We start from the raw sequence: 288358 nt of genomic DNA on the forward strand, positions 1-288358 counted from the left end.
TGTGGGATAATGTATTTAGAAAGCAGGGCAAAGGCTGCATAGCAGCAATTGTAGCTGGGAGAGGAATGAGAACACATGAGAAAAACAGCCCAAGGCCAGTGCAGAAGGAAGGCAGTAGGAGCTCCTGTGCTGGAGCAGAGATTCCCCTGCAGCCTGTACAGAGCATGGGTGAGGAGGCCTGCTTCTCTGATTTGATTGGTAATAAATTAAGCTAATTTCCCCAAGTCGATGCTATTTTGCCCAAGATGGTCATTGCTGAGTGATCTTTCTCTGTTCTTCTCTCAACCCACGTTATCATTACATTTCTCTCCCCTGGCCAGTTGAGGAGGGGAATGATAGAGTGGGTACCTGGTGTCCAGCCAGGGTCAAAGCACCACAAGTTGATACAGATTTTGGAAAGCCAGGTCTACATCAGGTCTTCAAATATTTTACCTGTTTTCAGGAAAATCAGAAATAGCTAGTCTTCTCGGTTACTTTAAAGAATATGACCAAAATGCTTTAGAAATACTTTTTTTTCTCACAGATTTTTCCTCTCTTAGTTGAACTTTGAAGAAAAGCTAAAAGGAATGGGTCTGGACAATGCCAAACCTGAGACTGCGGTTAATGCCGCTAATAGAAAAATTGTGCAAAATCAGGAGTGCAAGCTGCCTTTAGGCCACAGCTATGGAGACGTAAATATGTACATGCCCTTTTATGGAAGCATTGGTAAAATCAAGTATATGAGCACCAAAAAAAAAAAAAAAAGGTGCTCAACACTGTCCAAGGTGACAGTTTCATTTTTCAGTCATGAACTAAGCAAACATTTTTTGCTGACTGTGTCTGTTGAAACTTCAACAACTTTAGGAAAGCTGTAAGAAAATTACCTTAGAATGTATTTCTTAATTTCCAAAGATGTACTGGCTGGATTTGGTCTTAGTAATCTTCCTAAATTACACAGAGATATTACAATAGCACAGATAACTTTTGACAAGCAGGGAAAACAAGTGTGTCAATTTGTACAATTTTACTGTTAATGTCGAAGGAAACTATTTTTCTTTTGCCTTAATTAGCCCTCCTCTCTGGGGCTCGCTGGGGCCCCCCAGGGCAGTGCTTGTTGCCCCGGCTGTGTGTGGAGGGCCCTGGCACCACCTCTGTGGGTTCCTCCTGGGCCTCTTTCTTACTCCCTGTGGGTGGGAACGGGGGCAGAGAACGGGCTGTCAGGACCCCCCCCCGAAGTGCTGGGCTGGGGGCAGGAGGCAGCGGGGTCGGGGGCCACTGTGGAGCTGTCCTCCTGCCTCCCAGGAGGGTGGGCATCCTCCAGGCCCAGGCGACGTCGGGCCTCCCCACTACAGCGGTTCACGACATTGTCAATGAGCTGCTGGACAAATCTCCTTGTGTGCCTGCCCAGGTAGCCCTGCAGCAACTGGATCAGAGCCCCTGCATCCAGCCCAAAGTACCGCAGGCTGGATGTGACGAGGTTCTGCGCTGCTGCCATTTCTTGGGCATTCCCCAAGAGCTGCTCCAGCTCGTGCTGCAGCCAGGGCAGCAAGGGCTGGAGGACAGTGGTAATACATAAAAGACATTATACATAGGCATGGAAGCTGCCCACTGGAGCCAAGGGCAGTGGCCCTGCCCCTGCTGGTCGGGGTGACACAGAGTGATGGTGGTGTTGGCTGGCTGGGTGTTCTTCAGCTCCTCCTGCCAGCTGGACGATGGCTGGTGGTAGTGCAGGTGGCGGGATGATGTGCTCCTCAAAGTCATCGTCCCCCCTCACTGAGTGCACAATGGAGCTCACCCTCCACTTGCAGAGTGGGCACTCAGGCTTGCTCTCAGCCCATCGCAGGATGCAGGTGTAGCAGAACTGATGGAGGCACGGCATCACATAGCTGGTGTCCTCCAAGCTGTCCAAGCAGATTGGGCAGTGGGTCTCCAGCTCCATGGCCACGGAGGGAGACTGTTGTGTGGCCTGACGAGGAGTGGAAGACATGCCCAGAACCTCAAGAACAAAAGCCTCCCAGCTGCCCAGGTAGAGATTTGCTTGCAATCCTCCGCCGCTGTAGTGTGCCTCCTGGGTGCCCCAGCTGCCTGAACCTGGCAGGCTGGGGTGGGGAAAATCCTCCAGAGTGCGGGCTCGGGGCACTGGGAGCTGACTTGAGACCCCCAGGCACAACACCAGAGCCTTGCACACTCCAGGCTGCAAGACCCGCCCAGCTGGACAGTGGGCACAAGCAGCTGGGTGAGATTTGGCACCTGGACTGAAGCAGTGAGGAACGAGAGATCACAATCAGTGCTGATTGGAAGCAGCGAATGACTTCCCTGTTGTGCTGTGCTTGCATGTGTGGCTTTTGTCTTACCTATTAAACTGTCTTCATCTCTACCCCAAGTTTTCTGACTTTTCTGAGTCTCTCCCCCATCCCTCTGTGGGGGGATGTGAGCAAGCAGCTGCGTGGTGCTCTGTTGCCAGCTGGGGTTCAACCATGACACCCTGGTGTGCAGTAAAAGAACACAGGCTAACGGGTCAAGGTTGTGTCAGGGGTGGTTCAGACTTGACAATAGGAAGCAATTCCTTACTGAGAGTGTGGCTGAACACTGGAACAGGCTCCTAGAGAGGGGGTTGATGCCTCAGGTCTATCACCATATAAGAGGCATTAGGACAGTGTCCTTAATAACATGCTTTAACTTTTGTTCAGCCCTGAAGTGATCGGGCAGTTGGACCAAATGATGCTTGTATGTCTTCTGAGCTACTCTGTTCTGTTCATTGCTAAGACTTCCTGTCATTGTATAAGCTCAAACATAGCGCAGCACCCTGCAACTGCTTGCTCACTCTCCCCACTTCTTCCCTCCCTACCCCCCCCCAGCAGTATTTGAAGGAGAATCAAAGGAATGTATACTCCACAGATTGATACAAGAACAGTGCAATTACTAAAGTATAATACAAAACTACTGCTATTACCATTAATAATAGTACTAAGAAGGGAAATAACAAGAGTAAAGATTATAAAACCCAAAAGGAAAGGGGGAGAGGGAGAGGGAAGAATGAACACAAGTGAAGCACAAGACAATTGCTTACCACCTGCACCTGCTGATTGATACTGAGCCTGACCCGAGCAGTGATCTGGGCCTTCCACATGGGTCCCAGCTTATATACTGGGCATGATGTGGTGTGGTATGGAATACCCCTTTGGCTAGTTCGGGCCAGGTGTCCTGTCTCTGCTTCCTCACAGCTTCTCCTGCCTCTTCTCACTGGCAGAGCATAAGAAACTGAAAAGTCCTTGGTTGCAGTAAACATTACTTAGCGACAACTAAAACATCAGTGTGTTATCAGTGTTGTTCGCAGACTAAAGACAAAACACAGCACTGTACGAGCTACTATGGAGAAAAGTAAGTGTTACTGCTGAACCCAGGACAGTATCCAACCCATATTCACATCATGATTAGGTCCCATATTTTAAAATGTACCACCACTTTTTGTCTCTTGATATATACACACACAGAGACAGCTATCATTCCTTAGTCTATGGACCATCCCTATAAAGTCTGTGGAGTTCATACAGTCAATGATTTTGGGCTTCGTCTGTTGTAACAGTCTTTCAGAGCAGGAAAGAAGGTGTGTAGTGTTGGACTGTTGCCTGATGGCAACAGTGCTGAACTCCTCTGGTCACTGCTGAGCTCATCTTTCCTCATTAAAGTTCATTCTTTGCTGGGGTGATGATCAGAGGGAAGTCAGGGTCAGCTGACAGTGATCTGAGGACAGTTCTGCTGCTGCTGACTTTTCCATGATTTTATTCTCTCCTAATGATCATGACAGCATAGTTTCTTTTCAAAGCCCAGAGTAGTGGAGGTGGGCATTTAGCTGATGGGCTATAGAAGTGTTTTATAGAAGGCAACAGCATATAATTAAGTTCATTGGCTGTTTTCCCCAAAAATTAAATCCCCTTGAGGTACATACCAGACTTACCCATCTTTCTGCACTACCCATGCTGGGGCAGAGTGATCTGAGCACAGTGCAGCAGGGGGTTTGGCTGTGGTGGTGCCCGGAGGACAGTCAGAGAAGGAGCATAATTGCCCCAGAGGAGCCAGCTCAACCTGTGCTGCTTCAGCCCGTGGCAGCTGAGTGGTTCTTCCCCTCAGCTTGGGCAGCACAGGGGACTTAGGCACCACAGGACGCCTGGGTACTACAGGAGGCTCGATGTCCGTAAGTGTCTTGGAGACCACAGGAGGCCTGGGAGTCAAAGCAGGCTTGGCCAGCACAGGCGGCCTGGGCACCACAGGAGGCTTAGTGTCCATAAGTGGCCTGGGCACCACCACAGGGGGCTTGGGCACCACAGGTGACTTGAGCACCACAGGTGACTTGAGCACCACCAAGTGGACAAGAAGCTGGAAGGTGGGGACTTTGGGCTGGAGTTGTTGCTCTTGCAGCTGGAGCTTTATTAGCAAGTAGCCTTCTACCAAAAGCTTCATCCCCAAGTTAGGGAGGAAGGGGCACGATGGCCTTCAGAGAGATATGGAAACAACTGGTTTGGAAAAGAGCTTTAAGATCATCAAGGACAACTGTTCCCTACCACTGCCAAGGCCACCACTAACCCATGTCACTGAGGGCCTCGTCTACTCAGGTTTTTAACCCCTCAGTGGGCAGCGACTCTACTTCTTCACTGGGCAGCCTGTTTTAGTGCCTGACCACACTTTGGGGAGGAAATTGTTCCTAAAACCAGTCTAAACTTCCCCATGTGCAGGTTGAGACCACTTCCTCTTGTCCCATCCCTTGTTCCTTGGGAGCAGAGACCAGCCGCCTCCTGGCTCCATTCTCACTTCAGGTAGCTGTAGAGAACAGTGAGGTCCCCCCTGAGCCTTCTCTTCTTCAGACTAAACATGCCCAGTTCCCTCAGCCATTCCTCATCACACTTCTGCTCCAGGCCTTTCACCAGCTTCATTGTCCTTCTCTGGCCCCCTCCAGGACCTCAATGTCTCTGTTGTAGTGAGGGGCCCATAACTGAACACAGGATTCAAGGTGCAGCTTCACCAGTGCCCAGTACAGGGTGACAATCCCTGCCCTTGCCCTGCTGCCACACTGGTGCTGATGCAAGCCAGGATGTCCTTGGCCTCCTTGGCTGCCTGGGCACACACTGCTCATGTTCAGGTGGTGAGTGGGGGCTCGGGGTGCCCACCTGATGGCCCCCCCAAACCCGTCTCTATGTAGATGAGGTTGAAGGCACCAGTGAAGCAGCCAGGGTTCTTCTTGTGGTTCAGGACCATGCGCAGTGTATCACTCTGGACTGCAGGGCAGAGCCATCGGGTCACCACTGAGCAGGACACCATGGATAGATTGGTGTTGATGTCCAGCAACCAGGGCTGCATGCTGTGCAGGGAAAAGGGCTGGGAGCAGAAGCACATGTAGTTCTTGTGGTAGAAACAGATGGTGAAGCAGGTCCCAGTTGGTCACCAGGAGCTACTGCTGTATGTCAAACTTGGAGCCCAAGATGAGCAGCAGCCACTGAACGTACTTCTGCACAACCCATTCTCCCAGCTGCACTGAGGGCGCTGCACATTCCCCTGCCACCTCCAGCACCTCTTCCACCCACTGAGCAGGTGATCCCTGAGTAGGGGGAAACATGGTGCTGGTGAGACCCCTCTTCACTGGGGAGCCTGTGCCTGAATCCTCTTTTCCCCTTTGCTTCACCACTACCACGGAGCATGGCCCTGGGTTTGGTGATTCACAGGTTGTGGTCACCCTCCATGCAGGTCTGGGGCAGCTGCCCCTGAAGCTGCTGCAGCAGGGCCCTGTACTGCTCTCACTGGAGGATGCTGGGTGCCAGCCTGGCCTGCTTGCTGCAGCGTGGTGACACAGCAGGTCAGCACCAGCACTGCCATGCTGTGTGTTCCCTCCAAACCTTCCTGCCCTGCACACACTGCACCATGTGGTACTCCTGCTGGAAGTAGTTTAGTTGGATCAGTGACGTGGAGAATGAGGCAATTCCAGCTCCATGTTGTCTCGAGGCTGTCTCGATCTCTGCAATATCTCCACTTTTGGAGACCCAGGGATAAGGGTGCTGGACCTGTGAGGGTGGCATGGGCTGAGGGGCATGGCTCCTGGCAACCCATGGGATGCATGGCTTTGGGTGCATCGGAGTCCTGAGCCACAGTTCTGAGCACAGGCTAGGCCCATAGCTGTGGCACTGAGCCTGAGCTCCTCACCATCCCCACCAGGCCCATCTCCACACACTCACCTGATCCCATGTCAAGTCACTCTATCACCCCTGGGATGTCCCCAGCCTTCTTGACAGCCAGTTTGAGCAGTCTGCGAGCTGCTGTCAGTTGGACATCCCCTGCAAAGTATTCAAACTGACCTCATCCTGTCCTGCCTAGAACATGGCTGGGGATATGGGCAGGAGGCAGAGGGGGCACAGCTGCTTACTCATGAGTCTTGGTGCTCATCCTCAGCCCCCAGCTGGCAGCACCACAGGAAGAAGGTGGTGGGATCGGCTCGGTGGAATCAGGGCAGGTTTTGGAGATTGAGGCACTGGTTCACATGCGTGGGACTAGGGTGACAGTCACTGATGGACCCGATGCTGCCACCCCTGTTCATCCCCAGCAGCACATTCCTTGTGTCTCCAGGCTCTTACCTTGGTGGTAAAGGCTCCGATGCTGCCAATAAGTCACAGAATTGTACTGGCTGGTCCAGACCAAGGTAGGCATCTGGTCCCGCACCATGGAGGACTGCAGGAGGAATAGAGAGGACCAGGGTGAGCTGTGGAGTCCTTATCCCACCCTCACCACCCAGCCCAGGCTGTGCTCTGTGGAGTCCAGCCCTGTCCCTCTCCACTAACCATCATGTCGTGGATGGCATCGGTGTCCTCATCATACCAGTGGGCCTCCTTCTCCTCTTCCTCTTCCTCCTCAGGAGGCTCCGTAATCTCCACTGTGGGCTGAGGCCAGCAAGAAATCAAACCTGGCTCTTGATGCAGCCCTGCCTCCCACTGCTCATCACCACAGTCTTCCTCATCCTCCTCATCCTCCTCATCCTCCTCTTCCAGCAGCTTCTGGGTCTCCTGCTTCAGCCCTGAGTGGGTGCCCACCCTGATGATGCTGGAGAACTTCTTCCCCCAGCCCCATGCCCACAGCAGCTTGTGGATGATGGGGTAGAGACCCTGCACCAAGAAGATTTTCTGCTGGGGAGGGATGCAAGTGCTCAGCCATAAATGCAACATATATCCATGGCATATTGGTATGTGTGTGTTTATGATCAGGCTCCCACTTTGATGTCTGCCTCCATGTGCTGCCTGGCCCTCCTAAGCAGCTCCATGTCCTGGAAATGAGTCAATGTTTGACTCAATCAAATGTTTGACTCAATTCTTTCTGGGTGCTGTGTCATCGCAAGAGGTGATTCTCAAGGTCCAGGATAGTGTTCCAGGCAGTGGCGGGGGGCACAGCATATGTTTTTCCAGGCTATTTGGTGGTTGCTTCCACCATGGGCAAGTATATTGTGCTTGCCTTGGAGGGTCAGTGGGAGTGCGATATAGTCAATCTGACAGGCCTCCCCATATTTGTACTTCAGCCATCATCCTCCATACCAGAGAGGCTTCAACTGCTTGGCTTGCTTAATTGCAGAATGTTTCACATTTGTGAATAACCTGGGCAATAGTGTCCATTGTTAAGCTCCCACCTCTTCATCTATGAGCCATCTGTATGTTGCGTCTCTTCCTTGATGGCCTGAGGTGCCATGGGGATATGAGGTGAACACTTTATCCTTATGTTGGCAATCTGAAGTTCATCTAAAGCAATCTTCAGCTCAGGCTCCCATCCACTTGTTGGTTGTTCTGGTGTTCCTCAGTGGCCCTACTCTTGAGTACATGAGCATCAATGTGGCATACCTTCATCATCAGTTTCTGCACCCAGGAGTGACAGTGGCGTGACCTACAGAGGACCAGATGGGTTTAACTTTTGCGTTGCCAGCTTCACCACCCACAGGGCATTTGCCACCACCCATGAGTCAGTACAGAGGTAAAGTACTGGCCACTTTTCACTTTCAGCAATGCCCAAGGCCAGCTGGATGGCTTTCACCTCGGCAAACTGACTCGATTCACCCTCTCCTTCAGCAGTTTCTGCAGTGTGTCACAGGGGACTCCATACAGCTGCCTTCCATCTCTGATGCTTTTCCACACCATGGCAGGACCCATCAGTAAACAACTCATATTGGTTTTCACTTTCTGACAATTTATTTATATGGCTGTGTTGGCTTACGCGCAGCTGTCTTCTCCCTCCTCACCTGCCCGGCTCCCAGTAGGGATGGGAGGAGACTTTGAAAAGACGCATAGATAAGAACAGTCCAGTAACTGAGGTATAACACAAAACCACTACTGCTACCACCAGTAATAATGATAAGGGAAATAACAGACAAAGAGAATAGAACTGCTCGCCACCCACCGACTGATACCCAGCCCTACCTGAGCAGTGATCTAGCCCTCCCGGTCAATGTCCTATTTATACACCTGGGTATGACGGTGCTGTGGTATGGGAATACCCTGGCTAGTTCGGGTTGAGGTACTGCTCCCTCCCTTGCTTTGGCTTCCTCTCCTGGCAGAGCATGAGACTCACAAAGTCCTTGGTTAGGGTAAACATTACTTAGCAACAGCTAAAAACATTGGTGTTCCCAGGCTGAAAGTCAAAACCACAGCACTGCACCAGCTACTAAAAAGGAGAAAAAATGACTGCTACTGCCGAACCCAGGACAGGTGGGGCCTCTTCAGCACACATCTCCTCTTCCTCTGGTGACATTCCGAAATCTTTGCCCTCTGGCCAGCTGATGACTTCTAGAATTCCTGGACGACTGCAATTTCCTATTCGAGCTTCTTGTGTAATTAACACGGCCCATTTACTCCATGTAGCATCAGCTGTATGATGTGTAGAGGAGACCCTGTCTTTGAACATCCAGCCCACCACAGCCAATCAGGGTACCAGGAGGAGCTGTGCTTCAGTGCCAACCACTTCCGAAGCAGCTCAAACCCCTTCATAGGCTGCCAGTATCTCTTTCTCAGTTGGGGTATAGCTTGCCTCAGATCCTTTGTATCCCCGACTCCAAAAGCCAAGGGGTTGACCTCGAGTCTCCCCTGGAGCTTTCTGCCAGAGGCTCCAGGTAGGACCATTCTCCCCAGCTGTGGTGTACAGTACATTTTTTACATTTGGCCAGTCCAGACTGGTCCAAGGGCTACTGCATGAACTATCTCTCATTTAATTTGCTCAAAGGCTTGTTGTTGCTCAGGGCCCCATTTAAAATCATTCTTCTTCCAGGTCACATGATAGAGAGGGCTTACAATCAAACTGTAATTTGGGATGTGCATTCTCCAGAACCCCACAGCACCCAAGAAAGCTTGTGTTTCTTTCTTATTAGTTGGTGGAGACATTGCTGTTATCTTGTTGATCACATCTGTGGGGATCTGGCAATGTCCATCTTGCCATTTTATTCCCAAAAATTGAATCTCCTGTGCAGGTCCCTTATGGTGAGTTTGTTTTTCCAATCCAAACCAGCCCTTCCCAGAGCTAAACTTTCTCCCACCAATTCCCTCCCTTTCAAGTCTCCTCTTCCGTGCAATACCAGATAAAACCATAGGGTGGCCTTATTTGCATGATCCTCCTATATCTTTTTTCCTAACACCCTTCTGTTAATAGCTGAGATGCAGGCTGGCACATGTGGGGAGTTGGATAGACTGGATAGATCATCTCTTAATTGCTTGAACTCCTGGGACAGGAGATTTTCCCACAGCTGAAATTATGAAAGGGGCAAGATTGTCTTCAAGCTCCCAGAGATGATGACTCTGTTTGTGCTGCTGCATCCCTCCAGCTCATTGATGTTAGTGAGTTGGCATATGACAATAGCACACTCTGTGTAAATTTCTGCCACGTGGGTCGTGTGCATTTGCCTTCCTCTGTATCTATGGGATCTCATTCTCTGTAATGAGAACACATTCCCAGCATCTGACTTGTGATAGATCATCTCTGGAACAACTAATTCCCTCAGGTACTGGAGGCCTTTTTCTATCATGGTCCCCTTGCCTGGTTGACATATAACATTGTCCTTGTAGGTACAACTTTCCTTCACAGATGCCAAGACCAGCCTCCAGAGGCTGAGAAGTAGTGTCTCTTTCACAATTGCTTTGTCAGTTCCCCCTTCCCTAGCAAGTGACCCCAGCTGATTGGCTTCCCTACCTTCAGCCTTCCTTGGTTATTGCTGTTGAAGATATTCCAAGGTGATGACGTGCCCATCGGCAAAGAGGGCTGAAATATTTTCACATACTCCACAGCTCAGTCAAGGTCAGGGATCAAGAAGTTACCTCTTCCTTTGATTCTTGTACTAATTCCTCTTGTTCCTCTCACTCAGATGTTGCATCCTCTAGTTCATGCATTGGGTCTTCATCTGCCTTCCCTACATGAGTTGCTTTTCATGCTTTTTGTTTGCTTTTCTGCTTGCTCATAGGGTCAACTAATATTGTCATGGATTGGTCCTTCAGTTCAGCTGCTTTGCTTGCCACTGGGGTTGGAGTGGTTGCTGTGCTTGTTGCTGGGGATGGAGCAGCCGCATTTGTCCTGTCTTGCTATGCCATCATATTGATACATCTTTCTGCTCTTTAGTACAACAGGGCGCTGTAGGCATAGGCCAAAACCCAGCATATTGCGGTGAGTTGTCCCTCTCTGGTATTGACAGGACAGCACCACACCTTCTGTAAGTGTTCTGCTCATTTTTCTGGATTTTGCATTTGTTCAGAAGTGAAGTTCCAAAGCACTGGAGGGGCCAACTGGCCTAGGAGCTTGCCAAGAGACTCCCTACAGACCCCTGCCACTCTTATCAGCGCCAGCCTCGGGAAACAGTATGTTGCTGGCAATCAGACAGTTGTTTAACCTTAGACAAGTCTCAAGCCCAAGCCTGCTTAGCTTTCCAAAATAGACGAAATTGGGCATTCTCAGGGTGGTATGGTCGTGGGTAAAACACATGCACATATGCAGCAGTATGGTGATTCCCAGCAAAGGGAGCAGGCTGATTTGAAAGATATTCAGGATTTTTAAAATTCTCAAATACTGCTGTAAATAGCCTGGTGGGGGCACAGAGGGTGTGACAGAATGTCTCCTTCATAAGTAGACCCTCCAAGGGGGGAAAAAAGAGGTGTAATTGTTAATAATTCCCATTACATGCCTCCCAAAATATAGAGGTGATGACCACACTGAGAATGCAAGCCAGATCAGTTTCATGATCAATGATTCTACTGTACTACAAGTTATTACCATGAAGTACAGCAAAACAAGAACCTTAGCCCAAGCCCCAAGGCTGATAAACACTGACACAGCAAATAGTGGCTTCAAGGAAGGTGTGACATGCTGAAACTCTGAGACCAAGCACAACAACCCTGAGAGGAAATAAATCGACATTGTGATAAGTGACTATTAATTTGAAAAAAATGAATGCTTATCAAAAATAGGTTTTGACACACTCTGGTCAGAGCTGTCATTAATTCAACCTTTTGTGCCCCACTTTGATCCCCACAAAGGACTGTTGTGGGATAACTCAACCACTAACTCAGAACCATGCAGTCACTCACTCACTCCCCCCCTTCTTCTTCCCCTCTCCAGGAGAGATGGGGAGGAGAATCGAAGGAATGTAAATCCCACGGGTTGAGATAAGAACAGCTGAGTGATTAAGGTATAATACAAAGCTACTGCTACTACTACTAATGATGATAAGGGGAATAACAAGGGGCCAGAATATAAAACTAAAAAGTGAAGAGATAAAAAACAGTAATATGCACAAGTGATGCACTGCTTACCACCTGCCGACCTATACCCAGCCCAAGCTGAGCAGCAATCTGGGCATTATGGGTAACTCTCCCAGTTTATATACTGGGCATGGAATACTGTGCTGTGGTATGGAACACCCCTTTGGCTAGTTTGGGTCGGGTGTCCTGTCTCTGCTTCCTCCGGGACTCTTGTGCCCCTCCTCACTGGAAGAGCACAAAAGACTGAAAAGTCTTTGATCAGGTTAAGCACTACTTAGCAACAACTAAAACATTGGTGTGTTATCAGCTCTGTTCTCAGACTAAAGCTGAAACACTGACCTACACCAGCTACTAAGAAGGGTCAAAAAACTGTCACAGCTGAACCCAGGACACCTCCTGTGGGAGGTCTGAGACAGCATTTGACTTCTTCTTGGGGATTTCTTCTATCTTTCTTCCCTAGCCAGGGGAGGCAGAGGTGATCCCCTCTGCTTGGCACCCATCAGGCTTCATCTCGGCCCTCTGTCCTGCTGGGGTCTCAGGAGACATGCCAGTAGACCAGCAGTACTCAAGGAAAGAAACAGAGGTATTTGGGATGGAGTATTTACCCTTTGAGGAGGGCCAGGTGCTTCAGCATGGATCAGAAAAGGATGTTGTGTACCTAAGAGTACACCCTGGTGCCTGCAGGGAAGGGACAAAGGGAATCGGGACAGAATGTTCTCAGCAGTGCATGGCAGAAGGCTGGCAGACAGTGGTAAGAGCTGAGACTAGAGATGTTCCTGCTGGAGATACAGGGTTGGGGTAGTGTGAAATCACTCTGAGGATCATTAAGCAATGTACTGATTTGTCCCAAAAGGCTGTGAAATCCCCTGAAACTTAGGTTTTTATCTGGGGGCCAGCAGCAGACCTTGGTGCCAAACTCAGCAGCTACCTTCTGTCTCTCTCCTCATCTTGTGTGCCCTGAAAAGCTATGGCTGCTCCATCCCTATAAGCATTCAATGCCAGTTTGGATGGGTCTTTTTGGTGGTTTTTTTTTTTTTTTTTGTTTGTTTTTGTTTGTTTTGTTCTTTTTTGTTTGTTTTTGGTTTGATTTTTTTTGGGGGGGGGGAGGTTTGTTGGTTGGCTGGTTTGGGGGTTTGTTGGGTTTTTTTTTAGTTTTATTTAGTTTACCTGTTCATAAGCTGTATGCTCCAAGTATTTTTAAATACAACAAGTATGGCATTTAAATTAATACTGAGTTACTTGTTCACACTGTTTATTGAGTTAGTGATTTCTTATTATTTTGCCAGTGTTACCAGGATGGTCTTTTGTTTTTTCATAAATCCATTTAGTTTTTTAAATGTCTTTAAGAACTTATAAGAAAGGCTAACTCCATAATTTTCAGCATCAAGAAGGACCTGCTTAGTTTTCTACTTTGTGGCAAGTGTGATTAGACATTTATGGCATTTTTTTTTTTTTTTTAATGAAAACAAATGCCCAGTTCTTTGGTTAGCTGGCGGTCTTGAGAGGTCAAACTTGTGATTTGCCTGAAATTTGTATCAGAAAGCCATAAGGCCCATTCTTCTAGTGAAGAAGCAACTTTCTAAGTTTTCCTTTGAAAATTGTTCACCCATGGCCACCACTGTACTTATTAAGTTCATACTTTAATGAAGAAATAATCTTTGAACTCTTTCCCTGCTGCACATCCGCTGCCTTGGTGCACATAGTATCTTCCATTTTCCTCAGAAGGAGAGCTGCTCCTCAGCATTCAGATGTCCTACAGCAGAGAGCTAGTTTTAACAAGTTTAGCTTCCATCTACAGTAATTTGTTTATTTAAAGACCCCTTGTCTTTATCAACATTTGTTGTGGTAAATCACTTCAAAGCACTTGTCTTGGTTTCAGCTGGGATAGTTTTCTTCCTAGTAGCTGGTACAGAGCTGTGATTCGGATTTAGCTGGAGAATAATGTTGATAACACAGTGATGTTTTGGTTGTTGCTGGGTAGTGCTTACTCTAAGCCAAAAAACTTTCAGTTTCCCATGTTCTGCCAATTAGGAGATGCACAATGAGCTGGGAGGGAGCATAGCCAGAGCAGCTGACCTGAGTTAGGGACAGGGACATTCCATGCAATAGATGTCACACTCAGTATATAAATCGGGGGAATTGTCCAGAAGGTGCTGATTGCTATTTTTCTTGGGGTTTATTCATTTCTATTTCCTTTTTTTTTCTTAATTATTAATACTTCTTTTTTCCTTTATTTCAATTAAGCTGTTCTTATCTCAACCCATAGACTTTATTTTTTTTTCTGATTGTCTTCCTCATCCCACCAGAGGAGGAAGGAAAGTGAGAGAATGGCTGTATGGTACTTAGTTGTCAGCTGGGATAAAACCGTGACAGCACTATACATGAATTCACTCAAAATGCTCAAGTTTGTGTTAGTTAAAACATTGTTTTCTAATTTTGTATCAATACGGTTTTCTTTAATTTAATCTCTTAAACCTCTTATCCAACTTTTTGGATATTATGATTTTATTGAAAAGCTTTTGGAATAGGATAAAGAAAATGTAAAGCTTCAAATATTGTCCAAAACCATAGCGATACATCAATAATCCAGATCTTGCACCTGAAAAAGTAAAAAGGTTTTTTAAAAGCATTCAGTGTATGCGGGTGAGAGCTACGTTTTTTTTTCTGCCAGATACTCAAGAAAGAAAGAGACAAAAATTTAATGCTGTGCAGATACTCAATTTATCTTACACAAGATTTATTTCTTCCATTACTTCTTTTTAGTCATGAAAAGCTGAATTATTCCATTTAGTTATGTAATTTAGTGGCATGGTTACATCAGAGGCTAAGATAGTATTTACTCAAGTCTCCATGAGCAAATACAGGTCTATCATTCTTTATTGAAGCAGGTTACAGTCTACTACAGACATTCTCACCTCTCCTTTTCCTCCAAGCCCAGTCACTGTGCTGCTGGCTTCTCGAGCTAGAGAAGCTAATTCTGGTTCTAAGGCTTGAGTGTTCCATTTGTACAGAGTAAGAACCTGCATGAAGAGCCATAGAGGAGCTTTATGTTTGGGATAGAATCAACACAGTGATCCACCCATGTATTTGCAGTGATATTGTGAGCTAATTTCTTCAGGTTGGGTGTACAGAAATTATATTAAGATGAATTTCTAAAGATATTTGGTCCAGAGGAGACTTTCTCTCTTTCCTTTATGCCAAATTTCAATAAGCTATTGAAAAAGAAGCTTGAAAATACAACTATGAGAAAGACAACCCTTATTACGAGAACACTGTTTTACAGACAGGACAGAAGCTTTCTCTATTACAGCCATTTGACTGACAAAAGATTTATTTTACTTAGCAGTAGGTAGCTAATTGCACCTACTGTTTGCGCATGAGACCTCTCACTCCTATTAATAGCTTATAAGTACCAAGTCTTGGATTTCTCACCCAAAATGCTTGTTCTGCCATCTTAGGTTGAACTTAATGCTATAGTGCCTACGCTTTCAAGATGAATAGGTGAAGCTGAGACAGATCAGGAAAAAGCTTTCCAAGGCCAGTATGACAAAAGTCTTGGAGACAAAGCAAGTCTTGGTGATTTTTTTTACTTATTTTGAGACTCTAGACCATTTTCATGCTGTCACCATAGAGCTAAATGTCCATGCTCACATTAAGACTGCAAGACCTTTCTGTCAGGCAGTTTTATGATACATGAAATATCCAGTCAAGGGTAAAATATCTGCATGCATGACACCAGGACTTCACTGGTATGGTACTCTACTAGACTTTACCCCTTCTTTAGACATACACTACTGTATCTGAGAAATCTAACAGCCCTTATGCAGCTTCTTCTAGATCCTTTCAGCAAAGTTTGTATATGAGGGACTGAAGGGAACTGCCAGGAATGCGAAAAGGAGAAGAAATATATAGATCAGCTCAAGTCTGTCTCTCTTTGTCCATAACAAGTAAGGAAAAACTGCCAGTTAATAGTGCCCTTCTCTAACCTACTAATGAGATTAGGAATAAGTAGTAGAGCAAAAAGATGCTACATTGGGAGGTAAGCAGGCAAAAACCCAAATAATAATTTAGAAAGTAATCCAAATCTTGTATTTTTTAACTGGTTACCAAGAACTACGGAACTCACCTGAGCTGAGCTGGAGACGGATAGGTTTGTTGAGAGGAAAGCATCAGGAATTTTGTAGCTGAGATTTCAAATATCACAGGAAATATGTTCTGGGCAGTCACTTTATATGGCTTGTTACAGAGTTTTCACACTGCTATAGAGGAACCTTGTGAGTAAAAATAATCCTTTTTTTTCCCTTATTTCTAGAATGTTCTTATGAAAGGTATGCAAATCAGTTTGTATCTATTTAAAATTACTGTAGTCACCTGTGGTGGCTTGAACTCAGCCAGCAGATAAGCCCCACACAGCCACTCACTCACTTCCCACTTTTCAGTGGGGTGGAGAAGAGAATTGAAAGAGCAAAAGCTGAAAACTCGTGGATCAAGGTAAAATCAGCCTGCTTGCTGTGGGAACAGAGTAAGGGAAAACAAACAAACAAACAAAACAAAAACCCCAACAAAACCCCAGCCTTGACGCTATGCAATCTCTGCAATAGCACAGATTGCGCTGTGCAATCACATCGTGCACTTCTCAGCACTATCCAGGCACTGGTATATTATTGACATTGGTTTAGCTACAAATCCAAACAAGCACCATCAGGGCTTCTATAAAGAAAATTAACTCCATCCCAGACAGAAGTCCTAGCCATGTACCCAATGTTCCTCAGCCTGCTTTTAGTTCTTAATAATACAGTCTCAGACAGAGATCTTTTCTAAAATGAGGTGAAACATACACTTTTCTAATCCAGTTGGTGGCATTACAATGACAGTAGTTTTCAGCCACTGCATACTCATATTCAACTGTCTGTTGCTACAAATCTCTCTAAGGAGTACCTACATATCCTAACAACTAATATTTTCCAGCTAATAGGCTATCAATAAATGCCAAATGTAGAGATTCCAGTAAGTCTGGATTTTAGTCTGATAAACATATTGGGAGATCTTCAGCAGGCAGATTGCCATGCAGAAATGTATTTGCAGAAAACGGGATCCATGTCACAGAGGGGCAATGCTGCCCCTTGATGATTATCCCCATATTAGGTGGGCACTATATATAAATAAGCCAAACTGAATTACTTAGTCAAAAGCCAGACTCCTGTCACTGGTTATATAAAAGTTTCCAGGTGAGCCCAGATCTGTACGTGTTGTAGCCTGAAGCAGAGGTCCAGTGAAGTGAATTCAACTGTGAATATTAGTATCAGCTGAATTTTCAGGTCTATACTTTTAAAGTAAAGATGAGTGAAAAAAAAAATGGCTCAACAAACAGAGTTGACTCACACTGAACAAAATTCTGTGATGCTTTTTCATTTTACTAACCCAAACCCCCAGGTCATATAAATTGTCTTAGGTTTAAATGCCCTAGAAGGCTAGACACTCATTTTCAGTCAAGGAGCTCTGAAATGGTTTTCCTCTTCTGGGTTTGTCTGAGGTTCAACAAAGAAGTGATGATGATTTGTACTCTTCTGATAAAAACCCCTCATTTTAAAACTTGCCATTTTTAGCAGCATGGCAACATGCTAATTTGCCTGACTTCAGTGATGATTATTCTATTTTGTATGAAGACAAACTGTTGGATAAACCCCAAAGACTCCAAAAATGTCTTAAAGATAATTAATCTTGCTAATTGTAGCTTCCTGTGCACTCTAGTTGATTCATTTGGGTTTACCTGTTATCCTGGAAGAATTTTTTGTCCATATATTTGTATTATTGCTGTTGTATTACAATTTTTAATATGTTGAAGTTGATATATCATTTCTCATGCATAATTCCACGATCACCACATAAAATTTTCTTCGTCTTAAAGTCATTATTATTTTCAGATGTACCAGACTGAAACAAAAAAAAATATTAACTGGGGCTGTTTCAGAAAATGAAGCAAAAACCTTTGAAATTCAAAAAGCATATCAATTATTTTATGTGAGAAAAACTTAGACACAACCATGACACAACAATATATTTTTGATTTGTTCTGTTTTCCTTTAGGAAATCATGTTGCATGTGAAATATTAAATGGGTGGGAAATCAGTACAAGAAATCTTGTTAGAAGGACAAGGTAGTTTTGAAAAATTCATAAAATTTGTTATTTCCTTTAAAAATTAATTACCGCTTTCTCTTCATAATTTCACCTAGTTTTGTATGGGAATGTCACTAATTTCCTTTGCTTTTCTCAAGACTAATATTCCTCAAGCTTATGAAAAGAATTCTGAGAGGATGAAACAAAATGTGTGGGTAGAAAGAAAATACTGCATTTTAGAGATGTTAAGAATAAGGGATCTCAAAGATTTAAACATATCTTATAAGATATGCATCTACAGAAAGGTTTGATATTAAACAAAAATATAGTTTATGCCCGTCACGGCAGCCACAAGCCGCAAAAGAAGTAGGAGGAAGTAGATACTGGGAATGAAAACTCAAAGACTGATGCTTTATCAAACAGATGATGAGGCAAACACGAGAAAATGACAGAATTTTAGTCTGTGATCTTGGAAACTGGTCTGGAAGAAGGTGAACAGTGTTGCTTGGTATTAAGTTGCTGATGGCAATCCCCAGAGACAAGATTAGAGAGAGTGAAAAAGGTGACAAAGCCTCTTGAAAATTTCTGAGGTGGACAAACAGGCAGAGGAAGAGAAACTAGAGAAGCCAGAGTTACGAAAGCTGAAGGAAGACAAACTTTTGAAACAAGGAGTGAGCAAACTGACGTTAACTGGAGAGCAGTACACAAGTGCTGTCTGACAAACTGTAGACAGCTCACACTTTTTCACTGCCAAACCAGCAGGTGGCGTCAGAAGGACACGAATCACAACCCGTGTCTATTTTCGAAACCGCAACGAATAAATTGTTTCAACTCTTTGTCTTCACCTGCTTCCCTGGGGAGAGGTGAAATCAGTTTTGTGACTGAATTTTTTACTATGTGACCTTGTCCTGTACCACAGCAAGTAGCACAAATTAAAAAAAAAAATAATAATCCTCTTTGGGCTATGATTGGCATTGTGTGAGCATCCCAAAGCTCAACTTACTCCTGGTGAAGAGAGGGAGTGGTATAGTGGAAAAGCACTTCCTCCCCACTGTTGGGATCAAAACCAAAGTATTCTCCAGAGACTCCAAAAGCTTTGTAAATGGTGTAGGGCACGAGAAGGCTGTCACAGTAACCTAGGACAGTTCACCTGCTCTATCTGAGTATGTAGAGTCCCAGGAATATCTTACCTTGTTGTTTACTTAACTCATGGCATTTCACTTCTGATCCTATTTGAGTATGTAGTGTCCTGAGCAGGTTTTATCCTTTTGTCACAGTAATCCAGGATAGTTTCCCCCCTCATCTGCAGCACTTATGCACAGGCACCAATGATGGAGGCCAGCTACAGATCTCAGAATTTGGACAACAGCACTTACACTACATCACTGAGTTTGCTAATGAGCAAAATAGAACTTGCGTATGCATTACATGTTAATCGGCATGGGTTTTATCATCCATCCCCATGTTGCTTTCCCTTGAGCTTCACTCCTTAGCAGGGCTCACTGCATGGGGCCTCCTCCATTTGTTTAGCAGTGGTATTCTGGGTCTCCAACTGTGGTAACATTAGTCTTTCATTAAAGCCAAAGCTTTAACTTGACAAGAGTTGTGCATCACCCCTGAGGGATCTGCATCTGCTTTTCGCTTGTAACAAATGGCCACCCAGTTTTTTCCCTTTTCTGATAGTTGCCATATGTGGTACAGTCTCAGGAACTGACTACTTTAAATCAGAGAGAAATAATGTGTGCACTCAGACGAATTTTTCTTTTGCAATTGTTCATGTTTTAAAGAAGACATACAATTTGTAACAAAAGTTGTAATTGGAAATTCAGAAACCAAACTGGGATTAGCCAACTATTTTATCTGTATATGTAATGCCAGGGAAGAAGGTCTGTTGAGTAAAATAAACGAGAATAAACCCAGTGACATGTAATGTATTTCAAAATAATAATTTCTGCTCTTTTGGAACTGTGCAAAGAGTCAATTATGCTATTGATGTCTGAATAAATTCTTTTAACCCATGAGTCCCAGAGCTTATTCCCTATTTATTACAATGAATTTATTTTACTCAGAAAAATAAAGTCTACTGTAAAGCAGTTTCCATCCTGAGGTTTACTCTTTGAACTCCTTCTATGTTAAGTTTACAGCATATTTATGCCTAGCTGTTGTCCACAAATCACTTCTTAATTTCTCACCCTGAGAAACATATGTTGGTTGTTCCTATGCGATTCCTATGGATGATTCTTAATGCTATGTATTTCTACTTTTGTTTTTTAATGGAATTTTAATTATTTTTTATTTTGTGGTTAATGCTGCATCATTTTTAGTACAATTGACAGAAGTTTTGTGTGCATATGAAGGATGTAGTTCACAGAGTTGCTACTTGCCAGGCTATTGTTCAGTTGATGTACTTTTTACAAATGATGCATAAAAGAGGACAGCTAACAGAGGAGCAGTTGAGAGGCAGCCAACAGATGTGGCAGTTTGCACAGCATAGTGCACAAAATGGGGGTCAGCATCTTGGCTTAGAAAAGCACACATATTCTCAGCAGTACTATTGCTGAACCAAAGAGCATGGTCCCCAACAGCTGTTGGAGCTTCTGTGTCTGTAGCATCTGAGCAGCCGATAAAGTTGGAGCTCTGGAAGGTGCATGCTGCCTTCCACCAGAGCCTGAAGCCTTTTGCTGAGGCTGGAACCTGGGAGAAAGCTTCCTATGCCCATGCTGAGAAACAGTGCTGCCAAATAAAGAAGCTGCAGGAGGGGGACAGCAGACTGTGAAGCATCAGAGATGATGAGAAAGAGTCTTCTCCAAGACTCTGCAGTTTCAAAAGCTTGAACCTAAACATGTACTGAATGCAGTACAGGTGGAGTCTGTTCTTACTGGTCTGGGAAACAAACAGTCTCATTATGGTGATGGATGGAAGTTAATGGTTCTTGCAGATAGGATGGCTTCTGTGCCATCTGCACATTCATTAATACGGAGTAGATGCAGTGCTTTACAGCTGTCCAGGTCTGACAGGAAGCAGGAAAAAATCTGATTTCATTTTTGTGGGAAAGAATGAAAATTGCTGGAGCCCTGAACTGAAGAAAAGGAAAGCAATGATCATAAGTGACAGAGCAACCAACAGAAGTACAGATCTTCCCTAATAATGTTGTGCATATGTAGGAATCAAAGCTTGAAGATGAAAGAACTTGAATCAGTGTGTACACCAATGCTGATAAAAAAGGTAAAATCAAGGCCATTGAAGACAAAATTCTTGGAAAATTTTCTGTTTCTCAGGGAATCACCCTTGACAACTAAAAACTCACCAAGCCACTGCAGGAATCAAATGCTTGAGACATGCTTTCAGATCCTGATCAGAAATCAGAATAAATTATTGATGTGCTGATATTATCCTGATACAATTGTTATTAAAGCCAGTATTTATCAATAGCTACAGTAGCTTATGATATGCAGTAAGACAGTTCCTTCTCAGAACAAAGATGTTGATTTTCTAAAGCCTGTTAAAATATGAAAATTTTCTGACAGTCAGCTCTACTTCTGTACCTCCTAATTGCAGTTTCACATCTTATTTGCTTATTTCACTGAATTGGGAATGTTTTTAATCCTCATCAGGTTCAACTATTTATTTTTGCTGACGTGATTGATTGTTTATCTTATTGGTCAAATGGGGCTTCTGGTGAAATAGGAGCAAACATGACATTTTTGTGATACTTATGATACACAGTTGGCTATTTGCTATAGAACTCGTATGCTGACCTCCTAATGGCCTGAGGTCTGCACTATAAATTCATTACAACCAAGGAAGTTGGACAGCTTGTGTGTAGCCTCCGCATAAATAAGGAAGACCGAAGGAGTTAGGTACTTTTCCCTTTCTCAGAAAACGAATTGTGTTTGCAGATTGTTTTGTGTAGATTTCTCCATAGGAGCCATTCCTTGGACCGGTATACTGGATAATTTAATTGGCAAATTTGTAAGTGCCCGTGCAGTTCAAAAGAACGAGATCACTATAGCAAACTCAGAAAATAGAGTGACATTTGTTTGCTAAAGTTGCACTTAACCACCATCCAAATATTTTAAGATACCATATACTTTCAATTTCTAGTCAACAAAGTTTTTTGATCAGAAAGTCAGCACAAGTTTTGTGCATTCTTATGGGACAGCTGGAGGGATAAATACACTACTCACTTTTCTTGGGACTATCTTTTGTGGCTCTGAAGCCACAAAATGTGACAAAGTCCACTCAAGTTTATATTGTTATTCTGTAATAACTGTGCACAGTATCCAAGATAAGAAATATCCCTTGTTCTTGAGCTTCCACCTGAGTGAACAGAAGAACTGGACAGCACTTTAAGTGGAGTAAGGTTTCTTTCAACATAAGATAACCTTTACCTACCACCAGAGAGTTATGCCCAGAGGAGCTGTCCTTGCAACCACTGGAGCCTTGAGAGGAGAAAGTTTTCTTCATTGTCCTCAGTATTCAGTTCCTAGTTGCAAAAACACTGCAAAAATGCTATGAAAAAAATGTGCTTCTTTTAGGTTAAATGAGGTGCCATCACTGCAAGAGGCAGAAGCAGTGTAACAGAAAATAAGGACTACTCATGAGAAACACTGGACTGTCACCACTCAAGGATCTATCATGTACTTCATAATTGTAAGTCTGACAAAGGCAGATTCAACCTATCAGCTTTCTTTGAAGTATTTTAAGCAGGTTAGTTTAATATATCTTTTAACCAAATAGCACTTTGCATTGCCCATACCTAAAATGCCTAAAATAGTATCTTATTAAATTGCTCTAAAAATCCCACTTACAAACTAGAATATTTGTAGAAAAAAAAAGAAGTTTAAAGTGTTTCTCAAAAGATGGCATTAGTATGAATCTTTTGAGCTTACCTTGAAATGTAGATCAAACCTTTTTGCTCTATACCTCATGAGAGCATTCATTCTGTTTTTAAACATATCGTGAGAAATTAATACAAATCATTAAAGTTATAAAAATCTTCCCGTTTTACTCCAAATGCATATTCTGTATTGAACCTTACTTTAGGTAACAGATAGAAATTCCTTCATTTCCGAAGCATATATATATAAAAATTACTTTTTAAGGTCAAGATACTTAACTAAACCTTAGGAAATGCTCTTGGACCATGGGTGCATATCTTACTTTCCAAAGCAGGGCTGGAGATATCTAGATCTCTCCCTGCAGTTATTAGCTTATTATTGCTTAAGTTATTAGCAGTCTTCACTGACAGAAATTCTGTAAGTCCCTCATACCATCTATTGCCATAGCTGATAAATATTCATCACCTTTTAAAAGAAGATCATGAGATGAATGAATTTAAACCAAGTATCAAGCAACATTTCTTTGCAGAACTATCCTATAATACCTGGAAGAGCATCAGATCTCTGCTCCTGCTCTCCCCAATTGTTTCTCCAGAGTAGTAACTTATTTGGCATAGAAACAAAAATAAGAATATGCAACCTTGTAGCTGTCTCCATATTAAAACATGTTAATTTTCTTGTCATCTGGTCTCCCTAGAGCTCTCGTTACAAGAGCTTGGCATCAAATACACTGATATTTCTAGAGAAAAAGTAAGGGAGTTGCTATTGAGAAGTGAGGAGCCATGAGATCTTTAGTTTCAACTGTTATCTAACATATGAAATCAAGTAAGAATAATAGTTCCAGACAATCTGGTGAATGACCCCAGGATTCTGCTATAAGCAACATTAAGTTAATGAGTTCATCTAAAACTAGTCTTTTCTTCTTTCAACTATTTAGTAAAACTACTAGGACTTTTGAAAAGAATGGTAATCTGGAGCAGCATTTGGTAGTACTGCTCTAGTCAGATTCTGTGTGATATATACCAATGTTTTTTCTTGAGGTCTTTCTGAGTAACACAAAGTCTTGTCTAGCTTTAGGCTGTACCTTGAAACCCTGCGGCAGAGTGAAGAAGTTAGAGATGCAGAATGGAGTTCTGCCTTCAGGGGCCTGCTGGCTTGGTTTAAGGTACCCCCCAACAAACAGGTACCAGTCAAAGACAATCATCAGATATTAAATATTTGGGGTTCACACTGGTATCTGTAGGTGGGGGAGAAAGACTGTTTTCTAGAGGTTAGACTTAAAAAATATTAATATGTAGGACAACACTATTTTTTCAAAGATACAGTAACCTTTACAGCATGTATGATTTTAAGCCATTTGCCAATTGTTGGCCTGAGTCTAGGATTGTTCAGATTAGCAGTCAATTTATGTATATATTTAAATGCCTTTGTGAAAATGAATGTTGTTTATAATGCTGTTTGGTTTATAGCACTTGTATTTTGCCTAACAAAGTCATACGTTTCCTAAATTTTTCTTAATCTTCTCTTATTTTCACTGAATATTCTGTTAGTCAAGAGCAGCTCTTGTTAAACTGTATGTGCCATAGCTTGAAGACACCATGCAATTTATGTGCTATGACTGAGACAAAGCAGTCCCAATGGAATTCAAAAGGACTGGATTTGTAGACCTATCTTCATTAAATTAAAATGAAATTGGGAGTTAGATTAGAAATATCCTTTCGTGATTATCAATCACAGTTGTTTTAAGGTATATTGTTTTACGCTCACACTGCCTCATTTAATTGAATCTATTTTTAAACGTTTTCAAAGACATTGGCTTAACTCTGTATGTAGCTGGTTTCCTAAAGGCCATTTCTCTGTGTTTCCTCTACCTGGGTGAAAGGCTTTTGCAATGCACTTGGAGAGGACAGTCTGAGATATCTCTTCTGTCTTCCCAGAAGCAAAATGGAAGAGTATGGACAGCACTTCTCTCCTCTTCCCTTCTCCCCACACTTTCCTGTTCCTTCTCCCAGACTCAGTCCATATCAGTGTTTGTGCACTGGTTTGTTGAGGTATGCTGTAGTATTCTCCACACACACAAACTTTCTCCAGTAGTGAGTCAGATTGTCAATCAGACAACACTGTAATGCATGCCTTCCTTAAAACAGTGGGGCAGGTTATCCTTCAAGTAATATTATTTGAAGCATTTACACTCAGCTCACTCTTTCAAGCATGCCTTCATAAGAGGGAAGAAGGATCTGTTTATTGTCACAGAATCACGAGGGCTGGTAGACACTTCTCCAGATTACCTAGTTCAACAACCCTGCTGAGAGCAGGGTCAAAAACTTAATATGGATTTTTGTGCAATAAGAGGCTTCTGATTATTTTTTTTTATCCCTTAATCTATTTTATCATGTTCCTAAGTGAATGTAATAAAATTAATGTGTTCACTTTGAGAAAGCTGAATGTGATTTTATCTTAAAAGCACAAAACATGTATCACAGTATCACAGTATGTTAGAGATTGGAAGGGACCTCAAAAGATCATCTAGTCCAATCCCCCTGCCGGAGCAGGAACACCTAGATAAGGTTACACAGGAACGTGTCCAGGCGGGTTTTGAATGTCTCCAGAGAGGGAGACTCCACAACCTCCCTGGGCAGCCTGTTCCAGTGTTCTGTCACCCTCACTGAGAAGAAGTTTCTTCTCAGGTTTAAGTGGAACCTCTTGTGTTCCAGTTTCTACCCATTGCCCCTTGTCCTATCATTGTTTGCCACTGAGAAGAGCCTGGCTCCATCCTCGTGACACTCCCCCTTTATATATTTATATACACTAATAAGGTCACCCCTCAATCTCCTCTTCTCCAAACTATAGAGACCCAGCTCCCTCAGTCTTTCCTCATAAGGGAGATGCTCCACTCCCTTAATCATCTTAGTTGCCCTGCGCTGGACTCTCTCCAGCAGGTCCCTGTCCTTCTTAAACTGAGGGGCCCAGAACTGGACACAGTATTCCAGATGAGGTCTCACCAGGGCAGAGTAGAGGGGAAGGAGGACCTCTCTCGACCTACTAACCACCCCCCTTCTAATACACCCCAGGATGCCATTGGCCTTCTTGGCCACAAGGGCACAGTGTCGGCTCATGGTCACCCTGTCGTCCACCAGGACCCCCAGGTCCCTCTCCCCTACACTGCTCTCTAACAGGTCATTCCCCAACCTATACTGGAACCTGGGGTTGTTCCTGCCCAGATGCAGGACTCTACACTTTCCCTTGTTATATTTCATCAAGTTATTCCCCGCCCAACTCTCCAGCCTCTCCAGGTCTCACTGGATGGCAGCACAGCCTTCTGACGTGTCGGCCACCCCTCCCAGCTTAGTGTCATCAGCAAACTTGCTGATAGTACACTCAATTCCCTCATCTAAATCATTGATGAATATATTTCTTAATTTGTGTCAGAAGTATGACTTAGATGTGATGGATTATTGCTAGGGAATGGATTGCAGATTCGTGACACAAATAATGGTAGTTTCATATGTAGAATACCTTGAAATTCTTTTTCGTTCAGAAACCTGGGGAACACTAGAATTTGGAATCATTTCATATGGTGCAACACGAGTAAGAAAAAAATGAAAACAGGACAAAAGCTTTCTGAGACTTGAAACTGACCCCATTTCAGAAATTAATCGTGTTAAAGTACTTTATTGCAGAAACGCTACTGTTTCTCTTGAATTCTACCTGCTCTAAAACTCCAGTAATTGTCTGGGAGAGGAATCATGCAACAGGAGTCCTGAAACAGTGAGAATAACGGCTCTCTACCAGCCAGTTCAAGCTCAGTGTAAAGCAGAGCAAGAAGAGTTTGTAGCTTCATAGCTGTTAAGGAGGGACATAGATCTGCACAGTGGTTCTTGCTTGTACTTCCTGCACAGAGTAATTGGGCTTTTTGCAGATCAAAATAGCACCAGTGACATTTCTAGTCTTTTCTTGTGAATGCAGTGGGAATTGTGGTTTCAGCGAAATGCACTTGGAAAGACTGCTCATTTGTAGTTCAACACTGTGTTAAGGAAAGTTCCAGCTTCTATAAGCTTATCTCAATTTCTTGAAATATTTATAAAGATAATATTACTAGAATTAGTAGCTCACAGAGAGCTCTTTCTTCTCTTTGTGAATACACTGAGGCAACTGTTTCCAGAAATGATTAATTTTTAATTAGTACCCTGGATAACTGATTTTTCATTTTTTATTTTTTCTTATTTGTGTCATGATGAAAAACTATGGCATATCTGGTTTTGTCGGATGCTGTACAAGAAGCAGTGGATTTGCTACTAAGGTACAGTTGTTTTCTCTCAGCTTTTCAGCATTCATATACTGCTGCATCAGTATTTCCTCTGGTGGCCTCTGCACTTGCTAAGTTTGTAATAGAGATACTTGGAAAACAATTCATAGAGAATCCCCATGGACAAACATTGTGGATGGCGGTTTTCCACACTGGTATATTTGTGTCTTTGGTTCTTTTCCTTTGTGTTGTAAGACACACCCTATTCATGAATACATGAAATAGGATTAACTGACTGGCAACATTGCTGGTAGTGAAGACCTAGAGACTCTCTAAAGTTCCAAGAAAACACAATATTTCACAAATTTAGTGTTTACATTGTGGTGCCTGTAAATATTACTGTTAAGCAAGTACCTGTATCAAGTCTTAGGAATGGAAGTGTAGGTTCTGAGGAAATTCAGAACAAACTTTTATCCTCCTTTGCTTTTCAAAAACATATTGTGGGTGTGATTCAAAGCACCACAGAGGAAGTTGCAAAGACATAAAAATTTACCAGTGAATCTTTTTTCAAATACATTAGAAGCCAGAAGTGGAAATCTCATCAAGTAAATAATCAAGGAGCAAAATGGCTATGACAGAGGTCATATGACACAGAATGATAAGGGGGCTGGAGCACGTCCCATATGAAGACAGGTGGAGAAATCTGGGGCTGTTCAGCCTGGAGAAAAGAAGGCTCCATGGAGACCTCATATCAGCCGTTCAGTATTTGAAGGGAGCCTACAGGGATGCCAGAGAAGGACTCTTCATCAGGGACTGTAGCAATAGGACAGCAGGTAATGGGTTCAGACTAAACCAGGGGAAGTTTAGATTGGATATAAAGAAGAAGTTCTTTACTGTTAGGGCGGTGAGGCAATGGAATGGGCTACCCAAGGAAGTTGTGAATGCTTCATTCCTGTCACTGTTCAGAGCCAGGTCGGACAGAGCCTTGGGTGACGTGGTTTAGTGTGAGGTGTCCCTGCCCATGGCAGGGGGGTTGGAACCAGATGATCTTAAGGTCATTTCCAATCCAAACCATTCTATGATTATATAATTTTGCTGCTCCACATCCTTTCTTTTCCATATTGAAATTTCACATATTTTAAATTCACTTGTTACAGAATGTTTATCTGACTAAACACTACATCTATTGTAGATAAACTGACTAAACCTATTGTAGATAAATTTACTCCACTCATAAAATATAGTTTACATATTGCTAGAGCCCTATCTGTTAACTTCAAAGTACTGAAGTAAAAAACAAAGCAAATTTAAATGCATATTCAGCGTTTTATCTTTTAATTCAGATAACCAGTGACCTTAAAAAAGGACTTCATGCAAACATCAGGTGAGTATTCACAGAAATGACACCTACAATTTTGGAAGAAAATCTCATTGGCAAAACTTACTTAAAGAAAAATTACTTTTTGTTGGGTTTTTTTGGGGGGTTCTTTTTTTTTTTTTTTTTTTCTGTTATCCAGATATATCTGATGGCACTGGATCACATAGGAAGAGGCAGTTATAAAAAACAGTTGTTCTGCCTGTCTTCAATATTTAGGATATTTCTTTAAGGAGTGTTTCATAATCGTAATAGCTTTTTCTGCAAAGTTTCTATAGTGACTAGTTTAAAGGGGTCAGTACTGTATTTTGTTTTTTCACTGCAAAGCCACTCATCAATTGGATGCAATTCACAGAAAGGTCCATGCAAAACTTGTTGCAACTTAAAGCTGTCTTTTAACACTGATTTCAGCACAAATCCAACTCATAGCCACATACCAGCTACCATGAAGAAAATTATGCTAGCGAAAATCAGCATAACTACACATTGGAAGTTTAAGCTTGCAGACTGTGAGTGGAAACGTGGATATATACCCCCATAATTAGTCTTTTTTCATCTTTCTTGTTGAAAGTGTGTTTAAATAACAATACCATTTGTTCCATCCATGTTCCTTTACTGAATTTGCAGCAAATTACTATTTAATAAAAATTTCCACTAGAAATTTCATACAAATTTCCAGCAGAAGTTTACTTGAAAAAGAACTAATGCAACTCTACTAAGCTTTATCCCAAACCCACAGGAATTTCTCATAGTTAAAAAATTGTATTTCTTCAGTGATGCACTGAAAGCCTGACAAGCTAAAATATGTGTAAAAGTGAAAATAGATTGGTTTCATGTTAAATCCTTTTTTCAAAACATTTCCCAATGCTTATCTCAATATGCACTAAAGCTGGGAGCAAAAATCTGTTCTCTTTCCAATTTTTTTTTAATGTTTTCTTGAGAAAGTTGCAGCTGTCAGATTTAATGAATGCTTGCATGGTTATTTGCGTACACTCCATGTAGAGAAAAAAAAAAATCTAAAAAAGGGTCCACTTCAAAAAAAAGTATTACATATACAAAAAACTTCCACAAGGATGATTAGAAATTGTGAGAAAAAAAAACATTATTAAGAATCGTGGAAAGTTATCTCAGAATCTAATCCATATGACCAGCATCCAGGTAGAGATTTAGCAGTTCAAGAGTTCAGTGGCACATTTAAGCAATTTTGCTAGTGCCGAACTATTATGTTCAGCTTTTTTCAAGACTAAATGTAACTGAAACTTAGAGGATTTTTTTCTGATCATTAGTGTTCTCAGCCAAAGCACTGAGATGAGAGATAAACAGGCCATCACACACACGTCTTTCAGCCGTAGAGGGCAAAGCATGATCTACATTTAGGTTATTATATGGTTTTAGGATTGCATGCAAATAAATGCACAGAACAGCTCACTATATTTTACATTAAATATAGAAGGAGTGGAAGGAGTTTGCATCTCTTACTTGAAACATCTGGTGGTAATTTAATGGTGGTGATACTTTACTGAAACCTTTATTCTCAAGACAGGAAGATGCCATGGGTTGCCCTCACTTACATAACAGGTACAGCACTTGCAGTGTTTGTGGCTGGCTGCTTCTGGCATTTCTCAGAAAAGAAGAGTTCTGCAGGCTGCGTGTTACACAACATGACCCAGAATCTACATGGAGAAGTGGCTGCCAGTTGAAGCTGTAAAGCACGTGTAGAAGCCACAGACTTTTTTGTCTTTTAAACATGGCATGTCATGGAAAAAAAAGGGTAGTGTGAATGTTAGCTACTGACAGGCAGGATTATTTCACTTAAGTATGACATAAAGTTAGGTATCTAGGCTCTGATCTGTGCCTCTAGGATCCATTGTAAGAGAAGGGAGATGGAGGGAAAGGGAGAAAGACTGGTACTCCATAGGCACATCATTCCATCTGTTTTACATGTTTATTCCATCTGGTTTAGATATTCTTCTTGGTTTATTATCAATGACCTTGGCAAGGTGCCCTTGTCAGTCCATTGACTATGGAGGATTCTAGATAGCAGGCTAACAGAGGATACCTTTCTTTCTGAAGGTTCTGAAAATTAGATGGGCTGAATTCCACCTATTCCCTAAAACCAAAGCACCCAGTGAAATGAATCATAGTATCATAGAATAGTTTGAGTTGGAAGGGACCTTCAGAGGTCATCTGGTTCACCTTCCTCTGCAGTTAGCAGGGATATCTTCAACTAGATCAGGTTGCTCAGAACCACATTCAGCCTGGCCTTGAATGTCTCCAGGGGTGGCTGTAGTAAGTGAAGTCTAGGGGCTGTAATCACTATAGATCTGAGTCATGGATAATGAGCAAAGATTGTGTGGCTATGAAATATTCTTAATATCACTCAAAGTTTATGATATTTAAACCTTCTCATCCTCAAGAAGCTTAAGAACTTTCCAACCTAATGACTTCAGTAAATGTAGACATACAGTCCTCATACACAGAACAATTTAACACTTATATGATGCCTATCAACTCAAAGGTTCTCTTCTTGAAGTCTCCCATCCAAAAGCAAGTATATAAAAACATTAAATTTCTTATATTAACAAATAACATTTCTTCAGATTATACTACATCCATCCCTTTTCCAAGAGGAAAAGCAAATTTCTGATTTCAATATTCTAACACAAAATGTAGTGTGTATTCTTTCTTACAGTAAGGAACTTTCATCATTCACAGTTTCCAGTCACAGTCCATGCTGCTGTTCTTTTTGAACTCTATTATTATGTTGTTCACCAAGTGAGTTAGCCATCACCCAGCTGATTATCTTGTCTTGCAGTCCCTGAAAGAGTCACCATATAGCAGAATCTTCTTGTCTTGCCAGAGCAGACAGCAGCATTGTACCCCCTCTCTCTGCAAAAGAAGCAACCCACAATTGCTTAACTTCATCCTTTCATTGCATTTGCAATTAAATGCTTTCTGCTTATATGTATATCTGATATTTTTCCCCATGCCTGACCAGGTATTTTTTCCACGTATTGAGGGAGATAGTGAACAGATTTGCACAATTTTTTTCGGTACCACAGGTTAGTCAAGAAGGCATTCACATCGCGAAGGTCATGCAGTTTTTTACTCTTACGAACACTCCTCCTACATTGTGGTCTAGAACTGGTGGTGTATTACTCCCCTCAGCTATTGCAGTCTTTGTACCTGCCCTCATTGATGCTAAATTAAAGCTGCTTAAGACTGCATTGTTACTGCCCCAGATTCTATTGGGAGTCATAGCTTCCATCTATGATACCAATAGTGAGTGAACCTTATAGTCCAAGGTAACTGCTTTTTCTCTTATTATCATCATGAAAACCAAAGGGACTCAGTGTTGCATTTTAGATGTATTATCATTTCTTTAAATCTATATTTTGATTATCTCATTTATCTTTGATATGAACATTGGCTGGGTTTTTTTCCTACATATAGCTGGCTAAGGCAGACTTACTCTTCCATTACATTTATCCAGCTTTCTAAGTTTGTACATGTGTACCTTTAACAGATTTTCTCAAATCATTTACCAGCTGCAGCTTGTCTGTGACTTTTATCAATAGGAGTTCATAATAGATATAAGGTGCTGATTGCCCAGGAAGAAATTCTTTGTTGATCTTAGCTATTCCATTGAGAACATTTTTACTAATTTCTGGATAGTCTGAATTGGTTTCTTCCCTAAGAGGTATTTGCTATATGTTCAAAAACTGACACTGGAAAGCCTTCACCCCATTCATTCCCCATTTTTTCCATCTGAAAATTGCTGTAGAATTCATAAGACAACCTTTTCCTAATCTTCTGTGTATCTCCTGACATCTTACATGGCCTAAAGCTGTTTTGCCTTTTTATGTTATAAGTGTTCCTGCAAACTCCTCTTTCAGCATGTATCTTTTCAGCATATTTTTGTTCCTAATTTCTCTATCACCTTTCATTATTTAACATACTTTCAAAATTATCCTTCCAGGTGTTATTAATGCACTCATCGTTAATCTACAAAATGTGGCAATACAAATGTTGTGCTTTCTTTTTTCTTCACCATGTTGCCTTGATGAGTGTGGAAAAGGATTTTTTCTCCTTTGTCAGGTACCAAATCCACTGTATATGATATTTTTAGCTACTGCTGTATTTCGTTGACATATTTTTTTAAACTGTCTTGTATAAACTGAGATAAAAGTTTGTATTTTGAAAGAAGGTTTTCAAACTCCTCTTTAACAATGAAGAAAATAGTCAGTCCTTTGACAAGTCAACAGGTATTTGTTAGCATATGAAATGTATAGTTCTAAATTCTCTCTGCAGTGGCATTCTTTCTAGTTTTGAAGTTTTCTGTAGTTCACAGAGTCCCGAACCCTCCATGAGTCACTATGTCAATCTCATTACCACACAAAGTGAAGCATCACTGTTGTAGATAATCCCCCCACTTTTTTTGTAGATTCAAGATTAATTACATTTTTAATTAACCGTAATTGTGATTTATTGAGTTGTGAAAAAATCTTTTCATGATCCTGGCTAGCTGTGATCTATAGATTCTACTTTGCATTGTACCAAACACAGGAAACAAATTTGGCAACTTGTAATAATAAGAGCAGGGTGGGATGTGATATAAAGGAATTTACTGTAAGAGATAAAAATAGCAGCAAAAATTTAGGGCAATGCACATTTATGTGATGAAACAGAACTTTGCATTCAAATAGAAGGATTTCAAAGCCTATTCAAAGAGACTGGATTTCTGTTGAAATATGAAAGTGATTTCTCCAAATCTACTTTGTTGTATTTTATATGTTTTTATGTAATCAGTTTTCTTAATCAAGAGCTCTGTAATTTGTCTGTATTTCCATTACACTGAAATTGCTTTTCTTTTTCGTGAAGCCTATATTTTAAAAGTTAGATACCGGAGTTCTATTTCTATTCAGTCTTACATAGTTTATATTGGTTTCCTTCAATATACACTAAGAAACACAAACCAAAACTAAGGTTATTTTTCTGAACTCTTGCTAAACTGAAGATTAACACTCGTATATTTACTGAAATAGAAACAAATGCTTTCAGGAATCCCTCGTGTGCAAAATCCTTTTAATGTGCAAACTGTATCCCAAACTGGGTTGAAAACTATTTGTTCATTCACCATCAAATAGCAAACACTTGTTTACAGATGATTGATTTTATTTTGACATGGACATTACAATGCCTTTAACAATCTTTAAATATATTAGAGATGATATAAAAATGAATATTTGATTCTCATAATGATAATGAACTGTCTACTCAGTTTAAATCTGAAGATTTACCTTTTTTTTTCCTTCTTTACATTTTGTCCCTGTTTTGAAATGAGACTAGTCAACCACGATAATCTGGAGTTTTGTAATATCAACATCTAAAATAATCTAGGAAAAAAGGATAGCTTTTGTTCCTAGGCATTATCCAAGGTTTTCAAAGGTATGCTACATCCATGAGAATATTAACTCTGTTAATCTGGCTTTTTTTGTTGATTTTCTGACCCTGAAAAATGGAAAAGCTACTAATGCCAGGAAAAGAATGTACAGAAAAGCAAAGCCACAAGGCAACATAGAATTAAATTCTAAGAAACAGGTATAGCAGCATGTGAAGATAACCTCTGCAAAACACCTGCATATTCATTCACTACAAAGAATATAAAGGTTTCTTTGCTTGGTTTGCGTGTACATGCGCGATTAAAACAGTGACAATGCAACATTACTTTTAGGTTTGTATGTCTACTAAGTTTTATTTATCTCTAACTAAGAAACTGGCATTTCTATATAAAATTTGAAACCCTTTCTGAAGTCATTATCTGAAATTAAGAAAAAAGTTCAAGAATGTTGATGACCACATTAAGGACCAGAGTCTGAGCTTGCAAGTGAAAAAAATGAGAACAAGAGTTTGTTTTTCATGTGTATTGATTCTGTTTACATAGGATATTGGGCACTTGTTCAAGTAGATGAGTAAAATTAGGTGTTCATCCACATGGGTAATGAGGAAAGGAAGTATATACACATACACAGCTGCAGCAATGACCATAGTCAAATCAGGTATAGTCTTGTGCATTTATGATGTTGAAAATTCAGTATTTACATGATTTTTACTGTTGACATAGGTATTTTCTAGCACTACTGGTACAGATTTATACTTTCAGAACTGAAAGGAACTGAATGGGCTGTCCAGGGAGGTTGTGTATGCTCCATCACTGGTGATGTTCAACAGCAGGTTGGACAAAGCCTTGGGTGGCTTGGTTTAGTGTGAGGTGTCCCTGCCCATGGCAGGGGGGCTAGAACTAGGTCAACCTCAGACCCTAACTAATATTATACTATTCTATGATTCTATGATTATGATCTGAAAGCACTTCCACTTGTACGAACATGACAAAAAAAAAATTACAGAAGAGATTTGGATATTTTTTTTTTTTTACATTAAAATGTTCAGTAGAAATCTGACAATAGTGTAGCTGAAATTACCTCGGGAACCAAGGTACTGAGAGCTAGGATCAGAGATATCTTAGTATAGTCTTAAAGAGGTATTTTTTGCTGACATACTGAAAGTTGATGACAAATATACAGAATCAAGTAAATACATTTCAAAGAAAGGATGAAAATCTTTCAGTTGACTGAAAATACAAATAGAGGAAATAATTCAGTCTCAGGTACTATGTTTGTGAATGTGAATGATCGTGTATTTTTCATGCCTGTTTTATGTCATATACAGAAATAATGGTTTTCAAGTAGGATCAAGCTCACTCCATGCATCTAAGCAGTATGCTAAAATTCAGTTCCAGTCTTTATAGATATTTATGGAGAAAACTGTTATTTTCTATGGTGAATTATACTGGTGGTGTCCCTCCCTTCCCACATATAAAGCTTTCTGATCCATAAGCAGAGTTGCAAGGAGTCATTCTTGTCTCAAACATGGCATTATTTCGTAATCTTCTATCATGAATCTTCCTTGTAGATTCCTTGAGCATTACTTTATATGCAAATAGCTAAGCTAACGTAATTTTTTTGTTTAATTCTTTCTTCATATCAGAGAGCAGAAGAGGAATATTTCCTCTTTTGCCTTTCTCCCTTTCAATGACAGCAGAAGGTTCATTTGGCTCAGTTGCACTGTGAATTTTATAAAAATAAAACACTAAAAAAGTTTTAAATCCTGAAACAAATACTGGGATTTCTAAACCTTTTATTGTACCTATATATTGCCTGCAGAACTATTGGTATGTGTGACAGAGTGTCAAACATCATATTGTCCTCTGTAATAAAGGGAGTATAGTCCGAAATGACAGCTGGGGAGGAAAATGGGGGCAAATGCCTCCATTTCAGCCTACATGCTGAGACCACCTGCTCTAGAAAACAGTGTGCATCAGGTGTGATACTTCACTGATGGTTTAACAGAGCAGCATTCCAGTATAGAGTGAAACTGATGTCAAAATCAGGAAAAAAGTAAACAGATCTTCAGGTTTTATGGATACTAAAGAGAAGGGGTACGGCTTCAACTCTTACAGGGAAGTTTATATTTGGATATAAAGGGAGGGAAATTCTTTCCTGTTAGGGTGGTGAGGTATGGATAGGTTGCCCAGGTGCGTTCATCCCTGGTAGTGTTCAAGGCCAGGGTGGACGAGGCCTTGGGTGATATGGTTTAGTGCCCATGGCAGGGGGGTTGGAACTTGATGATCTTAAGATCCTTTCCAACCCTAACTATTCTATGATTCTATGATTCTAGTATATTCACATTCTTTTTCATCCTTAGAGATCTTGTCATATTTAACAAAACTGTAAAGATTACATATTCCTACAAGGTACAGGAATTCCCTGAATTCTACCAGTGAATCATCTGATGTAACCAATCTTTGACTTGGCCAACCTCACAGAGAGATGACACCTTTTAAGCATCAGAGCCCCACAAAACACTGACATGGTATATAACTGAGCAGGTACCTGAGGTGGACACCACTACCTAGGGTGGGGCTGTAGTCACTGCACATTACCAACTCCATGCATGCCAAATGTTCTCACGCCTAGAAACGAGAACAGGACTTGTGGATCATGAAGGTGATGGTTTGTTTTGGAGCGGCTGTAAAACTGCCCCAACAGCTGTCACTCATCGTGATAATGCTGTGAACCTACCCCTGCTCCAAGGAAGGTGGCCCATGTTGTCAGTTGTCAAATTCACTGGACCAGTATGGGTTGTTGCTTTCTTTGATATAACAGGCTGTAATATAATACATCCGCTTCTTCCAGCACAAGAAGATAGGGCAACAGCCAGTGTTACAGAAGGATAAAGCAAAAATTAAAAAACGAGCAATGAGAAATAGTTGAGGAGGGAATTCCACTATCTGCTGTGGCTGCTGAACACCACATCTTTTGAGTTGATGAAATTATCCAGGATGTCTGGAATGGAGCAGTTGGAGATCCGTGTCTCCCAGTACTTGGACAGGTGATCTGGTAGGCAGATTCAGCTGATCTGGTAGGCAGATTCAGCAGATCTGGTAGGCAAGGCAGACAACTGATCAAGATATGTAAGTTGATTTTTGTCAGATTTTTAGCTCAGCAGTTGGGCTTTGGATAACTGTATTATTCCTTTTGGTTTGTGGATTATTTTTTTTGTGTAAATTGTTGAAATGGATGAGAACCTAGCTGAGAACTCATTCTCATGAGTGAGAGACGTAACAAAGTATGGTTTTTGTCAAAGCGTATTCGGTGGAGTATATATGCTTATGTTCATTGTGACTACTGGGAAGAGTCAGGAAAACAAAGGTGCGCACCTGTTCTATGACCTTCATACTTGCCCACACCAACATATTCACTCTTCAACTTGGCCAAAGTTCTCCGCGTGGACAGGAGATCATGAGAAACTTCGTGGCCCCATGAGTAAACAATTACAGATCTGGCATAAAGCTGGTTGTTTTTCTAAGGCTATAAAAGCAGGACTCTCTTGCAGCCAAATTTGAAGCCTCACCTGTGGCCATGTAGGAACTTTCCCAGTTTCCTGAGACTCCTGCATTGGCTGTAAGAGGGGCTTCCCAGCTGGAAGTGTGGGCTTGGATGATGATTCAGTGGTAACTGGTGATGTATTTAATCTCTGTTCTCTCTACACAGTAATAATTTGAAGCACTGTGGAATTTTCCTCTGTTTTACTTACATATATATGTTTGATTTACTTTATCATGGTTATTCACAATATATAGAAAGGTATACACCTGCATTGTGTTAGTGTGCTTGTTTGTTGCAATTTACTGTGCTTGCTTAATAAACTGTGCATGGTATACAGCTAGCACGTGGTTGTTTTGTTGAGTACCCTGCTTGTCAGAGGAACAAATTTGGCATAGTTGTCAGGATAAGAAAAAAAATGGCATTTTTTAAGATAAAAAGATCCTAATACAGTGAGCTAGATATCCCCAGCTGGGAATGATTACCTTATCATAATATAGCTGCTGAGCAGTCATGTTTTATGTGAGAACTGAGACTCCTTTTTGAATGGAGCAGAGCCTCCTGATGTAGTTAAATGTTTACAAAAAGTTTCATTAGAAGAAGGGGATGAATTGATTGCTCTGGGGAGACAAGGGTAGATTCTGCTAGCTGCATACTGAAAGCAGCGTCAGCAGAGGGAGCAAACGTGTAAGGAGAAGATAGATTTGGAGAAAAAAGTGTGCGAATTGCAGCGGAAAATAGTTACGTTGCAGTGCCAGAATTGATTATTAACTGATAAACAGCACACTTATCAAGTAGTAGCAGAAAAAGCAGCTGTTCAGATCGCCCAACATAAATATCGAAAGTTAAGGGGTCGAGTAAACAGGAAAAAGGTGGATGCAGTGATCACAGAGGCAGGAATTAATCGGGACTCTAAGAAGTTGGGTGGAAATGGAGATGTGTGGGATTCAACTGACTTGGATAGTAGTTCAGAGGGTGAAGTGTTCATTGAAGTAAAACTGATAATAGGAAGGAAATTGGAACCTGACCCTGTAAGTTATTTGGCTAAGCGGGATGTGGCAGAAGATTTTATTCAGACATTATAGACAGGTTCAAACAATAGTCTGGAGAATCTTGAGTCATCAGGTTTCATGATTTAGGGATTTCAGGAGTCAAAGGTGTCCAGTCAATAGTAAGAAATTTGTAACATTAAGCTCTGACTCATTTGTTCAGGACACTTTCTGAGGCAACAAGGGGGGTGAGTTTATTAGCAGTGGTAGTGGAAGGCTGTAACAGAAAATACCCCATGAAAGGGGAATGGCCTGATGCAGATTGTCCCTGCTGGTATACTTTATGGGACTGCGTTTAGTGTGTTAAGAAGGAAGAAATGCAGACTGCTGTTTTTATCGGAGATGTAGACACGATGCTGCAGACTGCACTATCAGGTCCAATTCAGACTGCACCACATCGTATAAAAGTTTTACGATGACCTAAATGAAAGAGGATACCACATAAGAGAAGTAGTAGAAAAGATCCAGCAGTTAGGAGTTTTGTGGGAATGGGGCCCCAAACAAAACACACAAGGCAATAACAGGAGGAGTGAGGTGAAAGAGAATCACCTTTTTCAGAAAGATGTGTTTGCTGCCTTGTTGAAAAACGGGGGGGGGGGGGGGTGGCAAGATAAGATTGAGTGGATCTCCAACAACGAATTGTGGAGACTGTACAAGCAACATGGGTTGCATAAATCGGTGAGAAGAGTGAACAATTCAAGCTCAGACAAAGGTGATGACATGACAGATGAAGCAATTTAACCTTCTGCTCCCCATTTTGAGCCTCAACAAAATGGTACACTTACCAGTGGAGGGTCCCCGCTGCCCCTCATTCAATGGTTCCGGGGGACAAAAAGGGATGGGATCAGTACACTGATCTTTATCCATGGCCAGATATTAAAATGTTAAAACAATTGAAAGAATTAAAAATGGACTGAAATGAGGATGAAGCTCTAGTACAAGGATGAGTGAGGACAGACCATCAGCCTCACATAGAGCTTAAAATCTATTGGAAAAATAGGTCTTGTCAAACAGTTAAGGCCTTTGTTGATACTGGTGTGGAGGCCTCTTTAATTTATGGTAATCCTAAAAAAGGTAAATGGCAAAAGGTTTTGATTACAGGACTAGGTGGGAAAGAAATGGAATCAATACACACAAAAATTGAGATGAAAATTCACATTCTGCCAAAACGAACTTATTCAGTAAAATACTGTTGCATCTGAACTTATAAATAAAATTTGGAATTGGAGATTTTTCAAAGGATTATCTTATGGTAGTATTAATTGGGAAAATGCAGGATATATATATCAGCTTGGCCAGTTTTAGCTGGAAAAGTTAAAATGTCTCTAGTCCAAATCCCATCTACCACCAAGGCAATAACAGGGAAACAATATCATATACCAGGAGGTCATGGAGAAATTTCACAGGCTATTAAAGATTTCTTAGATATGGGAGTATTAAAACCAAAAACCACTGCCTTTAATAATCCTATATGGCCTGTTAAGAACAGTGATGGAACTCTTATTTGCCTTAGGGTGCTTGTTTGCTTTAGTTTGCTTATTCACTTTAGTGTGCTTGCTTAATAAACTGTGACTAATACACAGCTAGTGTGTGGTCATTTTGTTGAGCACCTTGCCTGTCAGCAGAACAACGTATCACAGGCCACATCTTTCACCCAGCTGTTATTTTTACATTTTTCCCTCAAGCAATAATTCGGTTTTCTGTTCTGAAGTGTAAAAAGAGGAAGGTAATATTCTGTCTCAAAATACTTTTCCTGAAATGCTAATGCATGTTAACATATTAAATGTCTATGTGAAACTTTAAAAATAATCTTTTTAATACTGCCTGTGTCAACTGAGGACGTCACAAGCTGCTATGAACCTGTCATTACCTATGAAAAAACCTGCCATCAATGCGCAGTTGCAAGTGTCTTCCTATAGATGTTTTCTTACTGTGAACTGTATATATCTTCAGCTACTTTAAAGAAAATCCTTGGTTTATATTGATAATATGTTTAAGTCACAGGAAGATATTTTAATACATATGTTTTATATATATATATATGTGTATGTATTTCTAAGACAGGTGTTTGGTTTGCTCATGTGGATGGCATTTTCCAAATTTTAAAGAATATATTGAAACCTTCCTCTGATTGTTGGTCCAGAAACCCTCAGAATGCATGGGAATTCCAATTTAGTGTTTCAGGTTTGTAGTTTTTTCTTAAATGCATTTCTAAACTAATTATGTTAAATCAATTATACTTAGTAGCTTAAAGGGCAAATTTGATTTAAAAATCACAGTTTGTTGAGCAGAAATAATAAGGAGGATTGGTTGTACTACTCATCAAATCTGGTTTTTATGGCATAGGTATGTAACACAGGATCCTTAGATATCGTCTTCTGTCCATTTCCTGTCAATTCATGTTTAAATTCTTTTTTTACATTGTATGCAATATAGTAAAATATATATCACCCATGCTTTTTGTACAAATTATTTTCATGGGCTCGTGGTTTTCCACTTTCTGATTCCACATAGGAACACTTTAAAGGAATACTAAGAAGCCCTTCAGATCCAAGTTTCCAATATTACATTTCTTAAATCTCATTTGTTTTTCCTAGGGGGACCCCAGTAATCCTCTAAAATCTGCTTAAACAAGATATTTCTAGCAGCTGATTAGAAATACTTAGGAAAAGGAAGTTTTACTTTCAATGCAAATTTATGGTGCATAAACACGAAGGGGGAAAGGGTACACTCAGCCATTTTTGTACAAAGTTCTCATCTCGTGGCACACATTCCTGGGTAGTCTATTTATCTTTGCTTCCGCTCATAACAAGAGTTGATGAGATATACATTCTTCCTATATTTGTTATATTTAATTCAAAAGGTCGTAAGATTGATTGTAGACAGCCAAGCACATAAGTAACTAAATTTGGTTGTTTTCTCTGAATGCTTCTGTATCTTCAATAATGACAACCCATGAACCCGGTCAATTGCCGAGGTGAGTAGCTCGAGAGAGGACACCTTGAAACACCGTAGTTGGGGAGATCAGTGTCCAGAGCTCTAGCCCAGAGCGACAAGAGCAGAGCCACCCAGGGAGCCTCAAACCCAGGCAGGTGGCCCAGGGAGCCTCAGCTGCAGTGACACGTGGTGGAGCCTGTGATTGGGTCAAAAACCTGCCCAGGAGTACTGAGTGACAGGAGCGCTGCGAACAGAGCGGGTGCAGTTTGCGTGGTAGCGAGCGATGGCTAGTACGCCTATGTAGCAGGGCCCGGGTCTGGGAGCTCTGCTCTGAAGTGCCGGCGGTGGCCACCGTAGGCACTCAGACATAGTGAGAGGGGAGGCTTCAGTGCAGAGTTGGGGGTGTAGAGTGCCTGCACTGGTCTGGTGCAGGAAGCAGAAATGGGCAGGGATGCACTCAGTGCTCCCTGGTGGAGGCTCACCTGCAGCAGGTGGCTGAGCTGCAGGAAGCTATTAATAGGCTACAAGATGTCAGGGTAGCTGAGAGGAAGCAGGAATGCTTGCTCCCTGCCCAAACTGTGCAGAGTCCTCAAGCTTCCCCTGTAGCTCATGGAGGAAAGAAGGAGGTTGTTAACCCTCAAAGCTGGGAATTGGTGACAAAAAAAAACACAACAACAAAAAAAGGAGGAAAAGGACAATTAAAAGCAAGGGACTTCCTCCTAATCCTGTTGCCCCCACACAGAACCGCTTTGCTGTCCTGCAGGGGGCTCATGAGGAAATGCACTTCTGCCAGAAACATCCGGCTGATTCACTAGTAAAGAAGATTTCTACTGGTGCTGCCAGGAAAAAGCGACGGGTCGTAGTAGTAGGGGATTCTACTTTGAAAGGGACAGAAGCACTTATCTGTCGGCCTGACTCGGTCTCAAGGGAAGTGTGTTGCCTACCAGGGGCACGGATCAGGGATGTGGCAGAGAGGCTGCCTGCTCTGGTAAGCCCCATGGACTATTACCCACTTCTGGTGATACATGTGGGTGCTAGGGATACAGATAGTAGTAGCCTGGGGAACATAAAGAAGGACTACAGAGCCCTGGGAGAGGTGGTTAAGGGCTCTGGAGCTCAGATAGTCTTTTCGTCTATTCTTCAGGATACAGGGGAGGACCTAAAAAAATCTAGGAGGATTAGCCAGATTAATAAATGGTTAAAAGGGTGGTGTCACAGTCAGGGGTTTGGGTGTCTTGAACACGGGACCCAAGTTTGTAGGCCAGGTCTAGCGGGGGCTGGTGGAGCTGGTCTGATAAAGAAGGGGAAGAGCAGTTTTGGTAGGAGGCTTGCCAGACTGGTCAAGGAGGCTTTAAACTAGATGTGTTAAACTAGATGTGTTGGGGGAGGGGGGCATCATTCCATCCCAACACACCCAGTCAGTTGCCAGCACCTATAATAAATGCTCAGAGCAATGCAGAGATATTCCGGCTGCTCCAGCCAATGAGCCAGCTTCATTTGGAGCTTGGCTCAGATGCCTCTATACAAATGCCCGTAGCATGGGGAACAAACAAGAGGAATTAGAGATGTGTGCACGTCTACAGGGGTATGATATAATAGGCATCACAGAAACATGGTGGGATGGCTCCTATGACTGGAGTGTTGGAATGGAAGGTTACAGACTCTTTAGAAAAGACAGGCCTGGCAGGCGCGGAGGGGGAGTTGCCCTTTATGTTAGGGATAGGCTGGAGAGTATGGAACTCTGTCTGGGGACTGGTGAGCAGTTAACAGAGAGTTTGTGGGTCAGGGTTAAAGGGAAAACAGCGATGGAAGACATTACTGTGGGGATCTGTTATAGACCACCTGATCAAGAGGAATCTGTGGATGAAGCACTCTATAGGCAGATAGGAAAAGCCTCATGCTCACAGGCCCTCGTTCTCATGGGTGACTTCAACCACCCTGACATCTGTTGGAATGACGGTACGGCCTGGCACAAGCAATCCAGGAGGTTCCTCGATTGTGTGGAAGACAACTTCCTTCTGCAAGTAATAGAGGAACCAACAAGGAGAGGTGCCATGCTTGACCTCGTGCTCACCAACAGGGAAGGGCTCGTTGGAAATGTGGCACTGCAGGGCAGCCTTGGATGCAGCGACCACGAGATGGTTGAATTTGAGATCCTTAGGACAGTGAGAAGAGCATGCAGCAAGCTCACTGCCCTAGACTTCAAAAGAGCAGAATTTGGCCTCTTCAGGAACCTGCTTAGTAAGGTGTGGATTGGCTGAAGGACGGTGGACACCTTGTGACCAACCCAGACGTTCTTACCCAGGAGATGGATATATAGCTGAACGATGGCCATGAGAAGCAATGCCAGCTGTCTGGTCTTAGCCAAATGCGTAGACTTGTACTCAAGATACCCAGGCTGCAAGGCCTAACCTTAGGTTCTTAACTAGCTACGTGGCAGAGACAAAGAGGCTTGTTAGTTGCTGTAAGGATAGCAGGAATATTTGTCACAGTTATCTTATGTAGTCAATCAGCGTACACAACCCTGATTTATTACTCATATTTGTAGTCATCAGCTATGTAGTGAAATTTTTGCCATCCAGCAATAACAGGAAAAATCCAGTTGGTCTCTACTTCCTGTTTGGTCTGGCCCAGCTCCTAATCTGTTTGAATAAGCTCAGTATTCTCATGATTTTTTTCACCAGTCTGCCAAGGTATTGGCTTGGCAATTTGATCTCTCTTTAACAGATGCACGGGGTATCGTGCAATCTTGCCCTGCCTGTCAAAAGGATAATCTAGGAATAGGACTTGGAGTAAATCCTCGTGGTCTTTTAGCTCTTCAATTTGTGGCAAATGGATGTTACTCATGTTTCTGAATTTGGCCTCCTGAAATATGTTCATGTTTCTATAGATACCTTTTCTTTAGTGATCTGGGCCACTGTTCAAAAAGGCGAATCTGCGCGGCATGTGATCAAACATATACATGCGGCTATTGCTGCTTTAGGGGTTCCCCTCTGTATCAAGACTGATAATGGACCCGCTTATATTTCCCATACATTTCAACATTTTTGTCAACAATGGCGTATTCGGCATATCACTGGAATCCCACACTCCCTCACTGGACAAGCCATAGTCGAACATGCTCATTCTACCTTAAAGGTGCTTTTGCAAAAACAAAAAGGGGGAATCCCTCTCCCGCCAGCAGAACGAGTTGCAAAAGCTATTTACGTTTTAAATTTTCTACGCTTAACCGGAAATAGAACAGAACCACCTATTATAGTGCAGAATAATGCTCTTGCCTCAGGATGTGTAAAGGTAAACGGTGCTAAGGCAGTTTACCGAGATTTGCACTCAGGGGAATGGAAAGGTCCTGTAGAGGTTATAATGACTGGAAGAGGGTATGTTTGTGTTTCCACAGAATCTGGACCACGATGGGTGCCAAGTCAATTTGTGAGACCATAGGTGCCAAGTCGGTTTGTGAAACCATATCATCAGAGTTCAGTGTCCTGATAACAATGTCAAGTGTAAAAGAATGAAAAATGTTATGTTTATATGTTTCAGATACTGAGCGTCATGGAGGCATTATGTAGGGTTGTTGTTCTATTATTGAGCTTACCTCAAACAGAAGGATGGATAATTCTGCAACCTAAGGTATTTGGGTGACTTTGGCAAATGCCACAACACAATTTTCCCTGCCTCGCTACAGTCAGTTCTGTACAACCTGTTTTGACTCTTGTTGTTGCAGTACCTATTTGGATGGAATGGCCAAGTTTGGAATCTGCCTGGAGCTGCAAGCCTTTGTGCTTGCCCCCAACAGATTGGGATGGCATATACGCACATTTTCCAGTGGTGACTCAGGAACCTCAGGAATTGTAATTGTTGGGATCCGTCACAAATGGATGCCTGGTATATTTCAATTAAACTTATAATACGACACGTAATATGGTCAGAATGTTAATGCAAGAGTGCTGTTTATCGCAGTCACAACCGCTCTGGCTGAATTATACCACGAATAATGTATCTTGCTCTTTTAGCTATCTTTTAATGTTACCCCCTCCTGGTGTATTTATTTGTGGAGATTGAGGCATGGGGAGGCCTTCCCTTCTACCAATTGGAGGTCCTTCTTACAGGTACGACTAACCTTACTAACACCTAACACATCAATCATATTAAATGTGGAGTCGCAGTTATATCTTTGGAGCAAAGAGAAGTTTGCACCAGTCTACTTGGGCTGCCATAACACAATGCGATTTTGGGAATCCAGGGCAAATTCTTGCTGCTTCCCTTTTAGCCCCAGGAGCTGGGCATGGAGATGGTTTAGAATTCTTAATAAGTTAGGTGTTGGCGTGCAAAGCAAAACAAATGCTACTACCCTTGCGTGAAGCGAACTTTTGGCCAACGTTGATAGTGTTCATCATGCCACCTTGCAAAATACGGGAGCAATTGATTTTTTTTATTGTTGGCACAGGGACGTGGTTGCACTGAATTTGAAGGGATGAATTTGCATGAATTATCAGGTCATTTGAATCAATTTATAAAAGTATACAACAACTGAAAGAGGGGTTAAAGCAGCTAAAGGAAGAAGATGGATTAGATTGGTTACAAAGCTCTTCAAAGGATGGGGGTATTTCTATGACTTAAGATTCGATTACAAGGTATGACTATAGTATGTTGCGCGAGCTTTTGTTATTGTGGCGAGCTGTATGTTACGGTGTGTCATATCTGTGGTTAAGAAGAATGTACACAAGTCGTTTGCTCTAAACAAGAAGCAGGAATTATGGTATTGGCTGAAAGGCACGGCGGACACCTTGTGACCAACCCAGACGCTGTAGTCACAGATGCGGTTCTGAAGGATAGCAGTGAAAAATCCAATGGACACTAGAGAAGCAATCCCACCTGTCTTGGTTAATGAACGTTGGAGACTTGTACTCAGTTACCCAGGCTGTACTAACCTTAGGTTCTTAAGGACGTGCAGAAGAACAAGAGGCTTGTTAGTTGCTCAAGGATAACAGCATATGGAGCGGATGACGAGCCAAGAAACGCTAAAAGTAGCAAAGTAACAGTTGGCAGAATTTTCCCATTTAAGAGTGTGTAGTTAGGCCTCCAAGCTGAATCAGAATATATACTGGGTTACATCTAGCTGTTCTTGTGTGCTATAAAAACTGTCAATGTGTGTGAATAAATTTGGCAAATCGCTTGATCACACTGATCGTCTCTGTTTTTGATGCTCCTGCGTCAAAAGTAGGCTCCCATGGGATATAGCCCTAGAGGGCAGGGGGGCTCAAGACTCTTGGTTGGTCTTCAAGGATCACCTGCTACAAGCTCAGGAGTGTTGCATCCCAACTAGAAGGAAGTGCAGCAGGAGGGCCAGGAGACCTCCTTGGATGGATAAGGAGCTCCTGAGGAAAATTCAAATGAAAAAAGAGTTTTATAGAAAGTGGAAGCAAGGACAGGCGGCCTGGGAAAAGTACAAGGATGTTGTCCGGGAAGCTAGGGACGAGGTTAGGAAAGCTAAGGCCAAATTAGAATTAAACTTGGCTAGGGATATTAAGGATAACAGGAAGGGATTCTACAGGTACATAGCAAATAAAAAACAGATTAGGGACAACGTAGGCCCCCTCAGGAAGCTCTTGGGTGAACTAGCTACACAGGATTTGGAGAAGGCTGAGGTTCTGAATGACTTCTTTGCCTTGGTCTTCTCTAGCAAAGGCTCTGACTGCACCACCCAAGTCTTGGAAGGCAGATGCAGGGACTGTGAGAATGAAGACCTTGGGCCCAGTGTAGGAGAGGAATTGCTTCAAGACCATCTTAAAAATCTGAATGTGCACAAGTCCATGGGTCCTGATGAAATCCATCCATGGGTCCTGAAGGAGCTGGCGAATGAAGTTGCTAAGCCACTGACCAGCATATTTGAAAAATCATGGCAGTCAGGTGAAGTTCCCGACGATTGGAGAAAGGGAAATATAACCCCCATTTTCAAGAAGGGGAAAATGGATGACCCAGGGAATTACAGACCAGTCAGTCTCACCTCTGTGCCTGGCAAAATCTTGGAGCAGATTCTCCTGGAAGGCATGCTAAGGCACATGAAAAACAAGGTGCTTGGTGACAGCCAGCATGGCTTCACTAAGGGGAAATCCTGCCTGACCAATTTGGTGGCCTTCTATGATGGGGCTACAGAACTGATGGACAGGGGTAGAGCAGTTGATGTCATCTACCTGGACTTGTGTAAAGCGTTCGACACTGTCCCACACGACATTCTTGTCTCTAAATTGGAGAGACATCAATTTGATGAATGGACCACTCGGTGGATAAAGAACTGGCTGGATGGCCGCACACAAAGAGTTGTGGTCAATGGCTCAATGTCCAGCTGGAGACCAGTAACGAGTGGTGTCCCTCAGGGATCGGTGTTGGGACCGGTCTTGTTTAACATCTTTGTCGCTGACATGGACAGTGGGATTGAGTGCGCCCTCAGCAAGTTTGCCGATGACACCAAGCTGTGTGGTTCGGTTGATACGCTGGAGGGAAGGAATGCCATCCAGAGGGACCTTGACACGCTTGTGAGGTGGGCTGATGCCAACCTCATGAAGTTTAACCATGCCAAGTGCAAGGTCCTACACCTGGGTTGGAGCAATCCCAGACACAGCTACAGGCTGGGCAGAGAAGAGATTCAGAGCAGCCCTGCGGAGAAGGACTTGGGGGTGCTGGTCGATGAGAAAATGAACATGAGCCAGCAGTGTGTGCTTGCAGCCCAGAAAGCCAACCGTACCCTGGGCTGCTTCAAAAGAAGTCTGACCAGCAGGTCGAAGCAGGTGATCCTGCCCCTTTATTCTGCTCTTGTGAGACCTCACTTGGAGTATTGTGTACAGTTCTGGTGTCCTCAACATAAAAAGGACATGGATCTGTTGGAACAAGTCCAGAGGAGGGCCACAAGAATGATCAGAGGACTGGAGCACCTCCCATATGAAGATCGGCTGAGAAAGTTGGGACTGTTCAGCCTGGAGAAGAGAAGGCTGCATGGAGACCTCATAGCAGCCTTCCAGTATCTGAAGAGGGCATACAGGGATGCTGGGGATGGACTCTTCATTAGGGACTGTAGTGATAGGACAAGGGGTAATGGGTTAAAACTTAAACAGGGGAAGTTTAGATGGGATATAAGGAGGAAATTCTTTCCTGTTAGGGTAGTGAGGCACTGGAATAGGTTGCCCAGGGAGGTTGTGAATGCTCTGTTCCTGGCAGTGTTCAAGGCCAGGTTGGACGAGGCCTTGGGTGATATGGTTTAGAGCGAGGTGTCCCTGCCCATGGCAGGGGGGTTGGAACTTGATGTTCTAAGGTCCTTTCCAACCCTAACTATTCTATGATTCTATGAGTCTGGAAATAAATGTATGCTAATACTTCCTGTATCATTCTGAATAACCTGGTCTGTGAATCATACTTTCACTATTTATCTGCCAGTTTCTACAAGATTTCTAATTCCTTAAGTTTATATTCTAAGTCTACCAGGTAACAAAACACATATCAGTCCTTTTTTATAGAAGGCACCAGCTTCAGCTTTTAGAAGCAGCTTTTGAACGAATTCACTTTAATTGTGTCACAGCTCTCTGTTCAGGAAAAAAGCTTCTATTTGTGTCCATAGTACGATATTAAGTATAAAAGCTAGATTTCTACAGCAATAAACCAAGGTACTAGCAAAATAGAGGAGATCACTCTCCCTAAAAATAGGGAAGATAAAGAACACAGTATTTAATGATCTTTCTTCCTCTGGGCATGAAACTAGGATTTAAAAACATCTAGTAGTAAGATAATTAAGTAAAAGCATTAATATTTTAACTAATTTCTTTGTATTTACAGTATCATCAGGAATAGACACAAGGAGTTTATTGGCAAAATTAGAAACATGCAGAGAAGAATAATCTTCTTTAAATAGGAAACAGTGAAAAGTGTCTCTAGAATGATCAGCATAAAGTATGAACACTTCAGTTTTGAGCATCTATCTTGAATTTAAATTGTATTCATAGCCTACAGGTCAATGGGATAGACGTTGTGCAGAATTAAAAAAATAAATTGTATATTCGATTTAATACAAAACATACAAGGTTAATAAAAAAGGGTTTTTCTTAAAGAAAAGTGCTCTTTTACTAAATATAAACAACCATTACACAGCATAAATATTTGTGAGTAATAACACAAATAGTTCAAGACCTGGGGTATTGTGTGCAGTTCTGGTGTCCTCAACATAAAAGGGACATGGCTCTGTTGGAACAAGTCCAGAGAAGGGCCACGAGAATGATCAGGGGACTGGAGCACCTCCCATATGAAGACGGGCTGAGAAAGTTGGGGCTGTTCAGCCTGGAGAAGAGAAGGCTGCGTGGAGACCTCATAGCAGCCTTCCAGTATCTGAAGGGGGCCTATAGGGATGCTGGGGATGGACTCTTCATTAGGGACTGTAGTGACAGGACAAGGGGTAATGGGTTAAAACTTAAACAGGGTAAGTTTAGATTGGATATAAGGAGGAAATTCTTTCCTGTGAGGGTGGTGAGGCACTGGAATAGGTTGCCCAGGGCGGTTGTGAATGCTGCATCTCTGGCAGTGTTCAAGACCAGGTTGGACGAGGCCTTGGGTGATATGGTTTAGAGCGAGGTGTCCCTGCCCATGGCAGGGGGGTTGGAACTTGATGATCTTAAGGTCCTTTCTAACCCTAACTATTCTATGATCCTATGATTCTATGAATCATTGGACATTTTGTTGTGTAGTAGAAAAGTCTCAATGACAGAGTGGAACAAGTCCCACTGAATTCAGTGAGACTGGATGCTGACAAGCAGGAGGCTCTTCAATATGTCAGTGTAAACGGAAACAGGCAAAATATTTCACCAGCACAGTTCTGGCTTCTGGGTGAGCATATATACAGTTGTGAGATATATACATTTTAAGTGATGTGGGTGTTAAAATTTTCTTTTAGAAAATAAAATAAGAGCTAAGGGAATGTGTAATGAAAGCTGTTCACCAGAAAGGAATGATAATTCCCCTAATGGAACAAAAGATGTATATTGTTGTTATGATGCCTCATCATGTCAATTTCTTTGAGCAGTAGAAATGATTTTTCTAATCACTTAAGACTTCCAAATCCTTTTAGAAATACTGCTTTCTTTTCATAGGCATGCACTGCAGTTAATATTGTGCAGTCAGTACAGAAGCATGTCAGATACAGTCACTCTTATGCCATGTTTTTCTTATGAACACTCCCCCTGTTTGCCTATAAGAACACTATACCATAATTTTTACCATAATTTTTAAGGTGTTCAGTTTGCTTCTGTGTTGTAATACATTTGAAAGAGTGTGATCTTAACATTTCAATATTTAATGCTTAGAACACAAGGAAAAGCATTGATTTTAGAACACCTTTAGGGAACTTCCCTAGGGTTTATATCTTATTTAGAGGAGAATTTTTGAAGATCCAAGTACTTAAACGATTAATTTAGATCTGTGGAAAACAAAGGCTCTGAAGATCATCCAAACAAAGACAATCCATATTTAGATACTGAGGTGTGAATGTAGGTACCTGCCTGGGAGCTCGCTATTTGAAATCATCCTTCTGATGCCCTTGAGAAGGAAAAGTAAGGACTGACATTTCACTCAAGATGTGTTTGTGTTTTAGTAGCTAGTTGTCCTTGATCTCAAAGCTGTATTTGCAATGCTGCTTGTAAGCAACAAAACCAGCAGGATTTAATTACAGCCATGCAATTGGTAAGAATCATAGAAAAGATGTGCCATTAATATTTCTTAGAATAGAAGAGTACAGGAATAAACTGATCTGTATTGTGAGTTGAAGTGTGTCTTACTTTGAAAATTACACACTCCTTTATCATTCCTCAAGTCAGTAAACAAAAGTAAGTTCACACTTGTGTCGATAAATAATAATAAAAGATAAAATAATAACTCAACAAATAATAATTAATATTAATAAATTATTTATAGTAATTAGACCTTCCTTCAGTAAAATGCTGACGTAAGGTCTAATTCTCCCTTGAGTATAGACAGCACAGTCTGTCATGTCTGTCTTTCTTTATCTGGAAATTGCACTCACCACAAGTACAGGATCAACCAAGAGCACAGCGCCTGTCTGTACACATTTCTCAGTTGCAGTTCTCTGGTAATGCCTATCATAGTACAGAATGCTTTTATCAGTCAGTCTGTATCAGGCAGCTCTGGGTCCATCCATCAAGAGGGGTCCATTCCCTTTATGACTTCACTGCAGGTCACCACGGTACAGACTTTCTGAGTTACCTTCTCCATGTTAAGTACAAACTGCAGCACACAAGCCAGCACCAAATCCTACACTACAGTCTGAGAAGAAATGTATTCTAATTCTGTGTATGTTGTGGGGAGAAGTATTCCCTGCTAAGATAAAAAAAAAAATATATATATAAAAAAATGCAGCCACCACTTGTATTATTTTGCCTTACTTGTGAAACTTTCATAAGCTGAGAAAAGGTTTAGGAAGGGTGGCTGAATGACAAAAAAGTTTTAAACACAGCTTATCGTTTTTAGAGATGTGTATTTTATTAACGGATTTTCCTGTCAGGAAACTTTCACCTTTCCTCTTTAGAAAGAGGATACAGATGCTCAGTGATATTTGTGTTGAGCCTGGTTATGAATGAAATCCAATGTCAGCCAAGGGAGCTTGTCACTGCCTTGATAGGTGCAGTATTTTGTGAGCACAGCAAATGACTTCTACATATTCAGTTGATGCACCCTGTTTTTAAGATGTTCACTGTAAAACAGATTAGTACTCCCATGTCAGGTACCTGCCATAATCCTAGCTCTGAGCTTAAGATAATACCAGGCTCTGAACTAGATCTCCTCCTCATGAAGCACACCAGGTAGTTCTTAAGGAGTTAATATATCTCACTTTCACAAAAGTATCATAACTTATTTGCCTTCTGCCCTTTAGAAGTGGTAAATAGTATGCAAGATGCTGCCTGTGATGAACACTGAACCTGCAACAGCTGGTTACGACAAGGGTGGAGTCCTCCATTTCACTTGTCACATTTTTCTGTTTGGGAATCTTATTAGACAGACCTCAGTTGTGCCACCTGGAAAAACATAGCTAAGAGAAACTACACTGTCTGACAGCAGAACCCTTTGTCACCTTACCAAGAAGATTTTAATTATACATGTTACAAAAGATATGATCATAGAGCTACAAAAAGATAAAGTTATTTTGTGTTGGTTGGTCAATGAGATAAAAGCCAGGCTCTTTTGTTGTGTCTATGGGAAGGAAGCTTATGTCCAAAATTAATAATAAAAGTAATGACAAAAGCTACAAGATAGTATTTTTACATCAAAACCTATCTAAAATGATTAACAAAGTTGTTGCTTTCTAATCATCCACAGTGCCTACTGCTCCTATCTTTTCAGAGCCATGGCAAAGAGCATGGTCAGATTTTTTGTCTCATCCACTTTTAGAAGACCAGTTTGTCTTTCTTTATGTGCAGATGAACTATAGGCCCTGACACGCATCCCCAGGAACTGTGGAAGAGACATTTCTCCTTACAAACAGGTCTACCTCTCTCTCACTACTGAACTCTGCCAAGTTCCCAAAAATTGTCAGTGCTATGCAGATGTTGATTATCTACCCTTAGTTTTCCAAAAGCCCAGATTTTCACTTGGCAGTCTTGGATACTCATGATGTAAATCCAGCTGCTTTCTGCCACTGACATCCTCTCACAAATACAAAAAGTTGAGATTGATAAAAAGCATGCTATTCGTATACTATAGAGGCAACTGTGAGAAACACACAGCTCTGAATAAGGGAGAAGTGACCCACTTCTGATTCTGTTTGAAATCTTGGTTTTAGTGCTTTTTGGAACCCCCCAAAAAAGCTATTGCTGGGTTTGTGGTTATGTCAGAAGAGACAGAGAACGTTCTATAGTATGCTTCTAAACAGTCTGGTTCCTGTGTGAATCCAGCATGTCCTCTGGAGCCTTTAGGAAGCTGAGTACAAGATTTTGTCCTCAGGATAGCCCCTGTAGATGGTATATGGGAATTTCATGATGAACTTGATCTCTCTCAGCTTTCACTACAGAAGCTGCTCAGAGCTATGAAGGAAGAGGCTGGCCCAAATTTGCTGTGTAAATCTTTCTCCAAAGCTAATCCGGAATTAAATTCTCAAATTCACAGGGAGCACCCAGTAAAAAGTCTGTTATTTGTTATTACTATTAAGTTAGTCAAGACTGTTTCTGAACACTTGGTTTCAATCTGCTGTTATTCAGCGAAGACTTCTGGGAACTGAGGAGAATCTGCTGAAACGTAGCCCTTGTGCCACATGTGGTAGTCTGCACCTCCACAGCTCTAGCCTTCCAGGTCATTGTGCTGCACCAGTCTCTGAGATCAGGTCTTCTCCTTCATCTGCCCGATCTGTCTGGGACTACTGTTTTCCTTTCCTCTTTGAATAGCATGTGCTATTAATGGTGCATTCCTGGGCATGTATTCAACAGGTTTCCAGCAGCAGCTTTACAATGACAGCACTTCAAGATAATGAGAGGTACCTAAGTTTCTAGCTGTCCTCCTCACTACCACAAACACTACTTCTCCTCCAAGCATCCCTTGCTGAGAACATGAAATTACAGTAGTTTTTTCTGCTGATGTTACACCTGGTTTTGCTGGAGTATGCCTGGCCACTGCGTCTCAGAGAACATTCCTTTTCAGCATCAGCAGGAATTTGGCAGAGAGATTTGCTAGGGTCATAGTATGCAGTGGACACATCCTCAAGGAATACCCAATGGACTTTGATGAAACATTTCAAATACTGGGTTTGAAGACAGTCAAGTCTTGAACTTCTCCTGTTTGGGATCTTGTCCACCATATAACCAACACAGAAACTTTCCTTTTGTCAGTTCCACTTCCTTCTGCTTATTACTGTGTGCCTGTGCTATGTAAAATTTGGCACCCTTTCTTAATTAGAGTTTGACATTTGGTTGCACATAATTATAAAACTGGAAGCTTTCAGAACTGGCAAAAAAAACCTCTGTGCCTTGTCTCTGAATTAATTTTGAAGTCAAATATTACAATTCGGAGTGCTGAGAAAATGTGGCATTAAAATACTCTGGTCATTTGCAGAACTGTTCACAATAAGCATAAACATGTTTTATATTCTCATTACTTCTCAACATATAGCAAGTGGCCTGTTAATTCATTAAGGCCTCTTAGTTCCAAAGCCATAGAAACAAATTTCAATTTAGGAAGGCATATTCAGATCACAGACATTACTGGTCCTCTCAAAAGTTGGATACTTGGCTAGAAGGGTCTGTCATCAATCCCACTATAGCTACTTTTAAAGTACTTCAGATAGGCTGAATGTAGCCATAAACTTCAATGTTTAACAAGTATGATTTAAGTACACAGAAACCTCACAACTAATATTAACTAAAATACCCAGGTTTTATAGTCTTGAATGAAAAAAAAAAAACCTTATTAAAAAAATCTTTCTGGTTCTTTGATTCTTCTTTTCTGCAAGGATTTTTGACAGGTAAAAAATTTAAAAATAAGACCCAAAAAAAGAACCAAACCCAACACACTATATGTAAATATATTTGCTTTCCACAGAGTCCTGAGTCATACATGCTAGCTGTCTATATCATTCTTCTGGCAGGATGTCTACTTTTAATTGTCCCTAGCTAAGAGGAAAAAGGGAGAGAGCAGCTGCCCTTTGAGATAGTTCTTATGGCCTAAGAGACTGCAGAGATGTAAAGGCCATTTTGTACTACTCCTATTGATTTTAAATGAAAAATCTTGCTTTTTGCACAGATATTAAGAAGAGTTTTTTTCTCATGAAAAACAGGTGTCTGCAAGTTTTGGATGTATTTTTGAAACTTGTTACCAGAGTTGTCAGGAAGTGTATTTTCTTAATAAAATAAATTTGACAGTGCTAATCAATTAAAATTTCTGCCCCAAACCTGTATTAAGTAGATCCTTGATAGCCTCCAGTTCATTCAAAAGAAAGCAAGCAGGCTAGCTTTCTGAGCACATAATTTAAAATTTAGAGTTTTGTATGTTTTGAGTTCTTTTTCCCTTAGTCTGCCTGTCATCAAGAGAAAAAAAGAGTAAGAAACCTTTGATTTGTTTATAATTCCAAACTGGATATCTATTTCTGGGAAAAGGAAGTCTTCTAGCCAAAGGACCACTGCATAGCCCAACCTCTTAAACCAAACGTTAGCTCACTGACTTTCAAATTTTCTTCAAAATTCTGCAAAGAGGAGACTCACAAAAAGAAAGGCATTTCACCCACTTTCAACTTTGTTTATTTATGTGGAGATTTCAGTGTTTGACACTCGCATTGTCTAAAATTCCCATGCTGGTCCTGTTCTTCATTAACATTATTCTGATTTATACCATTTCTTATTCCAGGCACATGGTAATTTAGAATAAGAAAATGGGTTTAGGTTATGATCCTCTGCTTTTTTATTTTAGTCACTACCGAAAACTTAATGTTGAATGAAAGAACTATGTAACTTTACTGTAGTAAATACTTGATATTCACTGTCAGGAGTTACACAGCCGTACTTCTCATGGTGGCAGATAAAATAGCAAACTTTCAAGGGTGATGAAAAGGTTTTAACAAAAATGGAAAACATACATTTTTACGTATATTTAGGTACTTGAGTCAGGATAGTTAAGAGGCTTCAAAAAAATAGGTAACCTGTGAATCTATCAAAATTATGTTTGATGGTAACTACAGTTTTTTATGTCCACTGAATAAATCAGGGCAGTTTCTCATCTTTCTGAGCTTGAATACCTCCATTAGAGAAATCTACCATGCCTTCTGGGAAATAGTGTACTTTTCAGTAAGAGAAAGTGCACAAAGACCTTCGCTGTCATGTTGCCGTGTTACCAGGGACTGGGACTGGTTTACCATCATTCTTTATGTAACTTTTGTTTTAAGTGCCTGGATTTTGTAAAGGATATTGTGGATTAGTTTCTTGTTGCCGTTTACCTTTTGTAATCAATTTTGTTTTTTTTTTTTTAATTCTTTCAGAATCCTGTAATACCTTGACAGATACTTTGTGACACCAACTAGAAATGCAATGAAGAGCTGTGAATCAGTATGTACAGATGATGCATCAGTCTTTCAAAGTGTACTGCAGTTCTCAGAAAAGTCTTACACGCTTTGCACTTTATAATCTACAATGCTCTGTATGTACAGTAACCATTTTTCTGTGCCATTTTATACTATTTTGTGCCAAAATGTTATTACTTTCCAAAAGGCCAAGTGACAGCTGGATGTCAGGAAGATCTGCCTCACTTTTTCATTTGAAAAAGTGAGCAGCAAGCAGTTTCAGCCTAGTATAAGGATTTTTAAACCACATACCACTAGCAGAATTTCTGTTTTATGACATATCTATAAAAGAAATCTTAGCCTTGGCAATCTAACTGTAGATTGGTAGTAATAATAAGGTAGTAATCTACAAATGAAATATTTTATTTGCACTGGTTTCTATAAAGTAGAAGAAGTGATTGAAATTAGTTTTCACTATTGTTTCCAGATAGTTTCCATCCTCCTCCTGATCCTAAGAAAGATGTATGCATCCAGTTAATAATACTCTTATACAATAACTCTGTGTTTCATGTAAGGAAACATGTTTTGCATTAGGATGCTAAGTTATTGTGACTGTGTGCTTCAACATTAGCTTTTATCTTTTTATCCTGTCACTGGAGATTACTTTCAAAAATAGATTCTCAAGCAAAAATATTAGTGGTCCTAGAACAAGTGTTCTACAGTTCATTTAGCATCCTGCTTCACAAGCTGCAGAAGAAATTGGATATTTACACCTTTTATCCATTGATTGTCCTCATAATAAAAACATTTAATTCAAATGAACATTTCAGCTGCTGTCCAAGAGCAAAGCCTGATATCACTAACCCAAACTCTCAGACCTGTTCTGCTCTTCAGTTAGAAGTTTTCATTATTTGCATTCTGTACCTCAGTGAGACAAATTTTGTAAATAGAATCAGTAAAATAGGCAGGAGAAAGAAGCAGCAGAAGAAGAAAGAAGAAGCATAGGAGTTTTCTCCTGCAGGCTCAAAAACAGCTAGAGCCCTAATGCTCCTGTGAAGGAAAATTAAGATCTCTCTGAAATACGAATTGAATTTCCAGTACAGGCTTTTGCTATAAGTCATTGCTACCCCTTTGAGCTGCACCCAGAGCTGAAATAACCTGCGAGAAGTGCAAAAGCCAAGTGAAGGATAAAACAGGTCACTATAGTCAGACTGCCACTAGCTTTTAGATGCCTTTTCAAACATAACTCCAACCAATGTGATAAATCCATTCGTGTGATGTTTATTACACTGAAGTCTCTACTTAAAGGGAGCCATCTCAACCTAATGAAGAGCAGAAGTGGAAAAGCAGCTTACACTAAAGGGGTATTTTTTCATTCTCTAGGACAACTAGCTTCACCATCACTTTTTAGATGGAAATATTTTCCATTGAGTATCACAGTATCACAGTATGTTAGAGATTGGAAGGCAACTCAAAAGATCATCTAGTCCAATCCCCCTGCCGGAGCAGGAACACCTAGATAAGGTTACACAGGAACGTGTCCAGGCGGGTTTTGAATGTCTCCAGAGAAGGAGACTCCACAACCTCCCTGGGCAGCCTGTTCCAGTCTTCTGTCACCCTCACTGAGGAGAAGTTTCTTCTCAAGTTTAAGTGGAACCTCTTGTGTTACAGTTTGTACCCATTGCCCCTTGTCCTATCATTGTTTGCCACTGAGAAGAGCCTGGCTCCATCCTCGTGACACTCCCCCTTTATATATTTATATACACTAATAAGGTCACCCCTCAATCTCCTCTTCTCCAAACTATAGAGACCCAGCTCCTTCAGTATTTCCTCATAAGGGAGATGCTCCACTCCCTTAATCATCTTAGTTGCCCTAAATAAGTAATAGTGACATGATCTGCTTCTTTCTTTCCAACCAGATACGATGGGAAGAATCCCATTACACATATATGAGAAATAAAATTTTGGTACACTAACACTGGGAAAATGGGAAATTGAAAGTCAGCCATAGAAGAGAATAGTTTGTCACTTTCTTTTAGTGAACATCCAGAGAAGTGCTGTGTTAGCCCAAAGATGAAAGATGTCTACATTGGCCCACGTCTTTTTGTAGCTCTTCTGTTATCAGTAGGCAAAATAAAATTATACCAACAGACGTGTCATTCCCACCAATAGTAGTGAGTGGAAAGAAGCTGCTATCTAAAATAGTGCTATTTTGCCCTTATCTTCCAGAGAAGTGGGATAATTGGATTCCTTTTTATTAATATATAGGCATTATATCAGAGTACTTCTGGAAATAAATTGATAATAAAGAGTCACATTAAAATTTAGCAAAATACAATGAACCTTTTACACATGCGTTTTAACAAGCCCTACTGACCAAGCTGGAAAGAGGATTGTACTAGTACGATTTTCAGAAAATACTACTTCAGTGGTGTTGACTAAATATGAAATCTGAGCCCAGTGAAATCAGTGCCAATTTTCCTACAGATTATGCTGATCCAACATTTTTGCCTAATTACTCAGAGTTAGCCAGTATTTGGTTGGTAGCCATATCCCAAGAGATCAGAGATATTTCAAATCAAGTTTCTAGATGACAACACCAGTTAAGCAGCAAGAGAGCTAAAAAGGCACCATTAATGATATATGTGACTGTCATTATGGAATATTAATTTTTTTCCACCCTCACAATCAGTATTTTCTAAATAAAAAAAAAATACACTGTTAACATATTTACTGAGAAAACATTCCAGTCACTGTACTATTAAGAGTTAACATGACAATAGTTTATTTTCATGAATTCAATATACAGCGTCATAAGATTGTGGAGATACGTCTATCAAATCCAAGAAGTAAATGTCACAGCCACGTTAATAAAAAATGAGAAATCACAAATATACTGAAAACAACAAAACACTGTAAAGCTTATAGTTGTCAATGATAATTTAAATTATTAACAATGTCTAAAAGTTCACAAATTCATAGTAGTACATTAATACCAGTGTTAACTTGTAATAACTATATTGTGGATTTAAATTGTCTATCACTTGTCACAGATCATGACCTAATTCCACGTGGCACTAGTCTATGAAATAAGTAACAGAGCTCAATATGTTTACTTTTCAGTAACTACAATCACTAACAGCAGGAATAATTACCTCCTGAAATAATTTTCATCCCCTTCTCTGTATGTTAGCACATATAAGTACACTTTTCTATTTGAGTTATATCATCTAGCAAAATTACTGGCAATGTCAGCTTCTAAGTGGTCATGCTCATCTTAAATCCTTATGCAAAATCCTTTGAAACAGCTTCTATAAAATTTGGAGCAGACATGAGTATTGTAAATGTGCAAATGATGGCGAAAAGCGTGAATGCAACCAGGCATAATCTGTCTATGACAGCAGCTGCAAACTTCCACTCACTGCAGATCTCTTCACCCTCATCTTGTTTCCTAAACCGCATTGCTATGAACTGAACTTCCTCCAGAATCTTCACAATCACTGGAATAGTATCTGTTAAAGCTTTCTTTTGAACAAGGTCAGTATCTTCTGGTAAGGAGCAAGTAATCTTCCCACTCTTGCTACCCAGATCGTTGTTTTGGAGACAGCATGGATTATCCATCGTGTGGTAGCTATAGATCGTGTTGCCATTGCTGGACTGGTGGCCAGGCAGGACATTCATCTCCATGCTGCTTACGCTCAGATGGTGCTTGGGATAGCTATATTTGCAAGAGAGGGGCTTTATACTTTCCCCAGGTTTTTTCATTCGTAAAAACCAAGCACACCAATTCAGCAGGATGACACGGACCTGAAAGAGAGTGATCATAATAGAAATAAAGGCAACTCCCTGCATTTTAGAAATTTTTGAAAAATTTTGAGACTATTATAGTTAGCCTGTATAGTCCTTTAGAAAGACTGACTGATTTCTTTGTTCTCCAGCTATCCGCTTTGAAATTGTTTCTGTGGGAGGGATGTGGCTTCTTTCCAAGGATGACCTTCTCTTAGATATGTCTTAAACATAGAGGTGTTGAATGACCAATTAGCTTATAAAGAAAAAGAGATGTATAATCTTACTTTACAAAAAGATTCTTACTTTACAAAATAATCTTACTTTACAAAATGGTATCTTTAGCAAACAATCCCAGATCTCGGCACGAAATTGGCTGCATGTGTTCCAACCATTTCTCAGTATGGAAAAAGATACACCTAAATATTAGTGTGTTCAATGACCAGGTTCTGCTGAAAAAAACCACACCCTATGCAACTGGCTAACAGTTGGGTTTAGCACATTCTCCACCCCAATCTCTATTGTTTAAATAAACAGCTGTGGTTGCTGTTCCGTGTTGTGTTTTGGTTTTGGTTTGGTTTGGGGTTTGTTTTTTTTTCTTAATTTGAAAGTCATTTTAACACTCTTTTGAAGAGTTCAGCCAGATAATACAGCAAACCCTTTTAAAACACATAATAGTAAACCAATTAACTTGAGCAGTTCAAAATCTGAATGCTGTTATTAACTGCTGTCATTTCCCTGTTCTCTGGTGTACAAGTGCTCTGGTGTATCACAAAAGCTCTCTAACCTGCACATGACAGATTTCTTTTTTTCTTGTCAAGGTCATCAAATAAGCTAACACCAGAGAATAAGTCCAGCATTTTTTCCAGTGAACTGATCTTCAGATGTCTTGTCTGAAATCTGAGCCTGTTATGCTTTCTACTGCTTTCTGAGAAAGGCAGTAAAAACGTGAAATGAGGAACTCAGTAATTTAGTTAGGACAGCTAACTAAATCAGTAAAACCTTGTAATTATAAAGTCCCTCAGTTATTATGTATACAAAATGCACATTTGCAGTGTGCTTGTGAGAGTTCCTTCGGGAAGGTAGGTGGGCTTTTTAATGAGTTTCTTATCCTGGTCACAAGTCAAATAATCTGATGTCCAGGAGCGAACAGACATGATGCAGTCTTGGCCCAGGACTCTCTTTGTGATTCTGCTCCGGTCACTTTGGCCGTGTTTGACTCAGCACCACAATTACCTCTGAAGTTGTTTTAGGTGCAGGATGAGTTGTCTCCTGTATTTACAAAGAACAGATGCAGGGATGGGAAAACTATAGCTAACACTTTGAGTTGCTGCTGTAATGACAAACATAATTTCAGAAAGGAGAAGGCATTAAATACCACAGGTGGGACTAATAATAGCAAAAGCCCAAAACAATGACCAGTGTAAGGTGGTTACACAGTTTCTGAATTCTGGAGTGTGAGCTCTTCTGAACCACAGGTCTGTGCCATTTTCTGTAAGCCTTTCCGCTTCTCTCCCACTAATGGATCTTTTATACTACATCCTGAAAGACTATTTTCCTGTAATTCATATTATTCTGGTTTCATTGTGGTCTTTATAAATATTTTATTAATTCCTCCATGGTCAACAGAGACAAGTAGAAAACTATAATGTAGCAGCATAAAAAAATGATCCTGCATTTAATTGAACTTACTTAATTACAATGTCGTCTGCTTATGGACATAAAATAGAACATCATGGAACAAAACAAAGGTCTTAATTGCAACTATGTATCAACAGTGTCTGTGGCAAAGGGGAGAGAGAAATTAGTTATCCAGTACAGTGAAATTCCAAAATCCTAAGCCAGACAAACTTTGCTATTAGAAAATGTTAATATGTCTGCCTTAGCTCTAGAATTTGCCCAGACTTCAAAAAGCCTATTCCCTTGAAAACAGACACTCAGACATCAATCTGTTCTTATCATACCAGTTAATTGAGAAGAGAGCTGCAGCATAAGGGTTGTTGGAGAACAGTCCAAGCATGATAGTATGGCACTGAAACCCATTCCTGATTTTGTCTGTTCCCAAACTGCTTCTTAGATGGACCTTCTTTAATGCTTTTTTCCATGCTAGCTCAGCTGACATTGTCAGAAGTGCCAAGTAGCCAGCAGCTCTCACTTCTCAACCAAGTAGCCAACAAATGCCCTGACTGCACACCTTGGATTTAATGCCTCTCCTGGAAAATGCTGGATTTAGTAAGTCATCAAAGATTAATAGAAAGGAAAGCAGAACTCTCAGCAGTGGAGTAAGGGAAGAGTGGGCATCTACAGAGAGGCTATATACTAACATGCACACCTCTTCCTTCTGGTTCAAAGGCCAAGCACAGAGCCCTTGAGAGACAAGCAGGGGAAAAAAAGCTGCTCCCCTGTAAATAGTTTAGAAAGTGGGAGTTTAGACAATGCAGTCAGTCAAATTTTATAGATGTGGAATTGCTCCCACACAAGACCAATGCCTTCCCCTACAGCTTCCTCCAGTAGCTAATTCAATTTAACCAGGATGTGAGAACAATCCTGTAACAATATCCAGTGAACCAGGGTTAGAGCTTTGCAATAAACTGATGTCTGGTTTTGGCACATTTTTGTGGGGTCAGCCTCTTCCCTACATGCTTGGTATTCATCCTTTTTCTCTTGAGATCTCACAGCCCTGTCAGCTTGCCTGATCTACAACAGTCACAGCCCATCAGCTGTGCTTCCCAGTAATGGCTTCCACAGTTCTGCTTCCCAGTGGCATTTTGTTTTCAATATATGCCAGTTCAGCTGTTAGGCAATTGAACAAGGCTCCTCAAAAGTGAGAATCTGCTGCATGTTGAGTTTCCAACCAATAGAGCAAGAGACTGGAAGAGAGCAAGAGCTGACCTGCAGGACCTGGGAGCATATTTAACATGAGCTATTGTGTCTAGGATCCTCAAAAAGCAGACAAAACAATAAAATTCTCAATGAGGGCTGTTGTGCTGCCACATACCCTGTCCATGTAGACCTCTGAAGCACATTTACTGAGATTTGTGCCCTCAGGTCTTGCTTACACACAGATTCACCCAGAACTCATGTGTGTGTCTGTTTTGAAAGTAGGATGATTTTAAACAATACAGCACATTAAGAGATTGTTAGTATGGTTAATTGCTACTGGACTTTTTTTTTCTTTTTTTTTTGCATTGATGCTGCAGTTTATTTTTAGAAAGGCTAAATTAGAAAGCTGTTCTGTGCTCAGGCTTACATTGGTAACAATGTGACATTCAACATCATGAGGGATAACCGTCAAGCATGACAGATGTGGTGAGTGAGATACCAGAGGATGTTGTACAACCAGACTTCTGTGAAACCAAGGTAGGTAGTTGACTGTGACCATTTGAATCTGTTTCTGCTTTCATTCCTTTGCTTTTTGTAAACACAAATTATACCTTGCTTATTCTAAAATCTATTCTAAGGAAAAGAGAGAAAAAAATCATTATCTTTTAACTTTAAAATCTAAAGGTAACCCATTCTTCCTAACAGCCAGCTGTCTTTGTACCAGATTTCAATGGGCTAGCCTAGTCTGCTGCTGCAGAGGAAAGAGGGTCCACATGTTAATGCACAGACAGCTGATCAGATGATAGCAGATAAAATTGCTTTTCCACACAGACAAACAGATATGGTTCAGCAAAAGGCATATTTCCAAGCCAGACTAACACTGCAGTGTTGCTTCTCTGTTTCTGCTGGTGTTGAAGTAACTGAGCTCAAAGATGTGAGAAGCACAGCTGAGTTCCATATTCAACACCCTTACCACTCTGTGGTATTGGGGTTTCTGATCTACCAGGAACTCAGACAGCCAGCTCATAACTGAAAGAGTTGCAGACAGAAGTCAATTGGCTTCACCTCCTGTCTTTATTCCAGGAGATTACAGCTCTGTCATGAACTACAGTGAGAAACTCTGTAAAGGCACAAAGTAGGCAATTGGCCCAGCAGATTACTATGTGTTTGTTTAGTACTTTGAAAAGTTACATTCTATAATGCACCTATAATAAATGCTCGGAGCAATGCAGAGATATTCCAGCTGCTCCAGCCAATGAGCCGGCTTCATTTGGAGCTTGCCTCAGATGCCTCTGTACAAATGCCTGTAGCATGGGGAACAAACAAGAGGAATTAGAGATGTGTGCTCATCTACGGGAGCATGATATTATAGGCATCACAGAAACATGGTGGGAAATGGATGTTACTCATGTTCCCAAATTTGGCCGTCTAAAATATTTACATGTTTCCATAGATACCTTTTCCTTGGCAATCTGGGCCATGGTTCAAACAGGTGAGACTGCGCGACATGTAATTAAACATATGCATGCTGCTATTGCTGCTCTAGGGGTACCCCTCTGTATCAAAACCAATAATGGACCTGCTTATGTTTCTCACACCTTTCAGCATTTTTGTCAACAATGGAGCATTCGCCATATCACTGGAATACCACACTCTCCCACTGGACAAGCTATAATTGAACACGCTCATTCTACCTTAAAGGCACTTTTACAAAAACAAAAAGAGGGAATTCCTCTCCCATCAGCAGAACGAGTTGCAAAAGCTATTTAAATTTTTTGCGCCTAACTGGGAATAGAACAGAACCACCTATTATGGTGCATAATAGTGCCCTTGCTTCCGAATGTGTGAAAGTAAACAGTGATAAGGTGGTCTATAGAGGCTTATATTCAGGAGAATGGAAGGGTACGGTGGAAGTCATAATGACTGGCAGAGGGTATGTTTGTGTTTCTACAGAATCTGGGCCACGATGGGTGCCAAGTCGGTTTGTGAAACCATATCGTCAGGGTTCAGTGTCCTGATGACAATGTTAAGTGTAAAAGAATTAAAAAGTTCTGTTTATGTGTCTCAGATGCTGAGCATCATGGAGGCATTATGTGGGGTTGTTGTTCTATTATTGGGCCTACCTCGAGCGGAAGGATGGATAATTCCGCAACCTAAACAGAATGTTTGGGTGACTTTGGCAGATGCCACACAACAGGATATCTTGTGCTTTGCTACAGCGAGTCCTGACAACCTGTTTTCTACTTGTCTTGTTGGAGTACCATTGGATGAATGGCCGAAGCCAATCCTGCCTGCAGCTGCAAGCCTTTGTGCTTGCCCCCAACAGTGTGTGGAAAATTGGGATGGTATATACACACATTTTCCATTGGTGACTCAGGAACCTCAGGAATTAGAATGTTGGGATCTGTTACAATGGATGCCTGTGTATATTTCAATTAAACTTATAATACGACACGACATGGTCAGAATGTTAATGCAAGTAGTGCTGTTTATCGCAATCATACCGCTTGGTGCAATTATACCACGAATAATGTATCTTGCTCTTTTAGTGATCCTTTAATGTTACCTCCTGGTGTATTTATTTGTGGAGATCGAGCATGGGGAGGCCTTCCCTCTAGGTTGAACGGAGGTCCTTGTAGTTTAGGACGACTAACCTTACTAACACCTAACACATCAATCATATTAAATGTAAGTCGCAGTCATACTCGTACAAAGAGAAGTTTGCACCAGTCTACTTCTAGCTGTGATAACAACATGCGATTTCAGAATCCAGGGCAAATTCTTGCTGCTTCCCTTTTAGCCGCAGGAGCTGGCATGGAATATGGCTTAAGTACTCTTAATAAGTTAGGCTGTTGGCTTGCAAAGCAAACAAATGCTACTACCCTTGCGCTAAGCGAACTTTTGGCCAACGTTGATAGTGTTCATCATGCCACCTTGCAAAATACGGCAGCAATTGATTTTTTTATTGTTGGCACAGGGACGTGGTTGCACTGAATTTGAAGGGATGAGTTGCATGAATTATCAGGTCATTCCGAATCAATTTATAAAAGTATACAGCAACTGAAAGAGGGGGTTAAGCAGCTAACGAAAGAAGATAGATTAGATTGGTTAACAAAGCTCTTCAAAGGATGGGGTATTTATGGATGGATTAAAGATTCGATTGTACAAGGTATGACTATAGTATGTGCGTTAGTTTTGTTTATATTGATGGCGAGTTGTATGTTACAGTGTGTCATATCTGTATTTAAGAAGAATGTAACAGCTGTCTGGTTTGCTCAAAAACAAGAAGAGGGAATTATGGATTGGCTGAAGGACGGCGGACACCTTGTGACCAACCCAGACATCTTAGCCCTAGGAGATGGCGGTTCTGAAGGATATAGCTGAACGATGGACATGAGAAGCAATCCCACCTGTCTGGTCTTAGCCGAACGCGTAGACTTGTACTCAAGTTACCCAGGCTGCACGGCCTAACCTTAGGTTATTAAGGGTCAGCTACGTGCAGAAGAACAAAGAGGCTTGTTAGTTGCTCAAGGATAACAGGATGTGGGAGCGGGATGACGAAGCTGCAAGAAAAACACTAAAAGTAGCAAAAGTAACAGTTGGCAGAATTTTCCCATTTGCCTTTAAGAGTGTGTAGTTAGCACTTTTAAGCCAATCAGAATATATACTGGTTACATCAGCTGTTCTTGTGTGCTATAAAAGCTGTCAATGTGTGTGAATAAATTTGGCAAATCGCTTGATCACACTGATCGTCTCCGCGTTTTGTTCAATGCTCCTGCGTCGGCAGTAAGGTCCCATGGGATATAGGCCTTGAGGGCAGGGGGGCCCAAGTCTCTTGGTTGGTCTTCAAGGGTCACCTGCTACAAACTCAGGAGTGTTGCATCCCAAGTAGAAGGAAGTGCAGCAGGAGGGCCAGGAGACCTCCTTGGATGGACAAGGAGCTCCTGAGGAAAATTCAAATGAAAAAAGAGTTTTATAGAAAATGGAAGAAAGGACAGGCGGCCTGGGAAGAGTACAAGGATGTTGTCCGGGAAGCTAGGGATCAGGTCAGGAAAGCTAAGGCCCAGTTAGACTTAAACTTGGCAAGGGATATTAAGGATAACATGAAGGGATTCTACAGGCACATAGCAAATAAAAAACAGATTAGGGAGAATGTAGGCGCCCTCAGGAAGCTCTCGGGTGAACTAGCTACACAGGATTTGGAGAAGGCTGAGGTTCTGAATGACTTCTTTGCCTTGGTCTTCTCTAGCAAAAGCTCTGACTGCACCACCCAAGTCTTGGAAGGCAGATGCAGGGACTGTGAGAATGAAGACCTTGGGCCCACTGTAGGAGAGGAATTGGTTTGAGACCATCTTAAAAGTCTGAACATGCACAAGTCCATGGGTCCTGATGAAATCCATCTGCGGGTCCTGAAAAAGCTGGCGAATGAAGTTGCTAAGCTGCTGGCCATCGTATTTGAAAAATCATGGCAGTCAGGTGAAGTTCCTGATGACTGGAAAAAGGGAAATATAACCCCCATTTTCAAGAAGGGGAAAATGGATGACCCGAGGAATTACAGACCAGTCAGTCTCACCTCTGTGCCTGGCAAAATCTTGGAGCAGATTCTCCTGGAAGGCATGCTAAGGCACATGAAAAACAACAAGGTGCTTGGTGGCAGCCAGCATGGCTTCACTAAGGGGAAATCCTGCCTGACCAATTTGGTGGCCTTTTATGATGGGGCTACAGAACTGATGGACAGAGGTAGAGCAGTTGATGTCATCTACCTGGATTTGTGTAAAGCGTCCGACACTGTCCCACAAGACATCCTTGTCTCTAAATTGGAGAGACATCAATTTGATGAATGGACCACTCGGTGGAAAAAGAACTGGCTGGATGGCCGCACACAGTGGTCAATGTGGTCAATGGCTCAATGTCCGCCTGGAGACCTGTAACCAGTGGTGTCCTTCAGGGATCGCTGTTGGGACTGGTCTTGTTTAAGATCTTCGTCGCTGACATGGACAGTGGGGTTGAGTGCGCCCTCAGCAATTTTGCCGATGACACCAAGCTGTGTGGTTCGGTTGATAGGCTGGAGGGAAGGGATGCCGTCCAGAGGGATTTTAACATGCTTGTGAGGTGGGCTGATGCCAACCTCATGAACTTTAACCATGCCAAGTGCAAGGTCCTACACCTGGGTCAGAGCAATCCCAGACACAGCAACAGGTTGGGCAGAGAAGAGATTCAGAGCAGCCCTCTGGAGAAGGACTTGGGGGTGCTGGTCGATGAGAAGATGAACATGAGCCAGCTTCAGTGTGTGCTTGCAGCCCAGAAAGCCAACTGTATCCTGGGCTGCATCAAAAGGAATCTGACCAGCAGGTTGAAGGAGGTGATCCTGCCCCTTTATTCTGCTCTCGTGAGACCTCACTTGGAGTATTGTGTGCAGTTCTGGTGTCCTCAACATAAAAAGGACATGGATCTGTTGGAACAAGTCCAGAGAAGGGCCACGAGAATGATCAGGGGACTGGAGCACCTCCCATATGAAGACAGGCTGAGAAAGTTGGGGCTGTTCAGTCTGGAGAAGAGAAGGATGCATGGAGACCTCATAGCAGCCTTCCAGTATCTGAAGGGGGCCTATAGGGATGCTGGGGATGGACTCTTCATTAGGGACTGTAGTGGTAGGACAAGGGGTAATGGGTTCAAACTTAAACAGGGTAAGTTTAGATTAGATATAAGGGGGAAATTCTTTCCTGTTAGGGTGGTGAGACACTGGAATAGGTTGCCCAGGGAAGTTGTGAATGCTCCATCCCTGGCAGTGTTCAAGGCCAGGTTGGACGAGGCCTTGGGTAATATGGTTTAGAGCGAGGTGTCCCTGCCCATGGCAGGGGGGTTGGAACTTGACGATCTTAAGGTCCTTTCCAACCCTAACTATTCTATGATTCTATTAGTATGGGTGTCAGATGGATCAGAAATCAAGTTTGCCCACAGGATTAACACTTGCAATGGTGCTGAGCAAGATTACTCTGCCATGACTCAACCACCCCACTGTAAATTTAAATAAAACCTTAATAACAGATTCTGCAAAACCAAATTTAGTATGTTTGCTCTCTCCCTTCAGTAGCAAGCTTAAGTGTCAAACATACTGTCTGTAGCTGACAGTTCAGGTCAGTGGAGAACAACTGTCTCTCAACTATAACTAGTTTATTTTAGCTTTTAGATTATTCTTTTCATTCAGTAGCCTGTTAAATATTGACTGCCAAAGATGCTTACCCATTTGGGCATCTTTCCTGCTTGTGGGTCATGATGGTGAAACTGCAGAACTAGTACTGTTACCACCACAGACAGCCCAACAATGACCATGATGCTAGCAAAATACTGAGCTGCAAGTAAAAGAAGATTTGGTTAGGAAGGGAGAACACAAATAAAAGGCATACAATATTCATTGGTCATGCTTTAAGATCTAAATTTGAGAAGCGCTGCGTAACATCCAAACTTCCTCTTCTCTGGTATTCCTTTCTGGAGCATTTGAGGCCTTTGAGGTTTTCAGTGTACCTGCTCACCTATCTCCTCTCCAGCAAGGGAAGGGCTAGAACCAGTGAAAGGCATAAACTGCTTGGTTTTTTTCCCTAGAGGGGAATGTAAAGCTCCCTGCAAAGGACCATCTCCCTGCCTGTTGCCAGGACAGCAAGAAGCTGAGCTGATGAGAGCAGCTGAGCATCAGCATGCCCAGTGCTGATCCACACCACAATAACATTAGAGATGCTGCACAGCGTCCTCACAGTGTCACTGGAACCCTCAGAAAGCGTCACCAGACCTCACTCCCTCCCTCGCCCCACCACGGCTCACAAGGTTTAAGTCATATTTTTTTAGCATCCTCCTTAGCCCTTCGAGACCACTTCTTTTTGTTCCTATGAAAGCACCCTACACCCTTGCTTACCACTAAATTTAATCCTGCCATACAAGGAAAGAAATCAATATCTTGAAAGCAAGAACTCAGACTTGAAGCTGTATCTCCTAAGTGGCAGTACAGCTTCCTCAAGCCACGACTGAGGCTGATTCACCTGAGTGTAAAGCAGAACTACCCACAGGGCTAATGGCATTTGAAGGTGGCTGTGGCAAAGTATCAGAGAGCATTACTGGTGGCTGATACGATGGGGCAATGTGGGACAGCATGTGACAGTGCCCCAGACTGCAATATCCTCCCTTCCTCTGTCCTTCCTCATGCAGTTTGCAGAAAAAGTCAGAAATTCAGTACAAGCTCCAAGACAAGTTTTGTTCCAGCTCTGTTTCTTGATACAGATTCCTACTGCCTCAACAGCAAAAAAGCTTCATAATAATGAGGTTCTCAGGCTTCCTGAAAACAATGCTGCAATGGCTTCAAGAGGTGGGCATGGCTTTCCATGGCAAAACAAATTATGCAGCTGGATTAGAATAGTCCGGAAGGTGAGGTGAATTGAAGGGTCTCTGTTGCACTTGCTCATGAAAGAACAGTTAGGCAGAAGTATAGCAAAACAGGAACTCAGGTTTCAGGGAAGATGGCTGAGCTTATTCTCATATGCCCCTTGTAACAGAAACACATCAGAATTGCTATTTCTGGTTTAAATACTGCTGTAAAGCATTAAATTACTTCCATATTTTCTACACATTTTGATGCCATCAGTATTCAAAGGCATTAAATGGTCCATTTAAAATGGCATTGGCTAGGATTTTTCACAGATCCTTGGAAAATTAGTCACCTGATTCAACTTAGAAACAACTTAGTATTATCTGACTCAAGGTCCCAGCCAACAATTACCAAAGGAATTCACACTCTCAGTTTTTCACACCATAAACCCAGGAACAGAGAGCATGACCTATGAAGACTTGCTAGTAAATGGGAAAAACAGTTTTCTCAGGAACAGACTGGAACTGTCTGCGGGTGCTGAGGGAACTGGCTGAGGTCATTGCTAGACCGCTCTCCATCATCTTTACCAAGTCTTGGGAAACGGGAGAGGTGCCTGAGGACTGGAGGAAAGCAAATGTCACTCCTGTCTTCAAAAAGGGCAAGAAGGAGGACCCGGGTAACTATAGACCGGTTAGCCTCACCTCCGTTCCTGGGAAAGTGATGGAACACCTTATCCTTGGTGCCATCTTAAGGCATATCAAGGATAAGAGGGTTATGAGGGGCAGTCAACATGGCTTCACCAAGGGGAAGTCGTGCTTGACCAATCTTGTAGCCTTTTATGAGGAAATAACGCGGTGGATGGATGATGGTAGATCGGTGGATGTGGTCTACCTCGACTTCAGCAAAGCGTTTGACACGGTCTCCCACAGCATCCTTGCGGCTAAATTGAGGAAGTGTGGTCTGGATGATCGGGTAGTGAGGTGGACTGTGAACTGGCTGAAGGAGAGAAGCCAGAGAGTTGTAGTCTATGGGGCGGAGTCTAGTTGGAGGCCTGTATCTAGTGGAGTGCCTCAAGGGTCGGTACTGGGACCAGTATTATTTAATATATTCATCAACGATTTAGATGAGAGAATTGAGTGTACTATCAGCAAGTTTGCTGATGACACTAAGCTGGGAGGGGTGGCCGACACGCCAGAAGGCTGTGCTGCCATCCAGAGGGACCTGGACAGGCTGGAGAGTTGGGCGGGGAATAACTTGATGAAATATAACAAGGGAAAGTGTAGAGTCCTGCATCTGGGCAGGAACAACCCCAGGTTCCAGTATAGATTGGGGAACGACCTGTTAGAGAGCAGTGTAGGGGAGAGGGACCTGGGGGTCCTGGTGGACGACAGGGTGACCATGAGCCGACACTGTGCCCTTGTGGCCAAGAAGGCCAATGGCATCCTGGGTTGTATTAGAAGGGGGGTGGTTAGTAGGTCGAGAGAGGTCCTCCTTCCCCTCTACTCTGCCCTGGTGAGACCTCATCTGGAATACTGTGTCCAGTTCTGGGCCCCTCAGTTTAAAAAGGACAGGGACCTGCTGGAGAGAGTCCAGCGCAGGGCAACTAAGATGATTAAGGGAGTGGAGCATCTCCCTTATGAGGAAAGACTGAGGGAGCTGGGTCTCTATAGTTTGGAGAAGAGGAGACTGAGGGGTGACCTTATTAGTGTATATAAATATATAAAGGGGGAGTGTCACGAGGATGGAGCCAGGCTCTTCCCAGTGGCAAACAATGAAAGGACAATGGGTAATGGGTACAAATTGGAGCACAAGAGGTTCCACTTAAACCTGAGAAGAAACTTCTTCTCAGTGAGGGTGACGGAACACTGGAACAGGCTGCCCAGGGAGGTTGTGGAATCTCCTTCTTTGGAGACATTCAAGACCCGCCTGGACACGTTCCTGTGTAACCTTATCTAGGTGTTCCTGCTCCGGCAGGGGGATTGGACTAGATGATCATTTGAGGTCCCTTCCAATCTCTAACATACTGTGATACTGTGATACTGTGATACTGTGAACTGTAAAGGACCTGTGAACTCATAAAGAAAGATGTTTTATGGTTTGCCTGGTGATAGGCAAGGAAGATAGCTGGGTGTCCATCATCTGCATTTGGGGGTGGGAGCGCTTCTGTTCAAGGTACAGTGAAGTTTTCAACTGCAAAGGATGGAATGTGGTACTTCAGATGTATTACCAATATCAGGCAATCAAATGTCACAAGATATCTGTGAAATATGCAGATAGACATATGCAGCCCAGGTAGTTGCAAATGCAGATTCATTTTGGGAGGAAAGGAATTTCACATTCATTTGCATCCCAAAGCCTTGGTGCAGACCAAGCCTACTTTAGGGCTGGATTTCGCCAGCCCTGAAGAACCAGCAGTGAAAGGGGAGGAAGAAAGTAGTAATGGCTGGCACACCTGCCACATCAGCCTTCCACATCTCTAACTGGGGATTTGACAAAGGCTGTGCCTCATTTCCTGTGGCTAGAAAAGGTAGAGCTAATTGCCACTTCACAAAGTAACTGCTAGTTCTTCCACCTATGGGTGTCTTTGACTGAAAGCATGACCCTGTGCTTACAATCCAGCCCCTGCACGGGGGCAGAGTCACAGCCAGGGGTGGCCAAGACCTAACTGGGCCTGGGATCGGTGACAATTCACCTGTAACTGAGTGGGTACATCCATGAGGCAAAATTGTCTTGTCTCTGAAACTGTACCCATACTCAGCATTTTCTGATCTTTCCCTCTGGTGTTTAATCCTCCATCCTCTCTGTGCTGGCAGCAGAAAAACACGGTTCTACTGCATCAGTCACAAGAACTGGTAGGGAAGACATCACCTGCATCACCCCTCATGCATCTCCCCAAAAGCACGTCTTAATCCTCCTCCAGTCTGCTGGCTCAGCATCTCTGTTCCTGGCAGTCTTTAAATCCTCACATCAGCCAAAACAAACCCATCACTTGATGAAAGCTACAAGGGCTGCTGTCTCTTTTCACCTCTACCACCACCTCTGATATGACGGTGACTCCACCTTCTCCAGTAAGCATGTGAGCAGAGGAGCCTATGTGCTGAAACGATCAAGCTACAATGTGCGTTGATAACATGTTCCTCAAAGCCATGGGACTGCAGACTTCATTCACCTTACCCTAGCCCCACAAGTAAGTACTGAGCTTTGGTGTCCCAAGTGGCAGCCATAGACCAGCCACCAGATTTGTTTTTTTTTTTTTTTTTTTTGCCAGTATTTTTGGTCCATCTTAAAAGCCTACAGCAGTTATGCAGTTAAGGCTTTGAAGCTGCTGCTCCCACAAAGTCCTACCCCATGTGTTTGTTTGCAGGGGTAAATGCAAATCTGATTTTACAAAGAAGCCTCATTTAAACTGCAGAAGGGAAATGCTCAGCAACTTTCACTAAGCATCTCTCTGTATCCTACTTAAGAGCTGCTGGTAGATTATCCCTGGTATGGACGGGTCAGCTTGGATGCTTTACAAATTTCTTCACCATGGGCAATGTCAGGAACCCCAGTGTATTTCAAAGAGCATTTGAAATTCCAGACTCCAGTGTATTTGAAAGAGGAGGGACCTTGTTGCTGTATGTCAGCTACTCTGAGGCACAGTTGGGAAGGGACAGACCTCTCCTGGAGGGGAACTGCCTCATTGCTCTCTGCCTTGACTCATACTCTCTGCCCTGGACAGCTGCCACAGGCCAGCAAAAGGAACCAGAAGACCTTTGTCTGGAGCCCCTCAATATCCCTAACTTTACACAGAGACATTCCCCAAGGATACTGAGGTCTGCACCATACACTGCTAGAACCTCTTCATGTGTTTTTGAACCTGCACGCTGCTTTTTGTATGTGAATGGAAAAGCTGTTTGAGATGCTTAGTTGAATCACTGACAACAGCTATTTGTCCTTGCAGGCATCTTCAGACATCGCCTATATCAAGAGGATGGCAATGACTTGCAATTCATAACCTGAGGGGCCTCCAGTACCATTTTTCGACCTTCTGTCTTAAAAGAGCGGAAGAATTCAGGATTGGATGTTGTGTCTTTCTTTTAATTATGGTACTTATAGAGGGCATAGGGAAATTGTTTTTGTTGTTTTCTAACTCCTCTCCTCCCACATGCTTTTGAGGAACAGATGTGGGTGTTTTAAAAGTAAAACTGTTTTCTGGTGTTTTTTTTTTTTTTTTGTTAAATACTGAAAGAGCATCCAGGACTCATGGCTTGGGGAAAAGCGCCTTTGATCATAGGCATGAAAATAACAGCTGCTGCAAATGAGAACTTCTGTTTCACTTAAGAACTTGAGCAGGGTCCTGGCACCAGCAAGATACCAGACATAAACATGAAACAGGGGGAAAGCACTCCACAAAATCAAAAACAGACAGTGAAGTGGCAGCAGCTGAGAAGATACAAGCAGATGATAGAAGATGTAACAGGAGATTAATCTCATTTTCGCTCTCTAGTCAGAACCACTAATGCCTTACGCTCCTAATTTAAGCAATATGTAACTCCTGCAGGTGGCAAACACCACATTGCTTCCTTGTCTTAACAATTTGCAGCTTTGCTTGCTGTATGACTATCTGCAAGAAATCACTCGAAGCATCTGCTGCCAAAATATTTATTCACAGCCTAAAACTTTCATTCTTACTGAAATAATGTAGGCATGATAACGAATGGCAAGGACTGGCAAGCTGCAAGTAAGTGATGATAGTAGATCCCTAAGCAGCAAGTAAGTCTGGTTTTTAAAGAAGCAAAGGAGCTCAACAGAGGAAGAAAGAAATGCAGGTTTGTTACCTGGAGGTGAAGACAATTTAATTTTAGTGTGCACTGTTTTACACATCTTGCTAAGATGTCAAGCATCACATGGATGTTAATCATAGGAAGCAAGTTCCTCATATTCATAAGTCCCATATTCCCCTTTCAAACACTCTTTGCACACACCAGCTTTCAGGTGTTCCATGCTTTCTGCTACAAAATTCCTTTCAGAGCAAATCACAGAGTCTTGATGCAAAACCAATGGTGATGTTTTGGAGAGAGATAGAAGGCAATTATTATTTGCAGCACTTAGGAGTTATTTGGGCATGGAAAAAACCTCAGAATTACTAAGCACTTCTGTGCAAGTGGAGGCTTTGAATTTCCAGGTATAGAAAGTGTTTAGGGTAGAAACAAGTCATCTGACTGGCCTGAGATCTGAATGTTTCATGTAAAGATTTGGCTTTGGGGCAGAGGCAAACCTTAGCTGTGTTGACAAAGTACTTTGAAAGTGACACTTTCTCAGAGCCCTGGCTGGGATGAAGGGAGGGACTGGAGCTTCTGGCAGCTTTGGTCTCAAGCTGAAAGCAGCCTATGTTGGTGCTCCTAGCTGTTTCTGTGCATGCCTGTACTTTCTGTGCCACTGGGGGTTGAAATCACAGACTCCAGTTATCTTTGGACCCATACAGGAGTGCAGAGCTGGGTGGGATTTTCAAAGTAAGCATTTTAGGGTCTTTTTCTGTACTGTGTCACCTTGCTCCCACACTGGTGGGACTACAGCAGAGTAAAAAAGAGGTGAGAGCAAGGTGGATGGAGGTGGGGCTTCTCAGAGAGGAGAGAGGAGTGGAGATGTTAAGTCATGTTCCTTAACATGATTCCTTATCATGAACTTGTTCTTAATGCATGATTTCCTAGCCTTAATTACAAGGTTGCTTTCAAATGTAAAATAGAGTTTAATGAAATGGGTCAGGTATATAGACATTGTAAACAGGAAGGCAGAATACTCTTTAAAAAAATGAATTCAGGCATGTGTCTTGCCTAAGGAAGTGTTGTGATTTAAACCCAGTCAGCCACACAGTTTCTACGCCCTGCCCCCGCTTTCTTTCCACACACCCCAGCCCCTCCACCCCCCCACCCCCACTCCCAGAGGAATGGGGGGGGAGAATCAAAAGAATGTAGCTCCCATGGGTTGACATAAGAACAGTCCAGTAACTAAGGTATAACACAAACCACTACTGCTACCACCAATAATAATAATAATGATAAGAGAAAATGACATGGGAAGAGAATATGATTCCACCCGCCGAAACGAGCCCGACGCAGAAGACAGAGAGTGCCCTTCCGGGTAACTCCCAGTTACCTCCCCGGGCATGACGTGCTGTGGTATGGAATACCTCTTTGGCTAGCTTGGGTCAGGTGTCCTGTCTCTGCTTCCTCCCAGCCTCCCCTCCTCCCTAGCAGACCATGAAACTCCCAAAGTCCTTGGTTAGAGTAAACATTACTTAGCAACAACTAAAAACATCGGTGTTATCAGCTCTGTTCCCAGGCTGAAAGTCAAAACACAACACCAAACCAGCTACTAAGGAGAAAAACTGACTGCTACTGCTAAACCCAGGACAGGAAGGAACTCATTCTTTCTTCAGAGATGGTCATAAAACCATTAACAAAACCAGATCTGATTATCCAGTGCTGTTTACACGGATCATATTGTCTTTAGAGAAATAAAAATAAAAGCCCTTCCAGTTGAGATCAAAATACCTCAAATAGAGTTCTCAAGTGAATTACCCAAGCCTTTAGTTTCAATGGGCAGGACCTCAGTTTGTACAGAAACTCTAATTAAAATAACAGTATTTGTTTCATTTTTATTTAGTCATGGAACCAGAAAATCAACAAAGTGGGACATGGATACGCCCTCTTTATGCGCTAGACTGAGTGCAACAGTGTTATATGGTATGGCCAGGAAGGCTCATCAAATTCCCATAAAATTACATGCATTTGCAGTGTTAAACAAATAAATGCATAATTGCACAGGTTTTTAGAAGCAGAAAGAGCAATTGTTGTCATGTACCTGAGCTGTATTACACGCGGTTTGTGATTTTACCTAGGGATTAGTACGCTCAGACCAGTAGTTTCAGGTGTGTAACACATATGGAGTTCTCTGCATTACTCTATACCCTTTCTTCAGGTAATGAACTCCAGCTTCCTACTCATAGACTCTTGATAAAAGTATTTTTAAGGAGAGAAATCAAAAGTAAGTCAAATCATGAGTGCAGGCAGACACGCTTCTGCAAGGTATGATTAAACTATACTAGGAAGGGTGAGTTTAGAGCACATCTGCTGCTCTACAGTCATGGTCTGAAAGCCTTTTTGGAGCTGCACTCCAGAGATTTTAAGTGCCAGGAGGGACCCCCAGGACCCTTGTAGTGGAACTTGCCTTGTTCATATAGTCAACTTGTGTTGGATTCTGGCCAAACTCTTGTGTTTGTAGCTGTCATGGGACTTTAATGCTTCTGATCAAAATGGCTGAGCTGATTTCTGTTGCTATGGGTTGTTAATGTTTTAAACAGAAATAGGTGTCCTTGCTCTGGTTCCCAGATTTCTCCTTTTTTCAGCATCACATATGAGTTTGCAGAAAGGCAGGATTTAACTTTTGAAAGATTACAGTGCTTTGCACACATGCATGGGCTTCAGAAATATCTCATTTTCCCCAAAAGGGAGGTGCTCCTAGTGCAGACATGCTGATGGGCAAAGAGTAGGTAGATACTGATGTGAATGCAAACCCCAAGGAAGCTGACTGAGAGCAAGAACAAATGTAATGATACAGCCTTTCCATTTTCTTGACACAGAAAAGGGCTGGATCAGTGTGGAAAGGATTTACCCATCACTCTGCAGTGCAGAGGAGCAGCAGAGTTCTGGTGTCCAAAGGTGTTGATTAGCCTGCTGTTGATTTCTAGGCCAAACTTTTTACTCTGTTCTTTACAGAAAGTAATTTGGTTGGTTTTAACCTGTATTAACATAACAGTCAGTAGACTACATCGAAACTGGAGTCCCTTGCGTGGGCAAGTTAGACACATGGAATGAAAGATTCTCTGCTCTGGGCAGCATTACGAACAGACAATGCAGAGGATGTACCAAGGAAGAGGGGAGCCACTTTGCAGAGAGGTAGAAGAAAGCAAGTGTCTTGCCCCACCTGCTTCCTTGTGATTATTTAGGCTGAGAGGTGCTTCATTTATTGTAAATGTAAGTTGAGGTCAAGGGAGAGTGGCCTCAACTGAGAAGAACTGGGATATGATTTCAACATTTCTTTGCAAATCTCAGAAGCTAGTTCTTTTCTTGGTGTCATATTTGACCACCTTTCCTTTCCTATTTGGAGTGGAGCAATCACTTAGAAGCAGGGCTTTAAACTAGGAATACTGTGGAAGGGAGACTACAACCCAAATTTAAATGGAGAAACAGTGGACAAGGATGGAAAAAAGAATGGTGCTGGGCAGGCAGAGGAAGAATGACCTCAGGATGGTGACAACAACATGGATGGGCTTACCTCTGGAGACTGGTAAATATGCAGGAACAACTGTAACTCTGTATGGTCATGAAACAGTAATATTGCTGGGACAACTGAGATGTGAAGGGACATCTCTCATTACCTGAATACTGTGATGCATAGCTACAAGCTTTTTAGGAGTAGACAACAAAGACACTATGGGCTGCCCTCTACATGAAGGAGCCACTTTGATGTGAAGGGCTCCTCTATGGAATGGATGAATTCAGCTTGTAGGTCAGATTCAGTGAAGAGCTCTTCAGTGAGAGTGAAGCTGTGGTGGTAGTGCATTCTCCAAACACAGTGGGTACAGGGATGGGACTTTCTTAAAACAACTCAGGGAAGCCTCCGTATCACAGATCCTGGTTGCCTCCTTGATGTCTGCTGAAAAGGCAACACAGTGTGATACAAACAGTCAAAGATTTCTGAGGGATGTAAGCAATAATTCTCGATAAAAGTATAGGACAGGCCAATCAGATGTGGTGCACAACTGGCTCTGTTCTTCGCTAGCAAAGAAGAACTGTTTGGCAACATGATAATCAATGGCAGCCTCAGTATAGTTACGAGTTCAAGATCATGAAGGAAGTGAAGAATTCAAATGGCAGAATACAGACCTTGGACTTCATGTGAACAGACTTCAATTTTTTTAAGGAACTAGTAGCTAGGATCCCACTGGAGGAAGCCCTGAAAGATAAAGTGGCACAAGAATACTCCAAGGGCTTAAAGTACAGCAGCCTCAAAGTGCAAGAAAAGTCCCTTCTATTACTCAGAGAAATAAGCAAGTACATCAGGGCGCAAGCACAGCTAAACTGGGAGCTCATGGTGAAGCTCCAGTGCAGAAAAAGTGGCATGCAGGAAGGAGGGACAGGCTGCAAAATTAAATGCCTCTGCATTAGTGTTGGTGTTAGGGATGTTATATAGCTCAGGAGCTGAGACTGCCAAGGGAGTCAAGGGGAACAGGAAGAGTTTCTACCACTACACAAAGAGTAAAAAGCTGAACAAGCAAAACATGGGCTTGCTGCTGAGTGGACAGGATGATCTAGTGGCAGTGGACAGAGATACAGTGAAGACAGTGTGTACAGTTTTCACCACCAAGGTCTCCTATGTCTCTGTGATTAGTGACGTGGTTAAAAATATGGGAAAACAACCACCAGTGAATGAGGATGGAGTCAAAGATTGACTGTGAGATCTGAACCTGAAGAAGTACATGGGATCATATAGGTGTCACAAAGAGTCCTAAGGGTGTCCTTGCAAGGCCATGGAAGTGGGGTAAGATCCCTGACAACTGGAGAAAGACAGATGTTGTATCCATCTTCAAGGAAGTCCAAAATGACAATTCGGAGAACTACAGCTCTGTCTTTCTGACTCTGGTCACGGCATAAATCAGGAAGCAAATCCTTGGGGAACATCTCTGGACACTTGAGGGAGAAGGTGGTGCCTGGGAGCAGTCAGCCTCTATTTGTCAAGGTTAAATCATGCCTGACCAAAATGACTGTCTTCTACAGTAAAATGGCAATATTTGCAGATAAGAAGAGAAGAGTAGATCTCATTAATATCAAATTCAGAAAGGCTTTTGACACAGTCTTCCACTTCTGAGGTGCTTTATACCCTGAACTATCTTGTGATCCTATGAAACAAGAGATTCCATTGCAAAGGGATTGTTGAGTTTCAGAGCATGGAGCCTGAGCACACCACAGTGTGTGAGGGTTCAGTTTTCTTCTGGGCTGTAACAGGGAAGCATCAGATGACAGTAGCCACAAGACTTTTTTAGACATCCCTCATCTGAATACCTGAAGTCAATCTCCAGGGTGTTATGAAGCATCCATGTGCAAGGATTATTCTTTTGCAGCATTTCACAATACAAAATTTGTCTAATGAACAGATGAAAGAAACAGACTGTGTTTGACCTACATGACAACTTTGAGAGGTGCATTTCTAATACATTTTATACGCTCTAATTATTTGGGCATAAGGAAAAACTTTCAACAATACAAGCAGTCAACAAAGCATACTTCTGAGTAGGTTATCACCATCCTTGACTGAGATCCAGAAAGAGGGAAAAGATGTGAGAGATCCTAATAGCTGAGCCAATATTCACCTGGAGAAGGGGGACTTGATGCAACGGAGGTCCCCTACACTACTGCCCCTCATCTTTTCCTTATAGGTGTTCACATGGCTATGCTGTGATAAGCAGAAATTAGTCTCTTATTACAGAACCAAAGTCTGCAATGTGACATAACTATTCATAGATTTTCTTGGTACAAATATTACCTTCTGTGGAAGGGGATTGTACCAGTATAAACTGGTCTGGTTAAGGCTAGTGGACTGGGCACAGGGCAAGTGCATTTCTTTGCACATTCCAAATTACTTTTGTTACATATTACACAAATCAAACTTGTGTGAAGTCTAGGCCAAGATGGTTTAGGTCTCCTACCTACGCACAAAGTTTCTCTTAAAATCGTATGCCTCTTTGGAATCCTCAGTGCATGTCAGAGAGAAGTTTTGTTAGTTTTTTGGAAGCTCCTGAATGACTCAGAGGCTATAGTTCTGCTGACTGTCAGTAAGAGGCTTTCAGAAACTCTTGCCTGTAGTCACTGTTGCCCATACTGTTGCATAGCCAACCTCCTCCCCAAGAGTTAGGTCTGGGATTTTAATTCATGAGGTTACCAGAGTTAAATGCCCTTTTGTCTTTTATGTAACTTGTGAGGGGCCTTAATTACACAATGGTGAAGTGCACCTTGCATCAGCAGCTAGATACATTGTTGAATATTTTGTTCATTTCTACTGTCCAGAATGTGTACTTTAGTCATGATTTGTACACAAAGATAGACCTTAGGCTCAGGAAATGATACTTAAATAGGTTCTGAGTTTTCCTATGGTATTCATACTTCTTTATTTTGTAACAGGTTTATTCTCTCTACTCTGTTATGAGGTTAGGGAAAAATGTTTTCTTCAGTTCACAGTTGAGAAACTGAGGCTCCATGAGACTAAGGTAAAGGGATGTTCCTATGAAAACAGAGGATGCTATAATGCCTGTCTGGCCCATGTTCCCAAGATGATAATCTATCCAATAGTTTTCAGTACATGTTAAAAATTCTCCAGTGATATATTTCAATTTTCACTGTAGTATCCTGAGTTGCTTTTCCTGTAAAGAGAAGAGGAGGAGAGGGGGGCAGGCAGGGAAGTGATACATAACAGCAGGGAAGGCAGTTCATCCTGAAGAAGACAGGTAAATTTTCTCCAGCCAGCAGCACTGGGACCAACAAAAGCTCTCTGTGAAAACAGCTTCATCCAAAGTGCTGTTGAAGGGACTTCATGGACAGACTCAGTGAATCCAGAGCTAGGTCTGAGTACTATGCTAGGGCTGAGTACTATTCCAGTACCCCACTCGTGCCTGTGCACTGGAGGTGTTGGCTTTGTGCTTTAGCTACCCAAACATCCACACTGCATGTTGATTGTGTGTCCCCTCAATCCTTGTAATACCATCTCATCTGATTATTTCCAGAGCCCTTCTGTATCCTTCATGTAGCCTCTTTTCATACACGCAAACAGTGAAGCCCAGGCAGAGATTTACTCCTGATACTGATGAAATACAAAACTATAGTAACAAAAAGAGTCAGTCCTCAAGTACACTTTGAACAACCCTTGAGAAGCATCATACATTGTGCACAGAACAGAGAAAATCAACTTACCTATTAGTGGGACTGAGTCAGAAGTTGCAGGCATGATCTCAGCCACAAGCAGCATGAATACAGTCAGGGAAAGCAGGACAGTGATACCTTCCGGGAGTGAACATAGAGGGAAAGGATGAGAAATGTGAACTCTGCAGCTGCTACTCTGATGTCTTTGCTGTTAAATATAACCTTGTCCTGATCTGCAGCTAAGCCAAACCCATGACTTCACATCTGTCAGTGAAGAACTTCCACAAAGCGAGAGCATTTCTGCATGCAACTTTATCTGCTGTCTTTTCACTTTTCTTAATTACACCCAAACCTTTGCTCCTCTTTAAGTAAAGGAGAAATCTTTCCTGCCAAGTGAAACAAAGCTTGCAGAACTGGTAAACTATATTGCCTTTCCAAAGCACAGTGCAAACAAAGCCCAGATGGTTATTAAAGGCTAGGAGAGATTTGCACAGACATGACTCCAGGTTTTAGATATTGTTTATTATATAACACTCTCCAAAGAGCTGTAGCCTATTTTAAAAGAAGCTCTTTGTTCTATCTAGAAAGACGGTTGCTAAACGTAACTGTCATGGTAGTGAGAATTCACAAGGTCAATGCAAGAACATTATCTCCTATTTTTTTTGTCAGCATTGTACTACAGCTCAAATAACACTTTTTCCTTTTCTCCATCTTAAGTTTCAGAGACAGCAGTTGTATCCTCCATAGCCTGTGTTTTACTTCTTGTAAGACAGGCTGCTCAGATCCCTCACTGTTCTACTAACACTGAGGGCACTTCGTATGATTTAAAGGTCTCTGTCCTGAAAAGTGCACAATTGACTCTTAAGGTGTCACCTGGGCCAGTCTTGTGTATTTACACATCTCCCCATCTTCTCTTGGAAGCACCCCTCCTGTCGATCAACACACACAACAGTAAATCTCATTTAGCCCTTCCTTGGCTGTCACTGCTTTGCGCTCATGGAGGCTCATGAATTGGTGGTGAAAACCCAATGTTCAGCTGCTGCTGCTCACACCCCTTCACTCTCTGTGTCTTAGTATGTCTTGTCTCAGAAAGAGTTAACCAGCTGTGAAATGCACTGAAACATGCTAAAGACAGAACAACAGCAATTGAAAGAGTACTATCACTGTTGCCTGTGCCAGGGACAAATTCTGCCTCATTCCACGGTAAAATCCAAAACATTTTACAAGTGTTTAGCACAGGTTGTATGATCACCATAACAGAAGGCTGTTCCCCTGGTTTCTGCAACCATACAAGTGCTTCTATTGCTCCTCCAGGGAAATCTTTATTCATCAAGCACCATGAGGTATTTGTTTCCCATTTCATAGGAAGCACTTATGAAAGAAATTAATCCTTTAGCACTTACCTAAAGAAATCTTCTCCCCTGAATCAGCTGGCAAAAGGAAAACAAGCAGTGCCAAGCCAGATATGAGAACGCAAGGAATGAGTAGGTTCAAGCCATAGTAGAGCGTTCGTCGACGCATGGTGATGGTATACGTCACGTCTGGGTATGGTTCTTTACAGCATTCATAGTATATCTCATTCCTCTTGCCTGGAACACCTACAGGGAAAGAGATCAGAGTAGGAAGAGAAGAGTGACTACCAGGTATCTCCTTAAAATGGGCCAAGAACTGATGGTTTATGAGCCAATGTGCAGCACCTCCAACACACACTGTGCATAGAATAGTGCTTTTAAGTGTCCTGTAGCAACTGATAAGAGAGAAAAGACACCCCCAAATCAGTTGCCAGGCAGAAGTAATTTTTCTAACACTTCCAGCCAATGATGCGCACATGGATTAATAGATTAAAGAGGACAACAGGCAATGTGCCTCATTCACCATAAAGGAGCACTGTAAAGTCAAGAGTGTTTTAAAGTGGATGGACTTTAGTGGAACTTCCCTACAGAGTCCTTTGTCTTCTCATGAAACTGAATACCAGTGATGTTTCTTACTGTATTATTTCTCAGATGCCCTGAAAGGTAAAACTACTGCATGCAGTTAGTCAGTTATATCCTTATCTGCATCTCCAGACAGAAGATGGTGTGCATCTTCTGCAAGCTTTTCTCAGGGTGGCCTAAGCTCTTTCCATTGAAACTGCTTCTGACTTGCAGCTACATAAATGAGCTCAAAATAACTCACTAGGAGCTCACACTGAATATGAGCTCACAAGTTCTATGCCCAGAACTTGAATAACTAGTTCTGGGCATAGATTTATCTTCAAAAAAGACAGGTATTCTCTAAAGCACAGAAGGGAATAGAAACATACAGAACTGCAGTTATTTGCAGTTATTATGAACTGGTAGACACTTTGATTTTTTGGGGGTGACAGAGATAGATCTCTCTAAATGCTTATTCCAGTTTTGCTGAAATAGTGGGATTAACACCAATCAATCTTTGGCTGACATGTTAGAATAGATGTGACAGTAGTGTTCCATGCACCTACATGAGACATCCGAGTTTAGACATACAGTTCAGGTGCATCAGGACCAGTAGATTTCATTATGTACCCAGCCGCATGCAATTGCTTCAGAGCACAGCCTTTTCAGACACAGTTTGATAAATGCAGCTGAGAAGATGTCTCTGATTTGTGATTTTTTTTCTCTTTTTTAAGTATCTGTATTTCATGTCCCAGTGGGATTGATCATTTCTATATATTTGGGGGTTGCCTTTGAAAATTACTAAAAATTTTTAGGCCAGATGATTTACCCACTAAATCCCATTCTCCATTTGAGATGTAGTTGGAAATATCTGCCTCGAGCATCTGCAGGTCAATCAACCAGCCACTGTGAGTCCAGGAGCCAAACTTCAGATCACACTTCTGCACATCAAAGGGGAACCAGCGGACGTCAATGTAACATGTGCTCTTCAAAATGCCTGTAAATAGAAATCAGGCAGAAGCAAGCATGTGCAGGGTGCAATTAATTTCTACCCTTATCTCTCTGATTGATTGTGAGCAACTTTGCTCTCCAAAAGTCTGTCTGATTAGTCACAATGTAATCAAACAAATAGCGCACGCAGAAGATGCTACCATGGGTGGAATAACCTCCTTTCCTAGGGTATCCAAGAAGATCCCTCTCTCTTTCACCGCATCCTTGAGGTAGGTTGCCCAGGACACTCTTGCCACTGGTGGCTGTACCCAGCAGATCACAGGCAGTGCTGCAGGGCCTGACAGAAGCCTGTGGATGGACTACATGGATGTCCACTACACACTCTGCCTGCAAGTTCTATGACAAGTTCTTTGAAAGGAGCTCTGTATTAGACCCTGCATTAGACCCACAGTCCCTTGAAAATACATGTTATGCTAAACCTCACTCAGTGCTGGCATTGTCTTCTGTATGTTAACCTTGAATTTTACTCTGGATGTGCCTAGTCCACTGTCATTATTTCATGTGACATTTTAAGCAGCTTAAGAGATGAATACTTGTTTATTGTTGCAATCCATTTTTTCTTGTTTTTTTTTTTTTCAATTCAGCTGAGAGAACTAGAAAAAACCCTAACTGATGCTTCAACCTTTATTTGTGGGGCCACAGCTGTGGCTGTGGGACTTCCTCAGTCGTCCAGGAGCATGGAGAGCTTGAAGAGTGGGGAGATGATCTGTGCAGTCTGCACCACTGGCATCTGGTGGCAAAGTACAGAGGTCATGCCTGCAAACCCTCACCCCTGTAGGCCTTCACCTTACCTCACCAGCTCACTGCATGCTGGCCAGTTCAGAGGCACTGTGTGAAGGAAAGGCAGTTCTGCTTTGCTGGAAAATTATCCCCAGTACTGCACCTAGCCTTCATATATGCAGTTATTGTGTCTGTATGCTTACTAAAACACCGACTAATGCAAATCCCAGCTCCAAGTCATCTAACTGATCAGAGTTTGGTGTTTTACAGTAAGTTCTTGAGCTGTGCCTTCTGAAGATAAAATCCCCAAAACAGAGATTCCTGAATACTGACTTTGCCTTCTGCTGCAAAGGCACAGGACACTGTGGCATAACCATGTGTGCAAGACTATGTTCCTGATCTGGGATGGCTGGGTTTCCTTTGATTTGTCTCTTCGCTATCTGGGAGGTCTGACTCCCACCATCATGGCCATTTTTGGATGGCCTACATGGAGGCTCTGATCACAGCTTCTGAATCTTGGCTGTGATCTTTTCCTTAACAACAGACAGTTGTTCCTTTCTTGTCCTTTTTCTTCCTCCAACTTTTTTCTCTAATTGAGAACCACAATGAGTACAGCCTGCTCTTAGAGTCATGGGAAATAAAACTTTCATGAAGCTTTGGAAACACCATTTTTTCCACTCTTCCATGTTTTCCAGTGTCTTGATTAATCTAGCTGCTTCTGTGAGCCCTTGTTGCCAGTTAGCAGGCTGATTATAAACTTTTCCCTTCCAAAATTTTGCAGATTTTTGGCAGCAGTTAAATCACTGTAACAAAGGACTTCCGGTATTTTATACAACAGATTTCCTTTATTAGTTTTTCTGTTTACTCTTTCTTTTGGTTCTTAAGTAACCAATTCTTCACCATGGAGTTTGTAGCTCACCAAGAGATGAGCAGGATACTAGATCAGCCTACATAGGCAACCTCTGCATCGCCTCCCTACCTAGAGGGATGGAGAATTCTCTTCTCTGGTACGTGTCAATTTCATTCCTGTGGTCACATGCCTTTCCACTCTCAAGAAAGAGCTAAGTGAATTACACATGAAACATGATGTGAGTGTTCACATTGCCTTGCTTTAGACAACACTTCAGCTGGGCCTCTTAATGTTCTAAGCAAACTGCTTAGAAGAGTAATCTATTGATTTGTGAAGTGGAAATGCACCACTAATAATGGATGTAAATTATATCACTGACTATGTCCCATAATTATATAGCTTGCAAAATTTCCACAGACTGCTTCTAAACACCTTGGTTTCATTCATGAAGAAAAACTTCTTGTATTTATTTGACTTAAAGCAAACAAATGTTTTCTGTGTCCTTCCTACCTGGGGGTATATATTGGCAGGATCCAGAGTAATTCACCAGAACATTTGTGTGGAATGTCGCATCAAATCTTTCATCTGCACTATAACAGAGTATAAACAAAACAAACAAAAATCAAGCTGATGTTTGAGTTAAGATGTAGTAACTGTCAACATAAAAACAACATTTTGGCTGAATTTTATGCACAGACTATGAATTAAGGTCTTAACATCTGGGTGACATGTCCACCCTTGATCAGTATCTCAGCTTCTCATAGATGCTGTTGGCCTGCTCTCAGGCATGATGGTCCATGCTGCAATGTCCTCAAAGGAGTGAGAAGCAAAGATGTTTGATGTCTCGGAGAAAACACAGAAGAGAAAGGAGGAAAGGTGTCACAGTAGCTGTATCCTAAGACTAGACAGCCAGGATGATATGACTTTTCTGGGGCTTCTGTCAGAATCAGGCAGCTACAGTGCAAATCAAGTTATCTGTTATCCAGATACCTTTTGCAAGAGTAATAGTGGCCTAAGACAACAATTCTGCAGTCTTTCAGGATGCAGGGAGGTGATGGGTATGCTTCAAGCAGTGGAGGATGGCACTGAGGCTTGTAGGAAGAGATTAATTGAGACTCTAAGAGGAGAAACTAGGTGAAAGGGACCAAGAAAAGATAATTTCTTTACAGTTCCAGCAATTATGAATAAAACAGGGGAGTAATGAGCCAGGCAAAGACAAGAACTCTTCAAGGGAGCAAGCCTGGAGACTTGCTCCAGAGGGTCTCTTGAGAAGAGTTTAACTAACGTGGGCTCCCCTACAGGCTGATGGTGTAGAGCCTTGCCTGTCACGGCTGTTGCATGACACAGCCTGCACCTTACACACCCTCACAACTAGCTATGGTAAATTCAGACCCTCTGTTCCTCCCATGACCTCCTTTTTATTCCTTTAATACTGAGTCCTCGGTTCTCAGTATTGTCCCCAACACAAAGCAAAGGGGATAAAATCAAAGACTAAGCACAGAATGAGTAATAACTATGAAAAGACATGAAAAGCGCAAGAAAGTTATTTATAAATGAAGGGAAATCCGGAAAACACAAAGGACCACATAGATTCTTTCCTTGCTGAGGGAGGAAAGGAAACAAGAGTGCACAAACAGCTGCAGTCTCCTTCACTCTCTGTACCTAACACTTCACAAGCTGTGGCTCACAATTAATTCTCATACAGTTGGCAGGAATTCAGGGCAGAATAGGGGAGCAATAGGCTAAAGAAATGCAGATAAGACAGATTCCAGTTGGCAGGGCTGATAAAATTTACTCTTGAGAACTGAAGGGACTGACCGAAATATCCTCTGAAGCATTAACAATTAGCTGTGAGAGCTCGTGGAGAATATGGAAGGGCTCAGTGAATCAAGAAAGATCAAAGAGAACTCTGATTTATTTTTTTAAAGGTGAAGTTATAGACATATTAACCTAACTTCAAAGATAATGAGGTGAAAACAGCTGGCACAGATTTGCCAAGGGTCAACTGCATCAAATCAATCCACTTTTCTAACTGACTGAGCAAGAGGAAGCAGGTGATCTATCTGAACTTCAGAGAGCTTTTGCTACACCATGTCCTTCTAACGTAATATGGACCGAGCTATATGCCTCCTTTTTGGAGACTGAAAAGGAATAAAGAGACTGTGAAGAGTAAAGCTGAAGAAGAACACTTAAGCAATCCAGGTCACTCTAAGCCTTCTTTGGACGTCTTCTCATGAGCCTTAGAATGTAAAATGGATCTTGGTGAACTAGGGAAACCAGCAGAATGAATTTCAGTCTGGATGGTTAGAAAGCTTTACCCTTGAAACTGTCAGAGAAGGGCAGATCAGTGAAAATCTAGCAAGACAGCAAGGCTAGCAAGGCCACAATTCTGGATTTCCGAAGGGGCAACTTCGGCCTCTTCAATCAATTGCTAAGGGAAGCCTAATGGGAAAGGGTACTAGGTGGTAAAGGGGCTCAAGATAGCTGGTCAGCATTCAAGGACCACTTCCAAGCTCAGGATCAGAGTGTCCCAGTGGGTAGGAAACCAAGTAAGAGAGCCAGAAGACCAGCATGGTTAAACAAGGAACTGCTGGGCAAACTCACGTGGAAAAAGAGAATCTATGGATTATGGAAGGAGGGGCTGGCCACTTGGGAGGAATATAGGACAGTTGTTAGAAGATGTAGGGAGGCAATTAGGACAGCTATGGCCTCCTTGAACTTAATCTTGCAAGTTGGGTTAAGGACAATAGAAAGGGCTTCTTCAAATACATAATGGATAAAACTAACACAAGAGGCAATATAGGCCCACTGCTGAACGAGGTGGGTGCCCTGAAGACAGAGGATATAAAGAAGGCAGAGGTGCTGAATGCCTTCTTTGCCTGTGTCTTTACGCCTGCAGACTCTCCCCGGGGGCCCCAGATTCCTATTGCCCCAGAAGGAGTCAGGATAAAGGAGAAGTTTGCTTTGGTAGATGAGGATTGGGTTAGGGATCAGTTATGCAATCTGGACACCTACAAATCGAGGGGTCTGGATGGAACACCCACAGGTGCTGAGGGAGCTGGCGGAGGTCATTGCTCGGCCACTTTCCATCATCTTTGGTAAGTCGTGGGAAACAGGAGAGGTGTCTGAGGATTGGAGGATGGCAAATGTCACTCCAGTCTATAAGAAGTCTATAAGAAGAGCAAGAAGGAGGGCCCCTCAGTTCAAGAAGGACAGGGACCTGCTGGAGAGAGTCCAGCGCAGGGCAACTACGATGATTAAGGGAGTGGAGCATCTCCCTTATGAGGAAAGACTGAGGGAGCTGGGTCTCTATAGTTTGGAGAAGATTGAGGGGTGACCTTATTAATGTATATAAATATATAAAGGGGGAGTGTCACAAGGATGGAGCCAGGCTCTTCTCAGTGGCAAACAATGATAGGACAAGGGGCAATGGGTACAAACTGGAACACAAGAGGTTCCACTTAAACTTGAGAAGAAACTTCTTCTCAGGGAGGGTGACAGAAGACTGGAACAGGCTGCCCAGGGAGGTTGTGGAGTCTCCTTCTCTGGAGACATTCAAAACCCGCCTGGACACGTTCCTGTGTAACCTCATCTAGGTGTTCCTGCTCCGGCAGGGGGATTGGACTAGATGACCTTTTGAGGTCCCTTCCAATCTCTAGCATACTGTGATACTGTGACCTGGGTAATTATAGACCGGTCAGCCTAACTTCCATCCCTGGACAGGTGATGGAACAACTTATTCTTGACACCATCTCTAGACATATCAAGGATGAGGGGGTCATTAAGAGCAGCCAACATGGTTTTACCAAGGGGAAGTCATGTTTGTCCAACCTTATAGCCTTCTTTGAGGAAGTAACTAGGTGGATGGATGATGGTAGAGCGGTAGATGTGGTTTTTCTTGATTTCAGTAAGGCATTTGATACTGTCTCCCACAGCATCCTCATAGATAAGCTAAGGAAGTGTGGGCTTGATGATCAGGTAGTGAGGTGGATCAAGAACTGGTTGAAAGGAAGAAGGCAGAGAGTTGTAGTCAATGGGGCAGAATCTAGCTGGAGGTCTGTGACTAGTGGAGTACCTCAGGAGTCAGTGCTGGGACCAGTGCTGTTTAATATTTTCATCAACGACCTGGATGAGGGAACTGAGTGTACCCTCAGCAAGTTTGCTGATGATACTAAACTGGGAGGAGTGGCTGACACACCAGAAGGCTGTGCTGCCATTCAGTGAGACCTGGACAGGCTGGAGAGCTGGGAGGGGAGAAACTTGATAAAATTCAACAAGGGCAAGTTAGAGTCTTGCATCTGGGGAAGAACAACCCCATGTACCAGTACAGGTTGGGGACTGACCTGCTGGAAAGTAGTGAAGGGGAAAGGGACCTGGGGGTCCTGGTGGATAGGATGATGACCATGAGCCAGCAATGTGCCTTTGTGGCCAAGAAGGCCAATGGCATCCTAGGGTGCCTTAGAAAGCTTAGTAGGTCAAGAGAGGTTCTCCTCCCCCTCTATTCTGCCTTGGCGAGGCCGCATCTGGAATATTGTGTCCAGTTCTGGGACCCTCAGTTCAAGAAGGACAGGGAATTGCTTGAAAGAGTCCAGCGCAGGGCAACTAAGATGATTTAGGGGGTGGAACATCTCCCTTATGAGGAGAGGCTGAGGGAGCTGGGTCTCCTTAGCTTGGAGAAGAGGAGACTGAGGGGTGACCTCATCAATGTTTACAAATATGTAAAGGGTGAGTGTCAGGATGATGGAACTAGGTTTTTTTCAGTGATGTCCGGTTATAGGACAAGGGGCAATGGGTGTAAACTGGAGTATAGGAGTTACATGTGAACATCAGGAAAAACTTCTTTACTGTGAGAGTGACAGAGCACTGGAACAGGTTGCCAAGGGGGGTCATGGAGTCTCCTACGTTGGAGATACTCAGGGCCTGCCTGGACAAGTTCCTGTGTGATGTACTCTAGGTTACCCTGCTCTTGCAGGGGGGTTGGACCAGATGATCCTTTGAGGTCCCTTCCAACCCTTGGGATTCTGTGATTCTGAGGTACAATGTCTGGAGTTTGTGATAGATCAAATAGTAAGTCCAAAACTAAGCTGTTAGTCAAAGCAAAACCAAAATGCCCTCTTCCTGGAAAGCATTAAAGAAACATCTGTCTAGAGAGCTTCCACTCTAGTCAACACTGCAGAATTGCTGGCTAAAGACCTGGATTCAGCTGTGAAGGAGGAAAAACAGATTACAGAGTGTTCAGAGGAGAACAGGAATGATGGCAAGTTTTATAAAACATGAGTGATGAGGAAAGAGGGAAGAAAATCAATCTGTTTAGCTCAGGCAGGCACACTATGGCAGATACCTGACAATAATTTTCCATGAGAGCCATGGTAATTATAAGAAGAATATGGATTATTTTCTGTGTTCACTGGAAAAAAGGTAAAGAAGACATCTGCAGAGTTACATCAGGGAAGACTTCTATTGGCTATTAGAAAATTCTGTTAGTGGATACTTGTTTGCTTTTATTGCTACTGTTTCCAGAGTAAGAGCCAAATTCCCAGATTGCAAAAGCCTCAAAATATCAGTGAAGCATGGCCAATATTCAGCATCAAATGGTCTAGTTCTATGCTCTCACCAGCTGCTGCACATCTTGCTTACCTGTTATATAGAAGAATGTCTGGTACCCAAATCTGGTCGGCTGGAAATCGCAAGTTCTGCACCCCGGGGTATTCATGCTGATCCCAAGATAAGTAAACATCAACCCAGTACTGTTGGCAAATACATACATCAGGTTATATGAGCTGGTAAAAGTCTTCAAAGCTGTGTGGAATATTATGGGAACAGAATGGATTTTCTAGTAGTAATAGCAGTATTATGATAATAGTTTTATTCTAGACTTTAATTATTATGAAATATTAACATATACTGAGAAATCCACAGTGTGATGACTGAATGCTGTGAGCTTTATTTTAATTTAGTGTCTAACCTCTCCACCTTGTGGCCTGAAGCCAGACATCCCAAACCTTTTCTGATGGGCCAGCAAAAACACTGGCAGTAGGCATCACCATGAGGCATGGTGATTCTGGGCTGAGGTGGTTTGAATGACTTTGGTATCTTCAGTCATACAGGTACTACAGTCTGAAAGTCCCTATTCAGTGGAAATAATTTAATTCATTGCAAAGGTTGGGTGACTCTTAATAACCACCTTGCTAGGACAGGTAGGCAAGTGAACTTTATATCCTAAGGGGTTGTTTCTAATGCCCTATCCTACAACTCAACATAGTTAATTCAAGAAAGGTGCTGGTACAGCTTTTGTGCTGAACTTTGTGACTTTCAGCAAAGCTCTTTGGGAGGGCTGCAAGGGAAAGAGTTATCAGTGCTACAACTGAAGAACACCTCTGTAAGGGACAAGACATCCACGGGCTCTTGTCTATAGTCCTATAGGCTGGCCTGGGTTAGTTTTTGCAATAGGAAATCACTCACTTCTACTGCAAATCCCAGTAGGTAGCTGAGGAAGAAACAGTCTGTTCAGTTGCACCCATTAACATGAGATAGTGTTTGGCTGCTGAAGTCAAAGCAGAATTAGTTCAATCATTCAAGTCTCCCACAGGTTATTCCCTCCAGAACTGCATCCCTACTGAGCACAAGCCATTAAGGAGACTGGCTTACACACCATGAGAAAAGATCATACCTCCTACCATACAGGGCCAGCAGCAGACCTGACAGAAAACTCTCTCACCCAAAGCCCCTCAGTGAAGACCAGTTTTGCTTATGCTGCATGACTGGTGCAGGTCATGATGCAACTGCAGCAGGTTTCAGAAGAGGAAGGGGAACATTTATGGATGAGGTTTGTAAAACAGGAAGAAAAGCAGTTTTCCCACTGACGTGCCTCAGCACTGCTGGCAGGGGCTGCTTGCCACACTTGGCCACCCCACTGCCCAGCCCAAGCAATCTCCATGTAGTCCAATGTGACTGCATCACTGCTGTGTTTGGTGACAAGTGCAGGGGATATTTGTGCCCTGCCCTCCTCAGGGGCAGCCCTGACTCCCTGTTTCAGACAGAGATGAGGATTTTTTCCGGAAGCCATGAGTGCAGGATGCCTGGCTCTTGCTGGCATTTGGCTCTTTCACAAGAAGTCCCTGTCACCAGCCTTGGAAAAGTCCTTGAGCCCCTTGAAGAAACTCTTCTTCAGCTATGGTGGGACTGGATCTTGGGGCTCTTTGTTACTAAACCCTGCTAATCTGCTGGCCTAACAATGCAGCTGGTTTCATGCTGCAAAGGTCAACACGTCTGCCCAAAGGATTTATGATGTCTCAGTGCTAAAAGGAGCACTAGAGGAATTTCAAGATGCCTGTTTGTTTCACATTATAAACAAGTTAAAAATACAGCAGTCTTGCTTTTTGGCTAAGATACCACATTCAGTAGTTTGCTATTAGAAAAGAGGTTTTTCCTTATTGACATAGGTTACTCACCATCTGCAGCCAAGCATTTGTAATCAACACCTGATTCTTCTCATCCTTTGAATGAAAGGGGGAAGGAAAGGGAAGAAAACAGAAAAAAAAAAAAAGATGAAACTCAAAGTACAGCTTGATTACAGGTCAAGAGTTTCCGTTTTCTTTAGAAAACTCAGACTCTCAGGGTAAATAGCCACAAACTTTATGGATCTGACTGAGCTCAGTGCAAAAACCACTGAATTGTATGGCACAGAAAATAACAGCTCTTTTCTACCTCTAACCCTACAGACCTCCTGCATTTACTGTACCTGATCAACAATAAAAGTGAAAATACTAGATAATTGCTCTTATTTTGCTGGGGACAATCAGACTGCTTACCAAAAGCACAGGCTTTTCCTTCTAGCTAGTTGGTCAAAACAAGACCATTTCCAGTACCACACAGCATGCAGTAGTTGGAGAGATTTTATGGTTTATTTGCTGCACTGCAAAACAACTGTGAAATGGTGCTGGAACTGCTGCTCTTTTGGAGTGATCACATTATGTAGCTTAGCTGAGGCTGAAAGGGAAGCACGAGCCTTGGGCAAAAGGATACAAATGCTGCTTTAGAAGAGCTCACATGGTGCCTGCACAAAGCAGGAGTCTATAGGTTCACATACCTGCATGGAGAGGCCACAGGGATGCAGCTCTAACTTACAAAAGAGAGAAGCTGTCGCTCAGCTGGTCTCCAAGTGTGGGGAGCCACAGGGTGCTCAGCTTGCTGCAGCTGGCCTGCAGGTGCAGCACCCTGCAGTGCTACTTCCAACTGCAGGGATGGAGAAGCAAGGCTGCAGGGTTACTTCAGGGTTACATTCCAGATCCACATCCCTGCCCCACACAGCTTCCATTATCAGCACATGCCCCAGGCTTCCCAAGAGCTGAGGCTGGGGTACTCAGTGAGGCTGGGGCTCACGGTATGCCCAGCTGTTTCCACACCACAGGGAGGTGTTTCTTCCCCCTCAGAGCATAGAATCATAGAATCACAGAATCAACTAATTTAGAAAAGATAATCAAGTCCAACCATTACTCTAGAACTGCACCACCTGTGTTTAACCCTTACCTCTCCAGAGGCACTGCAGTTTTGACTGAGGTGCATCCTCAAGCTTGGTTTTGATGCTGCAGCTGGGGGCAGGCCTGACCAAGTCAGCCACTCTCTGATAAAACCACATTCTTGGCCAAGAGGCACAGCAGAAAGCAACAGTTTCCCTCTTTGCTCCAGCTCAGCTGTCTTGGGCACATACTGGAAGGCACAGCTATGGCCCGGCCCTGGTGACTCACTTGTCCACAACAAAGTTAAATTACCTTCAACCTATTTTCTCACAAATTCCCACCCTGTGGTGCACTGACTAGATTTACCTTCCTATAGATAAGTTGAAATAAACTATGATTTGGGCCCCTGAAACACTACTCTTATTTAACTACAGGCAAAATTTTTGGGTTTTTTTCTCTTTCTTCCACAGCAATTGAGAAACACATAACTCATGCAGAGACTGGAGATCAGCTACATTACAAGGAAGATAAGAATATCTCCAAAGGACAGAGATATGTTTTAACATCAGACAAAGCTGCTGTGAAACTGCAGCAAACCCAGGGAGCTGCAGCCCATTGTTGCTGGACTGCAGTGATCAGACCTCAGGGTGCAACACAGAAGCGTGGGAATGTGGAAGCACCAACAGGATAGACTCATGGCAAGTACGCTGTAGGAACAGCCAACAGGAAGCTTCACCAAGATGCAAGATGATCTGTTGACCTAGCAAATTTCTAAGAACAGTCTCCACTGCCTACCCGTGGGCCCAGGCTGAGGCTCTCTCCTAACCAAGCTAATTTCCTGGGGTCATGATGCAAATCCCCAGCTGCTCCAGATGGCTGAGCTACCTAGTCACATGTCTCTCTGTGTGTTCATGCCATGTGAAGTGTGTAAGGTTGTCTTCAGTGTTTGGGGTTGGAACGCTGCTATTGCAGACTGCTCTGGCAGGCATTTAAACTCTACAGAGTATCCTGGGCATGCATGCCCTCTCTGGTCATGTCCTCAATGTAGAAGATGAATTACAGAGTGCTTGCCACTGTTCTTCATGCCAAACATCTACCTCACTACCACCTTCCCTGCTGTACTTGAGTCCATGCCACTTCTACTCTTCACTGGCACTCAACATCCACAAAGCTTCCTCTCCAAAACTGCAAGGTAAACCACAGTCCTGAAATAGGCTTGGCTTTTTGGTTCACTCTGAACCTAAATTATACTATACTTTTTGCAGTACTTATTGGCTAACAAGGTAGCAATGCCAAAACTGCCTTATTCACTTTAGAAAAACACCAGTCTGCTCACCTTAAGCAACATTCATGCTCTTTCTTCCCCTCCTCTCCTTATTCTCTACAGAGCTCTCTACAGAAAAGCTATCCTGTAGCTCTTCTTCTACAGAGCTACCCTCATGGTACATACGTAAAGAAACTACCTCAGAAGTGCCATGGAAGATGTGAGCTGCACCATCTCACTGAGCTGCACCACTTGGCATGTGCTTTCTTGTATGAGGCCTCTAGGTTTTAGTTCTTGTGTGTCCTACACTGGGGACTGAAGACTCTCGGGCTAATGCATGAAGCAGAACTGCCTGTGGAAGCTTCCTAATTACTGATTCCCCAGCTCAGAGGGTACTCGACCACTGGTACTGTTGAGCCCTTAGCAGTAACCTTGTCTGTGTCATGATGTCCTCTATTTTCTCACTTGGGTTGTTGGAGTTGCAGAAACCTCACAACCTGGAAAGGCAGACATAATTGATCTCGAGAATTCCTGGCTCTTTTGGCACTATGGACAGTTACTCTCATGCAACCAGGATCATGTGCCCAGGAAAAACAAACTTCAGGAATGAAACAGGACTCTGCCGTACTCCTCCACGTAAAACTGTCTATCACACTACTTCCTCTTCTGCTTCTCTTGAGTTCCCTTGAAATCTTTCTAAACTGCTTCTGCTGCTGGAAGATGCCAAACAAAAATCAGCTGTGATTTTATGTCATTATACTGCTCATACATTTCACTTCTCTGCTGCTCTCCAGATTTTGGCAGCATATATGTGCCTTTCTTCGGGCATATAACAATCTGCCTCCAGAGGCCCTGTCCATCTAAAACTCCCTTAGTCTCCTTGGTGGTAATTGCTGAAGCAATCATGAAGCCTACAGAAAAATAAGAAAAAAGAAATAACACACAGGACTAAGCTTGCTAAGACACATTTTTTTAGACGCTAAAGGATTCAAAGGGATAAACACCAACTTGGAAAGGTATAAAACCCTAAAGTGAAAAAAAAAAAACCCCGAAACCAACAAACCAGACCTGGTAATTGATGGGGTTACCAGAGCTATCTGTGTCAAGTGACATGGGAAATGAAAGCAACCCAGCAACAATAGAGGCTGTGTCCCAGTGACTGATACAGGCCAGTCTCTTTCCCTCTGACTGATGCTTTCCTGATCACCGATGACTTCTCAGGTGTCTTCTAGGGATGGTAAGCATGATGCTTCTCTGAGTCAGTTATTAAATCCTAGACATATTTTGTATTGCTAGCCAACCGGTAATTGCTTTATACTTGCAAGTTGTGCATGTACTCTTACAGTCTTTCTGCATACTGCTAAAGAAGCCTGAAAACCATGACCAAAGGTGGACTGCAAGAGCTAGGCAATTTGTTTCCTGTGCAAAATAAACATCTACATTGCACCCTATAGGGAAGAAGAGGAGGGGACCTTCCTCTTTTTGTTGGCTACCTAACAGCCACAGGGGGATGCATTAAAGTGCAGTGTAGATGTGAGAGGTCTATGGGTTTCCTGCATGTGCAGATGCCTCCTGTCAGGACCCTTTCAGGTGTGGCTCTGGGCTTACAAGTAAACTCCCTTTTACCTGGCATAGTAATTTTATACTTGATGGACTGCAAAAGAAGACATCTAGGGCTAACTTCTGTATTTCACAAAACTTTGTTGCCTTTACCTACTCCCCTGTCACACCTCTGTGAGCTCTTTGCTCAAAGTCAGATGCTACTGACCTTGGTAATAAGTTTTAACTCCAAGCAATTCATCAGCCATCTATTTCAGGTAGCATTAAATTTATTATTCAGGGTATCTTTTTCACAGTGCTACTGTGCTGCTACTGTCCTGCATTTCAAATTTGTTTTGCAGTCAAAGGAAAGCCTGTCTATCAGAGTTCTCACAGGCTTAAATACAGCCCTGCGTGGTCTTCTTGTCTTGCCTTTTGATAACAGCAGTCAGCAAGAACACAAAATCTAACCAGGGCATTGGGCTGCTTATCTGTCAGCTTGGGGGTTGGGAGGGAAGAAACGTCTCTTCAGGATGTTTTCATGGCCGAAGAGAGTCTATTCTCATCCTTGCTTTCAGGCTGCTGAGCTTTCCAAGTGTTTTTGGCTTTATGGACAGCAAAACACAGACAGTGTTACTTCCATATTCAGCACTCATAAAAAAATGCAGCCTGATAGGTGCTTCTTAGTGGTACAGCAAGTTTTACAAACAAGGATGTGCATTTGACAGAAGTGCCTGGTTTGCAAGAGCAGCAAAGCTCACTTCACACTGGGCTGGCCTTTGTCCAGGTGTATTTGTCTGTTACAAAGATACTTACAGTAAACCATGAGATTGTGTGTGTGTACTCTCTCCCAAGAGGTCACCGGCCAGTACCACTTTAAGTAAAAGCTAATTCTAAACAAAAGCTTGGGAAGTGCTGGGGGTGGTTCCCTTACTGTGTGTCATTGGTTAGTGCAGAGGGATTTAAGGTTAGTTCTAAGGATGCCTTTCTTCCCAGCAGAAAACATGAATGATTCATCACACTGCTTTTCATGTGAGAAGTTTCTGTCTCATTTGGCAGTGTTAGCCTTAGGGATGACCTCCCCTCCATGTCTGGCAAGCTCTCAGCTTCTGGCTTTTCCCCCTCAGCAAAGGAACAAAACAGCCCTGCTGAGATCCCACGTGAGACTGGAGATGACTGGTCCCCAGAGGTGCTTCTCTAGCACTCCCCTGAGAGTTCAGCTCAGTGGGCTGCAGATGTTCAGCTCAGACATGTGAGTTTGCTTCTGGTGTTCAAAAATGCTGGGAAAAGTTAATGCTGTTATCACTAGCTAGTGCAACAGTTGTACACTAAATCCTTCCTGTCTCTATCTGGGTCACTTTCTCCCCTTTCTATCTTCTGCTTGACCCCTGTTAATTCTCTGTGCTGGATGTCTGCTTATTCCTACAGCCACTTTTGACCCATGAATGTGTTAGTTCTGTTTTCTTTCCCTGCTCTCATCCAAAGCTTAGAAGGTATGTAGGTCTGCCTGCCTTTTGCAATGTTGCCTGTCAGTAGGTTCTCCCTCGTCAGGCTAACGTCTAAATGAAATGTATTATTCCCAGCCACATAATTACCGGGGTCATAGCACATGGACAAAGTCCCAGAGCCCTTTCCAGTTCAGTAGTCAGATCATAATGCAATGTGTCATCTCTGTAGCAAGGCACTTGTTAACAGGTGAGTAGCAGGCATCATTAATCCTTGTCTTCTCAGAGCTACAGAACTGGGAGGGTTGAATCAGCCACTGATTTATTGAAAGATACTGGCCAGAAAAGTCACATATTGAAAGGTTGCTCTCAGAAATCACCAAAGGCCATACCTGGCTACTTTGGTTCATAGAATCATAGAATAGTTAGGGTTGGAAAGGACCTTAAGATCATCAAGTTCCAACCCCCCTGCCATGGGCAGGGACACCTCGCTCTAAACCATATCACCCAAGGCCTCGTCCAACCTGGCCTTGAACACTGCCAGGAACAGAGCATTCACAACCTCCCTGGGCAACCTATTCCAGTGCCTCACCACCCTCACAGGAAAGAATTTCCTCCTTATATCCAATCTAAACTTACCCTGTTTAAGTTTTAACCCATTACCCCTTGTCCTACCACTACAGTCCCTAATGAAGAGTCCCTCCCCAGCATCCCTATAGGCCCCCTTCAGATACTGGAAGGCTGCTATGAGGTCTCCACGCATCCTTCTCTTCTCCAGTCTGCACAGTCCCAACTTTCTCAGCCTATCTTCATATGGGAGGTGCTCCAGTGCCCTGATCATTCTCGTGGCCCTTCTCTGGACTTGTTCCAACAGATCCATGTCCTTTTTATGTTGAGGACACCAGAACTGCACACAGTACTCCAAGTGAGGTCTCACGAGAGCAGAATAAAGGGGCAGGATCACCTCCTTCAACCTGCTGGTCAGACTCCTTTTGATGCAGCCCAGGATACGGTTGGCTTTCTGGGCTGCAAGCGCTCATGTTCATTTTCTCATCGACCAACACCCCCAAGTCCTTCTCCAGAGGGCTGCTCTGAATCTCTTCTCTGCCCAGCCTGTAGCTGTGTCTGGGATTGCTCTGAGCCAGGTGTAGGACCTTGCACTTGGCATGGTTAAACTTCATGAGGTTGGCATCAGCCCACCTCACAAGCATGTTAAAATCCCTCTGGATGGCATTCCTTCCCTCCAGCGTATCAACCGAACCACACAGCTTGGTGTCATCGGCAAACTTGCTGAAGGCACACTCAATCCCACTGTCCATGTCAGTGACGAAGATGTTAAACAAGACCGGTCCCAATACCGATCCCTGAGGGACACCATTCGTTACTGGTCTCCAGCTGGACATTGAGCCATTGATCACAACTCTTTGTGTGTGGCCCTCCAGCCAGTTCTTTATCCACCGAGTGGTCCATCCATCAAATTGATGTCTCTCCTATTTAGAGACAAGGATTTATTTTGCTTTTTTAACATTGTTTTTGTTTTTTAATACATGAATGGATGTCCTTGGAAAGATTTTTAGCAGAGGCATTGTCTCTGCACAGGATTTTGAAGAAGAATATCAAAAGGGATGGTTGAGGCTTTCAAATATTTGTGCACTCAATTTGCAACTGCAGCAGGCAGTCCTTTCTATTGCTTGAAACGGCCATCTCGACAATCTTCAGCAGATTAACTAAAATTCATCTTAAATGTAGTGTATGGTTGAAGTCCCACACCACCAGATAGCTTAATGAAAACCCAGGTTGCTTTGGCAACATTCAGTAAGCATCGCTGGACAGCCTTTATATCTAAGGGGTCTCGTTAAAAAGTTAGAATAAATGTTGCCATAGTAACATCAACTTTGAAGAGATACCTGAAGATTAAGTATGTCATCTCAATACCTGTAACAAAGAGGAGAAATACAAGGGGAGAGATAAAAAAATACACTGGAATAACAAAGGATGAACAAACATCCACTGACACCTGCTAAGCATTTCTTTGCCCATCAGGACTGAGATGCAGCAAGGCCAGCATTGTCAAGTTAAGAAAGATATGGTTAAGAGCTCATAGTGGAACAACCACACCATTCTCCTTTTGTCACCTTTCTGCTCTGGCTTTTTCTCTTATGAATGGTTGGAGGTGATGTCTCATGTTTTCCACCTGATGTTGAGCCACATTCCCACCTGTTGGCACTGGCTTCTTTTTCACTGTGGGAAAGCAACACAATCTGCCTTTGGTCTTTGCACTGGGTAGCAGCATGACTCTGCCTGGTCCCACTGTTTCAAACAGCCCACCATGTTCTTCCCAAAAGAGCATTCTGAGTGGAGTAGCACGGCTCCCTGCCTGCTGTTTACAGCAGCCCTGTGCACACTTGCTTTCATAGCAGGAGCTTTACATACTGGAGGGTCTGACCACTGTCCATTCACACTGTTCCCCTTGCAAATGCCTGGAGCCAGCCACTTTAAGAAAATCTGCAAAAGGCATAGCATTCAAACAGGGGCTGTGTGAGAACAGCCTGCAAATACAGGAATGTGAGCTCTGTTCCGAAGGAAACATAATGCATGGTCAACAAAGGCTTTGAAGTATGTTCCTTGTGAAGGCCTTTGCTCCCTATCTGTCTGAAAACATAATTTGCTTTGTTATGAACGTTAAATGAGAAGGCCTGGATGTAAAACCTGCAGAAGAAAGTACTGAATCTGCACATTCTCCAAAGGCAAGAGCAGGAAGAAGGCACATGGGAAGATATGGGAGTTTGCTGCTGCCAGCCAGGCCATCTGGGGAGGCAGCTCTCCCACTCACTAACAAGAGTGACTGAGGGTCTGCCAAGCCTACAGATTTTTGCCTTATCTGCCTTTTTGCCTACATTTTCTAATTTACACTGCCACTATGGTGAAAAAAGGAAGACTTGTTCCTATGCTGCATATGTCACATGACCTTCAACCAGGGCTGTGAGTACCTGTCTTAGGAAACTAGGGGTTTTCTTCCCAAGGTGCAGCTTCTCAGCCATCCCTTAAGATCAGTACTGCTGTGAAGTGTATCATGTTACAGACTCTAGCACTGGTTTTGAGACTGCTGGACCTCAAGTCCTTCAACAATGGCCTGAAAATTCCAGGAACAAACTTTTCACACAGATTCTGGGGAGAATGAAGACACCAGCCTTGTCTTACTGTTTCACGTATGCTTTTCATGGAAACCTAGAAGCTAGGTCAGAGGCCCCTGCATGGCTTTCCAGCACAGCATTGCTCTCTGCTTGAATGAACTGAGATACATACTTGGTTCCTGGGGGAAAGGATGTTATGTCACCATCCAAAAGCAGTCAGTCCTCCATTAAAATCCCAGGTCATCCACACATAGCATGTAGGTGGTTTATGTATTCTCCAGGGTGGATCCTGAAATAGCCTTCTATGTGTTTTGTGTGCAGTCAGCAGGTGTTTCAATAAACAAAACTATACATGAATTGTTATTCCAAGCTATTCATTATTCATTGACTTTTTCAGCATTTGAAGTCACAGGGAAAGCAGTTGAAGGAGAGTTGAGAAAAGTCCCAAATAGGCCAACCCTGAGAACTTATTAAAGAAACACACTCAAACTGCAAGGCTGCCTTTGTTTTTTCTTCCTGTATTTGCACACTGCTGTGACCCCATAGGAAAGTAAAGGGATGCAGGCCTGTTCAAAAACTCAAATGAGCGCTTAAAGCCTGTGATCAGGGATGGAAAGGTTTTTACTGAGGAGCTGAACTCACTGGCTCTCAGGACTTACACTCAGAGAACAGTGTTCAATCATAGAATCATAGCATGGTTTGGGTTAGAAATGACCTTAAGATCATCTAATTCCAACCCCCCTGCCATGGACAGGGATGCTTCACACTAGACCATACCTACCCAAGGCTCTGAACAGCCTTGAACACTGCCAGGGATGGAGTATCCACTTCTTTGAGCAACCTGTTCCAGTGCTTCATCACCCTCACAGTAAAGAACTGTAAAGCTAAGTGTTAAGATAGTAACCTTCCAAACACTGAAAAAATAAAAAGTACTAGGTCCAGCACCATCCCAACAGCTTTGGTTTAACTGCTTTATTGCAATTGGTGGAGTTAGAAACTCTGTGCCCCTGCCATATGCTAGCTTCCACAGTCCCCTGGCAACAGCAAGGCATGGCCCAATGATTTTGGGGACCCTGCTGCCTTTCCCAGGTGGAGTTGTGGAAAATGTTTTCCATTTCAAGCAGCTGAACTTTTATTGAAAGGATGACTTTACCTGCCACTGCTATTAAATTCCTGAGTTTTCCTAAGTTCATCAGGAAAATCTCACCTTTAAATTTTGCTCTTGTGCACCTTGGGGAACTGATGTAAAAGCACTAAAGATTCTTAAAAATCCTTGATGGATCAAATTAGTTACCCAAGATTATGGAATATACATGATCTAAATTCACACATCTTCAAAGAGCATAGTACAGACTTTCCACCACGCAGGCAGTAAATTGATTAGTTATTGTGAAATACCCAAGCTGGATGACCACCACTGCAACACCTCAGAAGCAAACCAGCCATTCTTTTGTTAAAGCCAGAGCCATCAAGTACAGCTTGAAGAACCATGCCGAGAGAAAACTATTTTGCTGCTCCCTAAGTGAGGTCTCTCTCTGCTCTTTGACCTAAGTCAGGCAGAAGCCAATGAAAAAAAGCTGCAGTTTTAATTCAAGTAATTAAGACTTCATCATAATGCTTCATGCTGATGTGCCCATAAAGTAGTATTATACAGGAAGCCATAATACCCATAATTAACTTCATTGTGCTATCAATGTGTTTAATTGGTTTGGTGAGACTGATATTTTCATAATGCCTGGCACTTAGAGGGCAGGCGTAATAATAATTAATGGCTCCATTAGCCCTGGTTTTCCCTTCTTCAAGCTCCTCCCATGCTAATGAAGAGGCCAATTTATTTAATTTTTCCTCCCAGAGTTCAAAGTTCATCACGCTATGTGAGTTTTATGACCAGGAGAGAGAGCTTAGGATTTAAATTTAACAAATCTGTTGGTCTAGCAACCTCTCTGTAATTTTTCTGCCTGGGATTTTAATGACTCCTATTCATGATCATTAATTACTGATTTTCAGCTTTTATAGAATCATAGAATAGTTAGGGTTGGAAAAGACCTTAAGATCATCTGGTTCCAACCCCCCTGACATGGGCTGGGACACCTCACACTAAACCATATCACCACAAGGCTCTGTCCAACCTGGCCTTGAACACCTTCATGGATGGAGCATTCAAAACTTCCCTGGGCAACCCATTCCAGTGCCTCGTCACCCTCACAGTAAAGAACTTCTTCCTTATATCCAATCTAAACTTGCCCTGTTTAAGTTTTAACCTGTTACCCTTTGTCCTATCACTACAGTTGCTAATGAAGAGTCCCTCCACAGCATCCTTATAGGCCCCCTTCAGATACTGGAAAGTTGCTATGAGGTCTCCATTCAGCCTTCTCTTCTCCAGGCTGAACAGCCCCAACTTTCTCAGGATATCCAGTTTGTTTTCCTTCTCAGTTACACTGTTTTGCATCAGTCTTACTGCTCTGGTCTCACTGAATTTGCTCTTGCCAGATAAGACTCACATTTCTGGTGGAGAAAAAACTTTCTGGAAAGATACGTGGCTTGGTAGAGTAGTTCTATACAAGGAGAAAGTAAACAGCTTATAAAGGCTATACAAGAAGCCCATTGCTGAACACAAAGGCATTTCTAGAAGAGGAAAAAGAAAGGTACTTTAATTGGAAAGAGTTGAAAGAGTCAGATTCTCTCTCTAGCACTTATCAATGGTTTGTAATTAAAGAAGTCTCAGAATACCGCTTTATAACCCTCTCCTTTCTCTTTCTCATATTCTGTCTTTTTGAATTTTGCATAGTCAAGCTTACATTGTTGAAGTTATCTTACCATAAAAGATTCGTACAGGATGTACTGTTAGGATTACAGTTTAAGCTAGTGAACACCGATACTATATTGGAAATAATATGTGAACAGGCGCTTATGTGTACTGGAATATTTATATTGCCTTGAATCACCTGTCTATTGATCTGGGTTTGTTACTTAACATCCAGCACAGAGATTTGAACATATAATGGTGCCGAATTGAAAGGTGGGAGGGAATGACCTACCTGCTATAAAGTCAGTTTAGGAAAGGAGAGGTGAATTCAAGCTAGAAGTTTAACCCTTGAACTTTCTGGTTGTTCAGTTTACCTGCAGAACCAGCCCTAGAAAGCCTTTGTCCTAGCAGATGGTATGGCTAGGAGGCTAATGGCTTGCTCTTGGGGCAGTACCTGGGGCCAGCACAGGTGGCTACCATGCTTCTCTGCCCCTCTGGCAGGACCAGTGCCAGCACTGGCCTGCTCACAGCCATGTGGCACCTCTTGCATCAAACCACACCTCACAAAGGGGGAAACAGTGCCTGTGCCACATTAACACTCAACAGAATGAGCAAGCACATTTTCAGATGAGAAAGCAGAGTGGTTTCAGAAGTTGGTGGAGTTTAGCAAGGCTCTTCTCTATTTTGCAGCTCATGAAGCAAAACCACTTAGATGCAAGGAAAGCAACTGCTTAAAGGAATTCAGATTGGACAGAGACTATATGAAGAAACTGACACTATGAAGGCTGTGTCAGACAGTAAGTACCATGTGGCTGGGTGTTGCTTTCCTTCTGCCTTCTCACCTTCAACTTCTGGCACAGAGTCTACTGACAGGCAGCTTCTAGCTTGGGCAGTTGTCACTCAAATGGAGCACATGTTCCTCCTCTTGTTTATTCCCCTTGCTATGTGCATTTGCATAGAAACATTTAAGTTGTGCCCCAGTGAAGCTGGCTTACTGGCTGTAGTGGCAGGAATTCCTTTGTGATGCTCTTCAGGTGTTCTCCTGCTGACCTGTAATCCCCCTCCAGGCCCTAGGCATCTCTTGCTGGCATTGGCATCTATCTGGTAGGAATGGGGTGGATTGATGTTCCTCTCCCCTGGCAACTTTAAAGCCCTCTTCACCAGCTTGGCAACCTTACGACTGAAGATGCTCTTCGCCTTCTCTAACAAGTGAACCCCATCAGTACACCATACTTCTCAAAGCAACTCCTATGGTCCAAGTAGCCAAACCCCCCCCCCGGCTGCGGCACCAGGCCCATAACCTTTCATTGGTCTGCCAGATCTGACCAGTCCTTTCAAACCCCTTTGTTTTGACTAGAAGACTGATGAAAAACTATATGCACTCCACAGTTTATGAGTCCTTATTTCCTCCCCAGGGAGCACAGTGCCTGAAGCCCACTCAGCTTGAGGCCTTGCCTAGTACCCTGCTCTATTATGGTAATGGAGCATGCTGGACACACCAGTGCCCCAAAAGAGGAGCTTTGCACTTTGTTAGTGCGTACACCACTGCCAAGACTGTTCTGCTGTCTGTCCCCTTCTTCAAGTAAGAAGCAGCCCTGCACAAGTAGCTTTCTATTGTGCCAAGCAGAGCAGCTGAGGAGGCATAGTCTACTCACCCCCAGCCTCCCATCTGAGTGGACAGAATGACGGCCTCTTGGTCTGCTTCACGGTGTGTCAGCTAATAGAGGTGACCTCTCCTTTGTACTTTGTCTGCTACTCTTTACATCACTGTGTTTATAACAACCCTCCTTTTAAGCAGACATTTCCTTCAGCAGCTGGAGCATCCAGATGCTTCAGTCTGTCCAGCCAGACATGCAGACTGAGGGGCTGTGTCCATGCTCACGGCCTGCTTCCTGGGACCCACAGGAAGGTAGGGTAGAGACCCACAACATGAGTGTTTTGTGGATTTTCAGGCTGGTTGATTTAGTCATTTGTTGATGCCACAGTGACCTTTCTGCTACAGGGACTCATCTGCAAAGGATTTTCTGTCCCTCCCCAGAGAAGACAGGTACCTTTTCACGTCACAGAATCACAGAATCCCAAGGGTTGGAAGGGACCTCAAGAGATCATCTAGTCCAACCCCCTTGCAAGAGCAGGGTAACCTAGAGTACATCACACAGGAACTTGTCCAGGCGGGCCTTGAATATCTCCAATGTGGGAGACTCCACAACCTCCCATGGCAACCTGTTCCAACGTCATGCAGGGTAAACCCTTCAGGTGACTCTGGGTGTTTTTTAAAACAACATAAGTGCAGTCTGCAAAACCATGAGCCTGAGACAAGTCATAATGCTCTGAGCTGATTAAATTCTATCATCAGCAGTGTGTTCAGAGATTGAGGGAAGCAAAGCATTGTTTCTGCTATGAATGACCATTTAGATTACCTCTTTCCTACAGTGAGCAATCAAAAGAGAAGTCTGTAATTAAATGTGTTGCAATGGACATTGTTATAATGCAGATAAAGTGCTTAAAGAAGTGCTGATTTCCTGAATGGAAGGGTTACACACGTGAACGTGAAAAACAACTGAAAAAAGATTTTATGTAACTGCTCCTGACTGACTGAATTTGAAAGTGTACAGGAACAGCCCTAAAGCTAAAATCTCCCCTTTACCACCCCTAACCTTCAAATTACTGCAAGAAAATACCACCAGAAAAAGGACTGGAGCAAGATCTTTGGAGCTAAGATGTTTCTGCTAAAACCTGGAACTGGCTGCTGAAATTTACTTGAAATTAGCTGGAGGATTTTTCTGCTCTTTTCTGGGAGTTCCTGCTGTGAATGAATGACTTTGGTTCAGAGTAGTATCTCCTCTCTCTTCCAGATCAATGCAGTTTCTAAAATTTCAAAACAGAAAGCTGTTTGCCCTGCCTGAGTGGCTGCTGCCTGCCTCCAGCAGCACCACAACTGCCTCAACCTGCCGTTTCTATGGCACAATGCTAGGGGCTAGACTTCCAGGGTCCTACTTACCCATCCAGGGAGAGCACCTGGTGCACCACACATTTCCTGAAAGATTGAGAGAGCTTTAAACTGTTTAAATATGTAAGGCTTCTGTCAAATTGGTTTGCAAATGCACAAAAATTTGCACATCTCTCTCTTTCTTGCGCCTTCCATGACAGTAACGGTGCATTGGAAAGCAGCCCATAATACTGACTATGGAAAGGGTAAGAGGAAAGAAGCACTAATGTGTTCAGTTGTTTGCTGTATTGACAGCATGGAGGTGGTAAAAATTGTTCTTCTGGCTTAGTTTTTCCATGTAAATGACAGCAATTCTCTCTATGCATCATAGTTTATCATACAGAATCCTCTTCATAATGACAAAAGGGATTTGGATTATTATGTTAAAATTTTCCATGGGTCAGATTGCCAATTCTGAGAGCATGTTGCTGTCAAGACAATTAGGTGGCTGTGCCTCCAAGTTTTGCTTTTCTATATTTCTAACCTCATCTCAGGGAAGGCTCCTTCAACTACAGCACATGGTAAAGATGTGAGAAGAGGCCAATGCCATTACAGTGTCTAATGAAAAAGTGTAATGCAGCGATGCTAGCTTTGAACAGTTATCGCATTCCACATCACTCTGAGGAGGATTCATCATTAATAATTTGTAGTAACACATGGCTTCTAATTTATTAAATTCTTCTTTCTGTTTTAAAAGAAAAAGGAAAAAACTACATAATTAATCTTCTTGCAGCTCATGTTGTATCAGAGATGGCTGTGCTTTTAGGAGGATATTTACTCCTCCAAAGTGTCAAAGCATGTACTCCAGCATTTAGGGAGGCTGCTCACCCAAAGACAGTCTGCACCCAAATCTGATAGCCTGATTAAGAGGAAAACTGCAGTCCCTACACAAGAGATCAGATTTGTTATGCTGTATGGGTGCCTTAGAGAACAGAACAGCAAGTAACTTACCACGTCAAATATCTGCAGCAAAGAAAGCTGGAGCTCGACTACAAGGGGTTGGGAGTCATTCACCACAGGTCTTTCAAGACGATTGTAGTTTTTCAGCAGTTCTCTGTACAGGCGTCTCTGGCTTTCACCCTGCTGAGAGACTAGGGGAAAAGAAAGAAGGCATCTATCATTTAGGCTGGTCACACTGTCCCTACTGCTTGTCTGTTTCGTTGAAAAACCCGTCTTTATAAATCTTTAATTTGAAAGAAGTTCCCCCCAAAATCCCCAAAATTCTGCACATGGATTTGACAGACACAGCTTTTCTGAATATGTGACTGAGGACCTCTTATAAAAAATTATTAAAACTCAGAAACTACTGACCAGCCTCTGGGGCTCTATGTAAACGTCCCTCTTCTTTGATGCCCCTCCTGCTGATGGTCAGTGATGTGGCTCCAAAACCACCAGCCCGCTTCCTAGAAGGCAGTCAGAGCTCTTTTATTGGCTTGTCCTTATTTCCTATAGCTGGTATTACTTGGACATACTGTGTATTTACGTAGTTTGAGTAATATGTATTCTTATTTCTTGGAGCTGATGTATCACACCCTTTGATGTGCTCCGGAAAGAGTGACAAGCCTTCATGCCCTCTTCAGGTTTCTGTGGCAGGCTGCCCAGTCTTTGGGTTACTTCCCTTGCCTTTATTTCCTTCTGATGGCAGCACACTTTGTTAACACATAGTAAGAAGGTGGTATGAAGGTTAAAGTATTTGACAGCTATGTATTATGATACTGAATTTCTGGTGTTACATGCTTAACTCAGTTTTCATTGGGAACAGCCTCAACAAGAATATGTCATGCAAACACATGAGCATGAGAAAGACTAGCAGAATTTCAGTCTATCTTTAAATTGCAAGATGCCCCTGTCCCCCAGCTTTGGGGTGGGTATGGAGAGCACCCATCTAACCTTCATGGCCAGCTTTTCTTGCCACAGCAACCACGGATGGGGCAGGACAGAAGTGAGAGCTTGGGTCCCTCCACAGAAAGGTGAGCACTTTGCTGGAAGACACTACCAAGGAACTTGGGTCCCCCTAAACAGTGTAGGTGCTGGTGCTGTGGCCAGCAGCAGCCTGAGCCCTACCAAAGAGCTGCATCTAACAGAGTGAAGGCTCATGGACTGCAGGTTCCCTGAGGCCAAACCAGTCCTGTCAGCATGAATGCGTATTCCCTGAACTGTAGAAATCCAGTCCCTGGCAGGGAATCTGCACTCTAAATTATTATTACTTTGGACTGAAAAATTTTTTATCCACTGCAGCTCCTGGTCTCTGTGTGTGACTATTTTTAACTCTTAAGCAGAGCTCTGCCCACTGAGACCAGGACTTCTCTCGCAGTGGTTATGATGAATATCTTTTTGACGATGCAACAGTTTGCCTTCCCCACACTCTTCCTTCAGTCTTCCTCTGACTCTCTTCTCAGCAAGCCTTGCAAGCCTGGAACACAGTGTTTTCCAACCCTGCATCCATGCCTTTTAAAGCTAATGATAAATTCAGTTTATAAGCAGTTTGTAAGTCTGTTTAATTTGTGTTCTCCTCGATTTTCCTGATATTAAAGGGAGCTTTGTAGCTTTCCAGTATGGCAGTGCCTGGTGAACAAGGAGAAAAAGTACTTTTGTTTATTTTGGTGAGTTACACCATCACATCATTCATTGGCCCTTTCTGCTGTTGTGTAATACATTACATGATCATGGGGATCCAGAGGAGCAGATGGTGTAAGCACTGCTTCAATAGCCCTTGCTGACATGTCAGTATTGTATGCTCTGTTTTCACCATTGGCAAAGACAAACTCTGGCCACAGTATCTCTCCCTCACCAACTTAAGTAAGCTTCCCTGCTGATTTAAGTGCTCTGTGTTGGCATTAGTACTTGTTTTCTAGTGTCTCAGTACATCCAGCTCCCTTGTAAGGCCTTCCTGTGGAAATGACACCAGTGAAAATCACAACACCTTGTTCTGTGGAAAGAGGTTCTGAGCTTTGGTCAAATTTGCTGTCCTTTCACCCACCTGCCAATCTCATCACCCTCCCAATGCCACCCCCATGTTGCTGTGCTTTAGGGAAGAAATTACCATCTGCACTATTGCTCTCAATACTTACATAGTATTTGCCTTTAACCTTCCTTTTAAACTGGCTGCTTCAGCTTTTACAAGGGAAAAGTGCTCTTCACAGTCTCTGGAAGTCAGCTGGGCTGCTGGAGTGCCCTGGTATCATCACTGTTGTGGTGCATTAAAGCAGTCCCGCCAACAGAGTTCTGACTTGGAAAGATCTGACCATAACCCTTCGCTGTGTTCTTCAGAAAGCTGTCTTAGTACTGTGTGCTCCAACTGTGCTGAAGCCAGGCTCCTTTCCCTGTTAAACTTCATGAGTTGAAATAGCCCAGGTATGCAATTTTGTACCTGGTTTTCTACATTTTCTTCAGCTCTTGCCTCTGCAATGGGATCCTATCACTTTGTGACCTCTTATATCCAAAATTGTTAACACAGCCTTAGCTGACCTGTTCTTAGCCCGCTGACTTGACATTGGTGACCACATGTTCATGTGCTGCATCATTTTTCTTTAAAAATTACATAGATTCCAAAGCAGTAGAGCCTTCAGGTGTTCTGGCAAATAGCCATGGCAGCTGGTGGTACCACATAGACCTGGGTAGTGTAATCACACTGCCATTTCTCTGTTATAGCTATGCTGGAGAAGGAACTGAGGTGGGTCACAAGTTAGACTTGTGTTTTCATCAACTTTTTCTTTAAATTGCAGTCTTCAAATACTTAATGTTTCATACTCCAGAGAGTTTTCCATTTTTTTCCCCCTCTAATCCTTTTGATAATGCATTGTGACATTACATCTTTGTGTGTTAAATGGAGTGCTTGCTGGTGAGGGGGAAGCCTGGATCTCTCAGGAGTAGTGATAGAACAAGCTTTACCCCTCAGTCACAGAAATCTAACTAAAAGCTATGGCACTGTTTCATCTTTTAAACTAGGCTAGAAGCTGGACATCAATATTTAAGGTTGCCAGGTCAGTCTCACAAAAGGAATGCCAGACTTACTTGCCTATGTATGTTACAGGAAGTAACTGGGAAAGTACAAGTAGCTGGCAGGATGACTTCTGGATTAAGGATCTTTAAACTATAGATATCCCACATCCCACTGCCTCAGACAGTGTCCCTGTTGTTTCTGAATTATCTTTGAATACCCCAAACCTATGAGTAGGAAAAATAAATTGAAAAAAAGAGAAAAATAAATAGCATAAATATAGAAATAAAGAGGAGAAGGAAATGGAGAAGGATAAGAAGGGAAAAGGGAAAAGGAAAGGAAAAAAGGACGCTGACTAAAGCTATCAAGGCCCTTCCTCATTCCTTGTGTACTGGATATGGTTTCAGTGGTTGCACTAGTTTGTTCCTTTACAATTTTACTTCACCTGTTGAGGAGACATAGGGCTCTAGGCATATTGCTGGGGGTTGAGAACGAACCTCTTCCACGTTCTCTGTCCAGGTGGGATCCTCTGGGCATGGATTGCCTATTCCATGCTTGAGTGTCATCCTATCATCCTCACCAGTATTAGTGGTGCCACCGTAATACCCCTTATTTCTTCTGTGGGTTTGGGTTCCGACCTGGGGAAGTGTTTGCTGGGGCTGGAGGCTATTCAGCATTGTCTGGTAGGACTGAATGGCTGTCAGAATTGCAGGTAGCTCTGGCCAGACTAATTGTATGCCACCCCAACGAAGGCCAGGTGCTCCTTCCTTTCCTAGGAGTTGTGCTGTCATGTCTGGTCTTGGCTGGTTGCTGCTTGTGCTCTGCTTTGCATACAGAGTTCCCTGAGCTACAGGGCAAGAGTCCAGTTCTTGCCAGCTCCCCAGGTTTGCTCCAAAAGTTGTCAGCATCCTAGATTGAATGTGTGGGCCACATTCTGGCTTGCTGTGCACAGTAAAGAATAATATTGAAATATTAACAAGAGAGTAGGTAGAAAGACATGGATTTCCGTGCCGTTTTCAGCCACAATACCTGTATTTGTATATCATTCTGCGACAGGTTGCCCAGAGAGGTGGTGAATGCCCCATCACTTGCAGTGTTCAAGGCTAGGCTGGACAGAGCCTTGGGCAACATGGTCTAGTGTGAGGCATCCCTGCCCATGGCAGGGGGGGCTAGAACTAGGTGATATTATGGTACTTTCCAACCCTAACCATCCTATGATCACGTGATTCTATGATTCCACCACTGGTTCATAAAGTTCCATAGTTTTATTTTCATAATCTTTGAATATTTTCTTTGGCCAGCTGCTAGCTGAATGTTCTCTAGCTGTTGCTTTATTCATACAAGGTTATGGAAGTTATTGGGACCAAGGGATCCAATAAGGAATGATTTCAGACCATTCTTCCCATATTATTGTATATTCACACTTACACATGATAACACATTTCTGAATTTCAAAATATGCCCTTTTCTTAAATTTCCCTTCTCAAAATCAGTTCCTAGAACTGTTTGCATATTACAAACTTTTCGCAGATTAAGTTAAAATAAACAGTAATCAACACTAATCAACATATTCCTGGTCCATCACATTATTGCTTTTAAATATGTATTTTCCCTGATACTTCATGGAAGGTCCTAAACTGCAGCAATATTATGGTTGTGGTATTTATTCACACCTTCTGCAGGTATTTCAGAACATGTAGGTAATTTTTTTTTTCTCTCTGTATTGTTACTTTATCACATTATCATGAGTTGATTTATTTGCTTGTCTTATTTTTCCTAAACAAATTAAGTGGAGTTTGGGCCTTTTTCAAAAAGCAGTGTCACTATACTGAAAAGTATTGTTATATTTTGCTGTGTACAGTCTTGTTATAACTGGAACATTCGTAGAGCAAAAAGCCATTACGACAACCTATAGTTATTACAGCTAAAACGCTGAACCTTTTACCATTTTTCTAATAACCTAACCTAACAGCTCTTCTGTCATAGCTCCTGATTATTTATCTTCTTTTTAGTTTATCACTGTACTTTTACAGAGATTTTTAGTAATTTCTTTGGGAATGCAAATAGAATCATCATAGGAAGACACACACACACTATATGTAATTATGAATTATGGGGGAAGTAACAGAAGTAGTATCAGAAAAAAAAAAAGCAGACTGCTTCACAGGCAACTTCATCAGCATAAAGAATTGGAACAGCACCTTCAAAAATGTGGCATGTTCCAGTGCTTTGGTAGCTATAAAAAAGAACCCACCTTATTTTGTATATTTTGCAGATTTCTCACAATGTAAAGCATGTCACTGCCGTATGTCACTTAATCTGCAGAGACACAGATGTGTCCCATCTGCTTTTGTTCTTATGTGCTGCTTTGCTGCTTTTATCTGTGGCTGCAAAAGCATTATTTCTTTCAATGTCCTTTGATTTAAAATGCATGCCATCACACCTTCTGGGAAGAGTACCCACATAAGAAATAGTGGAATCGCATCAGCTACCTCAGCCCTGTGTGCATCTGTGGCTGTGTGCTTGCGTGTTGTGTATATGAATACATCCCTCATTTGAAACCTCTTTTTAATCTACTTTCCTTCTGGGTAATCTTTGACTCTAATCTTTGGCTCTCACTATGCAGATTGTTTCTGCAACTTACACACAAAACTCAAGCAGCCAGAGGAATGTGTGAAATGCCATACTTTCCTAGGCAAAAAGGACCTAATCTTCCTGATATTGGCCATTTCTGTTCTTTCATAGAAGATAAAGAGCTCCCAGCAGAGACTGGTATTAAAGGGTATGCTAGGAAAGGTTTCATCTCAAAGACTTTAGGCATATGACAATATGCTAAAAAGAGAATATAGGCCATTACATAATGAAAGGCTGGGATTATATTTTTGGTCCTGCTGGCATGGTGCAGATGTTTTAAAGGCTGTGGTATGTGTGTAAGGTGGAGAAAAACATGTTAAGATATTAACAGTGGGATACCTCTCATATGAGTGATAGTTATCTGAACTCTGTTATTTCTCCAAGTCAGAAACATAACTGGCCAGAGGCAAAAAGGGAAAAAAAAATACACTTGTATTTTTAGTATAATGATAGTTTACGTTAGCTCCATGCAATATAACTGAATTACTACAATACCAGATGTGGAGTGAGCACAGGAGAAGGGAGTTGGAACGGTGAAAAGGATTCCCCTCTGCTAGACATGTTAAGAAAAGCTGTGTCTGCCTGAAGATGACTCTTGTCAGTCATTCTGGGATTTGTGAGGACAAGCAGTAATGGAAGCCAATGGAAAGAAACAAAATCGCATGACAAAAGTGAGAAACCAGTGATGTGGTCATCAGTGTATTGGAGGAGGCTTTTGGACTCTCCAGCCCCACTGGCTTGCAGAGTATCTTGTCACATCTCTTCACATGTTTCAGCACCTAAACCAGTAAATCAAGGGAAAGCCCTTGGGAAAGCACTATGGACTTCACTCATCAAGTGTTGTCAATGAGGTAACCATGGCAATCTGCACAGCATTCACAGATGGCTCTGAAAAGGGTCACAGTGAATTTGCACCTTCCCATCAAAAGCCCATTCAGCACCATGCCAAGCACGTGTGGGGAGCTCAGATTTGGGAAAGCCATATGTGAACAGACAGGTGTAACAATGATTTTGGTGAAAACAGATAAGCAAGTCTCATTAGGGCTGAGAAGACAGGAAGAGGTTTTTCTTCCTAAACTCAGTGCAGATAATAACAGTGATAAAGTCTGCAATGAAATTTTCAGTTTACTGTGTAACACAGTTCTTCAGGCTCCACTTCCCATACTGAAAATATCGAATATATAATATAATTACAAGGAAGCCCACATCAGGGTCAGAAGGACCCTGAAGGAAGAGGAAGACATGTTAACCTCCCAGGAAGAGAAAGATAAGTAATTCTGTCCCCAGTACATGAAGAGAGCAAAGATTAAAAACCCCACAAAATTAGTTCTCCTAAGCATTATTCCTTAGTCACAGACATGCTTTTAGTAGGCATGGAAAGTTTGTTCCTTTTTTCATAGTTCAGAGGTAAGGGAAGCCTCAAAACCGTTGCCTCGGTGTGCTGTTACTAAAGCAGTGGGGATATTGCTTAACTTCTCTGGACAATGCAGAGCACAGGTTGAAGTGGAACTGTTACAGAGAGTATTATTGTGCAAATGAACCATCCAGTATGCTCAAAGATACTGTAGTGATTCTTTCTCCTTCTCCTTCTGCAGTGCTGGTCAGTGGCAATGGTTATGATCCCAGAAATGGCTAACTTCCTGAACAATTAACTTCTGCCTTGCCAGCCTACCAGCTGTGATTGCATAGCAATACTAAGCAGCAAAGGTATCAACGATGAAATAGGCTAGGCTAGTGATGGCTCCTCCATGTCTTCTTCCCATATTGCTCAAGCCTCATCTGTTGCCTGCGAGCAAAGTAAGAGCTCCACTGGCTGCAAGGCTCAGGCAAGGCACAAACGACTAAGCATGCTCTGATTCATGAAGTATACAGCTATTTGGTTGTTAGGTTTTTTTCCCCAGACTTTGAATGTCACAAGGTCTCAGTAACAACTGAGCATTGGTTAGCCTTAATCTGCCTGGTTTTAGAATGCTAAAAGCATTCTGAATGCTAATCTTTTTCTCAGGTACAGCACTTGAACCCCGGGTTTGTTGGAGTCAGTGGGGATACGAAATACGTGGCTCTCCTTGCTGCACCCTGCCAGCCAAACCTGCACTGGCTGGATCACTGACCCTGACTAAGAGCAGAGATGAACTACATGATGTATTTCTAGATAATGATTATCTGGGGAGCCTGATTTTGTCTTAACTTTACTCTGTTGATTTAAAGCTTTGGAAACTTCAATCTAATGCTCCTGGATTATGTCAATGCAAACAAAATAAAATTAAAACAAAACTAGCGTCCAGGTGGACTGCAACTGTCATCTTGTGATACAGTAACAATGCCTGCAGATGCAGGGTGCTTGGTCTCTCAGAGACCAAAGGTAGCCTGAAAAGCAGGAAGTGACCCTGTGCTGTCTGGCCTGCCGTCTGGTGTTCCCCAGCATCCAGACTTCCTGAGTCTGATAGAGCATTTTGACCCAAAAAGGGGAAATTATTTTCCCACTTGGGAAAGGGTCTTCTATGGAGAAGAGTGCCTCCTCTCCTTACCCACAGACCTGTTCCCATTTGGTTTATCCTTTCTCTATCACCCTGCCCTCTCCTTGTCATTGTCAGGCAACACGTAAGAAGATCTGACAATGGTAGGGGTGCTGAAATGCTTGGGCTGCGATACCAATCCAGCAAATTTGAGTTACAAAGTGAATGGAAACTGGGGACCATAAGTATCTTTGGAGACTACATTAGAAGGCTTAGACTGAATGAAACACTGCCGTAGATAGCACACTGCAGCACACCTGTTTGTCTGCATTAGAAAGGCAAAGTTTTTGCCTGGTATCTTTTGAAGCTGTCCAGTTGCTTTTTACAAATTGTGCCTGAAGCCTGAACAAGAACAGCTCCAATTCAAAGTTACTGCCTACTTGCAACTTGAAACATTGACAACCGTAAACCATAAACTATATATTTCAATTTTTTATTTCATCTCCCTATTGTTACAGCTGCCTAAAGTAGATTTCAGTTTGCTAATGACTTTTCTAAAATGACACAATATTCAAGGAAATGTGCTCCATCATTTGTTATGACCTGCTCTGCCACTTTGCAGACTCAAGACGAGGAAATTCTTCAAAAAGGGCACAAGATGGCTAAGAATTTCAGAATGTATTTTCTGCATCATTATATGACCTCCTACTTTTGGGCTGGTTTTTATTTTTTCCCAGACCTACTGACTGAGAGGTGGTGAAAACACTAAGCAACAGCATCCTGTACAGCCAGCCTATATTCATGCAGTGCCATCAGTGAGACACAATGCATGACACACAGTTAGCTCCATGCCAAATAAAGCCTCCCCAGGACAGCACAAGACATACACTATCCATGTGGAGTGAGTCAAGTGGAGGCCACTGACAATCAGCTGCTGGAGCTCAGCATGTCCGATGAGAAATGGAGACAGGCCTTTGATCAGCTTGGGGTGAGAAAGCAAGGGGGTATTCTTCTGGCTGCCTTCAGCTGCCATGAGGAAGGGCTCTATGATGAAGGAGCCAGACTCTTCTGGAATGTGCACTAATCAGATTAGTGTATCTGCACTACAGCATTAATCAGATACAAGCTGCATCATGAGGCACTGCCAGGGTATTGGGAGAATCTTTTGTTTCTCTGAAGAGAGGGGAGACCACTGCCCCTGCAGGTCTTCCCAGCTTGACTTCTTAGGAAGCAGCCGAACAAAGTTGTCCCTGCTCTGAGAACAGGGGCTGGGTTGGGCAACTTCTAAAGGTCCCTTCCAGCCAAGCTATGCTACCAGTAGATGAATCTGTATAGACAAGATTCTCTTTCAGCTCAGCTGCCACAGACATACCTTTTCCAATTTACAACTTCTAATATTCACACTTGGCATGGTGGAGATGTAAGTGATCAGAGATTTTTCCATGTAGTCACAGCTGAACCTCAAGGAACACAGTGTAGTCTTGTCAGCCCAATTTGCAAACTGACTTTAGGCTGTTTGAGCCCTCAATGTGAAATGATAATCTTCTTAAGCCTGCCCATTCTCTTTAAATCCTTTTCCTGTCCAAATCTATGTTGCATTAAGCACAGAAATGAGGATTGTGGATTTCTCTGCAACATTCTGGGATTCAGTAAGTACTGAAGACATCCATTTCTGGAAGGTGGCAAGGACTGCAGACATCTGCTTCAGTGCTCTAGTAACCACAGCTTCTCTAACTGAGCAAAGCTAATTGATAGCAAGGCAGGACAGGCCACCTGCACCTCACTGTTGACATGCATAAGTACTTATGCTGACTACAAGTTCTCTTATTTGCAATTTACTGACTTAATTGCAAGCCCCAGGTGGGAAGACTGTTATTTCCAAACACATAATCTGGTTCTGGTCTTAGCCTTGTTACCAGCTGCTTTGCTCAATGCAGAAAGGACTTGATAAGCAAACCTCTTTCTACAAGCTGTAATTGTTCAGAAGTGTGTCCCAAAACAGCAATAAACTCTATATGTTTTTCATTCCCATGGATCCTACTGATTGCCAATGCTAGCCCTACCTGTTTCAGGCAGATGTGCTCTCTTCCTTAATTAGATTATGCAGGATCTCTAGACAGTATGCACCCTTGAATGACCAAGTTGGAAGTGATGAGGAGTTTGATCTACTTTATTCTACCCTAGAGCTAGAGAGACTTTATATCTCACTCTTTGCTTGTCACACACAAATGAAATGCTGCACTAACCATTTGTTTAGGATGTAGAGAGAAACTGAATGGTATTTAAGTACACATATTCCCTTGAAAATCGTGTTCAGATGGCAGTATTTCCTGGTTTGTGACTGATGTAACCCATTCTGAAAAGAGTTATTTCATCAGTGTGTGAAAGGGATGCTGCTGCTCACTGTTCTCACTATACAACACATAAAATACTTCACTGCTTGAAAAAATTCAGAATTGCTGACAAAATAATCCAATATGATACTACCACCACTAACTCATGTGCTCCTCCACATGTCTTAGGAGAATAAACCAGAGAGACAAAAAAAGTCTGAAGCTGTCTTTACAACATGAATCCTGTGCCTGGAATGGGAACTTCTGCTCTGAGACCATGAGAAGGCTCCCTGGACTGGAGCAAGGCAGGGGGTTCCAACATAACATCATACACTGGAGCATTCCAACATTCCAACTTACCATTCCAATGTTCCAATATACCAACTGGCATAATCCCAAGGACCAGATGGATAATACTTTTACGTGCACTGTACCTGCTTCTGGATCCCTCCCTGCTTGCAGCATGCTGTACCGATAGGTGCATATAACAATAGGTGCTGGTGATGTCAGGGCCAAAGTAGTTTTTCTGGACCTTCTCACTTTTTTTTTAGTGAGATTTGCGGATAGTTAACACAAGAAGATTTAGCTGGATTAGTATCAGCAAATGTGCATGGAAATATCTCCAACTATCCTGAAGCCTGGCACCTTCTCACAAGCTTGGGCCAGCTCCACAATTGCAGCTGTGCCTATGATAATACAGATCAGCCTTAGAGCTGTGCCAGTGCATGCACATGGAATATTAGTGACTGAACATGAAGTCTCGTACATTGAACTGAAAAGTCAGTCTCAGAAGGCTAGCATGTACAGCAAGTTACCTTAGGAAACAGTAGTTCACAGTAAATAATACTAAAGAGATTCGCCTAGGACTCTACCTGCCTGTCTCAAATGTGTTGACACAGGTATTGGCACTAACGTTCTCGATCACAGAGCAAAGCGACACCTCAAAACAGGCATGTGCTATGACAATTACATTAAATTCCATCTGACTCCCTGTATATGTGATGCCTTAGCGTGCTCTCAGCATCCAGATTGATGAGACTCTCGTGTCTCTGCTCCCAGTTATTATAGTAATGGCAGAGATCTGGCAGTAATCTTCCAGCTCTGCAAGATGCTTGTGCGGCATCTTTTTAGCCAATCTAGAAGAAAATACCTATTTGCACAAGCAAAGGTCTTCCCCATATCTTTTCTATTTTAAACTTGATTCAGCTGCATTGTTATCTTTGAAAATCAGTGGGGTGATACAACTTAAAGCATTAACATAGAGAACGTGAGGAACTAAGGCGAATGCAGCCTTTAGACCCCAAATTAAGCGTATTAAAGATTTTAAGTGACCTAACTTAAACATCTGGTTCTACTCTCGTAATACTTATGAGATCTAACGGTGGAGCTCCTTCACCAACCACCTAAATTACCACTGGCATTACATTGTACTCTATTAAGGCACAGGACTTCTCACAGCTGTTCCGCAGTGTCCCTTTGGAGTAAACCAGTTTGATTAACGTAGCTCACTGAAATTTCATCAGTCCTACCCAAGTGAGGCCTTAAGTTTAGATTCCATATAAAGGTGTTTAAGAACCAACCTTGATTCTTCCTGCTACACATAACTCTAAACTCATGTCACCTCGGAATAACTAGCTCACATTAGAGGAATTGCAGCTTGGCAGCAGAATCTGGCCTTTTGAGACTGTCTTGCCAGTGTTACTGCTGCTGCAGAAACACCACCTGCTTGCATGGAAATGAACAAAGAACTTATCTTTGTGAGGATTTGCTCCTAGAGATCACCAGTTGTGTTCTGATACAGTCACTAGAGCTCACCTAAATCAGCAAAGCTGTGAGAAACATGAAATGAGTGTAGCACAGGAATTAAACTCTGGCTTTTGAGTGAGCCAAATAAAAACTGCTTTGTGCCAGCTGGGTACACCAAGCGAGGCTGAGTAACTTCATCATTTACATCTTTTAGCTGGTTAGCTCACTTGCAGCATCCCCTGCCATAAGATTTGTCTGATACTGCTGAACACTTAAATTCCGACCTGACTGCAGAGCAGGAGCTCTGTCCTCAATCTGCTTTTGCCTTTGTTGGGCTTTTCAAAGCCACATGGCCAGAGTCTGACCCTGATGTCAGGCTACACAGAGCAAAGAACCTAAGTCTGACTCTACTGTGTGTGACATGTGTGGCACTTTAGTGGCGTTGCTTGAAAGAAAACAAGCCCAGTTATCAGACATAAAAGCCCAGTACTTAGAATGCATGGGTTGATCTGAGACCAGCAAAGTGAACTTTCAACTTCCCTGGATGTTCAAACCCAGGAAATGCCTGTGCACTGAGCTCCGCGGAGAGGATTAGGTGCCCAGGTGGTCAATGGGACATGCTTCTCATGAGAATTCCTTTGCAGGGTCATCTGCTCCATGGATCCCAGACTGCACTATGCTGAGAAAAAGGAGCAGGAGTGGGTCTAATCGCTCCCTTCCAATCTCTCCCTCGAGCAGGTTTTCAAGTCACTCCACCCGAGGTTGTTATGTAGCTGCTGGGACTCACAGGGTTCTTAAATTCTCTGGATGCTCCTTCAAGGATTGCACCTGGCCTAGAAGGGATGTCTGGCTCTGAGAGATTTCATCTGGAATCCAGGGAGGCTAAAAGCCAGTTTCCTGGTATTTCCTAAGATCCATGTCCCAGGAAAGCATCACTAGCTCCAGGATCATCAGGCAGGAGGGCTGCAATGACCTAACATTAACTAAATGTGTTAGCAGGGCTCCTAGCAGTAGTGCAAGCAGAGTCCAGTGAAAGCAGAAAGCTGTGGAAAAGACTGAAAGTAATGATCATGGTTTGGTTTAGTTTGTTTTTTACCTAGTCCTTGACACAATTCTCTGTCAAACAGCCCTGAAGAAATTTTCAATGAGAAATTGTTTCAGTTAAGAAATTATCAATTCTGTTGAAACAACTCAGCACTATGTGAGAGTGATGTTAGTTACGATGGACTTTCTGTACTTCTGTGTGGGTTCTCTGAGAAATCCTGGGAGTTTACTGTTAAAAGCTTACTGGTACCTGCTACCAATAACAAGCTAAGATCATCTTGACTTCTTCCTCTTCTGCCCCAACTGAACAATTCGTAAGGATCTTATATTTTAATTTTTTCCTTCTCTTTAAAAAGAAAAAAACCCCAAAAATATCCACAAAGAAGAGGTCAAATACAGAGCACCTTAATCAGAGGTTCATTTTATTCTGCTTCAGCAGTTGCCTATAAAATTGCATACATGTAAACTGCTGATAAAAGCACCTAATGAAAAAAAATTCTCCGAACTATTTGTAAAAGCACTTTATATCTTCATAAGAAACTTCAGAGAAACTAAGCTTTCCCCCGATGATTTAACAATAGCCAGTATTTAAAAGGCACTATTTACATGATAGACAAATGCTCAAATGGGACTGCATACAAAGTGAATTATACCACTATATATATAACTAGCTGCTACCCCCTCCCTGTTAGTTCAGCTCCTAAGTAGCACAGAGATGCCTTTCAAAGATAGAAAGGTCCTTAATTTAGCAAGGTAGGGAAATAATTTTGTGGAATACCATTGCTACATTAGGCAGCTGAAATAAAGAGCTGTAATAAGGAAATACACAGATGTTTTGCAGATTCAGATAAACTAATAAGGAATTATCTGGATGCATGAATAGTCCAATGCAACATAACATACAGGTAACTTTACCATGCCCCTGTGCTTCTGATATATGTGGACTGCTATCTCTGCTTTAAAAAGACAATCCTTTTTTCTCTGTGCATAAATTGTGAGTATTATGACATGGTCCCTCACACCTGGAATATCCAGTTTGAGAAATTATAGTTGCTGAAGACATGTATGTTTCAGTTGTGGGGAGGAATAAAAGCATATTTTGTGCAGAATCCTGAACATCTTTCAGGACTGTGGCTATTTCACCTTCCTTTCTCATTTTAAAGTTCTTTATTATTAGCTTTGCAATCCTCCATGTTTCAGAATAATCACACAGTTCCTACATTTGTTTCTAACATGGTGAAACTTCAGAAGACAGCTTGGTCACAGGTGACACAGAAGTCCATTATTATTTTTACTAGATGTTTCCAACTTATACCTATCACTGCCTGGAAAGATTCTTATTAAACACGCTAAAAGCTGGAGGAGAAAAACAAACCAGAAATAGTAAATTTATGAATTTAGGCACAAATTTATTTATTTATGTACAAATCTTTCCAAATGATACACAGAAAGTAAACAGTTAAAAATTTTCTTCATGCTCAGACTTACAGGGTTCTTAGAGCCATCCTGTACAGCCTGGAGATAGTTTCTCATTCCCCCCTCCCCAAACTGACAGGTTCAGTTTTAAAGGAGAGCAAGAACATATTCCTTTTGAAACACAATCATTTTAATTCATTCTTCAAAGTGAAAATTAGTTACTTTTCATTTAAAAAAATGCCCACACCTTATCCTTTCTTAAAAGAAGGCACCCAGCACTGGTAATAAAACTCAGTGGAACCAGCACTGGACTTTAACAAGGTTAAAATCAGAAGCAGATACAAGTCCTCCTGAAAGTAGTGGGATGTGACTTGTGTTTAACAATAATAAGTTTAAAAAAAAAGGCAAAAAAAAAGAAGAAAAAATATTAAACAAACAAAATAAAAATTATAAAACAAACTAAATTTGGACAATCACAGATGAGCTTACCTTTAAAGAAAGACAGGAACAAGGATGCCCAGAGACATAGTCCAGAATAAACAAATCCCAAGCACTTTTCTGTTAGCATTGTCAAAACAGGCTGGCTGTCCTTCCTGAGCAGAGGATGAAGAGAGGATGAAATCTTGGGAGACAGCCTGCAATGACTGATGTATTTGGCAATTACAGTAATAAGGCATCAAACCAGCTTCACACCAGGAGAGAGAAGTGCATTTGCTTGTGTGCTCCTACAGTCCCTAGGAGCCAAATCAGCTCAGTGCTTGGTCATTAAATCCAAACACAAAAGAGCTGGTTACTTTACTTGGGACTCACATTCCCAGGCACTCTGAGTCTTTTCTTGGTCAGAAGCAAAAGCTAGTGATTCACACACACAGCTGTGTGTGTACTGCAAGAAGGGGGAGCGTGCTGCCTGGGAGATGCTTCCCACATCCCCTCAGATTGTACCTAACTCGAGAGAGCACGTCTGCAGCGCTTCCAGTGCTTGCACTCGAGTGCCTCTAGAGCTGCTTCCCAACAAAATGAATGTGTCCCTCTCTGTTCTCTCTCAGCTGCTTGTGCAACTTAAACACCTGTGGCATAGTCCCTCTGCCATGCTCCTACTTCTACCAGCAGAGATAGCTGGGGAGATCCAATAATGCAGAAACTGGAAAAGGTAAAGTAGATACTTTGATGTCCTTTTTGGTGCAACCCTTCTGCAAACAGCAACCTTTCCGAGGTTAGCTGTTAGGCGATTGTTGCAAGTCCCTTCAAACAGAACTATTCTATTCTGATCTGGTTTGTTCTGCTCTATCCTGTTTGATTCTATTCTGTTCTGATCTGTTCACTGCTATGACTACCCATGGGAGGTCAAAGGCAGCGTTTGACTTGTTCTCAGGGATTTCTCCCCTCATTTTCTCCTAACCAGGGGAGGCAGAGGTGGTCCCCTCTGCTCAGCACCCATCAGGCTTCATCTTGGCCCTCTGTCCTGCCTGTGGTCCCAGACAGGAGACACACAGAAAGACCAGGGGAAAAGCAATGGCAGTTGCAAGGCTGGAAGAGCAGAAAGCAAGCCTATGTGTGAGAGCAACAGCACAGTCATCCTGCCAGGCTCGCACAGGGCCTCTTTGCTCTCTGGCCTGGGTTGCTCAGGGCCTCTTTGTCTCTCTCTGACTGCCTTGCCAGACCCCACAGCAGCCAGAGCAGGACAAACAGACGCTGCCTGAGTAGAGGGCTAGGCCCCAAGGAGGAGGCCAGCAGGGCCAGAGGGCTCACCTCCATGGCAAAGGCAGCCTGCAGGAGCACTGGGTCAGACCGCATGGAAGCCTGTGCATGGCACAGGAGCCCTGTGCAGCCATCATGCCCAAGTAGGGGCATAGAAGCTCTGCATGAGCAGTGAGCCAGGACCCATGGCATTCCAAGTGGCGCTCCAGGGGCCCACAAGCACCTGAATGAGGGCTCAACCGCAAGGCCACACGGCCCTTGGGGGCCCTCAGGCAACTGATCACCATGCAGCCATTCGCTCACTCCCCCCATGGTGGGATGGCGGAGAAAATCAGAAGAGCAAATGTGAGAAAACTTGGGGTTGTGATGAAGACAGTTTCATAGGAAAGGCAAAAGCCACACACACAAGCACAGCAAAAGAGGGAAGCCGTTTGATACATCTCATCAGCATGTGCCAGGAGACCTCTGCCATGGCCAGCGCAACCTGACCATGCCTGAGGAAGACGTGGCTGAGGCCTCAGTGGCAGGCATGCAACACCAGAGCCCAGCACAAGGCAAGCTATGGGGGGATTTAAGGTGCAGCAGCATTGTAGTAATGCCAGATGCGCGTGCTGGGGCCAGAGTGCTGCTGGCGGAGCAACACACAGTGGGAGAAACCATCAGGATGTGCCCGCCTGATGGATGGTGACATCACTGCACGATGGGTTCAGAGGTTCTCGAGGGATGGAATGCAACATCTCCAAGCAATGGACTCTCGTCCCTCACTTCTTCCATCCAGGTGCCCAATCTCACCCAGCGGCTCATGCCACTGTCCAGCTGAGCGAGTCCATGTGGTCTGGAATGTTGTGCAAGGCTGTTGGTGCTGTGCCTGGGGAGTTCTCGAGTGCAGCTCCCACTGTCCAACCCCACAGCTGTTGGAGATTTTTCCCCACCCAGCCCTGCCAGGTTCAGGCAGCTGGGGCACCCAGGAGGCACACTTGCAGCAGCAGAGGTGAGCTGCAGGGGGAAACCTCTCCCTGGGTAGCTGGGAGGGCTTCCTTCTTGAGGGACCTGGGCATATCTTCCACCCCTCCTCAGGCCAGATAACAGTTGTGCTCTCTTCCTTTTCTAGCGCAACACCCACTGATGCAGAGGCCACAAGAGGGAGCAGCTTTGTCACCCCCTGCTCTCTCCAGCCCATCACAGCCCATGGAAAGCATGGCCATGGAGCTGGAGACCTACTGCCCAACGTGCTTGGACAGCTGAGCGGCCACCAGCTATGTGATACCATGCCTCCATCAGTTCTGCTACACCTGCATCCTGCAGTGGGCTGAGAGCAAGCCCGAGTGCCTCCTTTGCAAAAGGAGGGTGAGCTCCATCATGCACCTGGTGTGGGGGGACAATGACGTCCAGCTGGCAGGAGCTGAAGAACACCCAGGCAGCCAACAGCTCCAGCACCCTGCAGCATCCTGATCAGTAGGGGAAGAGCAACCGCCCTTGGCTCCAGTGGGCAGCTTCCATACCTACGTCTGGGCACCCCTCTTCCATGTCTACCCCGCTGTCCTCCAGCCCCTGCTGCCCTGGCTGCAGCACGAGCTGGGGCAGCTCTTGGGGAACGTCGAAGGAGTGGCAGCTGCGAGAGCCTCGTCACATCCAGCCTGCGGTACTTTGGGCTGGATGCAGGGGCTCTGATCCAGCTGCTGCAGGGCTCCCTGGGCAGGCACACAAGGAGCTTTGTCCAGCAGCTCATTGACAATGTCGTGAACTGCTACAGTGGGGAGGCCTGAAGTTACCAGGGCCTGGAGGACGCCCACGCTGCTGGGAGGTGGGAGGACACCCCCACAGTGGCCCCTGTCCCCACTGCCTCCTGATGGGGGTCCAACAGCCCCTTCTCTGCCCCCGTTCCCACCCACAGGGAGTAAGAAGAGGTCCAGGAGGAACCCGCAGAGGTGGTGCCAGGGCCCTCCACACACAGCCGGGGCAACAAGTGCTGCCCTGGGAGGCCCCAGAGAGCCCCAGAGAGGAGGGCCAGCAGATCCCAAGACCTTTCCAAGTCCCCCATGAAGACACCCCATCATGAGTGATGCTGGGAAGGTGCCTCAGTGGACAGCTTAATGGGGGACGGGCCACACACCAGCTGCAGTACACACCAGCCCCTCGTGGTCCCAGCCCTCAATATATTTGGCATCTAATATTTAATAAAAAAATTCAAGCATCAAAGCTGTAGGAAAAGTCTCTGTGTTACTATCAATGCATTGTGCATTGCTATCCCAACCTGTGCTGCTTTATCCCTCTTCTTCTGGTGCTACAGCTGTTTCCTCACCTCTCCCCCAGACCCTATGGATGCTGGAGTCAGCCTCATGGGAGATGGGGTGCAGCAAGGCAGGAGCCCCCAGAAGTTTAACCAGGTAAAGTGCAAAGTCCCTCACATAGGATGAAAAACCCTAGGCACCAGCACACGCTACGGGCTGGCTGGCTGGAAAGCAGCTTGACAGAGAAAGGTCGAGGTGTCCTGGTGGACATGAGGCTGAACATGAGCTAACAATGTTCCCTGGCCACAGAGAAAGCTAACAGCATTATTAGAACCTTTACATGAAAAAAAGCAACAACCTCAACATTACATATTCACACAAATGGCGGAAAGGATCACAGTGCATTTTTTCCCACATCAGTATCTAGAGGGAAGGGATTCCTCTGCAATGCAACATGCTAAGTAATCCCAACATTGCTAATGCAGGTGGAAGAAAAAGGAGTTTTACTACTCCAAGAAAGACACCTTGATCCATTCATCCAGCCAAGACTCCTGAAGCATATTTGACTACAGGAACCTTGACTGCAGCTTTGGACAAGGCCAAATCTCTTTCTTCCCCACTTCATCAATGACCGTTAAGTTGCCGAATGCTGTGGATGCTATAAATTCGCAGCACATTGCCTCACATGGATGCTAGGGTATGTTTCCTGTTGGTGGCACGCATCTATAGCTTATTTGAGTACTTAAATTACTTTGACAAGGCAATGAGTTGTCAAAAAGCTATTCTTTCAGCTTCTCCCAGCTAGCCGATTTCACCTATTTTGATGATCTGGGCTTTCTCATCTGTTTCATTTCAGTAACTCCACTTTCCTGCACAGAAGGCCAAGAGTTTAACAAGCAGCCTAGGATGATACACATTTCAGTGACAACTGTTGTGAAATGTGAAGTTTTATTTGTTCATGAAGATGTCAGAACTGGTCCCTGAGTCTTTACAGCTTGAAATTTTAGAAACAGGCCCATACTTGGCCACAATCCCAAATCTTAAAGGTGTTCCTTTATTAAGAGTAGCAGTATCTAGTGACAGGTAAGGTGTCCTCCAAGACAAGACAAAGTGGGCACAAACATGGTTACAGACCAGGGCCCATGTGTTCCCTGGGGTAACCACAGCCTCTAACAGTGCACCATGAAATAACTCCAGTTGAATTGCTGACCCTCCCCAAAGCTGCTGCCTATTTCTGATTTCTCCGCTGCCACAGAGGAACAGTGCTCAACTCACACGATTTAAAGCCAGACACAATCAAAGCGGTTTACTGGTTTCTCAAGTATATGCAATTAACTGTCAATCAGCTTGTACTTCTAGTCTCCTAAGAGGTCTTGGGCCGTAACTGGGGAGGGCAATTAGGCAGGCCCTACCTTAATTCAGATCCCAGACCTCTCCTATAGCAGATCAGCGCTCAAAGCAGAGTAGAAAAGGAAAATGATGCTGCAATTGCTCCCTGTAGCAGGAACAGAACAGTTTCATCAACCATTCTTACCCAGAGTTAGGTACCCCCAAGCCAAAGTAAGAAAGAAAAACATAGCCCCTGGAGTATTATTTCTCTTCCACATTTTGGGCTACAATATGTGACTTCACTCTGCCTCTCACACTTTTGCCTCTGCTCCTGAAGATAAGTCTTCAAATATTGCCTGCTCATGGTGGATGGGAAAGGTCTTCAGTGTGTTAGAGAAACTGCAAATATATGCTCCATACCTGTAGGTGGCAGAAACAAGCATGTCTTACTATCAAATATACACCCTGGAGCCTAGAAAATCATACTGAAAAATCATCCTTTCTCACTCTGGTCCTGGGAGGCAGTGGTGGACAGGTACCTATGGATGCTTTTTGTACCGTGCACTTGGGGAGAAGGAACCAGTCCTAGTGTCATGGAGTTGGCAGGCCAGAGGGCACTGAAGGTGACGAACAAATTTTCTCCTTTGAAAATCATGAGAAGGCATCGGTGCTATCAGTGACAGCATGTAACTTACTGCATTCCCAAGCTGGAGCACGGCTTCTTCTCAGGCTCACTGCTCACACAGGCTTGGCCATCAGCACAGGGGCCTGAATGTGCAGTTCTCTGTTCACAGGCTGCTGACAAGAAAGGAAACAGCAAGAGCAAGCTAACACATGCAAGTCTGTGTTGCTCCTCCTCTCTCCTGTTCATCTGAACTGTGCTGCTACTGCAAAAGGCTTACCAAGAGATGATAAAACCAGGCTCTTCTGGCTAAGATCCTACAGGAAGGATGCATACCCTTCAGCTCTGGCCAGATTCATTGCTCAGCTTCCCTGTCCTATAGAAGCAGATTAAGTGAATACAGAAACCAAGAGCTTCCACCAAAGAACTGTGAGGCAAACATTTTCTTTTGCCACCATTTCCCTCTGTGAAAAACTGGGATAAACTATGGCAGACTGGAACTTGTGGAAAAGGTGCAAAACAAAGCTCTGTCTGCAAGTTTGCATGGTACTCTGCATGACTTGTTACTCCTCTTCTTGGGGTTATTTCTGCTGCTGGCCACAGCACTGCATCTCAACAGACTCAGCACTGGCCATCCTCCTCTACAGACCTGTGCCTACAGCTGGGCCAGCTCTGCTTTTTTCACCATGCATGCTGCTGAGCCTCTGAAGCCAGCCCTTCCAGCATTAGCTTGACTTCCTACCTGAACCACAGCACCTGAGCCTGGGAGTTGACACAAAGAAAATACAGTCAGCCATAGTCACACTTCACAGCTGAAGAAGGAGAAAGGATAAAGAAAGCACTTGTACTGAAAGCAGTGCAAAGTGCAGCTGTGGGTTTTGTCAGCCACTGCAGGCTCCAGGGAAGAGCAGACACAAGACCCTCTGCTTTGATTCCCTGGAAGTTATACGGGCTATCTTAAATCTTCAGGTGAGCTTTTGATTTTCATAAAGCTGTTTTCCCCCAGGAGTGGTTTGAGTGTCTTAAGAGTAGTTTAGGGAAGTTTTGTCAAAGGCGCCAAGTGCTGGCTCTTGAGTGGATGTGCTCTTCAGTGCACTGGTGACCAGTAATGTCAGCAGGGTTTCCCCATGCATGTCAAGCTGCACAGTCTACTAATTGTGTTCAGCTACTGTCCAAGGCAGGCTTCCCTCCACACACAGGCTGAATGGCCTCACTGACAAGGCTGGAGACGCTGGAGGTAGGCAGGAAGGCAATGCAGCATGTGAACATCTGGCTGGTGGAGCAGGGAAGTGGCAAGGTGATCCCAGTGCTGCTGAGTGCTGAGACAACCAAGCTGGAGAAATGCGTGATGGGGGACGAGGTGCTGCTGTGAAGGGAAGCAGATGATGGCAGGAGGGTCTGCATGAACTGGGGATCTCATGGCTCCCCATTCCTGCAACCAGCAGAGGCTCCAATGAGTGGCCGAGGTGGCAGTGGAGCTGCTGCTTGAGCTCTGCACACGCCAGTAGCACATGGAGCTGCGCTGCACGGTAAATGGAAGGAGCAAGACAATCCATCAGTGCCAGGCAGATGTGCAATGAGGCTCTGGCACTTCAGCTTCTGCTTAGTGCTTTCCCCATACAGGCTGAAGCTGTGGTGGGATCACACCAGAGCTGAGCTGTGAGGCTGAAGTCCCCTCCTCAACCCACGTGCAATGGCCAAGGCAGTGACTGGAGTTCACCCCTGCCTCCAACTCTTTCCCAGAGCCATGACAAGGCCCAGCAGTACCAAAGCAGGCACAAGGAGCTCTGGATGCTGGGGAAGCTCCTGCCACTGCTACAGCTGCAGGTAAGAACACCCCAGGGGTCATTCTCCCTGTTCCCCAGTTCCTGCAGAGCTGACTCGGAGAGGGGAGCCAAGTGTAAGGGCAACACCCACAACAATGCATTAGGGGAAGAGAAGCTGTTGGGGCAAGAAAGAGAAGGGCTGTGGCAAAGGGCCAAGGGCAGGGGAAGATAAACACTGACATGGAAGCCTTACATGAAGCCTGTAGTGACCACACAGACTTGTCGCCTTCTCTTTCCTAGACACTCTACCGTGGAATAGCCCATCTGCTACAGGAAGTGGGGAAACTGTGTGGGGTGGCAAGGAAGGGAGTCCTTTCCCTAGTTTGAGGTTGAAATAGCTGGTAAGAGCTGGGACACAGCACTAGCACATAAGCTCCAGAGACTCCAGGCCTGGGATCTCGTCTGATCTGTGCTATTCCCCACCTCTACACCACTGCCCCAGCTCAGTGTCCCTCTCCCTCTAGTCCTCTGTCCTTTTTTCCTGTGCTCCATTCCTTTTCTTCTTTCTCACTATCCTTCTGCCAGGCCTCCAGACTGTCCTTATTCTTGTGTCCAGCTCCTTACATGTATTTTTCTGTTCACACCAGTCTTTCTCTATCCCCATCTCTCTCCCACTCTACCCGCCTCCATTCGTTGTCCCTATTTCATTCTCTTTCGCACTTTCAGTCTCACCATCCCCTCTCCTGATCCCTCCCCTCCACCACTGGTCCCAGCGTCCTCACATCACCCGTGTCTTCACTGCCCCGCTGCTGCTGTCCGAGCTGCCATGCTCCCAGTGGGGCCGTGCCCCTGCCCATGGGCCGTGATTCCTCCGTCCCCCTCCTCCCCGACCTGCTTCCAGGGACCGTGGTCTACTGCAGCCACCTCATGCACCCTCAAGGCTACCTCGCCCCGAGTGAGCACGCGAGGTTTGCCCACACGACTTTCTTTTCTCCCCTCAGCCGGCGGTACGGAGGGCAGCACGATCCACGCAGCCCCACCGTACCTTCAGCTTCCACCAGAAGACTTACGCGTGGACACTGCTCCACCTTGCAGTCACCCCGCTACTGCAGGCAGAGCCACACACGTGCGCACTGCTCCCCCTTGCGTCCACTGAGAAACAGCGGGCAGAACCGTAAATAGATGCACTTCTCCCCCTTGCATCGGCCGCGGTACTGCGAGCAAAGCCGTACACGTAAGCACACCCCCCTGCGTCCACCGCGGCACTGAGGGCAGTGCCATAAACGTGCACACTGCTCCCCCTTGTGTCCACCGAGATACTGGGGGCAGAGCTGTAGGTAGGCGCACTACCCCCCCTTGCAGCCACAGCGGTACTGCGGAGAGAGAGGTACATATGCGCACTGTTCTGCACTACCCCACCTTGCAGCCACAGCGGTACTGCGGAGAGAGAGGTACATATGCGCACTGTTCCCCCCTGCAGCCGCCGCGGTACTGTTGGAAGAACCGTACACGTGCGCACTGCTGCCCCTTGCAGCATCGTGGTCCTGCAGGAAGAGCCGTAGAGGTGTGCTCTGCATCCACTTGCAGCCACCGCCTTACTGCGGGAAAAGCCATACAGATGCGCACTTCCTCTGGCAGCCAGCACGGGTACCGTAAGCAGAGCATTACACTTGCGCACTGCTCCCACTTGCGGCCAACGCGGTACTGCGGACAGAGACGTACATGTGCGCACTGCTCCCCGTTGCAGCCAAATCTGTAACTGAAGGCAGAGCAAGGTGGGTGTTCACTGTTCCCCCTTTACAGTCACCGCGGTACTGCGGGCAGACCCGCACAGATTAGCACTCCTCCCCCTTGCACTCAGCGCCGTACTGTAGGCAGAGCATTACACGTGCGCACCATTCCCCCTTGCAGGACCCGCGACAGCGCGGGGAGAGCCGTACACATGTGCACTACTCCCCCTTGCGTCCACCGCGATACTGCGGGCAGAGCCCTTCAAGTGCGCTGTGCCGCCCCTCGCATCCACCGTGCTGATGCAGCCAGAAGCGTACACGTCTTCTCTGCTCCCCTTTGCAGCTACCATAGTACTGCAGGCAGAGCCGGGCGGGTGTTCACTGATCCCCATTGCAGCCATTGCGGCAAAGCGGGCAGTGCCGTACACATGGCCACTTCTCCCCTCTGCAGCCACAGCAGTACTGCGGACAGAGCATTGCTCCTCCTTGCGGCCACCGCGGTACTGCGGGAAGAGTCCGACGGTCGTTTACTCCTCCTTTTCAGCCACCGCGGTACTGCTGGTAAAGCCGGGCGCGTGCGTACCGCTCCCCCTTGCAGCCACCGCGGTAGTGCGGGAAAAGCCATACACATGCGCACTTCTCCATCTTGCGCCCACCGTGGGACTGCGTGCGCAGCCGTATCTGGGCGCCCTGCTCCCCCTTGCAGCCATCGTGGCAAAGAGGGCAGTGCAGTACACGTGCGCAGTACTCCCCCTTGCAGCCTCCGCGGTACTGCGAGCAGACCCAGGTGCATGCGCACTCCTTCCCCTTACGTCCACCACGCTGCTGCGGGCAAATGTACACATGAGCACTGCTCCCCACTGCATCCACCGTGGTACTACGAGCAGAGCCGTATCCGTGCGCTGTGCCCCTCTTGCAGCCACCGCAGTACTGAGAGCCGTACACATGCGCACTGCTCCCGCTTGCATCTACCGCGGTACTGCGGGCAGAGCATTGCACGTGCGCACTTCCCCCCCCTGCAGCCGCTTTGGTACTGAGGGCAAGAGCCGTACACGTGCACACTGCTCCCCCTTGCATCCATCGCGATACTGCGTGCAGAGCCGTACACCTGCGCACGGCTCCCACTTGCAGCCACAGCGGTACTGCGGCCAAAAGCGTACACGTCCGCTCTATTCCCCCTTGCAGCTACCGCGGTACTGCAGGCAGAGCCGGGCGGGTGCTCCCTGCCCCCACCCCACCCCCCCTTGCAGCCATCACTGCAAAGCGGGTACTGCGGTACACGTTCGCACTGCTCCCCCTTGCAGGCACCTCTGTACCGCGGCCAGAGCCATACACATGCGCACTGCTCCCCCTTTCGGCCAACGCCGTTCTGAGCGAAGGGCCGCACACGTGCACTTGGCACCTACTTTCAGCCGCCGCGGCATTGCCGGCAGAGCCGGGCGTGTAGGCACTGCTCCCCCTTGCAGCCGCCGGGGTACTGCGGTAGGAACCCTACACATGAGCACTGCTCACCATTGCATCATCGCGTCACTGAGGGCAGAGCCGTAGACAGGCGCGCTGCTCCCCATTGCAGTCACTGTGGTACTGCCGGCAGAACCGTACACATGCGCACTGCTCCCCATTGCGTCCTACGCGTTACTGTGGGCAGAGTGGTAAATAGGCGCACTGCTTCCCTTTGCGGTCACACGAGCTGTGTGACATGTGCCTCCCTCCGGCGCAGTTGGCAGCGGAGGAGCGACACGGCCACCCCAGAGCTTCTGCTTCCGGCATGGAGTCAGCCGTCACAGCGCTTACTGTCATAGAATCATAGAAGCCCCTGCGTTGGAAAACACCTTTAAGGTCATCAAGTCCAACCATTAACCCCCGCACTGCCAAGGCCACCACAAAACCGTGTCACTGAGGACCACATCTATACATTTTTTGAACACTTCCACAGAGAGTGATTCCACCACTTTCAACTTAAAACGACTCCCACTGCTGCTTCAGGGTATGGGTGGTCCCTGAACATGCCCCAGCTGGCCCGATCATTCCCAAAACACCCAAACCAGCCCCAGGCCCCAGACACACAAAGCTCTGTTCGTAGCCCCCAAAGGCTCTGATTCAAAGTCATGAATTCGTGCCTAAATCCAAAGACTCTAAAGGTCAAAGGAGGCTATCCCGCTGTTGTTGAGACCTCACTTGGAGTACTGCATGGAGTTCTGGCATCCTTAACTTATGAAGGACATGGAGTTGCTGGAGCAAGTACAGAGGAGGGTATGAGGATGATTAAGTGGGCTGGAGTACCTCCCATATAAAGATAGGCTGAGAAAGTTGGGGCTGTTCAGCCTGGAGAAGGCTGCATGGAGACCTCATAGCACCCTTACAGTATCTGAAGGGGGCCTACAAAGGTAGCAGAGAGGGACTCTCCACTAGAGACTGCAACGATAAGAAAAAGGCTAATGGGTTTAAATTTAAACATTGAAGATTTAGGTTGGGTATAAGGAATAAATTGTTCACTGTGCGGGTAGTGAGGCACTGGAACAGGTTGCCCAAAGAAGTGGTAAATGCTCCATCTCTGTCAGTGTTCAAGGCCAGGTTGGACAAGGCCATGGGCAACATGGTCTAGTGTGAGGTGTCCCTGCCCATGGCAGGGGGTTGGAACTAGATGATCTTAAGATTCCTTTCCAACCCTAACTGTTCCCTGGTTCTATGTTTCTAAGTTTCCCCAGGGCCCTGAAACATCCTAACCCTGCTTGAGCCCCCAGCCTTACTCAATTCTTTGCTCCCCTGAATGATCTGTATCCTGCCTGAGTGCACCCAAACACCCCCATCCCTCTGCTAGCATCCCAGAATGCCCTAAACCAGCTCCAGGTGCTTCCCTTTACCCCGACATCCTACTTAAGTATCCCCAGTATTCTCCATTCCTGTCATAGTACACTCCCAAGACCTGTTTCAGGGCTGCCAAATACCTTCAAAAGCATCTCAGAGAATGTCATGTGTCATACCTGCAGATCCTACACTAGTACCTCTGTGGTGCCACAAACCTGCCTCACAGGCCCTAAAAATTCAAGACCCTGTTTCTAAGCCCCTGAAAGTCCTCCCCCCATGAAGACTGTACGAACCTTTCTTCTAGGCCACTAAACATTCACAAACAGGCCCTTCCCAGGAGCTACCAAACAACCTCAAACTTGTCTTAGGGCCTCTGCAGTCCCCAAATTCTGCTTTCAGGTCCCCAGATACTTCCCCCAAATGCTCTGAAACCTTGCTCTTCAGCCAGCAAAACATCTCATATTCAAGTGCCCCCAGAGACGCACCTGAAATGACCCATGTGGCCCCAAACAACCTAAGCCCTGCTCCCAAGCTTATCTGACCTCTCCCAGGCCACATCAAAGGGTCCAGACACTGTCCCAAAGCTCCCACCAAACCCCCAATATTCTCAAACCTGCCATAGGTCTTGCTGGCTCCAAGAGATTTTGTACCCTGCCCAGTTCTTCTCAAAGAGTACAAAATTTGCCCCAAGCTGCCAAGCAAACCTTGTCCTACTTTAAGACTCTCAGAAACCTCCCAAAAACTCTACCACAGGAGCCCAAACGTTTGCTGAAAATCTAAAAATGCTGAAAGCCCTACACCCTCCCAGTGACCCTAAAGACTCCAAATCTGCCTCATGCCCAAAACCCCCATAAATCCAAAATACTTTCAGTTGACTTCCCCCCACACACACCCCACCCCGACTTGTGACCAGGACTGCTGAAGTCCCTCAAACCCAGACCAATAGTCTCCAAAGATCTCCAAACCTACATTAGGGACCCAGATATCCCAAAGCCTACTTCAGGTTTTCCAGAGGTGTTTTTCAGCCCCCAAATCATGTTTCAGGTTTCCCCAGAGCCTGCCAAAGTGGCACCAGGACCCTAAAACCAAGCTCAGTGCTGGGGAAAAACCAAACCAAACCAAACCAAACCAAACCAAACCAAACCAAACCAAACAACAAAATAGAAAAAGAACCAAATGAACAACAGAACATCAACAAAACCGCAACATAAAACCAAATGAAAACCCCAAAACCAAACAACAAAAAATCCCAACAAACTGAAACCCTCCAAACCAGTTTCACAGGCTCGTAAGATCTCTCCAGACACCCCTGGATACTTTCCCAGCATCCATAGTCCTCCTAAACTTTGTGCAAGTTCCCTGCAATCTGCTTCAGGTCACCGTAAGACTTCCCCTGAACTACCTAACTCACTCTGTGCTTCAGGTACCTCATTTGCTCCACACACTGTCCAAATACTCTCAGTATCCCACAGTCCTGACAAAGGGCTCCAGTCCACAACCAGAACCTGCTTCAGGACCCTCAAAGACCTGAAACCGTTTCTAAGATTTATCCAATGGACCATGGACACCCCAAAACCCCTACTGCATACCCACATAATCCTCAAGAACCGCCTCCCAGGCTACACCACCTACCCTTCCTCTAAGCTTCCCTACTCAAAAGACTCAGACTCTGTCCCAGAGCCACAAAACCCCCACAAACCTGACCCAGGGCCCCCAAGCACTAGCAAACCCTTCCCAGGAGACACCAAACAACACCAAACCTACGCAAAACCCAGAACAGCCAACCCAGCTTCACAGCTCATAGCCAGTTTCTCTAAACCTGTCGAAAACATGCCCCAAGCCCTGCAAAGATCCCAAACAATTCCCAAGTGTCTCCAGAGATGCCCAACCCTGCCATCGATTGCCAAAACCTATCCCGGGGTCCTCCTATCACCCAAAACTCTGCTTCAGGGTCCTCAGACATCTTCTGAACCCACCTGTACCCTGCCCACTGCACTTTCTTGCCTTCCTGGGCTGCTGGCACAAACCCTGGCATCCCATACCTATGTCTCCCTGCAGACTTGCCCTAGGAAGGGCTACCAGCAATGGATTTCACCACAGAAATGCCTTGCTGCCTCACAGAGGTCATGCCTGTCAGGGTGAGGTTTGGTCTACCATGGGGCTTTTATCCTGAGGAATCTTTAGGGGATCCTCCAGCACCAAGAAACACTGGTGATGTGGGGTTTGGGACACACCTTTGTGGAAGACAGCATGCAATGAGCTAAGGGTTCGGAAGGGAGGGAGAAGCTCCTTCTGGGAAGGCAAGGGTAATGCATCATCAGTCTTGCTAGGTTTTGCAACCTGGCAAAGTATTTGAGGGTTGGTCATTCCTCCCAAATCTCAAAAGATACGGCCTTCTTTTCAGCTTGTGTTAGCTAGTTCTAAGTAATTGGAGGCTTTGGCTTTTGCAGATGAGATCTGAGTTTTCTTTTAGTAGTGTGCGACAGATTGTAATTGCTATGAGCAGCCTGGCAAACTTTGTGTGTACACGAAGGCAGGTTGCAAACAGTGATTAGAACTTGTGGTTGTTTTGCAGAGCCAAGGAAACTTTCCACCAGAAGGGCTTAGTTCAGTTCCTGTGGTGGCAGGAAAAGGAGCAGTAAGGTTGAAGTTCAGTCTTTCATTTACGAGCATTTCAAAGAGCAGCAGAGTCTGAAGGAGTCGATTTGTGCCACATGTAACTGCTTAAGCTTGAGGTCCCTCCGTCCTGATGACAAATTCAGCATTTTAATGTTGCCTTTCTGCTAGAAGAGTGTGTGCAGCAGCTGCCTTCCCTGGACTTCAGGGAAGGTTGTCTGAGCACTGCCTTGAACACTGAGGTGCACTGCTCTTCCATACAATGGATTCAGAGTGGCCGTAAAGCTTTACAATTACAATCACCTTTAGGACTTTTCTGTACATTTAGTACATAATCCCACCTCACTACAGGGAAGACCACTGGGCCATAGCAGGGATGCCTCTTCCTGCAGTTGATTGTGCTGACTGGGGAGCAGCTGTATCAAAACTTCTCTTCCTTTCCTCCTCCTCTACTCCCCTCACCTCCCCACACTAGTACAGCATAGGCCATAGTTTTGGCCATGTGTTGGTTTTAGTTTCTTTGGGGTTTTGGTGGGTTTATTTTTTAATTTCTTTTATTTGGGATTTTTTTTTTTGTTTAATTTCTATAAAAATGAAGGCATTCACCAGTGGGCACAGCTTCACAGAGATTGCAGTTCAGGTAGCTGTACTCACCTCCAGCCACTGGAGGTGGCTGTCCTCCTGCTGTCTAAGTACAGCAAAGTCCTTGATTGATAAAAAGCCTGTGCAGCTACCAGAGGCTCTTCAAATTACTGTGGAGTGATGGAGCGACAGACTTAGGCAACAGTGCTTAAGTTTGCTATAACGGTTTGGTTTTAGATGTGTGACTTTCTAAATTTTATTTAAGTCTTCCTTCTCCAGGCAAGGTATCATAGCACTCATTTGGGGGGAAGCTGGGGAATGAGCTCCCCAAGCGATGTAGCATCCCACATCCCTGCCACATCCAGAGTATCCATGGGATTGTTCAGGGGATGCACAGCCTGTGTTCTTGATGGAAACAGAAGGTACCAAGTTGAAATAGGTAGGAAGTGCTGCCTGCCCTCACTACAGGCAAGCAAGGTCGATGAGGATGAAGAGTGCTGGGCAGGGAAGCGATGGGGAGGAATAGCAGTGAGTATGAAAGAGCAACCCATCTAAATGGAGGGGCCACAGCAGTTGCTGGCACCATGACAGCACACGTGAGCCCAGAAAAGCCTGGGGACCATCAGCAGAGGAGCACCTTTTGACTGCCTCCCCATCTTTGTGGGTTCATTGGTGGGACTGGTCAGGGAGCCAGAGTCCCAAAAGATCTTCAGGACACTGGCCTGTAAGCTCCTGCACACCTGCAAGGCCACCACCTCAGGGAGGAAAGACTGTCTGGGAAGCAGAGCCCCTTTGCCCCCTGCCTTGCTGTGGGTGGACAGGCCACTCCTTCCTGGGTGACACTGGGAAGTGGATGCCTGCCTCTCCAGTTGGGTCCAGACGTCTTAAGCAGCCCCAGCCTGATTGCATTTGGCTTGTCAGTGCTGATACCAAGTACTGCCCATGGGCATCCCTTCTTTCGCTCCTCCATGTCACCCCCTTGTATACCACATGCTCCCAGAAACAGCAGCCCCAGAGCACGACTTTGCTTTTCCCCTCACAGCTTGCTTGGGATGGGAGAGAAGGCTAAGGTGAGGCTGCACGATGGGCATAGCAACACCTCTCATGGCTTCTTTTTCTCTGTGTTTCCTTAGTGCCAGAGGAAACCCAGTGAAGTCTTCAGTTTCCCCAGCTTTCTGAGAATGTGTCCTGCAGGGATCCCTACAGGGAGGGGGCATCAAGACCTGCAACAGGAAGACTTGGAGTCAATAAAGTAGCCCAAACCAGGACCAACGCCTGAGTAAGTGCATATTCATCTATCAGTTTGGGAACTGAAGATCCATTCGTTAACAATGCAGTTCTTGATAAATATTACAAGATATTCATTATCCTCTCTTCATTTCCCACCCTGTGGGTCTGTGGCTCTGCACTAAGATGTGAGTGCCATGGAGCTGATGCCATCTCTTTAGGATGGCTGGGTACAGTTCTGAGTGACTTCTAGAGACAAGAGGGGCAGGTGATGAGGCCCAAAAGCTCTTTGAGGAGAGAAGTCAGGACTTAAATAAGCTTGTCTTATCTCCTCTGATTTTCCTCCTTTGCTGCCTCTTTCCCAAAATGGGGAGGAGGACTTCTCTGTCCCTTACACTAATCTTGATTTTGGTTCTGCTACTGTGTAGTCAGGATTTTTCTTATTTGCAGTTCCTTGTGCTTATCTTCTGACAGCATTCAGCTATTTGAAAACCCTCCTTCTGCACCCATTTTTGCTCCATTGCTGATTACATGGTTCATAGACACAAAATGTGGCTGGCTATGCCATCATGGTTTTACAAAGTTCTTGGATACTGTTTGCATTACAGCAGTTGAGTATGCTTATATATCTATTAGAGAAAAGCTAATATTAATTATATCTTGATTAGCACACTTATAACCAATGCATAACCCAAACATTTGCTTTGGTTATACATATATATGTGCCATACATATATGCCTTGTGTTACAAATCCCTGTGTGATGAGATGCCGCAGAGGGTGTGCTATGTGAGGACTTTTGCAGGGTGTGGCTGAACACAAAAGCGCCCAAACCCCGACCTATCTAAGGATGCCCTAGAAAGTTTCATACTAATGGTGGGGCTGGTGCAATCAGACACTCTCTCTAGGACATGTGGCACATCAGCTGCTGTAACTGCTCGTCATCATTTGCAAGTTGCAAACGGATCTAGAAGTCTGGGTCTCAAGGTGCCAGGGTTACTAGAGGAGGCTTGAGGTATAGACTCTCAGTGAATCAACCACACACTTTTTTTCTGCAACTGAGTCCTATGCAGGAAAGTGCGAACACAGATGTGACAGGCCATCTTCAGTATAGCGTCCTTCTCACAGCAGGGCCATTCCCAGCAACAGGTCAGACCACCATGCCTTTGCCAGTGTCAAAGCAATTGTTCCTTGGCTGTGATTTAAACAGCCTCACTACAGGAAGAATAAGAAGAAAAGGAAAATAAAAGATCTTTAAAGAGGGGTACAATGGGTATTAGTGGTAGTGGTAGTAGGGATAGTAATAATAGTCGTAGTAGTAACAGCAGCAGCAGTAAGGTTAAAGTGGAGATTTGGTGGTTGGAAGTAGTTCTGCCTAGATTTCTCCTTACAAGGAAGCATGTCAAAGAGACATGGGATTCTTTTAGCTCAAAAGAGCAGCTTTTAAGCAGGGTGCATGGAAAGGTTGGATTTTGGGGGAAGGGAGAAGAAACTAAGAGATAAGGAAGAATGGGAGGATGAAGCAGAGCTTCAGGGTTTTACTACAGGCATGTTGTATTATTCCCTCTTCCTCTGGGGGATGCAATGTGTCTTTTATTAAAGGAACATGGTGTAGCAAACTAAATAATGACAGTACTGTCCCTATGTTAGTAAAGCCCTTAGTTCCTGAAGCAGGATCACAGACCGTGTGCATGGGGGAAATGTATCTATGCAGAAAGTACAATAATAGGTGTTTTAGCTCGTATTTTTAGTATCATCCTTTTGGGCTCCTTTTCCACAAAACCTCCCAAAAAAGCTAGTTTTGTTCCATTTTGTAGCCCATATGGTTCTGGGATATATTTTTTTCCATCCTAGACCACCATCTGACTTAAGCCAAAACAGGCACATACATGAACACATTGCAGCTGCAAGTAGGACCACTTGTTTTAAACATGTGATAAAAATCCCCTGGGGAGTTTTAAAGCTTTTGGTGTTTATTTTATTTAAGACTGTAGTATATCAAGCAGACCGTGATACGCTTGGACATGCTAGCTAAAGCTTTATGCAGCTCTGAAGACCTCCAGCCCACAGAGCTCCAGAAAGTTAAACTGTAGTTTGCTTTCACTTGTGAAAAACACGACAGAGAAGTGTAGATGAATGTAAGTAGACAACAGGTCTTGAGGCTGTGAAGAGTGGAAGAAAATATTTCAGAAAGGCATGAGGCACAAGAAAGTCTTCTGCAGCACCAAAATATAACTGCTTTTCGCTTTCAACCTGTGTCTGTCTTGCTTACTGAGTCTGCTCAGGGCTAGAGGTGTTTGAACACAGTGGTCCCAAAAAAAGGGCAATAAAAGCTGGCAGAATGGCTACTCTGGCCTTTGCTGTAATTTGAGGGTTTTTAATTATGTATTGCTTCTACTGACAGCTCCAATCACTGCAATATTTTTCTTTCAGTTTATACACAGGTTTGGGGGCTTTTCTACAGTATTTTATTTATTTCAAAGAAACAAAAAGTTATCTTCAGTCTTAAATTTTCCCCAGATTTTTTCTTTTAACACTTTGATGACAGGTTTAAGTTAGTTAAAAAGACAGCGCCGTTGGTAGCTTTGTTTGCTTTAACGGGGGGTGAAGTTGGTGTTTAAAGTGTAGACAACCTCCACCCCAACTCCAGCTAGGGTGACTCAGTCCCGTAGAGGCAGGCCTGCCTGTGCTGGTGTGCAGACACCCGTGGAGGCAATGTGGACTTCGTTGGTATGTCTGCTATCCCCTGTGAGAGGTGCAGCATGGGAGTACTGGACACTGACAGCTCGTCCCATAGCAGTGCAAAGGCTCTCACCTGAACCTCTCCACAGGTTTCTAATGAGGTGGCTGTACTCACAGGAGCACCCCTGAGGCTGCTTTTCTCCAGTACAGCCCTTGCCCCTTTTGCCCTCCCAGCATGCACAGCCAAGTCTGGCCAATACAGGACAGTGGGCAGGAACTGCTTGGTTTTCAGACTGCAGCATACCTCATCCCCAGGCTCATGTGAACGTGCCCTTCTGCAAGTCCCCTGCAGTCCCTAGGGGAGGCTGCAGAGAGAGAACAGAGTCAGCTGTTTTGAGGGGCTGCAGGAAGCCTGTCAGGGTATCTCATTGAGGAGTGTTGCCCTATAGGCAAGTGGCGATAGTGTCCTGCAGAAAACCTTTGGACTGAGCCTCAAGGTGTTTTGCTGTGTTGGTCTTGGTTGCTGAGCAACCTTTCTTGCAATAAAAGTTGTCCAGGCTCGAGCTTTGTGCAGGATGCAAAAGTGTGTATCCTTGCCTGTGTAAGAGGGCTTCTCTAGGATCCACAGCTGTGATGGGAGCAGTTGGATGACTTGTCACTGTCCTTTGGATTTACAAAATGAGGCGTCCACTATGAGACCAGATCACAGCCAAGACTATTCACCTTTGCAGGAGGCTTTCTGCAGTACCAGTTTTACAGTGACCCCTACAGACCTATTGTAGAGGCCTCTGCTGGGGTTACTGGTATCACAGAAGCCTTGTTTGGGCAACCAGAGCCCACCTTGGGCAGGGAGAGAAAATGGGTCCGCTCCCAGCATCCTCAGCCCATGCCTTAACATCAAAATCCCTCTGTCATGCCAAGATTTCACCTTCGCACTTTCCACAGGCTTTCCAGGGAACACCACATGTAAATGTGAGCTGTGAGAGAATAGTTACACAGTCTTGAGGGAAAGAGCACACAGCAGTAAACCGACTTGATATATGGTGGTCATTACAGAATAGCACCTAAGTTTGAGCCTCTTTAAAGACAAAATGTGAAGCTAGCTGCGCCAGCAGGAATAGCTGATAGTGCAAGGTAGGTGCTTGTGAGAGCTGCCTGTCATTGCTATCAGCAGTGCTGTAATGCCTCTATGGCATGCCAGCATTATAACAGACCGTACACTGGATGAGCAGCTTGCTCTGCTACTCATTAGGAATTCAAAATTAGCCTCACGCACCTGTACATCTGATGTATTAGAGAGAGAAATCTCATTTCAAATCTCTTTTATATGCTTGGATACAGGTAAGAGTGTCTTTCTGGTGCAAGGCAGACTCTCTGACCAGGACAATGACAAATTTTGGAGACATTTTGGAGGAGTACTTCCTCGCTACTTTAACCTGGCTTTCAAATAAAGCTAACTCTAGTTTAACCTACAGCTAATTTCACACAGTCATTTTGAGGTTCTGAGGCACCACATCATTTTGTGTACAACTTAATGCACATCTGGCAAATACAGAGACCTCTGGTTTGTGCTACATAGCAGATCTGATGCACCCTTACATCTAAAAAATACTTTTATTAGTTTAACATGTTGATAAAATATTAATATTTTCTTAAACCTTTATTTAAACCCCTTTATTAAAAACAAGTATTTGTAAATATATGAAACTATAAAGTACAAAGTGTTTCTTGCTTCCCAGTACAGTAGGACTCAGGAGTGGCAGGTAAATTTGTTGTTAATTTGTTCAGTGTATTAGGCCCAGGGCTGAAGAACTGACCAGCTAGTTTCAGAAAAGACAGCTAACCTCATTCTTCCAACAGGTCCAAACTGATCTTTTTTCACCAGACTTCCTTCCTGCTCCTTTTGACAGTGCTTACTGGTGAGAGCAAGACTGAGCTGTAGGGACTAGCAGGCTCCCTGAAAGGATGCAGCTAGGTGTTTTACAAAGGGAGAGCTTTCCAGTTGCTAATGGGGAAGATAATTCAGGCACTGAAAGAACGATCTGTACAGTGTTCCTCATGGAAAGTACATTCTCTGCTTTGGGATTATCTTCTGTCTGGACTGGGCAAAGCCAGCGGTCCAATTTGCATCAAGTTTCCTTAATCAGCAAGTATTCAGATCCCCTTGCAAAATGCATGGTATGAAGCATCACCAAGTCCCACCTATTTATTATTTTTTTTTACCTCTGTTAATACTACAGAGTGAAAAGTTGTCTGTCAGGTTATACATCTACACCTGAACACCTACGCAGGACAATGAACTGCTGTAGAAGTACTGCAGAAGTTCTTACTTGGTCTCCTCCCAAAAGCCCCTATCATCTGCAGAAACATGACAGGTCACCTTTGCTAGTTCTGCCAGCTTCCACCTCATTAGGCACTGCTCTGTCATTCCCCTAAAAGTGAGCTGTCCTCTTCAGTGTTCCCCTATAGGAGAGCATGACTTGCTCGGGAAAGGTGACCTACTGAATCTTAGACGAGCAAGTTCATCTTCTTATGGAAAATTTAAACCATTGGAATTGCAGGAGAGGTGAAGAAGGAACAGAAAACGAAGTAGAACAAGCTTATCCTGAATGTCTCAGCATCTGTCAGGACACCAGAAAGGTGAGAAATGCTGCCATATTTAACTTCTGCTGCTTGCTTTCACAGGCAGCACTGTAGGCAAGGCTGTTCTTTTCCTGTTTGTAGGAGTGGACAAAGTGGCTCATTGGAACAGGCTTGTATTGCAGATCACATACCTACACTTACCTGCTGCAGTGGAAGGTTGTTCTAGCTCCTACTGCCCGTTAGCTAAGAGGCATAATTAGCTCCAAACTCAAGAGCAGAAGAGTTGCTGTGCTGTGCAAGAACGACAGTTCTTAAACAGTTTTCCACCAGGTCTGTGACAGGTATGGCTTCCACCCCTCTGAAAGCTTCCTCCCACCCCCACAATCCAAGTACATGAAAATTAACAAGATGGCTGAAATATAATGTTCCTCTCCTCTGCAACATATTTTTACCTTCCCTCAAGTCAGCTAACCATGTTTCCTGCATAGTTGTCCAGTTCCACTTTGACCTTTCTGGCAGAACAGCCTTTCTTACAGCCCAGACTCACAAATAAGTACAACATTGGGAGAAGCATAGCAAAGGTGCTCCAGTGACTCTGCCCTAGCCCTGGCCTGTTATGCAACAGGACCCCGATACCCCAGTGTGCCAGCTGAGCATTTGTAGTCATGGTCCCTGCCCACAGACATGAGTTCTTCCCTTACTAGGCCCTTGGCATCCCCTTTTTGTCCTGGCTAAGCTTCAGGAACATCTGCTGTTGCTGTATCTTCTGCCTTAGCCAAATCACCACTGTTTGTCTCAGCACGGAGCCGCTTGTAGTCAGTGTGGAAGAAGATGACGTAGAAACAAGCCATAGCACTGCAGAGGCCAGCCAGCACCAGAACTGGAGCTGCAAGGAAGACACACACTTAGTGATTTCCCAACTCCCCATGGGTGCAGAAGTGTCAAGGTCAGCTCCCAGCACCTGCACAGCCTGAGTGACCACCTCCTGAGACTACCCCTGAAGACAGCATGCAGCTCACAGCAGAGCAGTGCCAGTCTACTAACAGCCAAACCTCGTCCATGCAACACTGGCACAGGATTTTGGTGAAATGCGGGAGGTTTCCAGGATTCTTGTTCTGCATAACCCCACAGATTGGAGGTCTTACACTAGTGCACCAAATGTGTTTGTGAGGGGTTATGTGAATATATTTGTTTGTTGGGGAATGGTGAACAAAATTATGAGAAAGACTGAATCAAAACACTTGAACTTTGTAAGTCAATGGGTCCACACAGGTAGTACTTCTTGTATCATCTGAGGGTTCACTAAGGATAAACCTCAATCAAAGAAAAAATTGTGTTGAAAGAATCTTTTCTGAATTTAAAAACAAACAAACAAAAAAAGTACATCTAAAAAGGCTATGCAAAAAGACCTGGAAGTAGTTACATTCTTATTCCAGCAGTGTCCCAGATAAACACCTCCATGCCTTTCTCCACAGATGTCCCTGTGAATATCAGACCACAGATGAGCAGGATGGGTTCCTATCATGACATCCAGCTCTGATCTGACAAGATGGAGAGTTGCATGCTTTCAGACAAAAAACAAATTGCTTTTAGGGGGCAGTTATTGTGAATCTTGTTCCCTGACAGCTAGTGGAGCTTGTTCTATGGAGCTTCTGTTCAGCCTTCAGACATGTGAGCCAACCTTTGTCTTATGGTGTGTCCCTGGAACTCAAGAGTCAGTATTACGTAAATATGAACCAGCCAAGAGATCAAGACCAGGGTTTTTTAGCCCGCAGTGAAAACACAGTTGTGCTCCTGTTCATTGCAGTTGCTGTTTGGAATATGGAATAAGTCAAAACAAAGCTGCACTGGCATGTTACAAAGAGGCAGCCGTGTATGCAGAAGCAAGGGAAGAAGCTTTCAATCAAAGCCTTTGTAGTCTCGGCCACTCACTCTGCAAAGCAGCATAGGCTGTGCTACATGGACAGTGTCTTACCCCCTGGAACAGCTGCTTTCTAGCTTGGTGGTCAGATCACTGCAGGCTGGCCGTAAGAGAAATTTTAACCCAGAGTCAGCAGCATCATCCATGGCACCTTAGATGTCTTCCCATTCCAATTTTGCAAGCCTGATTTAGCAGGAGCAGCAAGGAGTGCACCATCAGACTGGGAAAGGGGGCTAAGAGGCTACCACAGGCATCAGTCTTGCAGGCTCACTCACACTGAGACCTGCAGGAAAGTGGGGGCACACGGGGTGCAACCAAGCGTCCAGCATAGTTTCCTAAGGATATACATACTTGTCCAGTCCAGGGCTCCATCCTGGTCAAGGGCACAGGTGGAGGATGGATCCTCAGAAACACGGACAGTGAGAGCTTGTAGCAGAATCATTAAAATCACACCTTCAATTTGGCTGTGGGGAGAAGACAGTGTGGTTATGACACCTGCGTGATTCATCAGTGCTGCAGACAAGCCCAGCTTCCCCAGTGAGAAGAACATGAAGCCCCGTTCTGGAGCAAAGAAAGCTACTACCAGCTTCCTCTGGGCCAGGTGCTTGGTTAACTGGCCCTTGCTCACACGGTATCCAGGTCAGCCCTTCAGCACACTCCAGATGGTGGCAGCGTGGTAGGAGCACTATACGTTCCCTCCAGAGGCACGCAGATGAACTACAGCTGTCACGGAGCTGAGGCTTAATCACTGGACAGATACTTAAAAATACCTCTCACTGCAGGACTGAGGATGGGAGGAAGTCAGGCAACGACTTCAGCTTCTTCCTAATTCATAGCTGGCTGGCTATGAACGAGGCAACGAAGTCTACAGCAAGTGGGAGACAACAGCCTTCAATGCCCCTCTTTGACTGATGTTCTTGCCTCTGCAGCTCCACCTGACATACATATATGGCACCAGGCCATGCGTATCTGCTTAGGGCTCCAACAAGTCATTCCTGCTGTAGTCCAGTGCCAACCCTAGGCATGTAAATTGACCACAGGAAGGACGGTCACCACCCCATCTGTTGTGGCCAGCTGCCCTCTGAGTAATGAGCCCCATCTCCCTCAGCAGAGCAATGGGACCTGTCAAGTCCCTGTACTGCCATGGGAATGAGTGCCCCTTTCAGGCACATAGACCCCATCTGCTTCAAAGGTTAAGTGATGCTGGGCATGGTTAAATCCTGATTTGTTCCAAGCAAGGGAGACCTTCATATTCCTTCTTGCTTTTCTTGCACCAATTTCACACGCTCCTCCTTCCTTTAAAATCTTAGCTCTTCAGCTCTTATGGCTCAGGCAGCTAGCTTCCCCCTTATCATGGCATGTGCATGGACACCAGAAGGAAGTGCAACCAGTGGCTACCACTGATGTCCTCACTCTTATTTGTTTGTCCCCCCACCTCTGTGTGTGAGTACATATGTGTTCAAACCCAAGCCTACTTACCTTGCAACAAAAATCAGGCCTGTAGATGTACCCTCTCCCACGGGGTAGGAACACTCCACAGCCAGCTCCATGGCAATAGGATAGATGGCAAAACCAAAGAAACCAAAGAGTGAACTGGTGATGGCCAGCACGACAGCCTGGTTTCTGAACCGAGAAGTCTGCAGGCAGAAGAGAAACAACAAAATCTCAGTGTCAGCACAGCTGCACAGAAAGTCTCTGAAACCATAACCTGCAGGAAGTCCTAAGGACTCTGTTCTCACTAGTACCTTCCCTATATGTTCCTGAAATCTTTTACCTCCAAACCCTCTGAAGTCAACAAATGGCTACATGATGGAGATTTACCTGTTGAATTTAAGCAAGAAGAGACAGGATCACCAGAATTACCTGAAAAGCAGTAGTGTGGTCATGTATCTGTGACTTGACTTCCTGGTCAGTAACCTATCAGAAGCATACTAGCACCAACTGAAACACACAACTTCCTCCTAGGTCCAGCTGACATTTAAGAATTGGTGTTTGCATTGGGTTACATGTGACAATTCACTGGGTTGCTGCAGCACATTGATAAGGAAAACTATTCCACAGTTGCAGCAGCTCAGTGACAAGGGAAATTATTCCTTATCACGGCAGCCTCATGTTTGTAACACTGGGGTTTTACCACAAAGAGCCCCCACAAAGCAAACAAAAAAAATCAGCCCCAAAACATTCATAAACCCTCAAGATCAGTTTAGTGCCTAGAACAGCCTTGTCCCTAACTCTTGAGGAAAGAGCATGGCCTTGTCCAACCAATGCTAGAAAGAAAAAGCCATATATCCTGCAGCCACAGTGCCGATACCTCATTCCTTAATCATGTAAGAATGTCATACAGAGGAACATGACGTCTCTGAACTGGCATAGCTGCATCAGGCCTGTTGCAGCTGAACTGGTACAGTCAAGGAAAACTGTGTCTGGAATCTGAGTTCAAAGCATCAAGGCATCAAGCAGATTTGAAGAGGTGTTTTTTTGGTTTACTACTCTGAACATCCCATCTGTATGGGACGAATGTGGTGGAGAGAAGGGAAGAATGGAAAGGTCTGCTTGTTGATCCTGATACGGTCTAGTCTTTTGCCTGTGCCGTGCTTTACCTGAGCCCAGGCATGCTGACTTGTATTCAGAGTATTCCCCTAACAAATGCCAAAGTACTAAGCAGGGAAATGAACGGTTTGCTTTAGGCATCTTGTCCTACACTGAGAAAGGCACTGCATTTGTCTAACTCTTCAAAGTAGAGTTAACATCACTGGGATCTTGACCCAGGGGGACATGTGATCATGCTGTATTGAAACTCTGAATTTTTCAACACACAGAGAAATGCACAGCACAAGTCTATTGAAAAAGCAGAGTCCTGCACCAGTCTGGATCCTCTGCACTGCTAGGAGTCCTCTGCCTCATGCTCAGGTTCCTGCTGGGTGATGGCTCCCATTGGCAATGACTATGCTCAACTGCAGTACTTGCACTCCAGCTCCATGGGATAAAATCTCCAGGTTCTGCATTCCTCTCCTGGCTGGATTCAAGTGCCTCCTTTTTCTGCCTCCCTCTTGTATTCCTTGAGGAACTACTGCAGAAACAGACACATAACTAGGTCCTTTCTGCTGATCTTACACTCTTGGCAGCCACCATTGTTGAAAACAAGTGTTGGGAAAACTATGTCAGTCTTTTTCACTTTTTGTAAGATGAGTATTTAGTAATTCCATCTTTCTGGGGAAGAGTGGTCTTAGGGACAGTAAACAAACATGGTGATCCAATGTGAACAAGTAAAATTATGGCAATTTATTTATACCTTGGATATATCTCAGGCTCCACAGTGACTGTGAAATCCTCAGTAAAGGGTTTTTCTTTAAAACATTTGTAGCCAAGCAGGATCATCTCAAAGCATAACAGGTGGCTTATTGAATACTGTGACATCAGATAACCTTGGTTTGAGTTGATGATTTATCCAATGGCAACAGAACTGAGTCCACAGCTATGGTGCAAAGCAAGGAAGAACTCACCACTGCAAATACGATGCTGGCAAGTGCACTCAAACAGAAACAAATCTTGGTGGACTCTATGAACTTTCTTGTCCGGTCGACATACAGGCCTAACAGGAAAGCACCCAACAAACCACACAGTGTGAACAGTGCACCATTCAGGCCAGCAAATTCCTAGAGGGCAGAAGAACAAGTAACTGAGCAACCAGAGCAGTCAGGAAAGAGGTTTTAGTGTCACTGACCCTTCTGCCTGCTGCTACTAAGGTAGGAGAAGCTTCCTGGCCTGTTGCAATACATGAGGCCTCCTTAGGGTTGCAAATAACAGGGCTGAGGTGCTGCTACAAGTGTGAGAGGACAGCCAGGGCACAGCACTCCCAAGGTCTCTATGGACGACAGGTCCCTGCAAACCTAGCAAGGGAAGCTGGCTGCATAGCAGTAGTTCCCTGGCACTAAATGCTCCAGCCCATGCATGCGACTATACTCTATGGGTAATCAGGTGATTTGTCCACACTTGGTAACAGATCCAACTGCTTTGGGATCTGCTCCTGTTTATAATCATGCCCCTGACCCTTTTCTTACCAGGGACCACAAGGCAGACAGCCCCAAAATGTATTAGATGAGACATAGCATCACCTGGCTGTAGCAAGGAGGTCTAATTAGAGAGCCAGTGAGCAGTAGTATGGGGTACATGCTCTGTTGCCTGCAATGACGTTGTCCTCCTCCTTCAGCTCCATAAAAATTCAAATGCAGAAACCAATTCTGAAAGCAGGGAAGCTTTAACAAATTTGGGTAAACATTTTTTGGAGCCTCAGGGGCAGACGGGAAGGAAAGGGTATCTGGAACAGCTTCTGTGGGCTAAATGGCCAGGACAAGCAAGTCACACATAGACTAAGGCACTGTGATGCACACAAAGCAAGGGTACAAAGTTTAAAAAAATTTCACTTAAAAGCCAATGGAGTGTGCAAATGTGACCTGGCTAGAGAGTACTGGGCCAGGAATAAGACCTGGAAGCTGGGAGGGAGTGGACAGAGACCAGAGGTGTGGATGTGCAGATACAAAAGCTGGAGGGGTGTTTTAAGAAAACCTCCATGGGAATACAATGATCAGGACTGAAGTGCTGCCTGCCTCAGGGGAAATGCAGGAACTGGGGCAGACCCTTGCTATTGCAGGGAGCAAGCAGGAGGAATCAGCTGTGCACAAACTCTGCTCAACCGTAAAAGCAGCACCTGGCCAGAGTCATGGGAAGGGTGGGGAAATAATTGTCACAGTACCTGTGACTTCATCTGCTGCCCTGGCTTCATGAAAGACTGCAAAGAGGAAAAGGTACTTGCATCATCCTGCCTTCAGTTTCACTCTAGTGCCTGCCAGGGCCCCATCCTATTCTGGGGAAGTGTTTGATAAGTAAAGGGTTTTCATTTGCAAATGGGAGCCTGACCATGGGCAGTAACGGAAATGCAGATCAGCCTCTATACTGAGAGACTGTGCTCTGGATTAACATACTATCTATGTTAGATAATATGAGCAAATATTATCAGTGCACCGTATTCAGCTGTCTTCATTTTGCTCAGAGTTCCTTGTCAGGGAAAGTCTTTTTTATGATATGTGGGCACGGGCAGGAAAGAAGGGAGACTCACATTTGAATACCCCTTCTCACAAAGGATCTGTTCTAGCAGAGCTGAAAAGCAGGTGAACATCCCAATTCCTCCTCCAAAGCACACTGCCAGGATGATGTATGGCTTGTTTCTCAGGAGCTAGAGAAAGAAGTTAACATATAATTTAAATAAGTGGAGGGGGAAAAAAGGCCTGACTGTAACAGTAGAGTTGAGGGTCAGTGGCTCTGACCCCTCGTTTGGAAATGTTGACAGGGCAACCCCACAATCATTGAGCATTTTGGCTCTCTCCTGTCACTTCAGCCAGAGAACAAGTTCAAATACAGGCAGGAATGGTCTCTTCAGTGCCCACATTCTTCCTTCATTTTGCCATGTGCTCTCTCAGCTGCTCAGAAGGCTCAGGTTAAGTAGTCCTCTTGGACGAGCCCAGCTGTGCCTGTCTGGGCTAGCCAAATGGCAGCCAGGCCACAGCTGTATGGTCAGAGAGCGTCTCTTACAGCTTTGCTGTGAGCAGCTTCTGCTCCCTGAGGAAGGAAGGAAGGAAGGAAGGAATCCTGGTCTCCTTCAGGGAGCTTTCCATGGCAGGTCTGGTGGAGTGCAGTTCAGTGTCTGCTTTGTCAGCAGATTCCCCAGCATATCCCTGTCTAGCAGGGCTGAATCCATCACTCCAGCATGGGTCTCTCTCTGTGCTACAGCACTTACCATTTTGAGCCCTGCGAGGAATGGCTGGGAAGTAGAGGTAGTGGCACTGGCTGAAGGAGGTGTTGGAGGCACCTTCTCATGAATCCCCACAGTTGCCAGAGCACAAGCTGTTACTGCCGGGACGGCATAAACACCCAGCTAAACAACACAAAGTAAAGACATGTTAACAATCTTTCCATCACCACTGCTTCCAAATAAATCTATTAGCCCAGCTGGCTGATTAAAGTAGTCTTCATTTACCATCAATGGGATGCGCTTTCCTTCAGGCACTAGTGCAGGTGACAGCACATTTGCTACTAGAATACCCAAGGGATTGGCTGGAAGGAAATAAGAGAGAGACACTTTTTCATACAAGTAGTCAGAATCGTTTGTCCACCCCTACTGCCAGTAAGCACCAGAGCTGCAGTGTGCAGCAAAGCAATGAATAAGGACAGAAAGAGGCATATAAAGGGAGAAACCAGGAAGGCAACACTTGGAGAAGTGCTCCCTCACCCCCATGAAGCCCATTGTCTCAATCTGTTTCCCTACAGATTGGTTCTCATCTATAAATTACAGTGTCCTAACCCTCACAAAGCTGCCTCAGTAAATGCTAAGCTGAAGGAACAAAATGAAGATGGACAAGCCTGTGACATCTGTGCTGATGTTATATAGCAGCAGAAACAATTAGAACTTTCCATTGTTTACTGCTCCTATGCCATCAGGTATATATACACATGGATAAGATCCTCCTGATCTGAGCCTTCTCAAGGGTGAGCAGTCCCAGCTCTCTCAGCCCTGGCTGACATGACAGATGCTCTGTTGCCTTAATTGTCTTAGCGGCTCTTAATTGGACTTACACTAATATATCCATGTTCTTCTTGTACTGAGGAGCCTATAACGGGACACAGCTCTTCAGATGTGGACAGAGGACCTCCCTTAAGATGTTGGCAATGCTATTCGTGATGGTCACGAGGATGCCACTGGTCTTATTTGACAAAAGACATGAAAAGCAGGAAAACGCTGTGACAGCTCTCTAAATTGACACCTTTCAAGCCAATATATTTCCCCAGTAAAGCTCAAGCTGCCATACAAGATTATCTCTGCTACCAACTACAAAAATTACGTAGCACAAGAAAATCCAGTACGGTTGCCTGTACTGGAGTAGGGGGTTGCATTGTTACAGGGCTAGAGCTGAGCAGTGTGTGAAGCAGTACTGCTGGGACTCAGCCTGGGAATGTCTAAAATTCCAGGAGACATTATTTTAACTTTTAGGGTGACGTTCTGCAAACAGTCAAATGAGTGAAAATTGATTTTTTACTAGTCTGTAGGAATGGGATTGAGAAAACCAAAGCTAACCTGGAATCGAGTCTGGTGAGAGATGTGAAGGGCAGTAAGAATGGCTTCTACATTAGCAGCAAAAGGAAGATTAAGGAAAATGTGAGCCTGCTCAAATGGGGCACGAGACCTGGTGACAAAGGACATGGAAAAGGCCAAGGTAGTCAATATCTTCTTCACCTCAGTCTTTACTGGTAAGACTGGCCTTCAACCCTGAGACTAAAAGTTAAAGTCTGGAGCAAGGAAGATCTACCCTTAGTGGAGGAGGACTATGTTAGGGAACATTAACTAGACCAGACATTCAGAGTCCATGGGATGATGGGATGCACCCACGAATGCTGAGGGAGCAGACTGTTTTCACTGCAAGGCCATTCTTGGTTATCTTTAAAAGGTAGGTCATGGCAATTTCAAGAGGCTTCCGAGGACCGGAAGAGAGTGACTGCCACTCCTGTCATTAAGAATAGCAATAAGGAGAATCCAGGGAACTCCAGGCCTATCAATCTCCTTTTGACCCCTGGGAAAGTTCATGGAACAACTAATCCCGGACACCGTTTCCAGGTACATGAAGGACAACAAAGTGAGCAGTAGTAGTCAGCAAAGGAGAAATGCTTAGCTTTCTACAGTAAGATGACTGGCTGGGTGGATGAATGGAGAGCAGTGGATGTTTTTTATCTCAGCTTTACTAAGGCTGTTGATACTGTCTCCCATAACATCCTCATAGACAAGCTAGCAAAGTATTGGCTAGGTAAGTGGACAGTGAGATGAACTGAAAGCCAACTCAACAGCTAAGCCCAGAGGATTACTGTCACTGGCATGAAGTCAAGCTGGAGGTCAGTCACTAGTGGTGCACCCCAGGGGTTGATACGGTTGGTACTCAGGCCAATACAGTTTAACCTTGAAGAAAAACCTGGACGACAGGGCAGAGTGCACTCACAGCCAGTGTGACGCTGTGAGGAGCGGCTGACAGAACAGATGGATACACTGCCATTCAGAGGTTCCTCAAGAGGCTCAACCTTGTGAAGTTCAACAAGAGAAAACATAAAGTCCTGCACCTGGGGAGGAATAACCACCTCCACCAGTACACACTGGGGATGACCAAATGTAAAGCAGCTCTGCAGAGAAGGATACGATATGGGGTAAAAGATCCTGGCGGCCATCAAGCTGACCATGAACCAGCAACACCACGTCATGATAATGAAGGCCATCAACATCCTGGACTGCATTAGGCGGAGTATTATAAGCAGGAGGTGATCCTTCCCCTCTACTTGGCAGTAGTGAGGTCACATCCGGGGTACTGTGTCCAGTTCTGGGCTCCCCAGTGTGAGGGAGACATGCACTTACTGGTCCAAAGGGCCAAAAAGATGATTAAGGGACTTGAGCCTCTGTCATGTGAGACTGAGAGCTGGGACTGATCAGCCCGGAAAAGCTGCTGGAAATCTGTTTTGCAGAGAAGGTCATGGGTAGACTGCAAGTGTAGCATGAGCCAGCATGGCACCTTTGCAGAAAGGTGTCCAAGAGCATCCTGGTCTACATTAGGCAGAGCACTGCCAGCACGTGAAAGATGGTGATTCTTCCCCTCTACTCAGCCCTGGTGAGAAGCATCTGGAGTGCCAAGTCCTGTCTGGGCTCCTCAGTACAAGAAAGATACGTAGTTAATGGAGCAAGCCCAGTCACAGGCTAAAGACATGATTAAGGGACAGAGCATCTCTCACACATAAAGAGGCTGGGACAGCTGGGACTGTTCAGCCTGTAGTAAAGAACTTTGATCAGAGATTGTACAGAAGAGGGAACCAGACTTTTCTCACTGGTGCCCAGTGGCAGGGTAAGAGGGCGATGGGCACAAACTGTAACACCAGAGAATCTATCTGAATATAAACTTTTTTCCTGTAGCAGTGTTTGAACACTGAAACAAGCTGCTCAGGTAAGTTGCAACATCTCCACCCTTGGACACAGCCAAAACCTGGGCAACCTGTTCTAGTCAACTCTACTTGAGAAGGGGGTTGGACAAGACCAAGAGGTGCCTTCTAACCTCATCTGTTCTGTAATTCTGCTAAGGCATCATTAACAGTGCCACAGAACACAACCACCATAGAATTTCTGTTCTGTGTTTGGGAAAGTACTAGCTTATGATCCTGGTGAAATCTTGCCTGCTTCTAAGTAGGCAGACACAATTAAACAACAGTTTCCAAGGAGATGGATTAAAGCTTCTCTGTTGGGGTAAAATGTGTCTGGGCATCGTAACAGACCGCCTGAAAATTACTGTCATATGTTTCCATGAACTATCAGCATGCTGAAGCAGTTCCCGAAGGTGTGGAATAGGGGTGGAAATGTGAGCATTGGGCTAAATTTTAAGAGACTAAGTGAGACTATTTGAGTAATTACAGGGTTTCAGCTGCCTTCTCTTCCCGAGAAGAGAAATTATATAAGCCAAAAGTAAGAAATTAAAAGGTCACTGGAGTTAATGAACTGTACATTATGGTCCAGGGGTCCTGATGGATTTGCTTGCAGTACTCTGCAATGGGAGTGTGTGTTTTGTGGACAGTGATGTTGACACACTAGAACTCTGCAGGGTGCAGAAAACGACAAATGACATGCTGACAGACAACAGTAAATGAAGAATCCTATGCATGAAGCAGAGGCCACTTCAGTGGACTCAGACACGTCTTTCCTGTCTGACACAGGATAATTTCTCATGGTCTTCAGAGGCCAGCTCTTAGCCCTGCATTGCTTCTCTGTAGGTAGGTCTCCGTAAGTGATGGGGAGAACCAAGACAGGATAAATACTCAAAAGAACAGCTGAGTCATAGCGATTTCAGCGGCTCCACCGGGTCTTGTTTTGTCACAAAAGCACAGGCAAGACTACCCAGAGGCACTGGGCATACTGACAGGAGGCTGTAGGACTGGTTTCTATGTGCAGCAGTGATACTGACAATACTGGAATGCTGAGTGCTTCTCTGGCACTAACACAGGAAATGGGTATTGATAAATCGGAGCAAGATAAGAGAAAAAGCTCAAGTGACCAACATGCAGACACATGGGAAGAGGCAAAGGGAAATAACGTCATAAGGTGACTGGGTTGAAGTCATTCAGTCTTTATAGGCAAAGGAGAGAAGAGGTTACTGTCCATAACTACCTGACAAACAGGTGCAACAAGACTGAGTAGCTGGGGGATAGGAGCATCAAGACAAGAAGTAACATGTAGGCATTTGCCAGTGAGGTAATTAACCATAGAGTAAATTACTGGGGCTGTGGCAGATGCTCCTTCTAGGCAATATTTAAACTTTCTTGAAATGAAATCCTGATTTTGTACAGCACAGTAATGGGTGTAGCCAGACATTATTAGCGGAAGCCCTTTACACAGCAATATGCAAGTGTTGCAGCAGGTAATGATCACTGTACATACAGTCCTCATGCTGAAATCTCAACATGCCACAGATGGAACAGCTTCACATCTTGGGTTTCCACTGTTCCTTGCTCTTCAGTTTTATTCTGTCCTACAGTTAGATCCATCTGATCCTGTAAGGACTGAGGACACTTTTTAAATTTTTTTTCACTTTTACACAAAGTGAAAGAAATGCCTTTTGGCTGCTCTGTCACTTAAAAAGAGTAAGTTGCTTGCAGGGTGGGGTCCTTCAGGGCAGTGAAGGATGAACTGCCCAGTGGTCAGTCCCTGGTAGTACTTGTATTACACCTCACAGACAACAGCGCTCCTTCTCAAGCAGGCAAGGTGAAGGTCTGTCTGAGTCCTGGGAAACAAGGTGGGCCAACAGGTCCATTCTATTCTAGGGAAGGCACTGCAAGAAGAATTTATTTGTTCTGACACTATAAATCCACTCTTACTAAACAACAGTGCCTGTGCTCTGGGTTTCCAGCAGCATTGGAAAAGCTGTATAAGGGTGCCCCTTTACTGCCCTATTCTCCATGACTATGCCTTCCCAACTCCAGGGCAGTAGGGAGAAAAGGTGGCTGTTGGCTGTTCTGAGGGAAGGGTAGATGGGGCTGCCCCACACATTTAGGTACTGTAAGATTCCTAGCTGGAGCCAGTGAGCCAGCCCAGTTTCTGGGGCACCTCTCAAGTCTTTGGAGAAAGGAGGAAGAGATTTCTTCTCGCTGCTGGGAAGAATGTCACATGGAGGGATGAAACAGGTCTGTCAATTGCAGTATCATGTCTCTAGTAGGGCCCAAAAGAGCAAGAGAGGAATGGCATCAGAGCAAGTGTAGCTGGTGCCTCCCCTTCAGTTTCTCAGCTTCCAGACAATTTGCAAGGCAGATGTGGTTTCTGCATGGATAGTCCTGCTGCATTTAGCATGTCCAACATGTTTGTGTGGCCAGCTGAGTATATTTTATCTGTGTGTGCATACACTGAGACTTGCTATTGAATGAACTGGTGGACAGAATTGCTGCAGCAGCCTCTCCCTCTACCTGGTTACAGAATTTGGCAATTGTGACCACTGGCATCAAATGCAATTTGTACACCTTCCTAACAAGTTGCTAAATTAAGGCCACTACAGACATTAAATTAGTAACGCTAAGGACTATCCCCAGCCTCTATGATATTTACTCAAGTACGATCACCTTGTCATTGCAGAGAGGAAGGAGGTTGGGAGCCTGGGTAGCTTACTTTGAGTGCTGCACCTGGATATGGCTAAGGCTCACTTCCTGCTCCCCAGCTTGGAAAAGCTGTCTTGCAGTGCCTTGAAGGTGCTGGTTTATTGCACATGGCTACGAGAGTCTTGGACAGAGCGGTATATGCAGGGACAAACGGGTGTAGTACAGAGGGTTTCCTTTGCCTGCTGCCTCTGAAAGGCAAACAAATGCAGCAATATTACTTTGCAGCTATCACTTACACATTGATGCAATCGTATTTGCTGTCGCTCTCTGGTGGTCTGGAAACCATAGTGCTGCCAGCTTTGTTGGTGAAAAGATTATAAGGGGCTGTGCCAGTGCACAGAGGCACTGCCCAGTAAATAGGTACCAGTAACTCTGGGAACCCAAGTTCAGGAACTTCAGGACACTGAACACCCGGATGATGCCACCCATCATGTTCAGCCACGCGCTCAGGATCACCTGCAGCAAGCAGAAACAGACATTATTTGTGTGCTGAAGCCTGAAGTGCAGAACTTAATACAACTGAGTAGCTTGAGCCAGGTCTCAGATGCACTACAGGAGACACCGGGTGTAAGTAACCACTGCATGCAAAGTTGCCTGCAGACCACCCCTTTGGGCTACTACAAGATGCTCCTGGTCCAACAGTGAGTTACCTGAAACGTTAGGGAGCGTGGTGGCTGTCCTGGCCAAACACGAGAACTACACCACAATATATTATGCAAGACAGAGGATATTGTAACAGAATTGATGAGATATTCAAAGTTCACTAATTAAGTTCTGTTTGCAAGTTTGCACCATCACCCATATTTTGATGTGACAATCCAAAGATCACGGCAATGAGTCATTCAGCCTACAGATGCTGCAAATGCTCATCCACGCCACTAGCATACTAGTGTTTCAGTGCCACGTTCTCCAACACTCTTGCTTCTGGGAATACTGTGTAGAGATCCCAAGATGGCTTAGCATAGACCTCTGAGCTTACAGGGGTCCCTTGCTTGCATCCTGCCCCGCTGCTCCTTAAACTGGCCCTGAAAACAAAATAGCTGTGCTATCACTTCTCTGCAGCAAAGCCTACCCTTTTACAACAAGCTCTTCGTAGGAGCAGCCCACAGCATCTGTCCCTGTCAGCTAAGACAACAAAAACTGAAGCAAGAAAAGGCAAGTAGGGATGCAACATTATTCTGATTTTTCCCACTGCTCCCCACCTTAGAGGTGATGCAACAGCTATAAGGGAAGCAGGACAGAGCTTTCAACATTCTCATTCTCCACACTATTTGGCAAGACTCCCATACTGCTATCTCTAGGTGAAAACACCCTCAGGAAAACAAAACAGTTCAACTCACAGCACATCTGAGTCCCAAGCTGTCAAGAACCCATGTTGCCACCAGACCAAATGGGATCGAGATGAGGAGGTACACTACTGAGAGCCAGTTCACCATCTCCAGGGAAATGTGGAAGTAGACCGCTGTCTTATCAGCCACAGGAGCAAATGTCAGCCACAGCTGCAGAGTAGAAAGCAAAAACTGGTAAACACAAACACCTCCACCAGAACAGAAGTGTAGCATTCCCTCAGACTCAGTTGTGAAGGATTTCGCCATCTTAGTTTCTTCTTGAAATTACAATAAAGCTGGTAGTAAAAATTCAAACCCACAATGTCTGCAGTTACTCATGCTAGGACTATTTTACTACTGGAATCGTTATTTTGGCCCAGAGCATAAAATCCATTTGACTACCTCATCCCCAGTCACCTAGTCCTGCTGCTGGTAGCTGGCAGGAGCAGAGGTCAGTACCTTTTTCTGTCCCCTGGCTGTGTATGTTGGTCCCTGATGCACTTACCTGATGCAAGCAATTCTAACAAGCAATCCTTCCATGCTACCATAAACCAACCAGAGGTTGCCATCTCCTCTCTGCAGCTAAGAGCCTCTTAAACTGAGGCTGATATTTACAGTTACTGGTAATCCCTGGATGAGACCTTGTAAGGACAATTTTGTTATGTGTTGGCTAAGACATTACTCGATGCTGTTTTATACCCACTCAACAGCTAGGTAAGGGTCTAGGAATCTGCATTATTGAGTGCTTCAGAACATGTAAACACAACAGGTAACTATTCAGTAACTATTCATTTTTACCTTTCAGTGCCAGATCTGAAAATATTTCCCTAAAGCTCGTTTTAGGCGCATAAGATTGCTGTCTGCTTCTGATTTCTTCTGGGAAAAATAGGGCCTGCTTTGATCCTCAAATCAGGTCCTGAGATCTTGCCCACAAGGAAGAAATAAGGGTACTACCCTAATTTTAAGGATGCTTCTGTGGGTTCTTTGTGAAAATGTGCCCTCTCTGGTGGCCTAACCTGAGAACAGGCTTTAATAATGTGAATGTAAGCTACTCCACTGTTAGAAGATGACCTCACAGCTGTTGTATACTTAAGATGATCAAGTTTGCAGAAACGTGAACAAAAACTTCAGCTACAGCTTCTTACAAAAGAACTCCAGCCACTGTCTCTTTCCAGGTACCCCTCTCTGCTATCACAAGCTTCCACTTCAAAGCCCGCATCCTGCAAAGAGCATCACCTGCGGCATTAATGTATAATTGAAAAGGGCTTGGGTAACCTCAGAGGAAGGTGTGCCCCTACGCTCTGCAACTTCTTATTTCCAGTGTTCCTGTTTACTTCTTACACACTGGATACCATAAAACCTACCACAATGAATGGAAGCAGAAGTGAAGATGAGCTTTTCTTCTTTTTTAGTGTCAAAGTGTGAGAAGAGCCACATGCAAATCACTGTTTAGCTAAGATTTCTCCTTGCAGGGATGCAATAAATAAATGGCAGTAACAGAAATCTGAATGTATCATCAGTGCCCTAGCAAGGACTCCAAGCATTAGCCCTTTGCTCCTCACTGAAAGGAGTTGACATGCCAAATCTCCTGCTTCAACACAAAGCTCACATCACCACAGTGGGCTCAGACTGATCCCACAGTCACGTGGCATCAGTCAAAGGTCTGGCAGGGGATGGATCTGGTGTTTACTCAGCTTCTACAATCAGGTGGATGAAGATGCTGGGTGCTGAGAGAAACTGTACTCGTTAGACAAGGAGGCTGTTCCAGGTCACTGGGAGACTTGCAGCAAAGATCTAGTAAAATGAGCTTTTTTAAATTCCTTGAAATAGTGTATTATACTGGAATGATGTTATTGTCTTGTCTCAGGAAGAAATTTCACCCACCTTTGTTTTCCAGAACTGATCTGCATCATACTGGGGCAGGAATCTGAATGTTTCATGCTATTGTAACTGTTTAAATGTTACAAGCATCGCTAAGGCATGAGCATTAGTTTGATTATGGGATGCTACACTGCTGCTAAACAAAACCCATCTGTGTATTTCCAGCAACAGCAATTCTCAGTTCCTCACTGTCTTCCAGATTGAGCTGGTGATGAAATACCTTACATGGAACAGTGTAATTAAAGAGATGGTACATTTTGTAAGCCAGCTTGAGGTATATTTTCACTTTTCCCATTCCTTCACACAAGACACTCACCCATGCATGACATCATTAGAAGAGTGATGCCACTCTCCTAAATGCCAGAGCACAGCATTTTGCCTTCAGTGGCTGTATACACCTGAGCAAGCTGGGACCAAGCACTCTGGCAGGTTTCCATTAGACCTAGCAAAACCATTCCTTGCTGAAAACCAAGCATTTTGGCTGCCCTGTATTTCTATCCTAAGCAAGAGTGCCAGTTCTAGCATGTGTGAGAGCACAGAAGGTGGGAAACTGCAGCATGCCCAAGCCTGAGTTTGTTCTTCAGAATAGGAAGTGGGTTTCTTTATGAAAAAGTATGGTTTTCCCCATTCAGGCAAGGGCTGTTCAGCCTGTCTTGATTTAACAGAGAAATTCAGAACTGGGCAATGGAGCTTGAGGTGCAGCTGTGGTCAAAGTCGCCGCCAGATGACCCAGCAAGAAAGAGATGGCACTGTCGGATTTTGTCAACACAGTGAAATTGCCATGCTAAGCAAGTGAGTATGCCACCTTCTGCTTTGGATTTTCCCAGCTATAATGACTTTATCCACAGTAGTTAGTGAGCTCTTCTGCTGGGAGCTTGCGCCCTCTTCTCCTGCATGCTTTTTCTGAAACTCTGCCAAGGCTGGTAGTTACTCAGGGACTGCTGTGATACACGTTCCCTCAGGCAGAACAGGGTGAGGATGATGCAGCTCTTTTCCTAGCAAGGTCTAAGACCTGTAACAGCTTAAGAAGCACAGCAGAAACTGAGAGGTTCCTTTCTCCTCCATTCCCCAAGGGCCATTACCTTCACTCAGCTTTGCCACACCAAAACCACTATCAAAGTTCCATACTGTAGATGACAGATGCAAAAGATGAGAGAATGTGTGGGCTGGTTGCTCCTGGGACAGATAAAAGAGCAACCTCTGTCCTTGCAGGGGTGTCTAACACACTTCTCTCATCCCTGCACAAGCCTTTGTGGTCTGGCCAAACTGCACTCAGCTCCATTGCCTGTGTAGCCACACAGACCTAGAACTTCAGTGTGAGGCATTGAGGGGAGTCTGTGTTACACACTGTATTGCTACATCCATGTCCACGTGCACTCCTCAGAAGGCAGCTCAATGGATGTCACAACAGCAGAACTGAAAGTCCAGCCCCTTGTCAATGTCTCTTCCTGACTTCCAATGGTGACAGGCAATTTCCATTCACCCATTATGGCTGATGTCCCTTTTGAACCTTGTCACTGCTACAATTAACAAAAAACTTTTAGCAAATTTTGTCAAAATTCCCAGCTTGGCACCCCACAGATAAGGAGTGCCTTGCATCTGAGGCTACAAATGCACCCAGGTCGGTCCCACACTGGTACTGGCTCCACTTTCAGCTCTCCCTCCTTTTGGTTTAACTTTCTTCTAGATAACCTTTTGTTTTTTCTTCTCCTGCACCTTCCAGAAACTGCCTGCTCCCTCCCCCACTAACTGTAGGCCTGTTTGGGCAATCCTCTAACCAAGAGCAGGTTACAGCTGTTCCCATCCTACCCCCATTTCTAAGCCAGTTTGTTGCTCTTTCTGATACCCTTATAAACCCCTGATTCTCGAACATGGATTTGGCTGTCTTCCTCCCAGTACCAGCCCAGCCCCTTCAGTTTTCCCCCTCCTCTCAGTCCTTTCTACCTCCATCTTCTCCAGGTTCCATCCCTCTACCCCGTTGCATTTACTGTTTTCAATCCCGCACAGACTCTCCAGGACCTATTTCACCTATAGGACTCAACTTCTCTCCATTCATTCCAAGGGAGCCCAACATTTGCCCTCTCTCTCACCTCTGCAGGAGGTAACCAGTGGGCTGTGAACCACCGATTCTCTGTCTGCAATGGCTGAAGGCAGGACTCCATACAGAATTTACACTTCGGTAAGCAGCAGCTGTGAGCTGCTGTTTGTGAGCAGCATAAATAAATACAGCCTCAGAATTTTTGGAGCTCAAAGAGCAGTAGTGATATATATTGACGCATCACATATATAACTAGGCACAGTCCTGCCAGAAGCAGTACCAAAAATGTTGTTTTTCATGAAATGCAACTTATTAACCAATGTCTGCCCTCCTTTTCAGCAAATCAAGATTCTGAAAGTGAAAAGCAAATCGACTTGTAGAATGGAAAGTGCATGCAATCAGGCAGGTTGCAAATTAAGCCACTTTGCCATGTCAGTAGTGGTATTAGCTAGCTAAGGCTGGAATATGTAGTGTTCTTTACTATCTGGCATATTGTATAGCTGTGCACAGTGTAGAAATGCCTTTGTAATACCTTTTCTGTAAAGCTTGAAAAGGAGGAGTCAGTGGGACAAATTACATGAAACAGGATGTTCTGCTTTGTAAGAGGCAGAGCTCGCCTATCCCCAGGCTGGCTCTGCCTGCAGCCTCTCTCCCATTCACCTAGCACTGCTTTGAAGGTGATGTAGGATGTCTTTCTGACACAAAAAGGCTGCCTCCTCCTTCCCTGGGCTAGGGTTAGGGTAAGGCTATGAAGACCTTATACCGGAGTCCTCATCTTCAAGGTCAAAAGGACCCTACAGTCTTGAAGCAAACAGCCCCTGGCCTCATGTGAAGGCACTCATGCTGACACAGCAGCCTAGAAAGTAAGGGCAGAGGCAAGACGTTCATATAGGTCCAATTCCTGCTTAATCTCTACAGCTCTCAGGAGTAGTACAGGACACAAGAGCCAGGCAGCAGGAGCTGTGAGCACATGCCTATCTACAGTGGAACTGCTGGAGCACACAGGCTAGGAGTGTGCAGGCCCTGCCCTGGAGCATGCCAGTCCCCACTTGATACCTCTCCTTCCTCTCCCAAGTACACTAAGAGGTGGTAGAAGTCCTTTAAACTGGTGAGTCAGAAACACCTGGCCAAATGTAAGCCAGCTCCAAACCTATGCTCCCTTCCTCTTCCCCAGCTTGCTCACACTGATAAGCACAGAACAGGGCACGAAACACTCTCTTTCGTTCTCTGTGCATTTCCCTGTTCCCAGCCCTAAGGCAAGAAAAAGCTCCTCCTGTGAAACACAAAGTTCTCACTTGTTCAGCTTCATAGGAAGGAAGCAGTGAGGGAAGATGTCTTTGTCTCAGCAGTTGACTGCTACAGCAACTGTCAGCACACTATGAATACTCTAGAACATTAAAACTGCATATTAAAAAAACCCACACACTTAAAACCACAGCATCAGTTTGACAAAACAAATCTTGGACTTGTGTTGCCCTTCACCAGGAGTGCTGCAAAAGACAGCCTGGGATCAATCATCTAAGCTTAGCTGTGGTCAGAGCAACCCTTCTGCCCAGGACTGGAGGCAGCAAGTGAATTATACTGATGCCTACTTATGGCCTTCTTAAGACAACACAAGGGCTTCGTACGCTATATTGTTAGTTAGGAGTAGGTGTATTTAGGAAATGAGAACCAATCCCTGGCAAGATAGTACCCACTTTGTACAGCAGAGAGAGCCAGTGGCTTTTAAACTCAGGTCAGTAATTAAAGTACGAACTAGTATGGTTGGTGTAAAAGCCTCCTTTATGCTTTATTTGCCCCATAGCGCTCTGGTTAAAGACAGGTTTTCACACAATGTGGAGCAGAAGGAAGTAGGGAAGAGTGCCCCTTTCATCACCATATGGTCTGGCCTGGCTTTGTTCAATCTAAAAACTTAAACAGGGGAGACTTAGGATAGATGTACGAAACAAATTCTCTACTATGAGGGTGGTGAGACACTGGCACAGGTTGTCCGGACAAGCGCAGCTGCCCCATCCCTGCAAGCGTTCAAGACCAGGCTGGATAGGGCTTTGAGCAACTGGGTCTAGTGGAATGTATTCCTGCCCATAGCAGGGGGGTTGAAATTAGGTGATCTTAAGGTCCTTTCCAACCCAAACCATTATGATTTTAAAACAGACTGAACTAAGAAACACTGCTTTCTCAGCCTGCTGTTGCTGCTTGATGGAAGTGTGCGTTCCTGCAGTTAAGCTGTTTCTATCTTGTCTTCCTGACAGTCTCTCTCTCTCTCTGGATTGTCTCCAGTCTGCCACTTTCAGTGACACAGAAGGCCACTGAACTGCGCATGTCCACAGGTAAGAGCAGGGAATACAAAGCATCATCCTGGAAGCCTGGACCAGCCCATGAGCTGGTCTATTCTTTCCAAGTCAGACAATTCAAAGTTGTGACCCCTCATCACATGCTGTTGCAGATAGCCTGACACAGGTATACACAGAACAAAATGCTGCATGCAACATCTGCACAGGAATCAAGGACACCTCTTAACTTGCAAAGCGATTTTCACACCATAGGACTGGTAAATTAAACTTTCCATCTGGAACTTTTAAACAGCACCCAACCACTTTGACTTCACTGGCTTTTAACTGCTCCCTCCATTTTAATGTGGTTTTTATAAGGAACATTTAGAAGAACCTTTAGCATCAGGAAATGTTTGGCTACAACTTTGTACATCAACCTACTTGCAATTCCAGACCTTTGCAATGGCTTAGAAACTGTATTTCCACCCTGGGATATTTATTAAGCACCCTATTTTGAAGTGGTGAAATTCTGTCGTTAAGTTCATACTGGGGGAAGATAATATTGCAGATAACCGAGAAGTTGGAAAGAGATTAAGGGGACAGACAACCGTACAATCTTTCATGGCTATAAAGTTTACAGCAGCATGAGTTGGAACACATTTATACTCACAGATGCATTGAAAGGGTATCTTTTTTTAGAGTAACCCTCCAATTTCACTGTTAATACTTCAGCAAAGTTTGACAAGACATCCTGTAAAGATTTTGTATAGCTTCCATCATCCGTGCTGCCACAGCCCACTTCTAGCAGGATGGGGGTTTTTTTCTTTCTAATGTTCTTGTGCTGTGCCAATTTATCTGCAAGCAAACAGCACGGCTTCACATTGCTCTTCTGCATGACATGTTTTACACTCTTAAAGGATACACCGATTTTCCCTTGAGGAGGTCACATTAAGTTTTTTTTGTTTTCCATATACAGCCAAATTCTCACTATGTTTCCCCATTTATCTACTCCAGCACTCTTGCATCATGGAATACTTGTTCTTCCTTCTGAGCATTTAATATCTGCAGGTTGCAGTGCCTAATCTTGTCTGCCACACAGCCTGCATTTGCAGCATCGTAATCCTCAAGCACGTGAATAATTCTGCATCAGTCTGATAACTATCAGACAATGTCCTCAATGACTTCTGAGCAAAGATTTGGGCTTCCACCTCATATACCAGGACTTGGTACATGTTTATCTAAAAAATTACTGAATTTGGTTTTAATCTGTTCAACGGGGGGGAGGGGGGGGGGGGTGTATCTGTCATCCCCTTTTTTCAGGTTTTCTTAATAAAGTGCCTGTAGGCAGTAAGAAATTCACAGACCAGTATGTTTAACGCAGACTCGCTCCTAAACTGTTCTGTATGTGCAACAGAAACCTACTTGCTCCTTTTCCTGACCAGATAAATCTGCTGTCATAGGTCAGCAATAAGTCACAGCTAACTCCTGCTGCTCTACCCACAGAATTTCAACACTGTTCTCACATTCCTAGGTTTGAAATATGTGGCCCTCACAGGCGCTGAGTACTTTCTATTCCTCCCAACGGCCTGTGGACCGGACTCGGCAGCGAGCTCAGCTTCATCCCAAACTTGCGCTGCGCTGCGGTACTTCCTGCTGTGCTCTTCCAGCTCACACACACCTTCCCGCCCCATCCTGCCCTTCCCACACCTCCCCTCCACACGCCGGATCCCACCGGTCGGAAGAGAGGTGTTCAGGCCTAAGTCGTAACCAGAGACGCAAAGTTCAGACGGAAAAGCCGCTTTCTCGTTCCCTAAAGCACGGCCGGGCTGAGGCGTCTGTGCGCTGCTCGAGTGCAACCGAGCCTCGGTGCCGCAAGGATGAGGGGGTGGATCTAGGACAGGGCACCGGGGTAGAGTGCTGACGATTGCTCGTCTGCTTCTAGGAAGAGATGGGAAGTGGTTTTGGCTCCGGAGACCCCTGTCACCCCATCCTCCCCGGGTGGCAGCAGCCAGAGCTGCGGTACACAGGACCGGCTCCGCTTCCTCCTGCGCTCACGACCGCCCGGGTACCCCGGGGCTACCGTCGGCCGACACCTTCCTGCCCCCCGCCTCCCCAACCCGCGCGCCCCTCCGGAGAAGCGTCCTCGCCGCCCTGCCGCGCCGCGGCCCGCTCCCCTCAGCTAAGGGGACTCGGCGGCGCAGCGGGTCCCGGACAGGCCGGGCGGCCCCGCGCCGCACTTACCATGGCGTTGGAGCAGTTCAGTAGGCACACAGCGGCCAGCAGAAACCACCGCCTACGGTATGCCTTGAACTGAGACAGCCGGCCCAGGCCCTGCTCTCCCAGCAGGCTCGCTGCCTCGCCACTCTCCATCGCAGCACGACTCGACTCGGGCCGGCACAGACGGCACAGCACGGCTCGGCTCGGCTCGGCTCGGGACAGCCCCACCCGGCGCGCCGCCGCCCCGCCCCGCCCCGCCCCTCCCGCCGCTTTTGCCGGCCTCTCCGGGGCGGCCCCGGCAGCGCCACCGTCTGCCGCCCAGCACGGCGGGGCACGGCACGGTCGGGACCGCAGCGTGCGGGAGGCGGTGCCGGTGCCGGTGCGTCCTCGGGAGCCGCGGTAAACCGAGAGCCGTTCCCGCGGGAGCCGGGTTTGCCCTGTCGCATTTGGCAGGGGCGAAGAGCCCAGTGCTCTGAAACGGGACTGCTAAAGGGCTCGGGATAGTGGGCTACTGCAGCCCACGGGGGAGAAAGCTTTTCCCCTGTGCCGTGAAAGCAGCAGCAGCAACAACATCGCTAATGCCCGCTGGTGGCTCCGCGTTACGGTGAGAGTCACTATCTGCTCTCGCCTCCGGCCACAGCAGCAGCTCCCGTGGCTGTGGACACCGGTGGCGGTACGAGGGAGAACCGTTGCGGTAACAGACTTGTCCGAGGGGTGATTGCTTTGTGCAGTAGGAAAAAGACAAAGGGAGGATAAAAGGAGGATGCCTTAGAGGTCCAGACCCCCAGAGGTCTATCAGCCACGGAATGTGCAGTTTGGTTGTGGTTTTACAGGACTGGTTATGCTGCAGACAGAAATACATTCTTTGTTCAATGCAGACACCCGCACTAGCTGTTACCTCCTTCTGAAAACCTCACCAAGGGTGCAAAGCAAAGGCTTTTCCACTCCTGAACAAGGCCTGTGACTTCAGGGTGGACGAGCATCCATAATGCCTCCATGTCTTTCTCACAAGACTGAGGTTTGATCCCCCTCCCAGATCACCACACACCCCCTGCTCATCCTCAAGAGTGCCGAGTTGACAGGAGAATGGATTCTGGAAATGGCTCCGAGACACTCTTGCTGACCATTTTATCACCTCTTGCCCAGCTTTTTGAAACCTTTGTGCTGTTCCTCACCACCACCTGGTAGGAGCACAACCACCTTTCAAGTCTGAGGCGGGGGTTTCGTTACTGTGGGAAGAACTTTATTTCAAGCTCTTTAGAGTGAGTACTTGGAAGAGTGGATGTTATCGTGCATGCAGGTATTTTCTCATGAACAATTTTAGCTGAAATTTTCCATTCCAGAGCAAGGGAAGCTGGGGTGGGGAGAAGCCATTTCAACCCCAAGTTCAGCCTATTGTTGCAGGGTGTAGAGAAGCAGGCACTGTGTGTGCTAGTGAGCAAGCTTTACTGATTCATAGATTGTGCCTTCCAGTCTGCTGCAGCTGGATTTTGGGGTTGACATTTAGTAACAGCAGGTGGGACTGTTAAGATAATATTAATGATTGACCAGTTCCTTTGTCTGCAAACGCCTGGCTAGATTTGCCCAGCTTGTGAGCTGCTGACAAAGGAGCACTGCTGTTATGCTGTAGGCTGATGCCCTGCTCTGAAAAGGTGGGGTCTGATCTGGCTTATGGCCATGAGTTTACTACCCTCCTGACCCATCAGTGCTGAGACATGGAGAGAAACTTGCACATCAACATGCTAGAAAGATGCTCAGGTGTATGGGACAGCAGAAAGCCACAGTGGTCATTTCTCACCAGAACCGTAATTCCCTTCTGTCCCTGGTCTCTTATATTGGCAGAAAAGCAGTGTATGAAAATGGAATTCTGTGAGGCTCTGCTCATGTCCACTTTGTCCATTCCTTTTTCAGCTCAAAAATAAGTGTTATCATGAAAGATACTTAAATAATGCTGACAGAAACCAAAATGCTACTGTGGAATACTCCTTTTGCTCTCTGCTGTCCCTGTTGTTAGTAAAATACTAACACCTTTGTGGCAAACATCAGGAAGTATCAATGTGTCAAACAAGCCCCCAGAAAGAAAGAAAATAAACAGCAGGAGATAAGTGCTTGTCTATTTAGACCAGAATAATCAGTGGACTCTTAAGTCACATCTGTGAGGAAGATAATTATTTTTCCCTACCTCATGTTTCCCTTATATATATTGCCTTGTTTACATACCCTAACAGGACTAGTCTGGGGCTGCAGGGAGCTAAGAGCGCTCAGAGAAGCTCTGTGCAATTTTATTCCGTTACTCCATGCCGTCTCTCCCATGAACAAGGATGCCACTTGTCACTGGTAGCACACCAATGGGAGCAGGAGGATTAGAGCTGAAGGAGAGCAGTTCCGTCTGCCGTGCAGCTCCTCATTCATTTCTGGTACTCTGCTTCCACCTGATGCATCTCTATCAGTCCATTTATCCGCAGTGTCACCCTCTCTTCCACCCCAGCACATGCTAGACCCTTTCTTCCTCCTGGCTTTTGCTTTCAGGAACTGGGAGCCTAAGCGAGATGTCAGGTGCTTCTCAGGCAGTTTCTTGGTTTGTACTGAGGTACCTAAGGTCTCTAATGTGTGAGCATGTGTGGTGTACACTGAACAGACCCAGCTGCACAACTTGTGCACTGAACACCCCCTCCATGCCAGGGAGTGCAACGCTAAGACAGTAGGCATGTGAAGAAAGGTTTTCAGCAATGGATTAGCTGAAGTGCCTGTACCTGGGTTGTAAAATGGGTGTGGAACAACTTAACGTTGAGAAAGGATTCTGCATCCGAAGTATCTTTCCACTATTGAGCACTGATGGCAGGAATTACAGGATCATTCAGGTTGAAAGGGACCACAGGAGGTCTCTAATCCAACCTTCTGTTCAAAGCAGTGTCATCAATGAGGTGAGACCAGTTTCCTTTGGGGTCCATCTGATCTTGAAACCTCCAACAATGGAGACTGCACAGCCTTTCTGGGTAACTGGTTCTACTGCTGGACTGCTCCTGGGATAGATGCCACAGTACAGCCTTCACACAGAGTACAGTTCACTAACTGCAACCCTCTGACTCAGTCCAATCAGTACTATACGCGTCCTGTTGGCTGACCAGTCCACACCATAATGTCCTAACTTAGAGACCAGAACACTGTGGGAAACAATGTTCAAAATTTTGTTGCTAAACTCATGGTAAATGTCATCCACTGCTCTTCATCCATCCATCCATCCATCCATCCATCCATCCATCCATCCATCCATCCATCCATCCATCCACAAATCCCAGTCTTTTATCAACAAACAGGCAATCAGGCAAGTTCACCAGGTACCATTTCTCCTCAGTGAATCCATGCTGATTATTCCCAGTTGCCTGTTTGTTTTTCGTGTGCCCAGACATATCGTCCAAGTCAGAACTTGGTTCATGTTTTTTCCAGGGTTTGAAGTGAGACTGGACAACCTGCAGTTGACTGGACTGTCCTTTGAGTGCTTTTTCAATATAGCTGCAACATTTCTCCAGTTGGCAGAGGTGCCCATGGCCTCTCAAAGATCAAAAGTGACTTTACTTTGGCAACATCTCTCAGCAACCTTAAACACAGCCCTTCTGGATCCATGGACTTGTATGAGTCAAGGTTTCTACATCAATCCCTAAGTCATCCTCTAATGGTCATCCTTCGCTTTCATGAATCCCAGGCTTTGAGGCCTGAGAGACCTTACTGGTGAAGATTAAGGGAAAGAAGGCATTTTGTTTCTCAGGTTTGTCTGTGCCCTCTCTCACTAATCACCCAGCCTATTCATTAATAATCTGCCATTTTCCTTGTTCAGCCTTTTATCACTAGTTCAGCAATTGAAGCTCTTCTTGTTACCCTTGACATGCAAGCTTAAACTCCAGCTGATGTATAGCTTTTCCTGACACCATCCCTCAATGCCCACGCAGTGTTTCTAAATTCCTCCTTTGTATCCTACCCCTGCTTCCACCTCCTTTATGCTCTTCTTCTACATTGGAGTTCTTGTAGAGACCAACTCTCTACCCACCCCAGCTGGCCTGCTGATGAGTCTCTTTTTTCTCTAAATACTGAGATGGCTTATTCTTGCACTTGGTTGAAGCCCCAGAGATAACATCACTGTTGGAGACAGTGATACAGTAAAAGGCTGCTTTTCGCCTTCTGTGCACTGAAAGAGTCAAGGAACAAGTTGTCCTGAGCTGCAGAACTCTGATGCGTTGTGGGGTACACCTTTGCTAGAGTGGACTAGCATTGAGCAGGTTGCAACCTTTCATCACATCTGATGCATTAGTAATACCCCCGCTGCTGCGTGGATTATCTGCTTGCTGCTGACACCAAAACATAGAAGGTTTTCTATGTGGGGATGTGAATAGGTTCTTCTCTCTCTTAAGCCACAGATTTTAGTGAAATTGTAGGAACTTTGTTGGTTTTGAGAAGGCTGTCCCTCTGCCAAGTCCATTAAAACTTGCTAACATAAAGGAGGGGAAGGGGCAGGAAATAGGCAGACATTCTACTTTTGTGCATTCCTTACAGTGTAATGATCCCAGGTTAAAATAGTACCTGAAAGTATAATTAAAGACTATGCAGGCTCGTTAGGTACAGAGTGTGTGTATGGGAGTGGAGATGGAATTAGGTTTGTTCAAACAATTCTTATGCTAGCATTTCCTTGTATTATCATGTTTAAATTTTAATTCCACAAAAGATCAGTGACAAGTGTTGTTACCTAAATGAATTCACCATCCACTGCTGTTGTGTCTCGTGACCTGGTGTTAGAAGCGTGAGGAGACTTCTCCAGGGAACCCTGGATTTTGATTAATTTGGACCATTTAATGCCAATTAAAGTGTGTATTTATATGATTTGTGGCAGAGAGGGCTCTGAAGACTCATTCTGCATACCTGGAAGCCAGCATCCTGTTTGTTTGCACAGTGCACACAGGGGGTGTGAATTGGAAAAAGAAAACAGTAAGATCTTTACTTCCAAGACTGTCGCGAAAGTCTAAGTACCTTCATGGAGCAGAAGATAATATATTAAAAAAAAAAAAAAAGAAAAGAAAAGAGGGAGAGCAATTGCTAAATGCACAGAGACAGCAAGCAATGCAGGGCAAAGGTTTGCTCTGTGCACTCCTAGACTGAAAGAGACTATTGTATATGCAGGTTCTTTATTACTAGCAGGTATGGAGAAGGAAAGGAATGCAGAAGTCACTGCACTCACAACTTGGCACACTGATGAAGCAGACACTTTTCTCCAGGCATAAAGATTAGTTGCTCACTTGGCCAAACTGAGCAAAACAGGCCAGTCACATCAGAAGAATGTCTTAGGAGACAGCAAAATACATGCCCAACACTCTGGGTGGCAAAGCAGTTGTCTGGGGGCTGAATCTTTTAACAGCAGGGGAAGTCTTGGGAATAGTTCCTTGTTTCCACTTCTCTCAGTTGTGAGTGTGGAAAGCCAACACATCCCCTGAGAGAACTGCAAGCAGCTGACAGAAGTGCAAGGAGCTAACAGTCATCTCTGCCACTCTATAGACACCAGTAAAAGACTAGTCCATCATGCAGCGTGATCTCTGAGAATTTTTCTACAGAATACACTTTTAAAGACTTGCCTGCACTTTGGCTTGCTTCTGCTTATGGGGATGTTCATTTTCCCAAGGCAAATTACGGATTTGTCTTCGCAGCTGTAATTATTCCTGAAAAGGGGTGGATGCAACCCAACAATAGGACTTCTCAGGCTAAAAGAAATCATGTGCCTTAGAAAGTTCTGATTGTGGACTCTGCGAATGTGAAGTAAAACACACTCCTCATTGTTGTATCTGCTGCCAATCTTTTCTGAAGCTTAAGATAACCCAGTGAAACATTTCCTGATATTTTCTGATTTTGGCATTTAGATTCCCTTAGCCATTTTTTTTCCCCATTTATGTCTGTAGCAAACTTACCCACTCACGTAAGACAAGTGGAATTATTAATATGTCTACATAAAAATCAATTGTTTGTGCACTGTCAATTCCATTAGTGCCTTGTAGGGTGACTCTTTCAAGGAGAGAAATAGATTATCCCTCCCACACCCCCCCCCCAATGGAAAGCATAATTAATTTCATGGCTTTGCAAACATAAGCAGCTGAAGCTATTTTAGAATCATTATATCTGACTATATTTCATGCTCCATTTAAGATAAGTGAGTGCAAAATCCAAACAAAGTAGGTGTCCAATTTACATCTCAAAGCAAAAGAAAATTTTAGCAATTAGCTCTCTTGGTGCAGCATCGTCTTTGTTTCTACTTTGCAAACATCTCTCTTGCATGCCAAGCGTGGCTTGCTCAGTCGCAGCCTGCCCTCTGTGTCTATGGGGGCCTGTCAGAGCTACCCAGCCAGTGCCCGGCACACAGCACACACAACCTTTTCTATTGTAAGTGTATAGAGATTTTTTTACCTTTTAAACATCAGTAGTAGGGGCTTTAGCCTTACTCTATTTTCACAATTCTTGCGCATTACTACTTTGCATGCTGGTGCATGTATAATGTACAGCCACATCTAATTAATACAACAGTTAGTCAGCTTTGCTTGGTCCCTGGGACAATGGTGGTTTCCTGTTCCAAAGTCATCATAGGTGTCCTCTCAACACACAAGCAGCTGCTGCTGTGTCACAGGCACACTGTTAATGAAACAAAGACAGTCTTTTTCTCAAAAACATTCCCACATTTATTCTTTGTTCTCTGCACAAAGAAACTTTTTATATAGAAGCTAAAGAATGGAATAAAGATCCACATATTGTGAAAGGAATTGAATGCCTCAGGGTGCCAGAAAGCAACTGCTGTAATTCCAGGTGCACAGCAGCCAAGATGAAGACGAGATGCTCTGTGCTGGAAGTGAGCTACCTAGGTAGAGCACACAAGGTACACACAAGGTATAATTATTACATATCACAACACATCGTTGTTCATATTCCTAGAAAGCTGTGATGCATGGGGACAGTGGCTCCCTGTTCTGCCCTTCTCTTTCTCTCTCTCCCCTTACTCTTTAATTTCCCTTCTTTCGGCAAGACAGAAAAAAGTTGGATGATTTATCCATTCTTGCAATTTTAGTTATCTTAGCTCAATTTCTGGTGTTCGGAAGACTTCTTCTGTGATAAGTGCAATTTCTCTTTGGTGCAATTTACTATGTAATTGGATGCCTACTCTGTTTCATACTCTTTCAGCTGGATATTTACCTGGTATGGAATTCCCTTCCCAAGAATTATTTAAAACACCAAAGAGAATGCCACCATTTGAGATTAATAATAACTACAGAGAAGTTCTCAAACCCCTTTTTTGGGTTTTGTGGGAGTTTTGGTTTAGTTTGGGTTTCTTTTTTTCCCCTTGCCTTTCAGTACTCACATTCATGAATGTATTCCTGCTGCTCTATACCACTTCACAGACGTAGAGAGCAGGTACAATACACAGGCTGGGTGAGGAGTCTATAGTCCAACAGAGGATTTTAGGTAAATTTCTTACGAAGGACTATAAGCACATTTTCCTCCTATTTTGTTTCTACCTCTGCATGCTGGAAATCTGTAGCATGGGTCTTCTTAATCCCTCTGCGGGAGAAAACACAGGACACAATACTTTCACATGCCTACACCCTGAAAACATGGAGGCATACATGCTTATTTTACTCCTGGCCTTCTGCAGTTAGTTTGTGTAACTGCAAACGAGCAATTAATTTTCTTTTATTACATAGTGGCTGCAGAAAGTGCCATTTGAAAATTTAAGAGAAGTCCATAAATAATTATCCTTTTTAAGGATATTTAATAGTAGTCTCAGTCTTTCCTTTGTTTCTGAAATAGCTGTTGACCCGAAACAACCAGTAAACATAAAAGGAACTAAGTGGGCTTTAAACCAGCCCAGGAGGATTAGGAATGGTTCATTAACTATATTTGTCGTGCATATACTCAACACTACTGAAAATGACAGCTAGCAAGTGTTTGGGAAAAAAAGCATAGTTTTCTTAGTGCTGTACTAGAACACCCTACCCTTTTGCAAGGAAGAAAACAGTGATCTACATAAGTAGCTCTAGAGTCGCCATTTAGTGTACTAGAGTGCACCACTGGGACTAGTGTTGTGCAGACAGGTGGCCAAATAGGACAGTGGGGACACAAATCTACTGCTGAAGGCAGTAGATTTCAGAATGAAATTGCACTCAGTTTATATCATTTCCCTGCAGAGTTACAAAAAAAAAAAAAAAAATCTTTACAGAGGGAAGATAAGAAGGTTTTGGGGCTAAAAGCTGCATTTCATTTTGCAAACTTTGCACACTCATATATTACAATTTCTTACTCTGGATTTAGTATTTCCTTAGTATAGCATAAGATTATTCAGAGGAAAGAATCATTCAAGGTTCTTCTCTTGTTCTCCACCTCACACCCTCCCCCCCCCTTTATTTCCCAGTGGGTTTTTTAATAGCACAATAACTTGCTTTTGCAAGTTTTTTTTAATAGCACAACTTGCTTTTGCTGCATGCGGTAATGCTGTACTCCTTGCCATCTTACTCTCGTATGCATGGGAAGATCTTCATAACAGCAATGGCAATGGATCTAGAATGGCAGATGGCAGTGGCTGTGCATGAGGTCATGCTGGAGCACCTCAAAGTGTGTGGCCATGGATAAGCTCATGACAGAGCAGGTACACCCTGGAGGGTCTGCAGCCGTGGGTAAGGCCATGTTAATACAGATTGACTTCTGAAAGAACCATGACCATGGGAACGGCCACACTGGAACAGGTATCTCTCTGAAGGCATTGTGGCCCATGGATAAGGCCATACTGGTACATCTGCACGTCAAAGTGAACATGGCTGTGGCTAAGTATGTAAATGTGGGAGTGAGCAGCAGGAGTACTCCTGAAGAGATTGTGGCTCATAGATAAGGCTCCATGTTCTGAAAGTTCACTGCAATGTTAAAACAGATGGTCTGGTCCAAAGGGACCAGGGGTGGATATCATAGTGGAAATACATTTAAATTCTTATAACCCATGATCTGAGTTGCATGTTACAGGAATTACTATAGCAGGGACTACTTGAACCAATGGAGGACAAACCTTAGGAGACACACTGCAAGTGCAGCAGGGACCTGATCTGAGCTGGCTGTAGTGTCTCCACATTGCATACTCACTAAAGTTTCACTTGGTGCTGTAGACCTAAACTTCCATCAGAAATTAACCACCCAGAGGCTGATTTGTTTTCTGTTCTGTGCTGTCACACATACTAATATAGCTGAAAATGCAGTTACACCATTTAAGGGTTCTTAACTGCACAAGTTTTTCAAATAAGAATTGTTACAGATAATTTTGAATACTTCCAGGGAGTAATTAGCATCTGTATAAGTGACTAGATTTTACACCCTGTGGCTTCAGACAAGGAAGCTAGAATAATCATTTGTCTTAGTCTGGTAGATGGCATGGACTGCAAAACTTCTAAATGATAAACCTAAACACATTTTTTTATTCCAGCAGAAATCTCATTCAGATTCAAATGTCATTATGGCCTTTACAGTTGCTCAGAACATACATTATAGCGTTACAGAGAGACAGAATGAGGAGCTGTTCATACAAAGACCATGCGATAAACTTCATAGCACAGAAGCAAGTAAAGATAATCCACGTGGAACTGATTGCTTGTAAAACAAATGTAAACCGATAGCAAACCCAATGCAAGTCAGCCATTCAGGTTGGTGTTGCAGTATTTTATGCTGATTCATTACAAATGCAAAGAAAATCACACATGAAAATAATTTATTAAAATTTTGCTATATTAATGCTCAAAAACCCACCTGTCCATTTCCACATGGACTACACCCTCAATTGCATTTTCAGATGGGCTCCTGTGCTGAGTGAAAGGTTTCCTGTAAGATCCTGTATTTTTAATGTAAATGGGGAAGTGTGCATACTGATGCATTCTGATTTCATTAAGGTGAGGTTGCTTACTTTTCATCTACACACAGAAAATTAATAACACCATTGTGGAAAAAGTGCCCCTTATCTTTCTCATGTCAGAAGTACTGTGAATCACAACAGTAGCTTCTGTTGCTCCCTGAGACACCAGTGGAAGAGGTGACTTCCTGCTGACTGTAAATGAAGCTGCTCTCTTCTGCTTTGACTCCAAGTGCAGTCAATATGAGCTCCACAGTAAAACTGTTCAGTCTGCCTGGTTACTGAGCAGTCAATAGGGCACAAGGAATTTTGTTAGTCAAGGTAAGCTTTGAATTTGGTGCTGAAATATAGAAAGAGGCCCAACTGGAGAAGGCTGCATCTTAAAACTCACTTTCTCCTCCATGGCTTTATTTCCTGCCCCTCAGCCAGGGCAGAGGCGGTGTCTGCAATGTGTTGTCAACTATTATTTTGTACAAGACACTTAGGGACTCCTTGGATTTGCACTTCACCACAGTATACCCATAAGCTTTCCTTGCAGACAGCTACTGTAGGCTCATCTCTTCTGACACTGATACAATATATTTAGACCCCAGGGCTGGGGTAAGACCCTAGCTTCCAATACCTGTTTTTTAATACATATAGGCCAGGTTTTCTTCTCTGAGCCCTGCTTTGGCTACAGCGATCTGCATGTTAGTGTAAAAGCAAAGACTTCCCTCAATATTGGAATAAATATTTAATATACCTTGAGAAGGCAAAAACCCTATCTCTGAACCTTAGCTGTACAACCTTTTTCCCATATTTTCTTTTTCCTAAAGAGAGGTGTCTTACAGAAGACTTGTTGATATCATGCCTAGAGTTAGCATCTGGGATAGAAGGTCCACAGTGTTTTTAAACAGCTCCACAGCTGTAAGAGCAATGACCTAGAGCTGTACAGAGCGAGGAGAAAGCAGGTACTGTTGTAACAACTTTGGAGTTGAAGTGAGTGTTGACAGACTAGGTCATGATGCTCTCAATGGTGATGGAAAGAGAAGCAGTGATCGAGAGAATTATTCTCTTTACAACTACCTGAAAGGAGGTTGTGGTGAGATGGGGGTTGGTCTCCTCTCCCAAGTAACAAGTGATAAGAGGTAACAGCCTCAAGCTGTGCCAGGAGAGATTTAGACTGGGTAATAGGAAAAATTTCTTCAAAGAGAGGGTGCTCAGGCATTGGAAGAGCCTGACCAGGGAAGTGGTGGAATTCCTGTCCCTGGAAGTGTTCAAAAAACGTGTAGATGAGGCCCTTCATGACATAGCTTAGAGGTAGACTTCACAGTCAAGGGGTAAAAGTTGGACTTGATGATCTCAAAGGTCTTTTCCAACCTAGCTGATTTTGTGATTCTGTAATTCTTAAAACCAATTCATGTATTCAAACTTAGGCATTTATTTTTTTTATTTGGCCTCAGACTATTTTATAACAGCTTGAAATGTAGACCTATTATGCTAATTCTATGATAGAAAGTCCAATTAACTTTCCTACCTTTACTTAGGTTCAACATCTAGGTTCACTTAGATAAACAGACTTCACAGTGGAACAATCAATGAAGCTCGCAGGGAGGTTATAAAGCATGGATTTCAGTCCTATATTAATAGTTTATGTTATTTTGTAATGGTTTTAATGGTTCTAATTTGGCAGACTAGCACCATTACAAGTAACAGCATATTAACTAATTAGGGAAATAAAACACTAGGTAGAATAATATTACCGAACAGCAAGTGTGTTAGGTAATGTTAGGAACTGTAGAGATAGGACAAAAGGTAATGGGCTTAAACTTAAATTGGGGAAGTTCAGGTTAGATATTAGGAAGAAGTTCTTTACTGTGAGGGTGGTAAGGCACTGGAACAAGTAGCCTAGAGAAGCTGGGGCTGCTCCATCCCTGGCAGTGTTCAAGGCCAGGTTTGATGGAGCTCGGAGCAACCTTGTCTAGTGGAAGGTGTCCCTGCCTGTGGCAGGGGGGTTGGAACTAGATAATCCTTTCCAGCCCAAACCACTTTATGCTTCTATGTTCAATGTTTAAACTAGAATAGCTATTTTGAACTTAATGGTGAACAAACCATGAATGAAAATACCTTTTATGACAAAGCTCATTGATAGAGGGAGGTAGATAAAACCTAACAGTATGGACTGCCCTTTGCTGAGAACAAGCATGTGGCACAAACAATGAGAACCACTTAAACCAAAGCTTCTCATGCTCTATGATATTGGCTATGCTTTGGCTTTCTTCTGGATGCTTCCTCCTGCAATGGATTGTTTTGGATCCTAGGGTCAAATGCAGTAATGTCTTGTCCTGGAAATATGGTTGAACAGCTGCAAAGTAAGAGCCAGTCCCATACTGTCAGTCAATTCCCCTTTGACCTGTAGCTATAAGGCAGATCAGAAATACCACAGTTTAGCTAATCTCACTACTAACACAAAGAAATATATACCACACACACTGCAGGGCAACTCCTAGACTAAAACTAGCTTGCATGAAATTGAAGGAATTTTTCCATATTGCCAGTGTGGAAAGAAACACTTAGCATGTTTGTCATATGTTGCTGATGTTAAAGGTCTGGAAAAAAAGACAAACTAGTGGAATCTGCCCAATTATCAAGATTTAAACACCTGACACAGGTGTGTTGGTTTTAATTAAGCCTTAGAGGGTTCTGATCGGCAGCTGCCTCCCTCTTTGCTGGAGTATTTTCCATCTATCCGAGCAAACATTGGGAACTAAGGTCTCTAGCCTGCTGCAGGGTTACTGCTTCAGAAATGGGGAGAAAAGCTTCCCAAATCTGCTGCTGTATCCCTTCTGCAGAGTAGGATGAAAGGTTTGGCTTGTGTTTAAAAACAGCAGCAAAAACACATTTCAAAATAATGAATCCTTTTTTTATAGCAAAGTACCTATCTTCATCAAATCCTCCTACAATAGGCATCTAACAACATAATTTATAGGCCTAGCAGCTCAGTGAGCAAGAACTGTAAGTGGAAAAATGCCTATTATGAAACTCTGCTCTGTCATGGGCAAACTGGGAGACAATAGCACAGCTGGTATGACAACATGGTTCATAAAACTCTTTTTCAGATAATACCGCAATAGCAAAACATTAACAGATTTTCAGCCTAGTGGTCAGCCTTACATTTGCCCTATGTAAACATCATGAATCAAGAAAGACCAGTCCCTACTCTGCCTTGTTTTTCCCAGTGCTACCCATATGGTAAATCACTCATTTAAGAGAAATAAAATGTGAACTTTATCACTGCTTCGTGGTCTCCAGTCTTTTAGGATTCCCTCATTTGATTTCCACGTTCTTTCCAGAAGACTGGAATTTTACTCCTGCATTTTCAAGAGGTCTTTTTAGTGAAAATTGGACATTCACATACAGTCATCAGAGCCATGAAAAGTAGGTCTCATTGCAGAGAGACCTGGACTGCAACAGAGTATGGAAACCCCAGCATCCATTCACATCAGTCTCTGCATTTTCCAGTGTTTTCCCTTAGGGGTCTTTTTACCTAGACTAGTGCTTAGCATAAAACTTGTCAATGTATTACTGCCCTACCCACATCTCTAAATAACTCTCTGTTCAGGAATTTTGGCTCTTGCTTCTATTTAAACCGAGTTAGCAGCTGCATTATATTTGTTCAGTTTTGACCAGCAAGAATGACTTGTTAGGCTGATACTTCTTTAAGCATTCTTTTGAACAGGGTTTGTGTAGGGGGCAGAATGGCAAGATCTTCTTGCTGCAAGAAGATTAAAAAATACTGTAAGTTACATCAGCCATGTTCATGTCATTTCTACATATAATCTGTAAAATTGCTTTTTTAAAATTACGTCAGAGCTGGAATGTATTTGTTCATATTAATAATGTCCTAAAGGGTATGGAAAATGAACTGAGACTCATGTCATCTCCTTCACCAAACTGGATATTCTGTCTCTAATGTGTAGCCTGTTTTTCCTTCTGGCAGTTAGCTGTGGGTGGGTATGGGAGGATGTTTGGAACGTGGAAATGTTATTACAAAGACAAATCAGGGCTCTCAAAGTCTGTGGTGTTAGGAGAGTTTATCATGTTTATCACAGTGGCTGCACTTGTGCCTCCTTGTCGATGGTCCTGACGAGGCAGTGCAACTGTAGGCCTTGTATCATGCTGCCTGTGAGCTTGGGGACTTTCCCTGCCTTGACAACATGTCCTGTGTACTGACCACAGCTGTTTTGTTGAGGCTGCCTGGAGGCTTGATCTGTACAAAGTGTTTCTTCCATATGCAACGACATCAACCAATGAGTTCCTAAAAACTGCTTATTGAGCACCAAGCATAGGTTTTTCTTCTTCCATAACCATGGAAGAAGGGACAAAGCTACCCCCATTGCCACCACAGGCCTCCAGAGAAGTAGCCTGTGTCACCTGAAAGACAATTCTACCCCATCTCAGGTGGGAGCCTGTGTTTTATGGGCTTCTAAGTTTTGGGATGTCCTTGATCCCCAGGCCAGTGAATGCACAGGGCTTCAGCTTTGGTGGTACAGTTCTGCTCTGCAGGTACAGTTCTGCTCAGGTGAGCACCTCACCATTGTCACACCCTCTTCAGGTTTCTTCTCAGTGCAAGTTCTTACCAAGTGACTTCAGCCCAGCAGGAAATACTTCATCTTGCTTAATCTTCAGCCTGCCATTGTGGCTAGTAAGTACATAGCTGGGTTCTGCTGTAGAGCAGGGGCAGGAGTAAGGAGGTGAGAACTCCTGACCTGGGGTTTGACAGGGGCCCTGCTCTTCGCGGGGAGGAGGGCTATCTCAGGGACATGATTGCTGACAGCATCTCCTTATTGCTGTGGTGGGGATCACAGGAATGACAGAGCCACAGAAGGACTGATGTGGACAGCAACCTGTGGAGGTCATCTAGTCCAACCCTGCTGCTCCCGCAAGGCCCGAGCCAGATGAGATGTAAGAGTGAGCTGGAACTGCTGTGAAGTGTTTCTATTACAGAGGGTCTGCAAACTCCCTGCAATTAAAGGCAGCTAATGTCTCCCAGACCAGTGTTAAATAAACATTCTGCATCAGTAATTATATGTGGTTTCTCACTTCTCCCTTGTATGGGAACTGACCCTGTAGGTTCGTGAATAATAAGTTCTTGCTACTGAAAGGAAAGGACTGGTCTAGTTTTCCCTTTCTCTAGGGTTTGCAAGTTACTCCTATTCAAAATGATTACAGTAGGGCTGAGTTTGAACCATGGGATTTGTTCTGCTAAACCAGTTTAGTTTTTCAAATTTAGATCTTCCTTAAGCTACCTAAAATGCAACTGTAACTGATCATCTTCAAAGTCATGCTCCAAATCCAATAGTTTGTTTAAATAATCTAATTCCCAGACTTTTTTATATTTAAAATTTAATTTGTGTTTTTGAGAGAGAAGTTTCAGAGACAGCTGTAGATAAATTCTTTAGTCCTGAAAATTTATTTGAATGAAAACAAATAGTTTTTAAATCACTGCATGGAGATAAGTGTCTAAGTAGTTTCTGAAAGGTACTTGTAAAAATTTAAACTAAAAGACTTTCAGCTATGTTTAAGAATTAGAATGGTGTCCCAAGGTGGCAGTGTTAGACAGCCTTTCAGTTGTTTTCTGTTGGACAAGAAGAGCCTGTGCTGTGGGCAGACAGGCAGTAGAAAAGCATCCATTTTATTATGCAAGACTCTGGATCACTGTTTCACACATCAACATCTGCCACTAATGAAAAACCAAAATTAATAAATGCCATTATTTAGGAGGCCTCATGGTACAAAACAGATGACAAGCTTTTTATTTCTCTTATGAGGCCAAAGAAAATCAGACTGAACTTTAGGTAGAAGACAATAGGAAGGAACACATGTACTCCAGCATCATTGGGGGGCAGTTTTAAATGGTGTTCCCATGCAGTGCTGGCACAGCATTAAGGAACACCTTGCTCTGTGTCATACACACTTTGCTGTCTCCTCCTGGAAAAATCAGTATCTTGTGTGCACCAGCTTCTAATCCAGGAATTCTCCTCTCAAACCCAGGGAGAACCAAGGCCATTGCTTTGGACAGCCCCAATAGATTAAGCAGCCTAAACGTGCTTCTGTGCCACTTCATCCTGATCCTTGGTATCTTACCCCTTGCATCAGCACCATTGAACATGACTGCATCTGGCGACCTGTGTCCAGTTTGGGCTTCTCAGAGCAGGGCAGCCATTGACTCCATGGAAAAACTTCAGGAGATGCCAGAGGGATGAGGAGAGTGCTGGAGCACAGCACAAATGGAAAGAGGCAGAGAGAAAGGCCTTTGCTCAGTATGGAGATAAGAAGGAAAAGGAACACTCTTTTGGATGTCTTCAACTTTATTTTTGGGGTGGGGAAACAGAAGGAAAACAGCTGTACTCTTCTCAGTGGTGTAGAAGGACAGCACCAAAGATACTCATCAGAGACAAAAGGACTCTCTTCTTCCCCAGGAAGATGCTTGACCCACAAAGAGAGCAAAGGGATCTCTACTCCCACTGATCTTCCTAGCTCTACTGGGCAAGGCTTGCAGCAATTCAGCTGGCACTCCTTTAAGGTCCATGGGTGGTGATGGGCAAGTAGTAGGTCACAGACCTCTACAAGTCTCTTGCGAATGAAATGAGCCTTGTAATTCTACCACACAGCTTCCTGAATGTTGCTTCAGCTCTGCTCATTTTCCTGAAATACCCCTCTGCAATATGTTAGCTTTCTAGAGCTAACAGGGGTAGTACTCTGTGTACTGGCTGAATTACCTCTTTGGAGGACAAGTAAAGGCAAGAGAGGATAATCTGTTGTTTCTTTGCACTGAAGCTCTAATACTGGTGACAACCATCCTGGCTTCAGATTAGCAAATGTATTTCTACTGCCTGTTCTTTGTCAAACTAATTGAATCCTCAGATTCTGAAATCCTGATTTCAGAAGTTAATAGTGCTTTAAAAAAAGAGACTTTTAATGTGTCACGTTACAGCCAGACAAATAAGGTGGGATTCATCTACATATACAGCTTTAAGAAAGCCTTACAGGAGGAAAAGGAGTCTGGGGCCTCTATAAGTAAACCTACGTTATGCCTTGTCTACTGGAGAGGGGTAAGAAAAATTGATGGCTGAAACTGTAATTGCAGCACCAGGTACAAGCAGGTCAAAAGGGCTAATGGCCTGCTCCAGACTCTTTCTTTACATATAAATGGAAATTTCATTTAAATGCCTTAAGCATGGATTAAGTACAAGCAACAAGAAGATGTTTATGAAGGTGTTACTTGAGGAAAAACAGCTTAACAAGGAATGGGACAGAGCTGGAAGCTAACATGGGCATATGCTTTCAGTTTGTGAAAAAAGGGGAATACGATCAGCTTGGCTTGCTGAGAACGTGAAGGTTCTTCCGAGGAAATCATCACAGAACTAAGGGATAACATGTTTCTCTTTACATACAGCTCTTCTAAGAAATACTGTGGGGTTCATACCTAGATAGGGACTTCAGAATTATTTTCTAATTCTTGGGTCTGAGCCTTCTGTCCCACGATTTGCCTTGGCTTCCTTAGTAACAAAACCTCGATGTGCGTGCTGAAATAAAGTAGCTGTGATGTTTTTCAAACAAGAAGCTGAAAATGCAGCCTTTGTATTCCCCTGGTATCCAGCTTCACAAATGTACCCATTGTTTCTGCTTGTTTTCTGCCTGCTGCACTAGAAATGCTGAAAAAACAGCATTGGAGTCGGAGAGCTGTACTTGGAAATCCAAGAGCCCTCACACCTCAGCTCCAGATTACTACATGGCTGGGGCAGTCTTTCTGTCTGCATTTTCAGCTATCTGTTTGAAACATCCTCTTGCTCTTTTTAAAGTATACTCAGCTTCCCTAAAGATCTGGCTGCTTCAGGAGCCAATAACATCTTTTACCATTATAGTCTAAATACGATGCTGCACTGGTCACCATAGAAATACTCTGTCACTGTGAGTCTTTCATGCATTCTTCATCATGCAAAAATGTGTCTCTTTTTTTTTTTTTTTTTAAATCTGAACTGCAGTAAGCTAGCACACAAATGTCTTGGCACGATCACACTATTAATCACTGTCATTGTTTTGTAGGATTATGGCATCTCTGTTTATTCTGTGTTCCCAGTTTGCTCCTTGATACTAAGGCTAACCCGGGAGGAGAAAGCTGGGACAGCACCTTCCCTGCCCTCAGGCTTTTGCCCACTCAGGGCTGCAAAAGTCTGTGGAAGTCTTAAGCCACTGAAATAATTCTGCAGCCTGCAGATCCTCCCCCATGTGCTTGGAAATGCTGCACAGATGGAGCTGTGTGCTGTCAGGGGATTTCATACTGGGGGATAGTGACTATGTACAAGAACCCTGTGAGTGTTTAAACCCACTCACTGGGTCTCACAGGGTGAGTGGGAGGAACAGAACATGGGGAAGAGCTGTGACATCCCTGCTCTGTGCTGAGTCCTGTCCCAGGGAGGGAAGCACAGCTTTATAGGATTTCTTCTAACCACAGACAGAGGAGTACCTCTGGAAACACACAGTGAAAATGGATTTCTTATCACATGTAGGAAAGCTGTAAGTGAGGCTGAAAAATAGAATTTTAAAGTGTTTTTTTTTGTTTGTTTTTTTTTTTTTTTTTAATTTACAGTCATAGAATCAGAGAATCATAGAATGGTTAGCATTGGAAAGGATGCAGTCACAGCCCAGAAAGCCAACTCTATGCTAGGCTGCATCAAAAGGAGTCTAACCAGCAGGTCAAAGGAGGTGATCCTGTCCCTCTCCTCTGTTCTCGTGAGACCCCCTTGGAGTTCTGTGTACAGTTCTGGTGTATTCAATAGAAGAAGGACATGGAGCTGTTAGCACAAGTCCAGAGGAGCACCACGAGCACGATAAGAGGGCTGGAGCCTTATGTATGAAGATAGGCTGAGAAAGTTGGGGCTGTTCAGCCTGGAGAAGAGAAGGTTGCGTGGAGACCTCATAGCAGCCTTCCAGTATCTGAAGGGGGCCTACATGGATGCTGGAGAGAGACTCTTCATTAGGGACTGTAGTGATAGGACAAGGGGTAATGGGTTTAAACTGAAACAGGGGAAATTTGGGTGAGATAAAAGGAAGAAGCTCTTTACTGTGAGAATAGTGAGGCACTGGAACAGGTTGCCCAAAGAAGTGGTAAATGCTCCATTCCTGTCAGTGTTCAAGGTCAAGTTGGACAGGCCCTTGGGCAACATGGTCTAGGGTGGGGCGTCCCTGCCCATGTCAGGGCGGTTGGAACAATCAAGTAAATAAGTCAAATTGTGTATGTTTTCTGTCTGCAGAGAGTGTATGTTACAATTCAGGGACTCAAAAAGATCAGATTAGGTCAAATGGAAGTAACTTCTGTCTTTCCCTACTTCTCCCTCCAGAGCTGTTTCTTCAAAGCTTCTATTTTAGGGGTACAGTAACTCCTGCATTGTGCACCACTTGAAGGCTACACATGCTACCAAATCAGGATGCGCCGACAATCTTTTTAAGAAAATTTCCCCTCCTCATGGAAGAGTCATGCACTGATCTGTATTCAGGAGAGTTTCAAGGCTTCCAGTGTCTGTCTTGGTGTTATATATAGTAAGAAGGAATTACTTTTGAAGCCATTTACTCAAGCGTAGGTCTCTTAGCTCCTCTATTTTTTTTATTGCTAGGCTTTCTAAACTATAGTTGAGCATTACATGTATCTCAGACAATATCGTAATTGAGCTGGCATTATTGGCCAAACAGGCTGTATTAATGGAGTGCCGGATGGCTGCACAGTATGCAAGTGTTATAATGACACTGAAGTCAGGAAAGAGAAAAGCACCTGTATGAAAAATGTATACTGTGGCATGCAACAAATCTTTGAACTCAGTGTTACATGAGCCAAGCTGAATCTTCAAATTAATGGGTATAGATAAAACATTAGAGATTTATCTTCAGTAATTGATTCAATTCTAACTGGCAGCACTCAACAGAATTGTCTTTGCCAGAGATTTGGGCTGCACAGTAGGACCTTCCCCATGCTCCACCAAACTGAAAGGTCCTCCTGTAGGAATCTGCTGGGGGGTCCATCTCTAAGTGAGGAGGCTAGAACAGGTGTATTTCTGTGCTTGGATGGTCCAAACACTGTCCTCAATCTGTGCAATAGCCTATTGAGCAGAGTGCCCACTTTGGTAGACTGGAGGTAAATGATGACTTTTGAGTCTCTCTTTAACTGTAATGAAAATTTGATTAAAATGTCTTAAGCATACATTAAGTACAGAAGTTGGTATTCACAAACCTGTTCAGGTTGACACTGGTGGCTGAACCCAATTTCAGAGTACCATATAATTGGTGTTAGCCCTGTTAATTTGCTCACCTTCTCCAAAGTCCTTTGCTATCAGCCTGCTTTTCTCCCAGGTTAACAGTGAGAACCAGCTCTCCAAAAAAAAGGTCAAAATTGTGATAGCAAGCTAGCAACTGAAGTGCAGAGAAGGCAGAAAAGTCTTAGGAAAAAAAAAATCTAGTACTAGGAACTGCTTGCAGTTTTACTCAAGTAACCTAAGCAATCTTCTTTATTCTCATAGAAACATGGCACTTTTTTATTCAAGACAAAAACTTTAGGTAACCTAAAATGAGCTTGAAGAATGGAAGTAGTTTGCTAACATAATTTTTCTTCTCATTAAAAAAAAAAAAAACAAAACACCAAAAAAACCCAAAATATTTCAAAAGGGACTAAAGGTATCAATTTAAGAAACCAAAACCAGATGCCTGACTTTCAGAGTGAGTGAGCAAGCAATACTTCCTGTGCTGCACCTCTTTGAAACACCCCAAATTATTAGTTACTCATTAATAACATCATCTTCAGCGTTTACAGAAGGGATAAATATGCTCCTGCCCATGACTGGGGACCTCAGCAGACTAAGATTCATTAGTCAGCACTGCTTCTTCCTCAAGGAAAATGACAGCACTTCTAAATTTTATCTGTAGATTTCAAAAAGTGTGGGTGATTTGTCTGACTCATTAACCCTGGAGGAAGATTGTTAATCAGTGGATGACTGTTACATCATGGAATCATAGAATAGTTAGTGTTTGAAAGGACCTTAAGATCATCTTGTTCCAACGCCCCTGCCATGGGCAGGGACACCTTACACTAAAACATGTCACCCAAGGCTCTATCCAGCCTGGCCTTGCCATTCCAGTGCCTAACCACCCTTACAGTAAAGAACTTCCTCCTTATATCCAATCTAAACTTACAGTATTTAAGAGGAAGTTAAGTGCCACAAGCCATGATTCAGATTTGCTCCTTTATGGGAAAGCCTGACTGAAATAAATTGCATATTTTACATTAAGCTATAGTCTTCTCATTTTTATCCTTACTTTCCTAAGAAGGACCGCTTACTTAAAATGTCCCTGTCTTCTCTGCTGTCCCAAAATCTTCGCTTTCCTTTGACAATCTCCAAAAAATTAAGCAATAAAGTAGTGACCTCAGTCTTTAGTTGTCACCAGGTTTGTAATAGCAGGTGAGGTCAAGAGGCACCACATTGCTGTCACTCTCTTAAGGGAAAGAGCTGCAATCCTTACTAAACCTGAGTGACAGAAGGGGTACAGAAGCCGGGACTTCACCTTCCCTGTTACGTCAAGTGAGTGCATGACAGCGGGAGGCAGGTTCTCCTCCTGTGCATCTTTGTGGCCACTAAAGAAGTTTTAGATACGCAATTGCAGATTTCCACAGGATTTAATTGCATTTTTTCCACTTAGACAACTGACTTATTTGTGGTTTTCATTTTGAGGTAAATAGTTCTTCTACATCCCAGTGTGCAGTTACACAACAGGAAGGACACTGCAGGCATGAAGGGGACTAAGAGGAGGCAGTTAGACTTTATCCAAGTCTTAGGATTCTTTAGTATAAACTACTGTTAAAAAATTATCTTAGTCATAAGCTCAAAGTACTGCAGGGCTTTGTACACCAAGCTGGACAAAGGCTAGCTGAGTGCTCCAGTCTGAGTGCTCCAGTCTGGCAATTCCTTAACTAAAGCTGTTCAAAAGAAATCTAGAAAAGCTTATCCCAGAAGTCCCTGGGATTTATAGTGGCTGGCTGTTAGAAGAAGGCCTACATACTGAAATGTCCTTTCAAAACTGGGTGTAATTTAACAGCCTCAGCTGTACCTTAGTGCAGTGTACCTTGTCTGGAAAGTAAAAGAGAAAGCAATGCACTAGCGTCAATTTGCAAACACAACCCAAATCCAAGAAGTCAGGTGGCTTTAGGTCATGGCACATATCTTTTGCTACCCTCTTATAACCTCCTGGGCTTAGTCACACACCAAACAGAAAGGGGTCCACCCATTTCATTTCGCCTACCAATGCTTTCAAGATGCATGCAAGAAAGCAGTGTGTTTCCAAAATGGATACCTGAAAATGGTAAATGCAGAATCAGCTTTTATGTATAGGCTCTACATGTTCTGCAAAACTAAAGAAAAAAAACAAATCCAAACCTCATATGCTGTCTCCTCCACTTTCTGTCTTCCTCCCCTTCTTTCCCACCTACAGACTTTCACAACAGTTTATATTAAACTCCTTCCCATCTTCTCTGCAATATTATTTTCTCCCTCAGTATTAATTTGTGCTAAATTTTTCCCTGCTTAGCTTCCTAGTAGATCTCAGGGTGCATGTCTCCCAGCCTCCCTTTTCTCCTCTTGCACAGCCCATTGCTTTGCTCATGGCTATTCTTCCTCACTCCTTGCAGCCATGGGCCCATTGATTTGCCACTTCTCCATGTCTCTGCCTCCTTGCAGTCCTTACTGTTTGCTCCTTCCCATCTTTCTCATTAGATTTCTGTGGTTTTGCCCAATTCTTTCCTTTTGTCTTGTTCCCCAAGTTCCTCAGTAGCTTCTTCAAGTCTTGCTCCTCAGTAGCTGAGGCTCTCATGCACTCCTGACCTTGCTCCAGCTTTCCCCCTTCTTTCTAGGTAGCCAATGCTCCTTATCTCTCCATGGAGAAACCCAGACACAACCTGCATAGTTTTTCACTTATACTGGGCTTTTGTGACAAGGTTTCAATAGTGGAGGGGCTGTAGGAAGGCCTCTGTGAGTAAATGCCTGGGCTGCTCTGTGCCAGACCCACCACAGGGCACAGCTGAGCCCCTCAGCCAAGATGGTGGCACCTTGGGGAGGAAGTACTTCAGAAAGAGCAAAAATGCCACAAAGGCAAAGAAAGAAAGGGGAGAAAAAAAGTGTAAGAAACAGTTCTGCAGTCACCAAGGTCAGTGAAGGAGGCAGAGATGGTGCTCCAGGTGCTGGAGTGGAGATTCCCTTGCAGCCCATAGAGAAGACCATGGTGAAACATGTTGTCCCCCAGTAACCCATGGAGGACTATGGTGGAGCAGATATCCACCCTGCAGCCCATGGAGGGCCTCACACTGCAGCAGGTGAAGGTGCCCTGAAGGAAGGCGCTGCAGCCTGTGGAGAGCCCATGCCACAGCAGGCTCCTGGCAGGAGCTGTGGCCCATGGAGGGGACCCCACTCATGAGCAGATTTTCTGTCAGAAGCTGCAACCAGTGGGAGACACACAGTAGAACAGGCTGTTCCTAAAAGACTGTAGAAAGTGGAGAGGATCCATGTTGGAGCAGTTTGTGGAAGACTTGATCCCATGGGAGGCATCCCATGCTGGTGCAGGGAAACTGTGTGGAGGAACAAGCAGTAGAGAGGAGCTGTTATGAGTGAACCACAACCCCCATTCCACATTCCCCTGTGTGTCTGGAGTGAGAAGAAGTAGAAGAGTTGGGAGTGAAGGAGTGAAGTTGAGCCTGAAAAGAAGGGGTAGTATGAAGACAAAATGTTCTACTCATTTTTGTTTCTCACCATCCTACTCTATTTCTGATTTGCAATAAACACATATGATTTTCATGAAGTTGAGTGTCTTTTTTGATAGTAACTGGCAAGCAAATTGACCCATGAGCTTCTCCATCTTATTTTCTCACTCTGTCCTGTTGGTAAGGGGCATTTTCCCTTGCCCAGTTCCTTTAACTGGACTGTCAGCCCTGTGCACTCCCATTTTTTCCTTCACCACAGATGTTCTCCACACTTTCCTCAGTACACTTCTCTCCTTTGCCCAGGACTTCCTGGTACTTCACTGCTTGTCTGTGATTTGCCTGCTAGCTGTGGGACTCCGTCACTGTCCCATTCTGACATGGCACTGCAACCCTAACCATGTGGGTTCTCACTGCTAGTTCTCTGACCTAGCACATCCAAGAATCAGCTGCCTTCTGAAATCTGGTTTGAACTTCACCTTGGTGTCCACACTCCATTCTTGGACGCAACAAGTTCCCCTGCATTATCCCCACTCACTATAATCCCATGGTGGCATCTATTGATTAGCTCCTTCCTGCTACCCTGGGCAGTGGCTGCCTAGTTTTGCCCTAAGATGCTAAGAGTCAAGCACAGAGGAAGAGGCATCACAGCAGCTTCTCCTGGCTACTAAAGGAGGTGACATCTAGAGGCAACACTGATGCTGACTGCTCTATCTAGAAAAAGCAATTATGGGCAAGCTGACACCACTCTGTGGAGACAACCTCATTTTTGTTATGACTGGGCTGGATTACCTTACGGAAATGGAATATAGTGTTATCCAGCATCTGCCTTTCCCATGCCGCGTAAGTATTCAGAGCTCTTTAGTATCACTGAGGCAAAAGACCTAGCTTTACCTCTGCCTCTTGGGAGGCAACTGAGGCTGTTTTGGAGAAAGGAAGGAAGGTTGATGCAGTGGAGGAGAACTGGGAAATTTTGTCTTGTCTGGAAAAGACATCACTTGATATCTTGCCTAGTCCATAGGCTAAAGAAGTTGCAATACTCTGTATTTTACTTGGCAGTTGCCAAGCCCTTGATATGTAACAATATTGTATCGTATCTCTTGGCCATATGACTATTTTCCACCTTATTAAGCAGACTGAGTATTTGTTTTTAGGCGTCAGTTTCCATGTAAGGTTCCAGAACTCTGGTTTTCAGATCTGTCACTGGAGACATGGGCTTGTCAGCGGAGCTTGCCAATGGCTCAGAACTCATTTTAGGACATGTTTTCTATTCCCTCTTGACTTTCTGCTTCATTTAGTAGCTGGTTCTTTTGGACATCAACCTTCCTCCATGGCTTCTAGCTAGGTCTGTCCCTTCGTGGTCTTTCTGATTTATTCTCCCAGAGAAGTCAACATGAGCTGTCAATGGAAACCTTGATGCTTGTCTCCATAGTTAGTAATGAATTGTCCTGAAGTGTTGTGGTTTGCTTGTCCAGGTTGCCTATAGTGTGCAGTGGGTGGTCCTGGCAAAATTTCTTCAGTAGCTTGAAGGTTTGGAGGAGACACACATTAGCAGGTACACCTCTTGCTTATCAGCCCTAAGTCTTTGTACGATCTGGGGAACTGGTTTTTCTGTTCTCCTAAATTATCTAAAATTTCACCCAGAGTTGAGGCCTTGAAATCATTTTGTCTGGTTGTCCAAAGGGTAAAAACCCTTAGTAAACTGAGAGAAGCCCACCTACAGCCTCCAAAGATAATCCTTTTCTCCTTAAACCCTCTTCTGTTTGCAGAACTATGAAGAGTGATCCGGAGCCTTGGAGTACATATCTGCTTAGAAAAGCAGATCTGTTCTTTCAACTTTAAATATATTCACTGAAACAGAGCTGTCTTTAGAAGGCTTGAAAACTTCAGCTTATATTCTGGCTAAGAATATTTCAAAAGCATTTACAAAACCAGATAACTTACATAACATCTGACCTGTGACTTAACATGTCCACTGACAATTGTGCTCCCATTTAAAGATCAGCAAGTGCTGGCTCTGCACAACTGCTCTTGAAGCTGAAGTATCCTTGGAGGAACTGCTGGATATACTGCATGTTGGTGCAGCGGCAAGCACAACTTAACCAAAGCTCTTGCTGTAACCGAAGTACTAACAAACCATAAATTTTCCTTGGTTTCAAGTTATTGTACATGTCCTGATGAAAACAGAGAGGTGTGCAAACCTCCTCCAAAGCAAAATTTAAGCATGGGAAAACAGGGAAGAGCCAAGAAGAAAGCAGTAATGTTAAAAATAAGCTTCTTCAGAAAGAGTAAATGTTGCATTGGTTTTGGGGTGTCTGTTATTTAGCAAGTTGCTTGGCCTGGTTTATTATAACATTGTCTGTTTGAATTCAGGAAGCGGTCTGTAGGAAACCTGCCCATGACCTGGTGTGGGACCTTAATTTTTCCAGTGGTACAGACAGAAAATGTACAACTACTTAATAATTTAAATATAAAGCTGACAGTGACTTTTGTTGCCTTGAGTATTACATCTCCCTGCAGTGCTGACATGTGCAGACAACATAGATGGTTCTGCCTAGGGCAAGATTCTGCAAAGGGTGGCAAATATGGAGACATCTGGCTGCAGGTGTATGCAGATGGTGGACACTCCTGCCTTCCAGCTGTCTACCCTGCTTCGACACAGGAGTGATTTTCCCCTTGCAAGGGATGGCTAACTGACATGCCTGTTTGCTTCTGGTCTTCAGTTACTAATTGCACGAATGTAAACTAGGAAGCTGTTTGGAAAGCGGGCAATGTATACTGTTCCCAGTAGGATGTGAGTTTGTACCAATGTTTAGTACAACTACAGCCCTTCATTAGAACAATAACATTTTTTTAAAACTTTTGTATGGTTTTGCATAACCCTGAGCCAGCTTTGTCTCCCAGATACAGACAAAACTGTTGTGGTTTGTTTTTGTGGGTTTTTTTTTTTTTTGTTAGATATTTAAATGTCTGAAGTAATACTGTTAAATAAAGAGTTGAGCAGATATAAACAGGAGGGGAAATGGTACCAGCTCGAAAATCAGACAACTGCAACTAAACTGTAGTTAATAGTTTCAAAACCAACTTTCATTCTCTTCTAATCTTTCACATTTTATTTTTAGTTTTCTTGGTGGATTAGACAGTAGATGGGAATGTCAACATATAATATTCCCTTGTAGCAGTCAGCTGTTTCCTGTTTTCCCCTTATTCTTCACAGATACAAAAAAAAAACAAAACAAGACTTAGGACGCACTGTCCAATCATCCTTCCTCTTAGAAGGGGAATTGTTTTGAAGCAGTGATTGGAATGCTGACTCCCGCTTATTTGCCCATCAACACTGCAAATTCCAAGAATGATCTTATTCTGTGGCCCATAATTTTTTAATCTTGCTGAGTTCTCAAATTTGAAGTACTTTCAAAATGTCAGCTAGGACAAGAATGGCATGCTAGAGGGATGCTAATTTAACTGGTAGGGTTCAAGGCAGAAGCAGTGTATTTGTCCATTTAATTGTTAGATGTAAGAATCCAGAATCCCTCTGTTTCCCTCGTTCTGTAGTTCAGAGGTTCCCAAATTATGCTGTATGTCCCAGTAATGATATGCAAACCATTTCACAATTTCTGTCCCAACAGACTTCAGCCTTCTCCCTCAGTGGTGGCTTACTAGTACCTCAGAAAACTTGTAAACCTTTGATCAGACCAGCATAGGCTGTCTAGAAAGGCTGAATGAAAGACTAGTGACTCTTCATCTTTCTCATCTACTGAGAGGTGGAGGCACAGAAGTAGTAGAGCCAGACACGGAGATTTCTATTTGGGTGTGCCTCAGTTGCTGATCCACTGTTTCTTTCCTTGGGAGAGTTTGTCTTTTCCTTGATAAGTACACGGCAGAAGGACTTGACTTGGCAATCAGAGAACCTTAAATGCAAGCTCCCAAGCATAATACCCATGTCATCTCTGGGAGAAAAAAAAAAAAAAACAAACAACCAAACCCAAACAAAAAAAACCCAACAAACCAAACGAAACCAAAACTAAAAAAACTCCCAACCAAACACCCCCCCCCAAAAAAAACCAAACCAACAAACAAACCACCACCACAAAACAACAACCAAAACAACCAAAACACACAAACAATATGGCTAGGTTCTGTGGTAATAAAGTAGTACAGTCCAAACGCTTATAGTGTTAATATCTACAAGAGAGTTGCCTTGACTTGAGATGTCTAAGACTGCTTTTGGACAAGAGTACTGGCTTTAAGTCATTAATGTTTCCCATCCCAAAGAAACAGCTGCTCTGGGGACTTATACTCACCATTAAAAATTTCTCTTTGTCTTCAGGCTACATCTCTTCCTCCTTCCTCAGTAAACTAGTAAGTAAAGTATTGCAAGTAAAATCCATAAAAGCAGGGCACTTTTGTTAGCCTGTGAGACAGAATAATGAAAACCAACCAGAAAGAAATTGACTTAAAATAAACTGAAGTGCCATTGTGTAAAATGCTATAGGGGAATCTTGTAGATAAATTGAAAAGCTTAGGGGAGAAAGTCCAAGGACGCTCAGGAAAAGCCAAAAAATAATCTATCAAACGCCACAGGAATCCTCAGCCATACTGGAGATCACAGCATGGGCTATATGGGAATGATGTGCCTCTTCAATCACAAGACATAAGGTCTTGTTTAGGTCTACAATAACAGTATTTTCTTCTTATTGTAGAAAATATTGATACTTAGGGCTCAAGTTCCTGTATTAGTAAAAGTATTATTATTCTATTATTCTGTTAGTAAGCAGCAAAAATGGTTTGTGCTGATTAAGCCAATTTAACAAAATAAGCTGTTTTGATTTTAAAGTTGTGTTTAAAATACACTATTAAGAAACCTGAAAAGCAAATTTGTTTTTAGAAATGGAGAACCACATAGCAGATCAAAAATACACTGAGAAGATATAACTGGAATCTGTATTACAATCAGGGGAATTCAGAAAGAGAAATAAAAAATGTAGAAGGGGCACTGTACATAGTAATCCCTCTACAGTGTAGCGATTCACCCTAGAGCATGGGAAATTCCAATGCAACCTGATCACAGTAAATGTGAAGCTAAAAATAGATGCTTGCAAAAGCAAATTAGAATGCAAGAATCAAATATAGCTGTGGTATATGCATGAAGGGAAGGAAAACTGACTGGGAGCTGTCAGAGATGATCTCTGTGGGCTAACAGGTTTGAATTGCTCACTGAAATTACTTTAATCCCACAAGTGAAGGCTATTGTCACCCTACAAAATATAGTTCTGTATGACTGCTAAACTGTTCCTGTCTTGGAAATATACATAGAAGCAACTGCTGATCATACTAAGTTCACTTAAGGTAATGTTCTGATGAAGGCCCTTTTGAAAGAGGACAGTTTCCTGGAGGATGCACTGGAAGTCAGATTCCCAGAAATAAAAAATAGGCCACTCACCCCAAGGTAAAATCAACTGGATTTACAGATATATCTGTTGTCAGCCTGTCAGATGCTTGTTCAGCCTCCTAGGACAGAGATCACACACCTTCCCTGCACCTTCACAGCTGGATACTGGAAAAATATCCCTCCCCCAATATCTCAAAAATTTCAGCTATTTTTGATGTGTCTCTCTTAAATGCATTAGTCTAAACCCATGCTCCACTAGTCTTTCCTCTTACATCTTGTTTTCTACATGCGTTTATCCTCATATGCCTTCTCTCATTTCTTTCTCCAGGATGATACTTGACCATTAGTGGTTCATCATGAACAGGTAGCATTCTATCCTGACAAATTTCATTGTGGTATCATTGTTGTTTTCACCTCAGTTTTATATCAAGGCTTCAACTCAGATGAAAAGAAAGGAATCCTCTAGTAAAGGATTACTGCAGTCAAATACCCGGGAGCCTATCTGCTTAACAACCCCTTACCACCACAATTTAGGAGCAGCACATGCTGATAATTTCAAGAGGATTTTTTTTGAGCCTTTTCTAAACTTCCTTCTGTAGCCTGCTCCTCTTCTCACTATTTCTAATTTTCCATTTCTGCTTTTGATTTTGTGAAGGTTGTCTGGGAGTGTATCTGAAACTGAATTACTGGAATTTAAATGGCGTTCCTAGTAGTTTCTACATGTGTAGGCAATCAGGAATCTCACCAGTGTTCTGTATTTTTGTAGTCTGGTATGTTAGAAGCCAAATGATAACTGATGGTCATAAAGAACTGCACCAGTCAGTTCTACCTCCTCAATGTTAATAAAGTAACTACAGCTGACAGTCAGAGGAACACCACATTGACTTGCACAATGCAGTAGGCTGCTGACAGCTTTCGTCTTTCTGGAGCAAGCTCCAAGTTCTGAGAATGGAACATCCCAAATGCAGAACTCCCGGGACCTCAGTGTGGGTTTTTGTTTTGTTTCTCCCTGCTGCCCCCTCCCCTCAGTGTAAATCTTTTCATGTAACAGTAAGGCCATGGCTGAGCCTTTTTGTGTTTAAAAAAAAAATCCCTGAAGGGATATAAGCTATGCTTATGTAAGTAGTTAGTGGTAACAAACAGCTACTTATTTCCTGAGTCATTCTCTATTTCTACGTCTCTATTTAATGCTCATCTGTGAAGCACTAAGAGGTCTTCTGGTGAGAAACAATATATATCCAGAAGTTTCTAATTGCTAGTTAACAGTTCCTGACATGCTCTACCAATAGACTTAATCTTTCACTTACCAGTGGGAATATTTGTAAGCCTAGAGTTACATTAATTGGCTAGTATTTGCTAAAGTAGTGTGCTTCATTGTTTCCAAATAATTGATGAATCTGTTTGTCTTGTACACTTGAGTGGATCTGGCTAGAGGGCTTAATGAACCTGAATTTCTTTAAGTTTGAAACTAGAGAGAAAATCAGGGAGGTTTTGAGGTTTGGTTTGTTTTTTTGTTTTTTTTTTTTTTTGTTTGGTTTGGTTTGGTTTGGTTTGGTGTTTGTGTGTTTGTTTGTTTGTTTGTTTTCCCCACACAGGAAATGGGGGAATTTGAAAGCCAAATAACAGTGAGGATTGAAGAGCTCAGGTGGGTTGGAATGACTGAGGGTATAGTTAAATACCTGACTCTTTGGTTTAGATCTCTCTTAGTTTTATTAAATACTTCAATCATAAAAAAATGCTGCAGCTCAAAATAGCAATAAAACTGACAGGGCAAAACAACATGCCTTGTCAATTCTATAGCAGAGAGAACAGGGAGCTAGTATCAACTTCCTAAAACCTCATATACTTTTTTTCCCCCATATTCAAGAATATTGAAAGACATTGAAGTACCTTACTGCTTTACAGATGAAGGAGGTTGCCTAACAGTTATGAGGTTAAAAACTGTTATGGATTACACTTAAAGTAAATTTATAACAAAACACCAATTAATACTTCAGAATGTGTTTGAATTTTGTGGGCCAGTGAACCCCCAAGTTGCCTCTGATTTACAGATCCCCAGCACAAAGTTTGCATGACAGACTATACTTTCCTGTTCGTCATAATGTTTCTGGGAGAGTGTGGGTCCCAAGTCAGATTTCTGTCAACAAACTGCGTCTCTGGGTTTGTACACATAAGAGCAAAGCATCTGTAAAAGCAGATCCTGTTAAAGGTGCTTTTCTGAGGGAAGGCAAGGTGCCTGTCTGGAAAGAAATGACTGGTGCTGGTCACCTGAAGAGAAATAAAATATTGGAACAGGTAATTGGGATAGTTGTGGCAAAGAACATGATGCAAAATGAGGGGAATAGCAGTTATTTAGTCAAGAGAGGACTGACTGGAGGTAGTATCAGATATTTCACAAGTATTTGAGAAAACAAAGGGTATGAACTGCTTTGTCTACTAAAATCCTAGCAGGAACAGCAAGGTTAGAAACTGGGAAATACTTTCTAATAGTAAGACCAACTAAGCAAGGTTAGGTTGTCAAACCTATCTGAAAGCTTCAGTGGATGGAACACTACATCTTCACGACTCACTTGTCAGAAACTTACACAGTAGGTATCACTGATCATATTCCTCGGAGATCAAAAGACCCTTCATAGTCTTAACCTCATCCTCCTAGGAAATGGCTGGGGAAAGCGTGAGGAAGTGAGCTTCTAAGGGTAGTACTGCTGGAAAAGCACATGAAGGAGATTTAATGCTAGTGACCAGAAAGGCCACTTAGCAAACAATTCTTCACACTGAACACAGGTTGTGCACTGGCTACATGAAACGTACCTGTCATCTACTTCAGCATGTTTCACTGCTGAAGCAACAGATGCTCGTTAGTCAGTTTCTCTGGTTGATTGGCCTGTCACTTATGTAGCTATGTGTAGAGGGAACACTAAATCATATTTCCTCCTGTAAATGACCTCTAGGTCTTGGCTTTTAAATGAGAGGGATAATATACTACATCTCTGAAGCCAAAATTTACTTGTGGTAAAAGTGACATTCAGATTAGTCCTCAGTGGATCCTGAACAAGAATGAAGTTATAATTCATTCATTAGGTTATTCATACAGAACTTACAATGTAAGCACGGCAGTTTGATACTGTGATAAACAGAGGAAGCAAGAAAGCCTGCTCTGCCTGACTGTCCTTTGAGCAGGGAGGCTCTCCTGGACGATTTCCAAAGGTCCCTTTGAGCCTCATCCATTCTGCAACACTATCATAGAATGCTGTGCACCACCTCCTTCTTGTTTAGACTTCTATGGGCATTAGCAGGAGGATGGAGGCTTACAGGGCTGGAAACACCACTGACTCAGAAATGTCAGTGGTGTCTTCCCAAGATTTTAAAAAACATTCCATTCCAAAATACTATGACTGACTTAATGCCGTAACAGCACTTCTATATAATTCTATTGCTATTAAAACACTTGAAGCACAGTCACATTGTCTACGCATTTCTCTAAAACTACATGATTTTCAAGTTCGTAAAATAAATCTGGATATTCTTGTATGAACAGTAACTTCTGTTTTGCATACTGCAGGAACAGGAATCTTAATATAAAAATGCATGCTAACTCTGCAAAAGTTGGTAATGAAGCATATTTTATACTCTTGATGCAAAGATTCAGAGCAGCTAATGCAATATAATGCAGGCCTTTGAGGGGAATATAATATATAGTATCATAGAATAGCTAGGTTTGGAAAGGACCTTAAGATAATCCAGTTCCAACCCCCCTGCCATGGGCAGGGACACCTCACACTAAACCATGCCAACCAAGGCTCTCTGCAACCTGGCCTTGAACACCGACAGCAATGTAGCATCCACAACTTCCCTGGGCAACCCCTTCCAGTGCCTCATCACCCTTACAGTAAAGAACTTCTTCCTTATATCCAATATAAACTTCCCCTGTTTAAGTTTGAACCCATTACCCCTTGTCCTATCACTACAGACCCTAGTGAAGCCCATCCCCAGCATCCTTCTAGGCCCCCTTCAGATACTGGAAGGCTGCTATGAGGTCTCCACGCAGCCTTCTCTTCTCCAGTCTGAACGGCCCCAACTTTCTTTAGCCTGTCTTCATATGGGATGTGCTCCAGTCCCCTGGCCCTCCTTTGGACTTGTTCCAAAAGATCCATGTCCTTTTTATGTTGAGGACACCAGAACTGCACACAATACTCCAAGTGAGTTCTCAGTCTCATGAGAGCAGAGTAGAGGGGCAGGATCACCTCCTTCGACCTGCTGGTCACACTCCTTTTGATGCAGCCCAGAATACGGTTGGCTTTCTGGGCTGCGAGTACACACAGAAGCTGGCTCATGTTCATTTTCTCATCGACCAACACCCCCAAGTCCTCCTCCACAGGGCTGCTCTGAATCTCTTCTCTGCCCAACATGTAGCTCTGCCTGGGACTGTTCCAACCCAGGTGTAGGACCTTGCACTTGTCGTGGTTAAACATCATAAGGTTGGTGTAGGCCCAGCTCACAAGCATGTCAAGGTCCGTCTGGATGGCGTTTCTTCCCTCTAGCCTATCAACTGAACCACATAGCTTGGTGTCATTGGCAAACTTGCAGAGGGCTCACTCTGTCCATATCACTGACAAAGATGTTAAACAAGACAGGTCCCAACACTGTTCCCTGAGGGACACCACTCATTCCTGGTCTCCAGGCGGACAGTGAGCCATTGACCGCAACTCTTTGTGTGTGGCCATCCAGCCAGTTCTTTAACCACTGAGTGGTCCACCTATCAAATTGATGTCTCTATAATTTAGAGACAAGAATGTCCTGTGGGACAGTGTTGAATGCTTTGCACAAGCCCAGGTAGATGACATCAACTGCTCTACCTCTGTCCATCAGCCCCGTAGCCCCATCATAGAAGGCCACCAAATTGGTCAGGCAGGATTTCCTCTTAGTGAAGCCATGTTGGCTGTCACCAAGCACCTTGTTGTTTCCATGTGCCTTAGCATGCCTTCCAGGAGAATCTGCTCCAAGATTTTGCCAGGCACGGAGGTGAGACTGACTGGTCTGTAATTCCCTGTGTCATCCATTTTCCCCTTCTTGAAAATGAGGGTTATATTTCCCTTTTTCCAGTCATCAGGAACTTCACCTGACTGCCATGATTTTTCAAATATGATGGCCAGTGGCTCAGCAGCTTCATTCACCAGCTCCTTAAGGACCTGCGGATGGATTTCATCGGGTCCCATGGACTTGTATATGTTCAGGTTCTTATGACAGTCTCAAACCAGATCCTCTCCTAGAGTGGGCCTAGGGTCTTCATTCTCACAGTCCCTGCATCTGCCTTCCAAGACTTGGGTGGTATGGTCAGAAAATTTGCCAGTGAAGACTGCGGCAAAGAAGTCATTCAGAACCTCAGCCTTCTCCAAATACAGGGTAGCCAGTTCTCCTGATAGCTTCCTGAGGTGGCCCTCATAGTCCCTAGTCTCTCTTTTATTTGCTACGTACCTATAGAATCCCTTCCTGTTATCTTTACCATCCCTAGCCGAGTTTAATTCTAACTGGGCCTTAGCTTTTCTAACTTGGTCCCTAGCTTCCCAGATAACATCCCTGCATTCTTTCCAGGCTGCCTGTCCTTGCTTCCACCTTTTATAAGCCTTTTTCCCTCTAAGTTTCCTCAGCAGCTCCTTATCCATCGAAGGAGGTCTCCTGGCCCTCCTGCTACACTTTCTTGTAGCTGGGATGCAACACTCCTGAATTTGTAGTAGGTGATCATTGAATATTATCCAACAGCCTTGGGCCCCCCTGCCCTCTAGGGCTATATCCGACGGAAACTTGCTAAGTTGGTTCCTGAAAAGGCCAAAGTCTGCTCTTTTGAAGTCCAGAACAGTGAGCTTGTTGCATGCTCTTCTCACTGTTTTGAGGATCTCAAATTCTCAACCATCTCATGACCGCTGCAACCAATGCTGCCCTGCAGCATCGCATTTCCAACCAGCCATTCCCTTTTGGTGAGCATGAGGTCAAGCATGGCACCTCCCCTTGTCGGCTCCTCTATTACTGGCAGAAAGAAGTTGTCTTCCACACAATCGAGGAACCTCCTGGATTGCTTGTGCCAGGCCGTACCGTTGCTCCAACAGACATCAGGGTGTTTGAAGTCTCCAATGAGAACAAGAGCCTCAAGCATGGGGCAGTTCCTATCTGTCTATGGAGTGCTTCATCCACAGAGTCCTCTTGATCAGGCAGTCTGTAACAGATCCCCACAATAATGTCCCCCATAGCTGTTCTCACTTTAACCCTGACCCACAGTCTCTGTTGACTGCTCACCAGTCCCCAGACAGAGTTCCATACTCTCCAGCCTATCCCTAACATAAATAGTGACTTCCCCTCCCCACCTGCCGTGCCTGTCTTTTCTAAAGAGCCTGTAACCTTCCATTCCAACAGTCCAGTCATAGGAGCCATCCCACCATGTTTCTGTTATGCCTATTATATCATACTAGATATAGTGTGATAGTATATATAGTAGACGTGCACACAACTCTAATTCCTCTTGTTTGTTCCCCATGCTACAGGTGTTTGTATAGAGGCATCTGAGCTGAGCTCCAAATGAAGCCAGCTCATTGGCTGGAGTGGCTGGAATACCTCTACATTGCTCCAAACATTTATTATAGGTGCTGACAACTGACTGGGTGTGTTGGGATGGAGTGATGCCCCCCCTTCCCCAACACAACTGGTTTAAAGCATCTTTGACCAGTCTGGCAAGCCTCCTACCAAAACCACTCTAGCTCCACCAGCCCCCAGTAGACCTGGCCTACTAACTTGGGTCCCGTGTTCAAGACACCCAAACCCCTGACTATGGCACCACTGTTCTAACCATTTATCAGCCTGGCCAATCCTCCTAGCCTTTTTGGGGTACTCTCTCTCCTCTATCCTGGAGAGCTGATGAAAAGACTATCTGAGCTCCAGAGCCCCTAATTACTTCTCCCAGGGCTCTGTAGTCCTTCTTTATGTTCCCCAGGCTACTGCTATCTATATCACCAGCCCCTCCATGGATCACTAGAAGTGGATAATAGTCAGTGGGGCTTGCTAAAGTAGGCAGCCTCTCTGCAACACCCCTGATCCATGCCCCTGGTAGGCAACACACCTCCCTTGAGACTGGGTCAGGCCTGCAGACGGGTGCCTCTGCTCCTTTCAAAGTAGAGTCCCCTACTACTACAACCCGCCCCTTTTTCCTGGCAGCACTAGTAGTGATCCTCTTTAGCAGTGCACTAGCTGGTTGTTTCTGGTGTGAGAGCGTTTCCTCATCAGCCCCCTGGAAGCCAGCAAAACGGTTCTGGGTGGGGACGATGGATTTAGGAGGAAGCCCCATGCTTTTAATTGTCCTCTTCCACCATTTCTTTTTTTATTTTTTTTTTTTTCTGTTGCTGTTTCCCAGCTTCCTGGGTTAACGACCTCCTTGTTTCCTGCATGAACTACAGGGGACGCTTGAGGCCCCTGCACAGCTTGGGCCTGGAGCAAGCAGTCCTTCTTCCTCTCAGCTTCCCTGACATCTTGCAGCCTATTTACAGCGTTCCGCAGCTCAGCCACCTCCTGCAGGAGGACCTCCACCAGGGAGCACCCAGTGCAGCCCTGCCCATTGTGTACCTTTCCCCCACAAGACTAGCGCAGGCACTCTTTGCACCCCGAGCTCTGTGCTGCAGCCTTCCCTCTCATCGGCTCTGTCTGGGGTGCTTACGCTGGCCACCTCCAGGCAGCCAGAGTTGAGCTCCCAAACCGGGCCCTGATCATCTGGCAACTGCTCGCCTGCCAGTGCCCCTGATTCCTCGCCCTCCCTGGGGCAGGTTTTTACCCACTCAGGGCTGGTGCCGCTCCTCCTGGCTCCGCCCCCTGTGAGTCCCTGCTCGCGTCAGCTGAGCTGCCGGCTCCTAGGCAGGTGCTGTCGAGGACTTGAGGCTCCCTCGGTGGCTCTCGCCGTTCTGAGTTGAGGCTCCTGGACTCTGAGCTTCCCCCTGCTCCGGTGTTGAAGGCGTCCTTTCTCGAGCTACTCACCTCAGCGATTTATATATATATATATTATATATAATATAAATATATAATAATATACATATTAACAATACTATAACATATATAATCTATAATGCATAAGTTATATAATATGTATTGCATTTGAGGGGAAAACTTGCACACCTTTATGCAAGTATCTACAAAAGAAACCTGATAGTGTGAAAGGTGTAAAAAGTTACATTTCAAAATATAGGATTTAATTTATAAATCTGTATGTATATGTACATGTATAGTGTGTGGTTCTGATGTAATAGTTTTGGGATGTTAATGCCCAAATCTTGTAGATCCTTCCGTAAGAACAGCTTACCCAAATAATTAGTGCACAGTACATTCATCTAGAAGACAAAAGCTGGTGAATGTTTGGAGCCCACCTGTGAGATCTTTGGTTACTACTACAGTGTTTTGCTTGCTGCCTGTTATTTGAACCTAAGTTAAGCAATCTAAGTGAATCCAGTGCTAACTGAAGATTTATAACTGGGAAAGGGGTGATGAGAAATTATCTGAATTTTCAGATCCAACTAACAAGTAATTATCTGTAGTCAGAGTGCCAGTAATTGGTGAGGATCTGTCAGGATCTAGTAACAGCCAAGCTGAAAGATGAAGCATGGAAAAAGCAACCAACAGTTAACTAACAAAGTTTAGTCTCCTAGAACAGTCTATCAAACATCATTTAAAAGAACAGTTTCAGAAATTTGCTGTGTGACCAGAATGATTCAGCCATTTTAGGTACTCTTTCTTCTGTTTATCTTAATTTTCCTGGACAATTTTGATTTCCCTGCTTTACAGTTTATCTCAGAATTACAAAAACATTTATATGGCAAGGGACATCCAGAGGTCTCTAGTACCACCTCTTTGTTAAAGCAGGGTTTTGCCCAGCCCTGTCTTGAAAACCTCCACAGACGCACAAAGTACAGCCTCTTGGGGAAACCTCTTCCAAAGTTTAACTATCCTCAAGAGTGATTTTTTTTTTTTCTTTCTGTCCCATCAGATTCTTCCCCAATGCACTTTATGACCACTGGCTTTCATTCTCCTGGCAATTGCCTCACTAAAGGTTTTTGCTCTTGCATTTTGTAGGTGGCCACCCTTGTAAGTATTGAAGGCTGCTATTAGGTCCCCATGAAGCCATCTCTTCTTCAGGCTGAACTATTCCAGTTCCCTCAGATTTTCCTTGTAGGAGATGTTCTCCAGACCTATTACCATCCTGGTGGCCTCTGCTGGACTTGATCAAGTTTATTAGTATCTTTCTCCTATTGGTGCACCCAAAACTGGACACACTATGCCAGATTTGTTCTAACAAGTGCCAAGAGGAACAGCCATGTTCCTCAATGTACGGACCTGTTAATACACAACAACATGCTGTTAATTCTCACCAATGACAGGGAAACTGGTGGTTTATGTTTAGTCTATTATCCCCAAGAACTCACAAAGTGTTTTCAACAGACCTATTTTACAGCTACTTGGTCACATGCCAGCCTGTACTGCTGCAGGAAGTTAAGTTTGTTCCAGGTGCAGGACTTTGTCGAATATTATTCCCACAACCTGTCTAGGTCACTTCTAATGACACATCTGTCCTTAGGCATATAGACTGCACTTTCTTTGCTGTTGTCCACAAACTTATTTCTGTATGTCCAGGTCCCAAGTTATTAAACAGATCCAAGGGAAAACTGTTGAAGAATTTCATTCTGTCACCAGCCTATGACCCATTAGCCAGTATTCTTTCAGACCAACACTCCAGCCAGTATTTCACCCATCCAGTAGTCATCCAGTAGTCATCCAGGCCATAATGTCCTAATGTGGTGCAATAATACTGTGGGATATTGTATCAAAAACCTTGCTACAGTCTAATTATACAACACCCACCACATTCCTGGCGTCCACAAACCCAGTAATTTTATCCATTCTTCAAGAAAATTAGGTTGTCTTCTATGTCTGTCTTCAGTAAGACATGTTCTTCTTCACACATTCAGAAATAGCGTGGGTGGACTTGCTCCATGAGTCTCTCATTGACCAAAGGAAGGCTGTAATTTGCTGTTTTTAAAGATGAGTGAAATGTAATTCTCCAGTGCTGGGGCACTCCCCCAGTCACCATGATCTTGCAGAGGTAACAGGGATTTGTCTTGCAGTGGTACCAACAGGCTCTCAGCACCCTTGGATGCAACCAATCTAGTCCATGACCTATGGGGTCAATGCAGCTCTACTGTTCTGAGCAGCTACTGGAAATATTAGTCCTTATCTTTGCTGTTTGTAAACATTGTATCATGGTCAGCCTTAAACTAGAATAATTTTGTCATACATTTGCCTACTTTGCGCTTTACAACTGCTCATGAAAACAGCCATTTTGCTGTATTTCTAGCCATTTTCCTGTTTGTACCATTACTATCAATGTGTTCATCCTGACCAATACCTTTTCACTGTTATGAGTCCTAAAGAAGACAATGAACTTCTTTCACCTGAGATGTTTGATGTTTTTTTTTTCCTGTCAAGAGGTCTCAGATTCTTGCCTGTGATTTTTTTTTCCAACTAGCAAATACATGCTTCCAGGAGATAGAGCTTCAATTTACCTGTGTTCACATTATGCTTTTACTTGTATGAAAACTATGATGACTACGGCAGGTAAAGCTCGTGGGGAAAAGAAAAATTCTTTAAATGTTATTCCTAGTTCCCTGAGTCATGTGCTGAACTTCTGTAATTTGATCACAGATCACAGACTGACTGCAATGCTAACAAAAAAGTTTCACTTATTTCCTAATAAGAAGTGCTGCAGTTTAGACAAGGCACTTGTCTCTACTCGGCTATGATCTTAGATAGTGTAGTCACTGGCTAAGCATGTATTTCAGAAATATCACAGGCTACCACATTCTTCAATGACTTTGCAGAAAGCATTAGAACTGATATTGGGGTAACAAGGTTTTAAAAAGAGCAAACCACTGCCTTGGCTGGCTAAAGGTCACCGCAGTCCTGCAGTCCAGAAAGACAATTGCTATCTTGGACTGCATCCAAAGAAGCATGGCCAGCAAGTCAAGGGAGGTGATCCTGCCCCTTTGCTCCTGTGAGACTCCACTTGAGAGTACTGTGTTCAGCTCTGGAGTCCTCAGTACAGGAAAGACATGGGCCTGTTGGGAGAGGGTCCAGAAAGAGCCACAAAAATCATCAGGAGGGATGGAGCATTTCTCATGAGGAAAGGCTCGTATGAGAGAGTTGGGGTTGTTCAGCCCCAGGTTCAACTGAATTTTTAAGTACTTGTCCTTACTATTCAGCCACTTGGTGTGAAGTAGAACTTGGTGCGGGCTTCCCAAGCTTTATGCACGCTCCTTAACCTAAGGCCTCACAGCTTTCCGCTTTCAGGAAGCCAAAATCTTCATTTCATCAGCTGGAGTTTCTGACCTACCCGCAGTTTGTTAGCAAGTTGTCAAGGATGGTCATCAGTTAAAAAAGCACCTGTGTGCTTTTGAGGAAAACCTGCTGAAAACTCAGTAACTCAGTCCCCTCCACCAGCCTGGCTCTGCGCACAGGTCTAATGGATTTGCACTGCCGGGATCCCCGCTCTGCCGCCGGGACTGCCCGCGGCGGTCATCTCACACCCGACCAGCGGGGGACACCCACGCGCGACACGCTCGAGGGCGGACCAACGCTGCAGCTCTAGAGAGGAAGGGGGCGGCCGAAGCCGTGCCAGGGTGAGCGTCCCGCGCGCATGCGCCATTGAGCGCGGCGCCCCCGCTCGGCTACGTTCGGGCCGCGCTCGGCTATTTCCGCCTCTTTGTTTTAAACTCCGGGCCGAGCCTTTTAATTTCATCCCCCCCCCCCCTCACCGCCCCCCCTTTTTCCCCGCTGTAATTTCCCAGCGGGGCAGGGCCGCAGGGGCTGGTGTTCCTCCTTGCCCCCCGCCACCGCGCTCGCGTCCTCTGCCTTCTCTCTGTGGCGGCGCCTGGGGAAGGACGGGTCGGGGAGCGGAGGGTCGGTGGCGGCGGCGGGGAGGAAAACCCCCGCCAGCCCCGAGAGGCGACCGCGCCCCTCCCCTGTAAGGTTAGTGCTGGGCCGCGGCGTGGCGTGGCGTGGCGGGGAAGGGGGGGCGTGGGGGTTCTCCGGTGGCTGGGCCGGGGTACTGGCCTTCCCCACCCCGCTGTGGCGCTGCGGGCCGTGCGAGGCCAGGCGAGGGTCTTGGGGGCCGGTCGGCCTTATCCCGCTTTTCTCTGAGATGTTTGCGGTGGGGGATTGCGAGGGCGCTCCCGGCACGGGGGTGCGGAAGGGTGCGGGGCGGGGAGCTGCGGAGGAGCGGGCCTTCTGTCCTCCGTGTCTGGGGTTTGGCGGGGGAGGGCGGGCACACGGTGGTTGAACTTTCCGTGCTGCAGCGAGCACGCTATATTCTGGGGGAGGGACGAGGTGTTAGTAAAAGAGGTTGAGTTTTGTATGGGCTTCTCTGCCTCAAACACCCCTCCCGGCTGAGGGAGTCTTACGGGCGCCAGGTTAAGCGTCTGTCGCTATTTTTCTCTTTTTATGGACAGCTCCCCTTGTAGCCTCCCTCCCCTGCTCCAGCGGGAGGTGTCGCTTGTCTTCCGGGGGAAAGGAAGCCTCGGCACCCCCAGTCCGCCCTTCTCTAACCCGAGATGAGGTGTCTGTTGTGTGGAGTGGCACACGCTGGGGCAGCTCAGTTGCGGACAAAGTGGTGCTGCCCGTGGGGACCTGGGGTGTATGGAGCTGTCCCGCATTGTCCCTCAGTACTTCTTCCTATTTAGGGTTGCGTTTGCAAGGCTCCAGACCTCCACGGCTTGCTTTGGGAAAAAGGGTCGCTTTGGGGAGGTGGGGTGGTGGTTGATAGTGGTTGAGATACCATTTCCACCAAGCTAGTTAGTGGAGGGGACATGTACCAGGTGTGTATGACCTCAGCTGTGCCAGAATGTGGCTTCAGTGCTGTGTATCTGAGCGACATACGGGATTTTAAGGTCTTGTGGGAAATAAGAAATTAAGTGGTATACATTGGTAAAATATGGAATGCCTATGGTGTGAGTTGTTTTAATGTTTAAGGGTATACACTCATGCGTGCACACACACACACATACAATGTATGATATTACAAAATTCTGATGTTTCCTCAACCACTGAGTTTTGGTGAGTTGTGGTGTTGTCAGATCTGGTCTCTGAAGTTGGTCACTTTTAGTCTGAGTGTTGGGTGTTGCTTTGCAGTACCCTGTGTGGAAAGCTTATCGTGTTCTGAAGTTGATAGGGCTCACAGGAGATTTTATTCTTATGGTTTATGAAATACTCGGATGTTCTTCTGTTGCTTCACATTTCACATGTCTTGGGTTTTTTTTTTTTTTTTTTGTGGTTTATTTGGCTTTAGTTGTTAAAAAGCTGTCAGTCTCTGTATGCTTTGTGTCAAATCAATTTAGTAATTTCCTGTCTCTGGAAAACCAGTTCAAGGAAATCTTTTTTATTATCTTAGTATAGACTGGAATTTTCTTCTGGAAATAGTTTGTTTGGTATCTTTCAAAATAATCCTACATAATTATCTTCCAGAGTTTCAAAGAAGAATTAAGATTGTGGATGAAAAGGTTTGAGTTGCCCAAGCAAACTAGCAAATAAACAAAAACCAAAAAACCCAAAACACAGCAAAAAAAGCCTGAGATGAACATTATATTTAAGGAGCATCCCTTGTACGTATTTTCTGTTGTAAATTAGTTTCTCTTATACAGTGTGAACAATTAGGCATATGCTAAATCAGTTGTTAAAAGTCGTTTTAGAGCTAGGTAGTGTGCTTTTTAAAAAATTATTATTGGTTGTTGTTGGGTGGGATACTTATGAATTTTATGTTCATTCTTTTAGTGGCAGGGCCAGTGAGAATCTGAACTGTGATACTTAATCATGTGTCTCATAAAGGTGCTCTGCAGTTCATAAAATTCTTTGATTGGTGACCATATGACTACCAATAGAAGCCTTCTACTCTTCCAGTAGCTTTACTACTCCAGTGTAAGTTGTACTTGTAGATACTTTGCAGTCTCTTTCAGACAGTATGAACCTGTGCAGAACTGAAGTTACTTGGTGAGATCATATACAATGATTAAGATAAGGGTCAGGCAGTTTTCTGGAGAGATGCACAGTGGTACTGCAACAGGAAGCCTGGAAATAAATAAAAAAGGCATTTCATAAACCACTTCTTGAGGAAAATCTGTTTGATTTCTAGCCAGCTTGATCATAACTCTGCTGTCACCATAGAAAATCAAGACAAAACTTGTGAATGTTGTATTAAAGGTGACTTACTGTTTGTCACTACGCTAGCCTAGTACTAATGCCTAGAATGGCAGAAATTAATTATGATGCTATGAAAGAGTTGTGCTACTAAGAGACTGTAAAATACAGCTTCTAGTTGCTACAGCTTCCCAACCTCCTCTTAATTCTTTGGATTACCTTCACAATTTAGAGAAGGTGATCTCTAAGCTTTATATTTGACATATAGGTAAGCTTTCTTGCCAAGAAAGTTCTTAGCATTTCTAAAGCAAAACTTATGTATTTACTTTAATAGCTTCAATTTTCCTTTTCCCATATGACTGATTAATCTAGATGGCCTTTTTAGCTTTTGTCAGGTAATGATCTCCCAGGACTACAATAATTCCATCTTGAATTTCTGAACTGTCTGGGAAACTCTGTAAGAAGTAGAAGCAGCATTTCCGTTGAAGCTCTAAGCTAGGTACCACCTATGAAATGTGTGAGGACATGGTATTTTGAAACTCCGACAATATTTCACTTCTCAGCTACTGTCTTAGATGATATATTACCAAAAAAGTGTCTTGTATGCTATAAAATAAACATTTCTCCAATTTTTTTTTTTTTAATCTGTTGTTCAATTAGTATACATGTGGAAGTAAAGTTACTAAATGGAAGTCTGTATTGATAAAGGTGTTTGAAGGTGCAATGGATTTAAGACTGTTGGCAGTCCTGAGAGATTAGTGGTTTAAAGTCTAATCTTTTCTTTCATTGATAATAAAGATATTTAATGGTAGTTGAAACTACTGGTTTGCTATGTTAGGTGTGCTGTCATGTTTAAAGGAAATGTAGAGAACACCTGCTGAGGGCCCTTTGATGAGAGTAAGTTAAAAGCCAGGCAGAAGCTGTCTGTATCTTTTTAGCTTATCCAGAACTCTGGCTTGAAGTAAAAAGACTTCTGTATCCCTTGCACCCCCCTTCTTAAAACGCAAGCTTGCTGTATTACACTATAAGTTTACCTGATATGTGGAAGTCATAGATGCAGTAAAAGGAAGAAAGAAAGGGGTTATTCTACATTAAAAGTAATCTTTGCTATTGTGATACGTAACTTTTTCATTGCTAAATGAAGACACACTGTACGCACTCTGTTTTAAAAAGTCAAGGTAAAACTTGCTGCTCTTACCTGAATTAGATTTTTCTCAGGTGAATTTTATTGAATACGTGCATTTATATTTAAAGCAATAAACTATGAAAATTAAATACTCAGTGTGGTGAGAACTAGGGAGTTTGAAGGCCTTATTTGCTATTGAAAGTTTGACTGGAGTCTGCTATTGCAGAGACCTGGAGTCTTGCAATGGTATTGCAGAGCCAGCACTGTAAAAAAGAATAAAACAGCAGTGAGTTGCTCAATGATACTGTTTTCCCTTTTTTCTGACCTTTTTTTTTTTTTTTTTTGTTACCTTAATCAGAATAAGTACATTATAAACTTCATACTACACGTAGGAACTTCAGGGTCTTTTTATTCCTTTGTCAAACACAGCATGTATTATTCAACAGTAGTGGGTAGTACAAATCATTCAGAAGTAGAGGGAATGACAAAGTATGGTGAGTTAAAGTGGCTGCTCTCAGTTGTGACTGCCTCTAAAGAGCCACAGTTGAGAGGGCACAGTTGTTGAGAGGGCACAGTTGTTGAGAGGGCACAGTTGTTGAGAGGGCACAGTTGTTGAGAGGGCACAGTTGTTGAGAGGGCACAGTTGTTGAGAGGGCACAGTTGTTGAGAGGGCACAGTTGTTGAGAGGGCACAGTTGTTGAGAGGGCACAGTTGTTGAGAGGGCACAGTTGTTGAGAGGGCACAGTTGTTGAGAGGGCACAGTTGTTGAGAGGGCACAGTTGTTGAGAGGGCACAGTTGTTGAGAGGGCACAGTTGTTGAGAGGGCACAGTTGTTGAGAGGGCACAGTTGTTGAGAGGGCACAGTTGTTGAGAGGGCACAGTTGTTGAGAGGGCACAGTTGTTGAGAGGGCACAGTTGTTGAGAGGGCACAGTTGTTGAGAGGGCACAGTTGTTGAGAGGGCACAGTTGTTGAGAGGGCACAGTTGTTGAGAGGGCACAGTTGTTGAGAGGGCACAGTTGTTGAGAGGGCACAGTTGTTGAGAGGGCACAGTTGTTGAGAGGGCACAGTTGTTGAGAGGGCACAGTTGTTGAGAGGGCACAGTTGTTGAGAGGGCACAGTTGTTGAGAGGGCACAGTTGTTGAGAGGGCACAGTTGTTGAGAGGGCACAGTTGTTGAGAAAGTTGACAGAGTCAGTGGGGGAAATTGTTGAAAATGTGGTGGGGAGAATGGGAGGTAATCAAGGGGTGTGTGTGTTGGCATTACTACAATGCTGGTTGAGATTGCAAAAAAATATGCAAGTATGAAGAAAACAAGGCTTTTTTGTAGTTTTGCTGCTAGTGGAAGAACTTCCTTAAGCTAGCTCTACCATTATCTTCAACCTCTCTGCGAAGTGGCGAGAAGGAGACTTATTATTATCCTTACATACATATATTTAGGTTGATATTAACAGTCCTTGTGACTAACAGAAACTTAGATCTCTGCATTAAAAAAGCTCATGTTTTGACTGCAGTAAGGATCGCTCTTGGTTGAAACTGAGGCTCTCCTTGTTGCAGAAAAATGTGATATCTTTGTGAACAGTACAAACACATTTTGATTTAGGAAGGGAAGCACTCTGTGTGTCTTGTGTGTGGACAAAAATGTGCTGTGCTGTATTTGCTCAATTAAGGTAGGGAAGCTATTTTTTCAGGTTGCCAGAATGAATATCATGTTATTTGGTGACTTGCAAATGGCCATCCTGTCAAGTTTTTTAGTTTTAGTTAAGAACTTAATTGCCATTCTCTGCGTAACCAGTCAGTGTATGATGCTATCTTTAGTTTATTGTTATATAATCATTGTGATGTTGCTGGATGTAACTGTATGAATTATGTGTGATGTTATGATGGAACAAGTCATCTCTGCTGTCTTCTCTTGCAGTGTGCATGTGAACATTTTATTAATGTTTGCAACCATAAGCGTTGCCATTGATTTGTTTGGTGTTTCTCTGCCCCCCCCCCCCCGTCCCCCGGTAATGTGGTGTGCTGTACAGCTTTTTCTAGTTTGTTAACTGAGAGAACAAGTTGAAAGGTACAATACATTTGGCTAAGTTATATATTCTTTATTTATGAATAACTGACATTTCTTGTATCTGAACTATTAGTTTGGGTGCACAGATTGGCATAATGAAGCCATTGGTCAGTTGATTACTTACTTGAAGGACATGGCCAAATTTGTTTTAACTTACTAAACAAGATGCTTATTATAACAAAACTTACTGTACTGAGCAGTGGCAATCAGTAGAATTTACTTGAGGAATAGATTTATAATTTATTTTTTTTTTTAGCATAGTGGCACACATAATTCATTCATAGTGACTTTTCCAAAAAATTATTTGGACCTAGAGACATTTTGAATTTAAAGTTTTGTCTTGGGACTAACGTCTGGGATCTTATGTTAACTCCTGTGTTTCAGATAATTGTGTTACGTACTGTTTAGTTGTGATAATAACTGGGGATTTTTTTTTAATTTATATCTTTTTTTCCTAAAATATAAAGTATGTTCTAGACACAGGGACTTCGATGTTGATTTGAGGATTCAAATTAGGCAAGAGGTAAGGGAATTTGTAATGTGCTTACTGAAGTACATAATTATGCTTACTGCTGAAAATGCCCCTGTTTCTAAAACAAATTATTTATATTTAAAACTTAAATTTTTGTTAAACTGGTATATGCTAGAGATACTTTGAATATTATTTCCTCACTTTAAGAGTGTGCTAACACACTGTAATCAAATTAGTCTGCTTAATGCTTGAAATGCTTTTCTTTCCATTGTTTAATTATTCCTTTCTGTCAGGGCATGGACCCTGAACCAGTATATAGTGTTTGCCTAGTCAAATCTGACTGCACTTATAAAAGCCTCCCAGTTGAACTGCTGCAGTGATTCCCTCAGTCTTTCTTGCTTTAGCGTTATACTAATTGGTTGTTTACTGTTTTTCAAGCTTTACTGAATCTTTTTTAGGAACAGTTGCTTGAATTTATTTGTTGAATGAAATAAGTAACTAAACTGCCTTTTCCTGTAGCAGTTTCCTATGACTGATTGCAAAATTTGCCTCGCAGCTTAAATTAATTCAAGCTTTAGGATCACACATTTTATACTGGGTTGCCATAAGACTATGATTAATTCACAGGTGTTTAGTTAAAATCTTGATAAAAGAAAGTTGTTTGATTTATGCTTATACTGCTTTCATGCAAAATGCAAAGAGATGCCTGATTTTTGTATTTTTTTTTTCCAGGAAAACCCATTTATGCATCTTTCTTCCCAACCCTCTTTTCATAAGGTGTTTGGACTTGCTAAATAGGCATTATCTTGCCTTGAATCTGTACTTGTAAACTCTGAAGTGTGTTGCTACAAAGGGTGTCTATTTCTGCAATGACATATAAAGTTTAGTATATATGAAATACTGTGTCAATAACTTATTTTACCAAAAGTTTCAAAGTGTGACTGAACAGGAGCAATTCAATTGAAAGGGTTTTTTTAATAACATTTGTCCTTGTTAATAATAACATTATGCTTGGTGACACCAGAGCAAGTACTTTATTTGCATACTAATGATCTTGTAGTTCTATTTCTTGACTGGCTAGAATGAGATAAAAATACCTCTGACAAGATTAGGCCATTCTGTAACATTTTCAGAAAAGATATTCATAAAATGCTTCATTCTGGACCAGACAGAAAGACTTCAGGGTAGCTAGTGGAACTAATTTTCTTCAATTCACCTTCTTGCGTGTAAGATTCTTTCAAGATTTGACAGAAGTTACCAGGAGCAGTCTGTGCATATTGATCCATATGATGTTAAGTGAAAGTTGGCATTTGAAGGTTTCATTTTATTAATATGTAGGTGTAAAAATCTCTGTATTAATTGCAGTCATTTTTAATGCAACTTTCTAGGTATAATCTTAGATGCTAACACCAGAAATTGTTTATCAAGAATATGCTTGCTCTGCACTGTAATAATGTCCACTGGGCTTAAACCATAACAAATGATTACTCAGATTATTATCATCTGGGTACAGTGTAGCTCATGGGTTGTCTGGTTATGGTGTTATGACTAAAAGAGGCTTGAATTTGAATAAAGAGTTAGATGCAGACAGGAGAATGCCTTGGCTTGTTTAATTTTAATTTTTTTTTTTTCCCCACTAAAGGTATTTTACCCTGTCCTGTTTTATTTTTTTACTGACATTAACAGTGCAATGTGTAGAACTAACTCTGATATATAAGCTATCCTGTGGTAAGTTATGAAGACAGGCTGAGAAAGTTGAGGCTGTTCAGCCTGAAGAAGAGAAGGCTGCATGGAGACCTCATAGCAGCCTTCCAGTATCTGAAGGGGGCCTACAAGGATGGTGGAGATGGACTCTTCATCAGAGAAATGGGTTTAAACTGAGTCGGGGAATATTCAGGTTAGATAAAAGGAAGAAGCTCTTTACTGTGAGAGTAAAGTAGTGAGGCACTGGAACAGGTTGCCCAAAGAAGTAGTAAATGTGCCATCTCTGGCAGTGTTCAAAGCCAGGCTGGACAGGGCGTTAGGTGACACGGTCTAGTGTGAGATGTCCCTGCCCATGGCAGGGGGGTTGGAACTAGGTGATCTTAAGGTCCTTTCCAGTCCAAACCATTCTGTGATTCTATAATTTTTGCTATTCCTCTTTGGGAATGGAAAATACGTTCTGTCCTCATATTTCATTTTCTCTTCCACTGCTTCACTAAATAGAATCATAGAATAGTTAGGGTTGGAAAGGACCTTAAGATCATCTAGTTCCAATGCCCCTGCCATGGGCCGGGACACCTCCCATTAAACCATGTCACTCAAGGCTCTGTGCAACCGAGCCTTGAACACTGCCAGTGATGGAGCATTCACAACTTCCCTGGGCAGCCCATTCCAGTGCCTCACCACCTTACAGTAAAGAACTTTATATCCAACCTAAATGGGTTAGATGACTTGCTAGTGGAACTTTGGGTAGACTTCTAAAGCCACCTCTCTGTCATGTCATTTATTTTCCAATCACAAACATGTGTTGACATTGTACTGAGTTTCTGGAGGTGATTGGAAGGTTTCATGGAGATTTGTTTTATCTTTAGATATGAAAATACAGAGTACAAGGGTAAGTAAAAAGACCAGGTTTCTCTTTCATAGCCTTTTAGACCTGATGTTACTGTAAGATATATTCACTAGAAGAGTGAAGACAAGAGAAAAATGAGCTGTTTTTTCTTCTCCTTGAGTTTCTGTAGCTACCTACTGCTTCCCATGATAAGTAACCTTTTCTATGAGTTAGTCATACATTTCCACATTCTGCAGACATTGACAATTTTAGCATGCAGATGGGGGTGGGGAGGAGAATTTCAGCTCTCTTCCTAGCTTTAATCCAAAACCAAAGGAATAAACCTTTTCCCCTGGAAAATACTTTTTCAAATGCTCATAATGTATGAAAAGATCTACACATGGTACATATTGAGACAAAAGGATTTCTTTGTTCTTGTCACACAAACTTCTAATGATATGTGTTTCTTATATTTTACTAGTTTGTGTTCTAAAGAATGGAGGGAGAAAGTATCCCTGAAGATGCCATCTATTTAGACAACTGGTATATTTTCATTAATGTTTTTAAATTATTTTGATTGTCCCTTATGGCACAGTTCAGTCTCCAAAAGCAATTCTGGGTGAACTGCAAAGAGGAACCAAATGGAAGCCTATATAGATACTGCTTGCAGGTTGCAGTAGTTAACATCTTGCACTGACAGACTGTTTCTTCCTTTTTTACTGTACATGTCACATGTCCATCTAGTCTTTGAAATTTGTTATAGGAAGCAATAAGGGTCTATTAAAGTAATTTTGCTTTTAAAAATTCTTGGGAGGAGACTTAAGGTATACCTGGAATACAATTATTATGATACATAGTAAAGGTAGTGTTTATTTATTTACTTATTGCGCAGACTGTCTGATCGTGTATAGACTGAACCTTTTCAGAGGGTATTTTCTTCCTACAGTTATTGAATGCTTTGAATCAATGTGCAGCTGAAGAGTTCTGTTGGTAGCTGCCACCTCTTCAAATGCTGTTTATCAATTCTGTGATAATTCTGTAAGTTCAGTGATGTTTTTTATGATGGATACCTTCTCATATAGAAGGAATTAAAGATTGATATGAAAAGCTTTAGCTCGTAGTTGTCTTGCCAAAGCTTTCTTTGTAATTTCCTGATTTCTGATCTGGTGTGGATTAGAAAGGGTCTGCAGTAGGTCACAGAATCACTATGTGCTTGTGAAACCCTCTTGTGAATGCCAGACTCCTCACAGCATAAAAGCCATGAGGTGGTTACTTGTCTGCTTTCATACTAGTTTTCCACAAAGCTGTCTATTAAAAAATACATTTTTATTATCTGTTACTTTGTTTCATCTAGCTATTGGTGCTGTCTTTGTTGAAGTTGGAAAGAGCTAGCTGTTCAACTACTGATTTTAGCTGTTCAACTACTGGGTTTCTGTGTCAACTTCTTTTCGCAGACAGTCTTCCCTTACTTACAAAAGCTGACATCTGTGCCTTGTTTTAAGGGATTCTGAAGAGTTTTGTGCAAAGATCTAATCACAGAGTGTGTCTTGAGGTCGTTTATGGACTAGAGCTAAACTATCCCAGAGGCTGTAGAGTACCTTTATTGTGACTGAATAAGTAAAAGCGACTTTAGCTTCTGTACTGTGCTGAGGTGTGTGTTCTATACTTCTGACTCTAGAGCCAGAATGACTATATGCGGGGCTGGAAGGGAAAGCCAGCTGGAATACGTGGCTTGTTAGTGCTTTAGCAAGTACTAAGTTGTTGTACGAGTTGTACGAAGAGGAACTGGTAATCACTTATTTGGAGATCTGGTTAAGATTTTGGTATTTGGGATTTTAGATGATGTTTTCATGGTTACTCCTTATTAAATTAAAAATCTTACTGAGCAAACAGAGGGAAATATAGACTATCATTTGGGGGGATCTAACTAATATATGCTCTAATAACAGCACTTGAGGATTATGACTGACAGGCAAGTTTGTTGACCTAGCTTTCATTCCACCTGCCTTTTTCCTGAAGAGTTTCTTCCTGGTCTTCTACACTGAGACTGTATTGGAGTGAAGCTGCTGTCATCAGTGGTTTGTGCAGATATTCAATGCTGCTAAAATAAGCACCTGATGTGTAAAGGATATGTTGTTTCAATGTGGCCTTCTCCAACAAGGGGGGTGGTCAGTTGCAGTCTGTAATTCCAAAACCAGCAGAAGTAAGGATGTCAAAGACCTTACACAAGTGAAACTTGTAATAAACAAGTGAGATTATTTTGTTGCCTTAATAACTGAGACCTTTTGGCTCCTCCCTACGGCTGAGGAGATTTTTCTCCATTTTAAATAGAATGGCAATAGTCAAGTTACAGGTCACAGCAGTGATTGGGTCACAGTGAAGAATTAAGTTTTATAAGGGCTGAATCCTCTCATGCTGTTGATTTCCAATGGCTTTTTCTGTCAGGAGTCCTCCTTGTTCTTTAAACCAATGTCATGTTGCAGTGTTAGGATTGATGGACAAGATGGTGATACTGTAATGGTATTTTTGGTTAGAGTTTGTAGAACTACCTGTTAATAATGACTTTGATGGGCAGTTTACATTGAATAATATTCCATATGTTATGTGAGGTTTTCTTGAACTGTGACATATTGTTAGATTATGCAGTGAAAAAATGTCTTTAACAGTTACATTTTGGAAATGTTTTCTTGCTGTGACATCAGAAAACCCCCCCAAAAAGCTGGACAAAAAAACCCCAAACCAACAACTAAAGAAAGCCAAACAACTAAGCAAAGAAAGGGCTTAATAATTGCATATGCCTTTTCTGTGAAGTGTCAAGTTTTCATATCATTAGACATTTAACTTCTTCCCTTTCTTCCTACATGTGTGCAGAACACTAGGTCTAATGATGAGGAGGAAATGAAAGTAAATGGCATGTGAGTTTAAAAGACATAATTCCACAAGTGTAAGCTTTCATTCACTCTTACTTTGTTGAGAATGCTGTGAACCGTTTTGAACTGGGAAGTTGGAGCATTTTTTAATTTTTGCAGTGGGGCTGGGTTGGAAACAGACAGTTGTTTCAGTTCTTCACTCTCTTTTCCTCCCCCTTCCCTTCCCTCCAAGATACAAAACTGTTAAAATGACTGGGTTAGACTATCAGTAGATTTAGGCTGCTCTTTTTCTGTTTTAGTATGGTAAGGTTGGTATGGTCAGTATGTCAAGATAAGCCAAGAGCTCAAAAACCCAGAATTACTGAGTGGGAGAAATGTTTTTTGATCTTACTGCATGAATGCAGACTTTCCTCTCTCCCTTCTTCCCCCTCCCCCTGTCTTTATAGTCTACTTCATTATAAATAGGAAAGAATTAAAATGACCTCACACAGTAAATTAGATTATATATTTGTGTTTATTTTTCTCTTTTCTAGGAGAGTAACTCTTTTTCTTCTTGCTTTGTTCAGACTACTGTTTTTCATTATCTGTTAATACCTGTTGAACATTGCCATTTTTTTCCTAATACTTCTCAGCTGTTCATTGTTCTACTACAGGCATACATGCTTTGGTCACTCTAATGGCAGTCTTCATTGTAAGTGCTGTTTATAATGAAACCAGTTTCTCAGTCCTTCAGTTTGAGTGTGGGAGAAAACAAGAGAAAAGCAGAGTTTTGTGCACTTGTTTGTCCAGGTTGCTGGTTTTCCAGTGCTCATTCACTGCTTGTGATTCTGCAGAGGGAAAGGGTCCTGAGGGTTTTTTGCACAGTTGTGGAATAGAGAGGGATTCACAGTGTCTTCACAGTTCAGCTGCTCTGTTGCAGGTTGATGAAATGCCTTTTGGGCCTTCAGCGTTCTGTCTGGCTGTCTACTGGCTCTGAAGGGAAGTTTCACATACAATGGATGATACTTGAATTAAAGACTTAACATGAGAAATATGTATGCTGCATGAGGCCTATAGGGCTAACACTAAAGAAGGGTCTGCTAGCATAGGAGCTGATGCTGCGTGACGACTGCACCCTCTCTAATAAGTGGTAATTTTCTCCTGGTATGTTAGTGTGGCTATTACTGGTGGAAGGGGAGGGAGAGAGGAAGACAGCAAACAAGTGTAGTTTGGCTTAAAGTTAGGTGGACATATAATTTGGGCTAGGAGCTCCATGGTAGGGTTTGAAAAGTTCTATGCTACTGTTGTGATCAAAATAGTTTTTCATAGCATCTTTACTGTGTAAGGCATTGAAACTAAAATTGAGGCACTAAACTTGAAATTGATATGTGAAGTGCTGTGGATTTCTCCCTAAAAGACATCTGAAAAGATAGAATTTGGTATTTCAGATACTAGTCTCTACTGTCATAAGCATACTGAACTAAAGATTAATTTTGTTTTAAAAATACTTAAGTTCCTAATATTTCATTTATGCTAAAGATTCTACTCAGCAAAGAAGAGGAAATGAGAATTCATGTCTCACTGTAAAGTTGAAACTTGGTTTTGGTCTGGTCAGCCTAGGACTAACATGTTTTACTAGTTTACTTGACACAGTCCAGGATACCTTTAATGAACAAAATTACAAGTCCTCGTAACAGAAAAGTCAGATGTTACTGTGTTGTCTCCAGATATTAGGACTATTGTGTTCCTGTTTATGAAAAGTAATCAAGCCTTTTGCACATAAAATGGTGTTGAATTTGTCTAGGTTATCTTGACTTGTACAGTCAGTTTTATCAGAAAGAAGTAAAAGTATACTGATGTGGTGTTTTATCACCTGATGAGGTTTTCTGTACTTTGGAGCTTTTGAGCAAATGTGTAGTTGTATCTCAGCTTAGTTTGGGACTGGATTGTCTCTTTGAATGGGTTGAGTGTGTGCTTAGAGTAGTGTGTTTGTTCAAGGAAAGGAGCAGATGTGTATAGCAGAATGAGAATTGCAAATTACAGACACAGCAGGCCAAAACTAGACTGGCATAAACTGTTATCTGAGTCCTTGATTAAAGTAGTGGAGCTGAAGATGCAGGTGTACTAGACTTAGCAACTTGTTTTGGCACCCTCAGCTTCTTCACATTATGCTGAGCAGTGGTGGAAATAAAAAAAAATAATGGGGACATGTCAAGAAAACTAGCCCTGCTTTGCAGTGCTATTTGGTATTGCTTACACTTCATCATAAATGGTGCCAGTGCAGGTAATCTGAGTATGTATCTCTCTGTTCTTCTGTTGTAATTGAGGTCTTGAAGCAATGATGAGTTGTTGCAACAGGTGTTTCCCATAAAATTGCCCTGGTTTCAGCTGTAACAGTTATTTTTTCCTCCTTCCTAGTATCTGGTGCAGTGTTGTGTTTTGGCTTTAGTGTGAAAACAATGCTGATAACATGCTGATGTTTTAATTGTTCAGAAGTAATGCTTCCTCTGATCAAGGACTTTCCAGTCTCTCATGCTCTGGCAGTGAGGAGGGGCATAAGAATCCAGGAGGAAGCAGAGACAGAACACCTTACCCAGAGTAGGCAAAAGGGTATTCCACACCATAGCACATCGTGCCCAGTATATAAACTGGGGGTAGTTACCCAGAAGAGACTGATGGCTGCTAGGGTCTGGGTGGGTCAGTGCGTGGTGAGCAGCTGTATTGTACATCAGTTGTATTTTTTTGTTGTTGTTTTGTTGTTTTTTTTTTTTTTTTGTCTTTTAGTTTTATATTCTCTCCCATTGATATTTTCTTATCATTATTATTACCATTTTTAGGAGTAGTTTTGTATTGTACTTTAGTTAACTGGGCTTTTCTTATCTGAACCCATGGGATTTACATTCTTTTGATTTTTCTCCCTATACTGCCCAGAGAGGGAGGAAGGGGAGAGGGTGAGTGAATGGCTGCATGGTTCTGAGTTACCAGCTGGGTTTAAACCACGACAAAAACTATGAAAATGGTCACTGTGAAAACAGATTCTATTTCATTGGCAGTAGCATCTAGTTAAAAAAAGTTGTTTTATGCCTTGCATAGGAAGGACAAAGTTCTCTACTGTTCATGCTCATTGTACTTAATACCCTCTAAACATGTACTTGCAGAATACTATCTACTGTAAAAATAGCAGTGATATCTAGAATTGATGCAATGCTTAAAAAATGTACAATTTTCATTTTTAAAATCAGTTGGATTTATAATAGTGAAAACTTAAAGCTAACTATTTCTCTTAAGTTCACAATGGCTAGCAGTGCAAAGTCCTTTATATTGAACGAAGTGCAACATTCGTAATGAGAGGATACTGCTTGGGTACATGAAAAAAACGCCACACTAGTGAAATAAAGCAGAAATTTTTGGGGTGACGAATCCAGCCTTTTGTGGGTATATTGACAAAGAATTACAAGCTATTGGAGTAAACTTCCGAGGTTACGAGTATTTTTCCTGCTGGCAGGGATTGACAAGTGCAGCTTTATTGCAACTGTTAATGGGTTGACATATTATTGAAATGCTTCATATGTCTCCTTTTTAATAAAAAGGAAGCTTTTAATAGCACATTCTACCATATTATTAACAAGGAGAAATTTTGATGTCTTTGGAAGTTACACATACAAGCCTCTGGCTCTTTGCTCTGTTTTAATACCTGCAAGTCCCAGCTCAGATGGTCCTGCTTTTTTTATTGCATTCTTGGGTTCCTTCCTCAGTGTTTCACCTTAGCAATCGTACTAGTTTTGAGAGAGGGGAAAAAAAAGAAGGAAAATATTTTCAAAACTGAAGCATCAAAACTTCAGGATAGGAATTGAGGCAGTCTGATACTGACTGGTACAGAGGAGTGAACAGTTTTTGGTAGGAATCACTGTTGATTAAAGTCTTGCTATATACTTCAATACTAAATAAATTATGCTAACTCTCAGGTTTGTTTTCACATTTGCAGTCAAGTGAAAGGCTAGGACTGTGTCTGAAGAAAGCTGTAGCAGCAAGATTTCCAAGGAGACTAAGCAACTGTGTTTTATCTTGCTTCAATTTATGTCTGAAATAGCTGAATGTTAGAATAATAAAGTGTGAGCAGAGTCCACCTTAAAGTCCTCCTGGGATTTCCAGAACAAAAGAAGAAAGATTTTTCCAAGGCTTATGAATTGTATGGTTAATGGGTAGATCAAAGTTACTGTGTGTGCACTTGAATCCAAGAAGAGTACAGAGTACCTACTAACAATACATTTGCAAGGCATGGAGCAATACTGGGAGCATTTGCTCATCTTCTGTCTTGGCAGTAGAGGCAATTATTGGACAGTTCAGTGAAGTTAAAAGCTTTTATCACAGAGATTTTTTTTTAACCAAAGACGTCCGATCATTTTAAAGTTTTAAGTTTTGCTTGGATTAATTAAGCATCAAGTGCTGTTAGTTGGGTTTAAACTACATGGGGATGTTAAAAAGAAGAGTGATTGCTGGTAAAATCCGCATTGAGCTGAATTGTAACACCTTCCTACTTCTTACCTGCTGGTAGCTTTTGGCTTCTCAATACAGATTTCAATTTTGACAGCTGCTGCTTTACTGGGCTGCCAGTATATCTGGACCAAGAAATGGAGTGAGGTGACTGAAAATCTTTATTTTTAGAGGCTGTTTACTAAATATCAAAAGGAATTGTCCCTGGTTCCCGTAAGAGGATTCTTTATCCTCCCTTTTTCAAAAATAGGCAATATTTGCATGAGTATGGAGAAATTCTATATATAGAGATACGTAAGTGCTTCAGATAAAAGATATAAATGGATGAAAGATATAAAAATCCTAGTACTCAGGTTATCATACAGCTGCTCACTAGGGAAACGCCTTTTCATTATCTTTTTGTAAGTGGCTGGTTTCAGGGGTTGTGGAATCACATAGAGCATTTTATGTAACCAGATATTTTCATTGCAAGATCAGGGTTATTCAACAATGGAAGTTTTTTAGGAGTTAATGGGATGGGTCCATAAGGCTTCTTACTTCTCCGTGGTAAACATTTAAAGCCTTTGTTATCTTGGTTGGAATCAGAGCAGTTGGTGCAGATGTACACCATCAGTTCAAATGACAACTGGAAGTCACTTGGTATTTTGAGTTGCTCATCTGTTCTGCAGAGGACTTAGTAATGAGATTACAATCTGTTTCAGCTGTGTTTAAGTCCTAAATCACTTTTTCTGAAGTGAATGGATATTAAACATCCAAAGAAGTGATGCTCTACAGAGGACATAGTTATGAGGATTACAATCTCTTCCAGCTGTGTTTAAGACCTAAATCACTTTTTCTGAAGTGTATCATAGTAAACATTAAAAGAGTCGTGAGTGCAGATAGTAGAATCTCAGTAAAGGTTTGTTTTTAAAGGACATTGCTCTTCATGAGATTCAAGGCTGAGTTTGACTATCTTTTAATTACACGAAGTTAAGAATCTCTTAATTTCTGTTTTTATCTGTGTGTACTGAATTGGAACAAAGTGCCTTTCTAATAGCTTGTAGTTTTGTCCCTAAATTCTTAACATGTTGGAACATGTTTGTCCAGTGTATGACAAATGTGTCTATAACATTTTGTAAAGTCTTAATCTGGGATAGTACTCAGGTTAAGAATAGTCTTGTTTTCAAAAGCCTTCTGCTGCTGGCAGTGATTTTGATTTCTGATAATGAGCCAGATTTTATTTAGAGAAGGTTGTATTTGGTTAAAGAAGGTTGGTACTTATTAATGAAATGAAGGTTACTCTTGAGATAATGCTGTGTTTTTATAGTCTTTTAAAGATTTTCAGAAGGCTGACACTTTTAATGCCTCTTCCCAGTTTTACGCGTGTTTTATATGTGTTGATCAGAAATTATCTTTCACCCTCAGCACTGAAAAAAGGAAATAGCAGGATGTAAAGAGAAATTTAAATGTAGTTAAATCAGTGATTCTTCGTCAGAAAGAAGATGGAAAATGGAAGATTAATACTGTGTTTTTTACACTTCTAGCTAATTACATGAATGCATGACTTTTTTAATTAATATTTCTTTGTGTAGGTTGATGGCTTTAGCCAGTGGTCAGCTCCTTAGCTCTTTTTATATTTTACTTTCCCCCACTCTTTCGTAACATAGTAGCAGTCTTTTGGATTAGTTCAGATGACTTCTGAGTATTGATTTTAAGGTAACACATCATAATACAATGAAATCTGTATTGAAATCTGTAAGCTTAAGTATATCACTATAACCACATTTAGGGTAGCTTTTTAAGTTAACACCCTGATTGAAAGAAAGCAGAGTCTCTATTAAAAAATTCTCATACTATGTATTCTTTTATGTTCCTGATCATGTTTTATTTCTGATAAGAGATGCCTGCCATCTGTTGCCACTTGAAAAGCTTCCTTTGCTGAATTATGAGAATGTGATCTCTTCCATAATTACACTTGCTAGTGTGTCTTGGGTGGATGTAATACATATTTATTCCTTGACTGATTCTGCAAGAAGAGTTGAGGCAGTGGAAAGAGTGGAGGAGGAAGGATATGGGGAATAACACACTGGGGCTGACAGTTACGATGGTAGGTGGAAAGCAGTGAAGTAAGTAGGCCAGGGTGCATTTAGTGTGTCTATACATTTTCCTTACTTTAAAGATCTGCCATTCTCTTTTTACTGTTATTCATCCTTTTCCTTAACAGATTCTTCTGAAATGTCAGCTCTGATTCAGTGTGGATGCTTTAGGCATGTTCATGTAAGGCAATTTTCAATGATCATTGCTTGAAGTCAGGAGAATCTTGGTCTTGCATTTCTTTGTGCTGTGTTTGCTTTCACCTTCAGAGCTGAAGGCAGCTAATGCCAAAGTCTGTCTTCAGTTTGATAAAAAGCAAGGAGCTTAATTTCTGTGCTCTTTTGAATTCCCAGTTGTACATTTTAAATGCCCTTTCATTTTCATTCCTCACATGTATTCCTGCAACAGAACTCCATAGTGGGCTTCTACAAGAAAGATTTGTATAGGTTACAGTTAGTCTTTACAAGAATGGATTAATAATGGATACACTGCAAATCAGAGTTGAAGGTATGACATGGTATGTGTTTATTGATCTGCAGTTGACAGACTAAGAAGGAAAACCATGTATTTATTCTCCTCTACCTGAATTTGCTGTGACCTAATGCAATGGATGGGAACCCAGCTGAGACTTGATTCTCTCTCATGACTGAGAGACATAGCAAAATATGTTTTTTGTCAGAGTGATTCAGTAGGGTATATATGTTTATGTTCATCATTACTGTTTATCAGAAGGAGGAAGGAAAACATAGGTGTGCAGCTGTTCTGTGACCTTCATACTTGCCCGCGCAAGGGCACCAGGCCAACGCTCTCCGCACGAACAACAGAGAGATCATGAGAAACTGCATGGCCCCATGAGTAAACAATTAAAGATCTGGCATAAAGCAGATTGTTTTTTTTTTTTGTTTGTTTTGTTTGTTTTTTTTAAGGGTATAAAAGCAGGACCCTCTTGTGGTTGAATCTGAAGCCTCACCTCTGGGTGGACACACAGCGTAGGGGCTCTCCCAGTTGCCTGATACTGTGGGCATTGGCTGTAGCAGGGCTTCCCAGCTTGAAGTGCGGGCCTGGATAATGATCCACTGGTGATGTATTTCTTCTTAATCTCAGTTCTGTCTATGAAGTAATGATTTGATGCATTTCTAATTTTCCTCTGTATTTTACATGTGTATATATATGATTTGCTTTATTGTACTTATTTACTATATATAGAGATATATATTCCTTATTCATGTTAGCGTGTGTGTTTGCTTTAGTGTGCTTCTTCACTTTAGTGTCCTTGTTTAATAAACTGTGCATATTATACAGCTAGCGTGTGGTCATTTTGTGGCGTACCCTGCCTGTTAGCAGAACACCTTGCTGTATCAGGGGCTTCATCTTGGAGAAGCAGTAAAGCCTGAAAAATAGTTTGGATCATTTAGTTTGCTTATATCTCCACTATATCCTGCTATTTCTAGGTAAGCAAACAAGGTTCCTGATTACCTATGTTAACTGAAGTGTAAGGCTGTTGTAGATCTTTGGGTTTTTCTAAAGTCTCCCTAAACTTAACTCTTAGATAGTTTAAGCATATGTTTTCTTTCCATTGTTCATTTTTAACTTTCAGCTTTCTCCTTGTTTTAAAAGTAGCACTCCTGCTGCCTTCTTGGACCAGGATAGGATAGGTGAATATAAGAAACTCAGAAGGTTTATTCATTCATGCTTCATGTTCTCTTAATTGTGATAACCTTTCCTGGTACTTGGTCCAGTTTCATGCCTTAGTGAATACATTTTTCCTTTATGTATTCAACTAGAATTGGACATTATTTCAGAAGGTATTTCACCAGCAGCTTACAAAATTGTACTGGCAGCAGGCTGTGGCTATTGAAATTGACCCATGACAGATTTTGGGTTAATATATATCTAGTTACGGCTGCAGTAAATGCTGCTAATGTTTGAAACTGGTGCTTTCACATGTTTGGATGGAAGGCACTGCAAATGGAGTATTTTATATTAGTAAATCATGGTGACTGTGAATTCAGTTTTATTATCAATCTAGTAAAACTCAACATTTACTGAAAATGAAATAGATTCAATGCAGGGATGATATCCACCTGCTTTGCAGTGTTCTGTTATGCTAACGGGTAGACAAAGATGTAGGTGAGTTTTTAAACTAAAGTAAAATACTGGATATTACAACTCTTTAATCTTTTTTTAGTGACAAGCTGGTATTTATTGTATGTGGTTAATTTTATCGCAGGAATAACAATTAATTATTTACTAGATTTCCAAAGTGTCATAAGCACCTGTTCCAGGTGAAAAGAACTACCATAATTTGGGTGTTTGTGTATCTCTTTGGCTGCAGACACTTTGGGAGATGTGTTGTGTGAGCATTTTTAGCTAAAATTTAGCAAGTAGGTAGTAGTTGTTGGACTGCTCAGGAGTCTATTAGAGTTGATTTTAATACAGGCTCCAAATCTAAGCAATATATAAGAGAAAAAATTAAATAAAACCTTACATTAAAATGTCTTAATATCCAGGTCTGGCACCTGGTATTAAACATGTGTCTAGTAACTGATCAATTTAAGATTAGATACCAAACTGAGATTGAATGCCTCTGGTTTGTTTGTTTTTTAAATATATTTAACGTTTTGATAGTACTTACATTTTGTGAAATTTCTGAGAAAGTTAATTCCTGTAAAAGCTGGGAAGAGGTGGTGTTTGATGTTCTTCATTCCTCTTTTCACAGTGAAATGATGAAAAATGATACCCAAATCTGTGTACAGGGACATAGGTCCCAGTTTTGAGTCACTCAGTTGTCTTCAACTGCATTGCAATTTCTCCTTCCTCATATGTCTTTTATTAATAATATTCAGGTCAAATTTTGAGCTGTCATCTTTGCTGTATTGACAGCTTAAAGCAGGGTGTAATTGATTTTATATAGACATAAACAGGTGTTTATGTAAAACTATGATATTGATCAGTCTCTCATTTTGCCATAAAAGGTAAGTATGTGGGGGTGAATAAGGAGTAAATGCATAGATTTAATACTACTGTGTCCTGATTATTACTTCTACTTTACCTCAAATATTTGTGCAATTTTTACTTGTAATTTATTAACAAGGATGTCTTTTAGTTTTCATTGAAATGAATTAGACCCATGTAAAAGTGAATATGTTTTGCTTTGGGGTGGACATTTCTTAATCCACCCTAGTGCAACTGTTAGTAATGGTGTGACTACACCCCAAGGAGTTTCTACATAACCTGTTACTCAAGTCTCCTCAAAAAAAGACCGAAGTACTCATAAGCATAGTAGATCAAATAAATGGGTAGTACATGGCCATTTTTAGAGGATGTTTTTGTGGAAGTTGTGTGATACTAGAATTTCTTCTTGGTTTTTATTACCTCATGGCTGTTGTTACCATTAATCATGATCTGAATTCTCTAAAATAACATGACAGACTTTTATGTCAGGTAAATTGGCTAAATATCACACTATTCACATGTTGTTTGACTTGTCTAGTCAGGTATTACTTTTTGACTTTCGAACATGAATAATAAAAACTTGAGTAATGTGTAATGACTAGTGAATAGTGGGAATTGATGACTTGAAAATCTGACTAGTGTAAAACCCATCCCTGGAGCAGTCACTTGGGGAGTAATATTTAAGATAGAGTTTTACTTACTATGTACAGGCATTTTCTCTACAGAAGTATTCAAGGAGTGTTTGTTTTAGTTGCCAGGTGGTTGCAGGGAGAGAGAGAGAAAAAAAATCACACTCATTTGTCTCGTTATGGAACCCACATGAGAGATTTAAAACCAAAGAAAAACCTCCACAAAAAAAAACCCAAACAACCCTTCTACCTTGTAGTTACCATCACGTAGTTTAAAACTGGGATCAATGGTTTTGTATGGGTTTTTATTATTATTATGTTCTCTAATATTTTTGTAGGGATAGCAATACTCTTGTATTAATTAAAAATATTTAGATGCCTTTCTTGAAGGGGTTTTACTTGCAGTCCATGAAATAAGGTGGGGTTTTTTTGTTGTTCTTTTTTGCTAGTTCTTCAAAACCATGCTTAAAACAAACAGACTAAGACTTGGGGAGTATTTCAGAGAGAAAAACGTGATAGCAACTAATCATTACTACACAAGTTTAACTACAGCGATTAAGAAAGTGCATCACCAGTTGCCCTTATACTTTACTGTCATCCTGATCTGCTGTCACTGGAGAGCCCTGGTTGCTGGAAGGATTTGGTGAACATGTCCCAGCAACTGGGATGTCCTATGCAGTGCGTCCACCAGTAGGTGAGGCCTCCAAAGTTGCTGAAAGAGGGTCCAGATTTTATATAGTTAAATAAACATTGGCAAAACTTCAGGTGCAGAAACATCTGGTGTCATCCTCCCTGTTGGATTCTCCCCAAAGCCTGGCCAGGTCTTAAGGAGGAGCCCAAGGGAGTATCTCCATCTATTTTAGCTTTGGCCACATATTTCTCAATAAGGGAGTATCTCCATCTATTTTAACTTTAATCATGTATTTCTCAACAAGCAAGTATCTCTATTTTCTGATCAGGACCAGATGTCTGATTTTTTGGCCTTGCAATATGTCTCTAAATAAAGAAGGGTCATTCTGCTGGTTACTATTACACAATAAGCATTACAACAAAGCTTTTATAGATAAAAAATGTTCATACTAAAATAGATGGGCAATACATTGCATATATGATTAATGCTATGCATATTAGATATATACATTGTTGGGTTGTGGGGTTCATCTTGAGTTCAACTTTGGTTCAAGGCCTATTGTTCAGGCCTCAGTGCTTCAACCCCTCATCCTAAAACTGCCAAAGCGTCAGAACATGTAAAAACAAACTAGTTGTTGATGCTAACTTGCTCTAGGAGGGCCTTGTAATATCCTAGTTTTCATCTTGATTGACTACCTTGATGTCCTCCTATGACAACATGACCCACTTAGTGGATGAGGGACCTGGACTTTAATAAAGCTTTTGATGCCTGTTGCCACAGCATTCTTTTGGAGAAACTGACTGCTCATGGCTTGGCAGGGTGGACTGTGCACTGGGTAAAAAAAAAAAAAAAAGGCTGGATGGCTGAGCCCTGAGAGTGGTGATGAATGGAGTTAAATCCAGCTGGTGACACCAGTCATTAAGTGGTGTTCCCCAGGGCTCAGTACTGGGTCCAGTTCTACTTAATATCTTTATCAGTGATCTGAATGAGGGAATTGAATGCACCCTCAGCTTGCAGATTACACCAAGTTGGGCAGGAATGTTGATCTGCTTGAGAGTGGGAAGATTCTACAGAGGGGTCTGAACAGGGTGGATCAGTAGGGTGAGACCAATTGGTTGTTGAAGTTAAACAAGGCTCAGCGCTGGGTCCTGCAGTTTGGTCACAACCACCCCATGCAACGCTACAGGCTTGGGGAAGAGTAGCTGAAAAGCTGCTCTGGCAAATAGAACCTGAGGATGCTGATTGATTGCTGCTGAAGGTGAGCCAGCTTGCTCCTGCAGCCAAGAAGGCCAACAGCATCCTGGCCTGTATCAGCAGTAGTGTAATCAGCAGGACCAAGGCAGTGATAATACCTCTGTACTCTGCACTGGTGAGGCTGCACCTCGAATCCTGTGTTCAGTTCTGTGCCCCTCACTACAAGAAAGACATTGAGCTGCTGGAGTCATTCCAGAGAAGAGCAACGAAGCTAATGAAGGGTCTGAAGATTAAGCCTTTTGAGGAATGGCTGCGGGAATGCCCTTGGGGTTTAGTTTGGAGAACAGAAGGCTGAGGGGAACCTTACAACTCTACAGCTACTTGAAAGGAGTTGTAGAAAGGTGAGTGTTGGTCCCTTCTCCTGTCAAGCAATAAGAGGAAATGACCTCAAGATGTGCCAGGGGAGGTTTAAACCGAATATTAGAACAACAGTTCTTCACGAGAAGGGTCGTCAAACACTGGAACAGGCTGCCTAGGGAAGTGGTTGAGTCATCGTCTGTGGAGGTGCTTAGTGACATGGTTTAGTGGTGGACTTGGCAGTGTTAGGTTTGCAGCTGGACTCTGTGATCTGGTATGTCCTGTCCAACCTAAGTGGTTCAGTGATTCTGTGATCTTAAGTGAAATTTTGAAATAGTGATCATGAAAGGAACTCAGGTTGGGTTGTAGTTGGCTAGAAACTAAAATAGTGGAAAATGTTGATTATATGAATTGAGCTGTTAATCCGCACTTAGTTGTGGAAGGCAAGCATTTCCCTGAAAGAAACACTGGTAGTGGTAGCCAATCTGAACAGTTACATGTACTCTGTGCTTTGTAATTGGAATTGTTAGGGGTTTAAACTAATCCTCCTACCAGTAAAGGCAGCTGTTGTTTTAGATTTGATTGTAAATTGAGGCTCTTTATTCTAGGTGCAATTTTTAAGATAACTTGAACTTTGAGAGGCTGTATTCTTTCTACATGTTTTCAGCTTCCAATACCCAGAGTAAAAGATACATGGCTGAGCTGAAGTCCTTGGATATTCACACTACGCTCAGGTAGATTTGGTAGACTATTCTGGATTTGGATGAGGAAGGAAATAGACTTTGGTCCAGCTTCAACTGGATTGAAAAAAAAAAACCCCAAACATAGATGATATACAGGCCTGATGACTATTGTGTTGGTTTTTTTTTTGTGTTGTTTTTTTTGGTGTTAATTTTTTTTTCCTCCAGTTGGGGTAAACTGTAAATATTAAGGGATTTTCACAAGAACGTTCATTTAGCAAATTTTCTGGTGGATTTCCTTAAGGGGTTGTCTGCACTATCTTAGACCTGAGCTCATGAAAGTGAAGTTGCACTGCTTTGTCATGCATAGGTGTTTCTCTTATTTTCTGAACTGCAACTGAAGTATGTATCTGTAAGCAGTTTACTCTGGTTTGGCATTAATATGTCCTGCAGTCATTGCTGTGAGAAACTGAAGGGAGAGAACTATTTCTGAGCATGCAGTGGAATGCCCTACTTTGATAGGACTGGTACAGAGAAAATAATGCTTGCTTGTTGGCCAGCTGAGGAATACCTTCTTGGAAGAATTGTTCTTGATATGGATCCATCTTGTGTTCTGTGTCCTCTGTTCTAAGTATTTCCCTTTTGTAGGGCAGAGAAGGGATCAGGGTGAGGGTGTTGGTACTTGTGTACTTACTGTCTCTGTCTTGGTTGACCTGTTGTCACTAGTTGTGTGTATGCATGTTGTCTTCACCTACTGGGCGTATGTGATCAGCTTCACTACTCGTTGTATCTGTGGGCTTGGAGCTGCTGTAGCATTGCTTCTTCTCGGCTGCCAAGTGCAGCCTGATTTTCCTTCAGTGCTCTGGCATTCACCACGATGTTCACCGGTGGAGAGATTGATCATCACTGTTGAAACTTTGCAGAGGAAAAGAAAAGGTACCACAAGTAGGCTGGAAGACAAGTGGCTTTGCCTGCAAGTGTGCTGTAATAGAATATGGCACTCAGTTCTGCAAGTAATACTAAATGATTTAAAATCCTTCTTTGGGACCAGTTGCATATCAGTTTAGTCTTTTAGCCGTGTTAACAGTGAGGCAGATTCTCAGGAAAAGTGAAAAAAAAGTAGTGTAGTAGTATTGCAGGTCACCTCTATTTTTCCTGAGATGATAAAAAAACAATTCCTTAATTTCAAATAGAAGTGGAGAAACCTGACCTGTCAGTTACTTTGTATGTGATGTGATCTCTGCAGATTGCTGAGTGCACCAGTGAAATGGGCAGAGAACTGAAATGCAGTATTCCAGTCCATAGAAGGTAAAGTTAAAATAACAAACCCCACTGAATAAATGTAGCAGGAAGCATGCTACTGTCTCTTCTGAGGGTAGTGTTGGTTTCATAGTAGTGTCAAAATACTGTATGCTGATTCAAATTAACTTTATGTTTGTACTCAGTAGATCTTAGCTTTAAGAAAATGGAGACAACAAATGTGTAAAGGTTGTTTTTAATTTCTTTTTCTGTCTGGGGGTGTGTCCTTCTTTTTGTTAACTGTTTTATTGAAGTTAGGGCACTGGTGCCATCTGGTGGTATTAAATACGCTTCCAGAAATGGGTAAACATACGGGGAGTTTGAAGAGTTCACTGAAATGTAAGAAGTTGCTGGTATGATATTAGAGTACACAGATATATTTGCTGCCTTAACATACAACTATGTAGTTGAAGTAGGTCATAAAAGGCTGTACATCGGCTGTTAATCATAACTTTGCTTGCTACAGTAAATTTATATCTTCAACTGTATTTCTGCTCCCTAAAGAGATTTGCTTCTTGTAGTTTCTTTAATAGCGCTTTCCAAACACAATACAAAGAGTTTTGAAGTTCATATTTTAATATTAATAGAAGTTAATATATTAAAACTCAATTCGGAAGAAAAGTTTTCTTCTGTTACTGTGTTTTCCAAAACCCAGCACAATCTTCTCACTGCTGGTATGTTTGAAGTTACTATTCTCCTTTTTTAAGTGACGCCTATATTAAGTTTGAAAGCAAAAGTTCACAGTATAAACCTGACAGCAGTTGAAATAAATAACTTTAATGCCTGAAGCTAAAGCAACCAAATACCCTTGTCTTTATGCTTACATCTTTTAAAAAGGTGTCCTGCATCTTAAGTTGTTTACCCGAGGTGATATCTTCATCATTCTGTAGACTACTGTATAGGCTGTATTTCATAGAATCGTAGAATCATAAAATAGTTAGGGTTGGAAAGGATCTTAAGATCATCTAGTTCATCCCCCCTGCCATGGGCAGGGACACCTCACACTAAACCGTGACACTCAAGGTTCTCTCCAGCCTGGCCTTGAACACCACCAGGGATGGAGCATTCACAACTTCCCTGGGCAACCCCTTCCATTGCCTCATCAGCCTTACAGTAAAGAGCTTCTTCCTATTATCCAGTATAAACTTCCCCTGTTTAAGTTTGAACCCATTGCCCCTTGTCCTACCACTACAGTCCCTGATGAAGAGACCCTCTCCAGCACCCCTATAGGCCACCTTCAGGTACTGGAAGCCTGCTATGAGGTCTCCATGCAGCCTTCTCTTCTCCAGGCTGGATAGCCCCAACTTTCTCAACCTATCTCATACGAGAGGTTTCCCTTGTTAGCAGTGTAAGTAGGACTATGACTAGTTCTCCAGTTCTTTCGAAACAAATTTCTGACTTCTAAATATCTTGCCCTGTGATAGAAAGATTTGAGAAGTGCAAGGTACTTTATATAAAGCTGGTGAGGGTTTTCATAGAATTACAGAATAGTTAGGGTTGGAAAGGACCTTAAGATCATCAAGTTCCAACCCCCCTGCCATGGGCATGGACGCCTCACTCTAAACCCTCTCACCCAAGGCCTCGTCCAACCTGGCCTTGAACACTACCAGGGATGGAGCATTCACAACCTCCCTGGGCGACCTATTTCAGTGCCTCACCACCGTAATAGGAAAGAATTTCCTCCTTGTATCCAATCTAAACTTCCCCTGTTTAAGTTTGAACCCATTACCCCATGTCCTATCACTACAGTCCCTCATGAAGAGTCCATTCACAGCATCCTTATAGCCCCCCTTCAGATACTGGAATGCTGCTATGAGGTCTCCACGCAGCCTTCTCTTCTCCAGGCTGAACAGCCCCAACTTTCTCAGCCTATCTTCATATGGGAGGTGTTCCAATCCCCTGATCATTCTCGTGGCCCTCCTCTGGACTTGTTCCAACAGTTCCATGTCCATTTTATGTTGAGGACACCAGAACTGCACACAGTACTCCAAGTGAGGTCTGACGAGAGCAGAGTAGAGGGGCAGGATCACCTCCTTTGACCTGCTGGTCACACTCCTTTTGATGCAGCCCAGGATACGGTTGGCTTTCTGGGCTGCAAGAGCACGCTGCAGGCTCATGTTCATTTTCTCATCAACCAATTTCAATTTGTTTCATTTATTCATAATTCTTTTGATCTGTTGCAGGTCAATGTGACATTATTCTAATAAGTTACTGCTAAATAAATTTCCTTATGGGATAGAGAACTGTCTCTTCACCCATTTAACAACTTACAGTGCTCTATTGCACTTGATTACAATAACAGGCTATTTTTATGTTTTAATCCAGCCAGTTGAAAAGGCAGACATTCCAACCTTGTTATTTTGTCATTACATTCTGTGCCTGTATACCTCTGTAATCTCTTATCTCATGACCGTGCAATACTACCTTCAGTTGCATTGTGCTGAAAGCCTGAATTAGACTTTCTTTTTAACCAGGCACTGGCTTTCTAGTTATGTAGTTATATTCACAATCTCAGGAGCCTTTTTTGGATCCTGTCTTGATGGAATGAGGTGTTTGCAGGCCTGTTCAGCTACTGTAGATTGTGGAATTAGATGGAAACAGCTGTTAAAATTGAAAACACTTCACAGAATTTAAGGTTAATATTTAAATTAATATTTAAATAGTTAATTTATCAATGGTTATTGGATATCTCTGAGTATAATTAAACTGGCTGCCATAGCAAGAGCTCTTTTTTCCTACAGTTTAATTCAGCTCTGTAGACCTGTCGGTGTGTCTACTGGATTTTATCTACCTGCAGCTACTAACAAAAGTGTGTGGGGCTTGTGTCTACCCGTCATAAGCATCAGATTTGAAAATTTTACTTCTCACACTAAGTTTTGTGTCTGAGCCAAGTTCCATTGTTGTCGTGTTTTGTTCTTACAGCTGTGACCTTCACTTTAATGACACAAGTCTTTGCAAAGAGAGCTATAAGTGCTGTTTCTATTATTGTAATTCAGCTTTCAATGCTGTATGACCTTTGTACCTTTCAGTAATTATTCAGCAAGATTACTAACATTGGTCACATAGAGCTTTTTTTCTTCAGGTGGTCTCCAGTGTGAGCACCATATATTTGCTCTTTAATGAAGTTGCATGCTGAAGGCATTTCTGATTTCAGCATTGCTGCACTTGTCCACTCCAGTTTTATCAAAGTTCGTTAATGTGGCAGTCAAAAGGAAGTTGAGTTTAGATCCCTAAATCTTGACTGTGCTGTGAGATGCCCAGTGCAGTGATGGGCATATAGCTGCCCTAGAAGTGATATACACAGTTTATATAGCAGTTAACATAATGCAAATTAATTTATTGGTTATTCTCACCCCAAATCCAATCACCTTAGAGGTACACACTGGACTTCTTCCTTCTCCTGCGTTGCCCACCAACTGTACCCAGGTCATTAAGCAAAACTAACCCCAGTTGGGTTTTGCTTTGTCGGGGACAGGAATAGCCCAAACTTTTCTCCCTAGGATATATTTTTATGTATTCTACGGGAACTTTAACCCCTTCCACAGTATGGAATAGTTTTGATTGGGGTGGGCCAGCTCTGTTGGCATATCCTCTGGTGTTGGATGTTTTTAGAGCCTTTTACTAAATGTGTATCCAAATGTGTGAAAGTCGCACCACCCATTGCTCTCAGTGTAGTTTTTAACATATTTGTACTTCAGCCATCATCTTCCATACCAGAGAGGCTTTAACAGTTTGGCTTGCTTAACTGCAGCATGTTTCACATTCATGAATAACCTGGGCAATAATGTCCATGGTCAAGTCCACCCCTTGACAACAAGCCCGTCGGTATGTTGTATCTCTGCCTTCATGGCGTGAAGTGCCATGGGCCCACCAGGCTAAAAATAATTCATACTTATGTTGAGTTTGCCAGTGACAATGGGGTCCTTTTGCCACTGCTTCCCAGTCAGGCTGATTTCAGCCTCTAGTACAGTCAGCTGTTGGGATCCCTCTATCACTCCAGAAATACAAATGGGTTCTGCCCATTGATGCTTGGTGGCACATTATGGTTTAACCCTAGCTGACAACTAGGAGCTTCTCACGCACTTCCTGTCCCTCTCTCTAGTTCAGTTGCATTGCCCATGCCCAGGGTCAGAGTACCTGCAGTGCCAGTTGCTTGGGGAGTAGCTTGTCATAGAGAGTGAACTGATGACAGTTTGAGTAGCCATTGTGCTTTTCACTCAAGTTTCAGTAATCACAGTGCTTGTTGCAGGGACTGAAGTAGCAGCAGTGCTTGGTCCAGACAGTTTGAATGGCTGCAGTGCTTGTCAGAGGATGGAGTAGCTGCAGTTAGTTGCTTAACCGTAAACAAGATCTGAATGATGTTGGGCAATAGACTGGTTCCTAGCAGTAGGACCAGGCTGGTTTTAAGGTTATTCAAAGTATATTCAAAATTTTTTAAATTCACAAATGCTATGGTAATTAACGTGGAGGAGAAGGAGGGAGGATGTTGGAAGGAAGGAGGGAAGAGAGGAAGGAAGATGTAGAAAGATGTCTCCCCCATAAGTTGGCTTTTCAAGGAGAAAAGGGAAAAGTGTAGTTATTAATAGTTTCCACTAGATGACTCCTGAAGTACAGAGGTCACGGCAATGCTGAGTTCACATACGAGATTATTCATGACCAATGGTGATATCATATAAACCAGGTCTACAAAGAACAACAAAACTATAATCTTAGCCCAAGCCCCAAAGATAATGAACATCTCCACAGAGAATACATACAGCAAGTAAGGTATTACATAAAGTACCTGTCAGAAATGTGCAGGAACTCTGAAAGTAAATAAGCTGCATTGTGACTTTAACCTTAAACTAATACAGTGAATGCTTATAACAAATTTGGCTTAACATTTGATCAGATCTGTTATTATCTCAACTTTTTGTGCCCCATTTTGGGCATTAAACAGGACTGTCATGGTTCACCCCCAGCAATCAATGAAGCACCACGTAGCTGCTTGCTTATTCCCCACCCTTGAGAACTGGAAGGGTAAGAGTGAGGAAACTTATGGGTTGAGATAAAGGTAGCTTAATAAGTAAAGCAAAAGCCATGTGCACAAGCAAAGCAAACAGGGAATTTGCTAGTTCCCATCAACAGGCAGCTGTTCAGCCGTGTCCAGGAAATCAGGGCTACATAACACATAAGGGTTACGTGGGAAGACAAACACCATCACTCTGAAGGTTCCCCTCGTACACTTTTTCCCAGCTTCATATGCTGAGCATGAGGCCTTGTGGTATGGAATATCCCTTTGGTGAGCTGATGTCAGTTTTCCTTGCTATGTCACCTCCCAACTCTTTCTACATCCCCAGCCTTTTTGCTGGTGAAGTGGTTTGAGAGCAGAGAAGGTCTTGACTCTGTGGAAGCACTGCTTAGCAGCAACTAACAACATCCTTGTACTAAATCCAAAATGGAGCATTGTACCAGCTACTAAGAACAAACTTAACTTAGTCAAAACCAGGGGACATTATTATGCTGTATCTCAGCAAAAGAAAAATATATATGCGTATCCTTTTAAAATAGAGCAAGGTTGTAATGGTTTGTAACTTCCTTCAGGCATTCACTTCAGTTCTGGATTTGTTCCTGGTAAGAATCCTGTTTTGCTTTACAAAGCTAGGTGGTGCAAACAAGAAATACAGTTTGATAATCAGTCAAATAATCAATAGCTGTCGTAGCAGTTATAGAGTCCTTTAAAGAAAATCCATTTGGGAATATTAGTTCTCAGTTCTGACTTGTTAGTGTGCAGGAGGAACAGTAGAGTCATTCCCTTCTCAGGTCTCCAACAAATGTCTAGATGTAAAAATGAACTGAATTTCTATATATATATATATATTTTTTTTAGCTTTTATAACACATCACTATCTTCCTGTAACCAGAATAATAACAATATGGTGGGGATTTAGGAATGGCCTGGTTGTTGCCTTTTTTTCTCTCAAGTTGGGTGCGTTTTCTTTTTACAGCTGAACCAAACTGTTATCTTGCCCCCTTACAATAGCAGTGAGGGAAGATGCAAGACAATTCCTTTTGAAAGACTGTTATTCAGAAGTTTATATTGCAGTCTGCTCTTGGAATGGTGATAAGCCTCTGACTCAGTTTCTTCAGAAACAGTGTCATTGATTGCTTCATTCTCCACCCTGTTTCTGAAAAAAGATCTTTTTTTTCTGTGGCAAATGCCTTATGGAGTTTGGTCTCTTGTCTATATGAGGGGCTTTTCATCCTCGATATGGACTTTTTTTGTGGATTCCAGTAAAAGAGTATCTCATGCAATTTTGCATTGCTTTCAGTTAATAGTAATTTCTTGTCTGAATGCAAAGAAGTTCACAGTGTAATTTAATGCTAAGAGATTTTCATTTGCATTGGACTGAAATTCTTGCCAAGTGCTGTCATTAAGATCTTGATTCATTGTATTTGTAATTCCCTTAGCAATAGCACAGTAAAATCAATTACAGGCTATGCCTTTGATTTTTCTGGAGCAGGAAGACAGAAGTAGTAGTACATCTTACTTGTCTCTATAACGTGATTTCCAGTGTGAATAAAGTAAGAGAAACTGCTGCCTTCTGTCAATCTAATCTATTAATATGAGATTATCCTCTGGCTAAAGGTGATGAAAAGGGTAGTTTATTGTGGTGCTTTTTTTTTTTTTTTTTTTTTTTTTAAGTATAGTCTGTTCTTCTTGTTGTGTTTTGTTGTTGACGGGGTTTTTTTAAATGTAATTTTATTTTGGAAAATATCTAGAGACTGGAAATACGTATGATTTCCTTGAAAGTGTTTTTAAAAACTTGCATCACAATGAGCAGATCACTTGCAAGCATAGGTTGAAAACTGAGAATACTACTCGTCTGGCTATGTATCTTCAATCCAAAATTTCTTTTTACAGACTGATCACTAGTCCGTAAGTTGTGTTTCAAGGTTTCTGCTTACTTATTTGGTCATTTCCTCTGTCATTTGTGAAGATAATGATTTTCTTTTCATTTGGCATCATATGGTGATAGAACCTCTTGGATTTTTGAGTAATTTGTGTTGTTTCTTATGTGTCCTTTCATAGTAGACTGTAGTATTCTGGTTTTTTTGTTTGTTTGTTTGTTTGTTTTTTTAAATTTAATGGATCTGATTCTGGCAATCTTTTCCCCCTTTCTTATTCTTACTCCCACTATTGTCTTTAATTATTATAGGTACTTAGATACTTTTAGGTAAATTTACTGTGCTAAGGTTTTCTTTGCGGCAGCTGGATTTTGAGGAAGTTTGGATGTTAATTTTCAGACTGTTTTCCTGTTTATTTTAGGTCTCTGGATGGCAGACTCTGAAAAGAAATGCTGTTTTAAGAGGTATGCCACATGTAAGCCAAAATATTCTGCACTAATTTATATATAAATGGTACGGTCATACTTCTGAGGATTCCCTCTGCTGATGCTTTCTGTTAACTTCTGTGAATAATAGTTTTCAGTGATAAATTCTATCTGAAAGGTGAAAACTTGTACAGAGGTACTTGGGCTTGTCTTATTGGTAACAGTTTTAGTAGTGAGATCTGTAATACGCTGCTTACCTTTTTGCTTGTTCACCTGACCAGAGCACTTCCTTAGTGGGTGTAGTGGCATCTACTTCATCACAGCATGAACAAAACGGCTATCTGCTGTCCGTATCTCCTGTAGACCTCTCCTGACTGTGTTATTTTTGCTCATTTACCTGTTTTTCACTTGGGAATTTAGTCCAGATGCCTTTGTAATTGTCTTCACTCACTTCCTCCTGGTGTGATATAAGACTTAACATATACAGTGAGAGGCTGACACCATGCCAACAGTGTGAAATAAAAGAGTTCGAACCAAGATAAAGAAGTACTAATCTTTGTGCAAGTTATAATTTTTGCATATTAGCTAGATGGTTGGAACGTTTTGTGTGTTTGGGATTTCCTGTTCCAGCACTTGAAGAGACTGCCTCTTCTTTTTCTATTGTTGGTTATGTTGTTTCTGAATATATCATTGTTTTGCAGCTGTTAGGAAAGCAGTCTCTTCAAAATTGAATTGGATAGTTCTATTATATCTCCCATCCAATTCAGAAATCCTAAGTGGCAGATTTTAGGAAAGTAGGCTTTGTTTGTCTTTCAAAGAGAAAGATTGATCTAACCCAGTCTTTCAGGGCTCTTGTTTTTTGTTTTGTTTGGCTTTTTTTTAAAGATGACCTCTTCATTCTCTTTTAGGCACTTTAAGAAGCTTTCCTATTTGTCTAACACAGTTCAGTGTTGATTTGTTGTGTTCTGACCCCAAAATAATACCCAGTGTGAAGTACTAACAGCTTGTGTTATAAGTGGCTCTGCAGTTATTGTCTGAGATTCTGGTGCTGCTGGTTCTTAAGCTGTGCTCACCAAAGTCCTAAAGAAAATGAGGCTAAGAAAAAGGGAAGATATTATTGCTGTTTGCGAGACACCTGTGGACAGAAATCAAGAAGATAGTGCTGCACTGTTCTTGGAGGTACACAGTTGTAGGATGAGAGGGATTGCACACAAGTTGCAACGCAGGGCATTCCTGTGAGACAGTAGGAACACTTTTTGCCGATAAGGGTTGTCAGGCCCTGGAACCAGGTTACTTGGGTTGTGGAATATGCATTCTTTAAGGTTTTCAGAATGCAGCAGGAATAGGTTTACAGCAACTCAAATTATGTGGGCCTACTTTGAGTGCAAGGTTGGATTAGAGCTGTTTGGAGATTACTTCCAATTTACATTATGCTAAGAATCTATGTAACCTGCTAGACCTGCTGAGGGGGCACTTTGCATTTTTACATTTCCTGTAAAAACAGGTAAGGCTCAAACTGGTGTTGTGGGGGGGGGGGGGGTTGTTTGGTTGTTTTTTTGTTGTTGGTTTGGGTTGGGTTTTGTTTTTAAAGAAGCATCTGTAGTTAAGAAGTGTTTTGTGATTACAGAACTAAGGAATTAGAGTAACTTCATCCTATTCCACCAATATGGTTTTGGGGAGAAGGATTGTGCTTTGGCACCAGTTTCACTTACTGGCTAGGTTAAGAGTGAGAAACTTCAATTGTTTGTCAAATGTCATGGTTTAGTCAGGGGATTGAGAGTCTCAGGAAGTTGCCTGCAGTTGTTACAATTTGTTTTAGGTTGTTTGCTGTAGTAGGGACTATTCAAGCAGGCAAATGTGCAGAAGAACTAATGATCTTCTGTGTCCTACATATTTGCCTTAATTGGCTTTGGCGTTCTAGAAACTGAATTAAGGTATGGTATTTCTGTGATCTGTTAACTGCTGTAGAGGCTTAGTGGGAGCCTAAGGTTTGCAGTGTTCAACTGTGAAAAAGGACCAGTTAGAGTTGTAAAATGATGTTGTAAATATTCAGGTTATGGTCTGTCCTCTGAAGTTGCCTTCCTTTATATAGGATAACTTCATTGCATGGTTCATTCATTATTCTTACAATATTATGTATGCCCCATCTGAATTGTTCTTTTATTTGTTGCAGGGTTTTTTTGTGTGTGTATGGGATGTTTTGTTTGTTGTTGTTTTTTGGTTTTGTTTTTTGTTTGGTGGTTTGGTGTGGTTCTTTGGCTCTTCTGCCTTACTAGTGCTTGGATTCAGTCTGTGGTGATCTGAATACCTTTCTCTGAACTTGCCTAGGCAAGTAACTACAGTTGTATTGATACTGCCTTTTAAAGCATTCTTGTAGCTTAATTTCTCTTTTTCCTCTCATGAATTACATTTTTCATTGTGCTTTCTATGTAACTGGTGATTTTAAGAAATCCCCTGAACTCTTCTTAGAGTGATACTCAGTAGCTCTTCCCCTGTTCTATTAACACCTACTTGCTTCATGCAGTAGCTTCCTTAAGTGGAGACCTCATGCATCCAAGGGTTTAATGTGTGACTGGCTTTCACTTGGTTAGAAATAGACCTGTAAAATACAGTTTAGAAAATTAATTCAGTTTCCTAGCATAGATTCTGACCTACCTTGGGTGCTGCAAAACCAAGTAGTGCTTTTATTCTTCTGTAATGGCTAGTTACTGGCTTAATTAAGAAACCTCAGATACCATAAAATAAATTTGGGTTTGTGTCATTTACTTCTTAGGAGTGAGAACTGTAAGTCTTTGTAGTCACTTCTGTATAGGACAATATAGATTTTAGTGGGTGGGTGTTGGATGCGGTTTGCATGGAATATAAAGTACTTTGCCAATGTTGGTGTAGTTCAGATTAGTGTGGAATTTTGCCTTTTAGTAATTCTTTTTGCTTAATACTACTTTATCAAACATGGGAGTATAGGGAGGCAGAGACATTTAAAGAGCAGACAACCCTGTTACGATATTACTATGTGAAATTTGGGGAACATGTTGGTTGCTGTTCATGTTTTGTACTGAAGTGCAATTTAAATTACGTGAAAACTAGTGTTTGTCAACCAGGGATAGTGAAGTCACTTTAATGGAAAACAGTGTAATTTGTTGACTTCTGCAGCACAGGAAGCAAATGTAGTATGTTGTAAGCTAGTTTGGCCTGCTCTGTTCATTAACTCAGATGCTGTCCAATTGTGGTAAGGGCACAATTTTCTTTTCAGTGTATTTTTAAAAATAAAATATAGCTGTCTTTAAAAGGCAGCTGTTTGTTAAGGCATGGGTATTGTGTGGTGTTTTCTCTAAAAGCAACTGGTTGCTAAAAAAAGTTAGATCGGGTGCTTAATGTTTAATTTTGGATTTAACTGCCTTTTAACGGTAGTTACGTCATCTTTTTCTCTGATCTAATTCAGATTTTTTAGTACATCAAACTGCAGCTCTGCCAATGAGACTATTGTAGCTTATAATGTGTTCTTTAATTAACTTGAATTTAAACAAAATGGTATTTCGAAAGGTTTACTTCTCAGCTGTCTTACTGAGACACAGCTTCAAAATTATGCTTTAAATATACTGGCACAGGGTAAACACTTACGTAAAAAGCATGGTTAAACCTACTATGCCAAATCGTACCTAGTAATTTTTACCTTTCAGTTATCAAAATGCTTTCAGTTCTCAAACAGCTTTGGGGTTTTTCTGTCTCCAAATTTTTGTGAATGTTTCCTCAACACTAGGCTGAATGTGATGACCCTTAGATTGCTAAAATAGTAGAGTTTCACCTTAAATCCAAGTCCTGTGGTTGGTAAAAGGAACTCATTAGCAACATTCTATAAAGACTTTTCTGTGGTGTTTAAAAGTTTAACATGCAAAATAGTGTGGTTTTTACATTGTTTCACTTCTGAGAAGGTCTTTTAAAGTTAGTGCTATCATTGTGCATGCACATGCATATACAATATATGGGAGCATAAAGCTGTATAAACATCAGCAGGGTTAATTCTGGTTGATCATTTATTCCCAAATGACTTTGACCTGGTCACTGCAGATTTGTTACTTCATCGTATGTCTTTTCTGCAGACACCAAAGATGCTAACAAGAAAGATTAAGCTTTGGGACATTAATGCCCATATAACCTGTCGTCTGTGCAATGGGTACCTGATTGATGCTACTACAGTAACAGAATGCTTACATACCTGTAAGTAGAATTATAATTAAGTTATCTTTTTTTTAACTTGATGTGCAAGTTGTTTTAATGATTTTTAGTTCAAATTAAAAAAGTCTGCTGTGCATCAGCCAAAATAATGTGTGCTTTACTAGACACTGCTTTTTTAACAAAGCAGATGAAGAGAACATTAAGGCTGTACCGCACAAACTTGAAGCCATATACAAATTTACTGAAGACAGTCCCACTGCCTATGTTGTTGATGAAGATATTAAAATAGTACTAGTAACAGTACGGACCCCTGAGAGGGTCACTGTTCTCTATCTGGACATTGAGCACTGCTGTCTGGATGTGACTGTCCAGCCAATGGCTTATCAACTGAATATCTATCAATCCATTTCTGTCCAATTTTGAGAGGAAGGATGTTATTGGAGACCATGTCAAAGGCCTTACAGAAGTCCAGAGAGATGACATCTTTGACTCTTCCCTTGTCCACTGATGTAATCACTCCAGCTTAGAAGGCTACTAAGCTGATCAGGCAAGACTTGCCCTTGGTGAAACCATTGGCTGTCTTGAATCACCTCCCTGTCCTCCGTGTACTTTAGTGTAGTTTCTGGGAGGCTCTGTTCTATGATCTTCCTATAATGAGTGACTGCTTTAGCAACTTCTGCAAAGAAATTTTAAAAATACTAGTGGTCTATGCCAATGCATTTTTTTTCTGGTGTAAATTTAACTGTTGTGTGCCCTGTAAAAGTGAGACTTAAAATGGCACCTGGGTATCCACTTATTAAAAGTTTTCTTTTCTTGTAAAAAGTATCCAATTTTGGAATATCTCTTTGTGTTGGGTTTATTGCCACTGTATGCTTCTCTGTGTGGCCATGCCTAAAGCAAATAGGCTTAGTATCTTAATGGCATACAGGCCCTTATGATAGCGTCTATGGAAGCTGAATAGTGTAATCAATATAATGGTAACCTGCTAAGAGTTTGGTAAGCTACTACAACCTTTTGTTATAGTCAATTCCAGAGTGGGATTGTGTTTTGTATGCGTTATTAGGAAGACTCTGGCTAGGTACAGTTGCCTCATTTCTGCGCATCATTTCCCTGCATCAAGAACATTAATGAAAGACACTGGAAACTACTCTGCATGATTTGGCATCATGCTTGCATGATGTAAAAAATTAACTTTGTGTACGTTACAGTAAGGTGTGTTTCTCTGACTGTATATAAACTTAATTTTTTCTGTTATGCATATTTTTTTTAATTATGAATGACCTTATTATTAGTCTGTAGAAGCTGCCTAGTGAAATATTTGGAGGAAAACAACACCTGTCCGACCTGTAGAATTGTTATACATCAGAGTCACCCGTTACAGTATATTGGGTATGTATGAAAGCAGAAGTGCAACTATCTTCACTTTAGACTGTTTCAACCTCTTTAATACAGCACAGCTTTTTCCTAATTTTTTTTTTGCTTATCAGCATATTAAACGTTTAAAAGGATGTTTGAAGGTGATTGAGGAAATACAGAATCAAGCTTTGCTATGAATTTGCAAGTCCTTGAGATCCGTTAGCTCTTGTCAGAGTTAAAAGCAAGCAAAGTATGCACTTTACTAAATCCAATTAGAACTCGCACAAATTAAACAGTAATCTCTCATTTTGTATTTGTGTCATAAAAGTTACATAAACAAAACACTTGTACAAATCATACTTTTACAAAGTGTTCAAAATAGTCTCTGTTGAGCACTGCTTTTCAGTATCCAACAGGAGAGAAAAAATTGTTGGCTTTATTGTTCAGCTGATCTTTCAAAGGTCTGTTTAGTACATAGGAAAAGGTAAGAGCATGGCAGCAGCAAAAATATTAGATCAGTGGCTTAGATAGAATGGAACAGTCTTGTCCTTTGTTCTATTTTGATTCTTAGACAGACTGCTCTCACTTTCTGACCTAACATGAATGTGGTATTGTTTGTTAATCTGTTCCCTTTTTAATTTCTTTTTAACTAAGGTTTTGGGTTTTTTTTGTTTGGTGGTGTTGTGGTGGGGTTTTTTTTTGGTGGTTGTTATTGTTGTTTGTTTTTTCCCTTTTGCTTTCAGAAAAGACATTCCTTTTCCTTTAGTGCTTTCCTTTGAAATTTACTAAACTGTAGTAACTTCTGATGAAAGTCCATTGTGACAGTATGATTGCAATAGTTCTTGCTGCTATTAAGTAGTGTTCTGTCTTTTTGTACAGAGTTTGTTTTCATATGTGGCTGTTTCAGTGTGCCCTTCTTAGTTCCATAACAACTTCTGAAGCAATGTTTATAGAAAATGAGTTTGATTTCTGTTCGCTTTTACAGAAAACTGTTGATGTTCCATACACGCTTACACAGCTCAAGCTGATCCTGAATCGGGAGCCTGAAACTAGCTATGCCGTTTTTGCATTTGAAGAATAACAGTGTACACTGATAATATGTTCTATGATACAGTGGCAATACCCTGTTAGTGTACGCTTTGAAGGGACAAGCAGATGCTGATAGAACTAATAAAGTACACTTAAGATAGCATGTTTGTCCTAACTATTCTGTGATTCTGTGTAAAAGCCATTTTCTGTGCCAGAAAGGGCCAGGAAACAGCACCAAATAGAGAACTAGAAAGGAATTTGCTACTTGATTTTTGTCCTTGAATACACTTCAAAGGAAGTATTTTATCTGAACTAGTTATAAAATGCTGCCAAGCCTATTCTGTGTATACACACACACATTAATAAAGAATTGACAGGTGATTTGTGTCTTAAAACGTAGCTTTGCACTCCTGTTCATCTCCCTGTCTCTGGAAAATAGGTAAATGAAATGCGTCTTCTATTTCATGGTTTTGAATGCTGTTAAATTCTCACCTCTGACCTAATAGTGATAGCTGATTGTCCTGGTTTTGGCTGGTATAGAGGTAATTTTCTTCCTAGTAGTTAGTGCAGTGCTGCGTTTTGGCTTCAGTCTGAAAAGTGACCTATTTTAGACTAAAACAGAATTTTGTCTAGGTGAGCTGGGAATTAAAACCAGGCCTGCTGCTCTAGTTTCAGTAGGATTATTACCTTTCTTTTATTTGAGCCACACGGCAGGCTTCTGAGCTATGTAATGTTGCTCACAATTAAAATGTTGGTTTTTAGGCCAAAGTAAGATTTTTATTGTTGTGGTCTTTTTCTGTGAACTGTTTTCTTCTTGTTTTGGAGAAGGTTTGTAAATATAACTAACTAATCTGGAAATGTAAGAGATGAGTCTTGTAGGGTAAGAAACAGACTGTTATGGATTCTTTTGTGAAAAAATGAGTTTACTGCAAATTTGTCAAAGGATTTTGAGGGTGTTAGTGTCATACTTACTTTATATAGGCAAGTATGTCATTTTCATCATCCTCCGTATGTCCAAGACTATTCTTCCTCAAACTTCCATTGGGTTTCTCTCTTAGCCTGTACTTTTTCATAATTTGTTTCATGTTACTGTTCTCTCTTGTTTGACATAAATACTGACTTGAGAATATTAAGTCTTGTAGGTGAATTTAGAGATTTTACATCAATTTAGTACTGGAATTTTTTTTTTAAAGAAATGTTTTGAATCAGGATGATTGGCTTAAACTTTTGATTTTGGTTTTTTTTTTCCTGCTAGTCATGACAGAACAATGCAAGATATTGTTTACAAACTTGTGCCAGGCCTCCAAGAAGGTGAGTTGTGGTCTGACCTTCTTTAGAGATCATTTTGCACATACTTCTTTAACACTTAAGTTTAAGGTGATGAAAATGATGGGGGAACACTGATGCAAAATCTGTGTCTTATTTGTGTAATTTCTGGTGATTATTTTCATACCTGTGCTAGCAGCAGTTTGGGGGTGGTGGGATGAAAGACAGGGTATTTCTTCTAAAAGTAGCATTAGATAAAGCAGAATAATAACAGTTTAGCTTTTGAATGTTGGCACACTGTAGCTGTCGTTTGTTTTTGTTAAACTGTGTACTTAAACCTGTTGTGCCAATTTTCTAGGATTCTCAGAGGTAGAATGTAATGCAGAGCAGCTTTTAGTTTCAGTTTCTGCTACCATGTGAATCCTTTTTTAGCAGGTAATTTTCAGTTTATGTTTTCAAAATCGTTTTTGAGGCTGGATCTATTCAATTAAATAAGTCCTTTTAGTATCTGCTCAGTATTTTTTGTCTTAATGTATGTTACCACTTCAATTTAAATGCAGTATTTTAAGTCACTTGAGCTGCAAACCAAAAACATAAAGATCAGTAAGACTGAATACAACATTGAAAAAGTTTTCTCACATACTGAAAATTTTAACTGTAAGTAAAAACTGAGAAAGTTTTGACTGTGGGAGGGCTTCATAATAAGGTATAGTATTTTAAATACTCTCATTCTAGTAAGAGTGCTATAATAGTAGCTATACAGATGATTTTGTAGTATTCTAACTCCAAAAGATAAGATGAGGTGTGTGTAAGAAATAGCAGAGGTAGAAGAACAGTAAATCCTGACAACACCACTACTTGTTGGGAAACCTGTTTCACTTAAGAGGAAGGGATTTGGAATAACTTCGTAAATATTGCATTAGAATTTTATTACAGAGATTAATATTTACAATTTTAAACAGCGGAAATGAAAAAGCAAAGGGAGTTTTATCACAAACTGGGCATGGAAGTTCCAGGGGACATCAAAGGAGAGACATGTTCTACAAAACAGCACCTAGATGCCCATCGAAATGGTAAATGGTCCTTAATTTATTCTGTCTTGCACGGGTGACAGCTAGTAAATTGATGAATAGAGCTGTTGGAGGTAATGTGCCTAGCTGGTTTATTACAATTACAGTTGGTGTATAACACAAAAGGGTATAATGAGTGTAGGATTGTTGCTTTGTCCCATATTTGTGTACAGAATCTTTCTTTTCACCTGGTTGTAGCATATGAGTGGAGTAAGGAGATTTCCATAATAGTGCCTACATGGGGACTCTGTGAAACTACCCAGCTTCTGGGCTGCTAATGGTTGAACTGAAGGTTGTGTATTGTATGTATGTATTTCTCTCTTTCACACTTGGCAGCTAGTGTTACCTAAGTAGACAAGCACTGTTTGGAAGAGCAAAGCTTATTTTATATTGAAGTCCTGAACTGTGCTGTTTTAATCATATCAGCATTACAAGCTGCTGCTGAGTGTTATCGCATATATCTGGTTTCTTATATAAGGTGAAACAAAACCAGATGAAAATTCAAACAAAGAAACTTCAGAGGAAAAACAGGAAGAAGATAATGACTACCACCGAAGTGATGAACAGGTGAGCTCATAAGGGCATGTTTTAGTTTTATCTTGTAGTTTAGCTTTAGTGCTTTGGTAGGCAAACAGGGAAGAAAAATAACTGTTTCAGGCTACTTTTTCTGTCACCTGATGCAAACAAGATAAAGTGTTGCCCAATGCTTTTGTACAAGCATGAGTTCCATCTCTGTGTTTTGTCAGGAATGGAGAATATGTTAAAAGACATTTGCATTAGCATTTGATAGTTCTGACTGCTTGTTCACAAGTTTCCAAAGTATTTATTTACTTTCAAAATAAATTCAGGTTATTTGGCCCACCTTGTGAAGGAGTATATCCCAGTGTGTTTGTGATGCATTCAGCTGAATGTGTATTAATAATTATGAATGAAGCCTTTTGCACTTTCACTATCTTACAGTTTATTTTGTTTTAAATCTCTGATATAAGGACAGTGTTATACCTGTACCATAAAAATAGTATGAAAGCTGGTAAGTTCACCACTGGGTTGTAAATACAAAGCAGGGTTCAAAGTTAAATCTCCTTTTCGAATAAACAAGCATTCCATTTTAATTTTTCCTGTTAATGTGTGCCCAAGGCAAATTAAACTTGGATGTTTTATTTTAAATTGCAACGTAAGAGAACTTTGAAAACGATTGTCCCTAGTACTAAATCCTCTCAGTGGATAAAGTAAATCATCACAAAAGAGTTTAATCTGAGTAGTGAATAGCTGAATGAGAAAAGAGTTGAGAACTGAAGCATAGAAATGAGAGAGAGACACCTTTTGGAGGGATAACGTTTAGAATTTTGAAAATTTCTCACATCGTTTGTGTCCATTCTTATTAAACTTTAAGTCCCCTTTTAAACATCTGTTAAAATTCTGTTTTAAACTGAATTTAGCAATTGCATTAAAAGTAAGAAGTCACATTAGAAGCAGTCATTAAAAATAGGCAGCGATATTCTTACTGCTTGTCTTACTCTAGCTCTTGATATAGGGTCCTCTTGAGCTATTGGCAGCCAGTGAATTTGTACGGAGCAGTCTTGTTCCGACATCAGAAATTCTTTCTTGAACTTTTTTGTCTAGATCTGTTTTGGTTGCAGTTTGGTTTTATTACTAAACTGACCAGATGTTAGGAGATGTTGTGTTTTGTTTTTTTTAATGGGCATTTCAGTTTAAGAAATAGTAGTACCGTACTTTTTCACTTTGTTGTCTTAATGAAAACTGCATATGGAATACATAGAGGGGACTGCAGAAAATTGTTTCAGCCAACCGTGTTTGCTTTTTCGTGAAGGTAAGCATCTGCTTGGAATGCAATAGCAGCAAATTGCGTGGACTGAAACGAAAATGGATTCGTTGCTCAGCACAAGCAACTGTCTTGCATCTAAAGAAGTTCATTGCCAAAAAATTAAACCTTTCTTCTTTCAATGAGGTAATATTTTCATTTTTTAAAGTTATTTTGCAGATATAAAAGCTTTGTGAAAAGTGTGGGGTTGTTCTTTTAGTCTGATTCTATTTTCAGAAAACAGAAGTATACACTATTTCTTTAATTATATGTTATATATCTGTTTTCCTTTCTTGAAGCTATACAGGACTTGCCCCTTAGTTTGCTGTGCACCTTTTCATGTCTATAGATGAATAGTTGAGCTAAAAGTCTTGGCTGTGTGTTTCCATGTGTGTTGAAATGGACTCTAGCAAGGTGCTTTGTTTGACACCGTGTGGTTGGGTGTACCCTAGCCCTTCAGAGATTCCACACACAGTGCAGCGGACAGGCAGTAGCAAACACTTGCACTGCTGGAGCTCAGATTAAGAGAAAGCACCACAGGTATTTGTTCATGCTTTCAGTGAAGCTCAGCCTGAAGTTTCTGCTTACCATGACTAGAGTGTTATCAGGTATCTACTTTTCCCTTCCTCTGCAGGGAATACTTGGAATCATGGGAAGAATTTATGGTGAAAGATACTGAAAGAAAGGCAATTCTTTGCACTTTTAGTTCAGATTCAGAATTACCAGCTGTAAAACATATGAATGCAGCCTCTGTTTACCACTTTGCTGGGTCTTGGTCACAGTCTTTAGACATCTCAGGTGACTCTGAGCTTGACATCTGCCAACCTCACATTATGTCACTGATCCACTGAATTTCAGTAAGACTTTTCAGTCAAATCATCTGCTTTCAAATCCATTGTTAACACTTTTCTGCTCAAGCTTCTCCAGCAGTCAGTTTGCATCTGTAATCACTCTTCCTTCTAGCTTCTGTGCACTCCAAACCAACACACTGTCTTATGGTCAGAGTATGTCCCCAAGCTCTGTTAGCCTTCTTGAGCAAAACCGTATTTCCTATTGTCCTCAGCTGGCTTGGAAGTGGTTGACTGCTGGTGTAGCACAGCATCAACGTAGCCACCATCACTGTTCAAAAGGGAGTATTTGTGTGTTTAAGCTCTCCATTCCACTGTGTTAGTCTGTGCTAGAACAACTTGCCTGGCTTTTATTATAGGAAAAAGTTTCAGAACTACTGTTTATTCCTTTGCTATCCCTCCCTACCTTCTTAAAGAGTACATAAATTGCTGTGTAATCAGTGTACAATTAGCAAGGAACAGGTGCACAGTAGAAGGATCTAAGCTCGTGGGCATATGGACTATTGCAGGTTTGAGCTATTGCCAGTTAGATGAGCCATGTATGTGAACTGCATGCCCAGTAAGGCCTTTTTTTGTTGTGTGGTAAAGCGGTATTGATGTAAGTCACCCTGGTGGAGCTTAGTGTTTTCATGCATGTTCCCTGTTTTAGTGCATGTTCAGCTGATTAGGACTCATATGATCTTCATGTTTTTGTGTTTATATCCTCACTGCTTCTAATGTCGAGAGCTTTCAGCACTGAGATAGTTAAGTGAAAAAATGGATATTGAGTATCTGCAAAGGACCCATAAATATAGTGTATGAGGGAGGTGGCAGATTGGTTTGGGGTTTTTTTTAATGCCTCCTTGTAGCAGAAAGCCACCTGGCTGATGTCAGGTAAAGAATTTTCATCATATGTTAAATAAGAGAGCTGTCTTTGAGATCTGTGAATTCTGTTTCTTTGATCATTTATGGGGCCTTTTTAAAAGTGAAGCTTTCAGGAAAGGGCATTAGTATTGCTTGGAAAGCTAAACCAGTTAAGTCAGTCAAGTCCAGTCCATGCAATATTTCATAGGTAGGCACAGACATAGTGTTTTGGCACTCTGTGGTAAGAAAAGACATGCTTTTTCTTTCCTGGTATTCTTTTTGTACCAGAGCAGCTGCAAGATGGCCTCTTCCAGTGTCTTCGAAGAAAAATAAATATTGACAAACATTTGTAGTATTATCTGAAATACGTTGCTCCATGTACATGTCCCAGTGAATTAACTGTTGCCTTTGTTTTGTCAGCTGGACATATTATGCAATGAAGAGATTCTTGGCAAGGACCACACGCTCAAGTTTGTAGTTGTTACTAGATGGAGATTTAAGGTATGACACAGTGGTTCCTAGTAAATCATGAAGTGGCCAAATAAAATGTTTCTAAAACATGGATCACGTGGAACTGTTTTGGAGTAACTGCAGACTCAGTCAAAAGATTCTTCAATAAGTATCCCTGAACAATAAGTATGCCTGAACAATAAACATCTCTGAACGCCAAGGATTGATTTTTGTTTCTAAGAAAATGAAGGAAAGAGGAATTAAGTGTTAATTGCAAGGGGAAAGGGAACACTGCCTCAACTGTCAGAATTGTTATCAAGTCTGGCAAAGGAAGTGGAAGCCACAAGAAAGTATTATTTTTATCTATTTTAGGGAAAACTGGTTTTAATCCACATAGGTGGGGAAATCAATTGTGATGCAGGAAAGGCAGCAAATTTCAGCACAGTTCTCTTGTGTACCTCAAGAAATTTCTTTTTCTAAAGCAGAGGCAGTAACTGCAGTGCTTGTCTGCCTTAGTTAAGGAAGCTTCTAGTAGCATTTAGTAGGCATAAACAAGGCCATTTAAAAATGTACAACTTTGATTTGCTTTATGTGGTTTCTTTAAACAACTTTCTTCAGACTGAATGGTAAACAGTGGAGCATTCATTCTGAGTATAAGCTATCACATTAATAATTACAGGTCAAGTAAAATGAGTTTAAGAATGAATTGCAAAATTGAACACTTAGGAGGCAAGTCACAGAGTCAGTATATGTGCATTTGGGGATGTTTGAACTAAGAGGTAGTATTCATAAAGGGCAAGCGATGCAGTCGAAGTTTACAGTGTACACTGAAGTAGAACCACTTGATGGCTTTCGATGCATATCTAGAAGAGGTGCGGGTGGGAGCAGGGAATTGTTTTTTTTTGTCTTGGCATAGAAGAATCAAATTATGCATATCTGCAAGTCTGCTGTTTGCCTTGATCATGGAAATCTAGGCAACTGTGTGTCAGTTGCCTTTTCAAGTGAAAAAGGTGAGGGATGTAAAATGTAACTGGAGGGTGGGAGGTCTAGAACAGACAAGAGGAAGCAGTTCTTGACATGAGACACAGAGCTCCTTCATGCAGGATGTTGTGTATGGTAAAAGTTTTACCTATTCATAAAAAAGCAGTGAATACACTCTCAGAAGAGGAATCACATGCGAGCTGCGTGATGTGAAGCACCACATGCGCATACACTGCTTTCTAGACACCTGCATTTCTCCCTTAATGGGAGTGGGTTTTATGAGTTAAACAGATCAGTTCCTGAGACAAAAAAGCAAAAGGATTATTCATCTCTTGTTTGAGCTTCACTGATGAGATTGCATCTTGTATTTGAATTTTTGACAGGGCGGATAGCTACTCCGATCATTCATTTAAGCTTTACTTTATGAAACAGAAGTTTTGCCTACTGAACGGGTTATTTCTGATTTTGTTTCTGAACTTACCTGATATTTCTGTCTTGCAGAAAGCACCATTACTGCTACACTACAGACCCAAAATGGACTTGCTGTAAGAGAACTTTATTGTCCTTCTGGACACAGTTTTTTGCAGAGACTATCATCTGGCACCTTCTTAGTGCATCACTAATCACATGATACAAACCAGCTGAATAAATTTAGAAGACTGTAGGGCTTTCATAGCGAACTGTCCTTCTGAATATTTCTTCTAGGGATGTACTACCAAGAATTCTGAACAGAAAATATTTATACTTTTTTTGTACAAAAGAAGTAAGTCGCAACTCAACAAGACACTACCAGCACTAAGTTTACAGATACTGAAAGCACTTCACAGTTCTATGTAGCTCAGCCTGATTTATCTCTTACAGTTACACAGAAGTAAGTTAGAATGTTGTGGAGTGATTTAAAAATGTTGCTTTTGACACCAGGTTGCATTTAGTTAATTTTCACATTCTGAATCTTAAAAAACTATATTTTTGCAAGGTGTTATTGTCTTATATAGTATGCCTGATTGCATTGGCTTTATTCAAGTTACTCTGTAGACCATTGAAAATACCTAATGATATGGTGATAATTTATTATGCTGCATTGAAAACTTCTAAAAATCTGGGAAACCAATAAGTTTGTCATTCTTCCTAGTTACTGCTCTCCCTTGCTTTGTGTTTTAGTAAAGTTTTGATACTCCCTGATGCATGTTGATTTGGTAAGATTGATAGAAATTATTGCAGTTGATTTTAATATGCCCTGATATTTTGCTGTGGCATAAATTGCACCACATAATGACGAATACTCAAAAGTGCTAGATTTGTGAACTTAAAAAAAAAAACCCAAAATATTTCTTCTGAGTTGTGGCTTGCAGAAATCAGTTTTTAATTTAAAGAGAATTTGCGCTCACTAGCTATTGAAGCACTGGCGCTTGGGCTACTTTGGGTGATATCACAGTTTTCATTTCATTTATTAAGAATTCCTCAGATCATTATGAGCAGGTTTATACTTCCTTTACCTGTTTTCTTATGAAACCATAGTATTTTCTTTAGCACAGTTCCTAACTGTTGGGGGATGGTCAGACAAGATTATGTTAGCACCTTCTGGCCTTAACTGGTAATTTTGTTTGTATCAGCACTAATGGATGCAAGGTAATAATGCATGCATGTGTGTCTTCATACATCTGTACACACATTTAACTACGTATGTTATAGAATGCACCCTCAATAGCATTTAGCAGGGTTCACAGCACTTTTTGCAAGGCTTTTTGAGATAGTTGGCTTTTCAGAAAAAGTGACTGAAAGTGATTTCTGCAAGCTGCATACATTATGATACAGCATATATAGTAGGATAGAGTGTTTGTCTGGCATAAGTGTCAAGTCACTGAAAACAGGCTATGCCATGTTAATGACAGCTGGAAATCATTAACTTTCTAATTTTTGGAAGAGTTTTCCAGTGAGCTGAAAATGCTTGTTGCTATTCCTATTATTAAAGCCTGTATTTATATTTTTTTTAATATAAATTGTCTTTGGATAAGAAAACAACTTTGTCTGTAACTGTCCTGCTTCCTCTAGCTCTGCTCCTTCCCCTCTTCTGCTAGAAAGTGTTACTTGCTACTTGATAACAGGAATTTGATACTGCAAAATATTTATCCAAGCATTTTAAATCCTCTTTCTCTTCATGAGTTTTCAAAGCACCACATTCCTCAACACGTGTCCCAAAGACTCTGTCTTCGGAGTCTTCAGTCCTCTGCTGCTGCAGAAGGGATGTTCCAACTTGTGTTTATGTTTGAAAACAGGGTTCCTCATTTTTAATTACAGTCACAGATGTCAACGGGAAGGAAATCAAAAAGTGTGTGAGCTGAGAATGAAAGGGATCTTACTGAACTGTGGAGATTGAAGAGAGAACTACACAAAGGCCAAAAAGTGCTGCTGTCCTTACAGATGAGGATATGGGGATAGCTGCGTTTGAATTTCTTTTATGCAGAACTCTGCAGCTGGGTTTGGCTGTGTTGGAAAGGCAGGTGGGGGATGGCGTACATCCATATGAGCAATGGGATCCAACTTTGCTCTGGTTTTGTCTTACTGTTTGTGAACTCAAGTATATGTGTTTTGGAATTTTATTTTTTTTCCTGTCTTTAACATTACTGGAACTGGCAGAAAAGAACAAATGAGATAATGAGTCTACCATTTTTTCTAACCTTTTCATGAAACAGTGAATGCAGGTGGTATGGATGTGTACACAAACTGACGTACTAGGCCTTCTGGAGGTGTTCCCATGGTTATTAACTGTCCTACTGTAAATAAGGACTTTCTTTAGTCACTGAGGCACTGAGAATATAAACAGGGCTGTAAGTGTCCTCCCTCTCTGCACGCTGAGTATACAGACACTAGCTGTACCTGATGTAGATGTAAAATTATAGCATTCTGTTTAACTGACTTAATCAGGATACGTATATACATAAAAGCAAATGTATGTATTTGTGTGAGATCTGCCTATCTCAGAGTCTGTGTACTGCAGAAACTTTGTACAATGATACTGACGCGGTGCTTTTGAAGCACATTGGGATTTTAGTACTTTCCTATACTTAGTTGTGCAGCTGAGAAATCAGTTATAAGCATGTAAATTCACAAGTCTTTCAAATCTATCTCTTGCTGTAACAATCTACAGTATAGAACTGTATTTTTGTAAGTTTATAACCACTTTCAGAATCACTTGAATCTTTATGGTGCTATCAATATATTGAAAACTCTGCTTATACCTGTATGGATGCATACATTCAAGCCAGTATTCATAGAATCATAGAATGGTTTGGGTTGGAAGGGACCTTAGAGATCATCCAGTTTCAACCCCCCTGCCTGCACCTGTGTTTTGTTTTTTTTTTTACTCATAATTGTGTGTTACTGCTTTTGCAGTGTGCTTAATCTGATAAAACCTCACAAGTAAAAAGAAGAAAAATGACAAACAAATAAAAAGCCACCCAGTTATTTTTCTAAATCACATGTCACAATGTATTTGCTACGGAAACTGTGACTGTGTCTGGACTATATGTCAATTTCCTTTAGCCTTACGAAAAGACTACAGTGCAATTAAATGGAGGTCAGAGGGAGGTGTCCTAGGGTCACAGCCTTTTTTCACTTCTGTGAAGCCTGGGAGACAGTTAGTTTATATCAAGATTAGATTGGGTTAAACAAGTCTGATGCTTTTCAGAGTTAAGACTCAGCATAGGTATCTCTTTGTCCTTGTGAGATCAAGTTAGTTTATTTTGGCTTTTGTGAAGATGCCATTATGGCGAACTAGTTACCACAATTGCTTCTGCTGCAAATAACTGCAGTAAAGAAGTATCTTGTTGCATTATCCTCAGCAGCAATGAGACTGATAAATCACCCAGGTTCAGAGTCTCATTAAATATAGCTTCATTGAAAATAGATAATTCAGACAGAATATATAGTATTGAATTTAAATAAGATTGGGGGTGTTAAATTTTAACTTTATAAAATTATTTATTCTATTTTAAGCTTTCTGTCTTATTTTACCATCCAAGTATTTTTCTTTCAGTGATCCAGCTTTATTTACGGGCATATAAAATGAAATTGTAAGATGTTTTTGCAAGCTTCTTCCTTTTATGTTGAGTTTGAGTAGCTTTTGTTTGTTTTTGTTCTGTATGGATAAAAAGCATTACTTATGCTTTTGTGCAATAGGTTTGAAACATGCATTTATTAGACATATTTTTAAATTGTAAATGTAGCATCTACTTACCGTTAAATTTAAAAGGAATGTAGATGGCTTTTCTGAGTTGCTCAAATGGTTTTTTTATTTGGGGCTATGATTTGGAGGGTTGTTTCTTGATTTGTAGTTTTGGGTTTGTTTGCTTTTTCTTTAATTTTCAGAGTGAAGTGTGGGATTTATATTTGTGTAAGTATAAGAACTGTCTGTCAGCAATATTTTAAAATAAATGATCTTGCAAGAAACCTTAATGTGAACTGTGGAAGCAATCAGCAAGACTTGCAGCCTATCTGAAGATGCTTTGTGCCATTGTTATGTCTGGTATATTTGTGTACCATCAAACCTAGGAATATTTGTTTTTATTGGTTGTGCAATAGTATACACAACACTCACCTCTGGGGATATTGGACCATAAGAAATATCAGACCACAGATATAATGGTGCTATTTTTTCCCAATAGGCTATGAGCCTTTAAAAGCTTATCTGGCTCTTATTGTCTTTATAACATAGTCGTAGGAGATAGATTTTTTTTTTCTACTGGATGAGTAATAAAACTGTACAACTAGCCTGTTTTACAGCATTCAGCATCTTACCATTGAGCTAAAGATAATAGGAAAAAGCCAACCAATCTGTACATCAGCAAGATAAATCTTAACTAAGTACTTAAAATATATTTTGTACAGAAGCCTTGACTGTACAGAGAAATCAAGTTTCTGTATTTCCTCAGGTAATCAGTTTGGATGTTTCAATGGAAATGTTAATGCCACCTACGCTTCAGTTAGTCTACCTAAAGTTGGTAGCAGGGCAAGACTGTCCCATACACTAGAATCCCTACGTAAGCTATAATCAACTGTAACTAAGTTTTTGAGATCTGTTGTTGAAGTAAGTTGCAATGGGAAAAACATGAAGAAACATGGAACAGAGCTTTAATCTCTGCTTTAATCAATTTGCCAGTGACACAGATGCTTTCTAGGAACTTGGGTCTTGTTGCAAGTCATCAGTAATTTTTTTACTATAGTTTTACTATGGAGTTACAGTTTCATCTGTAGACAGATTAAAGCTCTGGTCCTGCTATTTGATCCATGCTTGATCATCCTTAGGGATTCTTGGAAATCTTTTGAAGCCACAATGACCTGAGAAGACTGTAGTGGTAGGATAGGAACTAAACATCCAGTTCTATGGAAACTTACATTGGCAACTTTATGAATAGCTTCAACAGTTCCACAGAAAGCAGTGGGGTCATTCGTGTGAACGGTTAGGCTGAAGGAAGGATTTTTGAGTACTGATGTTCCACTTTTTTTTTTTTTTTTTTTTTTGGACTAAAGCATTGGTTTAGTGGAATCTTACATTCAAGTGATTTACCTGGACAAAAGGAGAGTTTGTTCTTTCCTCCTGCAACAAGATTTTATGGTTAAGGGACAATAAGCCAGTGCAACCACTAAGCCTTTATCCTCATATGTGGCATAATAAAGATTCTGGAACTGTCACAGTGTAAAACCATATTTTTGGCTTAGCTTCATTTGAAAGTTTACAGTTTTTTATGCTTTGTGTTGCTGTGTAATTTTTGTACTATTGGTGGCTAGTTTTGTCTGAATAGCCGTTGGGGATTATTGCTTAATGTTTTGATTTTATGATAGTGAAGCTTGTATCCAGTGTTTTGCCAATTAATATTATATGCTTGTTAATAAAAGCAGAGAAGCTAACTGAAATACTGTCAGGCTGGAAGTTATTGTCCCATTTTTCCCCAAGAACATAAGGAACCTAGCCATCATAATACCATAGTGTTGAACAAAGTGTGACTGAAACAATGGTGGTGAGCCATTGCCTTATGATCAGCCTTTTACTCAAAACACAAGCATGCCCAAAGCATTACTCCACTAAATGGAATGGCCATATGTCTGTGACAAGTGTGTGACAAATACCTGCTGGTGGGGAAATGAAATGGCTTCAGCTACGAAAAGGATAACACAGCTGCCCTGATGTGTTTATGTATGGATGGAAAGGTACTTACCCAACCTATATGTGTTGATGTACAGGGGCTGACTGCAGCATAACAGAACACATTCACTTAGATACGTGACAAATAGGCATATCCACACACATTCCAGTTTTAATTTTAGTTTGATGTGCTGCTAGGGGGAGAAAGGTCTCTTACTTAGAGAAGGCTTTGATTAATGAACTGCATGTATTTTGCCTTTTTAAAAATCAGTCTGTTTTGGTATTGCAAACATTGATGCTTGCCCTCTCCATAACTTCAAGACCTTTTTTCCTTCAAAATCCTTGAGACTTACTATCCTAGGTTCAGCTGTAATAGCTATTTTTCTCCTTCCTGGTAGGTGGTGCAGGTCTGTGTTTTGCTTTTAGTCTGGGAACCAATGCTTTAGTTGTTGCTAAATAATATTTACTCCAAACAAGAACTTTTCAGTCTCTCCTGTTCTGCTAGTGAGGAGGGGCACCGGAAGCTGGGAGGGAGCAGAGACACCGGACACCTCATCCAAACTGGCCAAAGGGATATTCCATACCACAGCACGTCATGTGCATTGTATAAACTGAGGGGCATCATCCAGAAGGCCCAGATCACTGCTGTGGCCTGTCTGGGCATTGGTTGGTGGGTGCTGAGCAATTTTATTGTGCATCATTGGGTTTATTCCCCCCCCCCCCCTTCCATTTTTAGTGTTATATTTTCTCCCCGTTATTTCTCTTACCATTAGTAGTAGTTTCATATTATACCTTAGTTACTGGACTGTTCTTATCTCAATCCATGGGGTTTACATTCTTTTGATTTTCCACCCTGGAGATTTTCCACCCTTGATTTTTGCTGGGGGGATGGGGGAAGGAAACACGGGGAGGAGTGAGTGGCTTCTGAGTTACCGGCTGGCTTAAACTATTACACTTTAATACCTGAACAGAGCAAAGGTATGGGGGAATTTTTAGATAAAATTAATTGAAATGCCTAGTTGAGGTAATACTGCTGCAAAGAGGATGATGCCAGACTCCTTCCAGTGGTGCCCAGCGACAGGATGAGAAGCAATGGCCATGAAATAAAGCACAAGAAGTTTCACCTCAACATGCGGAAGAACTTTATGTTAAGCGTGGCATAGCAGCAGAACAGGCTGCCCAGGGGGGTTGTGGAGTGTTCCTGCGTAACCTCCTCTTGGTGGCCCTGCCTTGGCAGAAGGGTTGGACTGGATGTTCTCCAGAGGTCCCTTCCAACCCAACTGATTCTGCGATTCTGTGAAAACAAGCTGCAAAGCAGATGCACACTACTTGTATTTCTTACAGTATCTATTTGTAGTACCACAAAAGTATAGCTTGTGAACTGCCCTATAGATAGAAAGAAGGGCTTTTATTCCTGCTGTCGGCTTGTTAGGAAGTACTGACAACTATGAGCTGGTTTTATTCATACATATGCATTTCTTAGTTGCACTGACAGTACCAATGTGTAATTGTCCTGAAATCAGGCTTCTGCCAGTTAATAACTTCACTTATATACCAGCATGAGAGACCTGGAGCAGAAAGGTCCCTTTGGCTTTGTAGAGTCACTTAAAAGTGACTCAATGTTACCACTAATTGAGCAAGTGTTACATTTTGTAAATCTTCTATGTGCTCAGTATTAGTGGTTCTAGTACTTCCCTGAACAGAAGTTCCCTGGTTCTAACACTTCCCTGAGCATTGGTTGCTTCCATCTACTCTACGAGAGCTGCAGGCAAATGTTTGGTTGTTTTGGTTAGCTAGCAGCAACATATGCAGTGGAAGCATACGTGTCTGAGACAGCAGCTTACTACTGCCACCAAGTATTTGTACACTGTTTGCTTACAGCTCAGTAACAAGAATCAAAAATCATAGAATCAGGAATCAATTAGGTTGGAAAAGACCTTTAAGATCACCAAGTCCAACCATTACCCCAGGACTGCCAAGACTACCACTATACCATACCACCGAGAGTTTCATCCAAATGGTTTCTGAACACTTCCAGAGATGGTGATTCCACCACTTCCCTGGGAAGCTTGGTCCAATGCCTGAGCACCCTCTCCGTGAAGAAATTTTTCCTAATATCCAATCCAAGCCTCCCCTGGTGCTGTCTGAGGCCATTACCTCGTCCTATTGCTTGTAACTTGGGAGAAGACACTGACCCCAACCTCACTACAACCTCCTTTCAGCTTGTGTAGAGAGCAGTAAGGTCCCCCTGAGCCTTCTGTGCTCCAGACTAAACAATCCCAGTTCCCTCAGCCGTTCTTCGTAAGTCTTGTGCTCCAGAACCTTCACCAGCATTGTTGCCCTCTTCTGGACCTGCTCTAGGACCTCAATGTCCTTGCAATGAGGGGCCAGCACTGAACACAGTATTCAAGGTGTGGCCTCACCAGTGCCCAGTACAGGGGGATGATCACTGCCATGGCCCTGCTGGCTTTGCTATTTCTGATACAGGCCAGGATGGAAGCAAGTAGCCTTTTACTGAGTGCTGAGTTGCACAAATACTTTGGTGCTACTGCAGTGCTCTTAGTATTCGCCATGTGTTTCATTTGGAGTTCAAACCAGTCTCACGGAAGGGAGCGAAGTTCAAAAGGTGTCCTCCACACAACTCGTAACACAAGAAATGCAACCTGAACAGAATTGCTGGAGAGTGATGCCAAATGTGGTGAAGGAAATGGCAAACTAGACTGACCAGATCATGGCCAAGTCAGAGAAGAGAAGGCTTCAGGGAGACCTTAGAACAGACTTTCTACAAGGGCATGTAGTGATAGAACAAGGGGAAATGGCTTTAAGCTGAAAGATAATAGATTTAGAAGAGACATTAGGAAGAAATTCTTTACTATGAGGGTGGTGAGGAACAGGTTGTCCAGAGAAGCTGGCAATGTTCAAGGCCAGGTTGGATGGAGCTTTGAGAAACCTGGTCCAATAGAAGTTGTCCCTGCCTGTGGCAAGGGGCTTGGCACTACCTGATCTTTAAGGTCACTTCCAACCCAAACCATTCTGTGATTCTTCTATGAAGTTCATGGGACCTAGTGAGAAGCCTCCCAGGGCCCTGAAGGAGCTGGCAGATGTGGTTTCCAAAGCACTCTCCAGCATATTTGAAAAGTCACAGCAGTCAGGCAAAGTTCCGGTGATTGGAAACAGGGAAACTGCACCTGTTTTCAAAGGAGTAATAAGGAGGCCTCTGGGAACTAACCAAGTGCTCAGTGTCACCTAAGTGCCTTGTAAAGCCATGGAACAGATTTTTCAGGAAGTTTTGTTGAAGTACATGGTTCACAGAGATGTTAGAGACAGACCACACGCCTTAACCAATGGGAAAGCATGCTGAACTAGCTGACTGGATACCAGTTGACTGGTACCAAATGAACCACAGTACTGTACTCCCAAGACCCAGTTTTTTCTTTCTGCTCCTTTCGGCATGATCCTCTAACGTTATAGAGTGATTCATAGGAAGAGCTCCCAGATGCCAGCAGTGAGGCAGGAGGAGCTCCAGGCTGCCCAGAGGAAAAGAGCCGCCATAGCCAGGTAACGGCCCTTCCATCTTCTCCACAGGAGGCTGCAGGGCCACAGGCTTTAGCAGACCTCTTGCCTGAAGAATGAGCAGAACTTCTTTAATGAGACCAGTGTCTGCTTGATCCTGTGCTGCCCTGGCTGCTCCAGCAGCTGGGGGCAATATAGGGGGCCCGTTGGCAGGTGGCAGAGAATGCTGAGGCCACAATGTTGCATGCCTACTGCCTCTATGGCCCGAGTAGGCAGCTCATGGTCCCAGTTCTGCACCCCTTCCTCGAGGAATATACAGAACTGCTGGTCAATGGCATCATCAGGATCACTGAGGGCCAGAGCACTGCAGAGGCCCAGAGGCTGCTGCTCTCCTGCACTGACCCAGAGGAGGCCGACCCGTCCGTGGCCAGCTCCCTAGCCTCCTCCAGCAGCTCCAGCCACACCACCTCAGTGGAGAATGCAGACTGGGAGCAGGAGCAGGGCACATTCAAAACCACCCTCCACAGGGTTCCCGGCTGCACCCCACCTGTGCCCACCTCTGTGGAGCACAAGCAGGAGCAGCTCCAGAAGGAGCCAGGGCCGCAGTGTCAGCAGGTCCCTCTGCCCAAGGCTGCAGCTGCTCCGCTCTGAGGTGGGCCAGGGGCCGCTAGCCCAGGAGGTCCAGGTGTGCCCCAGAGAGGAAGTCCTCCAACCCTGCAAGACGCCATGTGTCCAGCAGCACTAGCAGGGCTGCTGCAGCTCCTTGCTGAGGGGAATAGTTTCCCCTCACACAGTTGCTGGCTGCTAAATTTTTTGTTAAGCAGAACTTTATAGTTTTACTGATCAACAAAGAGTGGTATAAAACTTATATCCCTCCTCACTTTTTCTTTGCAACCAAAAACAGTTAGGAAAGACATATAGGCCCATAAATACCCTCATCTGTAACACTTAGCATCTCATTTGTCTCTGGAAAATCAACTAATCAGCTCTTAGAAACAAGAAACAGAAATGCTTCACCATCAATAAAATCACTGACAATATAAGCTGCTTTACGCAGACTGTTCTTCTGCACGTGCTATGTAAAAGCCCCCAGGCTTTTGTTCATACTATGAAGAATATAATACAAAGAATGAACAAGGAGTTAAATTCTTATGGCCTGGGTTTTATTTCTTTTACTACCAGTTTATTTACATTGCCTAAACTGTGTTTTGTATTTTTTTTAGGTGGTGATATTTATAAGGCTGTCCATTGAAAAACATCAGTAAAATAAATTTGTTGTGCAAAAGTAATAATTTAGCTGTGGATTGCTGTGATTTCACACAGTGATTTATTTGCCTTATTTTAACAGAAGTGTGTTACAAATTGCAAATTGCCTTGCTAGAAGGCGTGTCGTATATGATCAGGTGTCTCTACAAAGGCAGATTCTGTGCTGGTTCCTTCGAAACAAGTTTTCGACAAATACTTCACAAAGGTGTCACTGCTGTTACCTATTAACAGAAGATGAACCAACAGGTGTATAATAGCTCACCAAGGTATGCATGAGATTACAAAGCAAAACTTTCCACCCTTAAGACAAATCTCAGCAAATGACACAGATGCAAAATAGTTGCAGGAGGTGGCAAATTGCTACAGCATCACCACCCCTGGGTGAGGTGGAGATGAATGGAGCCCACCGTGTTTTCCCGGGAGTTCACAGTTGTTGAATCACCCAAGTAAGATGTTTGTATTAAAAATCAGTGCCGTTAAAGCTGCCTTTAAAACACTTTGTATGGGTTCCCTAACAGTTGTTAATGGTCTGTAATACTTCTATGCAATACATTCCAACCAGGCTGCTTTTGTTAATCCAGTCACTTCAGCTCCTTGGACACTCAGGGAGGGTTGTAGAGCTTCTGCTTCAAGTACCTCTAAGTTTCTCACCACTGGATAGCTCGTATTTTTTCGTTCATGTGATATGAAAATCCATCGGTGAAAAGGGTTGGATCAGAGTTGTTGTGGTTCAAACCCAGCCGTCAAGTCCCACAGAGCTGCTTGCTCACACCCCCCATCCTAGGATGAGGCAGAGAATCAGAGGAGCAAAAGTGAGAAAACCTGTGGGTTGAGATAAAAATTAATAGGTAAAGCAAAAGCCACACACACAAGCAAAGCAAAAAATAGGAATGCATTCACTACAAGTCATGGGCAGGTAGGCATTCAGCCATCTCCAGGAAAGTGGGGCTTCATCGCATGTAACGGTTACTTGAGAAGGAACACTGCCACTGCAAACATTTCCCTATTCCTCCTTCTTCCCCTGGCTTTATATGCTAAGCATGGTATCGTGGTATAGAATATCCCTTTGGTCAGTTGGGGTCAGCTGTCACCTCCCAACCTCTTGTGCACTCCCAGTCTACTCCCTGGTGAGCTGGTGTGAGGAGTAGAAAAGGCCTTGAGTCTGTAAGCACTGCTTAGCTGTAGTTAAAACGTCCTTGTATTATCAATCCAGTTTTGTCCTGGGGTCAGCAGTAGCAATCATTTTTTTCTTTCTTCGTAGCTGGTGTAGTGCTGTGTTTTGTTTCCAGGCCAAATCCAAAACCTAGCCCCATACTAGCTACTATGAAGAAAATTAACTCTATCCCAGTCAAAATAGCACATGAGTTCTCCAGAAGCTGACCTTGCAGAACTTCTCATAGGCAGCTGGAGTGAAACACTGCCTTAGCACAATCATGATGCTGCCCGCCATCAGAGCAAACACACAGTAAAGTTGCTGGCTTAAAAACATTGCATCTCTTTCAAGTGATATTGTCTCCATTTAAAATTGTTAATTCATAACTATGTGCCCTTTGTAGGCACAATGCTTGTGTAGCATGTTGTTGAAGAATGAATTATACTTCATGTGGTGCATACACAGTAGTTCCGTGGCCCATAGCTAATGGTCTGCTTCTTTTTATGGCATCCTCTCTTGAGGCTCTTGCTTCAACACATGAATTTTTCTGCGCAGCTACAGGATCTAGTTGAGTTACCTCCGAAACCACAGGGTGGCGGTGTTGACTTGGATTTTGAGTGAGGACTCTGCTGGTTACTCCTTTGTTCTTAGGCACAACTAGTTCAAAAAGGCCTGGAGGAGTACCGGAGCAGAAATTAAATCTCCTTTTATAGACTGGAAAGCCTGTTCTCTCGCTGGACCTCAGCGTAAAGGCGCCCACTTCCTTTGCTTTGGTAGCTTTTGTTAAAGGCTTAGTTAACTCCCCTAGTCCCTTTATCCAGGGTCTGCAGTATCCTACTATGCCTAAAAATCCTTGCAGCTGGGTTTTTTTTTTTTTTTTAGTGGACTAGGTATTTCTACAATAACCTGCATCCGTTGTATTAGTTTTTGTCCTCAACATGAAAACGAAACATTCTACTTTCTGCTGACACAGCTGAAGCTTAGAAAGAGATGCAGTGGTGACTTTGATTTGCTAAACCTCCAAATGACGAGGTATCTCGAGAGAGGGGACGCCTTCAACACCGGAGCAGGGGGAAGCTCAGAGTCCAGGAGCCTCAACTCAGAACGGCGAGAGCCACCGGGGGAGCCTCAAGTCCTCGACAGCACCTGCCCAGGAGCCGGCAGCTCAGCTGACGCGAGCAGGGACTCACAGGGGGCAGAGCCAGGAGGAGCGGCACCAGCCCTGAGTGGGTAAAAACCTGCCCCAGGGAGGGCGAGGGATCAGGGGCACTGGCAGGAGAGCAGTTGCCAGATGATCAGGGCCCGGTTTGGGAGCTCAACTCTGGCTGCCTGGAGGTGGCCAGCGTAAGCACCCCAGACAGAGCCGATGAGAGGGAAGGCTGCAGCACAGAGCTCGGGGTGCAAAGAGTGCCTGCGCTAGTCTTGTGGGGGAAAGGTACACAATGGGCAGGGCTGCACTGGGTGCTCCCTGGTGGAGGTCCTCCTGCAGGAGGTGGCTGAGCTGCGGAACGCTGTAAATAGGCTGCAAGATGTCAGGGAAGCTGAGAGGAAGAAGGACTGCTTGCTCCAGGCCCAAGCTGTGCAGGGGCCTCAAGCGTCCATCATAGCCCATACAGGAAAGAAGGCGGTTGTTAACCCAGGAAGCTGGGAAATAGTAACAAAAAAAAAAAAAAAAAAAAAGGGGGGGCAGTTGAAGGCAAGGGTCTTCCTCCTAAATCTGATGTCCGCGCCCAGAACCACTTCACAGTTCTGCAGGAGGCTAACGAGGAAACACACACCTCACAACATAACAGCTGGCTGATGCTCTGGTAAAGATCTCTACTGGTGCTGCCAGGAAAAAGAGGTGGGTTGTAGTAGTAGGGGACTCTACTTTGAAAGGAGCAGAGGCACCCATCTGTAGGCCTGACCCAGTCTCAAGGAAGGTGTGTTGCCTACCTGGGGCACGGATCAGGGATGTTGCAGAGAGGCTGCTCTAGTAAAACCCACTGACAACTACCCATTTCTAGTAGTCCATGTTGTTACTAGTGATACAGATAGCAGTAGCCTGGAAAACATTAGGAAGGATTACAGAGCCCTGGGAGAGGTGGTTAGGGGCTCTGGATCTCAGGTAGTCTTTTCATCAATTCTCCAAGATAAAGGGGAGGACCTCAAAAAAGCTAGGCAGATTTGCCAGGTTAATAAATGGTTAGAACAGTGGTGCCACAGTCAGGGGGTTGGGTATTTAGAACATGGGACTTGATTTGGGAGGCCAGATCTACTGGAGGCTAGTGGAGCTTTGGTAGGCGGCTTGCCAAACTGGTCAAGAAAGCTTTAAACTAGATGTGTTGGGGAAGGGGGGCATCATTCCATCCCAGCACACCCAGTCAGTTGCCAGCACCTATAATAAATGCTTGGAGCAATGTAGAGCTGTTCCAGCTGCTCCAGCCAATGAGCCAGCTTCATCTGGAGCTCAGCTCAAGTGCCTCTATACAAATGCCCATAGCATTGGGAACAAATAAGAGGAATTAAAGATGTGTGCACATCTAAGGGGGTATGATATAATAGGCATCACAGAAACATGGTGGGATGGCTCCTATGACTGGACTGTTGGAATGGAAGGTTACAGGCTCTTAAGAAAAGAAAGGCCTGGCAAATGGGAAGGGGGAGTCGCTGTTTATGTTAGAGATAGGCTGGAAAGTATGGAACTCTGTCTGGGGACAGGTGAGCAGTCAACAGAGAGTTTGTGGGTCAGGGTTAAAGGGAGAACAGCTATGAGAGACATTACTGTGGGGATCTGTTACAGACCACCTGATCGAGAGGACTCTGTGGATGAAGCACTCTATAGACATATAGGAACAGCCTCATGCTTGCAGGATCTTGTTCTCATGGGGGGCGTGCAGCAAGAGCGTGCAGCAAGCTCACTGCCCTGGACTTCCGAAGAGCAGACTTTGGCCTCTTCAGGAACCTTCTTAGTAAGTTTCCGTGGTCTATAGCCCTAGGGAGCAGGGGGACTGCTGGTTGATATTCAAGGATCACCTATTACAAGCTCAAAAGTGTTGTGTAATGACTAGAAGGAAGTGCAGCAGGAGGGCCAGGAGACCTCCTTGGATGGATAAGGAGCTGCTGAGGAAACTTAGAGGGAAAAAAGAGGCTTATAAAAGGTGGAAGCAAGGACAGGCGGCCTGGGAAGAGTACAGGGTTGTTGTCCGGGAAGCTAGGGACCAGGTTAGGAAAGATAAGGCCCAGTTAGAATTAAACTTGGCTAGGGATGGTAAGGATAACAGAAAGGGATTCTATAGGTACATTGCAAATAAAAGACAGACTAGGGACAATGGGACCCTCTCCGGAATCAATCGGGAGAACTGGCTACCCTGGATTTGGAGAAGGCTGAGGTTCTTAATGACTTCTTTGCCTCAGTCTTCACTGGCAAATGCTCTGACCATACCACCCAAGTCTTGGAAGTCAGAAGCAGAGACTGTGAGAATGAAGACCTTGGGCCCACTGTAGGAGAGGATCTGGTTCGAGACCATCTGAAGAACCTGAATGTACGCAAGTCCATGGGACCTAATGAAATCCATCTGCAGGTCCTGAAGGAGCTGCAAATGAAGTTGCTGAGCCACTGGCCATCATATTTGGAAAATCATGGCAGTCAGGTAAAGTTCCCGATGACTGGAAAAAGGGAAATATAACCCCCATTTTCAAGAAGGGGAAAATGGATGACCCAGGGAATTACAGACCAGTCAATCTCACCTCTGTGCCTGGCAAAATCTTGGAGCAGATTCTCCGGGAAGGCATGCTAAGGCACATGAAAACAACAATATGCGTGGTGCCAGCCAGCATAGCTTCACTAAGAGGAAATCCTGCCTGACCAATTTGATGGCCTTCTGTAATGGGGCTATGGAGCTGATGGACAGCGGTAAAGCAGTTGATGTCATCTACCTGGATTTGTGCAAAGCGTTTGACACTGTCCCACATGATATCCTTGTCTCTAAATTGGAGAGACATCAATTTGACAGGTGGACCACTCGGTGGATAAAGAACTGGCTGGATGGCCACATGCAGAGAGTTGTGGTCAATGGCTCAGTGTCCGCCTGGAGACCAGGAATGAGTGGTGTCCCTCAGGGACTTGTGTTGGGACCAGTCTTGTTCGGTTTATATGCTGGAGGGAAGAAATGCCACCCAGAGGGACCTCGACACACTTATGAGGTGGACTGATACTAATCTCATGAAGTTTAACCATGACAAGTGCAAGGTCCTACACCTAGGTCAGAGCAATCTCAGGCACAGCTACAGGTTGGGCAGAGAAACAATTCAGAGCAGCACTGTGGAGAGGGACTTGGAGGTGTTGGTTGATGAGAAAATGAACATGATCCGGCTTCAGTGTGTGCTCGCAGCTCAGAAAACCAGCTGTATCCTGGGCTGCATCAAAAGGAGTGTGACCAGCATGTCAAAGGATGTGACCCTGCCCCTCTACTCTGCTCTCGTGAGACCTCACTTGTGGTATTGTGTACAGTTCTGTTATTCTTACCTTGAGAAGGACATGGAACTGCTGGAACAAGTCCAGAGGAGGGCCACGAGAATGATCAGGGGACTGGAGCACCTCCTGTATGAACATAGGCTGAGAAAGTTGGGGCTGTTCAGCCTGGAGAAGAGAAGGCTGCATGGAGACCTCATAGCAGCATTCCAGTATCTGAAGGGGGGCTATAAGGATGCTGTGAATGGACTCTTCATTAGGGATGGTAGTGGTAGGACAAGGGATAATGGGTTAAAACGTAAACAGGGGAAGTTTAGATTGGATATAAGGAGGAAATTCTTTCCTGTTAGGGTGGTAAGTCACTGGAATGGGTTGCCCAGGTAAGCTGTGAATGCTCCATCCCTGGTGGTGTTCAAGGCCAGATTGGATGAAGCCTTGGGTGAGATGGTTTAGTGTGAGGTGTCCATGCCCATGGCAGGGGGGTTGGAACTTGATGATCTTAAGGTCCTTTCGAACCCTAACTATTTGTCCTGGGTTTAGCAGTGGCAGTCATTTTTTTCTCTTGGTAGCTGGTGCAGTGCTGTGTTTTGACTTTCAGCTGGGAACAGAGCTGAAAACAATGATGTTTTGGTTTGGCCAAGGACTTCGTGGGCCTCATGCTCTGCCCGGGAGGAGGGAAGCCGGGAGGAAGTAGAGACAGGACACCTGACCCAAACTGACCGAAGAGGCATTCCATACCACAGCACGTCATGCCCAGGAGCTAACTGGGAGGGACCTGGAAGGGCTAGGTTGGACTGCAGTGTTGGAGGAGGTATCAGTGAGTGCTTGGTCGGGCTGGGGGGGCGACTTGTCGGTCGCCTGGTGATGAGGTGTTGTATTCTCTTTCCTTGTTATTTCCTTTATCATTACTATTATCGGTTGTAGCAGTAGTGATTTGTGTTATACCTTAGTTACTAAACTGTTCTTATCTCAACCCATGGGAGTTGCATTCTTTGTGATTCTCCTCTCCGTCCCTCCAGGAGTAGGGGGAGGGCAAGAAGGGGGGGAGTGAGTGCACAAGTTGTCTGGCTGCGGTTAAACCACGACAGTTTTCAGTCATGTGTTCAAGCTGTGGGCTCTGGACTGAAGACCAACATCTGCTGGAACTGGTAACAACTCTTTGTCTCTTCTGAAGACACAATATCCTATGGCATAATGGCAGTAACTGCAAAGCAATGCTGAGCTCTGGGAAGAACTCTCTGCTGGCAACATCTATGTGTGCTCTCTGGTTCTATAGACTAGAGAGAAAACACATAGGTCCCCCAAAATGTTCTTAAAGCCAGCTTGTCTGTGGCAAAAAGACAGCTAGATGTGATGAAGGAAATTCTGAAATCTTTCTCAAATTCTTTCAGGTCAACATCAATAACAATGGAAAGCAAGCTTTTGATCCAGCATATGGTGATAAACCTGTTATAGTGCTGGCTCAGGTTCTGACATAAATTCATATTCCTGCTGCGGCTCAGGAAGACAAAAAAGAAACTTAAAAAATATGCTACCATCTGTCAGACACTGGATTTGATCTATTCAACTTGCAGTCATTCATGGATCCATGTGTTTAAGACAGGCCCATGGACAGGCAGTGAAAAATAAACTGCTACATTACATTGGATAAACCATGTTCACAGCCATTATCACAGATGTGTTTGCAATCATCCATCTTGTTCTTTCACTTTCAAGTCTGATACTGTTAAGTTGAACATGTGTGAAGAGGGAAAAGTGACACTTTTGGATGTGCTTTGATACATGTAGAGTGATTAAATTTGAAGGAAAGTGTTGGGTATTATGGCTGAAGCTTTTGAAGAGAAAGAAAAGCCAGAGAAAAAGCTGCCTCTGGCCTTTCAGTCTATTTCTAGGATACCCCTACTCAGAACTTCTAAACTTGCGAGCAGTTTTGATCCATTATCAATTATTTAACCAGGATACAAAGAGCACAGAAACTAGAAAAGAATCCTGCTTCTGCAGCACTGTAAAGCAAGCTTTCTCCTGAGTCCTGTGTCAGTTTCACCCACAAAAGGATTTATATTTTTTACCTGCCTTACATGAAGTTATCCATTAAGACATACAGTCATATAAATATGAGTAACACTTTTTGACCTCATGCATACAGTGTAACCACCCTTTTTCTATGTAGCACATTACCTACACACACTCAAGAATTCAAGGCATTGAAATCTGCATGAGATCTACATCATACAAGAAATCCAGCTGACTTACAGGTGTCAGAACCATGGTTTATGTGATGCTGGGCTATAGGCTGACATTTGCACAGTTACTTGTCTGCTGTAACCCGTAACACAGGTTCTCTCACTGGTAGCTCAGAATGTGATGTTTGCTAATGGGAAGTCTTCGGGTGTGTTATAAATTATGTGGCTGGGCTCACAATACAGGTTAAAACCAGTACAATTCAGGCTGCTATCATTTGTTGTACCTTAATTTTCAAGTTGTTTTTCAATATGTTAGAAGAATTAGGACTGGCAGTTTCTCAAGCAACTCATATCACTGTAGCTATATTACAAATGTGCTATTTTTAAAGCATGAAAGACATTTTATCTTTCTTATAGTTCAGGAACATCACACAAGAGAGACTTTCAGGTAGTGAAAATAATTTCTATGAGGTATAAAAATATAAAGTGTAAAGAGAGATGTAGGTAAGAAGGAATAAGTGGTCATAAGTGACCTGCCAAGGATCAGATAGTCTGACCTGTGGAGGCAGAGGAGTACTCAGGAACTGCCCCAGTGATAACCCATGGGCTTTTCTTTAAATTCATTCAATAAAAGAAAATTGGATGAAGACTTCCACTGCATTGAAAAGTTGCTCAAAAAAGGGTGTAGTCTTTAATATTTTTTATGTTATTTTATTTGTTTTATAACAGCCACTGAAATTTGTTTTTCCTTTCTCTTAAAAAACCCAAAACCTTCAACTATATAATTATGTGATTTCGTACCTTTCTGTCAAGAAGCTGTAGTACAAGAAGAAACTGCTTAATTTAGTTAGAATACCACCTTCTCTTATATTTTGCTTCAATTAATGTGTTTCATGTCAGCTAGAAGAAAGGGAGGGGTATCTTTTAAATAATTAATTAATTAAACTTATGTTTCTATTTGCATAACAGTGAAATGATCAAATCTGTAGTGTGGTTATCATGTCTGCACACATTTAGTAAAAAATCAGGACACTATTCTTATTCTGAATGTTTGAATACAGCTAAACTACCCTTAAATTGGGCATGTATATATGCCAAACTGGTATACGTCCTAACACTTTTTTGACTGGTATATTCCCTAACTTTTTTTTTTTTTCATCCTTATACTTTTTTTTCTTCATAAAACACCATCTTGCTGGTTGAGCTGACAAAGTCCTCACACAGGGGTGACCATCATCCAAAAATTGTCAGGCCGAACTGAGGAGAACACAGGAGGTATGTTTTATCCATGGTTCATTTTCGCATTCATTACAATAGCAACTTTGCAATTGCAGAAAGGAACAAAGTCTCTCTACCAGAACAGTACCATCCGCCAGAACGGCATTGGCAGAAAATTATACATTTCACTTGTATTCTGTGAAAGCTTCTGACATCATGACTCTGAGTATGGCTAACAAGCAATTGCTGCCTTATCAGTGTTTAAGCTCTGCTTTTTTAGGAGTGCTTTTGAGGTTTATAACTGCTGTGCTAATAAAAAAGTATATTCTACTCCCTGAGAAGAGATCCCATGAGACAACTTGATTGTGCAGGGAAGTGCTGTAAGTATTAGAACCTGATTATGCAATTATTTTGCTGCGCTATTTGCCCATATTGTCATTACTAACCCAACAATGCACTTGCTATTTCCATTAAAGCATTCTTATATTCTAGTAGATGAAAGAGACATCGACAGAGTGGAAGACAACATTCCAGATTTTGAAAGTCTGTCCTGAGGTCTTCTGGCAGGACCACCACTGGTGTAGAAGGTGTTTCCCTCCAGGTCTGCCTGTCATCTCTGCTTTTCCTGCAGCCACCCATGCTGGCTCATCCACAGAGATGGCCTGAGATCAGGTGAAAGTTGGCAGCTCATAGGTTTCCTCCCAGTGAGAGTTTCCTAGGAGTGAACACATTACAGTTGCTTGATGATATTATGCAAAACAATAAGGAAGCATTAATTCACAATCGCTGAAGCAAGTTTAGTATAGGAAAACACAGAATTAGAATCTCACAGTAGTATATTAGCTGGTGAACTTCAAGGCTCTGAATTCATCCTGCATTCACAAAGCACAGGGAGAGGTGACACGAAACAAATATATTTTTGTAATTTCTTGTTAAAACAGCAGGGCAAGAATTGAATGACAACAAAAAAATTGTTTTCTCTCAGCTGTCATGTGGTTCCTGTGGTGACTGAAACTAGATTTTCAATTTATTGTCTTTAAGCAGACAGTTCAAGTCACAGCCTCAACACTTTACACTGATTGTTATTCAAGTGGGAATATTTAAAACAGGAAGTCAATGCAATAAAACTGAATTTAGCTACTTTAGGCTGCTCAGCTGTCCATGTTATTCAAGATAGATTGGTATAATAGGACGGAGACTAAGAAAGGAGCAGTTCTGGCCAGAAGGGAATATTTTTAAATTAACAAAGTCCAGCAGAACCACCATGAGGTAGTCACATGTTTGGGGGACATGTTCTTGCATGATGAAGAGAACTGCATTTATTGAGCCTGGAGAAACGAAGGCTAAAGGGGAGATCTTATTGGCATCTGCAGCTACTTACAGGGAGTGCATGGAGAGACACAGTGGAAAGTGTACTGTGATGAAATAGAAGACAATGAACATGAGCAACAACCGAAGCTCTGATCAGAGACCAGAAAGAAATTTCAGAGCGTCACCAACTATTTGGACCAGAGGTAAGAGACACTGACATCTCCATCCTTTGAGGTGTTCAAAATGGGAATGATATGACCCTGAGCAGCAAGATCTGACTTTAAAGTTGACTCTAACTTGAAAGATGATCCCACAGGGCCTGGAGCATGTAACTTCCATATACCCCTTCTGAGCTGAATTACTCTCTGATTCTGTGATCTGCAGGGTGCAAATGAACTTTAGATAGTCACAGCTAGGGAGTTCAGTTATTCTTACTGATAACAGCCAATGGCACATGCTCAGGGAAGAGTAAATGTACAAGGTAGGATGTAGTTATCTTTCTTCTAAATAAGCACCCAGCTTACAAAAATTAATTCAAGGACATAAAGCCAAATGTGTCTTTGTACTAAATATTTCTTGCTGGATTTTTCCATTCATTAATCCTTCAAGCCACCTGACAGCTGCATTTCCAGCTCTGACATTGAGTTGCATTGCAAAGTCATTCACTCTTGTCCTTTTCAATTCAGCTTTAAGCAATTAAGAATGAGGACTGCTTCTTTTGTAACATTTTTGTATCGCCCTTAGCATGTTACATGTGTGTGATTAAAGAAAAAAATGGGAAAATGGTTACACTGGATTGAACTATGTCCAAGGCATTTCATTGATAAGCACAGTCAAGTAAGCTATTGTAACAGCTACTGGCAAGCATTTGTATGGCATTTCTTCGGATCTTTTTCTGTGCAGAGTTTAATTTATTCTCTACTGTCATATTCCACTGTAGGGTTTTTTTAAAGACAAAAGGATCAGACAGAATGGCTCTGTGCATCCCAAAAAGCTCTCTATCTTTGCTGATGGAGAAAGCCCTTTGATTAAACCCTTAAGTTTGGACGCAGTGTACTGTATTAGATCAAACATCCCTGGCATTTTAATTAACTTCTATTTCTAGATCTAATACAAAACAAATATGGATGATGCTGAAATATTCTACCTACTGTAAAGGACAAACTGTTTTGAATTAACTGACCGTAAACTAAGCATCTTTCTTTTTAAAATCTTTTTCTTCTTTTCAGTAATTCAGTCATTTATGAAGATGTAAGATAGTTTTTAAACTAGGAAAAAAAAATGGTTTTACTTGCATAGTATGGTGTCGTGGTTTAAGCCCAGTCAGTAACTCAGAACCACGCAGCCGCTCACTCACTCTCCTCACCCGCCTTTTTCCTCCTCCCGCTCCCAGAGGGGTGGGGAGGAGAATTGAAAGAATGTAACTCCCACGGGTTGAGATAAGAACAGTCCAGTAACTAAGGTATAACACAAACCACTACTGCTGCCACCGATAATATTAATGATAAGGGAAATAACAAGGGAAGAGAATACAACCACTGACCACCCACTGACTGATATCCAGTCCGACCCAAGCACGTATGTAGCCCTTCCGGGTAACTGCCCGAGTTTATATACTGTGTATGATGTGCTGTGGTATGGGATACCCCTTAATTTGGGTCAGGTGTCCTGTTTCTGCTTCCTCCCAACTTCCCCTCCTCCCTGGGAGAGCATGAGATTCAGAAAGTCCTTGGTCAGGGTGAACTTTACTTAGCAACAACTAAAAACATTGGTGTTATCTGCATTGTTCCCAGGCTGAAAGTCAAAACACAACACTGCACCAGCTACTAAGAAGGAGGAAAATAACTGCTTCTGCTGAACCTAGGACATACGGTTTACAAAACTAGTTTGCAAAACTGTGACTCTTCCAGTTTTGTGGCAGAAAACTTTCCTTTTCAGCGCTAGCAAACTTAAAAAATTCATAAACCCAGAACTGTTTAAATCCATGACCTATTGCATTCCAGTGTTAATCTTTCAGATGTTCTGACTTCTTTATCTAGATTTTTAATAAACAGAAAGGGTAAATGAATCAGACCAGCTCCTCTCAGTCCATCACTGGACCTTCACTGTCTCCTTGTGGTAATAGGCTGGTGCAAACTACTATGCTTGGGCCATCTGTCTCTTCAGAGCATTGCTACAATGCAGTGCAGCAATGTCTATAACTACTTTGCATGGAGTACACTATTAGATGTTAGGTAAATAAGTTGCTATTTATGTTAGGGATGGGCTTGAAAGTATGGAACTCTGTCTGGGGGCAGGTGAGCAGTCAACAGAGAGTTTGCGGGTCAGGGTTAAAGGGAAAACAGTGATGGGAGGCATTACTGTGGGAATCTGTTACAGACCACCTGATCAAGAGGACTCTGTGGATGAAGCCCTCTATAGACAGATAGGAAAAGCCTCATGCTCACAGGCCCTTCTCATGGGGGACTTCAACCACCCTGATATCTGTTGGAGGGATGGTATGGCCCAGCACAAGCAATCCAGGAGGTTCCTCAGTTGTGTGGAAGACAACTTCTTTCTGCAAGTGATAGAGGAGCTGGCAAGGAGAGGTGCCATGCTTGACCTCGTGCTCACCAAGAGAGAAAAGCCCATTGAAAATGTGATCCTCCAGGACAGCCTTGGATGCAGCGGTGACGAGATGGTTGAATTTGAGATCCTTAGGACAGTGAGAAGAGCATGCAGCAAACTCACTGCCCTGGACTTCAAGAGAGCAGACTTTGGTCTCTTCAGGAACCTGCTTAGTATGTTTCCATGGTATATAGCCCTAGAGGGCAGGGGGCGCAAGACTGTTGATATTCAAGGATCACCCGCGAACAAGCTCAACAGTGTTGCATCCTGACTACAAGGCAGTGCAGCTGGAGGGCCAGGAAGCCTCCTTGGATGGATAAGGAGCTGCTGAGGAAAATTCAAATAAAAAAACAGGCTTATGATTTTAAGGTCCTTTCCAACCTTAACTATTCTATGATTCTATAATTAAAAAAAAAAAAAAAAAAAGTGAAAAAATAGAACACAAGTGATAAACTTGGCATTAAGTCACAGTTTGTAAAGCTGGAGAAAAAGGACCATGTATGTTCTTGAGTCTTATATTTTCAAAACTTCCTGTGAATTTCTCTTTAAGTATGGTGATCTGAAATACTGTAAGAAAGATGAGATGATCCAGGCTATATAATTACTGAAGTCCAAAAGATAAGAACCCTTAAGCGCATGCATGTCATTACTTTTGAGCATATTCCTGCTGACCTGTATTATTTACTGTTTGCATCAAGTGAAGCATCAAGTCTTGTCAATTCTTACAGGCTGGATCTCTTAGAAGTCTTCTGAACAGGCAGCAGGATCTTTCAAGCAGTAAAATTTCTAAAGGAGTTCAAATAACAATGTTAAAGTTAATTTTTAGTTTCAAGTTAAATAATAGAATAAAAAATGGAGAATGGAAGAATTAAAATATTTTTCTTTATGTGTTTTCATTTTGTGTTCTAACCACTAATTTATGCAGGGAAACTTGCTGCAGTGGTAAACATCAGATTGAAAGACACAGCTCCTGAAGTTTTCCCAGGATAATATCCAGTAATGACTGATGCATCAGCTGCCTGTTCTCTTTTCCATTAATCAAACTGCAGATAAAATCACAGTCAAAGTTAAGACATTGCAAATAAACTTACTTTAATTAGAAGAGTCATATTTAAAAAGAAGTTCAACCAATAAAATAAAAAGCAGTTTATGGGCAAATCATCCACCTTCAGTATCCTTCCATAAGAGCTGCATATCTTAACTGAAAAGTAAATTTTTTAAAATACACTTGGTTTAAACACAGAGTTCTATCTTGCTTTAATTAGGCAATTACAGTGATAAAATTAGTGAGATTACAATGAAAACCTGTTTCGTTGCTCTGGAACTCTTTCTGACTTCATATTTAATTGTGCCTTATTCCCTCTACTCATTTAAACTGAAGTGACATTACATATATATTTTTGTTAGGATTTCTGAACACTATTCTGAACTACATCTTTCTTTATAAGTTTGTCTTCGTGCCACACTTTGTGTGCTTGGGTACGTTACCTGTGAACTTTTCCTGTAATGCACCGTGGACACTGCACAGTGCATTTGAGTCACAGGGAATGGGTGGAATCTCCCAGCAATGGAGCAGAATTGAGGTTTCAAAACTCTTGTTTGCTGAAAAATGTATCATCATTCCCAAATATAAATTGTTTTTGTTTACCTGAGAGATCCTGGATGTGATTTTCCATTCAGGATCTTCTCTTTCCTTTTTCCTTTCCCTTTCTCCCAAGTCATCCCTTTCTCTCTAAGCCAAGTAGTGGAGGCACTAGTGTTTCTAGTTAGGTATTTTGTGGAGGTTTTGAGCAATAACAGGAGAGATCTTATCCCCACCAGATGTGTGGTCTGTCCAGATGTTTCCAGCTGCTCTTCTCCCTTTGGCTTTTTTTGGGGAAGAGAGGAGGGAAGATTGAAATTGGTTCTATTAAAGTATTTTTACCGAGGACATTTTTTAAAAAGTATTCATCATTTAAAGCTAAATGGTAGTTTGACTTGGTTACTGTAGGAGATATGAATTTAGTTAGTTATGAAGATGTGGAGGCAAACATTAAAATCTTTTGTAAAAGATAACACACCATACAGAAATGACAAGAAGGTAAATAAAATCACATGAACTTCCCACATTCCTAATTAGTTGACTGCATTGCTTGTCAAGGCTGTTCTGCAAGACAGACATATGCCCAGAAATGCTTCTCCTGAAAAAAAACTCTGCATTTTATTGTAAGAAAAATTCCTGCCTGACATACGTAGATCTGTCATAGAGTGATCCACAGTCTGTTATGTACTACTGAAACAGGACAGTTTCGGAATTGCTGGATATGATACAGCTCTGGGAAGAGCCAGGCTGATGTGCAGGCGGATCTAGGTAAGTACACTAGCACTCACATTTGCAGAACAGTGAACAAACTACCAGCACTGAGAAAAATTGATTTAACAAGAGGTAAGTCTTCTTCTGCTGGGCAGGAGGCAGGATATCACAGGGATCTAAGCCATTACAAGATCATTAAGTATTGAGGAAAAGTGCCGTAAACAAAGGATATTATAACCTGGAAAGAACCCTTCCCCAGCTCTGTTTCTGCCACTTGATCTTCTTCAGCCTACCTAGTACTTTATTTAAGTCAATCTGAATCAGCATGCAATTCTCTGAACCTACATTTGCTAATGGGGAGGTATGCTGGCCATTTTCTGGTACTTGTGGTTGGCCCTGAACAATCTGGCAACTCTTGGTGACCACTCTCTGGTCTAAAGCTCATTGAAATCAAGACACTTTGGCTCAGCTCCCTGAGCTGTGAACACAATATCATGGGACCTCATCAGGGCAGGGTCCTGCAGCAAGGACTGCTGATCAAACAAATCCTCTAATCAGAACAAATGTACTCCTCAGCAAACCTAAATGTTCATTTTTCACCCTGAAAAGTGAAGTTATGCTATGCCTGATGTTTCTGCACCAGCTCCTGAGCAGATGCATGGGCAGCCTTGAAGAAAACGGTTCTTGCTGTGAAGAGTTCGTAAGTTACAATGATGTGTTAAAGCAGGCAGATTTAACAGAAGAGTGATGAATAAGGGAAAAGTCAAGCTTAATTTACTGCACTCTTCCATCAGCAGGTAGATTTTAAAATGGAATTACTTTCTTAACAGATGTGTTTATTCATTGAATTCAGATGAACACAACTGTGATAAATAATACCGTAACATATCATTTGAGATACTGTCTTAATTAATTGCAGTTGCAAAACGGGACATTTTCTTGTATTTTGATCATTTTTAAACCAGTTCTAGTTGACTTCTGCAAGAACATTGTCCTGAGTTCAGCAGTAGCAGTTATTTTTCTCCTTAGTAGCTGGTGCAGTGCTGTGGTTTTGACTTTTGGCCTGGGAACAGCGCTGATAACACCGATGTTTTTAGTTACCTCTCAGTAATGTTTATTCTGACCAAGGATTTTTCAGTCTCATGCTCTGACAGGGAGGAGGGGAAGCCAGGAGGAAGCAGAGGCAGGACACTTGCCCAAACTAACCAAAGAGGTATTCCATACCATAGCGCGTCATGCCCACTATATAAACTGGGGCAGTTACCCAGAAGGGTTAAATCACTGCTCGGGTCGGGCTGGGTATCGGTCAGTGACTGGTGAGCGATTGTATTCTCTTCCCTTGTTATTTCCCTTATCATTATTATTACTGGTAGTAGCAGTAGTTTTGCGTTATACCTTAGTTACTGGACTGTTCTTATCTCAACCCGTGGGAGTTGCATTCTTTCAATTCTGCTCCCCCTCCCTCTGAGAGCTGGGGGGACAAAGGGTGGGGAATGAGCGAGTGACTACATGGTTTTGAGTTACTGACTAGGCTTAAACCACTACAAATATAATATAAAATATCTTTATTGAAATGTATTAAAGATAGAAGTAGGAAAGAAATAAAAATTTCCATTTCATATGTTTTCATAGTAAACCTTTTTGCAGCTTGATCAATACATTTTGTATAGATCTTTATTTTCAAAAATGTTTCTTTTTCTTTCAAAATGCTGAATAGATAAACATGAAATGATTAGGTTGGTGTATAAATCAAAATAATTTCATTTTCGTCAGTTTTTGTGATCAGTACTTATTTTTAAAATGTCAGTCTTGAATGTTTACATTTCCTTTAGTTGGCTTCTTCCTTCGGCAGCTTTTGAAAAGAAGGAAAAATCAACATTTTCTTCTTTGCATGGCTCATTAATGACTGACATTTTTGCACGTATCAATACCTATTTTGTATTTTTGATGTCAGAGAATTTTAAAAAATTTTAGTGAGAAATAGTTAAATTTAAAACTTCTTTTTTCCCTACCCACCCCTTATCCGCCCTTTCTAAATAATGGGGAGGACCTCTCTATGACAGCACATAGAGGAGCATTGCTGTTGTTGGGTAGAGAAACTAAAAATCACCAGCTTGAGGTGCCATTTTCATCTTCAGTCCCCATAGCCAACTGTGTTTGTGTAACAGAGGAACAGTCCCAGAGCTGGCATCTGTGTCTTACCTTTTGTGCTTTGCAGACCATTTACATTCTAACTCTGAAAAGCATTTAGTTACCCACGGCAGTCATACATGGAACCATACAACCATAGAGTAGTTAGGGTTGGAAAAGACCTTAAGATCATCTAGTTCCAACCCCCCTGCCATGGGCAGGGACACCTCACACTAAACCATCTCACCCAAGGCTCTGTCCAACCTGGCCTTGAAACACTGCCAGGGATTGGAGCATTCACAGCTTCCCTGGGCAACCCATTCCGCTGCCTCAACACCCTTACAGTAAAGAACTTCTTCCTTATATCTGTGATTCAGATGATGATACATGATTCAGATTAGCCCCAACAGTGCTATAGAAAAAGGAAAAATGTTAGTAAAAGTGCTGCATTATGATGACCTGACTAATAATTATAAGCTATTTCTGCCTGTATTTTGGATGGGTCAGGTAGAGCATTACTCATGAGAATAAAGAGAATAAAGATATCGTAAGGGTCATAACGCTATAGCAGAAGCAAGTAGGTGAAGGCTTCTCATGCAGACCTCTAAAACTGGACTGGTCCCAGGATGAAGGAACAGAGTTTATGTGGAAAGAGAAGGAAAGTGGAAGAGCTAGGGCTGACACACACAGTTTGTTGCTCTAGCAATTGCTTAAGCTTGAATCTATTACTGAGCAAACCAATAGATCCTCTCACTCACACCTATATATTTAAATTAATGTTATTAAAAAAATAAATATATATATTCATAGCATATCTGGAAAGCCCTCAAGTATTTTGAGCCTGTTTTCCTGATGAACACATCATTGTTTTTTACAGCTGTGTCTTCTCAGTTATTCCTTAAAGAGGGAACTTCTCTCAGGGGAGGTATGATTGGAATTATATAAATATGACACGAGCCAAATTTATTTGGAATTCAGAAAAAGGTGTTGTTAAAACCTGTCAAGATGCACAAGTGTTCTCTCATTTTAGTAGCAGAATCTTGTAAAATGTATTGTATTTTGATAAGAGGAAGGTAGGATAATCCATCATGTCTCAAAGTGTTGCAGCAGGGAAATTATTTTCTCCTCCATCCCACCTTTTTTTCTCATTCCCCTTTCCTCCTCCCCTGACAATGAGGGTGCAGTTTTTCACATTAGAAAAAAAGTGTGCTTTATACTGAAAAGAGCCACACCAGGTTATTCTTGATAAGTAGGCAATTAATTATAAATAAACTGTGGCTTAGCCAAAGCTAACTAAATGCAAACAGTTCTAAAATGCAAAACCTCATATAAAACTAAGAAGGTCTTTAAAATGTCTCATTCTAAGCAGAGGAGAGAGATTTCATATTGCAATGACTAGTTCCCATAGGAGAAGAGTATGAAGAGCTCCAAGGTTCCATGGTACATCTGCACCTGCTTTAGACTGCAATCTATATTTAGACTGCAATGTTTTCTTTTTTTTTTTTTTTTTTTTAATGTGCTGTGCTATATTGAGATATATAACTTGGCAAAGAGTATTAAAAATCCGAAGAAACAGAAGGAAATTTAGAATCTCACTCTGAAATAAAGCCAGAAGGAGATCAGCCAAATAAGATCTCTTCAGTTCCCTAGAGATATAATCCTTCTAGGATTAGCATCACAGAATCATAGAATAGTATGGGTTGGAAAGCACCTTCAAAGATCATCTAGTCCAACCCCCCTGCTATAAGCAGGGACATCAACTTCATCAGGTTTCCAGAACCACATCCAGCCTGGACTTAAATATCTCCAGGGGTGGTTCATCTTCCATTTCTCTGGGCAACCTGTTCCAGTATTTGGTTACCCTCATTGTAAAGAATTTTTTCTTTGCATCCAGGCTTAATATCCCCTCTTTTAGTTTAAAACCATCACCCTATGTCCTATTGCAACAAGCCCTGATAAAAAAAATCTCTCCCTGTCTTTCTTATGGTCCCCTTTTAAGAACTGAAAGGCTGCAATAAGGTCTTACCTGAAGTGGTTGTGAATTTGTCTGCTGATTTGTCACTTAGAACTTAGCTGTGTAACTCTCCTCACTTAAATGGTCTTGGTTAGCACATTTCACTGAAGTTAAGTGGCTATGTTTAGCGCATTAAAAGGTGATTTCAAATGGGTATGATTTGGCTTAGCAACTGTAGTGGTCAACATACAACTTCACTGATCTGCTTTTTGAGAAGACAGTAACTTCACATCTTCTCAAGGGAGAGCCTAGACTTAGTTAACTTCTCTGATCCTGTTATGCACACTATGCTGCAGCCAAATTACAAACTGGGCTGTCTGAACCTTCCACTAAATTGTTACATGACAGATTGCATAGTCCATGTGAGCCAAAGAAACATGCCTTACGGTTGGTTCTGCCAGCCTATGCATAGAGCCATTCTTAGTTGAATTACAATGGTACTAATGATTTTAGTTCAAATTACACTCAGTTCAAACTGCATATACAAATAATTTACTACCTTTCTCTTTCTCTCTCTGTGGTGCCATGGTTTCCCTTCCCATACACTTCTGAGTTCCGGGGGTGACAACTTTATCCTGGAGATAGGCAGGGGAAGAGAGGGAACTTACAGGTTGTTGTCAGCATCCCAAGTCCCTCACTGTGAGAGTGAAGTGGATTGTGGGGGCATCTTACTACTCTTTAAGTCCCTTTCTTCCTTGCTAACCCAGTCCTGTTGTTCTTCTCGGTGTGTAAGTTCATCAGAATTTACAACACAGAATGTGTTTTAACTTTAACAGATACTTACTCTTCCTTTTTTCTGTTCTTTAAATAAAAATTAGCCATCTCTCAAAAGCTCAATTCCTCTGTCAAAGATCGGTGATCTGCCTACCTACTTAGGGTCTCTGGTATCATTCTGTGGCCACGCGCTCAAGGCCTTAGCTATCATCCATCATCTGACTAGTCAGTGCTTCACTTTGATTCCAGGTTCGTAGGTAATTTGTTCTACATTGAAAAGCCACTTGAAATCAGTAGGTATTAGTCATAGAACTAGACAATTGTGGTGTTGCACCTACCCTTTATAGAATAATACAGAGCTAAGTAAAGGCTAAAAAAAGGAATGGAAAATAGCAAAAATAACCCAACAAAAAACCCAAACCAAAACTCTCCATCTCTTGGTTCCGTTTTTCCCATGTCACAGAGCTATTTT

The 288358-nt window shown here is 42.8% G+C and overlaps 3 protein-coding genes across 14 annotated transcripts; 1 reads left to right on the top strand and 2 right to left on the bottom strand.

The window, feature by feature from the left end:
• Positions 1–59055: 59055 nt before the first annotated feature.
• Positions 59056–125368, bottom strand: LOC133218501 (neuronal acetylcholine receptor subunit alpha-7-like). Of its 3 annotated transcripts, XM_061364966.1 has the most exons (11): positions 124332–125368; positions 109225–109364; positions 94149–94193; positions 92335–92444; positions 87208–87287; positions 84946–85113; positions 83607–83801; positions 82255–82341; positions 80353–80433; positions 69133–69242; positions 59056–60087 (listed from the first exon to the last, which is right to left on the bottom strand). In XM_061364966.1, the coding sequence occupies exons 1-11, from the start codon at positions 124408–124410 to the stop codon at positions 59566–59568; spliced, it is 1617 nt and encodes a 538-aa protein (XP_061220950.1). In that variant the 5' UTR covers positions 124411–125368; the 3' UTR covers positions 59056–59565. The 3 variants fall into 3 exon arrangements, with proteins under 3 accessions (XP_061220950.1, XP_061220951.1, XP_061220952.1); XM_061364967.1 differs by lacking the exon at positions 80353–80433; XM_061364968.1 differs by lacking the exons at positions 109225–109364; positions 124332–125368 and adding an exon at positions 94787–94897.
• Positions 125369–145512: 20144 nt separating this feature from the next.
• On the bottom strand, positions 145513–169327 carry SLC49A3 (solute carrier family 49 member 3). Its single transcript, XM_061364969.1, has 10 exons — positions 169116–169327; positions 160695–160853; positions 159591–159810; positions 153671–153747; positions 153431–153568; positions 152753–152869; positions 151140–151292; positions 149116–149273; positions 147988–148100; positions 145513–146601 (listed from the first exon to the last, which is right to left on the bottom strand). The coding sequence occupies exons 1-10, from the start codon at positions 169242–169244 to the stop codon at positions 146447–146449; spliced, it is 1419 nt and encodes a 472-aa protein (XP_061220953.1). The 5' UTR covers positions 169245–169327; the 3' UTR covers positions 145513–146446.
• A 40571-nt stretch (positions 169328–209898) lies between these two features.
• On the top strand, positions 209899–262802 carry PCGF3 (polycomb group ring finger 3). 10 transcript variants are annotated; one of them, XM_061364972.1, is made up of 11 exons: positions 209899–210218; positions 216037–216092; positions 243045–243136; positions 247149–247266; positions 248517–248613; positions 250865–250920; positions 251838–251948; positions 252424–252512; positions 253777–253914; positions 255879–255959; positions 257391–262802. In XM_061364972.1, exons 3-11 carry the CDS (start codon positions 243134–243136, stop codon positions 257436–257438), a joined length of 741 nt encoding a protein of 246 aa, XP_061220956.1. In that variant the 5' UTR covers positions 209899–210218; positions 216037–216092; positions 243045–243133; the 3' UTR covers positions 257439–262802. The 10 variants fall into 10 exon arrangements, with proteins under 10 accessions (XP_061220956.1, XP_061220964.1, XP_061220960.1 ...); XM_061364976.1 differs by having other exon boundaries at positions 209900–210218; positions 243045–243087; XM_061364973.1 differs by lacking the exon at positions 209899–210218 and adding an exon at positions 215491–215569.
• Positions 262803–288358: the final 25556 nt, after the last annotated feature.

The sequence above is a fragment of the Neopsephotus bourkii genome, unplaced genomic scaffold, assembly GCF_033783945.1.
Source record: "Neopsephotus bourkii isolate Nb327-2 ecotype Australia unplaced genomic scaffold, CSIRO-AGI_Nbou_v1 NB_1261, whole genome shotgun sequence".
Classification (NCBI taxonomy): Eukaryota; Metazoa; Chordata; class Aves; order Psittaciformes; family Psittacidae; genus Neopsephotus; species Neopsephotus bourkii.

Coding starts and splice junctions, on each gene's coding strand:
- SLC49A3 (XM_061364969.1), bottom strand. CDS start 169,244: ATGGAGAGTGGCGAGGCAGCGAGCCTGCTGGGAGAGCAGGGCCTGGGC. Junction 153,569..153,670: donor GAAAGCGCATCCCATTGATG/GTAAATGAAGAC, acceptor TGTGTTGTTTAG/CTGGGTGTTTATGCCGTCCC. Junction 146,602..147,987: donor TGGAGCCCTGGACTGGACAA/GTATGTATATCC, acceptor TCTTCCTTGCAG/CTCCAGTTCTGGTGCTGGCT.
- PCGF3 (XM_061364970.1), top strand. CDS start 247,134: ATGTCTTTTCTGCAGACACCAAAGATGCTAACAAGAAAGATTAAGCTT. Junction 253,915..255,878: donor ACCTTTCTTCTTTCAATGAG/GTAATATTTTCA, acceptor TTGTTTTGTCAG/CTGGACATATTATGCAATGA. Junction 255,960..257,390: donor TTACTAGATGGAGATTTAAG/GTATGACACAGT, acceptor TCTGTCTTGCAG/AAAGCACCATTACTGCTACA.
- LOC133218501 (XM_061364966.1), bottom strand. CDS start 124,410: ATGCTAACAGAAAAGTGCTTGGGATTTGTTTATTCTGGACTATGTCTC. Junction 85,114..87,207: donor CTGCCAATATATACCCCCAG/GTAGGAAGGACA, acceptor TTCTATTTACAG/GCATTTTGAAGAGCACATGT. Junction 83,802..84,945: donor TGGAGAATGGGATTTAGTGG/GTAAATCATCTG, acceptor CTTTCCCTGTAG/GTGTTCCAGGCAAGAGGAAT.